Source organism: Muntiacus reevesi, chromosome 9, assembly GCF_963930625.1.
Source record: "Muntiacus reevesi chromosome 9, mMunRee1.1, whole genome shotgun sequence".
Classification (NCBI taxonomy): Eukaryota; Metazoa; Chordata; class Mammalia; order Artiodactyla; family Cervidae; genus Muntiacus; species Muntiacus reevesi.
This window is the reverse complement of record NC_089257.1, coordinates 28,149,598-28,437,955: the sequence shown is the minus strand read 5'-3', so window position 1 is coordinate 28,437,955 and position 288,358 is coordinate 28,149,598. Positions and strand designations below refer to the sequence as shown.

General features: G+C 37.7%; 2 protein-coding genes across 2 annotated transcripts; one reads left to right on the top strand and one right to left on the bottom strand.

The window, feature by feature from the left end:
- Positions 1-97,420: 97,420 nt before the first annotated feature.
- EIF3M (eukaryotic translation initiation factor 3 subunit M) lies at positions 97,421-114,582 on the top strand. The gene is made up of 11 exons (XM_065943845.1): positions 97,421-97,576; positions 99,822-99,954; positions 101,040-101,178; positions 101,455-101,578; positions 101,698-101,792; positions 107,089-107,172; positions 108,143-108,242; positions 108,822-108,903; positions 112,331-112,474; positions 113,674-113,734; positions 114,398-114,582. Exons 1-11 carry the CDS (start codon positions 97,535-97,537, stop codon positions 114,516-114,518), a joined length of 1,125 nt encoding a protein of 374 aa, XP_065799917.1. The 5' UTR covers positions 97,421-97,534; the 3' UTR covers positions 114,519-114,582.
- A 426-nt stretch (positions 114,583-115,008) lies between these two features.
- Positions 115,009-221,280, bottom strand: CCDC73 (coiled-coil domain containing 73). The gene is made up of 18 exons (XM_065943844.1): positions 221,143-221,280; positions 206,577-206,648; positions 192,867-192,938; positions 190,956-190,991; positions 190,075-190,149; positions 176,890-176,928; positions 169,611-169,746; positions 169,289-169,368; positions 153,873-154,001; positions 152,969-153,028; positions 151,420-151,515; positions 145,588-145,596; positions 141,121-141,231; positions 135,505-135,639; positions 125,022-125,208; positions 122,468-123,970; positions 119,901-120,034; positions 115,009-115,224 (listed from the first exon to the last, which is right to left on the bottom strand). Exons 1-18 carry the CDS (start codon positions 221,278-221,280, stop codon positions 115,009-115,011), a joined length of 3,228 nt encoding a protein of 1,075 aa, XP_065799916.1.
- Between the last annotated feature and the right edge of the window lie 67,078 nt (positions 221,281-288,358).

Here is a 288,358-nt window from a genome sequence, read left to right as displayed (position 1 = left end):
TGCCTTCTCCCACAGAGTCCAAAAGACTGTTCTATACATCTGCATCTCTTTTTCAGGTATTTCTTAATAATTCTTTTAGAATGGATTCCTAAACTAGTTCCACCACTTAACTGTTTTGTCCTTGGGCAAATTACATACATCTCTGTGCTTCAATTTCTTCATCTCTAAAATGAGAATAATTATATTTACCTCCGGGTTATGAAGATTAAATGACTCAGATATTTAAGCATTAAAAAAAAGGAACCTGAAATAGATAACTAATAAGGAACTTCTGGATAGCAGAGAACTCTACTCTATATTCTGTAATGACCTATATGGGAAAAGAATCTAAAATAGAGAATGTGTGTGTGTGTGTGTGTGTGTGTGTGTGTGTGTGTGTGTGTGTGTGTGTGTAAGTAGATTCATTTGCTATATACCTGATACACAACATCATAAACCAACTATACCCCAATAAAAATTGTAAAAAAATTGTGCCTGGCACAAAGGAAGTGTTCAACAAATTTTAACAATGCTGCTCGAGATTGTTATCCTTATTCCCTACAGGGGTTAACACGAGGCTTAAAAGTCCTCTGCAGTCATTCTGCCTACAGTGTGAGACATACACTTACCAGCCCAGAATGGGTACAATATCATAGGAGCTAACTGAGGGAAGATTGAATTAGAGCGAAGATGGTCAAAAGGAAGAGAAATGTGTAGACTTGGCGATATTGCAGAGGTCAAGATATCGCAATAGCAAGGTCTGTTGACAAACTGCATTTAGGGGCTAAGGATGTGGCAAGCATGATAAAGTTAGAAGCTTTACAACGGCCTGCTAAAACAGCATGAAATAAATCCTTATTTTGCTTTCTGCTCTCCCCACCCTCCATCTTTTCCTACTGTGATGCCTCTTTCCTTTCTTCCAATAAAGAAACATCAGAAAAATAAAAACTAGGACCAAAAGGCGTCTCCAAGTTTAGCAGGAGTATGAACTATTTGGCCCATATATAAAAAAATAGGAGCATTCAATCTGGATTTTGGCTCTTTGGTGCCCATATGTCAAGAAAGCATCATATTTGGGTAGGAAGTGGGGGTGTAGGACAGAAAAGAAAGAAAAATTAAATAGAATTAAGATGTCTGAGTTGATTTTTAAATAAATGAGTTAGCACAAGCAAATAGGATTTTTGTGTTTAATGTCTGTAATCAAGTTGAGCTGAGGGTGTAGGCAACAGACAGAGGAGAGAGGGGCCCTGGTGGCTGAGCAGGGTGTGGGATGGGGCTGGGGGCTTAATGATGAGGAGGAGAGAGGTGTCCTGGAGATGGAGTCAAGAGAGATCATTTCTAGCCCTTTGCCACCAGTGCAACATTCGAGCATGGTGCCTGCTCTGCAAGGAGTCTATGGGCCAGCACTTGTGTTCGTGGGCTCTGTAAAGTGGTAGGGAACTGTAGGGTAGGAGTCCTCGGGAGAAGTCCATCTTACTGACATGGAAGATGCCTCAGGCATCTCAAGGGCCCCACCAGCTTCAGGGTGGCTAGAGAGAACCACCTTCCCCCGCAAAAGACCTGCACACCCTTCTGCCTTGGCCTCCCAAAGTGACTCCTATTAAAGACCGTGTTTCTGAGCTGGCCAGCCAGGAACTGCTGACCAGTGGAGTTTATTTCTGCATGAAACAAAACATGCCCCACCCCCACCCATCACTTTCTTTCCTTCTGCCTGAGTCTGTGACTTGGCTGTGCTTGGCAGAAGGGAGGTGGGAAAGGCACCTAGAAATTGTAGCGAGCATTTGAGCAGACTGAATTCAATTTTGGATACAAATGTCAAGGCGAGGCTCCCTTGACTCCGGCTCCTTGTTTACTGAGGCGGGATGCAACGCTCCATTGAAAGGCCTGCTGAGCTGGCCAGCATGGGTTTGATGATGATACAGCACGGGGAGCCGGAGAAAGGATGACCTTCCTGAGGATGCCTGGAAAGGTGCTGCCCGGCTTCTCCGTGCTCCCCAGGACCCAAACAGAAGGCAAGAACCCGGGAGCTTCTCAGGTCCCAGCCTGGCCACAAATAAGCTACATGGCCTCTTCCCATAGCTTTGGCCCAATCTTCTTGGTTCATAAAATAAAGGGACTGGAATAGATGATCCCTAAGATCTTTTTCATGTTTTATGATTCTGGCATTTCAAGTATTTACAGGTGCTGGCAAGAAATGACAGCCAAAAGTGTAGGATAAAATTTGGCCTAACCATTTGGGAGGATAATTTGGATTTAGCATTCAGATTTTTTGATGCATATACCCTTTGGCTCAGAAGAGTCAATTCTGGGGATGTATCCTATGGAAGTACTAGCATAATAGGCAAGCACAGATATTTATAAATGTAAAACATGAGAAACAACTTATGTGCCCATTAGTAGGGAAGTGGTTCAATAAACCCACTACACAAGCATTATTTGAAAAATACAGATCCTTCTGTAATGGAAAAATATCCAAAATATAACTTTAATTGAAAACATAGATTGAATAAAATATATAGCATAATTTTCTGAAATTAAATACAGATATGTGTAACATACATATGTTTGTTAAATTATGTATTTATGTATATGTGAATGGAGAAAAAGTGAAGAAGGTTCCACACCAAACTTATAAACAACAGTGTTTCCCGCAGGGCTGCATGCTACAATATGGTAGTTACAAACACATATGGCTACTGAGTACTTAAAATGTGGCTATGAAATAGAGGTATCATATTTTTAAAATTTATTTCATTTTAATTACTTCATATTTTACTTAAAAACTGGTACTTCAGTTATTGGAAAACTTTGTAGTGTTTTCTACAACTTGGATATGTGAATCTTTTTCAACTGTATGTTTTAAGACATCTCAATCATAGATCAAATTTTTCTATGAAAATTTAGCATCCAAATTGAGTCATGTTATAAGTATAAAACACATACCAGATTTGTACCAAGAAAACTTGGTACAAAAATAACAGAAAATATCTCAATCATTTTTAGCTCATGAATAATTTGCTGATTACATGTTGAGCAATAATATTTGGATACATCAGGTTAAATAAAATATATAAAACTAGTTTCACCTGTTACTTTTTACTTTTTCAATGTGACTGCTACAAAATTTTAAATTGCATATGTGGTTCACATTACATTTCTATGGGACAGTGCTGCTTTGGGTAGTGGGAGAGGGGAGAGAGCTAGACTTTAACTTTTTACTTGATATACTTTTGAATTGTTTGATTTTGCTATAGTAAGCCTGGGTATCTTTCATAATTTACAAAGAACAATAGCTTTAAAATATTAAAGTAAAAAAGATAATTTCCAGGATATATTTTGATATGTAAAGAACATTCTTGAGAAAATACTGTTCTTAATTTGTTTCTTTGGGGATGGGGTGTCAGGGTCTCAAATAAATATTTTGCCATCAAGTTATTAGAAAATGGAACTCTCACTTTAGTGTCTCTGTGATTTACCAGCATCTTCTAATTGACTCTCTTTGGATGACTGCTATCCTCAGCCAGGATACCTCTGCCTGACAACCATCCCAGCTGTGCTGGCAAAGGATTGTTTCTTGAGAGTAGGAGTTAAGCCCAGGAGGGTTAGAAAAAAAAGAGAAATAACCCTTAAAATAATCTCCCTTCTTCTCTCCTGCTCCCTCCTCCCGTATCAAGATTTCCCGAGGCTTTGGGGATCTCGAGTTCTAGGCTGAACTTCCTACCTCACTAAATGACAAGGCCAGGATGTTAATGTTCCCCACACAGACACGTCTGCATTATACATAAAGATGTCTGTGTTACACATAAACACGTTATGGCTGTGGCAATATCACTTTCAAAGGAGCGTTAATCCGCTGAAGTCATCGAGTCAGAAAACATTTGCTTCTCCATGTCTTGTGTCTGAACTGTGTGTGAGAGAGAAAGTAGGAGGGAGGGAGGAAAGGATGGAGGAGAGAGAGAGAATGCATTTTATAGAACCCTACTTTGCAGAGGTCGTTTTTAAAACTATTCGTCTGGTTTCTCACTCTGCTCTTGGTGTCACCTCTTACGCTATTTAATCTCTGTTTAAAAAATTGATTATCATCTTTTCTATACAAACTTACAGATACACAGATAACCCCAGTCAACGTTTTGGGTATGAAGTTGTTGAGTTTGAATGGATGCCACAGGGTGACTTGGGTGGAGAAAAAAATCAGCTGTGGTTCTCATAAAGCTCAGGAAATTACTAACTCAGTGCTTCCCTAAAACCTGTATTACAGCTCGTGTCTCCCTAGAATGTATATGCCTGTTTTGATTTCTCTTCCTTGCTGGGTACCTTTATCTCCAGTACCTAGCACAAGGCCTGGCAAATACCAGGCTCTTAACAAAAATCTGTTGGTTGACTGAATGAAGAAATGAATGGACCTACCATCTAAGTGCCAGCCATTATCTAAAACATTTATAAAATTAGAATATCAGCTCAAAAATGAATTGGTAAAATATTTCATCTTTTAACATTGTTTTATTAAATGCCTATTATGGACTGAAAGCTGACTAAACAAAGTCAGCTATTAAACACACACAAACACACACACTGGGTCCCTGCTTTTGTGAAGTTTACAACCTGAGGAGAGGGGAGAGGTGGGGGTCAGGCATAAATACATAAAGTAAAAAAAGTACAAATGGTGATAGGTGTTCCCAAGGATACTATCAGGAATGGTGAGAGGATAAAGGGTGTAGGGGGAGTTACACCAATTCAGCCAAGGCCATTTATCTCTTCTCTGAGGAAGTGACATTTAAGCTGAAGCATGGGGAATGAGAGTGGGGCTTCCCAGGGGCTTCAGTGGTAAAAATCTGCCTGCCAGTGCAGGAGACCTGAGTTTGGTCCCTACATCTGAAGATGCCCTGGAGGAGGAAATGGCAACCCATGGTAAAGCATCTGCTTGCAGTGCAGGAGACCCGGGTTGGATCCCTGGGTTGGGAAGATCCCCTGGAGAAGGAAATGGCAACTCACTCCAGTATTCTTGCCTGGAGAATCCCATGGATGGAGGAGCCTGGTAGGCTACAGTCCATGGGGTGGCAAAGAGTTCGACATGACTGAGTGACTTCACTTTCACTTTTTCACTTTTCAGTATTCTTGCCGGGATAATCCCATGGACAGAATACCCTGGTCGGCTACAGTCCACAGGATGACAAAGAGTTGGACACGACTGAGCACACACACACACATGGGGATGAGAAAGTGTCAAATATTAAACTATTAAATAAACACATCTGGGCTAGGCGGCGGGGGTGGGGGTGGGGGGATGGGCGAGAAGGAAGAGCCTTCCCCACACCCAGGGCAGGGTCTGCTGCTTCTGTGACTCTCTACCCAACGTGCTACGAAGTTCAAATTTGATTTGATTCATTTGCAATTTAGAGTCCATACTAACTTGCATGCTTGGCTAGGTGTCAGTGTCTGTAGGAATCCATGTGTTCAAAGTGTAAAGAGGGTGATTTCCTTTATGTGAAGTGGCATATGACTATGAAGGAATGTCCTGAGAGAGGGCTAGGTGGTAGCTGGTGAGTTTTATTTACTTCTCTTCAAGATTGTCTGGGGCTTCTTCACATTAGCTTCCTTCAGATCTGCTCTGTCTATTCAGTTTCTCCTTTAAATATATATTTTTGCTGACAGTAGTTACATGTGGAGGGGGGTCTGAGGATTTGCAAGGAAAAGAGTCTTATTTTTCGTCTTATTCTCCCTTTTGAATATTTTAACTATGAACTTTTTATAACTTACAAAACTATTAACATTGTAAACTACAGATACAGTTCTGTTTAACATGCCACCTGATGACCATTGCAGGGAATTAGTTTTCTTTCTTGTTTTCTGATTATTAAGGCAGTACAAGCTCAATGCAATTAGCTTGGGAAAACTCAGGAAAAAATAAAAAATAAAATTTGTCATAACTGAATGACCCAGAGATTACCACTAATATTCTCTTGGTATACAGAAGTCCCCCCTTACTCAAGATTTCACTTCCCACAATTTATGTTACCCATAGTCAACCACATACCAAAAATATTAGTGGAAAATTCCAGAAATAAACAATTTATAAGTCTTAAACTCTGTGTAGCCTGATAAAATTGGGCCCAAAGCTCCGACATGCCCTGGATGTGAATTATCTCTTTCTCCATGAAATCTTGCTCTTTAGTCACATAGTAGCCATCTTGGTTATCAGCCCAACAGTTAGGTATCACAGTGCTTGTGTTCAAGGAGCCCTTATTTTAGTTAATAATGACCCCAAACCTCATTAGTGTAGTGATGCTGGCAATTTGGACATGCCAGAGTAAAGTGATAAAGTGCTTCCTTCAAAGTGAAAAGGTGAAAGTTCTCGATTTAATAAGTAATGAAAAAAATCTTTACTGTGCTGAAGTTGCTAAGATCCATGGTAAGAACAAGTTTTCTATCCATGGAATTGTGACGGAGGAAAAAGAAATTTGTGTTACTTTTGCTGTTGCACCTCTAACTGAAAAACTTAGGGCCATAGTGAGTGAGAGTGCTGAATTAAGATGGAAAAAGCATTAAATTTGTACAATATTATAGTTTGAGAGAGAGAGAGAGAGACAATTTATGTAATTTTTTTTTTTACAGTATATTCTTATAATTGGGGCTTTCCAGATGGCTCTAGTGGTAAAGAACCCTCCTGCCAATGCAGGAGATGTAACAGACATGGGCTCTATCACTGGGTTGGGAAGATCCCCTGAAGGAGGACACGGCAATCCACTCCACTATTCTTGCCTGGAGAATTACGGCGGGTTCATGAAATTAAAAGACGCTTACTCCTTGGAAGGAAAGTTATGACCAACCTAGATAGCATATCAAAAAGCAAAGACATTACTTTGCCAACAAAAATCCGTCTAGTCAAGGCTATGGTTTCTCCAGTGGTCATGTATGGACGTGAGAGTTGGACTGTGAAGAAAGCTGAGCACTGAAGAACTGGTGCTTTTGAACTGTGGTGTTGGAGAAGACTCTTGAGAGTCCCTTGGACTGCAAGGAGATCCAACCAGTCCATCCTAAAGGAGATCAGTCCTGGGTGTTCAATGGAAGAACTGATGCTGAAGCCAATACTTTGGCCACCTCATGTGAAGAGTTGACTCATTGGAAAAGACCCTGATGCTGGGAGGGATTGGGGTCAGAAGGGGACGACAGAGGATGAGATGGCTTGATGGCATCACCGACTCAATGGACATGAGTTTGAGTAAACTCCAGGAGTTGGTGATGGACAGGGAGGCCTGGCATGCTGCAATTCATGGGGTCGCAAAGAGTCGGACATGACTGAGCAACTGAACTAAACTGAACTGAACAGTCCATAATGTTGCAAAGAGTTGGACACGATTGAAGAGACTTAGCATGCACCATTGTTATAATTATTGTATTTTATTATTAGTTATTGTCCTTAATGTCCTGTACCTTATATATTTATAAATTAAACTTTACCACCGGTTTGTATGTACAGGAAAAACAGTATATCTGGGATCCAGTACTATCCACAGTTTCAGGCATCCAGCTGGGAGTCCTGAACTGTAACCACCTTGGATAAAGGGAGACAGCTGTATGTCTTTCCCAGTGCCTCTTAAAGAATAGGATCCAATTCTACTTGTTCATTTATAACCAATTTTTAAAAACGTGGTATATGTAGGCACCTTTCTGTGGCAATGAATGTCAAGGTTCTGAATGAATATATAATAATTTATAATTATATATATTTGGATGAGCATTTAGATTGCAATTTTCACCACATAATTAACTTTTAATCTGAGTTTTCATGAAATTTTTTGTACCAGTCACCATCCTAGGATTATACTTGATTCCTCAAAATTCAACCAACAACAGTGATACTTACTTGGTAATCAAGAAATAGAATTTTCATTGTAGGTATATAGTTAAATACTTCACGTGATGTTCCACTGGGTGCAAACTTGATACATGAAAATCTAAACTTCAAAATTTTTCCTTAACTTCACTAAACAATTTAAATAGCAAATCTAACCTCTTTCATTCAAAATGCCTTTTTGAAATGTATCAGCTTTTCAGAAGGTTGGCAATGAAGGTAGGGAGGGATGTCTCTTGAAATGTGTAATGCTTTATTTTAAGATCACCTCAGGTATTCTGTGCAGAGGTGGGATGGGAGTGCAGGGGCAAGTGTGTACTAATAAAGGCCGGTGCTCTGATCATAGGTGTTACCAACTGACTTGACAAGTCAGACAGGTGATGGCGGTGGGACAAGAGGCAGAATTCCAGGTATCAGAATTAGACGTGGGTAGGCTGGAGGGATTCTAGCTGTGGAAGCCTCCACATACCTGGACTTGAAAAAGGGATCATCCACCGGCTGTGTGTATGTGTGTGTGTCTGCTCAGTCATGTATTTTGCAACCCCATGGACTGTAGCCTGCCAGGTTCCTCTGTCCATGGGATCTCCCAGATAAGAACACTAGAGTGGGTAGCCATTTCTTTTGCCAGGGGATCTTGCCGACCCAGGGGTTGAACCCGCATCAGATGCACAGGCAGGCGAATTCTTGACTGTTGAGCCATCACGGAAGCCTTCCTCAATCTATTACTCTCCAGCAAAACAGAACAACAGCCAGGGCTGGACTGTCTTCGTGCCAGATCAGCCTGTCCGTCTCCAAGTCAGCAAATACACAAAGATCCATTCCACCCTCAAACCTGACATTCCCCTTAGTTACAATCCTGTGATTTCCAAAAAGATTATTCTCTGTTTCTTTTCAGCTATAGCAACCTGCTCTTAAATAGTTTCTTTATCTGGTGGGGCAATTACAGCCTGTGACTAACAGCTGCGGTTCATAAACATGAGTTTCACTGTTTGGGCCGATAGTTCTTAGTGTTTTCTGAATGGCAACTCCCCCAGCTGATCTTGGCGTTAAGAGACGCACCTACCATCAGCACTGCAGTTGGTACTCAATAATGTAGTTTACTGTTGGAGAATTCTGTTTCCTTGTTATAAAAGACGTGACAGTTTTACTAAAGTTGCAAAACCTTAAATCTAATACCAAATGTATTTCTGTAAGTTGATTTTATTGGTGATTTTAACTTTCCTCATTGAGTTTTTCCTTATATTCCAAATGGTCTACAATAGGCATGTCTTTCTTTTTTATTTTGGAAAAAAATGCCCTTTCAAAAAGTCATTCATCACTATAAAAATTTTAAGAGAAAATCTGCAGGACCTAGGACTTGATAAAGGGTTCTTAGATATGACACCAAAGGCACCATTGATAAAAGGAAAGAAATCTATAATTTGGACTTCGCCAAAATTAAAAGCTTTTGCTCTGTGAAAGATATTAAGAGGATGAAAAGACAGGGTCCAAACTGGGAGAAAATATTATTTGCAACAACTGCACATTAGCATCTCAGAGGAAGGGAAGCCCATTTATTGAGCCCTTTTGATGCGGCAGGCCCTGGACCAAACCCTTTACATTTATCAACCCATTTCAATCTTGTGGCATTTCTATCAGGCAGAAGCTGTTACTATTCTTATGTTAAAATTCAGAGGTAGAGGCTGGAAGAGTTTCAGGGTCTAATCCAAGACCCTATCCCCAGGGCCAGGATTCAGTCCAAACCTGTTCATCACCCAGCTGTGCTAAGAGACTAGATTCTGGAGCCAGACTTCGTGGGTTCAAATCCTACATACCTCCTTGGTAGCTATTTGACTTTGCCTCCATTTCCCCAACTGTATAATGGGATTAACAATAATACCTACCTCATAAGGTTGTTGTAAAAATTAAAAACATGAATCTGTCTGTGGCTAAGAGCTATGTACTTGGCACATAGAAAGGGCCATGTGAGTGATCACTATTGTTATGGTGGTGTTATTATTTTACTGACTCTTAGGAGAAAAGTAAATGACCCAAAGAGACATAATTTCATGTTGCCTCAAGAGATTTCTCCTGGCCAAGTAACACAACACAGGCTGCCTCCAGGCTGCTGCTCCCAGCCCCAGGGCTTTCAGCAAAGTGAAACCGGCCATTTCCAAAGTCAAATTCTTTAGGGTAGCATTAAGTCTTTGTCTTATCTGGAAAGGGGTGAGGGTAGGAGAGGACTACTCTTTCATGTAAGAGCCAGAAATGGGTTTCCTTTCAAGAACGTTGCCTTTTACAAGTATTTGTTTCGGAGTATTCAGTGATCTTATTTTGTATATCTCTGTTGCCGCAACATACCATGGACTGTCAGTATCCTCTTTACTACAGAAAATACGGTCCTTAGTGCTTTTAAATCTAATCAGATTAGAGAAACAATTCAGAAAACTCATCTTTATGATTCTCTTCTTCTAGGACAACTCTAGGTACCTAAAATTACCAAAAGGTAACAAGAGGCATCATCTGCCTGACAGTGGTTACAGAAGTAAAGAGCCCAAGAGCTGAGGCTTTCTTAACTCCTCCAAATGGGTCACAATTATGAGACAAATTATGTCTTCTGTCAGGACCAGGGAGTTCAGTTTCAACCCCAATCCACAGTCCTATGAAACGCATCTCTTTGGTAGATGCTGAGGTTTCCTTTTGAGACGGGAGCGGACGGAAGATGGAGCCCGGCTTAAGTGCCCTGGGTGGGTCTCATAGAACTCAGGGGAATACCAACTGAGACCTATCTGGGCAGAGCACTGGAAATGGAACTGCTAGCGTAGCACCCTATGCCAGATGTATACCTTCATGCAAACTCCAAGTTATCTTGGCCTTCAGGAAGAACAGGGCTTACAGCTGATCTAGTATAGGAGGGAGCCCTCTCACCAGGATCCCTGAGTACAAAGAACATCTGATTTGGGATGAAAAACCCACCCCAGGTCTGGTGTCCTTGAAGAGTCCCCTTAGAATCTCTACAGAGTTTTGTTTTCATTTCTATAAAGACTCATAAGTCTTTAGGATTTGGAAGCTTACCTTGGTATGATTTTATCAGCATCCTTTATCCTATAGGTGGTGCAGTGGTAAAGAATCTGCCTGCCGATGCAGGAGATACAAGAGATATGGATTTGATTCCTGGGTTGGGAAGATTCCCCTGGAGAAGGAAATGGCAACCCACTCTAGTATTCTTGCCTGGAAAATTCCACAGACAGAGGAGCCTGCTGGGCTACAGTCCCTGGGTTTGGGAAGAGTCAGACATGACTTAGTGACTGAAAAACAACTATACGCTGATGGAAGGCACTAAACCCCGTACCACAGTCACCTCTTTGAACTCTTCATTTTATGATGAAGAAACTGAAGCCCAGAATCACACAGCACTATAATAATAAAGGCCTGGAACCCAAGACTTCTGACCCCAGCCTAGTTCTCTGCCCTCTGAGCCACCCTGCCAAAATGACAGTTTAAAGGATGACTTCCTAAACTGATCACTCCTTCTCTCTTCTACAAGGCCATTGGGTCACCACACTGCAAATAAGTCTCTCCATAAACCAACTCAGAGCTGTAGGGAAAGAGCAGATTAGCCAGGAGAGCAGTAGTCAGGCTCTCCTCACCCTCACAGCCTCTCACTCTTGCCCCACGTTTTGTAAATAATGATTAGGTAAGAGCTGAGATCATTTGTATAGCGCTGCGCGGTTGCATAACTTACATAAGCACCACCTGAGACGCTCTTGTAGTCAGGTTGTGTTGAATCAAGTCTCATAGTGGTCGTTGCTGCTGCTCTGTCAGTCATCAGAGAGGAGGGCATGTCTGCTATGCCAAGGTGACTGAAGAATGTCTGCAATCCTACAGCTCCTCACATCCTCTTCCAGCTCCACCCTGCCTGCCCTTCCAGCTAGAGCACTCTGAAGTGTGTCTCATCATGAACTAGGACTTCGGCTCCAATGGACAAACAGGGTTTTGGGGGGTGCGGGCTTGAGTTTCTGAACTCATTAAAAGACTGCAGAACAATCCTGCTGATTCAGAATGACTCAAGAATGGTCTTTCTGATTATCTAGTGGTTTTGCTCATATTTATGGAATGAATAAATATATGGAGCTTTGAAATGTAATACCAGTGATTCTACTGAATTTAATTCAATCTTTCTTCCCCTAGTATGTTAAGGTCATAATGAGTATGGATTACCACTCTGGAGAATTCAACTGATGAAGCACAGGGGTTGGCAATCTTCCCTTTGGTGTATTTTTGGTATATTTCTGACTCTGATGCAGAAAGTGAGGATGATCAAGCTGACTCTTCTCTCTCTCTCTCCCCTTTAAAAGTAAATCCCTCACATCAGTTTGCTTACCTTTCACTTATCCTTTTCTCGTAAAAATATCTTCAGGAATGTACACACACACCCAAGTCAAGTTATCTGATCTCTGGTTGACTGGAACATAGTTACCTAATCAATAGGACCATCACACACAGGATTATGTCTTAAACTTTTCTCTTGAATTCCTGGTAACAAGACTGAAGAGGTGCCATGGGGCACTTGATTCTTTTTACTTCATTTAGGAGCACAGATGCTGAAGCCAAGAAGCAGAAATCAGCCAACTGACAGAAGTGGCAACTAGACACAAAACAACTTAGTGATGGGTTCAAGAAGATGGGGCCAATTTAACATTTTTTAAATTTATTGTCTGGTTACAATTTAATATATTTGTGAGCAGGCAATGAATTAAAACACAAAGAACAGTAAGCAGAGAAATATGTCAGGTAAATTACAAACAGAGGCTTTTTAGTGAAACTATTTTTTAACTTACTACATTTCAACTCAAGATAATATTTTTATATATTCAAGTTATTTTTTACATCACAAATCAAGATTTATCTACATTCAGATAGGTTCTGCTGGCTTATGTCCAAAAGGCTTTGCTCTCTGGAGAGAAGTATTCCTTGCTTTTTAAGTACTTATTAACACCTTTTACTTGTCAGGAATTTTGCCCAGTATCAAGGCTACGAAGGACTAAGACACAGCCCCTGTCCTGAGGGGGTGGGGAGGGATTGTCATGGAGACTAAATGCTCAAACATTTTCTCAGCCTGGCCATCATTTTCCATCTTACAGTGCCACCAATCAGAGCTTTATATCTAGTTTCTCTGTACAGTTTCTGTACATTTGATAATGATCCTTAATTCAATTCACCTGACCGCTCAAAAATCTTGCTGCGCTTTCTTTTTTGCTTTCTGTAACTTCTTTCTTTCCCCCTGGGTCGTTCTTCCATGCCGGTTGTCACTGTGACACATGGAGAGCTAAACCGAGACAGTTCTACTCACCTCTGATTTCCCACACTGGGCTCAAACAGTGAGAGTTTTGTTATGAACTATCTTCCCAAATTTGCCCTAGCTCATTTATCCCTAGATTGTTTTCTTTTATGTTAATAAACAATCATTATTTCATGTGTGCATGCTAAGTTGCTTTAGTTGTGTCCGACTCCTTGTGGCCTTATGAACTGTAGTCTGCCAGGCTCCTCTGTCCATGGGCTTCTCCAGGCAGGAATACTGGAATGAGTTGCCATGCCCTCCTCCAGGGGATCTTCCTAACCCAGTGATCAAACCCATGGTTCCTACAGCTCCTGCATTGCAGGTGGATTCTTTACCCCCGAGCCACTGAGGAACCCCTCATTATTATACGCTGAAGCATTATTTGTAATAGTTAAGAGGGAAAAAACACAGCAGTTACCTACATCTCCATCCGTGGAAAGGGGGTTAAGTAAACTATGGTATAATACGATGGAACCGTCTTCATGCTTTAAAAAGAATGAGAGGCAGGCCTCTAGAAAAGCTGAACTCATAAAAGCGGAAATTTTAAAGTGGTCGCTGCCTAAGGTTGGAGTTTAAAGGAGATGGGGAGATATTCATCAAAATCTATAAAAGTTTCAGTCCTGCATGCTGCCTAAGTCCTGGAGATCTAATGGACAGCATGGTGACTCTAGTTACTGTATTGTGTTCTTGAAGTTTGCTGAGAGTAGAGCTTTGCACCACATAGAAAAATATGCTAACTATGTAAGATAATGGACATGTTAACTAGCTCAATTATGATAACCACTTCACAATGTATATATACACACCAAATCATTATATTGAGCACCTCAGATATATACCACCCTGATTTGTCAAGTGTATCTCAGTAAAGCTGTGGGGAGGGAATGAGAGGTCTGTTTGAGCAAGTATCTATGATACATTGTAAAGTTAGAAAAAGGTAAGTTGCAAAGCTAGGTGCTGTGAGACCCCATTTAAAAACACATATGTGAATCTGTATAACGTGCACCTAAATACACACACAAACACAGTATTAAATGGAAAAACTATAGGAGACACAGAGTACGTGATCAGGAGCTGGTGAAGTTTAGTAGGTGAGTTAGGGGAGTAGCAGATGAAAGAAGAAATGTCACTTTCTCACGCTACACTTCTCTATCGATTATTTTGACAATGAATAGATATCCTTTTGCAATAACTGAATAAATAGGATAAATATCTTATTTTCCTAGACATTTAAAAACCGTACATTCTTCTAGGATCGCACAGCTGTTGAGTTTCCACTCCTTTTGGTAATACACTTATCTCCTCTTTTATGGCTTCAGGGAATTAAGGCCCTAGACAGACAAATATGTACCCTCACTTTCTTATTTGCCCCTTCTGTGGGTTCTCCATCCCTTGGGATCATGAGCAATTCACAATTATTCACAGCTTCCAGGTCCCCTACCAGTTTTGTAACCATTCTGCACATGTCCTTTGCAGCCAATGTCATTTTAAAGCTTCAGAGTATATATTCTGCAGCGCTCTGGAGCATTCCTGGGGTAACAGGGTGTTAGCAATACTTCTTTGGGCTCAGCAGTCTGCCCTTCATGTCCGTCCGTGAATGGGAAACCTCTCAATACTTCTGGCTGAGTCTTCACTGTCATATACCGTTTTATATAAGGGGCTTGAGTATCCGCTGATTTTTGCTTCTGCGGAGGCTCTTGGTACCAAATCCCCACAGCTAAGGAAGGCCAACTGTATTTCATTCAGGTGCATCATTCACTGTTTCTTGGTCACATCATAGGTAGATTTGGCCCAGGAAAATCTATCCACCAGTCCCTGAAAGCAAGTTAAAGAGGTATCATTCTCATCTCACAGACCAGGAAACTGAGGCATCAAAGGTTGACGGGGACTGCCTAGACCACATGGCAGGATAAAGGTGGTGGGGTGTTGTGGAAAAACTATTGGGATTAAAACCTAGAGCTCCAAGTTCAAGATCTCGGCATATTATTAATGTATTGTGTTGGCCAAAAAATTCATTTGGATTCTGTAACAACTTAGGAAAAACCTGAATGAACTGACTGGCCAACCCGATATTTTCTTTAAGCAAAATTTGAACTCCCTGAGCCTCAATTTCCTTGTCAATAAAACAAAAATTATAAAACCTGCCTCCCAGAGCAGTGCTATTACATGAGTGTGTATACAACGTTCTGCATTTTGTAAAGTACATATCATTTATTATATAATTACATAAGAGGACCAACAACCAGGAAATTCTATATGAATAGTTATATCCTTGTGACTGCATATCCAGCTAGGTTTCTGTTGGATTTTCTTTTGCCCAAAATAGAAATTTAAAATTTTCTTTGAAGCATCTTAGAAGCCATTCCTTTACCTCGAATAGTCTTGTTCTTTAAATTCAAGTGTTTTTTTATACCCTAAATATGTCTCCAAATGGGTTTTAAAAGGGGCACAAAAGTATCAGTTCCAGAAGAACACAACAACACTCTCCCAGAATTCCATGCCAAATTGCATAGCACTCTGAAAGCAGATTAAAGTTGTTTCAAATGCTTCAAAGAGAAGAAAAAAATCTAATCCCCCAAGGTTCCCTTTAAATCCATATTCCTTAATTTCAGTAAATTTCCCAAGTCTTTTAAAAGGCCCAAATATCATTTTACAGTTTGGAAGTAGTAATGGAGAACAGTTCCTAATTTTTCAGAATGTTCTTTTTCCCCCCCTTTAAAAAGGGCTCAGTAAAGCTGGTCTTTCTCATAAAGGAGCCAGCCCAAGTTGAAGACAGCCCGCCTGGCTTGGGGGGAGTGGGCGCAGCCATCTCCAGGGCCCTGAGCCTGGAGTTTATGGCTAATGGCTACCTGGAGAATTCCTTCAAGAAGCAGAGTCAGGCATTTTCCCTGTTATTTCTGGGCGAGATTTGCATGTCTGTCATTGTGGGAAGAACGCCCAGTCTCCTCACTGTGTAACACTGAAGGAAAGAAAGTTTCCAAATGAGAAGAAAAACAAGCCGGCTGCAACAGAGGCTAGCAGGACCATTTTCACTGCTTTGGAAAAACTGCTCTTCTTAAGCCATCTTCACCTGCCAGGAGAGGCAAACTGTTTTCCTGAAACACTTTGTGATTCTTCCCTTGCTGACCTATGAAAACAGTCATAAAAGCCCCAATTACCACGATGAGTATTCTTTGAGATTAACACGTATCAAGCACTGTGCCAAAGGTCCCACATGCTGTATTTCATGAGATCTGCTCAGCAACCTTGAGGCAGATACTATTATTAGCCCCATTATACAGATGAGAAAGTTGAGGTCTAAAGAGATAACTAAGCACTCAAGTGACGCGCAGCTACTTAAGTGGTTGAGCAGGGACGCCAAACCAGATCTTTCTGACTCCAAAGTCCAGGTTTAACCAGAATAACGCACTGCCTAAATACAATCCCAAGCCAGGGCAGCCCCAAGTCCATGTTGAACACATCTGCTCTACCTCAACGCTGAAATGTTATTTTAATTAACAATAGCTGCCTGTGTCCAGCTAAGCGGTTTACATGCCTGGTCTCATTTAAGGCTTCCCAGCAGATTCAAATGGCATTAACTACCCTGGAAATACTTTCTGCCTCTTCTGTCACTCTCTTCTCCTTCTCCTGTCTCTTTCTCTCTCCCTCTTCATCTCAGAGACATCGAGTGCCTTGGGTTGTATTTTCACCTTGTCTTCAGCCCGGCTTAAAATGCAGACTGTGCAGTGAAGGAGAGAGGTGCATCTTTTCCGGTGCCTTCCGCTTTTGTTTGAAGGGAAGTTGCAAGTGCCGGTTGCTGCTCTCCGACTTCAGGACACCTCCCCGTGGATGGTGCCAGAGTGGTGACCTCAGACCACAGCTTGAACGCCCGATTACAAGTAATCCAGCTCCAGAGGTGATAGCGTGACCTCTCTTTTAAAAGGAGATAAAAATAGCCAAGAAACAACACTTTGCTCAGTTCTCTGAAAGGTTGGCATCCTTCCAGGATAGACTTATGTACTTTTTGTACTTGGAGGAAAAAAAGAGATGGGATTTGATCCAAGAATGGTCCTACAAACGAGAGAAATATGGAGCAAGCAGCTGGAGCAGAGCGGCCAAGTGGTACCACCAGCTGCAGGCCCATTAATTAACATTCCCTGGTATGTAGCAGCTCCAGTGACCTTGATTCTTGTTGAATTCACTGAGATAACTTACAGAGTCCCTACTTTTCTCACTGCGGTGTATTTATCCAAGGAGTACCTTGCATATTTCCCCCCATCTCTCCAAGCAGTAAATTTATTCTAATTGCAAAGAGATACAGTAAAAGCCTGATTGAACGCTTGGCAGTTTATAGAGATTTATTTCTGGGGCTTAAGGGGGTTTTTAGAGTGTGTGACTAGAGCAGGGTTGAAGGGAGCTAAGGAAAGGAGCCCAAGAGAAAATGTAGATTTAATGGATCTATAAAATGACCCCGCAGTAGATAAATGCTTGTTCCAAAGAAGCTTAAACAGCCTGACCCGAACCAGGGTCTGTGACAGCCGGTCCGACACGAGGTGTCTGAAGCATTGCATATTTCTCTTTGGGTTTTCAGGTTTCCATATGAAATTTGTTATTCCCCAGGCAGAGGTGAGAGAGAGGGGAAATCTGTTTTCCAGAGGGAAGAAAGCGTATTTAAGTACAAATTTCTAAATACTGAAAGCTATGAAGAAAGTAAACCTCCACCACCTGCCCTTAAAATCACTTTGCCTTTTCTCTAACCCTCTGGAAGCTCAACTCTGAATTTTCAACCTAGGATCCTAGAAGGCAGATCATGAGAACCTGTCCTTTGTAGCAGGATTTCTGCATAGGAACCAGAGGCTTTCCAAAGGCCAGTTATCCCAGGCACTCTCAGCTCATAGTGAGACAGAGGGCCACTATCTGACAGAGCCTTCAGCTTAGAATAGGCCGTGCATGCACACATTGCTGAACTTTTCCACGAAATCCTTGTAGGCTTTTGATCCCATGAGTGACATTCCTCTTTTTTGCAGCTGCTTTGCAAGTTTCGCTGAGGATGAATTTTAGGACTTTCAACTGTTGAATTTGTTATATTGTAAATCTAATCGCTACTAAAATGGAGACATTTGTTCTGGGGAAAGAAGCAAAACAGAAAAAGCTCCAAAGTAGACACCAGTGGGGAAGTAGCTTGGAGAGCAAATGCACTGGTCTCTTTGGCCAGACCCTAAACAGGGATTGGGTCAGCTTCTTGGGGTTCCCTGAGTCAGCTTTAATAAAATAGCACCAGTTATTTTGGGCTTCCCTTGTTGCTCAGCTGGTAAAGAATCCACTTGCAATGCGGGAGACCTGGGTTCGATCCCTGGGTTGGGAAGATCCCCTGCAGAAGGGAAAGGCTACCCACTCCAGTAGCCCCGCCTGGAGAATTCCAAGGACTGTATAGTCCATGGGGTCACAAAGAGTCAGACATGACTGAGCGACTTTCAATTTCACCAGTTATTTTATCAGCAAAAGTGAGTTTTTTTGGTAATAACCAGAGGAATTGCAACTCAGAGTATCAAATTATGGAAGACCATAGGCAAACCCAGGGAACAAAGAAGGGAAACTAGCTTTTATAGGGGAAAGGGGGGACTTGGGAGGGAGAAGCTGGGAGTCAGAGTATGGAAGCTTCTCATTGGTTGGACTGCTCCAGTCTGGGATTGGCTGCACAATCCTTCAGGGAGAGAAGTTTTTTCCTCCCAGTTGGACAGTGAAGTAGGCAAACTTGCCTCTGGGAGATGTGGGAGAGCTCTAAGGGCAGTCTCCTCCTGTTTGAGGTGATTGAGAAGGCCTGGAGGGCATGAGAGCTCCCCCTATAGGCCTGAACTGAGGCTAATTGTAGCTGAGTTTTCTTTTTAATTCTACACCAACCTGTTTCTTTTTTCTTTTTTTTTTTAGGAATTGGCATAAGGGAACCAAACTTAGGGGAAAAAATTAAAATTTTGATTGTTTAACATTCATACAAAAAAGTATACAATTTTAACGTGTTGTTTTAAAGTTAAAACCCAAATCAAGAAGTGTTCTATTGTGAATTCTCCCCTCATAGCAACTCTCATGCTCCTAGAGATAACCACTATCAGCCATTTTATAGGAATCATAGCTTTGTTTTTTTAAACAATTATTTAGCACCTAAGTATCCATCTACAAAGAACAGAGTTTAATTTTATGTGTTGGAACTTGATAAATGGAATTAATGCCTTGTTCTTTTTGCTCTTTTGTTCAACCTCGTGTTTATAAGAGTCATCCAGGTTATATGTAGTTATCGTTCATATTTATTATAGCACAATATTTTTTATTTACCCACATACCATTGATGGACATTCCAGGTTATTTCTAGTTTGAGGATGTTGATAATGAAGCTGCTGGGAGTGTTCTTGTGCATATACACAAGAAGTGTGAGAATTTGGTCATCTTGCCTGATTGATGTCAAACAATTCAGTTTGAACACATCTTGAATCAAGGCTTATCCGAGGTTGAATGGCAAAATGGACAAGATTTGTCAGTTGCTCATTCAGTAAATACAAACCGAACTTTTATTGTAGGGATAGAAAATATATGACCCAGGCTGCCTCTCTTCCCTTCTGTGCTCAGAGCAGACATCACTAGTTCATAACAGTGTGCTTTCCTGTTAAGCCTGGATGTGGCTTCAGTCATAGGCAAAGTGGTCCTCAAGGTAGCCACTGATAACGATCGGACATTGAGAGGTGTGATGGTTAATTTTCTGTGTCAACTTGGTTAGGCCACAGTACCTAGATATTTGGTCAACACCATTCTAGATGTTTCTGTTAAGGTATTGTTTCCATTGAGATTAATACTTAAGTCTTTGAATAAAGCAGCTAACCCTTTATAATGTGAGTGGGTCTCAAAAAAGATAACATGGGTCTCTACCACTGAGTTGAAGGTCTCAATAGAGAAAAGATTGACCTTGCCCGAGGAAGATGGAATTCTGCTACCTGACTGCCTTTGGACTCAAACTGCACTTCTTCCGTGGGTCTCCAGCCTATGGCCTAGCACCCTTGCAGACTTTGGACTTGCCAGTCTCCATAATCACATGAGCTTATTCATTACAATCTCTTTCTGTGTATACACGGACATCTTTTTGGTCCTCTCTGGAGAACACTAATACGGGTGGCATACTGTTTGCATAGGACTGCCTGGTGGCACAGGAACGGAAAGCCTGTCAAGGTAATTTAAATAAAGGAGATTTACTGTTGACAGGTATAGAACCTCTGGGAATCAAATACCAGGAAATACTTTTCATATTCAGTAGTACCCCCTTCAAAACCAATTCATTAGAACACTACTTATATCTGAGATATTTTCCAAAATAAAATCGCAGTTTGTGTCCCAGTTTTTGAGGGTCAGCAGTTGCTGTCAGCCAAGGAGATCTAGAGCAAAGGAGCTATCCTCAGTGTTCTTAACACAGTACTGTGGCTGCTTCCAGCTGGTGAGCTAAGTTGAATGGGTCCTGCAGTATATGTTGTTTATTCTGTTCTGGGCTCCCTCTCTGCCATGGCTTTTGTGTGCTGGCAATGGTATGACCTGGACTGGCTGACCAAAGGAGTATAGGTGGTAATGCTGTGTCTGCTATAAAGAAATAAAAGGGAGAGTATCATGCTAGATATTAGAACACAGATTTTTACATGTACCCCAGTGTTCATTACAGCACTCTTTGCAATAGCCAGGACATGAAAACAAGCTAGATGTCCATCAACAGATGAATGGATAGAGAAGTTGTGGTACATGTATACAGCGGAATATTATTCAATCATGAAAAGGGATGAATGTGAGTCAGTTGAACTGAGGTGGGTGAACCTGGAGCCCGTTATACAGAATGAAGTCAGAAAGAGAAAAGCAAATATTGCATATTAATGCACATATATGGAATCTAGAAAAATGGTACCAATGAACCTATTTGCAGGGCAGGGATAACGATGCAGATGTAGAGAATGAACTTGTGAACACAGAGGGGGAAGGAGAGGGTGGGACAAATCGAGAGAGTGGCATTGACATATATACACTGCCATGTGTGAAACAGATAGCTGGAGCTTCCCTGGGGGTCCAGTGGGGAAGAATCTGCTTGCCCATGCAGGAGACTCAGGTTTGATCCCTGATCCAGGAAGATCTCACCCACTGCTGAGCAACGAGGCCTGGGCACCACAACTATTGAGCCTGCGTGCTAGAGCCCGGGAGCCATAACTACTGAGGATACATGCTGCAACTGCTTAAGCTCGCATACCCTGGATCCCATGCTCCACAACGGGAGAAACACCACAGTGAGAAGTCCACGCACTGCAGCTAGAGAGTGGCTCTCACCACAACTGCAGAAAAGCCCACGCAGCAGTGAAGACCCAGCACAGCCAAATGTATATAAAATAAATAAAAATTTTAAAAAATAGATAGCTGCTATATAACACAGGCAGCCCAGCCCAGAGCTCTGTGAAGAAGAGAGGGATGGGCTGAGGGGAGGGGAGGCTCAAGAGGGAGGAGATATACATACACACACACACACACACACACACACACACACACACATATATATATATTTATGGCTGATTCACATTGTTGTATGGCAGAAAGCAACAAAACTTGTAAAGCAATTATCCTCCAATTAAAAAAAATGAAAAATGAACACAGGTTTTCCAGACGGTGTAGATTCTCCACGTTGGGAAGTTGACTTACAAATAGTACTTATGCTACACAGTGCTAAGTCCTGTAATAGCAAGGTGTGCAAATGTTATGGAAATAAAATAACCATAGACTGAGGACATTGAAGAGTGGATATAAACTTACCCGAAGAAAGAGTGTAGAGAGGACTTTTCAGGCAGAGGAAACAACATTGACAAAGGTACGGGGAGATGAAATAATACAAACTACTCTTTGGCTGTCTGGCTACAGCAGCGCCTTCTTTTTGTGTTTTGATTTCTCCCAAGAATCAACAGTGAGGCTCCATGAGAGAACCTCAGATGCTCTGGGCTCAAGCCTCCCATTATTTCCTCAACTGTGGGGAAGGTGTCCACATGTTTTGAAGCCAAGGAAAATATTACTTTACAGTAAAGGGAGAAATAAAAAATTTAGAGGAGGTTAGAAAATGGAAAATTGAAGCACAGGGTCAGCGATAAGAAGTCAGTTTTATATGACACGTAGCAATTGCTCCTGGAATCATCAGGAGTAGTATTTACAATCAGGATAAGCTAATGTTTTGGATGGGTTCCTGTGATTCTTCTGTTTCTGAGAAGCCAGATTACCTCTGTCTGCTGCAAACCTGCGAGAGACTTGTCCTCACATGGCAATGACCTGAGAGTAGGGGTGACATTCAAAACATTTAAGCAGTGGATAGTAGATACCTGACCAGTTGGGGATGATTGGCATAGCCAGACCCAGGGCGTACAGGCTGAACTTCAACCCTGGCTTAGGGACCACTGAACCCAGCACTTGTTTTACAGAAGAGACTGAAGGATTTACCTGAGACAGTGGAGTGGCAGGGCTAAGAACAGAACCCACGTCTGCTATATTCATCCCCTAACCCTCTCCACTGCAGCCTGTGGCCTCAAAGCCCAGCTAAGACCAGTGGGGCACCTGTTGGTTTACCACAGACTAGACTCACACCCAAGGCCGCCCTTGGGGAGCATGTCTGAAGCTTTTGTACCTTCACTTTGAGAATTACAGCTCTTAGCCTGTTCATGAGTGGGGCTTCCCTGGTGGCTCAGCTGGTAAAGAATCCGCCTGCAATGTGGGAGACCTGGGTTCGATTCCTAGGTTGGGAATATTCCCTGGAGAAGGGAATGGCTACCCACTCCAGTATTCTGGCCTGGAGAATTTCATGGACTGTATAGTTCATTGGGTCACAAAGAGTTGGACACGACTGAACAACTTTCATTTTACTTCACTTCACTTCACCCTGTTCATGAGTAATGTGCTGAAAATTCTTTATCCACTAGTCAATAAATATCTACTGTCTATTTGCAAATAAGTTACATTTACAAATATGATATATTACATAACACATTACAAAGGATGCAGGGAAATAGTTTTTAAAAATGCCTAAAAAAAAAAAATAAAAATGCCTAACAAGTGTGCAAGATGTTGCTATTATTTTCCTTCATGCTTGTGCTCAGTCCTTCAGTCGTGTCCAACTCTTTGCAACCCCATGGACTGTAGCCCTCCAGACTCCGCTGTCCATGGAATTTTTCAGGCAAGAATACTGGAGTAGGTTGCTATTTCCTACTCCAGGGGATCTTCCCAACCCAGGGATCAAATCCACGTCTCCTACATCTCCTGCACTGCAGGCAGATTCTTTAGGGCTAACCCACTGGGGAAGCCAAATCAGCCTAATTCTGACTCTAAGTCCCCATCCCGCCTAGCCTGTGAGAAAGGTAGCCACCTCCCTCTCTGCAATCCACAGGCTCATGCAGAAGTCCAGGTTCTTATGCAACACCAAGGCCTGAACTTATCATCATCCTTCACTTACTTAACAAATGTTTATTGAACACCTAACCACATGCTAAGGACTGCTCTAATTGCTGATAAGTCAAATCCCTGCCCTCTGATTCAGGCCAACCAGGTACTTCTGCACCTCCCCTGGGGCTCAGGAGGGACTCCAGGGAGGTCCAGCCTCCCTGGGAACATGTGCAGCCCCTCCCCACCAGATGCTGCCCTTCTAGACCCTGCCAGGAGGCAGGGGATGAATCCCCTCTAGATGATTCTGCACTTCTTCCTGATGGGGAATTTCTTCTCACAGACTCATCAGTTCTCAAAGACATCCTCTCTCTGCCCTCTTTCTCCAGAACATCCTTCATCATCTCTTTAAAAGAAAATAAATGTTATGTTTGGGGCTTCCCTGATGGGTCAGTGGTAAAGAACCTGCCTGCCAATGCAGAAGACGTGGGTTCAATCTCTGAGTTGGGAAGATCTCTGGAAGAGGGCATGGCAACTCCCTTCAGTATTCTTGCCTGGGAAATCCCATGGACAGAGGAGCCTGGTGGGCTACAATCCATGGGGTTGCAAAGAATTGGACAGGACTGAGTGACTGAACACACACACATTATAAGATTTTTACATTCTTTATGTTGCAGAGCTTCATAATAATATTTTTAAAGATTAGTTACCAAATTCATGTAAGAACTCTTGCTGGTTAGTCGCTAAGTTGTGTCCTGACTCTTTTGCGACCCCATGGACTGTAGCCTGCCAGGCTTCTCTTCCACAGGATTTTCCAGGCAAGAATACTGGAGTGGGTTGCCATTTCCTTCTCCAAGGGATCTTCCTAACCCAGGGATCGAACCCATGTCTCCTGCATTGCAGGCGGATTCTTTACCGCTAAACCACCAGGGCAGCCCATATGAGAACATAAGGGTGTTTGTAATGTTAGGTGTAAAAAGCATATAGTAATTGTGAGTGATGTTCACTGATATTTCCAGTTCTCCTTCCTAAGCACCTCCTTGGAGTTAAGTGTGGCCCAAGCACTTGTCTTGACTAATTAAAAGTGAATGACGTGGGTCACTTCCAGATGGAAGCCCTTAACAACCGGAGTATAAGTCACTGTATTTTCTCGCTCCCATTACAGGATTGATGTTCTTCCAGAGAAGCGAAGCCCCCTCAGCCTGAGTCCCTGAGTACAGATCACATGGAGCAGAGACCCGACTGACTTGGGATGGATGTGTGGCATAAAAGGAAACAAACCTTTGTTTTTCTAAGCCACTGGAGATTGTTTGTTGCTGCAGCATAAAGTAACCCATGCTGACTGATTCGAAGCAGGAGGTAGCTTCTGGCAGTATAGATAACTAGATACTCAGAAGCCCTTCTGAGTACAAAAGAACTGGATTTTTTGTTTGTTTCTTTTTTGTTGTTGTTGTTCTTTGCTACATGGCTTGCAGGATCTCAGTTCCCCAACCAGAGATTGAACTCAGGCCACGGCAGTGAAAGTGCAATGCTAATTATTGGACCACTGGGGAATTTCCTGGGTCACTTTTTAAATGGACTGTTGGACTTGTAAGTAGTAAAGTCATTGTCTAGGGATAGCTCTTATCTTCAAATATGAGCTGAAACCAGAACTGGGAACCAAGAGTGCTGAGAAAATAAGAACACTGGGTTGTCCTAAGGGCCATGTAGCATAGCCTGAATCCTAAAGCATCAGACGATGGGGAAGCCAAGGGTCTGACACTTCCTCCTTAGGCCAGGACCCTCCAAAAAAAGGTTGGTGTTTTCCTTCTAGTCCCAACAGAAGCAAATACAAATACTCAGTAGGAAAGCCAAGAGTCACCAAGTATGAGTTTGAATCCAAGATCACCAAGCACAGAAGGAGGCAGACCACCAAAAGAGAGAGTCAAAACAAGCATCTAGTTTAGACCCCAAGAAATGTGGATGTATGTTTTCATTTATGAAAGTATTTAGAACAATTATAAAGTGCTAGCACTGTTGTGAAGCTTTTTTTTTTTCCAATTTTAACTTATTTAATTCCCATAACAACACGATGAAGCAAGTACTACTGTTATCCCCATTTTATAAAGGAAGAAACTGAGGCATAGAGAGACTACGTAATTTATTCCAGGTCAACCTTTCTTAAGTGGTGTGTGTATGCTAAGTCGCTTCAGTCGTGTCCAATTCTTTGTGACCCCATAGTCTGTAGCCCACCCACCTGTCCATGGGATTCTCCAGGCAAGAATATTGAGTGGGTTGCCATGCCCTGCTCCAGGGGATCTTTCTGACCCAGGGATCGAACTCATGTCTCTTATGTCTCCTGCACTGGCAGGTGGGTTCTTTACCACTAGCACCACCCGGGTAGCTTTAGTGGTAGAGCTACCATCTGGATTCGGACAGTTGGTTCTAGAGTCTGCACTCTTCACCACTACATTCTGTTGACTATCTAACATAGAATGTCTACATTTGACAAATTTAAAGAAATAAGGAGTGGAAAACCAAAGATAAGAAAACAACAAAAGATGATTTGGAAAAGAATAAAAAAGAGACAAAAATAAAATGTTTGAAAGTAAACATTTAATGAACATGTTAAATATCTGAAGAGATAATTAGTGAATTCAAGAAATATTTGAAGAAAGCATTCAAAATGTAACACAGGAAAAAAGAAAATGGAAAATAAGAAAGAGAAATTTAAAGATATAGAAGATAGAATGAGATGTTCTAATAATTTAATAACCTAATAATTAAAATTTTAATTGCAGGTTTGAAAGTAGAGAGGATGGATAATATAATAATATCTGAAGCAAAGATAGCTGAGAATTTTTCAGAACCAGTAGAAAGACCAAGTTTAGGAAATACAGTACATCCCTGGAAAGATAAATTAAAAAGGAAATTTATGCCTTAGATGTGTTATAGGGCAGCTGGGGAACTCCAAAGACACTGAGAAAATCTTAAAAGCAACCTGCAGAGAAAAGGACGGCAAAGGACTAACAATTAGACTGTCAGGCTTATCAAGAGTTATAGTGGATGCAGGGAGTCTGTGGAATAATTATTCAGTGTTGAAGAGACATAACTATCCATTGCACATCCAGAAAAGCCACATTTCATAAATGAGAGTAAAATAAAGTTAGTTTCAGATAAACAAAAATTAGCAGACATTTAGTGAAGAAACTCACATCCATCTTTCAAGATTCATCTCAAATGCTGTTTCTTCCATGGAACTCTCTGAATCCCTATAGTATTTTTATTTGAGCCTTTCTCATGATTGTTCCCAAATTCAGACATAGACTGAAATTATACATGCCTTTCCACAATTCTCTCTTGCCCTTGCCACTTCTCTTACCCCATTCCACTCTCAGAAATGCCCCAGGACCTCTCTGGTGTCTAACTCACCTTAACTTTTTGTATAGTTTCTATCATGATGCATGTAGTCAGGGCATGGTTAGTATTTATTGAAACCTCCTGATCAGTCTTCTCCGATGTGTTTCATGGACCATCGATTCCAAAAGAGCCTCATTTCTAAAGGGGTTTTATAGCCAAACCTTCTTCAGAATGCTGAAATTCACAATTTAACCCAATTGAAATTAAACAATTAAACAATTGAAATTAAACAATTTAGTTTAACCCCACATTTCTCCAAAGTTTTGCCCACAGAACAACTCCTTCCACTCTTTATTCCATGACTATCCCAAGAGACTGGTGTTTCAAAGAATACATTTAGCAAAAATCTGCAGAAGGCAATCACTTATTTGAATGTCCAAGGCCTGGAGTCAACATCTTGGATCCTGCTTCTACACAGTTAATTGTTTAATTAGTTCTAAGTCATTTATCCTCAGGTTCCTTATTTATGACACCATTAGCAGGTGACCCCCTCTAACTCTAAAATTCTATGAATTAAAGGGCATTCCCTTTTATAGTCAATTGGTCAGTCATTCTACACATACTAAATTCGTACTAATGCCAGTATGTAAAAGGCTGGGCACGCACTGGTGAACAAGGTTAGCATAGTCACTGCTTTCATGGAGTTACACTGAGAATGACTTTTAGAGCTCACTATTAGAACATGGTTTTTGGATTTCCAGAATCAAATGTCTTACAGTTAAAAGCTGGGAATTTACTGCTTCATATATTATGTACATCAGGCTGTGGAATAAATCTTTAGAATCTGAACTTACAGTCTAAGGAGGCTTATGATTCTGTTTCACCTAGAAGCTCCATTGTAAGCATCAAAAACTGAACAGGATCACTTAGGTGTATCTAGTCTTTAAATCTGCATGTTTAACTTTCCTTGTAAAAGGCTTAATCCTCTATAGTTTAAAAAGCAAATTCTAAATGACAGAGCATCAACTGAGCACTGTTGTGTATAGACACCATTCTAGGCCCTTTACATGTATTATCTCACATAATCCTTACAAGAAACACAAAAACCAAGTACAAATATTTTTCCCATTTTATAGAGGTTAAATAACCTGCCCAAAGTTACACAACTGGTAGGCTTTGACCTCAGGCAGTATGGATTGTCAATCTGTGCTCTGAACCTCAATTCTAAACTCTTACTATTCCTAGTCATCAAATACTGTTCAGTAGGTTTTCTGCTGAAAATTTAAGGGTTAACATTGCTGAAGAGCTGAACAATCATATGGGATTTTTAAATGTCTAACACCAACCAGGTAGTGTACTGAGGAGGTAATGAAAACTTAAAAAAAAATTTTTTTTGCTAAGCACTAATCTTTGTGATTATAAGTGTATCCATGTGCCAGAGAATATTGAGATAATAAGTTAACATAAAATTGGTGGTACAGTTTTAAACCTGACAGCCCTGTGTGTTTGATATGTTTTCTGAAAGTAATTTTAAGATAAGACTCCACTCTCAACCTTAAAATTCATTCTTCAAAGATTGCCAATACCACACAGTATTTATGGCATTGTATCAATTACATAGAGAAAAACTATAATGCTAGGCGTAGAGGATGGGTTTAGTTGTAAAATAGAAAAATAACAAAATATAATCAATGAAATGTGAACCACACAGTGTCAGTGAGAATTCTTGGCATTTAGTTTTAGAAGCCATTTTGCATGGAAATGAGTAAAATATAAACACAGTGCTTTATCTAGGATATGACAAGAAACTTCAAGATTGTAGTGTGCATTAAGATAACATTCCAAACCTATCCTTTCAAGTTTTCAGCCAAGAATTTGTTTTTATAATTTCTTTGGCAAACAGCTAACCTCTACTTGAGAATATCAATTTTCATGCTTATGGTCCCAATCCCGTTGTGTGTAACTGTTAACTCGCTGGGTGACCTTGACTAAATCACTCCCGGCCAACCCGACCCAAATGGAGGAATGGGATCTCTCAGGCCCCTTCCGGTTTTAAAATTCTGTAGTTCTAGCCTATGGATCATGACATAAACACCATAAAAAGTGCTTGCTCGAAGATTGGATTTTTTAAAATTTGTTCTATTTAAGCATTTTAAAATGAGCAGTGCTATAGCCCGCTGCAAGGAGACTGTAAACTCGGGCAGCCAGGGGCCTGTGGGTGATTTACTCAGGTCTGATGCTCGTCAGCAGCTGTGCTGTCTCAAGTCACCGAGCACCTTGTGTAGCTCACAGAACAGTCCATCCACATGCTCCCCCAACACGAACGGGGTCTGAGAGATTCTGGGCGAAAGAACCGCCATGGGCCGTGGCACAACCTTGGGCACCCTCCAAAGACGGAAGAGCTGGGGCCCTCCTGACCCCCTGCTCAGATCCCCCCCTGGAGACCGAAGGGCTCACGCCCCCAGCTGCTGCGAGTGTTGGCTCTGCTCGCGCCTTCCACTGAGACCCTCTCTGGAGGGTCTTCAGCTGCTCTGCCCAAACCCACACCCCTGTTCGGGGCAGCCGACATCCAAGGACGGCAGATTCCGCCAAACAGCCAGCCTCGTGCCCCACTGAGGTTTAACGCCGGAGGGCCAGGCCCGTGCTGGAGCTCCTGTGGGGTGCGGCCACCGGGGCTGCACCATCGTGCAACTGCTCCCTCGGCCAACAGATGGCGCCCCCGAGCACGCCCCAATCTTCGGTGACCAAGATCTGTCTCAGAATCGGCTCCAGAAATCAGAACCTGCCGCGGGGACTTAGAGACGTGAGTTCGAATTGGATGCGCTTAACTGTGGGTCCAGAAGGACATGTCTTTTCCAGTAAAACGGAATAATAACTACTTCATAGAATTGTTTATTATATGAATATGAAGAAATGACTCCAAAGCACGGTAGTGAATGACTAGTAGCAGCAATTTAGCATTTATTAAATGTGAGGTGCTGTTTTATGTACTTTACTACATAAGAACTCTATGGGAAAGATAATATCCCTAATTTACAAATGAGGCAACGGGACATAGAGAAGTTATATAGTTTCTCCAACATCACGTCGAATAAAGTGAAGAATTCAGACTCAAGCTACTGGACTGCAGAAACCACATTCTTATCTAAAAACTTTGCTGCTTCCTAATGAGAAAGGAAAATTGTTTAAATATTTGGATGATGGTAAACAAAAGCCCAGTAATACCACCTGATTCAAGATGTAACTTGAAAACAAAACAATAATAAAAGAAAAATTTTACAAAGAATTTCTGTACTCCCATTGTTTATTATTACTATGTTGTTTATTATTATATTATTAATTATATGATTTATTAATGTATTGTTTATATTTCTGTGTTGCTATAGATAATTTATTTCTGCTTCAGATCAATCATTTTTCATCAAGAGAATGGATAAAACAGGGTGGGGGACATATCTGATGTGACAATGGTTGCTCTATAAGATAATATCTTTGTGCTATCTGTTTCTATTTTAATGAAACATGCACTGAGTTTCTAATTTAATGAAATGTGCTAGGTGCAAAGTCAAAGAATAAAACAACGATATGTTTCACTGTTAGACGGTAATTTTGTATACTAGTAGGATTTAGGTTATATCGTATTTCCAACAATTCATAATATCCCCCTCCCTTGGGTCCTTATAACAGATACACATTATCACAGAGGAGATGGGCACTGTGACAAAGGACCCTGCTATGCCCCTCTTGATCCCTCCTTGGCAGTTTACACTTGAATTCAGTTCAGATTTGTTGTCTGTTAGCATCCAGTGGAAGGCATTTGTTTCACATGTCACTTCTAATCCAGAGGAATTTATACCATAATTTTTATCTCAGAGGATAATGTGTTAACAATGCTTTTTGGATCCCTGTTACACTTCTCAGGTCAGGAAAGTCTCTTTTACTCTTTAAGGCACAAGTCTGTTAAAGCTTTTATGATTTGCAAATAAAGTGTTTTTTCATCTGCTATTAGATAACTAAGGTATAAGAGAGTTCCTTCTACACCAAATAAATTAAACATCTAAGTAATTTATAGCTCCAGGTACGTTTGCCAGACTAGCATAACTGAATAAAGCCAACAGATTAAATGTTCCCTTGGCAATCAGCAAGGGTATGAGATACAGCACCTGGGCTGCCCCATTGGGTCTCATTATTAAATCACAGACAAGAGTTCAGGATCCCAGGGTCCCAGGTGACGGGTAGGACAGACTGGAGGACAGAGTTTGCTCCCTCAGGTATCATAGCAGTCCTCACTTCTGATCTTTGGAAGTGAAACACTCTTAATACAATGGGGATAAAGGAAGGGGGGCAGAAGGAGGGAGGAAGACAGAGAGACAGATTGACTGCATGTTTCAACGAAGAAAGACTAGTTACTTACATAACACCAAGTTGTAAACTCATCAACTTAACAGCATTTATTTGCACCATCTCAGAGCAAAAGTTAAAAAGCGGGAATATTTTGTATACAGGACCACTGTGTATCACTCTCAAGGGTCAGAACAAGAAGTAGTTTTAAAAAATAGACTGTGTTTCCCTCATTCTTCTTTCCAGGTTTTGACCAGCACCCGCCTTTGTATAGAAAAGGAAGGTCTGGTTTCCAGAACTGATGGCAACAGCAGAGAAACATTAGAGCTCAGGATTTAGGGAGTTATGTGTAATATCCAGTCTACTTCTTGGGAAAGTTTTATATGCCAGAAACCAGTCATCTCATCTTTAGCAAAGGGAATTTATTAATCAGAATATGGTTTTAAATTTGTACATTGGATGATGGGAAGGTTCAGATGATCGGTGGAAAGATTAGGTGGGAGGCAGTAAACGTATATTTAGTGGAAATCCCACTTCTAGATCCCGTTCATTGCACCTGGTAGACAAACAGGGTCCCATTAAAAATAAATAAATACATCACTTTCCTCTTAAAAGGTCTCGTGGAAATCTAAATGCTTTGAGAAAAATATAGAAGGTAGAACTATGCTGATACTTCTTTTTTTTTTTTTTTTTTTTGATACTTCTTAAGTATTGTTTGCACAACTTCTCTGAAGATGAATGAGATAGAGAAAAAGAAAAGACCAAAACATTCCAGGTATATTGTATACTGACACCTCTAGTTATTACTAGACTTCTGGTCCTGTGATAGGCCCTCTGTGAGGGGTGAGAATCAGAGGGCGGGAGGATAAGGATGGTGCGTGCGATGATTTAGAGTGCCTAGCTTCCCTAGTGGCTAGGGACAGATGGTAAAGAATCTGCTTGCAATGCAGGAGACATGGGTCCAACCCTTGGGTCGGGAAGATCCCCTGGAGAAGGAAATGGCAACCCACTCCAGTATTCTTGCCTGGAGAATCCCACGGACAGGGGAACCTGGCGGGCTACAGTCCACGGGGTCACAAAGAGTCAGACATGACGTAGCAACTAAACAACTACAACAACCTCCAAAGTATCTAAATTTAAGGTAAAACTATTCAGTTGTGTTCATTGCCGAATTCTCAGGGAGTACACTAACCTTTTCATTTCCATTTAGGAAGAAAGGGTGGGAAAGAAGCTTTGCCTAGTGCATGAGTGTGGCCTTGAAAATGTCCTATTGTTGAACTATTGTTGTATTGTTGAGTCTGCAGCCAGGAAGGCAGAAATCACTGCGGCAAAGCAGGTGTGAACGTCCCCCCACTTCAGAGGCAGCGCTCTTTGAAGCTGGAAAATCAAGGACGCTGGTACCTTCAAGGAAACAAGGATATATTTATCACAACACCCAATTGGCCAGTGGCCTTCCATTCCTCAAGCCTGCCCTACTCCCTTCGCTGGCATCCGCCCAGGTCCTCACAGACAGAGCTCTGTGTCCCAGATCGCTCAGCCGGAGGAGCAGCCCACTCCCGCACCCTTTGAAAGTGTTCTTAATCTCTTTCTACTGCGCTGCTCTTGCTGACATAAATCCGCCAGCCCAGGGGGCCTCCAAGCCCCCCACAGAGGGAGGCCCTCCAGGCCAAGTGGAGTCTGAGCAGCAAAGGCGCAGAATTTATGCTTCCTCTCACCTGTGCGGTCTGTCTGCGGCCCGACTCTAGGCGGTTTTTGAAGGTTTGATTAGAACCTTCCAGCTCCTCGCCAAGTCTGCCATCATCACCTTAGTCACAGAAGCAGACTTCTCAAGGCCATTGGAAGTGAATAACAGGGACTGTCAGCTTCATTATTATATTTGAAATGTTGAAAGCAGAAGCCTAATAAAATAAGTTCAGAAAAACAAAAAGAGCCATAAATTATCATTTGAATGGAGTGGCTAAAGAACTCCTTTAACTCAAAATACCTGGGGGCTATTTCTCAATTATAACAATAATCCAGTATTTGGTTTCCTTCCCTTCACTGTGCAAGAGTCTTGGCTGTGTTCTCTTAGCATAGATTCTTTTCTGCTTTTGTGATCAAGTGTCTAAAATCAAGAGTTACACAACAAACACTCCCTGTCCAACTCCTTCACACACACACACACACACACACACACACACACACACACACACACCCCCATACTCCCCACTCAGCCTTGGTCCTAAAATGTTAAGTTGCTCAGTCATGTTCCACTCTTTGCAATCCCATGGACTATAGCCCACCAGTCTCCTCTGTCCATGGAATTCTCCAGGCAAGAATACTGGAGTGAGCAGTCATTCCCTTCTCCAGAGGATCTTTCCAAACCAGGGATTGAACCCAGGTTTCCTGCATTGCAGGCAGATTCTTTACCATCTGATCTGACAGGGTTCTTAGGGGTCTACTGAAGTGTGCTAATTCTTTTTGATTGCAAGGAATTTATTCTACATTATTAACAATCAGTATTCATCACAAATTTACATTTTATTTATTTTAAGAGTAAAATTTTATTTCCTTCACTTCGCAAAGACTACCTATGGTAAACTGATATATTTCATTAAAAACATCATAATGGAAGCATTATTTCCTGTAAAGTCAAAAGCAAACTAGGGATGCCCACATCACTGTTATCTTTATAAAACGTTTTGGATATTCTAGACCAGTGGGTCTCCACCGGTGGTAATTTTGCTTCCCAGGGGACATTTGACAATGCCTGGAGCCGTTTTTGGTTGTCACAACTTTGGGGAAACTATTGCTGTCTAGTGGGTAGAGGCCAGGGATGCTGGTAAACATTCTACAATGCACAGGACAGCCCTCACAACAAAGAACTATCCAGCCTAAAATATTGATAGTGCTGAGTTTGCGAAATCTTGTTCTGTACAATGCAGCAAAACATAAAACACAAATAAGAGAAATAAAGTTTAGAAAATAACTAATTTTTATTAATTGCAAATTATGTATATCACCTAGAAAAGCAAATAAAATCAATAAACACACAGTATTAAAATTTATAAAATAATAAAATAGCTGGATAAAATATTTTCCATTATGTGGGAGACTAAAAGTCTTTAAGTTTTCCTATGGGTGTATTTATCTATTCTATAAACATTTTCCAAGAACAAAAGGATTAGTTTATAAAAGAATACTCAAAAGGTATGAGAAGACTTTTGCACTTCCAAACTGTGGAAACAACTAAGAAATTTTAATAATCTAGCCTATAATACTGCAATACAAAACATAGGAAATCCAAGTAGACATATCTTCCCAAACCTTAAGTTGGACTTAAGGACTTTTTTTTAAAGGTTGTCTAGAATATGAAAAAATTATTTGAGGGCAGTGAATACACACACACACACACACACACACACACACACACACACATGCTCCTTTGGTAGACAAAAACTTTCCCAGTGTTCTTAAATGAGGACAGTATTCAAATATATCATAAAAATCTAGATAATCTATAACAATAGATTATTTTGCTTCAGCAGATCATATTGTAAGTAGAAGAAAGTTTCTTTAAGGACTGGCCCATATTTTATTGATTTTCCCATCTCCATAACTGACACATATTAGGAACCCAATAAATGTTTGTGAATTAATGAAATAAAAAATAAAAGCAGTGAGAGATGATCTTTGAACTTGCTAGTAAAAAGTCAACTTACAACTCTAGGAGTTGTAATTCAGCATCTAAGAACCCACTTCTGAAAGACTGAATGAATAGTCAGCATTTTAATAGAAGGTTTTGTCTCATGTTCTAACCATATATATATGGTGAGCCAACAGGAATCAACCATGGATGTTTTACCAAGAACAGTAAACTCAAGTTTTAAATGTTGAAGACCTGAAAGAATCTATGAATACTACATGATATATCTAAGTCTATCAAATGTTTTCCTTGATCTTTCAGTTCGTTTTCATAAGCCTTCAAAATTTGAGGAGTAGGGAGGGAGGAAAGAAACAAAGGAAGGCTGGATGAAAAGTAACAATCGGGAAAGAATCAAAAGCCTTCACTTTATCCCTTCCATTCAATCTCATAGCCTCTCCCTAGAATCTTTGGTCCTGAATATTTAATAATGTGTATTTCATAGTTCCAAGAGGACAAAAGTCTCACAACCCAGTTTCACATAAGGTCATTTGACATGATGTAGTGGGACAGGTTCATGGTCCAAGAAGTCCCAGACTAGTTCACAAGGGAACATATTCCAAAAGGTCATTGTCCTTTTTGATATAAATTTCAAAGCTTAGAGACAAGAAAAATAATAGTTACTATTCACTGAAAACTTTCTCTGTGCTAGACACCTTCTTAAAGATGTCTTAAATTTTTCTGGGCTAACCCTTTTTACAGCCCTCATCTTCTGATGAGGAGACAGATGTTATAGAGGTAACACGGGCAGGCCACCCACAAACTGGCAGAGCCAGGATGGGAATCCACACCTGGCTCTCTAGTTCTAAATTAAGTCTAAGTTCTCTCCAGAGGGTGTAGGTGGGCTCAGTAGTTGCTGTAATCAGGCTTAGTTTACCCAAGACATGTGGGATCTTAGTCCTCCAACCAGTCCCTCAAAACCAGATCCCTGCATTACATGGCAGATTCTTAACCACTGGACCACTAGGGAAGTCCCCTGGAGGTTTCTGACATTTTCTGACTTTGTACAGATAAACACGTTCATCTTCCTGATGTGTTGAGAATAGACTGAAAGAATCAGGATAAAACAAGGGTGAACAATGATGGGAATATTGTAATAATCAGGAAAGAGATGGTTATAACCAAGGGGTAGCAATGAGATATAGTTCTTTTAAAAGGGTCTTATTGGCTTGGATATATTTTCAAGGTACAGCATATAGGATTTCCAAGCAGATTGAGCAGGGATATAAGAAAAAAATACAAGACAAAAGTCCAGGAGACAAGAGGAACCCTGAAGTTTTCTGCTCCAGCAAGTAAAAGAATGGAATTGTCACTAATAGAGATGGAGAGAGAGGTTCAAAATGATTATTACACTTCAAGAAAGGGTAGAACAACCTGGGCTGCAGGTATAAATTGGTCTCAAAGTCCATGCTATAGACAATAACTTAAGAACTTGGAGTTTGAGAATTTCTACCTGTTTATGGGTGTTGGAGGAGAGCTTTCTAGAAGTTACAAGAATGAAAAAACTAATTAGAAAAATCTCAAAAAAAAGAAAATCATAGTTTGAGTTATGATTTTTAAAGTCCTAATCCTACCAAGCTTTTCCTTATAGGCCCTTTCCTATCCTGCCACCTCAAATAAACTCTGTATGTGCCCAAGTTCGTTCTGGCCATCACTCCCAATTGGAAGGGAGGTTTCCACAGTAAACTTTAGAGAAACAGTGGTTCTTTGCTTGTTGACACTCTTTTAGGACCACCATGAACTCAGGCACTCCTTCCACTCTTCAGTTCATTGAACTACTAGCCGTCTTGGACCTCTTGGCCATTTCAGAGTTTTTCTGGGTTGACAAAAGAGGAAGATGGCAGGTCAACCCAATCATTCAAATAACTCTGCAGTGTGTCAGGAGATTCATCGGTGTCCTTATCACTTGTGTTTTCTTATCTTAGTTATAAGTCAGCCTATGAAAGGGAAGAAGCAATTGATCATCGTAGGAATAAAAGACTGAGCTAGACTCAAGAGCAGATGTCTTTTCTCATGAATGTAGGAAGTCTCCCCTAACATCTTCACTATTGCCTTGTTTGTGTTAATCTCCTTTAATCCTCACAACACGGAGAGGTGGCATTACCTATATTACAGTGCGGAGCAATGAGGCTCAGAGAGGGTGAGCAACCAGCCCAAGGCCACACTTGGCCCTGGAGGTGACAAGAACCAGCCTTCCCACCCAGGTCTTTAGGGGCTCTTACTTCTGTGCCACATTTTTTGCCTTATAACATGAGCAAATAGTGAAAGGTTCAAAAGCAAACCAGATAGTCTCTAAGCACAGTGATAGGCAAAGATGATTTGTCTTCTCTTTAGAAAGGAAATATCCGTGTAGGAGAAATTTCACCTTTGAATATGGAAATTACACTCTTGTTTACCAAGAGAAAGTAGTTCAGTTCAGTTCAGTTCAGTCGCTCAGTCATGTCCGACTCTTTGCGACCCCATGAACCACAGCACGCCAGGCCTCTCTGTCTGTCACCAACTCCTGGAGTCCACCCACACTCATGTCCATTGAGTCTGTGATGCCATCCAACCATCTCATCCTCTGTCATCCCCTTCTCCTCCTGCCCTCAATCTTTCCCAGCATCAGAGTCTTTTCAAATGAGTCAGTTCTTCACATCAGGTGGCCAAAGTATTGGAGTTTCAGCTTCAGCATCAGTCCTTCCAATGAACACCCAGGACTGATCTCCTTTAGGATGGACTGGTTGGATCTCCTTGCAGTCCAAGGGACTCTCAAGAGTCTTCTTCAACTCCACAGTTCAAAAGCATCAATTTTTCAGTGCTCAGCTTTGTTTATAGTCCAACTCTCACATTCATGCATGACCACTGGTAAAACCATAGCCTTAACTAGATGACCTTTGTTGGCAAAGCAATGTCTCTGCTTTTTAATATGCTATCTAGGTTGGTCATAACTTTCCTTCCAAGGAGTAAGTGTCTTTTAATTTCATGGCTGCAGTCACCATCTGCAGTGATTTTGGAGTCCAGAAAAATAAAGTCAACCAGTGTTTTCACTGTTTCCCCATCTATTTGCCATGAAGTGATGGGACCGGATGCCATGATCTTAGTTTTCTGAATGTTGAGCTTTAAGCCAACTTTTCCCTCTCCTCTTTCACTTTCATCAAGAGGCTCTTTAGTTCTTCTTCACTTTCTGCCATAAGGGTGGTGTCATCTGCATAGAAAAACCCTTTATCCATGCTTAAAAGATGTGATAACAAAGACTGGAATTTTCTTTTTACTATTTGCTCAAAAGAATATCCAAATTCACAACATAACATAAGATTATGTATGTGTGTGTGGGTGTGAGAAAGAGAGAGAGGGAAGGAGGAAGGGATGGAGAAAGAGTAATAAATACTTACTCTGGGTAGGTACTCTGTTAAGCATTTTCCAAACTTGATTTCTCTTAAACTTTGCATCAATCCTATGAAGCAAAACTATTATCTCCCCTGTTTTACTGATGAAGAAACTGTCTTTCAGGATAAGGTTTTTGTATCTACCTGTATTATACGAAGCTTATGAGACCCAAGATCCCAACCCAAGTGAACATGAGTAACTCCTCATTTTCTCTACAGCCCAATGCATACCATTTGAAAACTGTTGAAATGGTTGCTGAAATGGCTACTCTCAATTTTCTCTCATGAGCATGTACATTGGCATTTTTCAGGCTGGCACTTTGGATTCAATCATAGAAATAAACATATTCTTTTGGCCCAACAATTTCATTCCTAGAAATTTTCCCCAAGAAAATAATCAGGTGTCTGTGTGCCAATATTAATGTGTAAGTTCTGTATGTTATTGTGTATTTATCATTAAATTATTAATATTCTTACTATACTATTAGATTCAAGTGTCTAATAGGAACTAGGCTAGATCCATTATGACACATCCAAATTAAAATAATATGAAGTCATTAAAAATCAAGATACATTGTGAACACAAGCAAGTACTATCTGAATTATGTAATACATATATATAATAGATGTATAATAGACATTGAACACATACCAAAAGAGATACAGTAAACTTTCTGAAAAGACATGACCTCATTTAATTTAGCTCAAGGCTGACAAGAGGCCTATTTTAGCCAGAAATTCAACGCGGTGTCTTTGTGAGGTTCTGTAAGAATGAATACACCTTCCCACTGCTCAGGGAACAAAGTCCAGACTTCTTAACTTTTAGGCTGTATAGCCCTTAAATGACTGGTCTTCTGATCATCTGTCCTCCATCTTTCTGCATTTCTCACTATGCTCCCTGCACACAGGTCTTTCTTAGTTCTTTGGTTGTACCTGCTCAGTCCTACTCTGATGCAGGGCCTTTGCACATGCTGTCCCTTCTGCTTGGAATGATTTACCCATTCTTCCCATGGCTGGCTTTTTTCTTCAGGTCTCAGCTTGAACGTCACCTCTTCAGGGAGTCTTTCTTTGACTATGAAATGTAGAGTCAGCATCCTCTGTTATTGTTCTCCACAGCCTCCTGCTCTTTTTCTTTTCTAGCATGTATAATAACCTATCATGATGTGTTTATGTGTTTTACTTGTTCCATGTCTGCCTTCCCAAAGAAGCTATGCCCCATGAAGTTAAGAGCCACTTCTGTTTTATTCACCACTGTACAGTAGATGCCTGCTCAGAGGTTATTCATGGTAGGCACTCAAAGCCTTGCTGAATGAATGAATAAATGAACAAAGTTAACAGTAAGTTATTAGACACTGATTCTGTATCTAGCAAAATGCTGGGAACATTTAGAAACTTGTTGGTAAAAGGAGACAGGGACAAGGTAACGGGTGGCTGATAATCAATGTGAATCAGTGTAGCGTGAAGGCTATAGGAATTCATGCAAGGAAATGCTTCACTTATTTCTAAACCATCTTCTAAGAATGGCTCATTGGATCTGAACTGTGTCCTGCATCCTAGAGGGAATGTGAACTGGAGAGCAATATCAGTGAGCACAGATCTCCTGTTTTCTAAAAGGATCTAGGGCCGGGAACATAGATTGAAGCAGTCATTGCACCACTTTCCATGGACTCACAGCATCTTTTGCCTCACACAGTCCCTCAAAATCTGACTCCCTTATCTATGCAAAGAAAGAGGACCTGACGTCCTGCAGTCTGAGGGACTATGTCCGAATCTGTCCAAATCCTGAGAGAGTGATTCACAAGTAGAAGTCATGTCTCCTAAAGAACCACACGCAACATACTAAAATAGTGGGGGGAAAAGAGCAGTCACTTTGTGTTGAAAGAGAAATTTTATATGTAAAATTGTGTAGGAGGCTTAAAAACAATTATAGGAAAAGCAAAACAGATAATTCTACACATTAACTGAATATTTTCCTCCCTGCAGATTCAAAAATAGCAACATGTATCTGATTTTATAAACAGAACACATAGGGCTAGCTTAGGGTCCATCAGTTTCCTAGGGAGTGCTGTCTTCAGATATGAAAGTGGGTGTTTGTGGTGGGGGCTGAGATGGCATAAATATTTTCCAAGCCCTATTCAAATAGCAACTTCTGTCTGTTACCAAGCTATCAATTTTTCCAACAGTTGATTGCAAATTCACCTCATAAATCAATCTGTACAAGAGGTCAGAAGCCAACCACAGCCAATTAAAACCTCTCAGCAATAATTCATCCAAGATCTGAGTAAGGATTTTTTTTACAAGTCCTAGGAGGCTCTTGTTTATTCTAATCAGATCAGTAGAGGAAGAACTAAATTGGGTAGGACCCGCATTTTTCTCTTATCCTGGGACACAAACTCAGATGTTTTTATAAGGAAAGGAAGGGGAAGAGGAGAATGATATGAGGAAAGAGTGGGCTGAAGAATTTAGAACACTTTCTCCACATAACGTAGTGTTCCCAGGGCTCTCCCCAAGGCTTGATCTGTTTCTGATTTCCCCTGCTTGACCTGGGGAGCTTCTATTCCAACCTATTTGGGGTCTGAGTCCTGTCAGTAATGTGTCCAACAAATAAATACAGCTCACTACATTTACTGAGGGGCTGTGATGCATCAGATCCTGTGGAGGACTGAAGGAAATGCAGTATGCTTGCTGCTTTTTAGGAAACTTCAGACCAAAGAGGATTAACCAGGTGTGAGAAAGTGCTGGAAAAACTAGGAGGCTATATGTGCTTGTGCGTGTATGCTAAGTCGCTTCAGTTGTCTCTGACTTTGCAACCCTCTGGACTGTAGCCCTCCAGGCTCCTCTGTCCATGATATTCTCCAGGCAAGAATGCTGGAGTGGGTTGCCATGCCCTTCTCCAGGGCATCTTCGTGACCCAGGGATCGAACCCAGGTCTCCTGCATTGCAGGCAGATTCTTTACTGTCTGACCCGACAGGAAATCCAGAAGAAAGGAGAGTTTTGCCAAGCTCTAGCATGTTCTCTGGCCCCTGATGCCTGCTCAGTGTTGGCTATAACTAAGCACAATATTGGCCTCTAGGCCCTGCCAAAGTGCTCCCTGCTTATCAGCTCACTTTGGTTTCAAGACGTTCCCTCCAGTCCCAGGTCTAACCAGACTCTTGATTGATCACCCGTGGGGTCTGCAATGATGTCTACTGGAGGTTAGGCCTGAGGAAGTGCAGGCTCCCGCAGTCCTGTTGCGCACAGCCTCCTGAGCCTCCTCCCTGGGGCTGCACAGCCCACGGGGCAGCCCCTGCTCTGTCCGAGGGGCTCAGGGAGGCTCAACTCTCCCGCCTGATTAGCAAGCCTCTCATTTAATCCCCACCTCAGCCAGCCTCAGGTGCACAAGCAAACCTTCCAGCTCCTTTTTATAATAGAATGCTTTACTTTCTAATTATAAATATAAACTAATTATAAATATTATAAAAGCTTATTATAACAATTTGAACAGATGTGAAGGGTATAAAAGAAAAAATTAATAGTCTCCTTACCTCCACCCCCCTATCTCTCTCCTAGCTACCACCATGCTAAGGTAACAAGTGGAAATTATTCTGTGAATATCCATCCTCCCACGACTTGTAAATATCATAAAAATACTTTTGAAGTGTTTATAGACTTCAATCATATAGATGCACATGCAATCATATAGATGTACATGCCATCATATAGATGTATGATTAAGTATTCATCTGCCATATTGCTTTCTTTTCCCATACTGTCCAAAATATTTTGAACATCTTTATCTCTCTGGTGGCTCAAATGGTAAAGAATCTGCCTGCAACGCAGGATCCCTGGATCTGGAAGATCCCCTGGAGGAGGGCGTGGCTGCCCACTCCAGTATTCTTGCCTGGAGAACTCCACAGACAGAGGAGCCTGGCAGGCCATAATCCATGGGGTCACAAAGAGTCGGACCCCACTGAGTGACTAGTATCCAGAAACTCTAGACAGAGCTGTGAATTCTTTACCCACAAGTTCTGCAGGACATTAAAAAAGTAAATAGAAATATCAGCTTTGTCTTCCGGGTGACTACCTTTTAGGTTTCAACCTCTTCGGTCCAAGACTTTAAGTTCCAAAAACCTGTGAGTTGGGGGAAGTAAATCAAAGAGTCATAACTTTTATTTCTCTGTAAAACCAGAGTATTTGTGGCTATTTATGGTCCATTTCCCTGTTCTCAGAAATTCTCTTTGTCTTCAGCTTTTTTGTAGGTTTGGAGACATATGCAAAGAAAAGCTAGCAGCAAAAGGCACTATCTCCCTCTCAGAGATCTCTGCAACTACCAACACATGGTCCTGCCTGAGAATGAGGAAACGGGTGTGCAGACAAGTTTTGCCCACTCCGTGGTCACCCTGATCCAGCCCTCAAGCACATCAGCCAGGAGCGCAGGGCCCTTCAGAAAAATACCACAACAAACAGGGAATACCTGAGACATTTAGCTGCTGAAACAGCTGGCATTTTAATGAAACTGGCTGGGGCAAGTCCAAGAGTAGCTAGGAGTCACCTTTCTCATCAAGTCCTAGGCAATTTCCGAGAAAATGAACATGAAGCCAAATCCCGCCCCACACCCAGGGCTTCAGAGAGACACAGAGGGAAGAGTAGATGTTCACGGTGGTCCTCTTCCCTTCCTCTGAATTCATCCACAGCAGTCCTGGCAGGAAAAAACCACCTAAAGGGATGAGACTGTTCTTAGGATGACTGACTCAGGTTCTCTCTCTCAACTCCTAGGGCCAGGAGACCAACACGTCTCATATCCACCCTGCGTTGGGGCAAGAGCATAGATAAAGAGACACAGCTGAGTGAATCAAGATAAGAGCTGAGAAAAAAGTAATGCATCTTGGGAGAGAAAAAGGTGCTCTGACACCAAGCTTAAGCCCCTAAATCCTGCCCAGCACTAACAAGGATAAGGAAGCTTCCTCTAGCTAGAAAGAGAGCAGCCCTCGCAAAGTTACTTATCACTGGCCCACCACGTTTATTATTGTCTGAGAGATAGAGAAAGTGACCATGTTTATGGTAGGTTAAAGGAAAATTGGAACATGGGATTTGTGAGACTCCTGGAGCTGATGGAGACTAGAAAGTAAACATCACGCAGCATGGAGACCCACTCTGGTAGACACACATCCACACTCCCCAAGCCTGCTCTGAATATGTTTACCACTGGACTGTGAGCTTCCTGAAAATAGGGCTGAGGGTTTATTCCATGTACATCTTCTCCCATTTACCCTTTCATAGGAAATGAGATTCATGAAGCAGGAGCTCAATAAATATTTGTGAAATGAACTCTATCAGAGGATGGAATCTTCTCTGATTGTCAGTGAAAACAACTTAATCTTCAGCTAACACTATTCAGAGTCTGAATTACACTCTTCAGGGACAAGACCAGCCAGGACACAGGAAAGAGTCAAGCAGAAGTTAAACAAGATGCTGTTTCCAACCTTGACAATAGATTGAGTAGACCAGTTTTCACAAAAGAGATGACTCCATCTGTTAAAATAAATTTTTTTTTAACTTTCCCACTTACACTCTTTTAACGTGGTGATCAAATCTCTATTCTTTTTTCATTTTTGACATGAGGCTTAAGATATAAGTAAATATACCCCAGCACAGTGCCTGGTATGTACAGACACCCCCACCCATCCCCCACCCCCAGGGCTGGTTTCCATCTCCTTTCCCTATCCTGTGCACTTTAATTCATGGAAGTTGGAGTAAACTGATGCAGATTCTTTCCTGAGAGCTCAATTTGGCAAGAGGAGGAGGGATGAGGGCCCAGGAAGAGTATTAGTGAGGAGCTGGGGAAATAGTTCTGTTTTGGTGAATTTGCCTGCAAAAAAGTACACATATGAATGGCTGCAACTTCAAAGCCTCTTGATGCTTTTAAGCCAGGATGAACATATTCAAGAAAAGTCTAACTGATAGGGATCTAATTCAACTATCCTCAGAAAACACTTCCTACAGTATGTATTGTAATTTGTTATATCTATTTCCTCATCTCCCTACTCTAAAAAAAGAAAACACACAGACTTTATGAAGAACACTATGTTGACTTTCTTTGAGCATGACCTAGAAAAACAAATGACAATAGAAAATGTCCCACAAGTGCCGATAATGAAAAGAAATAAAACCTTTGCCCAGTCCTCCAACCCCCCCACTTTTTGAATAATGAAATGTAAATTATTTGATAATTTAAATTATTTGGGGCCTGTTAGACATTTACTTAGAGGAAGCATGCAGATTCATAATGTTAAATAATTAAATGTGTTCTTTTGTTTGAAAGTTTTTTAAATTCTACAATGAGACACAGAAAACAGAAAGAAAATATCTGAGATTCTGTAGAAATTTAATCTATATCTATCTATCTATATATATGGGTTAAAAAATGGTATTGCAGGTAACTCTGCTTTGTGGCTAACGTCAACTCTGATATGAGCGTTACTCAGTTTTTGAGACATCTTTCACAAATTTGGCACTTCTCAATTTGTGTATGACTCCTTAGAAGTTTTTGATTGAAAAGCTGCAGAATTAAATCAGAAAGGCCAAAGCGAGACTCTGAAGCCATTTTCCCCTCTGAGTTACCCTGATTCTGTTAATATTTTTTTCTTCTAAATTTTTCTTTCCCAGTCATGTTTTTCCAATACCATCATTTTAGTTTCAAATACTATCATAACTGTGCTTTCAGAACATCAACATTTTGCACTGACATTATAAATTATTCTTTTACTCAGAAAATATTGATTAAACTGCCAATATGGTACCAAGAAATGAGTTTTAAAAGACAAATAGCATCTTTGAGTCTACTTTTCCTATAGCCCGGCTTTTTAAAACCATAGTAATATTTCAGATAGCTTTTTTTATATGCCCTAAAAAATAAAACAAAAATTAACCAGGATACAGAGGGAAAAGTAGATTGCAAATACTACAAGTGAGGTGTGTAACTACACTATAGGAAAGAGGATGAAAAGAGCTGAGTTAAGCAACCATGGAAAACAGTATTGTTTTGACTGAATATAGTCAGGCCAACGACAAAGAGAACTACCTGTAAATATTGTCTTCTACTTAGTAAAGATGTCTTATTAAAAGTTTATTGAGACAAATAAATAAATAGGTTATGGATAATCACAGCCTGATTTCTCACTGTTAGTGAAAGCCATTGTAAATAAAGAAAAGGAAAAGGTTAACATGAACCCTGTGGTGTTGAATTGAAATCCAAGCTATCAGTATAAACTGATAATATTATATCAATGTTGGTGGCTCAGTCAGTAAAGAATCTCCCTGCAGTGCAAGATACTGGGGTTTGATCCCTGGGTGGGAAAGATCTCCTGGAGAAGGGAATGGCTATACACTCCAATATTCTTGCCTGGAGGATTCCATGGACAGAGGAGCCTAGCAGGCTACAGTCAATGGGGTCACAAAGAGTCAGACACCACTGAGCGACTAACATTTACTTTTTTCATGTATGTATATATATATATACATGCAATGCATACACAGATCAAAACATGATGAAAAATACATACAGAAATATAGGTGGGTATAGATGGTACTGATGAGTATATATGAATGGTTTATAGTTATATAATTTCCTAGTTGTGAGAGGACCTAGAAACAATGGTACCCAGTCTCAACATTCACATCCAGGGCCCAGATCTCCATTTCTAAGCATCATCCTCCAATAAAAGGAACCAAGGCTCCTTGGAAAAGTGGCCGAGCAAGGGCAGGGAAAATACAAATGGGAAAAAATGCAAAGTCCCAAAACATGTCCCTCAGGATATTTATTAACTTCAAAGGGAAAGATGGTAATTCTTCAGTGGAAAAACTCTTCAGATACTACCTTAACCAAATGATCAAAGTTAAAATTACCAGTTATAAAAATATACTGACATCATGGTCCCCTTGATTTGAGAAGGACGTCACATAATTTCTAGTGTTCTGGTCAAAAATTCATAACCTTGCTCTCATTATGAGAAAGCATCAGACATCCAAATTTAGAGATATTCTACAAAACAATGGTTATTCTTCAAAAGTGTTAAGGTCATAAAAGATTTAGAAAGCTTATCACACTCTCTTAGAGACTTAAGGAGGCTAAGAATTAACAGCCAGGTGCAATGTAAGATGCTGGATGAGATGCTGAAACAGAAAAAGGACACTGGGGAGGGAAAGTGGTGAAATTCAAATTGTATCAATGTTAATTTCCTGGGTTTGATGATTATGCTGTGGGTCTCTAAGATGTCAGCATTTGGGGAAGCTGGGTGAAGGGTATCTAGGAACTGGCTACTCTCTTCATGCAACTGTTAGATAAGCTTAAAACTAGTCAAAAATAAAAGTTTCTGAAAAGATGTAAGAATATTTTTGCCCTTAAAGAGAACTTAGTGGGAAATAATAGTGGAGGAGACTGGGGGTTAGGACTCTGCCTACATAGTACAATGCTGCTTCTGACAGCTCCAAGCTCTGTTTACCCACATACTTACCACCTTCTAACACATTATGTGGCTTACTTATTTGTTACATTTAGTGTTTCTTGCCTGCTCCCTTTCTAAAAGACAGATTCTCTGAGGGAGGGTCTTTGTTTACTGGTTTATCTTGAGATCCCAGAAGAGTTTTGGCACAATGGAAGCAATCAACATATACGTGTTTGATAAATAAATGATACATATTTGCAAAAGAATAAATCCAAGACAGCCTAATATATAGAAGATGTAGCAAACTCAGATGCTTCAAGGCTTGGCCCAGCAACTTAAATACATCAAGAAGTGACTTTTTTTACCAGTGTATCTCATGTGACCCACATAGTTCCTGGAGCATAGAAGACAATACATATTTGCTAAAAGGATTAATATGAGACATTTTTTATTAGTTGGATGCAAATTATACATCTGAAATTTTAATAGTATTTTGATTATGTGCTGGGCTTAGTCGCTCAGTTGTGTCCAACTCTGCAACCCCATGGACTGCAGCCCACCAGGCTCCTCTGTCCATGGGGATTCTCCAGGTAAGAATACTGGAGCAGGTTGCTACGCCCTCCTCCAGGGGATCTTCCCAACCCAGGGATCGAACTCAGGTCTCCTCCACTGCAGGCGAATTTTTTACCAGCTGAGCCTAGAGTGGGTAGCCTATCCTTTCTCCAGGGGATCTTCCTGACCCAGGAATTAAACTGGGGTCTCCTGCATTGCAGGCGGATTCTTTACTAGCTGAGTTACCAGGAAGCCCTTTGATTATGTAAACATCACTATAATGACATACATAATTTAAGGAAAATAAAATTAAATTTACTGGTCAATGCAAAGATATTCTGAATAATATTTTTTTATCTGCTCCATGCTAAGAATTTCACTTCCTCTATGATCTAAAAAAGAAAAGTTTGTTGAAGGGAAAATACATTTCTCAAAAATGCTGTAGCGATAGTATCATATGTTGGTGGCAATGTTAATTACTGTAACTTTTCTAGAAAGCATTCAGAACTATGAATCAGGAGTATAAAAAAAGGTGCTTAAGTTTTCACATAGCAATTCCTCTTCTGGAACCTGTCTTCCAAATTGAACCATGTAGACATAGTCATCACAGAGTTGGTTATACAATTGAAAGAGTAACAAAAAAATGAGTATCAACAAGGTGAAAATGGGTACGTACATATTAATATACCCAAATTAGGGACTATTTTGCAGGCACTAAAATAGACGTTTATGAATCACTTTTAGGACCATCAGAAAGTGCTTATGCTAGAATGTGAAGTGGAAAAGAGGAGGATACAAAGCTGTATGCTGCTGCTGCCGCTGCTGCTGCTAAGTCGAGTCAGTCGTATCCGACTCTGTGCGACCCCATAAACGGCAGCCCACCAGGCGCCTCTGTCCGCAGAATTCTCCAGGCAAGAATACTGGAGTGCGTTGCCAACAAAGCTATATAGGCTGTATTATCACAATAATAAAAAATATTACTGTAAAAATGAGAATTTGCATGGTCCTAAAAGTGATTTCTCTGTGTCTTTATACTTTGCTTTTCATTCTGACCCCAGTTGGTGTATACTATACTTTTAAAAGCAGAAAAGATGCCAATGATAAAATATAAAAACATTTGATTGATTAATCTTAAAAATGCTATGAAATAGAGAAAAAGTCAAATGCCAAAATGAAATTTGTATAAAAACTTGTATAAAATTTGTATAAAAACTTATAGTTACCAGAATAAATGCTAAATGGACCCAAGATCTAAATGTACCAATAAAAAGTAAAGGCAGAGCACTATCAAAAAGAGATTCCTTTATAATCTGCAGTGAAGAAAGCCCAACTGTGACTCAAAGGCTGAAAGTAATAAAAGGAAAAAATAATAAATTTAAATGCATTAAAAGCTTTTTATTGAGTAACAAAATAACACCATAGGCAAACTACATCAGTAATAACAACAAAACACAAAGATGGCAGTAGGGATATTTGCAACTTTTATTTATAATAAGGACTAATTCTCTAATATATAAAGGGCTCCTAAGAAAAAGAGAAAAACTTAATAGCAAAATGGGCATAAAACATGACCATACAGTGTATAGGAAAAGATATACAGATAACTCTCTAAGTACACAATAAAATGTTCAACTTCTTTCATAATAAGAGAACTGTGAACTAACACGGCCCTGAGACACCATTTCTTACCTATTAGCTGGCAGAAACCCCAAAGCTTGATACCACTGTGAGGCTGTGTGGGAACAGGTTTCTCACACAGGTTTAGTAGGATACAAAATGCTATGTTCCTATGGAGGAGAATTTGGCCATATCCATTAAAATTATACATGCATTTACACTTTGGCAAGCAATATTATAAGAGTCTGCTCTGAAAACAAGTCTCCACAAATCTGAAACAATGTATGCATGAAAGAATATAGTTATTCACTGCAGCATTATCTCACGGCAAAAGATCGGAGATGGCCCACATGTCTAATAAAAGGGAGCTGTCAGGATCATCCACATAATGGAAAGTTTTGCAGCCATAAAAGAGAACTATGAACCAATACAGAGATCTCTCCAGGATATATTGTTAAATGAAACACAATGAAGTTGCAGAATTGCATTATAGTAATAGTAATTTCTACCTTTTATGTAAGAAAGAAGACTCTTAATGTATATGTATTTGCTTATTTTTCTAAAATAGAACTACAGGAAGGACAAACTGCAGTAGGATTAAAATATTTATTATGAAGAAGAAGGGTTGGGGAGGGGAGTGAGACTTCTATAAGGATATAAAAAGGAAAGGACATTTTTTATATCACCTGGACTTTTGAACACTGTAAACACTACTACTATTAAATGTTTATATTCTAAAAAATTCTTATATCAAATGGAAAAAAACAAGCCCTCCAGTTTAATCAAAACAGGAATAAATGAACTTAACTGTACATCAAATTGATATCATAACCACACAGAGAAAAGAATTTTTAAGGTAACTTTTGAGTATAGTATTCTTTAATGGGCTTCCCTGGTGGCTCAGTGGTAGAGAATCCACCTGCAATGCAGGAAACGCAGGTTCAATTCCTGGGTCAGGAAGATCCCCTGGAGAAGGAAATGGCAACCCACTCTAGTATTCTTGCCTGGAGAAGTCCATAGACAGAGGAGCCTGGTAGGTTACAACCCATGGGGTCACAAGAGTTGGACATGACCTAGCGACTAAAGCACCATCCACCATTCTTTAATGGGATATATTGTAAGGACAAAAAGAATTGTGTGTAAGTCTTAAATTTTACTCAGGTGTACAGACAGAAAGTGAGAAATATCAAGCAAGTGTGGCAAATATTGAAATTTGCTGAATGTATATGGAGTGTGTATTGATCATTGTATTACTTTTTTCTGCTTTCCTATGTTTGAAGCTTTTCAAAATGAAAGGTGTATAGCATTTGTTAACACTGGCATGGCTATTAGAAGATCTGAGCTTCTGGACTTACCAGTGCCACTTATTTGCTTTGGGAACTAAAGAAGTCATTTCACTTTCTTTTTTTATTGAAATGTAATTGATTTACAATATTATGTTAGCTTCAGGTGTACCACAGAGAGATTAGATAAGATATCTAATTAGATATCTATAAGATATCTAATATACATTATGAAATGATCACCATGATAAGTCTAGTTACTATCTGTCACCATACAAAATTATTACAATACTATTGACCATATTCCCTCTGCTGCACTTTATATTCCTGTGACTTATTTATTTTATAACTACAAGTTTGGACCTCTTAATTCCCTTACATATTTCACTCATCTTCCCATTCTGCCTCCTCTGACAACCACCAGTTTGTTCTCTATGAGTCTGCTTCTGTTTTGTGTTCATTCGATTGTTTTGCTTTTTAGATTCCATATCTCACTTTCTTTTTCAGGAAAGTGAAGCTTTGGAACTCCGTGCTGCCTTGAGGCTCTTTCAGCTCTCTAGGTGTGATTGTATTACCCACAAGTCAATCTTTTACAACACTGAAAAACCTAGCCCCAGCATGATATGAAGGGACGGCAAAAGAAGTTACCGGTTTCCAAAAATATCTCTTCAAAAATTGTTCTACTGAGCACTTCATCAGATACCTGGTCATTTAAGATCTCTGATCTATTTCTTATAATAGATCCTCTCCTGCCAAACACTGCCTGGAGTTGAAAATGTTGGTATTGTTTTATATCCACCATTAAGAAAAAACTAGAAATGTGTTCTTTGTAGGAGTTTCTCCCAAATTTTCATAAGCAAATGAAAACCAAGCAAAAAATATCAGAGTTGAAAGTTCTCTCATTAGAATGAAAATGTTTAGTATGCAGATATTCCTTAATATCCTAATTAAATATAATCTTTTTATTAGTTGAGCTTTTATTCTCCGGTAAGTCAGCTCACACATACACACGTGTGTGTGTGTGTTTGTGTGTGTACACATATCAAATATATAAAATTTAAAGCAAATGACTATAGACTTTAAAATTTTCAATAGAAACTATATAAGCCCAAAAAAACACCACATCTATAGAAATAATCTGCCTAATTCTCCTTTACTGGGATATAATTACATTTTATTGCAATCACTCATGGGTTCAAGCTGTGTGTGTGTGTGTGTGTGTGTGTGTGTGTGTACGCGTGCACGTATGCACACACGCAGGCAGTAGGAAGAATGTTCTCTCTGGGAGCAGCTATGATGTTCCCAGAATGCTCCTTCCTCCTTTCTTCCTTCCTTCAATGCACATAGACCGAGGTCCTACCACATGCCAGGCACTGAACCAGGTCCTGGGAAAACAGTGTGGCGCAGTACTTGAGTTGAAAGCCCAGTTCAGGTTAGCCTGAGAGCTGCTCTTAGGAAAGTTCTGCCTCCAGTTACTCCTGAGAACATCGGACATAGGGGCTGTGGACAGTGGCAGAGGCTGCAGTGATGGGGAAAGGTGAGACTCGCTGCAAATGTGTGAGGACAGGCATCTAGGGTCTCAAAAAGTGTCAGGCCACGGCTTGTGCTCTCTGGAAGCATCACAAAGTCCAGCTAGAGTTGGTGGTTCTCCTCCTCCACTCTCATCATTGGGCTCACCATCACTCTGAGACTTGTTTCCTGTTTAATAAAATAGAATGAGGACTTAATAACGTAAGATGGAGTAATGTGTCTGGGACTGGCATGCAACTTATGCCAAAGTAAGGGAGAGAATCAGTGCTTTTCTGGAAATGTTTAGACTAATCCCAATAAGCCTTTATTTCATTTATTCTTTATCACCCTCTATGAGATAGCTGTTATCAAACCACCCCCATTTTACAAATAAGGAAAGTAAGATTCAGAGAGTTGGGAAGCTTGTCCTGAATCATATAAATAGCTAGTGGGTGTGGATCAGGAACACAAAGCCAAGACTGTCTAAGACCAAATTTTATGTTCTTGATTCTTAATGCCATGATGCTTGTGGGAAAGGGAAAGTCTGGAAAAGGTGCTTTGCTCCTTGACCCAAAGGAATGAGTGGATCTGTAAAGCTCTTACTTTTGATCCATTACTGTTTCATATTTCTTAACAAACCGAGAGTTGAAAACTATTCCTATGGTAAATTTTTGGAGTCCCCACCACCCCTTTTGGCTTATACCTACACTGCTTTCCTCATTTACATCACCCACCTCTTCCCTTTGACAACTGCACCTACGGGCTCTACACAAACCTTTTATATTTCTTATATTTATTCTTGTAAAAGGACTTGATGTGTCCACACAAAGACTTATACACAAATGTTCATAGCATCTTTATTAAAATAGAAAAAACTGGGCAAAAAAACCCAAATTTTGGTACATCCCTATGATAAAATACTGCTCAGCAATAAAATGAGGAAGCTATGGATATACACAGAATATGGATGGATTTTTTTTTAATGTTTTGATGAATGAAAGAAGCTAGACACAAAAAAGTACATACTCTATGATTCCATTTATATGAAATCCTAATCTGTAGTGGCAGAAAATAGATCAGTGCTTGCCTGAGCCTAAAAAGTGGAGTGGACGAGGGGTATGGACTATGAGGGAAACAGGGAGAGTTGGAGGGTGATAGAAATGTGCTTTATCTTGATTGCACTGGTGGTTACACAGCCGTGTACATTTGTCAAAACTCACTAAGTTATACACCTAAAATAGATGTACTTAATAATATGTAAATTATACTTTAAAAGTCGAATTTTTTTTTAAAGCACCCTTGTGTCTATTTTTTTTAAAATTCTCCTTACTCCATAACCATATGTGCAATTTGTGGCTGTGGTGCTGTAAAGATGTTCTTAGGAGCCTGAGTCTTTGACTTGCCACTTCCTTCAAACAGATCTTTCTGGGAAAGATCAGATGGGTCTGTTTGGAAGTCAGCACTGTTTTTCCATCACCCAGGGGATTGCTGCGGAACACCGCCCCCAAAGTTCATTATCTCAGCATTTAATGTTTTGTTTTTGTTTTTTCAAAATACAGAAAAGTAATTAGAAGACATGATGGGCAATAACCTCTGTGCCAAATTACCTTGTTTTAATTTGATGATGCTTTTGAATTGTTCAAGCTCAAATAATTAATTTAAAAACTGCCAGTCTTGTGATAGGATTTTTTTTTTTTTTTTTGGAATGTGCATGCCAAGTATTATAAGGAATGTTTTTCAGAGTAAAATCTTAACCCCCTAAGACACACAATGACCACCGGACCACTGATCTGCTTCAAATATTCGAAAGCTAATAAGCCACAAGTTCACAGGGGGGAATTATTGCCTTGCCAACCACTAGCAGTCTAGGTTTGACTGTTTCTTTAGTGACATTTATAAAACCCCATTCCTTTCATCAGATCATAAGAAGACGGAATCAGGTTTCAGATTCACTCGGGGTTGATAATTGAGCTCATTCCTGAAAGGCCTGAGCGCACTAAAGCACTGAGGTGAAACCATGGATATTAGTGATTTGAATAGGAGAATCGTGAACTTCAGTAAAGAAAACATTCCCCATTGGAGCATTCATGGAACAAGCTTTGCCGACGCCTAGTAAGATTAATGAAGGCAGAATGAGGGAAAATACCGTGAATATTGTTTTCTATGGGAGATAAGAAGGGTAAGGGGAAGAGAACAGAAAACCATCAACCTCATTTGCACCCCGAGCTCTGTAATGAGGGGCCCACACGGAGGGGCCTTCTCACTGAGGCAAAGTTGGCCCGCAGCCTTGGGAACAGTTGGCCTCCCTAAACGACACCAGAGCAGAATTCCAGGCCATCTTTTGTAAATGTTTGTTCTCCACAAGGGCAAGGCGAACTTCCTAAGTGGGTAAGCTGGCTGCAGATCTGAGCAAGCTTAGAAAAGAAAGCCAGGCCTGCCCTTGAACTCCGGGAGCCTCACACAGCAGCTCACATATGCTCCACCCTGGCGTGGGGCCCGGAAGTGGAGCCCCAGAGCTCCAGAGAGTTCGGGGGCATCCGAAGCCAGGCCTCGCATCTCCTTCCAAGGAGACGTTGCAGTGAGGGCAAGTAGGGGGTGACCCTGTTTAAATCAGTTTCTTGCTAATACAGCCTTACACCATGGCCTCCCAGCCCCTGAAAGGATGGCTGAGTTTTCGTTGTATCTATGAAATGGTTAACAACCTCTGGGGTATTTCATGGAAGATGGATCTGTGAACCACACAGAACCCGTTAGACATCCAGTGGTGGTGGTTTAGTCGCTAAGTCGTGTCCAACTCTTGCGACCCCATGGACTGTAGCCCGCCAGGCTCCTCTGTCCATGGGATTTTCCAGGCAAGAATCCGGTGTGGGTTACCATTTTCTCCTCCAGGGGATCTTCCCAACCCAGGGGTCAAACCCACATCTCTTGTGTCTCCTGCGTTGGCAGGAGGGTTCTTTACCCCTAGCACTTCCTGGGAAGCCCTTGAATATATAGATTTGACTTGAGATCTAGCCTATGAGCAAAGCCCTTTATCTAATTTTAGCTTTTACTCTTCTCCAGCATCACCTTTTCCTCTAGAAAGTGTTTCCTGAACCTTCCATTTTACTGTCCCTGCTCCTCAGTTGACTTTGTCTCTTCCTACTCTCCCCTCGCTCACATCACCTGGGCCACCCTGGCCTTCAGGGAGTCCATAAACCCAGTAGGCACACCCTGCCTGAGGAGCAGCCTTCTCCCAGATATGGGTGCATTCTCTTGAGAAAACTCTGTTAGCCTTTGTCCTGCTTCGTTTTGTACTCCAAGGCCAGATTCGCCTGTTACTCCGGGTATTTCTTGACTTCCTACTTTTGCATTCCAGTCCCTTATAATGAAAAGGATATCTTTCTGGGGTGTTAGTTCTAGAAGGCATTGTAGGTCTTCATAGAACTGTTCAACTTCAGCTTCTTCAGCATTACTGGTCGGGGCATAGACTTGGATTATTGTGATAGTGAATGGTTTGCCTTGGAAACGAACAGAGATCATTCTGTCGTTTTTGAAACTGCATCCAAGTACTGCACTTCAGACTCTTTTGTTGACTATGATGGCTACTCCATTTCTTCTAAGGGATTCTTGCCCACAGTAGTAGATAAATGGTCATCTGAGTTAAATTCACCCTTTCTAATCCATTTTAGCCCACTGATTCCTAAAATGTCAATGTTCACTCTTGCCATTTCCTGTCTGACCACTTCTAATTTGGCTTGATTCATGGACCTAACATTCCAGGTTCCTATGTAATATTGTTCTTTACTGCATTGGACTTTACTTCCATCACTGGTCACATCCACAGTTGGATGTTGTTTTTGCTTTGACTCCATCTCTTCATTCTTTCTGGAGTTGTTTCTCCACTCTTCCCCAGTAGCATATTGGGCACCTACTGATCTGGGGAGTTCATCTTTCAGTGTCCTATCTTTTTGTCTTTTCATACCGTTCATAGGGTTCTCAAGGCAAGAATACTGAAGTGGTGTGCCATTCCCTTCTCCAGTGGACCACGTTTTGTCAGAACTCTCCAACATGACCCATCTGTCTTGGGTGGCCCTACACAGCATGGCTCATAGTTTCATGAACAAAGCTAATGGAGGTGATGGAATTCCAGCTGACATATTTCAAATCCTAAAAGATGATGCTGTGAAAGTGAGGTACTCAATATGCCAACAAATTTGGAAAACTCAGCAGTGGCCACAGGACAGGAAAAGATCAGTTTTCATTCTAGTCCCAAAGAAAGGCAATACCAAAGAATGTTCAAACTACTGCACAATTGCCCTCATCTCACATTCTAGCAAAGTAATGCTTAAAATTCTCCAAGCCAGGTTTCAACAGTACGTGAACCATGAACTTCCAGATGTTCAAGCTGGATTTAGAAAAGGCAGAAGAACCAGAGATCAAATTGCCAACATCCATTGGATCATTGAAAAAGCAAGAGAGTTTCAGAAAACATCTACTTCTGCTTTATTAACTACGTCAAAGCCTTTGTGTGGATCACAACAAACTGGAAAGTTCTTCCAGAGATGGAAATACCAGACCACCTTACCTGCCTTCAGAGAAATCTGTATGCAGGTCAAGAAGCAACAGATAGAACTGGACATGCAAGAACAGACTGGTTCCAAATCGGGAAAGAAGTATGTCAAGACTGTATATTGTCACCGTGCTTATTTAACTTATATGCAGAGTACATCATGCAAAATGCCAAGGCTGGATGAAGCACAAGCTGGAATCAAGATTGCTGAGAGAAATATCAATAACCTCAGATATGCAGATGACACCACCCTTATGGCAGAAAGTGAAGAAGAACTAAAGAGCCTCTTGATGAAAGTGAAAAAGGAGAATGAAAAAGTTGACCTAAAACTCAACATTCATAAAACTAAGATCATGGCATCCAGTCCCATCACTTCATGGCAAATAGATGGGAAAACAATTGAAATAGTGAGAGACTTTATTTTGGGGGGCTCCAAAATCATTGCAGATAGTGACTGCAGCTATGAAATTAAAAGGCACTTGCTCCTTGGAAGAAAAACTATGACCAACCTAGACAGCATATTAAAAAGCAGAGACATTACTTTGCTGACAAAGGTCCGTCTAGTCAATGCTATGGTTTTTCCACTAGTCATGTATGGACATGAGGGTTGGACTATAAAGAAAGTTGAGCACTGAAGAATTGATGCTTTTGAACTGTGGTATTGAAGAAGACTCTTGAGAGTCCCGATTGGACTGCAAGGAGACCCAACCAGTCCATCCTAAAGGAAATCAGTCCTGAATATTCATTGGAAGGACTGATGCTAAAGCTGAAACTCCAATACTTTCACCACCTAATGCAAAGAACTGACTTTTTGGAAAAGACCCTGATGCTGGGAAGGATAAAAGAAAGGGACAACAGAGGATGAGATGATTGGATGGCATCACTGACTCGATGGCCATGAGTTTGAGTAATCTCCGGGAGTTGGTGATGGATGGGGAAGCCTGACATACTGCAGTCCATGGGGTTGCAAAGAGTCGGACACGACTGAGCGACTGCACTGAAGTGACTGAGACTTGGGTGGCTGTGCCTTGTGATAAGAATCATAAAGTTACATGTTGTTTATGGTGTCAATGAGAACTGATTAAGGGATCTCTCTTCATTTATTCAGAGCCTTTTCAAGAGTTATCCCTTTGTCCTAAATTCCAGATAGCTGTCTTGGTTTCTAGTGTCAAATGCCCATGTGATTTATCAATACCTCTTGAAATCATGAACTGACCTTTTGTCAGTTCTTATGGTGGCTGTAAGAATGACTTTCTTAATAAAGCATCTGGGGAGATGCTTTAATATCGTTATTCTTAGCTAGTACTTCCATGTTCTCATCGTTTTAAGAACTCATTGCATATATTTGACTTTTATTACTCCATACTTCCAAACCTGACAGTGTTTCTGATATGCTAAGAGTGCCCCTGATTCTTTGAAAATAGAGGAAAGGGGACCATAGGCCAAATCATGTGGCTATGCAGGCAGACTCCGGAAGCTGGGACCAGCCCTCAGATGACACCCAGCAAGAAAACGGAGATCCCAGCAAGGATTCAAGTAAAGAATCAGCCTGCAGTGCAGAAGACACAGTGCAGAAGACCCAGATCTTCCCCTGGATCGGGAAGATCCCTTGGAGGAGGGAATGGCAACCCACTCCAGTATTCTTGCCTGAGAAATTCCATGAACAGAGGAGCCTGGTGGGCTACAGTTCATGTAGTCACAAAGAGTCAGACAGGACTGAAGTGACTGGGCAAACATACTCCAGAGGGGAACCCAGTCCTGCCATAATTTGATGTCAGCCCAGTGAGACACACATCAGACTTCTGACAGGTACTACATGTACATAAGCTTATATAGAACATCAGAACTCTAAATTAATACATTTGCATCATTTGAGCTGCTAAGAAAAAAAGCCCATGACTTTATTGATTCTACATCCTCAACAGATAAAGAGGCATTAAAATACTCTAAGGTTGACCACATTCTGTTTTATAGTACATTATTATAATTGTTCAGTTTTTTATTTGTGTTAATCTCTTACTATGCTAAAATCATAAATTAAAATTTATCATAAATAGATATACATAGGAAAAAATGGTGTGTATATAGTATTCAGTACTATCTGCAGTTTCTGATCTCAACTGGGGTATTGGAATGTATTCCTGTGGACAAGGAGAGACTACCATATTATTGGGCTTCCCAGATGATGCTGGTGGTAAAGGACCTGCCTGCCAGTGCAGGTAGACTTAAGAGATACAGATTTGATCCCTGAGTCGGGAACATCTCCTGGAGGAGGGCATGGAACCCACTCCAGTAGTCTTGCCTGGAGAATCCAATGGACAGAGGAGCCTGATGGGCTAGGGTCTCAGAGTCGGACATGACTGAAGCGACTTAGCAGCAGAAGCAGCAGCATATTATTGTTTTTTGAACCACAAACATGTATTATGTGTGAGGCAATATACTAAGCATTATGGAGGACATACTAAAAAATTCTGAAACATCATGTCAGTGTGCCTTTATAGATCAGCCTGAATTATGAACAGATAAAATCCTGGCTCTTCCTCATGGAAGAAGCTTGGGGGCTGAGTCTTCGAACAATGGGCATCACACGTCAATATCTGAGCTGTTGGCTAGAGTCCTGATTCTGCTGGAACAGGCTGTCCTGGGGACAGGCAAATCATGGATCAAGACCTTTTGAATAGAACTTCCACATTTCAGAATTTCCCTCTTCTTTTTGTAGCAGGATGTCAAAAGCATTCCGATAAATCTCAAGATATCACAAGTGTGAGAAAGAAAGATTTTTTTTTTTTTGAGAAAGAAAGATTTTTAACTACTCTGTGTCCACAGACCTTATCCTAAAATGGATTTGTAAATTTTACCAATGATCACAAATTCAATGAAAAAAAAGCCTTATAAGTCTGATTCAGTACACCACACATGCTGATATGCTCAGCACCTGTGCTAAACAAAGCATTCATTCATTGGTTTGCTTATTTTTTCACATATTCATTTATTGAACAAATTTTACCGAGTACATACACTGTACTAGGAGCTACGGGTGATATAAAGATGTATAAGATACTACCTCTGACCTTAAAGCACTTGGAGGTAAGAAGAGGAGGTGAAACATGCATTTAAAGAACTACAGATGTAAAACGTGCTAAATCATCCAAACTAATTAAAGTGCTCGGGAACGGAGATCTGGCTAGAGAAAAGGGCTTCGTAGAAGAGTAAGCTGGGTTCTTGAAAAAAAGTGGTAGGAAACAAGTATGTGAAAATGAGAATGGGGCTAAGGATTGGGAATTAACAGAAATCAAGGCAAAGAGGCAGAAAAATGCAAGACCTGCATGTAGAAAAGTGAATAGTTCCATTTGACAGAAGCAGAATGTGTATCAAAGAGAAGGAAGTGACAGTTTCTCAAAAAACTATAACCACCATGCATACATGTGGTTTCTCAGTCATGTCTGACTCTTTGTGACCTCATGGACTGTAGCCTGTCAGGCTCCTTTGTCCATGGATTTTTCCAGGCAAGAATGCTGGAGTGGGTTGTCATTTCCTCCTCCAGAGGATCTTCCTGACCCAGAGATCAAACCTGCATCTCTTACATCTCCTGCATTGGCAAGCAGATTCTTTACTACCGAACCACCTGGGAAGCCCAAAACTACCACATGACCCAGCAGTTCCATTCTTAGAGATATATCTGAAAAAAAAAAAAAAAAAACCTCACTAATTCTAAAGGATATATACACCCCATGTTCATAGCAGCATTATTTATAGTTGCCAAGATATGGAAGCAAACTAAATTTCCATCAACAGATGAATGGATGAGGAAGTGGTGTAAATAATATACATTAATATATACAATGGAATACTATGCAGTCATAAAAAAGAATGAAACCTTGCTACTACCAGCAACATTGCTGGACTTCAAGGGCACTATGTTAAGTGAAATAAGTTAGAGAAAGACAAATACTGCATGATACATCTGATCCATGGAATCTAAAAACTAAAATAAACTAGTGAATATAACAAAAAAGAAACAGACTCACAGATATAGAGAAGAAACTAGCTGTTATCACTGGGAAGAGGAAAGAGGGAGAAACAAGACAGGGATGGAAGATTAAAAGATACAAACTATTATGTATAAAATAAGCTACAACAATATATTATACAGCACACAGAATACAGTCAATATTTTATAATAAGTGTAAATGGAGCATAACCTTTAAAGATTGTGAATCACTATGTGGTACACCTGTAACTTATATAATGTTGTACAGCAACTATATATCTCAGTGAAAAAAAGAAAAGGGAATGGAGACTCATGGTACCCAACTAGGGAAGACATGGTTACATTTACAGGTGAGGTGACCACATAATTTATCATCCAGATCATCATTTAGGAGTAAAAGGTACATAAAATAAAGTGTTATATATATATGGATATATTTCTCTGTTGATCAATTCATTTTTTATTAATAAAGTATAGTTGGATATTCATGAGTTTCCACTCTATTCTTTTGAACACCCACTCTGCTCCTGTCAAATGGAACAATTTTTTCACATGCTTGCTGGTCATTCATATGTCTCCTTTAGTTATATTTCTGTTCAAATCCTTTTCACTTTTTAAATTGGGTTTTTGTCTAATTATTGAGTTGTAAACACTCATTATAAATGGTAGCTACAAGTTTCTGGCCAGGTATATGTATTGTGAGTATTGTCTGCTAGTCAGTGGTTTACATTTACTTTACGATGGCTTAAGAAGAAGAAAAGTTTTTAATTTTAACAAAATCAACTTTATCAAGTTTTCATACAATTTGTTCTTTGCATGTGTGTCCTATCTAAGAAATCTTTACTTTCCCAAAGTCAAAGAATTTCTTCTATATTTTCTTCTAAAGATTTTGTGGCTTAACTTTGACATTTGGGTTATGATGTTTCCTGGTTTCCCTGCTAGCTCAGCCTGTAAAGAATCTGCCTGCAATGTGGGAGACCTGGGTTCGATCCCTGGAGAAGGGAATGGCAACCCAATCCGGTATTCTTGCCTGGAGAATTCCATGGAGAGGAACCTGGCAGGCTACAGTCTGTGGGATTGCAAAGAGTCAAAAATGACTGAGGGACTTTCACCTCACTCTGATGTTTCCACTATGATGATGAATAACTTTTTACGTATGGTTTGAGGTAAGGGATGAGGTTCATTTTTTCCATAAGAACATCCAGCTCAAACATTTCCATTTGCCAGGGGTGTGGGGAGGTGGAATGAGGACTATCTTTCTCTTTTAGATTAGGTCAACAGCTTTGGTGATCAACTTTCTTGAAATATGAAAACTCAGTAATTTTTATAAAACTACCCTCCCTCCCTCCTTCCTTCCTTCTCATTGGTGCTGTCGTGAATGCTGCGTACTGTACCACCCCGAGTCCCCCCGCAGGGCTGTGGCAAGCTTCCCCTGGCTGCTGGGAATGTTGGCTGTTGACAGCTCACAGTTTATCCAGCTCCAGGACTTGCCCTTCACTGAAACATGCTGACTATCCAATGTCATGTTCTTGCCCCAGGAGCAGTCTCCATCCTATAATTTGTCACTGGTAAGGGGGGTGGGAGATGTTGGTGAAAAATAAAGACCTGGCCTCATTTCAAGCAACCCTGACAGGCTCTCCCAGCTGCAGGACTCTCATGGGATCAGCTGAGGCCAATATATTCAGTGGAATACTACTAGGCCATAAATTATGAAATCTTGCCATTTTTGACAACATGGATGGATCTAGAAACTGTTATGCTAAGTGAAATGTCAGAAAGAGAAAGACAATGACCACATGATCTCACTTAAGTGTGAAATCTAAAACAAACCAATGAAACAAAAACAGATTCACAGCCATAGAGAACAGATGGTTTTCAGAATGGAGGAGGTGGGGGTGGGGAATAGATGAACCAGATTAAGAGGTGCAAGCCTCCAGTTATATAATAAATAAATGACAGAAATGTAATGTACAGCATAAGGAATAGGTCAATAATATTATAATAACTTTGTATGGAGATAGAGTGTTACTAGGCTCAGTTTGATGATCATTTCATGACACAGATGTTAAATTACTATGTAGAACACCTGAAACTACAAAATATACATCAACTATATTTCAATTCGAAAAAGATGGAAGTCTGTCAGAAACGTCCCAGGTTTTCATTCCACTGTTAATAAAAATATGCCATTAGAAAGTGAAACACCTGGTAAAATACCAGGCGGCAGGCTGGGAAAACAGGCATAAACTCAGCGTTCAAGGCAAACCAACACTATTGGTCACCCTAATGTGTAAGTAATGGAATGCTGCTGAAGCCTTGCACTCAAGAATATTATTTCACACCCCGTAACCTTGAATGGATGCAGGATTTCCCTCTGGCAATGCCAATAGAACCAAAAAAGGCTAAGAAGAGAAGCTAAAATCCTCTACTGTGTTACACACCCTTAGGAGATGTCACAGAATTTAGTAATCACCTGATAGCCTAGACTTGATAAATATTTCGTGGGTAGAGCTGTCCATCAATACAGGATGTAAGATAACTAAGGTTTTAAAGATGAATAGTCTGTGAAGTCAACAGCCGACTTCCAGAGTTTCAATAGTTTGCACATGTGTACATTTTCTCTAGGCAAGTTGAGGATAATGGCACCCATGGCCACTGTGAGCAGATTCAGAGGGTCAGATGTCTAAAGCAACTATTTCAGACATACGAGATTTAATTGGATAGTTTGAATGTGCCTGGTTGAATCCTATTTATGTAGGAAAAAAGTGAATACTTCAAAATGCCGGAAAAACAGAGTTTGGCTTATCAACACAGGCTCTGGAAGGATTTGAATTGGTTATTTAAAAATCAGAGGCTTCTGGGAATCTCCTGGTGGTCCAGTGGTTAGGATTTGGCACTTTCACTGCCAGAGCCTGGATTCAATCCCTGCTCAGGGAACTAAGATCTTGAAATCCCCAAAGTGTGACTAAAAAAAGAAAAAAAAAAGTTAAAAATTAAAAAATAAAATAAAATGAGAGGCTTTTGTAGCAACTGCAGACATATGTAACTTGTACTCTTAGAGGATTGGAAAATAATGTCATTTCTCAGTTAAATAAAATTTAGAAAGATATCAACTAAATCCCTTAATATTAGATACAGATTTCTATGTTTGTGTAAGAACTTTATACACTTTTAATATTTTTAGCAACCAGATAGCAGTGTGTGCAAAACACTTAGAACAGTGCCTGACACCTGGTAGAAACTTAATAAATGTAAGTTGCTGATATTAATTTTCTTTTAAAGAGAATTAGAAACAGGAGAAATTTCAGAAGTAGGCATAGTTTACTGGAAAGTTTCAAGCAACTATTAACATTTGTTTGGGACTTCTTTCCCCATTCATTAATGATTTCCTCAGCAAAGCATTTATTGAGTACCTAGTAATTGTAAGTATTCTGATTATTTGAGGCTGGTTGTCATGCAATCAGTTTAACTTAATTCCATCAACATATGATCAATACAATTCTATTCTTGCATCTAATTTAATTTCTTTAACCAGTCTTAACTGAATGAAATAAACCATATAGTAAACATTTACAAAGAAAATAGCTTTAAAAATAGTCTGCAGATTAAATGAATTCATTCTTCTGTTCAATTTCCAGATGATAATTGCCCTTTAGAAATACCAGCAGGACACAAGATGCTGCAAAGTCAGGGAAATGTGAACATTAACAGAATAGCCGGGTCAGTTATGATGTTATTAAAAAAAAAAAAATACATTCACATAACCTGAAGCCAAATAGACCATAAAACAATTAATTTCTTTCCACATAGAAAGACCAAATGCATCCCCCTTAAGAGTGAGGATTGTTTATGCCAGTTCAGTCCTTCAGTCATGTCTGACTCTTTGTGACATCATGGACTGCGGCATACCAGGCTTCCCTGTCTATCATCAACTCCTGGAACTTGCTCAAACTCATGTCTATCGAGTCGGTGATGCCATCCAACCATCTCATTCACTGTCATCCCCTTCTCCTCTTGCCTTCAATCTTTCCCAGCATCAGGGTCTTTTCCAATGGGTCAGTTCTTCGCATCAGGTGGCCAAAGTATTTATGCCAGATAGGCTGTATTTTATATATTTTCCATGAGTTGAATGATTATATTTGGAAGCTCCTAGGATTTTATAAAAATGTATTTTAAGCATGTGGCAATATTTAGCAAAGAAAAAAAAAGTATCAACAAAGGAGTTTTGAAATCAATTTAAAAAAAATATATATTCCCCAAATCTTTCTGAACATAGTGGGTTAAATAAGATACAGCTTGGTGAAAAAGTAACTGATATAATTAATAGTCATTCAGTAAGTTTTGCTAAAAACTTTGGGTTTATGTCCTAGGAATTGAGAAGACAAATTACTCTACTAACTGAAGCACAAATCCTTTTACAAAATTAAGGGAGCATATATTATAGTTGTTAAACAAAAGAAAGTTTTAAATAATTTTTATGTTAGATAACTATTATTTTAAACAGTCATTTTGAAGGGCTCAAGTAGTCAGTATGACATTGCCTTCATAACACTTTGATTCTGTTTGTGATTGAGATTTTGCAATGCTTACATGTAAAAGAAAAATTGGAATAGGATTGATGCAGAAATGTTTTCTCATTTGGATAATAAGTAATAACTATCTGTGGATATATAAATTCATTTTATGAAGGCCTGTTTCATTAATCATTTACTTCTGGGGTTAATAATTATTTATTGAAATTTGTAATTTATTTTATAATCTTTTGCTTTATTGTGTGCTGCCATGTGCTATGTAATTGTAATGAAAACTCAATCCAGAGGGAAAAAATGTAACAAAATGTTGTGATCATGGGACAATTTTAATTTCACTTTATTTACACATTTATGTGGCAAAGAGCTATGAGAGACTGATCAATGAAAGATTTTCAAGATTAAAATAATTTACATGAAGGTGAGAAGTAGAATGAAAATATAAATACAAAGGGAAAGCGAAATGATACAAAATTTCAAACTATTAAAGAGTGGGTCCATGCATTCCTTAAGAGGGTGATGAAAAGCATCAAATCACTGAAGTATTTAAAGTATTTAAAGTCCAGTTTTGTTTTAAAATGTCAGTGTTTCCAGCAAACTAGAAATTAACTCATTTGCAACTTTCTAAACTTAGGATAACACTTTCTGATGGTCAACATAAATTGTGCAAGGGCATGCATAGTTTTTTAAGTGAATTTGGTACCTATTGAGAGCAAAAGAATTGCAAGATCCCTGCTGTGGGAAATAACATCCATGCTGAATCCAAAAGGATGCAGAAGAGCTATCCAGAGGAAATGGACTGGGAGCTGGGGCAACCTCTGTAGGGCATGAGCCAAGGCTGGGAGACTAGAGAGGGAAAACGACTTACTTAAGGAAAAATATTTTAGGACAGCTAGGGTGGAGCCCCATGCAGGCAGCTGTAGCCATGGGAGTAGTCACATTACCCAGGTGAAAATTCAGAATAAGCAGAGCAACAGAATCTAAGGATGGAACCTAGGGAGCAGAGAAAGTGGAGAGGACCCCCTGAAGATAGCAAGAAGGTGTCATCCAAGAAGAGAGAAGAGAATGGGGAGGGGATGTCATGAAGACCAACAGGGAGCTTCAAGAAAGGGAATTAACAACAGTGTTCATTGAATTTAAAGGGAAGAAGGATTACTGATGAATGTGTGGATCAAGAGTCTCTGGGTGGGAAGCCTAGATAAGCAATGAAAGCAGTCTTGAAAAAGTCAGTGTGCAAAGTCGATTCAGTCATGTCTGACTCTTTGCAACCCTATGGACTGTAGCCCACCAGGCTTCTCTGTCCATAGGATTCTCCAAGAAAGAAAACAGGAGTGAGTTGTCATGCCCTCCTTCTGGGGATCTTCCCATCCCAGGGATGGAACTGATATCTCTTATGTCTCCTACATTGGCCGGGGTATTCTTTACCGCTGAGCCACCTGGGAAGCTGGTAAAACATCAGAGGAAGAGTTGAATCAAGGCAACTGCAGGAATTTGTGCTGGAGCATCTGGTGTCCTCCGTCTCCAGCACACTACCTTTCACCAGCTCAGCTCCAATTACTCCAGGTCTCTGGCTTTCTTTTCAAGTTTCAAAGTTCTGGGAGACCGGGCCAGGTCATGTGTATGTGTGCTTACTCAGTTGTGTCCAGTTCCTTTCGACCCCCATGAACTGTAGCCTGCCAGGCTCCTCTGTCCATGGGATATTCCCAGCAAGAACACTGGAATCGGTTGCCCCTCCTCCAAGGGATCTTCCCAACCCAGGGACTGAACCCATGTCTCCTTTACTGCCAGCTGGACTCTTTATCACTGAGGCTCCTGAGAAGCCCATCAGGTCATGTATCTATTCTTAAATGATCAGCTGTTGTTGTGGGGCTTGATAACCTCGTGTAGAATGGCAGTGTGGACCTGTTTCCTAGCACTGGGGCTGAGTTAGAGAAGGAGGCACTACCGTCGGCTGGGACCCCTCCCGCCAAACTGCCACAGACCGCCTTACCAAGAGAAGCGTTGGGAGCAGAAGTCAGACTGCAGTGCCCAAGGAATGAATGTGCAGTGAAAAAACGGTGTTTAAGGACTTGGCCATGATAGAACTGAGGGTGAGAGAGGGTGGTAATCAGAGGGAGTGACTGGATTAAGAAAGGCTATCAACTTTGTCCACCAATGGAACATTCTATATACATCCCGTGTTTCCATCTCCCACACACATAAGAATCTGGTATTAAAATTCATCTTTTTAATGGTTTCTCAGTGTGCCTGAAGTATAAAGTAGTTGACGTATGGGGGTTGGGGAATAGTGTTGAGGGGGAAAGAACATGGACTTTAGATAGGGAAGACATGGGCTGGAGCCCTGGCCATGTACTGAGTAGGTGTATGACTTGGGGCAAGTTGCTTAGTTTCTCTAAGTTTTAAAAAGAACTGAAAAGTGATCAAATCACAGAATGTACACAACTATTTTATAAACTGTAAAAAATGAACAGGTCCTCCTGTGTAACATCCACAACAAACATACAAATTAGAATTGGTGACGTACACCACCAGTAGTATCATCCAGTCTTCAGAAATTTACCTGCACTTAATAGTCTAATAATATTTTTGTTTTGGAAAGCATAGAGCTTTGGAGGTAGAAAAGTCTATAGCAATCGTCAAATCAAACTCTTGCATTTTGTTAAAGAGAAGATGCTCAGAGAAGTTTATCATCCAAAGTCACACAGCTAGTAAGAGACAAGATGAGGACTTCACTCGAGTTTTTCTGACTCCTAATCCCATACTCACTTCACTTTAGTATGCTACTTCTTGGATTTGATTTATATGTTGACGTGTAACATTCTATTTCTGCTGTCTCTATGTGACTTTTCTCAAAAAGTCTTTCCACCATAGTAACGTCTACTTCTTTGGAAAAAGAGAGAGGTCTCTACTGCATAGTCCCAAACGGGAAGAGAAATTTCCATTAGGTCACGGAATCCTTGCCTTCCAGCCTTGGGGATAAAGAAATAGCACTGGTATAGCTGAAAGGAATGGCTATTCAGGGCCTACAGCAGTCTCAGAACATGTAGCCTTCTTGGGAGCTTAGGTCTGAATCTTGGCAGGGTCAACATGAGAGCTTAACCTTTTAAGACAGATAAATCGAGTTCTTGGAATGCCCCTGTTTAGTGGGCTCACAGGGGTCTTTCGGATGAGCCCCTTGCTAAGTGAAGCTCTGTCTGCTTTGCATCAACTTCACACAATCTCAAGATAATCTCAGACTGGATCTCCATGAAGCCAAAGCCGGCAACGGGAAATTCAGTCTATCAACTCTTTATTTGGCATGAGAGAAATTGCTGTATTATCCATTGCAACATTATTTATCTGAGTGAAGTTTGGAGATTGCCTACACATCCCCAAATTAGGAAAGTTTAGATGAATTATGATCCATTTTTATGAAGGAAGATTACATAGCCATTGAAAATTATGCTTTCTTAGAACCTAAGCATCTTATTTAGCTAAATTTTTTAGTGATTTAATTTATATTTTTGACAAAATGTTGACATAGTATTGACTCAGCCTTGTTGATATCATGTATGAAGCACTTCGTAATGTTTCCATCTACCAATCATATTATCTGGCCCATCCTGTAACCTCTTTCCTGTGACTACTACAGAAAATTTGGGGGCTCATGAGGATGGGGGGGTGTAGTTACATAACTCTAGAAGTGGGATTTTAATCCTTTATAGTATACTGAGAGATATGAAAACTTTCAAAAAGTTAAAAGTAGTGTATAAATTTAATTGCTCTATCTCTGTTAAATACTTTTTTTGTCTAATTATTTCATTAAATATTTTTTCTACTAATCAAATACTTTGTTAATATAATACTTTTTTCAGTGTCTAATTCTGATATTTGTAATGTCATTGTTAATTTGTAACAATGGTACAAATTAAACTCAAGGAGGCTAAAATAAAAAGACTATAATAACAAGTTTTAGAAAGTATGTGGAGATATTGGAACCCTCATACCTTGCTTATAGGAATGCAGAAACGGTGTGACCATTTTGGAAAACAGTTTGGAAGCTCCTCACAATGTTAAACATTGAGTTATCATATGACCCAGAAATTCCATTTCTGGCTATATACCTAAAAGAAATTGAAACATATATTCACACAGAAACTTGCATATGAAGGTTAACAGCAACATGAGTCACCATAACCAAAAAAGTGGAATAACCCAAATTTCTGTCAACTGATGAATGGGTAGACAAAATGTAGCATATCCATAAAATGAAATATTATTTGCCCGTGAAAAGTAATGAAATACTAATACGTGCTACAAGGTGAATGAAACTTGAAGATGTTATACTAAGTGGAAGAAGCCAATCACAAACTACCACATATTGTATGATGCCATTTATAAGAAACATCCAGAATATTTCCGCAAATTTACGGAAACAAAAAGTAGAATAGTGGTTGGCTAAGGCCAGGGGTGTTTGGAAGAAAATAGGGATTGACTGCTAGTGGGTACAGTTTCCCTTTAGAAAGGTGAACTGTTGTAAAACTGATTGCTGTGAGGGTTACACAACCTTGTGACCATACAAAAACCATGGAACTGCATTCCTTACATGGATGAATTGTATGGCATGTGAATTACATCTCAATAAAGCTGCTAAAAATTTACTCAGCTACCAAAGGGCTTGTCTCCATTTAAATTCAAAGTTTCTTATATTGGGAAAAGGAGAATTTGTTTCTTCTCTGAACTTGAAAGATTTGAAGTCCCTAAAATCAACATTTCAAATGAATACGAAAAAGCCAATAACAAATGGGAAAAATACACAGACTAAACGAAACACACCTACATCCATTTTTAAGACACCATCAAATGGGAAAATACAAGCTGAAGCTAAATACAAACCAAAGCATTCTGTTTTATACCTCTCCCATAAAAAATAATCTAAAGAATCATGAAAGTCAGTGGAAAACAATAATTTTCATGGTATTTAGTGGTACCAGTTCTGTGATTTCCTTAACCAATTGATCCTAATCAGCCTATCAGAAGCAGAGGCAAGTTTGATATATCTTTGGCTTTTGTCAAAGGGAGGAAGTCATTCCCACATCATAATCACATCCTTCTAGAAATCAAAAACGTGTGTTCAAGTCATGGTGGTCCTGCAAAAAACATAAACTCATAAAGGGGTTTTTGATTCATTGTCATCATTCATTTTGTTCACTGGAATAACCAGAGTTTTGCCAAGCTATACTATGACTGATAGCTTTTTCATAAAAAGGTATTTTACAAAATATTGAAATGTAGCCTATTTCTACCTGATAAATGCCTGGACCTGTAAACTTTGAACCCTCTTTGGCCTTTGTTGCTTGTGACCTTGTTTAAATGATTAATGTTCTTTTAACAACTGCAGGATGCAGAAGGCAGCATGCACTTACTATGTGCAGATTCTTTATTCAAGGCAAAATGAGGTTGTTCAAATATAAAACTGATGATAATATTTACTCTACTACCCAGGGAGTTGTATCATTTTTAATATCAGGTACTCTATCTACAAAAGGGCAAGTATATGTTTTTGAGACGTGTATTTTTTTCTCTTTCTTTTTTGTTTTTTATATTATGGAAGCAAAATAACACATTTATAGGAGACTTAGAAAATGCAGAACAAAGTTATATATAGTTCCACTATGTATTGCAACTAATTTTTAAGTAGATAAATTAAGATTTTAGTTGGCTTTTCAACATCAAACTCTCAAAAATTAATAAAATGAATATACAGAAAAGTAGAAGGATATAGCAGACCTGAAAATCACCATGAATCTATTCAACATAATTAAGAAGTATACAATTTTCACACAATAGTAGGATGATAATTCTATCAAGTTCCCATAGAACATAAACTAGGAGACACTGAAACATATCTGGGACAAAACAAGGTGCAAAAATTTCATAGACTGAAGGTGTTGAAATCATAGAGTCGAGACACATAGTTTCCTATTTAAAAAAGTTACAAAGGAGCCCTCAGTTTTTAATTTCAAAAAAGTACATTAACACAATTTATTTATCATCTTTAAACTAAAAACAAATGAATGAATAATAGGATTATTTTATCACACATTTAAAGTTATTGTTTTATCAATGTTTAGTAGCATGTTGTACCACTTTGCTGTGATCATTAGAGTTGGTGAGTTATATCATTATTGAGTTATGTGAAGTCTCAAATCTCCCAACTCTATCTACTGTTAATATCCATCACTTAAATATTAAAGATCTGCATTTGCCAGAAGTCAGTAGAATTGCTTTCAGGGTCTAGATGAAAAATGAACTGCAAATTTCTTAATTAACATCACTCTGGAAATGGTGAAGACATTCCAAATTTTCCTCATTGATTTTACATCAGAGTTGAAAACAAAATAAAACAAAACGTTCTGCTGGCCCACAGAGTGTTTTATGAGCCCAGAAAAGAAACAAAATTAGAAATCTTTAGCAACGTGCTCAATGTACACCACTACTTCCAGTAATGATGCAACTCTGGAAACAAATGTCTTTGACAAAATATTGATACATTTCCTTACGACTATGTAAAGGAAGATACTCCATGTTTAGGGATGAGGGAAGCAGCTGACAGAGGGTGAACCAAAAGAATTAGGGAGAACAGCTTTGTTTTAAAGAGCTCATCTACAGTGAAATCAATGGATTATTACATCAGCACGACAAACAAGGCATTTCCTATCTCATTTAGGATCCACATCACCATAGGAAAGGTTTTTGTTTAGCAACTTACATAAAATATTACTAGAGGAGAGTTGTTTTTTTTTTTCTTAATGGCTTCAAGGTTAAAGTTGAAAATACCAACTTGAGGTTGTGCAGAGATGTGGCCATATTGAATGTCATTCCAAATATTCCAGTAAATCATTTCATTATCCATAATAATAATCTTCACTGGCTTTACAAATAATTGCTTTGCTAAACTTAAAGGAAGTCTGATTTTAATTTGCTATCTACATCTACATTCTCATATTCTTTTTATAGATTTTTTAACAAGTTATCAGTAGGATCTTCCTTCACTCAAACATAAGTGAAAGTTTTATCTATCTTGAGATATCACTAAAATAATTTATTGCTGGGGAAACAAAACCTTTTGTCTCAAAATATATTTCTTCCCGACAGCTGCGGTATTTCAGGGAAAACACCAGAGCTATGATGATCTGGACTGCAATCAACCATTCTTAATAGGAAATTTTACAGACTTTTAATAAGATATCCTCAAATAATTTATGAGGAGAGGTTTTGAAGTGAAGAGGCATTGTTTGGCAATATGTTCTTCCTCTAATCTCAGGAAATTTAAATAAAAGAGTACTCATTTCCTCTGAACTCAGCAGTTCTCCTTAGAAAAAAAGAAAGATTAAGAAAAACACCTGCTACAACAGTCCCAAAACATTACTTCAAACAGAATTGTGCTAAAACAAACAAACAAACACTTCAATATTATTAGAGACTTCTCTTGTAGACTCCCGGGTTAGGAATTTCCACCAACAAAACCACAAGCCCAGGAATGTTTGAACATCATCAGAGAACTGTCCCCTGTCTACTAAACGTATAGAATCATGCCTAGATCACTCTGCTCACCCTGGGAGCAGTGATTCCCAATCTGACCTGTATCTTGACCCCCACCTCCAGCTGTTTATTGGTTTTGATGTTATCTTGATGCTACTCTGAATTCTTCCTGTTAAAGTTTCTACATTCATCTTCTTTGATTTCCCACCATTTTGTTGTGGGTTTTGTTTGGTTGATTGGTGTTGGTTTATAATGTTATCTGCCCACTTAAAATAGAAACTTTAAACCTCTCTTTACCCATCATCATAGTCATAATTTCATCATTTTCAGATATACTGACATTCATTCCATTTCGTTCCTACATGGGGAAAGAAATGGACGACATCCTAGTCTCTCATGCTTTATTGGATGTACATGTAAATTACTTGGGTGTCTCAATTAAAAGATAGCTTTGACTTAGTGGTTCAGATGTGAGGCTAGAAATTCTATATCTCTAACAAGCTCCCAGGTGAATGAAACTCTATGCTACTAGCCCTTGAACAACATTGAGTAGCAAGGAGTAGATCTCTTCCAAGTTTAAATGCCATATCCTAGGAGTTTCAATGAGGTTCCTGTGGGGTCTCTTGAAACTCCATGAAATGACCCAAAATCCTTTTAAGAAAACTTAAAAAAATTTGATAGCCACATATATTACCCTTCTTCAAGAAATGCAACCAGGAGAATTTAAAAAAAACAACAAACATTAGCTGACTAAAATATGCATGATGTTGAACATAATCTTTGTCTTGGGTCAAGAGAAAATTATTTTATTCATTTTCACACTAGCTCTTTCTCTCCTCTTTTTTTTTTTCTACCAATAACCTTGACCCTTCTCCCACACACAGATTCAGTTGAGTAGCTTCTGTACTTACATAAATTTTGCTTTCATTCATCAACCATCATCCAGAAACCCACAGCTGTACTGTTAAAAAAGAAGAAAAAAAGATACTCAGCTATGCCTCTGATAAGATGTACACAAATTTACTCAAAGCACAGTTGTGTTCTCAAAGAAGAATGGGAGGAAATGTGGATTCATCATGTATGTTCCCAAGATATCTTGAGGCCTTAGCCGCTAATCCAGGAGCATTCTTTCTCCAATACCAACTCATTCCTTTATCATTCAGACTGAATATACAGCTAGAGAAGGATAATTCTTAAACCTTCAGTCAAGATATAAACTAAAAATTTCCTCAGACTTAAAAAATAATCATGCAACTTATAATCTACTATTGTGGGCTCCATTTTATGAATTCTTTCTTCTTTTCACTTTAGAGTAGGAAATATACTAATTTAGAAATGTGGAAAACTGATATCCCAGTTTTCTCTTCCTGTTTTCTGTATTTTCAAGAGTAGAGATCAAAAGTGATGACCTCAGTTTCCACTTCACTTTGTAGATGACTACCTAGCTTAACGAAAGAAAAACTTTCAAGAACGTTTACGTTATACTGGAAAAACATAAGTGGAAAGAATTTTTAAATCTTTCAAGAAATTAACTTTTTGTAACATTTCTAAATGCATTTGCATACTGTAAACCTTAGATCATATTGTTTGAACTAATCACAGGCCAAAACAACCAAGATCAGACATAAATTCAAAGGCCTTCAGCAACAAGAAAGAAAACAAACAAAAAGATGGAGAATGGGGCAGGGCAAGGGAAGGAAGAGCAAGTTAGAACTGAAATAGTTGTCTCTTTCTGGGAAAGCTGCTCTTTGGAGAACATTTAGAGCTATGAGGGAAGAATATCTGTTTAGCTAGCATAATCAGTCCAAGGGATCAACAGTATAGCTGATAGGTGTGCGTCCGTGATCAGTCGCTCAGTCATGTCCAACCTTTCGCGACCCCATGGAGTTTAGCCCGCCAGTCTCCTCTGTCCATGGAATTTTCCAGGCAAGAATATTGGAGTGGGTTGCCACATCCTCCTCCAGGGGATCTTCCTGACCTAGGGATCAAACCCAGGTCTCATGTCTTCTGCAATTGCACAGCAGATTCTTTACCACTGGGCCACATCCACTGTCAATTACATCAATTACATGACAATAGATTGTGGCTTGCACTAACAGTGATATACTGTTAGCATATTGTCAGGTTTTCTGCTCAGTGGGTAAAGGATCCACCTGCAATGCAGGAGACATGGGAGACCTGGGTTCGATCCCTGAGTCGGGAAGATCCCTTGGAGAAGGAAATGGCAACCCACTCCAGTATTCTTGCCTGGGAAATCCCATGGACAGAGGAGCCTGGCAGGCTACAGTTCACGGGGTCGCAGAGCTGGACACGACTGAGCGACTAAGCGCATAATAACACAGAGTTTTTAGAGTTTTACTGACGTGCTTAAAAGCTCAGTCATGTCTGAATCTTTGCGACCCCGTGGACCGTAACCTGCCAGAGAGTTTTACTGAATTCCCCTGAAAATAGACAATGAATGGTTTACAGAGTGCTTTGATAACTATGAATTAAACATCACACGGGGGCACAAATCACTGTTAGTAACAGCAGGCACGGTTTGTTTCAAGATTTGGGGCCAGATATTATTTTAGATTCTTTACTCACTATTTCTAAACTGCTATCCATGGCTTGGTAAGTAGGTTATTAAAGTTTTATTTTTACTAACTAGTAAAATAAATCAAAATCCAAGGAAGATTTTTTGGAAGAGAGTGATGTAAAATGATATATAAAACTTTGTACACCACTGAGTGTCTCACACCATTAGTTGTTCACTGTCCAGATTGCTCTTCTCTGCTCTGACAGCAGCTGAGATTTGCACGCAGTTAAAAAAAAAATTGGGCCAGAATCAAAAAAATCAAGGGCAGGCCACAAGCTGGCTCATCAGAGAGTAGAATCCTCACACATCTGAAGGGTCCATCTTAAGTCCCTGATTCTCATGGATGATATATTCCTGAACAATCTCTTCTACTCTTTTATTTGTAGGTCAACTAAATACTGTAAAAACACTTGGGGAGTGACTGCTAATGGGGAACGGGTATACTTTTTGGGAGTGATGAAATTGTTCTGGAATTATATAAGGGTAATGATTGCACAGGTCTTTGGAAAAAATATCTACTGAATTGCACATTTTAAAAGGATAAATTTCATGGTAGGTGCATTATAGGTCAACAAAAATACAAATATACTGTTAACCATACATAAGCCTTATAGAAAAATTGGGGAAAGGACTATTATTAACAATTGAAACTCTTAAAAAACACTTTAATTAGTAAGTGAAGTTATTACATACAAGATATTGTAGAGCATCATCTAATTTATACTTTCTACCATTGTGTTGACAGTACCAGCCACAGTGAGGTATCAAATTCTGCTCTCGGGCAAATGAATAGTGAGTTAATCTTTGCACTTCTCCCCACTTACTATCACCACACCAGCCACACTCCCTAAACCGCTCATTAAAATGTCATGGAAGGAATGTGACCCAAACCCTTCAGTCTGGCTCTAACAAGACTATCATCACTACCAAATCAATACATGAACTCACACACTCCATTTGGTCAACTGTCCAAAGTCATCTTTACTTTGAAATTCATTTGAAGCCACAGTACCAAAAAACCCCCCAAACCAAAAATTGCTGCTCATGGTTATTACAGTTTTTTTCTTTGTCTTTTCTCCACTTAAATGGTTTATCTATTATTAAGGCTCACATTATGTTTTTAAAAAATAGAGTTTTTATTTGACTCTTTATTGCAAAAATCTCCCCCCCCAACAAATGACTGCCAATATCTAGAATTTAGAGAATATGTCAGTGGTACTAAAGTAAGGAGATAATACATACGAACTATCTTTTAAATTCGAAGCATATATTGCTAAAGAAAAGTTCTTGAATTAAGTCACTAAATCCCAAGGTTGTAGCTATCATTCTGTAACTCCTCACCATATTCTTCCAAAACAACAAAAAATGTTCCCAGATTTTTGTCCCTGGAAATCAGAATATGAAGCTTCTGCCTCCAGAAATAGCAGGGCTGTGGGGCTGCTAAACTCACTAAGAGAGTAGATCAAAGTCATACAGTTGAGCAGCAAAGAGAACGTCAGCAAGCACCTTGCAGAGCTGGGTGTAAAGAAGCTGACGCAGTGAAGCCACCCGGCCGGGGTCCCTCTCCTGGCCATCCCAGGCCCCTGCTGGTCCCAAGTGCCCGCTCGATGCCTGGAGTCCTCTGATGTGTCTCTCTACTCTAGCTGTCACTCCGGCCTCTGCTCCCAAATTAATCCTCCCTTATCTCTCCATCAAAACTCCCATTTCCTCCCTGATCTCTGCTCATAAATGTTAAAAAGTGATACGGAATATTTACAAGATGATACTTTGAAAACTGCAAAGCTCTATAGATATGGCCTTTGTTAGTGTAACTAATATATTAATACTCAGCATGGTTTATTTACATATGTAAAGAGGTTATATGTGGTGATATGTTTGTTGGCCAAGGAAGGAATCTGTAATGGTAGAATGGCAAATGGGAGGAATGTTTTGGGAGTTATAAGTCTTCCTTGCTTTCATCCATCCATCCAACACATCACATTATGAAGCTGCCTATCTACTCTGTGATATTGTTAAAACATATTCAGCTTCAAAATTTCATTAGTTTATACTTAGAGGCTGAACTTTGCATCTTTAATGCTAAATTGCCAGGCTTCCCTGGTGGTTCAGTGATAAAGAATTCTGCCAATGCAGGAGACACGGGTTCGGTCCCTGATCCTGGAAGATCCCACATGCTGCTGAGCAACTTAGCCTGTGAGGCACAACTACTGAAAGTGTGCCCTAGAGCCTGGGAGCTGCAGCTACTGAAGCCGAGTGCCCTAAAACCAGAGCTCCACAACGAGAAAGCCACCGCAGGGAGAAGCTTGTGCACCGCAACTAGAGAGTAAGCCCTGGTCGCCACAACCAGGGAAAGCCTGTGAGCAGCGTTGAAAACCCAGCACAGCCAAAAATAAACAAATAAAATTAGTTTTGAAAGTGCTTAATTGCTTATTATTCTATGTATACTATCCATATGGCTGAGAATATGTGGATCACTTCAGTGAGTTTCTATGTTTAACAAATGCCTATTATTACACTGGGGTGTTCATTGTCCCACAGTCCTTTCCACTCGGACCCTTAAAGTTGCCTAACCCACTCCACATCACACCCCCTAGCTCCTCCTGTAAGGAAGGCACAAACAGCAGAAGCCTCCACAACCCTACTTCAGTACACAGCACTCCCCAGCCGAAGCTCCAATACTCTGGCCGCTTGATGCAAAGAGCCGACTCATTGGAAAAGACCCTGATGCTGGGAAAGATTGAGCACAAGAGGAGAAGGGGTATGCAGAGGGTGAGATGGTTACATAGCACCCCCAACTCAATGGACATGAATCTGAGCCAACTCCAGGAGACAGTGAAGGACAGGGAAGCCTGGCATGCGTCCATGGGATCCCAAAGAGCTGGACATGACTTAGCGACTGAACCACAACTTCTGTCTGAAGACCCATCACATCCCACTATTGGCTTTTCGAACTTAGGATATTCACAAGATTCTAAACTCCACTCTCTCTCCTAGTTCTGGTCTCCCCCCAGCTTCAAATGAGAAATTCCACTCACACAGATCGGAACAACCCACCCAATCTCCCTGCAAAGAGGTGGTAGAATTCACATATGAAGAACCCTACCTTCAACACTCTTCATTGTCATATGAGATAAAAATTTGTTATATAATGGCTTCCTTAGATTCAATTTTGTTGGGACAACCTAAGAAATAATTCTTTTCTTCTGTAAGACTGTTAACCCATTTAACCAACCTCATATGATACCAGTAATGTGTCATATTCTTGCATGTCTCTTAAAAAGAAGGTATATTCCATGGTGTGATGTTTTATGCTTCAAGGTGCAATAATTAAGATGCCCCATAGATACATGAGTTTGCAACCCCTGAGATAATGGGAAGATTCAGAGCATCCTATGAAAGACTTGAAGAGGATGCAGCTTATCCCTTCAGCTGCTACACTCTTTCCCAATCTTTCAAACTCACTTTACCCCTATTTCTCTCAAAGCTTCCAAACAGACTTCCCATTTTCCCAGAGAAAAGTACACTGACAATGTGTAACTTTACATAGCATCCTTTGCATTTGCAGAGCAGAGAGTCTAGAAAAGACTTTTTAACAGAAAACGATGGATCTTTAATGACAACATTCTAGGCACTGCGAGGCATATTCTTGGCCACAAGCCTTTACGTCGCTAGTCTACCTGTTCGTAAGACAGGTCATGGGCATATTCTCTGTATTAAGGCTTGGGAAGCGTCTCCACAAGGGATTATTTTTGTCTTAACATGGACATAGTAATAGTGAAATGTACTGGCTAGTGAGCCTTTAGTGTTGAAAACTACTCATTAAATTTATTGGTTCTTTGATGTCCAATTCATAGCAAACTCTCACGGTTATTTTGCCAAAGGAAGTCAAAGTTATCAAGTTGTGTTTTTTAATGGGGATTGATACACTTTTATGAAAGGGACTTTGCGGAATTTTAAAAGAACATTCATTTCCCTTCTTCCTAAGTACAGTAACCTTGCCATGGCCCCTTGAGGCTGCTCAACACCAGTGTGAATTTGCTGCTCCCTCGTGAATTTTACAACCCATCCAACAAAGCATTCTGACTTTTTCACCTAAATATCAAAAACTTTCATTTAGCCAAGAGAAGAAAACATCATTATCTAAAGCCTTTCTCACACTCGGTTCTATGGAAACCACTGACCATATATAGGAAAAATAGCAAGCAGCCGCGACTTAGATGGGAGCATTCATCTTTCCTTTGTGATAAAAAGTTAGGCTGGTGACTCAGGACCTCACTCCACGCTTCATTGGCAGAAATGCTCTCTTTCTGCTTGAAAGCGTGGACACTTCAGAAGTGCCTCCCCTTGCAGGATGAGTAAAAACAATATCATTTTCCCTGATAGCTGCGGAATTGAAGTGAAGGATTATTTATTTAAACTTTTGAAGCATGAAGCCAAATGCAGCCAGTATGTACCATGTCTGTCTTAGAAACCATAAGTCAGGGGGAGAGTTTACGAAGCATTCGATCAGCAGGCTGGTTCCCACTTTCTCATGTAAACCGCACAGACTGCAAGGTCGAAGCGCCAGTCTCTGAACTCCTATTAAAGAAGCAATCGTTTTCAGCTCCTTATTTCCTACAACAATGGCACAATCCCATTACCTCTTCTTTCCTCACAAAAATATGTTTCCAATTATTCCACGGTTGGTGGTCGATGAAAAGCTCTTTTATGACTTTTGCTAACAGTCATTGTTATGACTAAGAGCAGTGGGTCTGAGAGCCTTGGCTGTCCCTCCTTCCATCCTGCTGCTGGCCCCAGGTAACCTGTCGCATCAGCATCTGACAGCTGCTGTGAGCTTCACACAATCCTTACAACTTGGCGATGGCTGCCTGCAGTCAGACCTCCTGCACATCACCTCCATTGCTGCTTGAACCCAAGTTCAAGCTGTTAAGACAGAGGTGGAAAGTGAAATTTAATAACTGCCCTGTTAACTAGTCCTTTTACTTTCTTTCTTCTTAGCATGAGCCCTTCCCCAGACCCCTGAGGCCCTCCAAGGTAGCAGTTGCCAAACTTTTTGGCACCAGGGACCAGTTTCATGGAAGATTGCTTTTCCATGGGAGTCGGGGGATGGTTTTGGAGTGATTCAAGCACATTACATTTATTGTGCACTCTATTACATCAGCTCCATCTCAGATCATCAGGCACCTCAGATCCCAGAGGTTGGGGATCCCTGCTCTAAGGCACAACTTTTCTGCTTTTTGCTTTGTTTGTATGATATCATTAGTCATACCTGAGAGTGAATGAGTTTATCTGGTGGTTCCTGAGAACAGGGGGAGGGGAGTATGGGAAGCCTTGACCAGAGCAGAAGATCAGGGACACGAAGGAGAACAAAGCAAGGGACAAGCCTGAGAAAGACAGAGCAACTCCTGCAGCCTGGCCGAAGAGGCCTGGGGATAAGTGAGGTCGACTGTCCTTCGAAAGATCCACAGAGACACCTGCTGGGTGCAGACCAGACAGGTGACCCTGGGGTTCTTGCAGGACAGCATCGCTCTGACCCTGGAAGGGATCTAAGAGCAATAGTCTTTTCCAGACAAGACTCTGAGGCCCACGCTGCAGACAAGAGCAGAAAAGCAGAAAAACTCCAAAATATATTGCCCAAGTAAGTGTTAGTCGCTCAGTTGTGTCTGACTCCTTGCAACCCCATGGACTGTAGCCTACCAGGCTCCTCTGTCCATGGAATTCTCCAGGCAAGAATACTGGTGTGGGTAGCCATTTCCTTCTCCAGAGGATCTTCCCAACCCTAGGACTGAACCCAGGTCTCCCGCACTGCAGGCAGATTCTTTACCATCTGAGCCACTAGGGAAGCCCACATATTGCCCAAGTGCCTCTCATTTTAACCATTTACACTGATTTTCTATTGTTGTTTTTCATTTATGTGTGTGTGCTCAGCTGTGTCTGACTCTTTGCGATCCCACGGATTTAGCCCACCAGACTCCTCTGTTCTAAATTACCACAAATTTAAAGACTTAAAACATGGAAATTTATTCTTTTACAATTCTGGAAGACCTAAGCCCAAAATAAGTTTTGTGGGGTTAAAATTTGTGTTGGCAGGGCCAGTTCTTTCTGGAGGCTCCATTAGAGAATCTGTTAGCTGCCTCTTCCAGCTTTTGATGGCTGCTGGCATGACTGGGCTTGTGTTCGCATCACTTCCGTCTCTGCTTCCCTTGCCGTATCACCTTCTCTTCTGCCTCCCTCTTATAAGGACTCTTGGGATTACATTTAGGGCCCACTTGGATAATCTAGGATAATTTTTGCATCTCAAGATCTTTAATATAATCACAGAATCTATAGTTTCTTTTCTCATATCAGGTAATATCTTTGGGTGGGGCAGTAATGCATATTCAGCCTGTTATGGGCGCCAAGTATGAATTAATTATATTATTACTTCCTTCCAAATAGTATGCTTTCTTTCTAAACTTGGATGCTCAAAGAACACAGTGCTTTATCTAAGTTGTAATTCTCTATGGGGTAAAAAATATTCTTGTGAGCCCCTCTAAATGACTGGTGCTCTAAATATTGAAAAGTTTTGGCATTTGGATCTAGAATTTTTAAAATTCAAACAAGTCCTAGTACCCCTAGTCCTCAGACTGTGGTTTCTTAATACCATTTCCCTCTAAATGACCCAAAGCTCCTTGGATAAATAGCTGATTCTAGGTTTAGAATAGGAAATCTACAATATGAGCCTGAAACATCTCTCTGTGAAAGTTAGAAAGTCTTTAAAGGCTCCTGAGGGCTCTTAAAAGCAGTCAAGAGACAACTTGCAAAAGACCCCACTGGCCAATAATAATAATGGGTTGAAATACATAAAGTATATATAAGTCCATGAGTTTGAAATGCTTCCTTGACAGTTTTAAAGAATGGTGGGACATTAACTTATTGTTTTAAAATGTGATAAATAAAGAGAAAGACTCAATCAAATATTTGTCCTTCTTTTTTTTCATATGAACTATATCCCAGGGTAATCAAATAGTGGATCAGAGGAATTTTCTCTTTATAGAGTTATTTCTGCTGATAAACATCGAAGGAATTCTAGAGTTAGAAAAATCAAGGTAATCCCTAAGGAATCAGTGAACTGTGCAACCCCCAATGAACTGATGAATCTAGGCAATGATGATCCATGGCTGCTAATATCACAAAAATGAAATAACCAGGTTTACATACCTATTGATAGAAGTACACATCTATAAACCACTACTTCTAAAACATCCTGTTAAAATGAAACCAATCAGAACCTTAGAGTTTAATAATAATCAAGTCACAGGAAATACAGGGGAAAAGGGAACATGCTAAAAAATACTTGCTTAGACTCAATTTATAAAATCCACAAGCAAGGTACCCTTCAGAACCAAAATCACAAAGAAAAAAAAAAAGACATGCAAGGAGACCTGTAAGTTAAAAGAGATTTAATTGACATAACAATCAATCACAAGGTATAGAATCTAGCTGCACCTTTACTCAAGCAAGCTACAAAAATCTAACAAAACAATCAGGGACACTTGAACTCTGTCTAGATATGTGGTAATGTTAAAGAAGTGTGGTTAATTTTGAAGGTGTGCTAAGTTTAAAAAAGGAGTTTTTATCATTTAGAGCTACAGTGATGTGGTGTTTGGGTATTTAGAATTTGCTTTGTATTAGTCTGGAATGGAGTATGGACAAGTGGATGAAACAGGATTGGCCACAAACGACTAACTTTTGAAACTGAATGAGAAGCCATTATACTATTCTCTCCATTTTTGTCTATGTTTGAATTTTTCATATTTGTCTTTCAGTTTTAAGGTAAAATCTTGCTTCTGCTCTTGACTTAAACCTAATAACAACAATAATAGCAATACTGCTAAACACAGATTATTCAGGGGGTTTTATTTTAAGCTAAACACAGTGAAAAGTCTTTAACTGCAGTACATTAGTAGTCCAAAATTCCCCATGGACTTGTTAGTAAGAACAGAAGTCTCAAGTTCAGGCATTGGTGCACTAGCTAGCTATTTTGTGCACCTTGCATTCTACATGAATTTTACTTGAATGTCCCACTGTGTTTTGTTATATATTAGGGCTAGACAGAAGACTTAAACATGCTATAAATCCTACTAAGTTCATAGATTGCTATTATTAACTGTTCTCAAATATCTTGATAATATTCAAGGCAGTAAATCTCAGATTGGTTCCTGCTCTACTGTACCCTGGCATTGGAGAGAAAATTACAAGTGAAATTCAGCCCATCTCCTAATGCAGACTTTTCTAGGAAGAAAAGCTATATATATGCTAAGTTGCTTCAGTCGTGTCTGACTCTTTGTGACTGTATGGACCATGACCCACCAAGCTGCTCTGTCCATGGGATTCTCCAGGCAAGAATACTGGAGTGGGTTGCCATGCCCTCTTCCAGGGGATCTTCCTGACCCAGGGATCGAACCTGGGTTTCCAGCATTGCAGGCAGATGCTTTTACCGTATGAGTCACCAGGGAAGCCCTATTAGGCTGTAGGGATCTTCCAACTAAAGAATTAGCTCTCTCTCAGTAACAACATTCTTGTCTTAGCTAACGAGACTCAATACTTTGGAGTTATCATTGATGTGTCCTGTGTGCTCTTTGAGGTAAATATTTCTGAGTTGCTGCACGCCTATGTGCCAGGCACTGTGCTTGGCACTGGGAATACAGAAGAAACACAGCACATTCCTGTCCACAAGGTGGACAGGTGGATGGGAGAGGTGCATGAATGAAGATATCTAGCAAATGCTCTGATGGAAGTTCCTAAGTTCTCCAGTTTCAGTATGTTCCCCCTCCCTCGGATTCTCCCTGGACATTGCCTGAACCACCATCCTGTGTGTCTACAGATGGGATGATCCCTTTCCAACAGAAGAGCATTCAGTGATTAGGAGCAGACTTGAAGAAGTGAAGTGAAGTCGCTCAGTCGTGTCCGACTCTTTGTGACCCCATGGACTGTAGACTACCAGGCTCCCCTGTCCATGGGATTTTCCAGGCAAGAGTACTGGAGTGGGTTGCCATTGCCTTCTCCAGGAGATCTTCCTAACCAGGAATTGAACCCCGATCTCCCGCATTGTAGGCAGACGCTTTACTGTCTGAGCCACCAGTGAAGCTCTCAAGAGCAGACGTGAGTCTCCACTAATTCCTAGATATCTTTGGGGTGTTTAACCTCTCTGTGCCTCTGTTTCCTCATCTATAAACTGAGAATGATAAGGTTATTGCTGGAATTAAAGGCATTAGTATCTGTGGAGGTCTCAGAACAGTATGTACCTGATGTATTAAGGATCTTATCCATGCAAGCATCTTAAGCGTCTTACTCATTTCTTCAGGCTGCTATGTTCCCGTAAGTCTACGGCACTTCTAGCTGTTATAGTTGCTTCCTTTAATTCTGCAAGTCACTGCTGATACTCTAGTGTTTACGAAAGCGTTGCTAGAACCTGGAGTTCATTAATGATACCCCTTTCCAGGAAGTCACTTACAGGACATCTCTTTGCTCAGCCCTCAGCCTACTACTGTTGCCTTACTATTTGAGTCTAGCCTAGATTTGAATCAGAGTCAGCTCATAAACCTTAAGACAGAAGTTCTCAATGGCTTGTCCTCAGGCTTCATCCAAGTCAAGCTTCCCCAAATCTCTCCCTTGTCCCTGAAAGCAAAATCCCTGTTTAAATAATAATTTTTACAGAAACACTCCCCGATTACAGCCAAATTGTCTTTTATGTTGCTATGAAAAAAACAACTTAGCAACGAATCCTGAACTGCTCTATCCCAAAGCAGGATTTGCTTTTTTCTTTGCATAACTCAAAAGGCACATTATAAGTTGCTTTTCTTACAATTAAAAGAACCATCCTCCCTTAAAGAAGAATTCTAAAGTCACTCCTAAAATAACTGACATTAGTTACATTAATTTCATTTGGTTTAAAGTTATTTGGGGGCTCCTGCTATATATGTATAAAATATTATAAGCACAGAGAATAAATCATGCATGAAAATCCAAGAAGGTGTCCCAGAAGTATGACATATAAGCTTTACATCATCTTTATTTCAATATTCTCCCCAAATGTCTATTAGGGGTAATGACTGTAGAGACTCAGAAGAAATATGACAAAACATAAGCAACAAGTATCTCAGGGTGAGGGACTTTTGGTAATTATTTCCTTCTTTATATTTTGTGTACTTCCTGACCTGCCGCGAGACTTCCCAGATACCGCTAGTGGTAAAGAAACTGCTTGCCAATACAAGAGAGGCAAGAGACAAGGGTTCGATCCCTGAGTCAGAAAAATCCCCTGCAGAAGGAAATGGCAACCCACTGCAGTATTCTTGCCCAGAAAATCTCATGGACAGAGGAGCCTGGTGGGCTACAGTCCATGTGGTTGCAAAGAGTTGGACATGACTTAGCACACATGCAATGCAATAACTTGCCTCACTGCACGTATTACATTTAGAATAAGAGGACAAAATGGTATTTTAAAATGTCTCATATCTAATTTTTTTCTTTCCATGCTCATTTCCCCACCTTCTCCATGTTCCATCACTTTTATCCTGACACCTCCCTGCTTGAGACCTACCAGTAAACTCCTGCTGTTCTTCTCCTGGAGGCTTAATAACTCTGCCTGACTTTCAAGCATCTTCATAATTCATCCTACCCCACCTATCAAATCATACTTACACTGCACACTCTCAGCACCTAAGGACAATTATCCTAAATTTCAAGGAAAGTAAACTGCCTTTTCCTAGTTTTGGAGGGCTCTCAGGAAAATACCTAACGATGGCTGCTTTTTGGGGGTAGCTGGTAAGGGCATATTTAAATACAAACATGCTGATATGCTGACATAGTGCACTTCTTTCTAGGAATTTCCATTATCTATCTATAAAAGTCATGATTGTTACTATTAACAGCTGCATTTCATTGGTGAAGTTAAATAATTTGCCACATGCCATACAGTTTGAAGAAATCAGAGCCTAGACTAGGACCCAGATCAACTGGATGCCAAAGCCATAATCTTTCCATTTTAGCAGACTTTTGGCAAGGGAAATAGTCATATTTTTTATTCACTATCAGTTGCATTCATTGATAGATTAGCACGGAAATTAAAAAATTGTAACTAAACTAATTCACTTCCATAGCTCTTTTAGCTTATGCCTCATACTTTAGTACAATTTATACTATAATGTGGGCTTCCCGGGTGGCACTAGTGGTGAAGAACCCACCAGCCAATGCGTAAGAAATGTAAGAAACGTGGGTTCAATCCCTGAGTTGGGAAGATTCCTTGGAGGAAAATATGGCAGCCCACTCCAGTGTTCTTATTTGGAGGATCCCATGGACAGAGGAGCCTGGTGGGCTATGGTTCACAGGGTCACAAAGAGCTGGACACTCCACGCACATGCTATAGTGTATTTGTGCTAACTGCTTCTTGTGAGCAAATCTTGTCTCCTTTGTCAGGTTCTTGGTTTAATAAGGTGTTGGCCACATGCTCAGCACATACTTGGAACTATCTACAGCACATTCTAAGTACGCACTAAAAACTCACATAAGAAGAACTCCATTTCAGTTGAATGCTTGCTTTATCAAAGTAGTGTCTTAAAGGTTATGTAATTCATAACCAAAAACCTTGAGTAAAAGGATAATTTAAAAATTCAGGGAAGTTAATATATCTCTTATTAAACTTAATTATTATACCATTCTTTATCAATATCGTCAAAACATCATGGATTCTGCCTCTCTTACAAAGATACATACCTTATCATCTCTATAACAGAAAATACAGATGGACATAAAATTATCAGTGTAATATATTTATGAACAGCATGTGCTAGCAGGAGATAGAAAGGTATAATTCAAAGGAGGAGATTTGCATTTGTGAAGAAGGCTAGAGAAAGAATTTCATACGCCAAGAATCTGTTTTCACCCCAAACATACCTGAGAATAGAAAAGCACCAGGTAGATGGACCCAAGGTATTTCCCTAATGAGGCTTATTTGTGTTTGTTACCAGTAACTCATAATTTTTAAAATGTCATAATTTGTTTGCATTGCTTTTAGAAAAATGATCTGTATGATGCAACCAATTATGAAATGCAATTTTCTACCTGGTGAAATGTTTCCCTAGTTCTTTTGCCCATTCTGCCTCATCAGAGAGAGGGGACTAACGGCGATTTTGTTATTTATCAAATCACCATCTTCATTAGAGTAAACTCGTGACTTTCTTTTCTCAGAGGAAGTCTCTCTTGACTCCTTCCATCTCTGCCCTCCTCCAGCATTTTCCTTTTGCATTGGATCATATTTTCACATACTTGTTTTCATTTCCTAGAGGTACCAACTCTCCAGTTAGACTATAAACTCCCCAAGGTTGGTTTAGTTTATTTTCTATAAAACCCTCTTAGCTCTTTGTACAGCAGAGAGCCAAAATAGGCATTCAATAAATTAAAGTATTATTGGGTTTTATTTCAGGAAGACAGAAACGGGGTCGTCCCTCTGCTTCGCTCCTTGATTCTTTGGGCCTCTCTGAAACCACATTCCCAAACACAGCACAGCTGAAATAACAATAGCACCAGCTTGCATTTTTACAGTACCATCTACTTTTCAAAGCGTTTTTACATCTCTTATCTCATTTATTTCTCACCAGAATCCTACGAGGTAAGTAGAGCAGATATGCCTCATCTCACTTGATAGATGGTAAAATAGAGGAAGGGAAAGGTTAAGTGACTTGCCCAATCTCTCACCACTCTGGTCCATCTGCCAGAATTATCTTCCTAAAAATAAATATAAACATGACATTCCCCTGCATAAAATCATCAACAGGACTCTGGCTGTCTACAGGGTAAAGTGCAAACTCCTTAGCAGGGCATACAAGTCCCTTCACATCCTGGCCCCATGCTCCTCACCAACTTCATCTTCCACTGCTTCAGCCCAGCACTACACCCTCCCCCAGCCACACTGAATTTCCACCATCACATCAACAATTGTCAAGATCTTGTGCCTTTGGACACACGGTTTCCTCTGCCTGGAATGCTCTTTTGGGTTTAAACCTCTCATTACCACTTTCCAGCCTGAGAAATTCCCATTCAGTCCCCTACATGTCGGTCAAATGAAACCTTTACATTCTTGCTCTGGATTCCCCTCTGCTGGGTGAGGGGCTTCCCTGGTGGCTCAGATGGTAAAGAATTGGCCTGCAATGCAGGAGATCTGGGTTCAATCCCTGGGTTTGGAAAATCCCTTGGAGAAGGGAATGGCTACCCACTCCAGGATTCTTGCCAGGAGAATTCCATGGACAGAGGAGTCTGGAGAGTTCCAGTCCATGGGGTCACAAAGAGTCGGACACGACTGAGCAACTCACACTCTCACTTTACATCGCTGGGTGAGCTGGCCACTCCTTTCTCAACCAACCCCTGCTTGTTGCTCCCCCTTACCCTGATCAATATTTTCCTCTTTTTTTTCTGTGGAACTTATCACCTTCCAACATAATATATGATTTGATTATTTATTAAGTCTTTCCATCTGTCTCTCTCTGATGGAATGTAAGCCCCACAGGGCATGGACCTTTGCTGGTTTTGTTCACTAGCGTGTCTCAGGTGCCCGGAATGGAGTCTGATACATAATAAATGCACAGGAAATTCAGAAAGCATTAATTAAGCAAACGTGATTCTGGCACTGAGACTACAGAGATGAGATACAGTCCCTCTGGTTTAGGAGGAGGGGGCGGGACATAAAGCGCCCTGTTGGGAGCAGGATGCCGAGTGCTCAGATAGTGGTCTGTGCTGGGGGAGATGAGAGCGCAGATAAGGAGCAGCCGGTGAGGCGGGGCCGGGCTGGGTGTAGATGGAAACAGCAGACAGGAAAGGCTTAGTCTTCATCCAGAGGGCAATATGTAAAGAGAGCCTTGACAGCCGGGGACAAGTTCACGGAGTTCAGACAGAGGTGGGGAGAATCTTTGCATGTGAGAAATTACAAGGAATTTTTATAGCTTAATATTAGGGTATACATAGGGATGGGATAGAAGGCCAGAGAAGTAAAATCTGTTTATGTCCATATAGAAGATGGAAATGAGCTCCTGAGTATAAAGGAGCAAGGGTGTAATTGGGCTGTTTTTACCTCCAAAACAACTATGCTTCAGAACACCCTTTCCCTGTCATAAAAAACTACCAGAAATAATTAATTCTGATGTTAATAGTTTAGAGAGGAAAACAATCTGCAGTCAAGGCATTAGACCTTGATCTCCTGAGACTTTAGAAGAAAATCCTAGAGAATCTATCTTGAAATATTAATCCTGCTCATTCATGGAGCTTCTGGATCAGCAGAAATTTGATATGTTTTCCTTCATTAAGCTCTTTGTTTTGTCCTTTTATAGTTTGAAAAGAACTTTCATAGCTAGAGATATATCTAGTTAGAGATGAATTGTGGTACTTGGCTTCATTTCAAGAGAGTAATATTTTTATTCTTTGAGCAGTTCAATGTTGTTAAGTCATCTGCTGAGTATCAAGCACTGCACTAGGCCCTTGCTCCAAAGACTAGTTAGGAACCCAGGACCATGACTATTGAGGCTCATAGACTATTGGGATAGACAGACATATGAATACAATGTAATGTTGCAGGGATCGAATATACATGTATGCACAGGAGACAAAGGGCAGACGAAGAAGGGTGTGATTCATTCCTCCAAGGAGACGGAAAGAGGGAAATGTACACATCACACAAGGTTTCTCAGGAGATGTGATGCTTGATCAGAGTCTTGAAAGTTGGTGTGTGGTCGTCAGTGGACAGTGAACTTTCAAGGTAAAGTGAGAAGCCCAAGCACAGGCTTGAGGCTATGAAACAGGCTGGTGAGTAAGAAAGTACAAAGAGTCCAACTTGACTGGACCTGGGGTGTGCATGTGGGCATGCTGTGTGTGTGTGTGTGGTGGGGGGGAGTTCTGAGGTACTTAGCCCTTTATATGCTATGGTAAGGGTCGGGATTTGACCCAGTCAGCCATTGTGATTTAAAGAGCACTTGTCTCAGACTGCTTTAGAAGGTCCTCATTAAAATTCCTCGGTGGTCCTGTGGTTAGGACCTTTTACTGTGTCAGGATCCCGGGACCTTCCCCCATCAGCGAACTAAGATCCAGCAGGCTGTGTGTTGCAGGAAAAAAAAAAAAATTGCAGATCTCTGGGCAGGAATGATTCAGAATCTCAAGAAGAATGGTGAGTGAGCTCAGAAAGATCAATAGTCTGCAAAGCTCCTTCGGTGATTTCTAAGTTTCAGGACTTCCCTTATAGGCAACGGGGAACCAAAGTTTTAAATAGAGGATGATAATCAGATTTGGTTTTACAAAGATTTTTAAAGTAGTTGTATTGCATGAGATCCTAAACTCAGGTGCTTTCATTGACTAGGCATGTAAAATAAATGACTGAAGTAGGCTGGGTGGAATGATTAGGGTGGTGGTGGTTTAGGTGGTAAGCATGTCTGACTCTTGGGACCCCATGGACTGCAGCCCGCCAGGTTCCTCTGTCCATAGGATTCTCCAGGCAAGAATACTGGAGTGGGTTACCATTTCCTTCTCCAGGGGATCTTCCCAACTCAGGAACTGAAGCCGGGTCTCCTGCACTGCAGGCAGATTCTTTACTGACTGAGCGAGCTATAAGGGAAGCCCCAGGGTGCGGTGGGGACTGAGGCAAACCAAAGAGCAGAAGCTTGGCTAAGGGAGCCGTCACTGTGTAGCCTCAACCAATTAGTGACAAGTAGGAATTTGGAGCTTCCCTGGTGGATCAGATGGTTAAGAATCTGCCTGCCATGCAAGAGACCCATGAGTTTGATCCCTGGGTCAGGAAGATCCCTTGGAGAAGGGAATGGCAACCCACGCCAGTATTTTGCCTGGAGAACTCCATGGACAGAGGAGCCTGGTGGGTTTCAGTCCACAGGCTTCAAAGAGTCAGACAAGACTGAGTGACTAACACTAGGAATTTTAACCCAGTGCTGTTGACCGTTACCTTTTTCACAATAAATTTTTCATCTATATTTTACTGTAAAATCTCCCAGTATTTAAATAGTGGTTATATTAAGAAGGTTCTTGGTTACAAAGAACAGAAGCAGATTCTGGATGATAAAGCAGAAAATACATTTATTAAAAAGATGTTTAACACAGTGAAGTCACTCTAGAAATTATTTGGCAAACATATGTATACCTTGTGTTCCAACAACCTCACCCCTAGACACACACCTAACTAAAAGATATGTTTCCCAAAAGACACACAGTAGGATATTTATAGGAGCACTGTGAATCTTACAAGAGTGGAAACATCCCAAATGCCTATTCACAATAGAAAGGATAATATAGGGTAATACATTTACACTATGGAATATCGTGTACAGTGAGAAGGAACCATTTACCACTACAAGCAACAAATGGATACGTCTCACAAACATAGTTGAGCAAAAGAAGTCAGAAACCAAGAGTTCATATTGTGTGATTTGATTTATATTTAACACAAAGAGACAAAACTAATCCACGCTATTTGAAATCTGAATAGTATTTACCACCATTGTGTTGTGATTGTTAGGAATGTTGTGATTGGAGGGGCACACAATAGGGTATTTTGAGGTTCTCATTTTATTCTCTCTTAATTTGTTTCTGGTATGTTTGTATGTGAAGATTTATTGAGTAATACGTTTATGACATGTGCAGAAGTGTCCCAAACACGTTTATTGTTAAACACCTACTCAACTACATGACAAAATCATCTTCAATGATAGTTATGAAATAAAACTAAATAATTGGGACCATAAAAATTGTAGACAGTGAAATCATTTTTAGTTAAATTTTATGAACATGTATACACCTATACACATATATATGTATATAAGTTTTTAAATAATTAACGATATAAAAAAAGAAATTTTGATTTTAAAGAAATCATTCAAATTCAGGAAAATATATTGTGTATGAAGTAAAATTCAGACTTACCATACAAAAATATTACATCTTTCAGTTTTCTCTCTGTTTCACTGTTTCATATATTGAACACAGATAAAAACTTCAAGCTCTCACATAGATTGGTAGGCTTGAAGTGATTTAAGTTCTGTTCCTTTGTCTTTACAACCACTGTACCACAGCATGTTATCTATCTCTATCCATAATGAAGATGCTATTTCTTTCCCCATCTGCCTCTTCTGTATATTATTTCTTTTTAAAAACAGCTCTGTTGATATAATTCCCATACCACACACTTCACCCATTTAAAACCTACAATTCTGTGGTTTTTATTATATTCACAGAGTTGTGCAACCAGTACCTAAATCAATTTGGGAACATTTTCATCTCACTCCATAACAAACCTCTTACCCTTTAGTTGTCACTCTTCATTCTTCCTCTTCAGCTACCCCCTGCTCCCACAACACACACACACACCACCAGTGGAATCATATAACATGTGTTGTTTCTGGCCTCTTTCACTTAGCATAATATTTTCAAGTTTCTTTCATGTGGTATCATTCCTTTTTATTGCCAAATGATATACCATTGTATAAATATACTGTATTTTGTTTATCCATTCATCATTTGATAGCTATTTGCTTATTATGAATGTTTTGGTTATTATGAACAATGCTGCTATGAACATTTGTATATATGTTTTTGCATGGACATACATTTTCAATTCTCTTGGATACATACCTAGGAGAGGAAATTCTGCATCATATGACCACTCTATGTTTAGCCTTTTAAGAAATTGCCAGACTTTTCCAGAGTGGCTGTACCATTTTACATTCTCATCATCAGTGTATGAGGGTTCCAAATTCTCCACATCCTCATCAATACTTGTTCTTGTCTGTCTTTTTTATCACAGCTATTCTATGGATTTGAAAGCATATCTTATTTTGGTTTCAATTCGCATTTCCCCAATGACTAACAAATGCTCTTTATCTGACCTGGAAAATGGTTGCATGTGTATGCTCACTGTGATAATTCAGCAAAGTGTCCAATTATGATTGACACATTTTTCTGAACACATTACACTTCAATACAAATGTTTATTTTGAAAGTACATATTCCACATCAGGTAAAGACCTCTTACATTCTATTTTGGAAATAAAATCATCACTAATCCACAAAAAAGAGGCAAGAGCAACAACTTTCAAGTGAGACAGACTTGAATAGAAATCCATATTGACTGATGCTCTATGTCTCATGCTGGCAAAACTGCCTCTGAGCCTCTGTTGCTTCATCTTTCAATAAAACTTTATTTTATTATGAATTATGGTTAGTGTGGCTTATATAGAAGCTAAAAATAATTTTTTTCCCCCAAATGTAAAAATTATCAGCTCATAAAACTACTCTTGCATTCTCATGGTTTGCAGATGATATGCCTCTTGATGAATACATTAAGATTTTCCCTCTGGTATAAACATGTCTTTTTGAAAGCATTTTAAAAACATAAATGATGAATGTGTCTTCTTTGGCTTCAACAGATTTATGAATGCTTCAATTATTGACTGTCATGTAAAATGAAGAAGTTAGCCTTATGAATTTGGGGAAGTTAATTGAGAAGATTAAAGTTTTCTAATGGTCACTGGCACTGTATTAGTTCCATTGCTGAATCTACAGCTCAGGTACAATACATTTCAGTAAGCCACCAGTTAACAGGCTTAAGCATTAGTTGTTTCACCTACAAAGTCACTATAATCACATGTTGCATCACTAGTATAAAATTTAATTATTAGCTATAAATCTCTGAGATCTTAAGTAAATTCAGGGCTATACCACAGTAACCCTAAGAGAGATTCCCACCATAAATACACATTACAAAAATGTGCTAACTTACACTTAAATAAACTTTTTATTTACAAAATTATGACTTTAGATTTCAAACTTTTTTCTCTGTGTCCATCAGGATTAGACTCAGTTGAATAGGAGAGAAATCCAAGATAATGGTAGATTAAACAAGATGGAGGTTTATTTTTCCCTTATGTAAGACAAGTCTAGGTGACTCAGACAGTAAAGACTGCCTGCCATGCAGGAGACCCGGGTTTGATCCTTGTTGGGCAGACCCCCTGGAGAAGGGAATTGCAACCTACTCCAATATTCTTCCTGGAGACTCCTATGGACAGAGGAGCCTGGCGGGCTACAGCCCATAGGGTTGCAAAGAGTCGGAGACAACTGAGCGACTAACACTTTCACTCTCAAGACAAGTCTAGAGGCAGGCAGTCATGGGCTGATACTGCATCTTTCTGATGTTATCAGGAATACAGGCTTTTCCAACTTTCCTGTCCATTATCACGGCTTTTACCTTTAAGATCATATCTTGGTCTTAGTTTGGTTACTGAAACTCCCACCATCAAGCACATGTGTTTTTAGGGCCCAAGAAAGAGAAAAGGCTAAGGACAAAAGAGAGTTTCCAGACTGAAAAGTGAAAGTGAAAGTGAAATTCGCTCAATCGTGTCCGTCTCTTTGCGATCCCATGAACTATACAGTCCATGGAAATCTCCAGGCCAGAATACTGGAGTGGGTAGCCTTTCCTTCTCCAGGGTATCTTCCCAACCCAGGGATTGAACCCGGGTCTCCTGCATTGCAGGCGGGTTTTTTACCCGCTGAGACCGAAGGGAAGCCAGTTTATGGTGCTTTCCAGAAGCTCCTCCCCAAATTTTTGTTTAAATCTCACTGGCTACCCCCGACATAAGGCTGATAAATTTAGTTGCAAGAAAGGGTGTATTGTCACACCTACATTACAGGGAGGATTTGCAACTAAGGAATAAGAGGATGGATAATAGGCTGACAAGTAGCAGTCTTTGCCAGACTTTTTTCCCTCACTCTTTCCCATGTCTTTCTAGAATGCTGTAATCATCTATTTTTCATTCAAAATTAAAATTTAAAGCAATGACTGGAGATCTATTACACGTGAATTTAGTTAAATTTTATGATATGATTCACTAATATAATACATATTTATTACACTTTCTTTGTATCAGCCACTTCCATAAGTAAAGGAATGAAATAATGAGAACATTTCCACCTTCTCAGTGTTCAGAGAATATTGATTCAGGTAAAGAATGATGAGTAATTATTATAAATAATGCCCATTTCAAATGGGTTATCCTTTAAAATATAGCATTACTATTTAGGTAATCAACTACATGTACTATTTTAGCATAAAAGTATACTTTTATTTATCAGATGAATAATTCCATAGTTTTGAGATACTTGATACAAATGAAGACAAATTTGGGGTATCAATAAAGCATTCTTCTTGCAAAATATGTAATTTTGTTCCAATGATAAAATTTCTTGTGACTATATTAACATGGTCCTTTCAAATAAGATAATTAAAAATATAGTTAAACCTAGGTTTTCCAGAATTTTTAATTAGAAAAAACAGAGCTATTACTAGAGGGAAAGCAGACAAATTAAATAAAGAAAAACTATAAAATATTTGGTTGAATTTTTTCAGATAAAAAAATCAGCTAGAGAATTATTGCCTATTAGAAGATAGGAGATCTACTCAATTTCTTGTTATACACTTTTTGAAAATTCCGAGGTATATTTTAAGAAACTCTATTAAAGAATAGGACACAATAATAATAGGTTGCTATTGTGGCAGGATAAATGACAACTCATCTTATTGCCTTTAACACACCAGTTGACCTGTATTTTAGTTTTGGCACAGGATCAAGTTGAAATTGACCTGTTCAAATTTCAGCGGGCTTCAAATATCTTCAATTGGTGCCAAACTTTTTATCTGAAACTTTGGGATATATGAAATACACAATTTAGAGAGAAATAGACAATATTTCTTGTACCACTTGTCTAAGTTAAAGAGACTTGTCTCCCTTAAAAAGGAAAAAAAAAAAAAAAGGAAAAAAAAAAAAAGCCCACAGAACATTTATTTTGCTTAACAAAATAAAGCAAAATTTTTTTTGATTCATTTAAAAACTAATTTGACCGAGATACTATTTTTAAATATTAGTTCTCCTCATCTAGGCAACAACACTCTACAGTGCTGCTGCTTTGGTTTGCATTTTCTACAGGTTTATATAAGTGGAATTATACAGTATGTCTGGCTACTTTCACACAACAAATTATTTTGATTCATCCATATTGTTGCATGTATTGATATTTCATCATTTTTATTGCAAAGCAGTATTCCATTACATGAATATATAACAACTTGTTTATCCATTCACCTGTGTTTTGGGGGGGGTTTTTGACCATGCTATGCTACTTGTGGGATTTCGGTTCCCCGATCAGGGGTTGAACTCAAGCCATGGTGGTGCAAGTGCTGAATCCTAACCATTGGACCACCAGGAAACTCCATCCATTGACACGCTGATGAACATTTGTTGTTTCTTATTTGGGACTATTAAAAATAAAGATGTTGCCTTTTTGTAAAATAGCTCCTCAAAAAGCTAAACATAAAGTTAACATATAAGCTAGCAATTCTACTCCCAGGAAAAAGAAATATAAACACATGTTCATGCAAAATCTTGTGTATGAATGTTGCTTGAAGCATTATTCATAGTAGGCAAAAAATGCAAACAACCTAAATATGCACCCACTGATGAATGGATAAACAAAATGTGGTATGTGCATAACAATGGAATATTATTCAGCAATAAAAAGGAATGAGGGATTAACACATGCTACTAGCTCAAAAACATGCTAAATGAAAAAAGCCAGACATAGGTCATATATTGTTATGTTTCCATTTACACGGAATGTCCAAAATAGACACACTCCTTGCACCTGCTTCAAGTCCTTTCCTGGCTGTCTTCTGCATAAACAGGTTTCCTGCAGATTTGTTTATTGGTCCTTTCCTCATTTCCTTCAGTTCTCCTTAATATTTGATCCATTTTCTTTGCTCAGTCTTAAAAGGCATGCACACACAATCATACACACACCACTCCTTTCTCTATTCTTCTCATAATACTACCAGTTACGTGACTATTGAATAACAGCTAAGACATAGAGTTCACCGTGTTTTAATTGCTTTATTTACTAATTTACTTAGTCCTCACAACACCACCAGGAGGTAAGTACTTGATTTTATTTTTCCAACAGGAAGATGAAACGCTGCGGTTAAGCAATTACCCCAAATCACAAATCCATCAAACGCTGCAGCAGGGATTCCACCCCAGAAAACTCGATTCGGCAGCCTGTGCTGTAAAACAAGATGCCATCCAGGAAAGTCTTTCTAATTACTTCGTATTGTTGTGTTCTGTGCGCCTCACTCAATGTAAGTTGCCGGGGCGGGAGTTTACCTTGAAAACTATTGCTATCCCCAAGGCAGAGAGCGCTGCCTGCTAGATAGTCCCTCAATAAAAGTTTAAAAATGGGTTAAATTAGAAGTCGGAAAAAAAAAAATTGGCTTAAAACTTCAAAATGCTAGGTAGGCTCCGCGAGCCACAAACGCAGCAGTAACTGGAAAGACAGCCTGCTACCCAGCCGGGTTACCCAGCTACCGAAGTTAGAGGCGGCAGGAGGCGGTCCGGGAAGGTGGCCCTTTGGGCGTGCCCCGGCTCCTCCCTGCCCCGCCCCCAGCCAGAATGCGTGCTGGGATTGGTCTCCGTGGTTCCGCCCCTGACGATGACCCCGCCCCACAAGACCCGCGGTGGGTGACCCGGAAGCGTTTGTGAGGCGCCGCCGCGCGGCCCAGCTCCCTTTTCCGGTCGGCGTGGTTTGCGAGCGCAACGTCCACGGCGCCAGGGCCTTCACCATGAGTGTCCCGGCGTTCATCGACATCAGCGAGGAAGATCAGGTGCGCCCCCGGGCCGCGGATGCCGCCAGGGTGGGAGGTGGGGGGAGACTCAGGGATGTGAGGGGCCGCGTCGGGTTTGAGCCCGGGCCAGGCGCGCGGAGCGCTGCCCCGCGGAGCCAGCCCCGGAGTCGAGAGCCGCGGTGGTGTCCTCCGCATCCGGGAGTGGGCAGGCCGAGAGGCAGGGGCGCACGTTCCGGGTCTGGAGTTGCATCAGCCCTCCCGCCGGCGCTCCCAGCGCTGGTCCCAGGCCCGACGGCCTACTTCCTGGTCGGCGTCAGGACTCTTCCAGCTTGGGTCACTTCTGTCTGTCGACACTACTTTTGACTCACTGAGAAGGGTATCTGCTTCCGTGCCCGAAATGCAGCCACATCCGGAGTGGGAGGTGGCGACTCCTCAGACGGCGTAAGCAGTTCAGGGAAAAATAATTTGGTACTAAAGATCAAGATGGCTTTACTACTACGTGAACGTATGTAGACTGTATTTTATTCTCTTGCTTGAGCAAGAGTGAGAGTTCTGAAAGCATACCGTCAGTTCCACCCCCAGAATTTTGAGACATACACCTGGTGAACGGTCTTAATATTTTTGTTTCTGTTTGCTCTTTTGTATGAATGCGTGGGTAATGCTTCTCATTTTAAACTGAGAAGTTTAAAGTTCAAGTTGAATTAAACTTGAAGTGAGTTTCTCTTAATTTTGCAGAACTGAAAACTATTCTAAGTGTTGTCATTCTGTAGTTTTCTGCTACTCTACTAAGATGGAAATTTTGGTTTCGATAGAAGAGAAAACATTACTAGTCTAAGATAACTTTCAGTCCTGAAGAACAGAGTAAGGGAAAGAAAGATGGGGGGGGGGGGAAGCTAGGGAAGGAGTTGAGCATTATTAGAAAAGATGTGGAAGGGAAAAAAGCCTATCTGATGAGGAATGGAATCATGTTATCAACAGTAGGCTATTAGGTTACTGGGAAAATGAAGTTACTTGTTTTTTATTTTTTTTTCCCTAATGGAAAAGGGTTGTTGATGCAGGAGGATTTTGCCATTGATTATATTAAAGTGTTTTTTCTAGTTAGGTTATGCTACTGTTCTTGTTTCACCCTGGCCATTCCTTTTGGGTAAATAGATGGTTGCTTTAGGAATTTAACTTCCGTCAAGTTCTCCGATTAGAGTAACCACCCGTGGCCAGTAGGAATACCAGATGAAAACAGCCTAGTGTTGATTGAATAGTTTGCTTAAATAAATGCCTTTGGGGGAGGGGGGCGTGGCGTACTATGTCTCCTTCATAGAGAAATATACAGTGATATTTTAGTGCTCTCTGAAATGGTGAGATTTGTTTTATGAAATCTTGTTTATAATGCCAACTTGTGAAGTTTCTGTGTTATCTGAAAAGATTGCACCATCAGATCTACAGGTTTCATATACTTAAGTAGCCAGACATAGCTGTGGAATTAGAAATGTGATGCCTGTACATGTGCTAATGGTGTCCCTACATCTCCATTTCAGTTCTTTATTATCTTAAACACTGTTTACATTCAGGTGTGACTGCCATAAATCCAAGTCCTCAAAAGAATAAGTTATTAAATATTATGTGTGCGTTAGAGTAGAAAATTCCTAAATACCTGGATGTGATATGTTTTTATGGGTCCAACAGTGCTTTCTGATCCAGGTGTGCATTTTAAGAGAGCAATCACATCATAGATGCAATTCGATAGAAACATTATATTAAGGGCGACCCTCAAAGGCATCTATTTATTTTTGTGTCTCTCTCAGTGCTTATCGCAGATAGGTCCTCAAACATTTACTTAGCAAATGATTACTCCCTTACCAGGGTAATGTCTGTAAGTTTTTAAATTATCTGTGTTACATAGACCTGAGAGCAATAAAATTTCATTTCTTTAAAACAGATCAATTATTCCCTTTCCCCACTTGCCCCCCCCAAAAAGCTTGGGTTATGTTAGAAAGGGTTTTGCGGTATACTGAAAGTCCAGCAGGATATATAGGTGATGAGAGAGAAATTCTGAAGGTGATCAGTGTGGGGGTCATAATGGGTCTGTGTAGCTACTTGTTTGGGAAAACCTTTGAGACTGATGGTGGATAAGCTAGGGGAGAGAAACTTTAACATAATTTAAAGTCATCATTAAATGTGGTATTCACATTTTATTTTTTAAGAAATAGGACAGAATGCTTTTAGATCTTGCCTTTTGTAATTCATAGTTCATCTAATAGATATAGAGCAATCTTATTTGATTCAACAGGCTGCTGAGCTTCGTGCTTACTTGAAATCTAAAGGAGCTGAAATTTCAGAAGAGAACTCAGAAGGTGGACTGCATGTAGATTTAGCTCAGATTATTGAAGCCTGTGATGTATGTTTGAAGGAAGATGATAAAGGTTTGTTTTTAATTTTTTTGTATTACCTCTAATCATCAGTTCAGTCGCTCAGTCGTGTCCAACTTTTTGCGACCCCATGAATCGCAGCACACCAGGCATTCCCTGTCCATCACCAACTCCCGGAGTTTACTCAAACTCATGTCCATTGAGTCAGTGATGCCATCCAGCCATCTCATCCTCTGTCGTCCCCTTCTCCTCTTGCCCCCAATCCCTCCCAGCATCAGGGTCTTTTCCAATGAGTCACCTCTTCACATGAGGTGGCCAAAGTACTGGAGTTTCAGCTTCAGCATCAGTCCTTCCAGTGAACACCCAGGACTGATCTCCTTTAGGATGGACTGGTTGGATCTCCTTGCAGTCCAAGGGACTCTCAAGAGTCTTCTCCAACACCACAGTTCAAAAGGATCGATTTTTCAGCACTCAGCTTTCTTCACAGTCCAACTCTCACATCCATACATGACCACTGGAAAAACCATAGCTTTGACTAGACAGACCTTTGTTGGCAAAATAATGTCTCTGCTTTTTAATATGCTATCTAGGTTGGCCATAACTTTCCTTCTTTTTTTGAGTGTTATTGCACACAGTAAATAGTGGTAATTTCAGAATGAACTGAAGTAATCTCTTCATAAGGTTTTACTTTATCAAATGGGATGTAATTTCAGGTAATTGAAAAGCTGATTATTTGACTAATTCTTTATATTTATTGAGATAAAATGGGAAATTTTGAAAATTAGGAGTCCTAAAATCTCTGATTAAGTTCTGAGATTAAACTTCGCATATAGTTAGTATCTTGCCAGTAAAAACTGAAACTGTATACTATATGGACGTGTAAATCAGTCTTGTGTTTTACTGGTTGAAAATCAAATCTTGGGTAGTAAATTCTTCCTCATTTAATAAAATGTAAGTTGCTTTCCGAATGATAATGGTACAACAGAGCTGGTTATTTTAAATTCATGTGTTCTCTATTTTTTAGTTTTTTTAAGTTTTATGTTCAGTGGTCTTTGGTATACTAAAATTCTGGAAATACATATTTAACTCGATACATTAAATATTACAGTATCACTGTTGTGTCATCCATACATGTGTAGATGTTGAAAGTGTGATGAACAGCGTGGTATCCCTCCTGTTGATCCTGGAACCAGATAAGCAAGAAGCTCTGATTGAAAGCCTGTGTGAGAAACTGGTCAAATTCCGGGAAGGTGAACGTCCATCTCTGAGACTGCAGTTGTAAGTTAAGAACTGAAAGAGGCTCAGTTTTTCTATGGGCTTTTCCTAGAAAAGCGAGGGGTTCTTCGTGTTACTGTCATTTATTTGTAAAAAGAATTCTAGAACTTGACTCTCAGCTATGACTTATTGGTGGTGTGTCTTTGGGCCCCATTTCCCTCCTTGCAATGTGATGTTCGTAACAGCATCTCTGAAGTTTGTTGTCAGAGCAGATGGCCTCAGTGTACTCACCACAGTCACTGATCGCAAGCACTGCGTTATTACTTGTTTGTTTACCAGGCTAAGCAACCTTTTCCATGGGATGGACAAGAATACGCCTGTAAGATACACAGTGTATTGCAGCCTCATTAAAGTGGCAGCGTCTTGTGGGGCCATCCAGTATATTCCAACTGAGCTGGATCAAGTGAGTTATGATGTGGAATACTTGTTCTGCTTATAAGAAATAAGAAGCAAAAAATGAAATAAGAAGCAAATATATTCAGCACGTCACTAAATTTTCTCCTTTTATCAATCTCGTTGTAGGTTAGAAAATGGATTTCTGACTGGAACCTCACCACTGAAAAAAAACACACCCTTTTAAGACTACTTTATGAGGCACTTGTGGATTGTAAGAAAAGGTATTGAGAATTAATATACTGACTTAACAGGCAATATAAGTAGTTGGGACTGTTTTTTAAAGACAGGTAGGATAAGTGCTTTTGCTCTTACTTTGTTCTCTAAGGAGTTGCTATAAATCTCTTTCTGTAAATTTCACCTACTAAATTAAAGATAACTGCAAAGGTTGGAACAGTTTTTCCCATCTTTAATCTTTCTAAAAAGCAAAACTTGCTTTCCTAAAACTGGTACAACTGTTAATCCCAAAGCTGTGTGTAACATTAGACTAAGTTATTTAATTAGACTGAGCTTTGCTGTCTTAGTTCAGCGTAGTGCTATCACTTTTGTTTAATGGTGGTGAGGGTCTATCAGTCGGTTCCCCTTAGTCAGTGTCTCTTACATAAACAGTAGAGCTTTGCAATGAAAGTGAAAGAAAAGTGTTAGTCATTCAGTCGTGTCCGACTCTTGGCGCCTCCATTGACTGTAGCCCACCAGGCTCCTCCGTCTGTGGGATTTTCCAGCCAAGAATATTGGAGTGGGTTGCCAGTTCCTTCTCCAGAGGGTCTTCCCGACCCAGGGTTTGAACCCAGGTCTCCCACATTGCAGGCAGACGCTTTACCATCTGAGCTCCCAAGGAAGCCCAACTTTGCAATAGACTGTACAAAATCTTATTGTGCTTTTGCAAGGTCTTGAGTTCCTAACGCTTGTATTTAGCCCAGCAAACTGCATGCCCAAAAGATTTATTCCTCCTCCAGTTATAGATGCAACCAAATGATAGATTTGACCCAGTTTTTAGAATCAGTATTGAAGGATAATCCTGCCATTTTGACCTAACTTCAATTTCTGTTTTCACATAGTGATTAAAAACTTTTAGAACAAGTAATCAGTCTTCAGTTTAGTTTTATTGCACAATTTTTAGTGGCTTTCAGTGCTAGGGTGTTTCATATATTAGAAAAGATCAGTAATAGTGTTTCTGTTATGTTAATGTAAGTTTTTGCATACCATTTACATATAACAATACAAGAGAAAATTCTATTTTTGTTGTGAAAGTTGAAGTGTTTTATTATAAAAGAAGCAAGCAGGGGGATTTTGCATTAATAGCCGATTTCATCTTGTATCAGTGGCTACTGTCTGTTACGTGCTTGCATACTTGTGGCAACATTCCAGCCAGTTGTCAGAAAGTGTTAAATAGTTTTATATTAGACAATTTCAAATAGGGAGGGCATGAAAGCTACTGGAGAAGGAATCCGTATTTTAGTATACACTATAAATGTGCAAGCAGTGGAATAAAACTACTGGGATTCAAACCTTGGCATTCCTACTAGCTATGTGTTAGTTGCTCAGTCATGTCCAACTCTGCAATCCCATAGACTGTAGCCTGCCAGGATCCTCTGTCCATGGAATTCTCTAGGCAAGAATACTAGAGTAAGTTGCCATTCCCTTCTCCAGGGGATCTTCCCAACCTAGGGATCAAAGCCGGGTCTCCTGTATTATAGGCAGATTCTTTACCATCTGAACCTCCAGCCTAGCTATATGACCTTAAATAAATCTCTGTACCTCAGTTTCCAACTTCAGGGTGGAAATAATAGTAGTATGTACCTAATAGCATTATTGGAAAGATTAAGTAAGATAATATATACACGAAGTTCTTAAAACAGTGGTTTTATTATTAAGAAAGCACTCAGTGAATATTAGATATTTTATTCCTATCATTATCCTTTTCACTTTTTTCAAGCTCATCTTTAAAAAATTAAGTCTTTTTTTCTGGTACAGTCATTTAAAATGATGTGTGTCATTGATGACTACTCATTGGTTAGTGTCTCTATTTGCTATTTAGTAGATCCTTGGTGTTCTATGCGTAAAAAGGAAGTAAAAAGTAAGGTCACCTTCTAAAGAATCCCAAAGCTAATTCTCAGAGAAGTTGAGATAGGACATCAGTTCCCATCTGTCCTCCTAGACACACCCTAATGTTAACATATTAAGAGATACCTGCAGCATTTGTCACAGGTGAGCATTCTTTCCTTGGTGAAACGCTGTCTCAGTTGACTTCGGGGCTCCTTTCTAGAGTCTGTGCTTCATTCACAACTCCCTTCTTCACATCTGCTCAGTTGTTACCTCATTGGAAAGGCCTTCTTTGGCTGTCTGTGAAAATAACAGCATTCCTCTACCCTTGCATTGCTTCCCCCCACCTTCCCTCTTTTATTATTGCTCCCATTGCACTTATTACCAACTGCTATGTTTTAATGTTTATTATCTGTCAGTCCCCACCAGAATGTAAGTTTGACAAGGGCTGTAACTTTTTGTTCATTGCTAGGACAGTGTGTGACAAGACTAGGCACTCAGTCAATATGTGCTAGGTGAATGATGACTATTTCTGAAAAACGAACATGTCGAAAAAGCAGTAGATGTAAGAAGCAGTGACGTAAGGCAATATGAAGTGGTAGTTTATGGAACTATAGTGTGTATACCCTTCCCAGAGGCATTCAGCCCAGCTTCTCTTCTGATTAGGTCTTTATGTTCAGCTGCTTTCCACCTCTTTCTATTTAGTTGTGGCCTTGCCCTGGTGAATCAGACAGTGAAGAATCTGCCTATAGTGCAGGAGACCTGGGTTCGATCCCTGGATTGGGAAGATCCCCTGGAGGAGGGCATGGAAACCCACTCCAGTTTTCCTGCTTGGAGAATCCCATGGACAGAGGAGCCTGGGGGGCTACAGTCCACAGGGTCACAAACAGTCAGACCTGACTGAGCGACCAAGCACACATAGTTGCCTCACACTCAGTATGACCAAAATGAACTACCATTTTCTCCCTCTGAATTAGTCTGCTTTCCTAGCTAGACATCTTGAATTCATCTTCTGTTTATTCTATTTACGGTGATTTTGTGAAACAAAAATTTCAGCATATCATTCTTTAGGTTTACATTTTCTTTAGCATACAGTACAAAATTCTTAGTGTGATACAGACATGGGCTTCCATTTACTGTTGTAGTGTGGACTTGGCGAATGTGATAATAATAATCTTGCCATTTTTGTATGGTGCAGTGACAAACTCCAAAAGCTTTGCTTTCTCTGTGTAGATACTCCCTCCCTCCATTTCTCTCCTGCCTTATTTTACGCACACCCACACCCAACTGCTCTTCCTCTTGGTTATCATACTCCAGACATAGTGAACTGTGTCAGATACAAAAGCACTATGCTCTTTCCCAGTCTGGACCAGAGAGGCTGGTACTTGTTCTTCTATGATCTATAAGCTAAGAATGGTTTTTACATTTTTAACTGATTAATGGTGGGGGGTGGGGGGTCAAAAAAAAGGCTATTTCTTGAAATGTGGCCATTATATGAAATGCAAATTTCAGTATCCATAAAAGTTTATTGGAACACACCCATATTTACGTTTTTATGTATTATCTATGTCTCCTCTCACCAGGATTTGAATAGTTGAGGTAGAGACTGTGACCTCTAAAGCCTACAATATTTATTGCCCGGTGCTTCGTGGAAAGCTGGCCTATATTTGGTCTAGACCCACACGCAGCGCCTTTACTCTGCGGAAATGCTCCTCCTGCATTTCCAGTGCCCTCCGGCTATCGCGGCACCTCATGCCCTCAGTCAGGAGGTTTATGAGGCTCAGTGAGGGCTTCCCAGGTGGGGCGGTGGCAAAGAGCCCACCTGCCAGTGCGGGAGACACGAGAGGCGTGGGTTTGATCCCTGGTCGGGAAGATCCCTCAGAAGGAAATGGCAACCCACTCCAGTGTCTGCCTGGGAAATCCCGTGGGCGGACGAGCCTGGCGGGCTACAGTCTGTGGGATAGCAAGAGTTGGACACGCCTTAGTGACTAAACAACCTCAAAGCAGTAAAGACTCAGTGAAGGTTAGGGACCTTGTCTGTCCACCATTGTGTTCCCAAGGTGTTGGGCAGTGACAGGCCCTGAGTCGGTGAATGCTCCCCACACATAGGGAACTAGGAGAGGATAGTTGTTTAAACTCTAAATTTCTGTCATGCTGCTGCTTTAAGTTTTAAGATTTGGTTTTTGCCTGGTACACAGAAAATGGTCTTTTTGTTGTTGTTTCTGCCTCTAAGTAGAATTCTGGGCGTTACCTTGCCCGCTTAGTAAGAAATGCTTATACTTATTGGTGCCTCCTTCATGATTTTATTTATATTGGTGGTTGATGAGTGTAAATTGTGTGACACCTTTTGAGGCCTTATTATATGTCAGATACTGTGCTCTTTAAATGGACTGTCCGATCTTTGTGAATTCAGATTTTCTTTAACTGATAAGATGTATTCGACTGAAGTATACTGTGGCTGTTAAAACTGGAAAGTGTGCCCATGCTTGCAGTGTATCACAAGCTAGTCATTTGTTTTTTAAATTGGAGGATATTGTTTACAGTGTTGTCTGGTCTGCCTTACAACACGAATTCAGCCATAAGTGTATGTATATCCTCTCCCTGTGAGCCTTCCTCCCACTCCACCCACAAGGTAGTACATTTTAACCTTAGTTTTGTGGGAAGTTTTAGAATTTCATTTAACTTTTTAAAAATAAATGTTATAGCTCCTACTGATTTTATCCAGGTTGAATCCAGATGTGGGGAGAAAAAACGGGTTTTTAGAAAATGAAAAGGGTGTTTCTCCTACTTAGCAAACTGAAGCTTTCTGTAACTGGCTGAAGATTTCATCAGTTTAAAAGAAGAAATAAAGGGTGAAGATAAACATTTTCTAAGTTCAGACTGAGTGATGCATTTAATTATTTTGTACTTTTTCACTGCAGTCAAAATTGATCATATAATTCTGGGGGTGATTAATTGGAAGGATGGAGTTATTTAAACGTCTGGTGTTGGCTCAGGTTCATCTGTACTATGCTACGTTTCTCAGACAAAAAAAGCTTTTTTCTCCTCTAGGGCTTTTATAGCTTGTCTTCTCTGCCTGGAAAGTCATCCAGCCCCAGCCTTCCACCTCCAATACTCTTCATAGCCAATTATTTTACATCCTTCAGATCTCGGCTTACGTGTCATTTCCTCAGAGAGAGACTTTCTCTGCTCATTCTGTATGAAATAGCCTCCTCTTTCCTCTCTCGACTCTCATTACTGTATAACTTCACCATTTTCCTTTATGGCACATACTTGTAAGTTGGTATTTTTCCTTAGTTGTTTCTCTTTCCTACTAGAAGGAAAGCTCCATACTTTCCATAGAGAAGAACTGTGTCTCTGGGTCACCAATGCATGTGTATCATCAACACAGTATTGACACTTAGTAAATATTTTTTAATGAATGAATGAATGGCAATAATGATACTCTGAAGTTCCTGAAGTTGTATTTCTTTTTAGTGACGCTGCATCAAAAGTTATGGTGGAGTTGTTAGGCAGTTACACGGAGGACAATGCTTCCCAGGCTCGAGTTGATGCCCACAGGTAATGTTTAGCGTGGTGTTCCAGTGATGGCTGTTGTCGTCGGGGCAGAGGCAAGCTACGGTATCAGTCGTATAATGGAGGTCATGCTTGCGTCCACCAGTGATCCAGAGCCATTTGATAGCATGTGATGGCATCATCCATGATGATTCTAATGTAGCTACCAAAATTCAAGGTTTGGTATTGAAAGAACCATAGAATGCATGTGAAATAGCCATATAGTGTTTGCTATTTGGGGTATTCCTGCAGTTGGGGTTCCCAACCTGAGTAGTAGGACTTGATCTTGGTTTGAATTTACCTTAATATTAAGGCATGTTGATGCGGAAAGGTTGGATTTGTATAAAAATTAACATTGCTAACGAAAACTGCAGTTTTAGGTCTATTAATATCCATAAGAGTAGAATCAGTTTTTTAACTCTGTGGAATGGAAATTGTAATTTCTTCATAGGATTATTGCTTCCCAAGAACCTGTATATGGTGGATGTTGGTAGAAAGGGTAGTTAGTGGAAAAGACCATTATTGACTCAGGTTAGAATGCCCACATTCAAATACTTAACCACTTAATTAGCCCTTAAAATCAGGCAAGTTCTTCTCTGAATTTGTTTCATCTTTGGTAAAGTGGGCATGATAATACTCTTTTAAGTGTCTCAGGGTGCTGTGAGGATGAAATGAGATAATACATGTTAAAGCACTTAATATCTGACATAAATGGTAAAATATTGCTGTTTTATTCTTTGATTATTTTGGTGGTGCTTTCTCTTCAACTATGTTTTTGCCTGAATAATTTTGTTAAAACAGGCATCACTGATCAATTTATTGGCCTGTTTTAACCCCAGTTTTGTAAATTTTTTTATACCATGTATATTAAACTCTTAGCTATTTCACTTAATTGAATATATTTTACAGTCTGCAAAGCTAGTGAAATGTACCTGAATTTCAAGACTCTGAGCTTTGATTTTCTTTTCTAATTAAGGTGTATTGTGCGAGCATTGAAAGATCCAAATGCATTCCTTTTTGACCATCTTCTTACTTTAAAACCAGTCAAGTTTTTGGAAGGCGAACTTATTCATGATGTAAGTAGTTTATCCTTAATGTGAAAAGTGTTTTCTCCTAAATCTAACACACTGAACCCAGAACTCTTTGTATTAATAGACACAACTCAGAGAAATCTAGAAAGAGAACTATTTATTTATTTTTTATCAGGAACAGACTGAAATTTAGGACTAACATTTAGCTTTTCTCCACTGCTGAACACTCCTTCATTTCTTTGATCTTCTCTATTATGAACTTGGAGAATATAAATTTCTTCATATTATATAGTGTCAGCTAGCCCCCAATTAGGAAAATAAGTCTGATATTTAAGAACACATGAATGCACTTTTCTAGTTATAAATACATTATGGATTATTTTCTGTTAGTACTACTTAATTACTGCCATCTTTTGGGGTAAATCATTTAGAGCTCATTGTATTTACTGATTCTTTCATCTTAAGTGAATTTGATGAAAGCAGATTTACATGGTAATTTGATCAAACAGATTGAAATGTAGAGTCTCCTTACTGGGAGTCAGTGTCTTAAAAAGCTAGTGTAAATCTTGATTCTATATTGAATATTGTCTTTTTTTTTTTTTTTTTTTGTCTTTATTTGTATAGCTTTTAACCATTTTTGTGAGTGCTAAATTGGCATCATATGTCAAGTTTTATCAGAATAATAAAGACTTCATTGATTCACTTGGTAAGTTTTGGGGATTATTCTTTGGAGGGGTAGGGAGAGAGAGGAATGTATGATCCAGAAAATACAATCATGGCTTTATGTGTAGATTACCTAACCAGCGGTGTATCTTATTCCTTAGATGCATGGTGATTTAAATTTTTGGTACTTCTTTTAAAAAGCCACAGTCACATAATTGTAGCAGATAGCTTTTTTCCTTCTAATATAGTCTTTTACACTTGGTTTTCCATCACTGCCCCCAGTGAACAAAGGCAGATCTAAGTGAAGCTATAGATGAAGTGAGAAATGTAGTTATGGTGATTTTGTGTGACAGTTTGTTGAAGACAGCATAGTAAATTTAAGATATGTGATTTTTATCTTAAAGTTTTCTTTCTAGACCAACAGAGTTCAGTAAATGTTGCTGAATTGAATCTTACTCATCCTCATTGCACAGACTGCATATATATTCAGTGTTTTCTTTCTGGAGCATGTTTTTAACATGGCTATAATTAAAAAGAGAACCCTTAGAAAATCTGTAGTTGAACAGGTTTAATTGTTCTAAAACTCCATTTTTAGAGAGTAAAGAAAAATGAAGCTAAGGTGCTTAGTTTTTCTACTGGATGATGATCAGAACACAAAAGCCAGTTGTAATTTTCCATATTAAAACTGAATTTGGTCTTCCTGGTTGGTTGAAGTATAGATAAAGAATACATTTATAATCTCCTTTGATTATACTATTAGTCCCCCAATTTGGTAATCATTAATTCCTGTCACCTCTTAACTGTTGTGCAGCCATTGGACTTAGGGAAGCTTGAATTATTCTGAACACAGTACGGCGTCTGAAATACGCCAAGATAAAGCAAACGCCAGTGTGCTTGTGTTCAGTGCTTGGCCAGGTGCACTAGACCCAGAAAACCACATTCTGTCCCAGTTAATTTGTTTTGTGGCATGAAGCTATGTGATGGAATGTTAATGTCAGCAACCTCTTTATTTACGCACCAAAGAAAAAGGAGTAGTAATTAACACTTTGACACTCCCCCATTGATGTGTAATTGACTGTTTCAAAGGAGCACTGGTTCATAAGCTATTGCATGCATTAAAATTACGTTTTCTATATTGCAGCATTTTAAGACAGGGGTCAGTGACAATGCAGAAATTGCTCAATGATGCACATTTTTTTATTACTGCATTAAGGTTTTGACATATTAGTAATGAATAAATGTTTCCATAAAATTAGATTTTTTTATAACTTTAAAATTGAAATATGACACAGACCACTGTGACTTCCTCTTTGAAGGTAATCTACTTTCATGAAACAAAGCACAGCTTCCTGCAAGTCTTTAACTCACACCCTACTGGCCTGATGGTTTGGTTTTGAGAACAAGAATCCTAAAGGCTTTAAATTTGGTTCTTTGTTTTACGTTAAACATCAATTTGAAGTGTTTTTAAATGCAGATTTCCATGTGTTAGACAGACCATGGTTTTACATAATTCATTTGAGAAATAATCTTCCCTCTGATAAATTTTTTGATTTACGGTAAGCTTGTAACTGCACAAGGAGTAGCAGTAAAATAAATTTAACTTCACGAGTATTTTAAATTACATCTTAGAAATTTTAGGAATTTCTGTCATTTTATCATAGTAAAAGAGAACAATATGTATGTCCATAGGACTAGTAATATTAAGGAATTTTCTTGTATTGACAAATATTGTATACAAATAAACTTTGTATTTGTTCTCTGTGATAGGAAAAACATAACAGAATTTCCACAAATCAGATTCCTTGTTTGGTCTTTTGTTTCTCATAGTCTATGCAAATTAGCAATCATTTATTAGTAATTTGTTTGTAAAAGATGTTTTGCAGAAAAACATCTTATTAAATGTTTATTTTTGGGTTTTAAATGCATTAAGATGCTATTACAGCTGAAAGTCTGGTTATAAATGTATAGGTTCCACAGGTGGCATCAGTTATTCTCAAAACACTTCGTTTTATTAACACTGACAAGTTGGGCCAACAGTAGCACTATCTTGTGTCAACTGAATTGCCCTAACATGTCCACATGTAATCTAGTGTTGTCCAGTTGCTACCTTCTTGCTTCGGAAAGTTAATCAGCATCTAATTTGCATTTGTTAATTAGGGTTAATGTGCACTAATTGATTTTTTGATGCTTGTAGATTTCCATTAAACCTGCTTAGCAGTACTTACTTGGGTACCTCATTCATTTGAGTTATGATGATCATGTTTTTGTTGAATCTGTGCCAAATAGAAAGCCTGCATCATAATTACAGCTAATTAACAATTATGTCCTATATTAATGGGCTTCCCTAGTCTTCTGCTAATATTATGTTATAAATTTCATATTTATTTATGGAGTACTTAGAACTTTTTTTACCAGTACAAACTTGAGGCTCTTAATTACTAGAGAGGGTCATTCGCTGAGTTTACATAATCTGAAAGTTCAGAGAAAAGGAAGGTGTAAGTATTTCTAAATTAACTTTAGAAATGTTTTAAGAAATTAACATGAAATAGAGTAATCTGTGTGTTATAATTCAGCTTCTGTTTAGGAATAGATAATTTGGGTATTCAGGATTTGTATATATTTGTATTTCTAGTTATTTTGTAAATGAACTTATTTCTTAGGCCTAGTACTGCCACTTCATAACTAATAAGTCACTTAATCTCTTTAACTCCTCAATTTTAATTTTTTGAGAGAGAGGATGGGGACTAGGTAGTTTGCTTTTAGATCTGACAATTGTTTGTGATCCAAATAACTGTAATAATATTTCATTAGAAATTATAAGGCAAAATTTGAACTATTTGTAGTTTTCTACTTTTACCTTAAAAAGAACAGGTATCACTATTAATTCATCCAGTACTAATCATTTTAAACCTGTAAATGTTAAATACACTTTTGCAGTTTGATTTTTAAGTATTAAATCCAGAGTGGCCTAAAGGGAAATTTAATGTTTTCATAACTGAATGTATGTTAAAATATTTTAAAACTCCATGCTTACCAGTAACACAGAAAACCATAAGTATCAATAGATACAGAATTCTGTGTTTAAATGGAGAGCTTATTAGTAAAAATAAGTTGTAAGTAATTTAGTTAAATTAGAATGTTCTTATGAAATGTATTTTGTGTACTTTATCTCTTAAAATATATAAAACAAATATTAAAAATAGAAAATGTACAAAATGTTTACGGCCTAAAAATATTTTATAGCCTGATCTTAACATTGAATGTGTCACCTGTGGCACTGAAGCAAAAAAGAAACATAGAAAAATAATTTTAAGTGCTCCATAATATGATTATGGGGTCAGTTTATGGTTTGCAAATGCAAAAAGCTCTGTGAAAATTAACATTGTGACACAGTTTTACATGAGGGTTGTTGTCATGCAGGGCTGTAATTAGCATGGATGCTTATCTGGCTTCACTACTGTGTTTCCCAGGCCTACTACATGAACAGAATATGGCAAAAATGAGACTGCTTACTTTTATGGGAATGGCAGTGGAAAATAAAGAAATTTCTTTTGACACAATGCAACAAGAACTTCAAATTGGAGCTGATGATGTTGAAGCATTTGTTATTGATGGTAAGGCAGTTGGAACGTTTTCTTTTCTAGAATTTCTTTCTACCCTCTGAAACATAAGATTTTTAATCTTGAAACTGAGTTTAGTAGTTGAGCAGATTATATTTGTAATACTGTAAAAATTCAGTGGGAATATATTCAGTAAGTTACTGTGTGGTTTTTTTGGAGAAGGAAATGGCAACCCACTCTAGTATTCTTGCCTGGAGAATTCCGTGGACAGAGGAACCTGTCAGGCTACAATCCATAGGGTCACAAAGGGTTGGACACGACTGAACGACTGAGCACATGTGGTTTTTGGTTGTGTATCTATTCCTTAAAATCATGTAGAACAGAAGGCCGTTAGGGCAGTATATTGTAGTGGTTATAGCCTAGATTTTAATAGTAAACCTGTGTTTGAGACTAGGTCTTCAGCTGTGAAATGTGAATGTAGGAGTTAATTTGTGGTTGTGAGGATTAAATAAATTAATGCATGTAATTAATGCATGTGCCAGCTCAGTGCCTGGCACATTGTAAATGATCTGAAAATGCTACCCACTGTCACTTTCTTATGACTGGCCTAGGAATAGGCCCACCTTCTCCAGTAATTGGACTGTGTACTGTGCTCAGTCACATCCGATTCTTTGCAACCCCGTGGACTGTAGCCCAGGCTCCTCTATCCATGAAGTTTTCCACGCAAGAAACTGGATTAGGTTGCCATTTCCTTCTCCAGGGGATTTTCCCAACCCAGGGATCATACCCATGTCTCTTGCATCTCCTGTGTTGTCTGGGAAGCCTTAATAATTGCCTTATAAAGTGCAATGTAATTAGAATTTTTTTTCTGGGCTTTTTAAGATTAATAAAATGCACAGAACTATAGACATTGTTTCATTGGAATGCTCTTAAGTCTGAAACAGTCCTATAATACCTTATTAAGAAACTATTTCCCGCTGCCTCTGTTCTGTGATTTCAGGAGGAACACTAGAATTCTCACTGAAAATCGTATGTGATATTTAATACAGATAGGTGCAGCAACCAGACGACAAATACGTGGCCTTCCTTTTGGTTGAATCATACTGCTGTGCTTCAGAGAGCCAGTCTGTAAAATAGTGTTGGGAAACTGTAAAGTTTTGTTATGGGTTACTTGGTCACAGTTTCGTGTTTTAGGCTGTTTTCCTTGGGAATTTTTTCCATATAATAAGTCATGTAAAACATCTTTTTTCCAGCTGTAAGAACTAAAATGGTCTACTGCAAAATTGATCAAACCCAGAGAAAAGTTGTTGTCAGGTAAGACACTAATACTTTGCAGCATTTTGTAGAACAATTTATTCTGTTTCACTTAAATGTTTATAGAGAACCAAGGTGGTGTTCTTATCAGTTGACTGTAGTTAAATAGTTCCTATTTATCATAATTTTATTAAAGTTCAGACTGAATGTGATTAGCTTATTTAATGAAAGAGTCCTATTTTCCAGCACATTTCATTTAATGGCTCAGCACTGGCTAGAATACTAATGACTTCTGTGTCTGGTTTATGTAGTTCAGGAAAATAGATGGTTTAGGATTAGTGTGAATAGTGAAAGTCACTCAGTCGTGTCCAACTCTTTGCGACCCCGAATACTGGAGTAGGTAGCCTTTCCCTTCTCCAAGGGATCTTCCCAGCCCAGGGATCAAACCCAGGTCTCTGACATTGCAGGCAGATTCTTTACCAGCTGAGCCACAACGGAAGCCCAGTTTAGGAATAGTATGGCAAATAAAGGTTTTTTTGTTTTGTTTTGTTTTTAAAAAGCTTCAGTCAAAAAAAAAAAAAGCTTCAGTCATTTTTACAACTCTACATTGTCTTCTATATATATTTAACCTTGCTATGTTAACTAGATACGAGTGTATTATATTATAAAAGAATACCAAAGGACAAAAGGTCGACTAATAACTTTGTTTTTTAATTTTTCTAGTCATAGCACACATCGGACATTTGGAAAACAGCAATGGCAACAACTCTATGACACGCTTAATGCCTGGAAACAAAACTTGAACAAAGTGAAAAACAGCCTTTTGAGTCTTTCTGACACCTGAATTTTTACGCTGTATAATTTTGTTCTTTTTGGAAAATCATAGTAAAACATAGGCTAAAATCGGACTATAGTCTGGACATTTATTGTCTCATATTTAAAAGAAATCACCATCTTCAAAGCATAGAAAGTAATAAATTACAAAGGGTCACTGTCTGTTTTGTATAATACATATGTTGTGTTCTGTAAGGAAGGGTTTTGAGATACAACCAAGAGCTTTGATGAAAGAGTATATGGAGAAAAGACAGATTTAACGAAAGGGAATTAAATGCTAAAATTCATTCAGTGCTAACATAAAACCTTGCAATCTTAGCTGTCTTAAATGAAGCATTTTTGAGTGAAAACACAACAACAGTAGTATAATTTCATCAAAGAAAAAAATTAGTAAAGTGGGTACAACTATAAAGCTTTAAATATAACAGTTGTATTCCAATTGAAACCACATCTATATTTCAATGAAATAATTCACTCTGAAAGCATTTATCAACATTATTTTAATCTGTTTTTTCTGCCATCTCTTCTGCTTTTCTTTTTTTAGGTTGGTTGTCATTTTCTAAGCTTAGAAACTTTTCGATTTCATTTATTTGATTTGTTACCAAGTGCTGCCAGTCATCTTCACCAGAAGACAACACATCTAAATCAGTATTTTTAATCTTGATTGCCTGAAAATGGCTTTGTAGCAGAGTTGATTTCAGAGGCTTTGTTTTCACCTAGGAAATACCAAACTTGTTTTACCACTAAAATTATTACTCATTTTCTAACCAGTCATCAATAAGCATTTAAAGAAAATCCTTCAGCCTCTGCAATTAGGGGTATGTGATAAAAACCCACTGTTGTCTTGGCTATTTTCCAGCTACCACCTTAGTAATTTTGGCCCCCCAAAATATAAAATGTCAGTTTGTAGGCTTATGTAGTAGCTCTTCAAGATATACTCCAGGGATACCACAAATGTTTTCTTAAAGGTCTTAAGCTTTCTTTGAAAGAAAATATATTTAAAACAATGCAGATAAAAATCTGTTTAAAAAAAAAATCTGTTTTGTCTGCTACTCCCTTTCCCTTCCCAAACAAGTCTATGTTTTGTATCTTCTATCAAGACGGGAAAATTTTAAATGCTAACGGAAGTAAACTGCCATGTACAAACTGCCTTTTACTTCAGGTTTCCTCTTACGCTTCAGAGCACCATTATTGGAGAAACAGCAAAGCGCAATGAGGTGTTAAGTTGGTGTGTTTCCAAGGCACCACATTGGGTCATACTTCTAATACTGTGTTAAAGAAGTTTTTTTAAGGGTTTTTTTCTGAATATAAATAATATATAAATAATATAATATATATATAAAAAATAATTACAAGTTCAGAAAACAGAGAAAAGTGTGAAGAAACTAAAAATCACTAGTAATCCGCTATCCACAGAGACCTGTCAACATTTTGGTATTGTTTGCTATTAGTCTTTCTATTTTTAGCATGTATATTTTAGTGTTGACCATTCTATAGAATTTTATATCAGTTCTTCTGTTGTTTCCTATACAATACAAACTTCTCATAAGCAAGTGTCAGTGGCTGCAAAATACTTTTTTTTTGCAAAATACTTTTTATGGATGTGTGATAATTTACCTATGACCTGTTGCTGACATGTTTCCAATTTATCCCTATCAAATAAATTTGAGGGCTTCCCTGGTGGTGCAATGGTTAAGACTTTGCATTTACACTGCAGGGAGCACAGGTTCAGTTCTTGGTCAGGGAATTCCCCACATGCTGCAGGGTATGGCAAAATTGAGTTAATTCTTGGAAAAAATCTCTCAGATAAAATGTTCTCTTAAATGGGAATATATTTTTGAAGTACAGAACAGAAGAAGAATTTGATTAAAATTACCCAATATTGCAACCACCATTAAACATTTCGATATAAATATCCTAGACTCTTTATATATACAGTTTTTAAAAATCTGGATCATTTATATGATTGTCTGTGCTGGGTTAAAAACATTTTTAACATTTTCCTCTAGAAAGCATGGCTCCATCATAGTCCATGTTCCATAATTTAATATATTGTTGGACATTTGAGTTGTTGGAAAATGTTTACTGTTATTAAGCTATAATGAATGTCATTTGTTCATAAATCTTTGTGAAGATCTTAGTACTGCCTTAAAGTCTTTTCCAATCTGATAAAAGTGGCATATTTTTGTTAACATTGTGAGATTATACAGTAACAGTTTTTTAAATTGAATGTAAGTGTTTACATTTATCTCAGTTCCCTAAAGGCTGTGTCCTTTTGGACTGCTCTGGTTCCTGAGAATTCTAGTCAACCACCAATTCTCAGAGTCTTACTCTCTGATCCTTAGTGCTGCTGGGTTCATGTTTGTCTCATTGCCTATGTTTTTATGAAATAACAGATGAAAACAAAAGTATCAACAAAGGACCACCAAGAGACCTTAAGCAATTCATTTAACTTCTGTGGACCTCAGTTTTCTCATCAGATTGTTTTAGTTATAAACTGCTATTACTGTAAAGAGTAACCAGATAAAATGTACGTAAATATATATTTTTCATAATGTCTGGCATGTAAGTAAGTGTTCAAAATACCTTGTGTAGCCTACAGGGCCAAAATGAATTAAAGTGGGCAGTGTGTCAGCCTCATGCAATACTGAGAATAGTTTTAGAAGTAGACCAAATCCAAAGCTAGGTTGCTACTGATTTTGGAGTAAAATGATTTGATGATCTGTATGAACTAATGGTCCTGTTTTGCCAACAAAATGCTAGAAACATCTTGGTGCATTTGACACCAAGTACAAATTACCCAATTTCCCAAAATCCTTATCTTTTGACTTGATGGAAAAAGGAAGGAGACATTCACACTTTCCTTTTTCCTACTTAGTGGGAGGGGCAGAAACAAGGATTGGCCATAGAGAGAAGCAGGATGTAACTGTAAAGCTTCCACTTAACAAAACTTGTCCTATTTAGCTTAACTTAGGTTTTGTAGCCTACAGCAGTAATTCTAGTTACACGTATGTTACCACATGTCTGCTCCTTCCTAAAAAATCACCTCTTCACCTCTTTCTGCCTGACTCAAAAGATCTGCTCTTTGGCCTAAAATATCCTCCAGCCTAGTACTAGTCCTCTTTAAGCCTGGGTTACATTTTAAAATTCTGAATGAACCTGATACTGAATGTGTGAAACAAGTGACTGCTTACTCTGGCCCCTCTCACCCACCCTCATTCCTGGGTGTGATCAAGATTGCAGCAGGCTGCCAACCTAACCCCTTCTAAGAATTAAAAAAAAACATTACTCTGGATTTAGAGGAGAAAAGTGAATTAACTCGTAATAACTACCCAGAATTTTACAAAACTGATGTGGACAGTATACGTAAAAACATGTTGAAAAATTTAAAGAACTTCTATTCCCTTTCTGGCCATAAGTCTTCATAAAATTCACTTTTCGTTTAGAACAAGAGTTGGCAAACTTTTGCTATAAAAGAGCCAGAGTAAACGTTTTTGGCTTTGTGGGCCAAGTGGCCTCCCTCACAAGTGCGTGACTCCGTCACTGTAACAAAGCCACAGAACTACAGGTAAAGGAAGGGGTGTGGCTGTTGTAACAAGCTTTTACTGTTAATAAAAACAAGGCAATGGGCTGCATGTGGCCGATGAGCTGTCATTCAACTGCCTGTGATGCAGAAAAGCCTAAGTAAAAGAGGCTAGATTGGTCTTGTTTGTCCCGTAGTAAATGTTGGTTGGTGACCAAGCATCAGCTGGGACAATGATGCAGCGCACTGCCTGACACCAAGTGATGATCACTTTGCTAAACAGACATTTAGTGTGTTTTCCGCGCACCAGTATTTTTAGAAGAAACTTTTCTATTAACGAAAATTGAGAAGGTGATGTAGCATGCAACAACCAAGATATCTAGTTTAAGTCCACTGCAAACTGTTCTTAATGCTCTGGAAAATTATTTCACATTTGTGTCACTGCCTCAATATGGTTTTAAAGCTGTTGTGGGAATATTCAAAAAAGTTTTAAATTTTATAAATTCTTAACTAATTACAGAAAAAGCATTAGGGATGCTCTACAAAGAACTTATTTATTGGGTTTTTTTTTTCTTTTTCTTTTTTTTAAATAAAAATGGGCTTGAAAGGGAGATGTGAAATTTCCATCATACCCTTAAACTGTTTGAAAATAGAACAATTATGTTAGAAGTGTTAAGTATTCAACCCAGTCAGAATGGATGTCTACCTTTGATACTCAAGCTTCTTTTTGCTTCTCACTTGATTCTGTGACTTACCCAATTAGCTAAAGGTCAGAACTTAGATTTCCCAGTGCCTAGTCTACTGTGCATTAGTTACCACAGTTTAAAGATTGAACATTTGCACATCAAGCTGAAATGATTTGGTTTTGAGCTCAATTATGCACAGGTGAAAAACACAGATCCTGATTTTAGTTTCAACTTTCCCAAGGGGACAGTTAAGCTACCTTACTTGAGGTTTCTCCAATTTAAAAATGGAAATAAAATGTACTATTAGAAACTTACTCATAAGGCTGTGTTACTGCTATAATTTTCACTTTATAATAGTGCTCAAAAAAGCTGTTTAATGTGCATCTTTAAAATTTAAAATATACAGTGACTATGCACTTGCTTTTTTGTCATTTTTCTAACCTTTTTGGGTTCCTTAGAGCAGTTATACTTGTTTTTTAGACTTTGAACAATACAGCCTTTTTTGCACTGAAGTTTTGCACACTTAAGTTTAAAAACTTACAAATTTTCCAAAAAAAAAAAAAGCCCAACAAAAACCTCTCAGTTGTAGTTAGTTGCTTTTCATATGACAAATGGACTCTTGGAGCCATATGACATCTACAAATACTTTGCTTAATATTTATATCCATACTTGATTTCATATACTTATGAATATTTGATCCTTTCACATACTGTGTTTTAATTGAAATAATTTAAAATAGACAACTTCTTCTTTAGGAATAGTCAGTTTCTGAAAAATAATATAAATTACCTTAAGCACTATTAAAAAGCAACTTATTTAAAGCAGCTTTTATTATAATTTAAAATGCTCAAATGAGTGAACTATTTTTTAATAGTTTAAATAAGTAAATGCTCAAATGCCACTATTCCTAAATTTAGGTGACTAAAAAATAGAAGTACATGATACACTACCTCACACTCTCCTTCCCAAAACAGGCTGGATTATATCTATTTGATTTATACACTGTGACTTTTTCCTGCTGTTTTCCATCAACCTTAATTGTGAAAAATGGTGCCATGTTGCCCTCTTGATATTATTTTGGAGATCAGTTAGGTCTTAAACCATCCAGATGCATACAGTTCTACACATATCTGTAGAATTAGCTCACTAAGGTCTGCTCGGCAATATTTTTAATTGACTTACATGTTCTGTGGGAAAAGAAGAATCATAAAAAGTCTTTGCAATTGCATTCCTCTCTTCACTGGGCTCTCCCCTGGGATCTGGATGGATACTTGAGTTATTCAAAGTGTCAGCAGCTCTGTTAATGCTGGTAGTATCTGGTTGACAAAAAGGAAATGACAACTGAATTTTATTCTCCAGCGACTCATTTTAGTGACTAAACTTGTTTTTCTCTGATCCCATGTTTTTCTATTTAAAAAGTAACAATATCTATATTCTTCTTATGTTGAATACTGGTTTTCATAGACTTTGCTCTTACTTCATTTCAGAAAACATTTTATTGCTACTTTCAAAAACCTGCTGATTTCACATTAAAACCAGTGACACAGTGTTATGATCTTCTCAAAGAATATAACATACATTAAAATGTTATCCTTATTCCCCTGGTTACTGGACTGCCTATGCATATAAACATTTATATAGTAAACATCTTACTAAAAAAAGGGAAGAGTCTGAACCAACTGAAAGATTTATAAATTATATTTAAAAAGAAATTGGCTATAAGAAGTCCAGGGGTCATTGTGTTTTAATAAATAGATAGCAATTTAGAGAAACATGTCTTTGAAGGCTAAAATATATTTAGGAGTATCTTTTATGAGTCTGAGTATTTTACAAGTTGAATTATTATAGAATTTTAGTCATCTCTTCTTGCATCCTAATTCTATCACTGAGATTTAATTTAAAAGGAAAGACTTGTAAGGAAATGGTAACTGTTAGACCTGTCCATTGACTAACAGCATCAAACTAACTGCTGCATTTGATAGACAAAATTAATGGAATCTGAAGTTAATGCATTTTATTATATCAGGAAAATGATAGTTTGTGAAATGAGATTTTAAAGTGTTTTTGTGTTTTGTATTTTTCCCTAATTACTTCTCCATTCAAATGAGATATACTTGCTTTGCTTTTAATTCCCACTTCTTTTTAAAATTTTCTCAATTTCCTTTTTAAAAGAAGCCTGTTAGAGTCAGAGGGGCCATGCAAAGCTTTCCTTAAAAGCCACATTTCTGTAATGGGTCTAAATGCATACTGTTAAACAGGCAAATTTCCCTAAAAATCTAAGACTATCTAACAGCCCCAACAACTTAAACATGTTGAGATTGCTATTAGCAAATAAACATTTTTATTATGATCATACTTCTTAAACAGTAATTAAGTTATATTTATGCGGTGCCTATACATAAGATATACTGCATTTCTATTTTAAAATGTCTTTAATATGAAAATTTTAAAGTACACAAAAGTAGAATGAACCTTAATTACTCATCAACTAGTTTCAGTACCTCCAATATTAAGTCATGTGTATGTCATCCATTTACTTCCCTCTCCCTCTTTTTTTATTCTGGAGGATGTTTTTATTTCATGTGGTAGGTTATACTACACTAAAGAATAGAACAGTCCCTATTATCTGAAATATTTACTATTTGAATGTATCAATATTGATCTATAACTATTAAGGGATTCAATTTAAAGTGTTTCAAATGATAAATATCAAGGATATGAAAGGTAATGTTAACACCTCACTATTACTTGGTGACTTTCCTGGTGACTCAGATGGTAAAGAACCTGCCTGCAATGTGGGAGACCCAGGTTTGATCCCTGGGTTGGGAAGATCCCCTGGAGAAGGGAAAGGCTACCCACTCCAGTGTTCTTGCCTGGAGAATTCCACGGACAGAGGAGCCTGGTGGACTATAATCCATGGGGTCACGAAGAATCGGACACAAATGAGCAACTAACACTTTCACTTGGCTTCCCTGGGTGGCTCAGGTGGTAAACAATCTGCCTGCAATGCAAGAGATCCATGTTCAATCCCTGGGTCAGGAAGATCCCCTGGAGAGGGGAATGGCTACCCACTCCAGTATTCTTGCCTGGAGATTCCATGGACAGAGGAGCCTGGTTAGGCTACAGAGTCCATAGGGTTGCAAAGAGTTGGACACAACTGAGTGACTTCACTATTACTTGCCAAACAAAAAAACAAAGAGCTGGATTTGTGGTGCTAGTGAAGGGACAGACAAAACAGAAAAATTAAGGAAGGAGGGAGAGATTAGAAGAAAGAGAAACTAAAACAGTTCTGAGAGAAGGAAGTTTGTTTTGTGTGTGTTTAGTATAGAAAGAAAAGGAGTAAACATGAATGAAGGCAGAAGCCTTATCAACAACTTTACTGCATTTGCTCCAGAAAGTAAAAAAAAAAGAGAGAGACTTGGATTAGGTAGATGTTCCTAATTTAAAATTAATGACACAAACGTGATTGTTTTTTGCTAGTTTCAGTTCTTTGATAATGAAAAGGATTTTTTTTTTTAATTTCTAAAATGCAGTTAACCTCTGTACATGTTGATAATACTGGTTCAGATTTAAGTGAAAAGAAATCTGCTTCCATTTAAGTAAAACCTTTCCTACTTTTACATACAGAGTCTTTAGGTTTAGGCAAAATAATATATATAGTAATATAAATTTTCATATTAAACAATTTGGAAAATTTCTACCAAGAATAATAAGTAGAAAAACAAATTTTAAAATAATTATTTTCTTACCTGGTCCAACATCCTTCCTGGCCTCATCCACACTAACATTTTTACAAAGTGTCATCGAAACAATCTTTTTGTTTTCTAACAGACCTACTGGTCTCTCGTTCAGCAACAAAGGAATGCTAGATGTTGAAGTGCTCACTGTTTGACTTTCAATTTGATTTACTTTTGACCAAGAACTAGGGCCTAAAAAATTCACATACACTAGAGTTTTCTCAGTTTTTTTATCTGAAGTTGAAAGATCAAAGGCTGACCTTCCACTTATGTTTACTAAATCTCCAGATGGCTTTATGTGAAATGAACATGATTCTTCCAGCTGTCCTTCACTGTAAATTTTTCCTGAAACAATGTCATTTAATGACTCCGTTTTCTCTGTACTATTTAACAATGTATGCTGTCTTTCATTAGGGAAGAGGTCTTTATTTTTAACTTCAGTTATCTGATTCTCATCAATCTGACTTTCTTTATTGGAAAACTGCATTTCTGTGGAAGTTTTCACATGAATAGCAGTTTTCATATCTTTGGCTTGTGAAACATCTATATTCTCATTGTTAATTTGAAGATGGGAAAGAGTCACATTGTTTTCTAGATACCCCAAACAGTTCTCAACTTGACTGTTTTGCACATCATTCATATTTTTCCATATAGTTCTTTTCCCAGGGCTTGAGTTGGGTGTCACCAACATAGGCATGATATTAACAATTTTATCTGAATTCTTTAAAAGTACATTCAAATTGTCACTGAAAACAGCAGAAGAAATGGGGTGGCTGATTGCTATATCACAAGGAATAGCTATTTCAGGTTGCTCTGAAGGACGGTCACCAACTTGCTGAACATCTGAAGTTTCTTTAAATGGCAATAGGCTACATTCACTTCTTTTACTTAACAGCTGTGTCTGTCTTATTTTACATTGTTTATCATCTAACACAACATTATTTGAATCCTGTAAACTATATTTCTGAGACTGGACAAGAATCCTTTTTACATCTACAGAAGAATCCAAATCTGTTTTGATTTTGTGGCTAGTTGTGATTACTGTCTCTGTGGTCTTTTCTTGGGTCCCTGGAAACAATCTGAGCTGTTGTTTGAATGGCTCATCTTCAGAAACATCTTTTTTATGATTTGTATGGCAGGCCATCTCATTTAAAATACTGTTAAATGATGTGCTATTATTTTCAACCCCCAGATGTACATCTGCATGGTGAAGATCTAATCCTTCAGTTCTTTCTAGATGTATCTTTTCTGTTTCCATTGATGAATCTGCCACTACAAAGGGAATACTTGGTGATTTAAGTTCTGTACACTCATTATCTTTTTCCAAGTCCACCTTGTTTTTTATTTCTGTAGTAACCACTTTTGTAAAGTCGGTAATATCCGAGGTTTGTCCTTCACTAATTAATTCTTTTTCTATGCCGAGGGCTTTGCCTAGGGATATTTCACTTTGGTTTTCATCCTGAGGCACAACAATATCAATTTTATTCTTGGAGCTTTTTTCAAAAAGCTGTAAGTCTGTTATAATGAGAACACAGTAAAATTTTGGGTTATATACTAAAGCCTGCTTTTATAACACATATTAACTGTTTTTAAAAATATATATTTAATTTTAAATATTTCACTGGCAAGCTACCACACAAACATAATGACATCAGTTTTATATAAATACTGAGTTCCCTTTAGTAAACATGGTAAAATATTTGATTCTACTCATATTAAATTTGTATTTCATAACAGATAAAGTACTTTTGGTTTAAAAAAGTAAGTTGAGGGCATTACAAAATGGTTCTCTAGTCTGTTACTTCCTTTTGCACATACAGTACAATTCCATACAAACACACAGCTGATTAGATAAAAATTAATTTACACTAACAGCCATATTGTAATTTCTCTTATTACCTAGATCCAGAAGCTGCCAACTGGTTTCTTTTCATCACTTTTTTGCTCACTACCTTGTAAATATTTTTAAAATCTGGAATACTTTTGGGCAAAGTGTACAGAATATCTACTTAAGATATTAATTTTATTCACCTGGGTTTTAACCATAGATTTCAAAATTTCAGTATAGTTACAATAATCTGTAGGCCATGAAGGGTCTTTTTAATCCAATCATTCTCTCTACAACATCCCCACCAAGTGGTTGTTCAGCCTGAACACCTTCAGATTACCTTCTTTAAACAACTCTTTTTCAATATGGATGAATTAGTCAATTATTTCAATGGTTACAGAAAGGTAATTTGAACTAAGAAAAGTGCTCTAGAATTTGGTCATCAAAAGGTTGCTGGTAGCTCAGAGAACACTCTCAGCAAAGAAATGAAAGCAGAAACCAGAATGCAAAAAGCCAACGAGTAAGTGATGAGAAAGGAAAGCAAAAGTGTATTTTTTCCCTTGAATATTGACTCAATTAAAGAATAGCTCAAAAGACATGTAAGTCCTTTTGTTAAGACATACAAATGGAAAAGTATTTCTCCAATTATACTACGAGGTCCTCAAAGCGAAGACTGAAATTGATATCCCACTGAAAGACCAATATAAAAATTGGAAAACATCAATATAACTGGGTTACCTTTATTCCCTATAATGATTTCCTCTAAAAATGGGCCTTCTTTCGTTTCTCCTTTTTCTTTGTGTTCAGTGTCTAAACAACAATTCTTGGTATTTTCTTCCCTTATTTCTTGCCTGGAATTATATTTCTGTATTATGGTGTTTTCTGATTTTTCCACGGACATTTCAGTGTTTACTTCTGGAAGATTCTAGTGTAAAATGCAAAAGATTCCTTTAATGTAAAACATATTGTTAAAAAGTATAAAATATCTGAACAAACTTTGCTAATGAAAGTGGAATCTATATTTCAGTTAATCATCCGGCAATTTGTATTTGAAAGCCAAATGACATTTTTACTACACTTAATATATTCCTCTTTATAACAAGATCACTCTAAGTTCATTTTGTATAGTCTATCATATTTAAATAAAATGGAGAGCCTTAGATGTTTTCAAACATGCATTCCACATTATTACAAATACCACATATTAAGAGTCACTCCTTTATTAAAAGCGAAGTAGTCATGGCAGGCAAATTGTCTTGAGTGCTTGGTGTTTCTATGTATCTTTAAAATAGTGACTTTATTCAACATCTTTTTATTCCCCCGAAATACTGAACATATATTACATGGAAGCACTGCACTAGGCTTTGGGATACAATGATGAAGAAAATATAGTCACTATCCTCAAAAAATTTATGGTCAACTGAGAAAGATAGGAAAAGAAATAACAGACAATTTTAATATAGATGGGGATACGAAAGCACTCCAGGGATAAGAAATGGCATTTACAGATGTTAAAAACAAACAAAACTATAGTCATTTCATGTAGTTCTACTTCATGGAACTACCTGTGATTTCCTTCAGCATGAGCTTAGATGCTGTGAGAAGAATGGAGAGAAATAAGTCTTGAGTTAGGCCTAGATCATTAAGGGCCCCCAAAGAGCATGCTAAGGAGTACAGACTCTACCAGGAAGTCAATGAGAAGTCACTGAAGGATTTTAGATAAGGTTATCAATATGAACTGATTGGAAAGACCATTCTGGCTACAGTATAAAGAATGGATTGCTTTCCAAACTTCACTAATTAAAAACTGCAATAAGAAATAAGTATGTCTCACAACACAATGAGCATACCAACACCACCCACTCAATGAGATACATTCTAATGTTTTCTATACCACATTAGTTTATTTCATTTTTAGAAGAATGCCAGTCATTAACTACTAGGCCAATTTCCATCAATCACTAATAAGTTGCACTTGGTATCTGACAAACACTGAATTAAGGGGAAACAATATATGAGGCAGAGAGATGCATCAGAAGAATGCCGCAATAGTCCAGGTGATATCAGTAAAGCTGAAAAGCCCGAACAGACACATGAATTATGTACTGAGCTACTATCAAATGTTGAGTGACTGGATCTAAAAACTGAGAGGAAAGTCAAGACTGATTTGCAGAGGTCAGATTGGGTACCTAAGAGACTGGTGAGTGTTATTTACTGAGCTAGAAAACAGGAATAGGAGGTTTAGATAAAAATATCACGAGTTCATTTTGAATCTCTTGAGTTTGAAGAGTTAAGACAGATAAAAAGGTGGAGATGTCTAGTGAACCTTTAGATGTACTGATTGGGAGCTTTTAAGAGAATAATTGACTTGGAAAAATAAGTTTGAAGATCACTGGCAGATAGACGGCAACTGAAGACATACTGGTTGACGAGACTGACTGAGAGTATATTTTAAGAAGAAAGAGCACAAAGAATAAAATGCTAATGAAAACCCCCAAAGGAGAGCAGGGCAAGAGAAACTTGCAAAAGAGAAGTTTGCAAAGGAGATTGAGAAAAATAGTATGATAGTTGCCAGGAGCTTTGGAGTTCGATAAACATAGGTTCAAATCCTGTTTCAGTACCTGCTATGAAATCCTAGGATACTTATAGAGTTGACACGTCAACATCATGGGTTTAAATAGCACTGGTCCAATTATACACAGATATTCTTCAACAGTAAATACTACAGTACTACATATCTACAGTTGGTTGAATCTGTGGATGCTGAACCATCAGTATGGAGGAACCATTTTTATGAAAGACTGATTATAAGTTATATACAGATTTTTTACTGTTCTGAGGGTTGGTGCCCCTAGCCCCTGAGTTGTTCCAGGGTCAGCCATATTAAGAGTTAACAGTGGTTTAAAATAGTAAACATTTACTATCTCATCTTTCAGATAGATCAGGAAATTAGGAATGGCTTGGCTTGCTGGTTCTGACCCAGGCCTCTCATGAGTGTCTAGTCAAACTATCATCTGAAACTCGGGGTTGGAACTCCTGCCTCTAGAAGGCTCCCTTACATGGGTGATTGTAACACATGGGTTACATGGGTACATGTGCTGGCTGTTGGCTGGAGGGCCCAGTTCTCTTTTATGTGGCCTTTTATCCTCTAGGGTGTCTCCACTATGTAGGCTCTCTGGTAGGATAGCTGGGACTTTTTTACATGTCTCAGAGAGAAAGAGACTGAGAGACAGTGTGTTCACCCAGAACAGAAACCACAGTCTTCTTATAACCTAATCTCAGAAGTAACATTGCATCACTTCTGCTATAGTCTATTAACTAGAAGCAAGTTACTAAATCCAACTCAAACTCCATGGAGAGTATTACAAGAGAACATGAATACCAGGAAGTGGAAATCACTTGGTGCCTCAGTATATACCTTCCAAAAATCAAAACTAGGGATTCAAACAGCTAGTTGCATGTTAATGTTCAAAACAGCACAACAGCCAAAAGGTAAAAGCCCAGGTGTCCATCAACAGAAGAATGGACACACAAAATGTGGTATATTCATACAATGGAATACTATTCCACCATAAAAAAGAATGAAGTGCTACAACATGCATGAACTCTGAAAACATCATCTAAATGAAATAAACCAAACAGGACAAATATTGTATAATTAGTCAGAAGTTACTGATTAATGGTTACACAGTTTCTGTCTGGGATGATGAAATTTTGGAAATAGATAGTGGTGATGACTGTACAACACTGTAGCTGTAATTAATGCCATTGAGTTATAATTGTAATTTTAAACTTAACACTTTAAAATGGCAAATTTTATGTTATATATTTTACCACAATAAATTAAATTTCTAAATAAAAATGGTCTACAGAACATCACAGAAAGTATGATTTTATTTTAGTTTTTAAAAAGTATATGTAACCGTGACTGAGAGACCATGGCAAAAAAAAAAAAAAAAAAAAAAGTACATGTATACGAATGTCTATTTGTTTCTACACAAACTGACATGCAGGAAAACTCTGGAAGTCATATACCATAATTTTAATAATCACTATTTCTGGGTGGCTGGGGTTATGCATGATCTTCACTTTCTTATTTTAAAGTGTCTATACTGTCTACATTTCTTAAAAACATGATTTATAGTCTGATTAAATAAAATACTTTCAATTTGAAAGTGAATGGATGCTGATCAACTTTTTATGAAGGAAGTCTATATTCATTTTATAATCAATCAGATGTTGTAGGAATTACTTGCCACTTACAACTCTCAAGCTGTATTACATTTATGAATATTAAAACAGCAATAAGTATCTCCTGCCTGGACTACTTCAGTATTCTCCAAGTTGGAGCCTGTGCCCTTAGTTTTGTCTCACTGTCTAACCATATCATCACCAAAATGATATTTTTTAAAGAGTAATCTAACCACTTTACTTCCTTGTTTAAAAGCTCCCAAATGACACGGTCAAGAACAAAGTTCCACGAACAGTCTATATGGCTTTCCAACCTCTTCTCCTGATACTTACTGCACTGCTAGCAACCTCCACAGCAGCCTCGCTAACACACATCTAGTTTACATACTGAACTAAGATATTTCACATTTCTGATTCTTTGCTCATGTTATTTCATCTATTTTAAATCTCTATATGGAAATTCTTAGTTACTTTTAACAACTCAGCTCAAAATTATCTTGCCATGTGAGATCTACTCCTTACACACAAGTAAGGTGAAAAAAAATACATAATGCAAACACTAATCATAAAAGATGGAGTAGCTTACTAATACCAGACAAAATAATATTACTAGGATAAGGATGGACATGTTAAATGATAAAAACGTCAATTAATCAGAAAGTAATAATAATTATAACTGTGTATACATCTAATAACAGGGCTTAAACACACATAACAAAAACTGACAGATCTGAAAAGAGAAATATAAATTCACAATTATAATTAATGATTTCCCACTGACTGATAGAACAAGTACACAAAAAATCAGTAAGGATGAAGAAGTTTTGAACAATATTATCAACCAAACTGACCTGACATTTATAAAACATTCCACCAACCAACAACAGAATATACATTCTTTTCAAGAATATACAAAGTATTATTTGCCAAGATAGACAACATACTTGGCCAAAAAACAAGTCTTGATATAGTAAAAAAGATAAAAGTCTCACTTAAATTTGAAATCATTAACAGAAAGATACTTGGAAAATTCTTAAATATTTGGAAATTAAACAGCAAGGTTACAGGTCAAACTCATATTTATGGCTCAAAGAGCTCACAAGAGAAATTTTAAAATATGTTCAACTGAGTAAGAATGAAAACACTATACATCAGAATTTGTAGAGTGAAGCTAAAGCAGTACTTTATAGGAAAATTAATAGTTTTACATGTTTATATTAGAGAAGAAAGGCCAATAACCAATAAATTGACAACTCAGATGAAAAGGACAAGTTCCGTGAAAGAGAAAAATTAGCAAAATGGACAGTGCTGAAAGTCTCCAAGTTCACCCCCAGGCTTGGTGATTTGATATAAGGATTCACAGAACTCAATATACAGTTGTACTCCTAAGATTTATAACAGTAAAGGATGTAAAGCAAAATCAGCAAAGGAAAGGCACAAGAGATGAAGTCTGGAAGAAACCAGGTACAAACTTCTTTCAAGAGTCCTCTCCTATGGCATGTAGATATAATCTGAATTTGAAATCAGCTGATTTGTATCTCCTGTTTGTGTCATTTACTCTCTCTCTTTACTCTCACATGAATTTGGGAACTAAGTTCTGTAAGTTCTTCCTCACATAAAAGGTTACATAATGAAGACAGAGGATGAGATGGATGGATGTCATCACCGACTCAATGGACATGAGTTTAAGCAAGCTCCGGGAGTTGGCGATAGACAGGGAAGCCTGGAGTGCTGCAGTCCATGGGGTCACAAAGAGTCGGACATGACTGAGTGACTGAATTGAACTGAATAAATTCATTCAATTTTCAAAAAATAAAAAGTCTTCTCCTAGTGGAGTCACATAGGACATGCTTAATTCCTGCAGCAATAATTGTGACCACAAATGTGAACTCTTGTCTACTAGGAAGCTCATTAGAGACTTGGTGCTCAAAGCTTAATTGGTTGCTGGTCACTCTCTGCCTTGCATGTACCAAAACTACTGACTTCCAGAAAGAAAGCAGACGTTCAAAGCAAACTACTTAATAGTTTGAGCACAGTGAATCACTCCTGTCTGTTAGGAAATGGTGGGAACCCTCCCCAAATCCAATTTCCAGTTATCAGTCAACAGCCAAACTGACAAGCAGGTCTTTGGCAAACCTGCTATGTCAACTGTTTTCTGCACACTGGCATATGAAGAAATTGAAAATCTGAATAATCTGATAATTTAAAAGCTAAATTTGTTTTAAAAAATATTCCCACAAAGAAAAAGCCTCAATAGTTTCACCAATGAATTGTGTCTAATATTTAGTAAACAACAGCAGCTTCAACACAATACTCTTTAAGGAGGAAGAAACACATTCCAATTCATGTGGCTAGTATTCAGTTCAGTTCAGTCACTCAGTCGTGTCCGACTCTTTCATCTCCCATGGACTGCAGCACGCCAGGCTTCCGTGTCCATCCCCAACTCCTGGAGTTTACTCAAACTCATGTCCACTGAGTCGGTGATGCCATCCAACCATCTCATAATCTGTCGTCCGCTTCTCCTCCTGTCTTCAATCTTTCCCAACATCAGGGTCTTTTAAAATCAGTCAGCTCTTCACATCAGGTGGCCAAAGTATTGGAGTTTCAGCTTCAACATCAACCTTCCAAAGAACACTCAGGACTAATCTCCTTTAGGATGGACTGGTTGGATCTCCTTGCAGTTCAAGGGACTCTCAAGAGTCTTCTCCAACACCACAGTTCAAAAGCATCAGTTCTTCGGCATTCAGCTTTCTTTATAGTCCAACTCTCATATTCATACATGACCACTGGAAAAACCATAGCCTTGACTAGACAGACCTTTGTTGGCAAAGTAGTCTCTGCTTTTTAATATACTATCTAGGCTGGTCATAATTTTTCTTCCAAGGAGTAAGTGTCTTTTAATTTCATGGCTGCCATCACCAACTGCAGTGATTTTGGAACCCAAGAAAATAAAGTCCTCCACTGTTTCCACTGTTTCCCTATCTATTTGCCATGAAGTGATGGGACCAGATGCCATGATGTTAGTTTTCTGAATTTGAGTTTTAAGCTAACTTTTTCACTCTCCTTTTTCACTTTCATCAAGAGGTTCTTTAGTTCTTCCTCGCTTTTGGTCATAAGGGTGGTGTCATCTGTGTTTCTGAGGTTATTGATATTTCTCCCAGCAATCTTGATTCCAGAATTTCTCCTGGGCTTCATCCAGCCCAGCATTTCTCATGATGTACTCTGCATATAAGTTAAATAAGCAGGGTAACAATATACAGCCTTGACATACTCCTTTTCCTATTTGGTCTGTTGTTCCATGTCCAGTTCGAATTATTGCTTCCTGACCTGCATAACAGGTTTCTCAAGAGGCAGGTCAGGTGGTCTGGTATTCCCACTTCTTTCAGAATTTTCCAGTTTATTGTGATCCACACAGTCAAAGGTTTTGGCATAGTCAATAAAGCAGAAATAGATGGGTTTTTTGGAACTCTCTTGCTTTTTCCATGATCCAGCAGATGTTGGCAATTTGATCTCTTGTTCCTTTGCCTTTTCTAAACCAGCTTGAACATCTGGAAATTCATGGTTCACGTATTACTGAAGCCTGGCTTGGAGAATTTTAAGCATTACTTTACTAGCGTGTGAGATGAGTGCAATTGTGTGGTAGTTTGAGCATTCTTGGGCATTGCCTTTCTTTGGGATGGGAATGAAAACCGACCTTTTCCAGTCCTGTGGCCACTGCTGAGTTTTCCAGATTTGCTGGCATATTGAGTGCAGCACTTTCACAGCATCATCTTTTAGGATCTGAAATAGCTCAACTGGAATTCCATCACCTCGGTTAGCTTTGTTTGTAGTGATGTTTCCTAAGGCCCACCTGACTTCACATTCCAGGATGTCTGGCTCTAGGTGAGTGATTATCTGGGTCGTGAAGATCTTTTTTGTACAGTTCTGTGTATTCTTGCCACCTCTTCTTAATATCTTCTGCTTCTGGTAGGTCCATACCGTTTCTGTCCTTTATTGAGCCCATCTTTGCATGAAATGTTCCCTTGGTTATCTTTAATTTTCTTGAAGAGATCTCTAGTCTCTCCCATTCTATTGTTTTCCTCTATTTCTTTGCACTGATCACTGAGGAAGGCTTTCTTATCTCTCCTTGCTATTCTTTGCAACTCTGCCTTTAAATGGGTATATCTTTCCCCTTTTCCCCTTTGCTTTTTCCTTCTCCTCTTTTCACAGGTATTTTCAAGGCCTCTTCAGACAGCCATTTTGCTTTTTTGCATTTCTTTTTCTTGGGGATGGTCGTGATCCCTATCTCCTGTACAATGTCACAAACCTCTGTCCATAATTCAACAGGTACTCTGTCTATCAGATCTAGTCCCTTAAATCTATTTCTCACTTTCACTGTATAATCATAAGGGATTTGATTTAGGTCATACCTGAATGGTCTAGTGGTTTTCCCTACTTTCTTCAATTTAAGTCTGAATTTGGCAATAAGGAGTTCATGATCTGAGCCACAGTCAGCTCCCGGTCTTGTTTTTGCTGGCTGTACAGAGTTTCTCCATCTTTGGCTGCAAAGAATATATTCAATCTGATTTCGGAGTTGACCATCTGGTGATGTCCATATGTAGAATCTTCTCTTGTGTTGTTGGAAGAGGGTGTTTGCTATGACCAGTGCGTTCTCTTGGCAAAACTGTATTAGCCTTTGCCCTGCTTCATTCTGTACTCCAAGGCCAAATTTGCCTGTTACTCCAGGTATCTCTTGACTTCCTACTTTTGCATTCCAGTCCCCATAATGAAAAGGGCATCTTTTTTGGGCATTAGTTCTAGAAGGTCTTTTAGGTCTTCATAGAACCGTTCACCTTCAGCTTCTTCAGCATTACTGGTCAGGGCATAGACTTGACCATGATATTGAATGGTTTGCCTTGGAAACGAACAGAGATCATTCTGTCGTTTTTGAGACTGCATCCAAGTACTGCATTCTGGACTCTTTTGTTGACTATGATGGCCACGCCATTTCTTCCAAGGGATTCTTGCTCAAAGTAGTAGATATAATGGTCATCTGAGTTAAATTTACCCATTCCAGTCCATTTTAGTTCACTGATTCCTAAAATGTTGACGTTCACTCTTGCCATTTCCTGTTTGACCACTTCCAATTTGCCTTGATTCATGGGGTCACAAAGAGTCAGACATGACTGAGCGACTGTCACTTTCACTTTCAATAGACTATGAAATGACAAAAAACATCTAAGATGAAAAGTTAAGTAATCGTGTCCACTCTTACAACTTCATTTAACACTGTACTGAAGAGTCCTAGCTAGTGTAGTACAGTAAGTTGAGGAAAAAATAAAATGCATAGAAAAGAAGAAGATGTAAAATTCATCTGCCTTAAATTCTCAGACAACATATTATGTACAAAGAAAACTCCAAAGTTCAACCAAGAAAAACATACTACAATAATAAATTATTTAAAATGCTAAAAAAATATGAAGTCAATGTACAAAGATCAATTTTAACTCTAAAAGCAAGAAACAATTAGAAAAACTCATATTAAAAATACTGCTTATACAATAAATGCTGGAGAGGGTGTGGAGAAAAGGTAACCCTCTTACACTGCTGGTGGGAATGCCAACTAGTACAGCCACTATAGAGACTCCTTAAAAAACTGGAAATAGAACTGCCATATGACCCAGCAATCCCATTCCTGGGCATACACACCGAGGAAACCAGATCTGAAAGAGACACGTGCACCCCAATGTTCAGCACTGTTTATAATAGCCAGGACATGGAAGCAACCTAGATGCCCATCAGCAGACGAATGGATAAGCTATGGTACATATACCCAATGGAATATTACTCAGCCATTAAAAAGAATACATTTGAATCAGTTCTAATGAGATGGATGAAACTGGAGCCCATTATACAGAGTGAAGTAAGCCAGAAAGATAAAGACCAATACAGTATACTAACGCATATATATGGAATTTTTAAAGATGGTAACGATAATCCTATATGCAAGATAGAAAAAGAGACACAGATATATAGAACAGACTTTTGGACTCTACGGGGGAAGGCAAGGGTCAGATGATCTGAGAGAATAGCATTGAAACATGTATATTATCAAGTGTGAAACAGATCGCCAGCCCAGGTTGGATGCATAAGACAAGTGCTCAGGGCTGGTACACTGGGAAGACCCAGAGGGATGGGATGGGTAGGGAGGTGGGAGGTGGGATCAGGGTGGGGAACACATGTAAATCCATGACTGATTCATGTCAATGTATGGCAAAAACCACTACAATAATGTAAAGTAATTAGCCTCCAACTAATAAAAATAAATGAAAAATAAATAAAATTCTGAAAAGTAAAAAAAAATAAAAATACTGCTTATACTAAGAGCCCAAAACATGAAATATTCAGGGGTAAATTTAACAAAACACTCGCAAGACATATACAATGAAAACTACAAAACATTTCTGAGTAGTGTTAAAGAAAATCTAAATAAATGGAAAGATATACCATGTCATGAATTGTATGTTAAGACGTAAATTCTTTGTAAATTAATCTATATACTCAACACAAGCCAAATTCAAATACCATAGACTTTTTCTTTTAGAAACTGATAAACTGATTCTAAAAGTTATATGGAAATGCAAAGGATTCACAATAGTCAAAACAATTTTGGAAAAGAACAACAAAATTGAAGGACTTATACTACCACATTTTGAGACTTTTTATAACGCTACATTGATAAAGAAAGTGTTAAATTGTCTATCCACAAATGTATATGCTGAAATTGAAGATTCATGTCTAAGAACACCAATACAGTATACTAACACATATATATGGAATTTTAAAAGATGGAATTTTAAAAGAAGGAATTTTAATCCTTATGTCATATTGTATAAAAAATTAATTTAAAATGTACTACAGACTATATGCTTACTTCTTGTTACACTCATTTTTAAAAGTTGAGAAAGTGAAAATATAAAGCATGGAGAAAATCATCAGTGATGGTCTTAATTTCTTTTAAGAGCTTATACCCCACATACTTGAATTTTACCTCAAACTTCTTGTTTTCCTCAAACTTCTTCTGATCACATAATTTGTCATAATCTTCTTGTAACTTAGTATGAGTTTCTTTAAGTGATGATAGCTCATTTTTAATCTCATTAATTTCTCCATTAAGTTCTTCAACCTAGTATATGACATTTAACCAAAATGAACATGTATATAAATTAGTTGTGTCTAAAAATACTTCATTAACACAAGTGTTTAGAAACTGTAAATAATGAAAACATTCTCAAAGTAATTACTAATTAAAAGGTACCATTTATTGAATTGTGCTGAGTACTTAATAAACATAATTTCATACTCTTAAAAATCCTATGAGGTATTTTCAGCCTCCAATATACAGGTGAGAAATGTGAGGCTCAGAGACGTTAAGTAACTTGCCCCAAATCAGGCAGATATAAAGTGATAGTCAAGATTCAAATGCAAGGCTAAGCCTAGGAGTTGCGCTCTTCAGTACTACATTAAATCACTTCTTGTTACAAATGAAAAATTAATTAACTTTTAATCATAAAAATTCTATAAAGGTTACGATCTCATTGCTTTCTTAAAGTTTTATTTTCTTGTTGCAAATTAGATAAACAGATTTCAACTCAACTAGATGAAGAATACTAAGTACTACAATTAGAAACTGACACTTCAGCCTAATACTTATATCTACAAACTAGTCTTTTCAGTTCAATTCAGTTCACTCAGTCACGTCCTACTCTTTGCGACCCCATGAACTGCAGCATGCCAGGCCTCCCTGTCCATCACCAACTCCCAGAGTCCACCCAAACCTATGTCCATCGAGTCAGTGATGCCATCCAACCATCTCACCCTCGGTCGTCCCCTTCTCCTCCTGCCCTCAATCTTTCCCAGCATCAGGGTCTTTTCAAACGAGCCAGCTCTTCACATGAAGTGGCCAAAGTACTGGAGTTTCAGCTTCAGCATCAGTCCTACCAATGAATACCCAGGACTGATCTTTAGGATGGACTGGTTGGATCTCCTTGCAGTCCAAGGGGCTCTCAAGACTCTTCTCCAACACAACAGTTCAAAAGTATCAATTCTTCTGTGCTCAGCTTTCTTTATAGTCCAACTCTCACATCCATACATGACCACTGGAAAAACCATAGCCTTGACTAGACGGACCTTTGTTGGCAAAGTAATGTCTCTGCTTTTTAATATGCTGTCTAGGTTGGTCATAACTTTCCTTCCAAGGAGGAAGCATCTTTTAATTTCATGGCTGCAAAGTCACCATCTGCAGTGATTTTGGAGCCCAGAAAAATAGTGAGCCATTGTTTCCACTGCCTCCCCATCTATTTCCCATGAAGTGATGGGACCGGCTGCCATGATCTTAGTTTTCTGAATGTTGAGTTTTAAGCCAACTTTTTCACTCTCCTCTTTCACTTTCATCAAGAGACTCATTAGTTCTTCTTTGCCTTCTGCCATAAGGGTGGCGTCATCTGTGTTTCTGAGGTTATTGATATTTCTCCCAGCAATCTTGATTCCAGCTTGTGCTTCCTCCAGCCCAGCGTTTTTCATAATGTACTCTGCATATAAGTTAAATAAGCAGGGTGACAATATACAGCCTTGACGTACTCCTTTTCCTATTTGGAACCAGTCTGTTGTTCCATGTCTTTTACTGGCTATAAAATTTTATAATCTTTTTCTTGGTGGGATTCTCTTTCATAGGAACCTCAAATGTGAGACAAAATAAGTTCCAGGAAAAAGAAAAATACCATTTTGTCATAAAATATTACAAAAGTTTCTCGTGAACAATTTTAAACTACCAAAAATTCTACTAGTGCATCTAATTTTCCTTGTAGGGGTTAACAGACATGAGCTCACCAACTACTTTCCCTTCACCTTACCTACTTTGACCATCCTTTTACCTGTCTCTGCAAGGCTCTTCTTCTCCATGGCTCAACTCTTCATGTGTTCTCTATACTGTCCTCTCTTACCTCCTTTAGAGCCTAACTCAAGAAAAGATCTCTTTTCTCCTAGATATTCTCAATTTTCCACACTATACCAGTATTGTTTTTAGCCCACAAATACACTCTTGTCATGACTGTAACTTTTCTTCTTGACTCAATTACTCTCTCTCTCACTTCTTAAGCTTCCCTCTTACTACTTTCAAATTCTAACCTCTCTTCACTCCTTAAGGGATTCCCTGGTGGCTTAGATGGTAAAGCGTCTGCCTGCAATGTGGGAGCCCCGGGTTCAATCCCTGTGTCGGTAGATCCCCTGGAGAAGGAAATGGCAACCCACTCCAGTGCTCTTGCCTAGAAAATCCTATGGATTGAGGAGCCTGGTGGGCTACAGTCCACGTGGTCGCAAAGAGTTGGATATAACTGAGAGACACCACTTTCTTTCTTTACTTTCACTCCTTAACAACCAGACTTCTGCCCTCAAGCTCTACTGGTTTTTTTTCTATCATCACCTGCACATTAGCAAAGGGCGTGTTCCAAGTTCCATACTGTTTAACAGCACTGCAGCACGACTGTGTGACTGCTTCTTTTCAAAGAGCCTCTTTTCTTCATTTCACGGCACTACTCCCTCTTCATCCTACTACCTTTCTCACTGTTCCGATCAGGCTCCCTCTCCCCTTCTGTCCCACACTAACCACTCACAAAATTCTGGCACTCCCCAGAATCCTCTTTCTTCTTTAGCCCTCTCTTCAAGTCTTCCACTCTTTCCATAGAGGATCTTATTATACCTTCAAATTTCATCTTTATGCTAATAAGTCTTAAATCTCTTTTTCATCTCCCAACCTCTTCCCTAAGATTAGATTCATGTTTCCAAATACATGATATAAATTTCAAGTCAGATGTCCTGCAGTCACCGTAAGTTAAACAATCTCCAAATTAAACTCATTTTCATCCACCAAATCTGTTTCTCCTTTCACATTCCTTATGTCATTTAGTGATATGACTATTCTGCTAATGTATAAATTATTATACTAATCTCAGAATCACAGTTGACTCCTTTCCCTTTTAAAATCCATTATATATAAAATGTGATTAATCCTGCTAACTCTACCTCCAGGCCTTCTTGAATCTGTCTCTTTTCTCTATATTCACTGTTGTTGTTCAGTTGCTCAGTTGTGTCTGACTCTGTGCAACCCCATGGACTACAATCCTCACTACTGTTGCCCTAATTCACATCCTCATGGGCTCATGGTTAGAATATTCTTCTTATTGACCTCTTTCCATAATGCCATTCTCCATACTACTGCAAGAGTTATTTTCCTAAACTGCAGATCTAAGTCACTTCTCTGCTTTAAAATCTCAATGGCTTCCCAATACTTATAAAATAAAATTCAATTTCCTTAGAAAAGAACTCTTCAGAAGATGACTTCAACCTCATTTGCAATGTCGCATTCTAGATCAGACCATTCATCCTTGAGAAAGCAATTTCAGGCCTCCATCATTATCCCCTTTCTTAAATGGAATGCCAACAGAGTGGAATGAGAGGTATAGGAAGCAGGCACCTTCTGTCTGGTGAAACCCTATTCATCTTTCAAGTCCAAATTCCAGGATCATCTTTTCTCTAAAACTTTCTCCAACCTAGTTAAACAATATGATTTATTTTGTGCTTTCATAGTAATTTTTAAATACTAATATTAATACTACTAAAAACACTCCATACTATTGTAGTTAATAATTACCTGTCTTTTGAGAGTATGAGCTCTTTAATAATCTTTGTATTTTAGGCAGCTTTGAAAATCCAGCACCTAGAATAGTGCCTAACACATAATAGATGCTCAACAAATGTTGTGAATTGAATTTTTGTGACATCCCCTTTCTCTAAATAAGTTCTGAACATCTCCATTTATTACTGTCTTACCTATAAATATCTATTGGCTATATAACTGGCCAAATAAGAGCAGGTACACATACCACATTCTTTATGACATTCTATGAATTTTAAAATATATTGTCTAGTAATATTCACTGTTTAATTTGTACAGTATTCTTTCACTATTAAAAAAAAAGCAGTATATATAATTTCATCTTATTTTTGTTACTATCTTTTAGTTTTTTTTAAACCCTATCTTGATCTAACCTCAGTAGCAATACTACAATTACCCTTCACTCAAGAGTGGTGAAATGCTTACAAAGAGACAGAAATACAATTAAAGAATAGATCTGACCTCCCACTCAAGAAAACTCCTACAGAACCAAAGCAGCTTTTAAAAAATTTAACTATGTTCTGTTTAGTACTGAGGCATAAAGTTAAATGAATGCAGATGCTAAAAATCCTAAGACAAAACCAATTTCATCCAAATTATAAACAGGTCTCACCAGGAAAGCTGAATGCTTATTTCTCTTAATTCATTTGATTCCCGCCCCCTCCCCCACACCCCCCAGAGGAGGAACATAGTTGAAATATCACTAGGAAAAATAAATGTTTACTTTTCTTATCTCAACTAATTTTGGGGGTATGGCTGGCATATTCAAGTTTATAGTCTCTTTTTACATCATAGTTTTCCTTACCCTGACAGTACTATTTCCATGGTCTTTTAAACATTAGAAATGAGACAGAAGTGTTGGGATGCAAGGCAGATTAGCTGAAGCTAAAATGAATATTACTATGTTTGTTGCTTAATGATGAACTTTACCTATATAGGGATCATTAAGCATTTTACAGTATTCTGATCTAATGAATTACAAAATACTTTTTGAGAATTTGGTAAAGCTTATCAAATTCATCAGTGAAAATCTGACCTCTTCAAAATACAAATTAAGAGAACACGTTAGCTGCAAATGGATCAAAAAATCAAGAATTACTTTTATAACAATTTATATCAAATAAACTCAACTACAGAATATTACACAGATATATATTATTATAAACTATATTAATACAGTATTAGAATTTTATAGTATAATTAGTACAATAACTAAAATATCTTCCTTTCCCAAAATATAGTTTTCATAAACTTATAAATAGTTACCTTCCATTTTTTTTTAGTTCTTTTAAAAGAATTGAAGGCAATAAAAATAGATAATAAATAGAACAATTGATTTTGGGTTCACCAGTCTTTAAAGTGAACCTTGTATTTCACAACTTTATATCACTTTACACGTTTTATTATCTACTTCACTGAAATTAAAATTTAATGTAAAATAAAAGAGTTGTGCTTTAGGGAAATAATCATGTTAAAAACATAACAATTCTCTTGATAAAATGTTGATACTAGAGAACCCAACTACTGTATACATGTTCTAAACATGGCTTTAATATGACTCAATGAAACTGCTGAGGAAAGATAAAGAGATCAGATAACAATCATACCTATATAATTCTTTATTATAGCCATTTGCTAAAACACTATCAATGGTTTTACAAAAAGGAAAATTAATTTTTGTCACCTATGAAAAGTCATACAAAATACATATAAATACACACATGTATATGTGTGGTTTTTCATGTATGAAAATATTATAGAAAATTTTATTAAATTTAGCTTTAAAAACACTCACTTTTTAGAAATACAAGTGCAAGAAGAAAATGTGTCTGACTTTATTCCTATTTTTGCAATATTTTCTTAGCATTTAATAGTTATTTTAAATGTCTACAACTACTTAAAATATTTAAAAATTTTACTATTAAATAAACCTACATGCTTCTTCCAGGTTCCTAGCGCTTTCTCATGCTCATTTTGAAGATTAAGGAACTTTTCTTCATTTTCTTTTACCTTCTCCCTTTGCAGCTCATTATCTCTTTCAAGGGTCTGCAATAAAATTAATTATCCAAAAAATAATCAATACCACATTAATGAATTTTGATGTGTTTTATGTTGCTTGGACCTTTGCTTCTAACATGCTGAAAGTGCCATACAGATCAGTGATAATGTGCTATCTCAACAATAATTTTCATAAATTAACAGAAAGGTGCTTATAGTTTAGTTAACAGGAAATAGGGGGAGGTTATGAAAAAGAAATGGCTATAAAAGGGTATAAAAACATTGCCATTATTCAGTTTCACTGCATAAGTTTTAATGTACTGAAAAAGTAATATAAAGTACAGCACTGAAAAATATGAAATGTAGCATAATCCAGGCTAACCCTACTATAATTTTTTAACTACCATAGAATATATTTTCCATATCTGTTTATTTCAGAAATTAATTGGCTGGAAAACTCTTAAATACAATTAAAATTTTTAATTTCAAATTAACACTTTTTTAGTAGAACTTCAGTATTCACTAATTAACTTATTACTTCATAAATTAACATATTATATAATCACTACCACACTCTCCTCTCCTCTTCCCAAAAAAACCTTTAAAGGGTAAAACTATCACTGTTTTCTAAGACAAAGGTTTAAAAGATATTAAATCAGTATCACCAATATTATTAGGTTTCTTCAGTGTCTGCTGATAATCCAAGTAAACTTCTGTAAAAAGACTCTACCTGCATGTCTAAATATATCTGGAATTTTTATGTTAATTTGCTTATCATTACTAAAGCTAAGTACATTCAGGGTCAACATCTAAGCCACACAAAGGATACAGAAAGAAAAGGCAAAGTTTTCCTCTACTGGTTTTCCAGCTCTCCCCACCAGAGGTAAAGTAGTTTCTTGTGTATCCTTTCAAAAATTGTCTATAAGCAGACAAGTATATATCTTTCAAACCGTACTATATATACTCTGTTGTGCTGCCATTTCCTTTTCTAAAAATATGAATAATATATCTTGCTTAACTTCCACATCATTATATAAGATCTCATTTTAGAGGATTCACAGTATTTCAACTATTTCAAGAGTCCTCAATTACTACATAGAATATCAATATGTGATGACATAATTATGCAAAATTTTGAAAACAATTGATAAAACAATTTTAACACAAAGATTTTGCTCTGGCTCATAAAGAACTATGCACTTTGAGAGCATTCAGTGAATACCTATTTTGACTGTCTCTACTTTAGGACACTGTAAATATTTTTATAGAAGTCATGATTTCATCTTGATTTACAGGTAATATATGGTAGTAAGGCAGTTTCTAAATATTTACAAGGGTATTATTTAATAGGTGCTTAGTATTTTAACATTCTAAAAAATATTTACAGTATCTATTTACATTTTAGAAGACAGACAAATCTAAAAATTCAGAGGAAATATGGGAGAGTATACCACAGAGTATCCTAGTAAAAATAAATGACCAAAAGCATTACGTTCTTAAAAAGCACATTAGATGTATCACTCATTTCCTGCCTATAACTATACCCCCATCTAAAAGAAAGTGCCTGTATCTGGTATTCTCTCAGTTTCCATGTTTTGGAGACATTCCATCCTTATCCTATAATGTGGACTGACTGTTCTTTCATCCTGCTACACTGATCAGGCAGTCTTTGAGAATTTCCTTTTTTCTTCAGTGGTAGGTCTCCTGTCTCCTAGATTCCATGATTTCCTCCTGGTTTATTCCCTTGTCTTGGTAAAGCAAGCTATTTTTTATAAAGCAGACATCTATCATATTTTTTGAAAGCTTGCATGTCTGAAAGTATGTTTATTCTACTAATACTTAACTTGTTTGGTTAAATACAGTGCAATTCTGTTTTGGAACCTCTGAAAGCACAGTTCTATTATCTTCTACCTTTCAGGATTGCCAATGAGAAGTTTGAAGCCATTATGTTGCCATTCTCATTTTGGATCCTTCATAGGTGATCTACTTTTTTTGCCCACTCCCCCCTCCCCCAGAGAGTTTTATAATCTTCTCTTTTAGTATGAAATTTCATAATGATATGTGTTGGTGTTAAGCAAAACAAACTCAGATTCTTCAATTCTGGGTTACTTTCCTGCATTATCTCTTGGGTTATTTGCTCTCCTTCCACTTTCTCTGTTCTCTCTGAAATTCACCAGACCTCTTGAACAACCCCCTCATTTTCTTCCTTTCCTATTTTCCATCTTCTTGTCTTTTGGTTCTACTTTCTTAGATTATTTTGATGTTATCTTCTAACCTTTCCATTGTACTTTTTATGTACACTAATATATTTAAGGGCTCCCTTTTATTCTATTAATGTTTTTTAGATCCTAAATTACTGTTTTTGGATTAACAAATATATTTCTCTTAACTGAGTATATTTTCTTAGCTTCTCCAAGTTTTTTTTCATTACCCTATTTGTTTTGTCTATTTTTCACACTGGAGATTTTCAAATACCCAGTGATCCTTAATTGTCTGTTCATATTTAAGAAGAAGTATTAAATAGCCAGCTAAAAGTTTTGTCAACTACAAAATTTTGTCACTACAGTGGTGGCTTCACTGTGCATTGATCTGGCTGAACTGTTTCATCGGGAGAGCTTAATTGCAGGTGAGTCGCCACAGAATCTTCCATTCTGCTGCCTGGATGTTACAAGGGTAACTGTCCTGCAAATGGGGAGACTGCCTGGAGGCTTCAGAATTCAGTATATAGACTTTCCAAACTATTTTTAAAATAATACTCTCAGTACTGTGCTAGTAAAGTAGGTCTCAATAAAGCCTGATTTGTAGCATTTGCCAATCTCATTAAAGTTAAAAAAAAAAAAACAACCCACTGCAGTTAATTCAAGCTACCACTTACTCAAACTAGCTTACAAAATGACAACAGCTCTAATAACCAGCTCTCCCTGGTACAAACTGCTTCCAGCACACCACTGAATCTTTCCAGTCTCAGTTGCTCCTCAAACTCTCCAACTAATTCTCTATCTTTTGCCCAACAGAAGATAGGGAGTGACTGTGCAGATTAGGGAGAAGAATCTGAATGTGCAATAGCTTTCCATGAAGACCTTCTAGCTACTGACTCCAGTTATGCATCTTACTTTAGAGGCACATGATGCTTGCAATTCCTGACAATTTCTGTTGCTTTAACTTGGGTTTCTACTTTCTCTCATTTTCTGAGTAAGTGACTAACTTTCCATTTGGTTCCTACTTTTAAAACTTTATTTTTATTGTTTCTTCTTCCCATTTCTGCATTCTTGTGGTTTTTATGTCATTTTATTGCAGCTTCAGAAGGAAACAGAAGGGAATGTATAGGTTCGATCCAATATGTTTAACCAGAAGCCCTGACCTGGCAATATCTGAACTTGCAAAGTCTGAATTTACTCACTGTTAATCACTCATTAATTTAGTAAGATTTAATGAGCTCCTATTATGTGTCAGAAACTTTTTGGGGCTCTTATACTATATTAGTAAAAATGTTACTAATTTTATGGAATTTATACTCTACCAGGGAATTATTTGGTATTATCTGCACATGGATTAACAAATTTGAAAAGCTTCTCTGACAAAATATATATTGTGGAAAATCAAAATAAAACCACTAGTTAATGCTTTAATATACCAAAAACTAAGTAAATTATTCTGGTTAATACTATGTTAACACTATGACTATAGCAGCAAACTAAATAAATAGTCTTCCTAACACTATGATTATAGCAGCATAACTATACTTTTATCTGGACTAAACTATAATTAAATCACAGTAAAAAATATTCTCTATCATGAGAATTTAGGGCTTCTATGCTCCAAACTGTACTTAAAAAAAAAATAAGACAGATGACAGCACGATTGCAGAGCACTGAAAAACAGTAGGCCATTATGAAGAGTAATGATCCCTTTTAGTACAGGTGGAATTAGAATGCTCCTCAGGAAAACACTTGCGATATCTATGCAGCATAATCCTCAGCAACAGTTCAACATTAATATCTTGTTATACTATATATCAGTGGTTCTCCAACACCAATCTGTAAACAAGAACTGATCCATGACAAAAATCTCACTAGTCCATGGCAAAAAATGTCAATGTAAGGTCATCAAATGTGTTTTCTTATAAAGGACTGTCCTTTATCTGATATTACATCCTTAATATACTTTGGGTGTTAAAATGTTCTTTTATAAAATGAAAGTGATGATAGATGGTACTATTTGTTAATGCCCTTAACTGTTAAAATAAAAAGCAGACAATTCTATCTTGTTCTTGCCAATACTTTGAAATTTTACTATATGAAATCTAGTTTCTCTATGTACTATCAAGGCTTAGGCAATTAGTAAAAGAGAGAGGCATTTGGATTATCGAATATATTTCCACTTATAGCTAAAAATCCTGGAAACACAGTTATTGTCATCATTAACTCAAATTATTAGGTTGGTGCAAAAATAAGCATGGTTTTGCACTGTTGAACTTTGCCATTTGCTATTGTAATACATTCTTAAATAAATGTGGTTGTTATACATCATTTTGATGTGCATTTCTTGCTTTATGTTTTTTGCTAATAAGTTATTTGCTGTTTATTTTATATGTACTTTAGTCTACAGAAAAATGGAAATGATGTTAGACAAAAAGCAAACTCGAGGAATTTTTCTTATTTGAGTTCAAAACAGGTCACAAATCAGTGGAGACAATCACAACATCAACACATTTGGCCAAGGAACTGCTAATGAACATACAATGCAGTGGTGGTTTAATAAGCTTTGCAAAGGAGACGAGAGCCTTGAAGATGAGCATAGTGGCAGCCACTGGAAGCTGACAACAACAGAGAGGATCACCAAAACTACTTCAAGAGAAGGCCCAAGAACTCAGTGTCGACATTCTATGGTCATGTGGCATTTGAAGCAAATTGGAAAGGTGAAAAAACTCGGTAAGTGAGCTGACCGAAAATCAGAAGAATTGTCGTTTTGAAGTGTCCTCGTCTCTTATTCTTAACACAACAACAACAAACCATTTCTCAATTTGGACTGTGATGTGCAAAGAAAAGTGGATGATATACAACAATCAGTGATGATCAGCTCACTGGTTGGACCAAGAAGAAGTTCCAAAGCACTTTCCAAAGCCAAACAAGAACAAAAAAAAAGTCACAGTCACTGGTGATCTGCTGCTGGTCTGATCCACTACAACTTTCTGAATTCTGGCGAAACCATTACATCTGAGAAGTATGCTCAGCAAATTGATGAGAAGCACCAAAAACTGCAATTCCTGCAGCCAGCATTGGCCAACAGAAAGGGCCCAATTCTTCTCCGTGACAATGCCCAGCTGCACGTTGCACAACCAATGTTTCAAAAGTTGAACCAATTAGGCTACAAAGTTTTACCTCATCTGCCATATTCACCTGATCTCTCACCAACTGACTACTACTTTTTTAAGCATGTCTACAACTTTTTGCAGGGAAAAATGCTTCCACAACCAGCAAGAGGCTGCTTTCCAAGAGTTTGTTGAATCCCGAAGCACTGATTTTTATGCTACACAAACAAACAAACATCTCCTATTGGTAAAAAATGTGTTGATTGTAATGGTTCCTATTTTGATTAATAAAGATGTATTTGAGCCTGGTTACAATGACTTAAAATTCAGAGTCCAAAACCATAATTACTTTTGCACTGACCTAATATGTACATCTATGACTACTATAAGCCCGGTAGAATTCAACAATACATACACATTGGATTTAGAGCTGATGATGGACAATTTGAAAGTTGTGGTCTTTGTATAACTGATCCAGCAAGAGTGGCATTTCCAACAGATCTAGGAAAAATATCTTAACAGTGTAATGTTGTAGAAATAGTGCTGAAGTAGAATCAAGACAAAGATTTAATTCTGGTTTTGCCACTAATTTGGGGCCTTGAACTATACTGCTTGCTTTTTGTGGATCTCTATTTCATCACAAAATGAAATAGTTGGATTGGCTAATCACTAACATTTTGTTCATCCTAAAAATCTATGTTTCATCTCCTTTAAATAGATTAGGGGACAATCCTGGTAACTGCTTTCATCAAGAATTTGAATAAATTATTTCATATGTTTCTTGGAAGAAGGTTTAACATCTTAGAGAAACAATCCCCATTAAGCATCTATAGGGTGGGTAGAAAGGGTCAGTTTAGTTCAGTTGCTCAGTCATGTCCTACTCTTTGCAACCCCATAGACTGCAGCACGCCAGGCCTCCCTATCCATCACCAACTCCTGGAGTTTACTCAAACTCATGTCCATCAAGTCAGTGACGTCTCCAACCATTTCATCCTCTGTCATCCCTTTCTCCTCCTGCCTTCAATCTTTCCTAGCATCAGGATTTTTCCAATGAGTCAATTCTTTGCATCAGCTGGCCAAAGTATTGGAGTTTCAGCTTCAACATCAGTCCTTCCAATAAATATTCAGGACTGACTTCCTTTAGGATGGACTGGTTGGATCTCCTTGCAGTCCAAGGGACTCTCAAGAGTCATCTCCAACACCACAGTTCAAAAGCATCAATTCTTTGGTACTCAGCTTTCTTTATAGTCCAACTCTCATATCCATACATGACTACTGGAAAAACCATAGCTTTGACTAGATGAACCTTTGTCGGCAAAGTAATGTCTCTGCTTTTTAATACGTTGTCTAGGTTGATCATAGCTTTTCTTCCAAGGAGCAAGCATCTTTTAATCTCATGGCTGCCGTCACCAACTGCAGTGATTTTGGAGCCCAAGAAAATAAAGTTCTCCACTGTTCCCACTGTTTTCCCATCTATTTGCCATGAAGTGATGGGACCAGATGCCATGATCTTAGTTTTCTGAATGTTGAGCTTTAAGCCAACTTTTTCACTCTCCTCTTTCACTTTCATCAAGAGGCTCTTAGTTCTTTGCTTTCTGCCATAAGGGTGGTGTCATCTGTGTTTCTGAGGTTATTAATAATATTTCTCCTGGCAATCCTGATTCCAGCTTGTGCTTCATCCAGCCCGGCATTTCTCATGATGTACTCTGCATATAAGTTAAATGAGCAGGGTGACAATATACAGCCTTGACATACTCCTTTTCCTATTTGGTCTGTTGTTCCATGTCCAGTTCTAACTTGCTTCCTGACCCGCATACAGGTTTCTCAAGAGGCAGGCCAGGTGGTCTAGTAATCCCACCTCTTTCAGAATTTTCCACAGTTTATTGTGATCCACACAGTCAAAGGCTTTGGCATAGTCAATAAAGCAAAAGTAGATGTTTTTATGGATCTCTTGCCTTTTTCCATGATCCAGCAGATGTTGGCAATTTGATCTCTGGTTCCTCTGCCTTTTCTAAACCAGCTTGAACATCTGGAAGTTCACGGTTCACGTACTGTTGAAGCCTGGCTTGGAGAATTTAGAGCATTACTTTGCCAGCATATGATATGAGTTTAATTGTGTGGTAGTTAGAGCATTCTTTGGCATTGCCTTTCTTAGGGACTGGAATGAAAACTGACCGTTTCCAGTCCTGTGGTCACTGCTGAGTTTTCCAGATTTGCTGGCATTGAGTGCAGTGCTTACACAGCATCATCTTCTAGGATCTGAAATAGCTCAGCTGGAATTCCATCACCTCCACAAGCTTTGTTCATATTTGAAGATAACTGGACTTTATCAAAATTTTTAAAAATCTTTTATTGGAGTAGGTGAAAGGATTAAAAGAAGGGAGAGATTTGGCTCTAGCATAAGTTTTCCCTCTCTGCCTTCCAGGTGAAATTCGTACAGTATTGGGGGGGCAGGCAAGAGACATGAGTAAGGCAAATCTCTCTTTACATAACTAATCACAGACCATCAATGGTGAAAAGACAGTGCTTCACTGTCTTAAGTCTGGTTTCATTCAGTAAGGCTGGATTCAGGATAATTTCTGTGGGGCCAAACACAAAATTTAAAAAAAGAGGAGGAAAAAAATGCTATTAAAGACACTTATACTAAACCTTTTCTTTTCTTTATAGTTCCTCCATTTCTCTGTCTTTGTCTCTCTCCCCCTCCTTTTTTCTTCCTATCCACCTATCACGGTACTTTTTATTTTCGCTTTAATGTTCCCTGGGATAGTCACAGGCCAAAAACAGATCCTCACAGATGCCTAAGGGCCTCACCACATGACTTAGCTTTGAGTTCTACCTCCTGCAAGCTGCAAGACCCATGTATTATGTTCTGTCTGAAGTTGGGGAAGTCAGTCTCTCCATCCCATGGGCCCTCTGGTGTTCTGGCTGAAGTTGGGGAAGTCAGTCTCTCCATCCTTATGGGCCCTCTGGCAGATGGGTAACCCCCAAAAGACTGCGACTGCCAGGCAGGAATGCAGCTCACTACCTGGATTGAGGACTCACTTTCTGCCAAGACACCTACCTAATGTGCTAGGCATGGCCATCCTGAGAAAGAAGACGCTGCAAGGCACGTGTACTCAACTCAGACTCACCCTACTACATCTAGGCCTGCACCAGTGTGGGGTGTGCCTGCCAAGTTGCTTCAGCTGTGTCCCTCTCTCTGCGACCCTATGGACTGTAGCCCACCAGGCTCCTCTGTCCATGGAATTCTCCAGGCAAGAATACTAGTTGCCATGCCCTCCTCCATGGGATCTTTCTGATCCAAGGATCAAACCCACGTTTCTTATGTCTCCTGCATTGGCAGGCAGGTTCTTTACCACTAGCACCAGCCGGGAAGCCCAAACATTGGTAAAGGGCAACAATAGAACACAGAGGCCTCTACCCACCAAAGTGACTCAGCCAACATAGAGTGGTGGCAAGACAGGAGCAGGGAGGATAAGGCTGTGCAGGGCCCAGGGCACCAAAGGGCAGAAGAGACAGCAGCCAAGAACGGTTCCTCAGCAGCAATGGGAGGCTGGAGAATGCCAAAGCTGGGGCTTCAAGTCCTGGTGCAAGCTCCATTTTACCATCAGATTTAATTTACAAAGCATACATTTAAATATAAAAGTTAATAAAAATGTCAAGGAAGTGACCACAGAATATTAAACCTGAAACTTGAGGCTCCTCTGGCTATCAGCCTTATGCAACTGCGCTGGTTACTTTCTCAGGAAGCTGGTCCATGTCTCTGCTGATGGTGGTCTTTTCATTGGAGGTAAATATACTTTTCTTGGGAAATGAGCTTCATGCTTCATTATCAAGAATCCCTTCAGAGGGGCACAAATATCTTCCACTGGCCACCACAGTGGAACATGTCCCCAACTCTTGAGTTGGACATCCCATCACTTGGCAGTTCCTGCTCTTCCACTAATCACTATGTTCCTTCATGTGAATCCAAGGAACCACCAAGTTCTTGCTTCTGACCCTTCTAGGGTCATACAGCATTAGAACAAGCATAATACACACTCAAGTCCCACTGGAACAGATTCCTCCAAAAACTTTACTCCTTGAAATTTCTAGACTAAAACTGGGCATCAGTCTAGATGTTCTTGGTACACAACTTCCAAACTTCAAGAAATACACACCGAATTCTCCCACAAAATGAATTTATCACAATTTACTGGCAACACCACAGTGAACCTTTAGGTTCAACAGCATCGCAGGCATCCATCTAAAAAACTAAGATGACAATCTCCCCTTCTTGTACCCCAGTTTTTACACAATTTTCCTGTAGACGCCTTCACTTAGATTCATGAGGGGAAAGACATCTCTCTCAACTAGGGATGTAAGAAAAAAGCATCACTTAATGAACCCTCATTCCCAAAACACTCCTATAACTTCTTCCTCTCCCCAATCATTTTCTTATACATACTGGGAAGAAGATGATGGGGTGATTGTTGTGGTAACAGGACCAGTTCTATCATGTTCTTGTGAAAAGGGATCTGCCTCCCACCCCACTTCTGAGAGCCCAATGATTCCTCTCCTAGAACATGGTGTCACTTGTCACCTTTTATTTTCAGTTTTGAATCTTGGCCAAAATCCTAAGACACAGAGAAAAAATACCCAATCTGTTACAAAATTAAATCAATTACTTGATAAAACTGAACGTTTAACTAGTGACTTAAATGCTAAAAAAATGCTCATTTCTTTGGACACTGATACCAAGTTGACGAAGGAGGCCAATACCTTACCCCTAAAATTAAAAATGATCTCAGATAAAGCTGGACATATGAAAGCAACTAAACAGGTAAAGTTCATTAAATGAAAATATGCATATATATGCATATATAATATAATATATATTATAATATAATATATAATCAGGATATGATTTATATATATATTCTAATTCTTTTTATCACCTTCAATTTTTCTTCCATTTCAGTATTAGCTTGAGTCTGCTGCTGAAGTAACTGCTGCGATTGTTGGAAAGAAATGATGATACCCTTTAAAAAAGTGTAAATATGATATATTAATTGAAAAAGTTTTAAGGCAGTAGATATGTTTCTAAACTCACATTCTTAAAATATATTTTCTAGTTTCTTATTACAGTTTAACTTCAATGCCATAATGAATGATAAACTGAAATAAATTAATAGCACATTTTATTAATATTTAATGCAATTTGTATTATATGATCTCTTACAAAGTACTATTTCTAAGAGTTCCTCAAATAATTAACAAAATTTTTGAAATGGGCCATGGATTCTGAGACACTACTTAAAAATGTAAAGTATTCAAAACAAAACTATTGTTGGCTTTCTCCTCAAGCAGTAAATATATTGCTACTAAAATGGCATAGTGCTAATGGGTGACGATGGCCTGGTATGCATTCAGGATCAAACAGAGAAAAACCAGAAGAGAAAAAAAAAAAGAAACAGGAGAAATTTTATTCACATATCTTTTTTTAAGAATAGAATAATTATAAATATTAAATTCAAATGAGAGTATAATGTCCTATAAATTCATATAAGCATAAATACATTTCAATAATTATGTTAGAGTATCAGTAGTCTAAACTAAGGAAAACAGTGATTTATATTTATACACTTTATTTATAAATTATTTTAATGTAATCTTTTCCCAGTTTTATTGAGATATAATTGACATATGTGTAAGCTTAAAGTATAAAATATGATGCTCTGATACACATATTTATTGTGATATAATTATCAAAATAAGGTTAACATCTCTATTACCACACATAATCACCAACTTTTTTGTATGTGGGAGAACATTTAAGATCTAATCTCTGTAAAATATAAATAATCTACAAGGATATATTGTACAGCACAAGGAATACAGTCAATATTTTATAATAACTTTAAATGAAACATAATCTATAAAAATTTTCAATCACTATGTTGCATAGTTAAAACTAATATAACATTGTAAATCAACTAGACCTCAACTAAATAAATATTTTTAAAATAAGAATATGTCTTCAGAGTCTCATTAAAAAAAAACTCTACTATCCTAGCAACTTTCAAATATGACATCATGCTGCACATTACATACCTAGAACTAACTCATTTTTACAGCTGGGAGTTTGTACCTTTTGATGACCATCTCATTTCTCCTCTGATTTTTTTTTTTTGGCAGTACTTTACAGCATGAGGGAGCTTAGGTTCCCAAACAGTGATCGAACCTTCACCCTTTTAGAAACGTGGAGTCTTAACCACTGGACCACCAAGGAAGTCCCTGACTTATTTTTTAATGTGAATACAGGTGAGACTTGGTTTAAAAGGTACCTATGTAATCCATTCAATATACACCAACTGAGTGTTTACTAAGTGCTAGGAATTGACCTAAGCATGATTCCATTTGTTGCTCATTTTCCACACTGTATTTGGTTTTAAGAATATTTACTGACTTCCAAAATATCTTATGATTGCTTGCCTGTTTTTCTTCTTGAATACAGGTTATCTCTTCATTGATCTTCTTATTTAATTCCAATTCCTAAAAATTTGAATAATTTTAAAATTAAGATACAAAATTCAGCAAATTATACATTCAATTCAGGACTTAACAAATTTAGGAGTATCATGACCTATTTTTACTCCAGAGTACCAATGTTTGTCTACTGTTGAATTAATGATTCTAGTGAACTGAAGATGGTGTTAGATATTCAATACAGGCTGGTGCAAACTTATAAATGTTAATGTTGAAGACAACAACATTTTCCATCTCCAAAAGTTTTCCTGAAGATATTATGCCAGACGATTACCTGAAAGTGAAAGTGAAGTCACTCAGTCATGTCCAACTCTTTGCAACCCCATGGACTGTAACCCTCTAGGCTCCTCCATCCAAAGGATTTTCCAGGCAAGAATACTGGAGTGGGTTGCCATTTCCTTCTCCTGGGGATCTTCCTGACCCAGGGATTAAACCTGGATCTCCCTCATTGCAGACAGACTCTACCGTCCGAGTCACCAGAATACTGGAGTGGGTAGCTTTCCCCATCTCGAGGGGATCTTCCCAATCCAGGGACTGAACCCAGGTGTCCCGAATTGCAGGCGGATTCTTTACCAGCTGAGCCACAAGAGAAGCCCTGATTACCTGATACTATAGTAAGGTGAAAATAAAGTGGTTATAGACAAACTTTGTTATCCTAAATTTTGTTGATAATGCCAAAAGGTATCTAGCAATTTTTCAAAAATTCATGAAATCTTTCTTTACTATGTATATTAACTCTACAAGGAAGGAAAAATTGTGTATTATACTCCTCTTATTCAATTGTTTTTACAGTCTCATAAATTTTACAAAAATTTTAATTTTATAAACAAGGATATATTTAAATAAATACCATTTTGAGTCTTTCTTCAAGTTCTTGAAATTTTTGTTCTTTAATTGTTAAATTGTTTTCTGCTCCCATCTTCTGTTGTTGACATGTGACTTTGGTCTTTATCAAGTCTGAGGTTACTTTTTTAAGTTCCTTAACATAAAAAACATCAAACAGAGAATTCAGTATAGATATTTCATTAAAGTAAGGCACTTTTCTGACAGTTTTAAAGTTCATTTTAAACCTATTCTACTACAGTCCATGGGGTTGCAGAGTCAGACACGATTGAATGACTAAGACTGGGCTCATCAAGGTCTATTTTCCCTACCTTCCTTGCAAGATAATTAGCCAACGTGGAAATGCTGTCTGTGGTTACAGAATAGGCAAACACAATGACACAAAGCTAGAATGCATGATCTTTGTTCTTAAAAAGAATACACTAATTAAACGAACTAATCAATCAGAAGTAGGGTGTTTTCCCTGATGACTTATTCAACAAAAATCCTCTAAGATAAAAGATTATATAAAAGATTGTCAATTCCCAAGTTATTAGTAACTAATAAGAAAAATTTATTTAATAAATAATTATAATATAATGTGATAGGTACTTTAATACAGGAAAGTACAGAAGTTTAATTGGTTGAGGCCATCAAGAAGGCATTACACAGGACAGTGGTATTTAAACTGAGTCTGTAAAGATAAATTTTTGAAGAGGACAAAAAATGAGTAGATATTCCAGGCAAAAACAGGAAAGTACAGAAACATGAAAGAGCATGGTATTTTTCAAGGTAACAGAACTAATATGATATGACCAGAACTAGTACAACATGGGTAAGGGGGAGGAATTTAAGACACCTGCTCCTTGGAAGGAAAGCTATGACAAACCTACACAGTGTATTAAAAAGCAGAGACAAAGAGACCTTTGCCGACAAAGGTCCGTATACTCAAAACTGTGGTTTTTTCCAGTAGTCATGTATGGATGTGAGAGTTGGACCATAAAGAAGGCCAAGTGCTGAAGAATTAATGCTTCTGAATTGTGGAGAAGAGTCCTGTGGACAACAAGAAGATCAAATCAGTCAATCCTAAAGGAAATCAACACTGAATATTCAGTGGAAAGACTGATGCTGAAGCTCCAATATTTTGGCCACAAGATGCAAAGAGCTGAGTCACTGGAAAAGACCCTGATGCTGGGAAAGACTGAGGGCAAGAAGAAAAGGGGGCAACAGAGGATGAGATGGCTAGATAGCATCACCAACTTAATGGACATGAATTTGAGCAAACTCTGGAAGATAGTAAAGGACAGGGGAAACTGGGGAGCTATAGCCCATGGGATAGCAAGGAGTCAGACACGAATTAGTGTCTGAACAACAAGTTTTTACTAGAAATTTGACAAAATTCAAGTATCAAAAGATTTGTACGCCAAGCTAAAGAGTTCTAATTTTATCTTACAGACAATGAAGAATAAACCACTGAAGGATTTTGCTTAAGAGAATGACATAACAAGATGTGCTTTTTAGAAAAATAACTCTGGCAACATTGCAGAGGACAGACTTCATGGGGACATAAAAGAAGTCTACATTCTGAAGTTACATGTTCATGGAGTTTAACAGATACATCTGAATACTTTTAAACCCAGAAATACCAACTTCTGAGTGGGTGTGTATTTTATAGTACTGCTGTTCTGTTCAAGGATCTGATTTTCTTGATTACACAGCATTGTAACTAGAGATCAAATTGCTAACATCTGTTGGATCATAGAAAAAGCAAGAGAATTCCAGAAAAACATCAACTCCTGCTTCATTGACTACACTAAAGCCTTTGACTGTGCGAATCACAACAAACTGTGGAAAATTCTGAAAGAGATGGGAATAACAGACCACCTGACCTGCCCCCTGAGAAACCTGTATGCAGGTCAAGCAGCAACAGTTAAAAACAGACATGGAACAATGAACTGGTTCCAAACTGGGAAAGGAGTATGTCAAGGCTGTATACTGCCAATGTGCTTATTTAACTTCTATGCAGAGTACATTATGAGAAACGCTGGTCTGGATGAAGCACAAGCTGGAATCAAGACTGCCGGGAGAAATATCAATAACCTCAGATATGCAGATGGCACCACCCTTGTGGCAGAAAGTGATGAGGAACCAAAGAACCTCTTGATGAAAGTGAAAGAGGAGAGTGAAAAAGTTGGCTTAAAACTCAACATTAAAAAAACTAAGATCATAGTATCCGGTCCCATCTCTTCACGACAAATAGATGGGGAAACAATGCAAACAGTGACAGGCTTTATTTTCTTGGGCTCCAAAAATCACTGTAGACGGTGATAGCAGCCGTAAAATTAAAAGATGCTTGCTCCTTGGAAGAAAAGCTGTGACAAATCTAGACAGTATATTATAAAGCAGAACCATTACTTTGCCAACAAAGGTCCGTCTACTCAAAGATATGGTTTTTCCAGTAATCATGTATGGATATAAGAGTTGGGCTATAAAGAAAGCTGAAAAAAAAAAACAAAAAAGAAAGCTGAGCACAGAAGAATTGATGCTTCTGAACTGTGGTGTTGGAGAAGATTCTTGAGAGTCCCTTGGACTGCAAGGAGATCAAACCAGTCAATCCTAAAAGAAATCAACCCTGAATATTCATTAGAAGGACTAATGCTGAAGCTCCAGTACTTTGGCACCTGATGCAAAGAACTGACTCATTAGAAAAGACCCCAGTGCTGGGAGAGATTGAAGGCAGGAGGAGAAGGGGACGACATGGTTGGATGGCATCACCGACTCAATGGACATGAGTTTAAGCAAGCTCCAGGAGTTGGTGATGGATAGGGAAGTTTGGTATGCTACAGTCCGTGGGGTGGCAAAGAGTCAGACACAACTGAGCGACTGAACTCCTTTGAACTTCGAAAGCCCCCAACAGAAGCCAGAAATGCCAGATATTAGCTTCAGAAACATGATCAGGCTCTGCTAATCAACAGCACTTATCTTGGATATTGGATCAGGAACCAGTCAGTAGATAGCAGAGGCCATGCTAGTCACTTCAAGCCTCCATGAACAACAGTGATACTCCTGTAGCAGTAGCAGTATCCACTATGGTCAACATTGACGGTATAAGTTGCAATGTAAAACAGCTTAGTGGTGGAAGTTGGTTTCATGCTATGGTTCTGGATATATGTTCCCTGGCTGTTGACCACTTCCCAAGTCTGAGATAAACAACATCCAAATTCCTTTGCTGAAAAAAATCATCTTACAATTAAGAATCTTGATTAGTACATTTCAGTTTTTAAAAACTGAAATTGATTCATTAGGGTGATGAGATTATAAGAAATTTTTATTTTCCTCATTTTAAGTATTTTTTTTCCTAAAATAAACACATTTCTCATGTATCAGTTTTTGAATAGTATGTAAAGTTATTGAAACAGGTGCAATCACTTCACTTTTAGTAAGAGGAAAAATGACAAATGATTGAGTTCTAAAAAAGTCCAAGATTCATGGATTAAATAAGCTGCTAATACAGAAACCTGAAGTCAGCTGAGGTAGGAGCGAAACCAAGACAGTGTGGTATCAAGGAAGCTGAAAAAGGAGCAGCAGAAAACTGGGCTCTCAATACCTCTAGAATTCTACGTTACAGCCTTAGCCACCTACAGAGAAACTCACCTGATTAAATCTCTTTGGGTTTAGTCCCAAATCAAGGAGAAAAAATTCATGTTCTCAGTTCACATATCCCCTTTAGACATGTATACTGCATAAAATGACTGCAAAAGTAACCACATGGTCAAGAGATAGGGCTTTATTCCCCTATCTCCAAAACGCAGGCAGACAAAATAACGCACTAAGAGAACAATCAGCATGTACTGAATAAGGAAAGAAGTTTAAATGAAGCTAGTGAGCCTAAAAGAGTAAGTAGTATACTGGATATCCTGCATCTTTGCCTCCTGATTCATTTTCCATTCTTTCTCTATGATCTGTGTGACTGGCATCTGTGGATACTACAATCAAGTTCCCTTCCCTCTGCCTTTGTTGGGTTCAATCTCTGGGAGGCACCAGTAATCAGTATGCTAGGAAGACAAAGTGATTGAGGTATTTTTCCCAGCTCCCTCCCTACATGACCACAAACTGGCAACAACTCTGTACCTTTACCAAAGGCCACAGCTTCTGATTTGCAGCTTTCTTCAATAGCTTTACCTATAGCTATATCTTACCTATAGCTGGGATTCTCTGGTGGCTCAGATGGTAAAGCGTCTGCCTGCAATGTGGGAGACCTGGGTTCAATCCCCGGGTCTGGAAGACCCCCTGGAGAAGGAAATGGCAACCCACTCCAGTACTCTTGCCTAGAAAATTCCATGGATGGAGGAGCCTGGTGGGCTACAGTCCATGGTGTCGCAAAGATTCGGACACGACTGAGCGACTTCTCACTTTTCACATAGCTATCTCCAGGTTCCAGGATCTGCTTCCTTCCCTTGTCACCACCAGGTCTAGGTGGTATAATTATTCCCCAACTCCTTCTATCCCTTATCTACAGTTTTTTAAATGGATCTTCCATCAAACAAACTTCTCTCAATTTCCCATTCCAATGTGCCATGTTTCCTGACTCAATCCCGTTTAATACAAGTAAATTGAGAGAAGGCATTTTAAGTTGCAGTAGGGAATATGAAGGAGAAAAAGGCAAAATACAGGGAAAATTTAGAATTATGATAATGGCAACAAAGATTTTTAGATTACAAAGAATGGAAGATGCTTATTAGGAAGTAGTAGGAAACAATGTTGAAGATGTAAAATGGGACCAGATCATGGAAGTTCCAGAAAGCTAATTTTAAGAAGTTTGAGACTAAATCAACACATTGTATACCAAAAGCTTAAATAATGTTGTATGTCAATTGTATCTCAATAAAGCTGGAAAAAAGTTTGGGACTTGATTTGAAAGACAAAGGAGAACTATTCAATTTAAAACTCTTTCCACATGTGCTAAGTAGATGTGTCAGGCATATATAGGCAATGGTTTAAAAGAATAACTTAGTAAAACTAGTCTGGCAGAAAGAGTGAACAATAGCTGAAGGAAAGAATACTGACTAAGAAGTATTTTATTAATCCAGGAATGAGATGATGAATGTCTATACTATTGGAAAATGGATAATGAAAATATGAGACATTCTAAAGGAAGACATAATCAAGTAGAGGAAATGAAGGAAAAAGATTATTTCAAGCTGTCTAAATGAAGCTAGAATAGGAAATTATGAAATGTGAAAAAGAGAAGAATGAAAAAGAAAAGAAAATGATAAATGTGCTTCACTGATGAAACAGATGAAAAATCTATTGAAGATAAGTAAGAGATGGATGATATTCAGAGACTAACTCTTCAGTTCAGTTCAGTCACTCAGCTGTGTCCGACTCTTTGCGACCCCATGGACTGCAGCACGCCAGGCTTCCCTATCCATCACCAACTCCCGGAGCTTACTCAAACTCATGTCCATCGAGTCAGTGATGCCATCCAACCATCTCATCCTCTGTCATCCTCTTCTCCTCCCGCCTTCAATCTTTCCCAGCATCAGGGTCTTTTCAAATGAGTCAGTTCTTCACATCAGGTGGCCAAAGTATTGGAGTTTCATCTTTAGCATCAGTTCTTCCAATGAATATTCAGGACTGATTTCCTTTAGGATTGACTAGTTTGGTCTCCCTGCAGTCCAGGGGACTCTCAAGAGTCTTCTCCAATACCACAGTTTACAAGCATCAATTTTGAACTTTCTTAAGAGACTGACTCTTGAGAAAGCCAAAAGAGCACAAATCACCAAACTTAAGTCATAGGGTGTTACCGTTCTAAAAGAAAATTCATTCATTATTTTTCAAATTATAAAAGGTTATATATGATAAATTCCCTCAAAAAAAGTTTCAATGTATCAGTAATGAGTTACCTTTATAGGCAGCAAGATGGTTTCCTTTGAAAGGAGAGTTGTATGAATTTTTTTTTGGGGGGGGGGGGCAGGGTTAGAGGAGGAAGGCTGGGAAGAATGAAGAATCAACGGGTGACCCTGAAATTACAGCAAGTCATAAAAGGAGATGACATGCAGGCAGCTGAAAATACAGAATTGCAGATTAAAAGAAATGTGGGCTGGAAATATAGATATGAAGTCATCTACATAAAGTGAACGATTGAATTAAGGAGGATGAGCTAATTGAAAAAAAGAAAGATGTTATGACAGAGCTTTGGATGAACTGGGGAGAAAAATAGGATAATTAGGGAGCCAGAAGAATTTATTTGTACCCAAAGACCCTTAATGTATCACAAATATTTAAAATCAATAGATTTTGTATTTTAAATATCATTTTGAAAAATAAATAAATATCATTTTTTACAAAATACAATATTCTATAATGAAAAACATGAATTAGTATCAGGATGCTGGGGTTATAACTATGAGAAAAACAAACTTGAACCATTAAATGATAAGGAAATTTATCCTGTAGCAAGAGGTAACTTAGGAATTGCATAGCAATTCATTGCATAGTCTCTTTCTGGAGTACCTTCTAAAGAGTAAGGATATTTTTTCTTTGAACCACCTCCCCCTGGCCAGAATTAGATCACATGCTCATTCCTGAACCAAATATTGGCACAAAGATTGGAGATGATATTAAATCTTAAAGACAGACTGATCATATGAGACACACTGGACATCGAGGAATTATCACAACATCTACTACGTGACGAATTTCAACTAACATAAAATTTATAGGTTGTTTAGAACATTACTGACTACAAACAGTATATGGTGCAAAGTGAGAATAAATACAGACTCTTTTTTACAAGCTGCTTGACGTTGAGTAGTTCACCTAACTGTTGGATCCAGTTAGTGGTTTTTAAATTGTGCTCCAAAAAGTCCTAGAGGGTCCATGGCCCCCTCCATAGCTGCTGATAGAGAAGTCAACAGGCATGGCTCCAGTGTTCTTTCAACTCTCCCTTCAAACACAAGTAGCTCTACTTCGTTTTAATTCTGAGCCTCCAAATCTTTAACAGAAGGTTCTACAATTCAAAGAAAGATCAAAAACCAATAAATCAGGATGATCCCTACGATTCCATGAAATTTAGAGATGATATGAAGAAGGTAAATAGAAGATATGAAGAAGAGAATTAGCCATTGAAGAAACAATATAATTCAAGCATGAAGGGAGAAAAAGCAATTAATGAGTTGGCAGAAATTTCAGACTTTCCTATCCGATAAAAAGTTTATCAGATGAGGCTATGTTTCAGTTGTCTTGAAAGTCAGTACTAATAACCCTTTATAGTTATGGTGCAGAAAAACCAAATCCATCAAAATTTGCCTTAATTTTAACCTAATTTCACTTGCATGTAAAAATAATCCCATAAATTTCTACAGCATGATAAACTTTCTGAAGTGCTTTTCCATACATTATTTTATATTTATTATAAGGGGCTTCCCAGGTGGCTCAGTGGTAAAGAATCTGCCTGCCAATGCAGGAGACATAAGAGACACAGGTTCGATCCCTGGTTTGAGAAGATCCCCTGCAGGAGGGCATGGCAACCTGCTTCAATATTCTTACCTGGAGAATCTCATGGACAGAGTAGCCTGGCAGGGTGTGGTCTTAGGGTCACAAAGAGTCGGACACAAGTGAGTGACTGAGCATGCACACATGCACGATATATAAAACTGGAAAGGCAGATATCATTAAACTCATATTGCAAATGAAAATACAAAGAGAAAAGCAACACTTAGTATGGTCTGACTCATGTATCTCCTTAGGAAGACTACAGTGAAAGGTTTAGTTTTAAAGAAAAAGATAAAGTACGAGTTAAGAGAAACAGAATAAATGAGAAATACTATGCAGAGAATTATGTGTATGCAGGAACAGGCCAATGGACTGGGTGAAGTAATGGACACTAAAAGATTAGAAGTCAATCCAAGAACTAAGTGGGGTGTGTAATGGTACAGATGATAGAAATGGATGCTCAGGTTGGAGAAGAAGGAGGGCCAAATGACAAAGCCCAAAGGAAGCAGTATTTAATGATGAATTTCAAGGTAATGGAAATATTAGTCTAGATACATAGAGTCAAAGCTTATGAGGACCTGGTAGTTTAGGTGGATGAATATCGGCAACTTTTCCTTTTAATAAATATATGCTTTCTAATGGTGAATGAAGCAGAGAAGAAATGTGTAGATAAGTTGCTTATACAGTAGAATGGTTAAGATCACAGGTTCTGGAGCCAAATTTGAATTGCAATCCTCATTTAATTTTCCTTGTTGTGTAACTTTAGGCAACTACTTAAATGCATTCTGCCTCAAGTTCCTTGTCTGTTAACTGGGAATATAATTTTTTAACAAACCAAAGTGCCTGGCATGTAATAATCCATGCAAGTATTTGTTGAGCATCTACTATGTGCTAGGCATTGTTACCTAGTATTACTACTAATGTGAATTCAGGGCTTCCCTGGTGGTACAGTAAGTAAAGAATCTGCCTGCAAGGCAGGAAACCCAGGTTCAATCCCTGGGTTGGGAAGATCCCCTGGAGAAGGAAATGGCAATCCACTCCAATATTCTTGCCTGAGAAATCGCAGGGACAGAGGGACGTGGCAGGTGACAGTGCATGGGGGCCCAAGAGTTGGACACAACTTAAAGACTAAACCACCGCCAAGGTGAATTCAAGGGGTTCTACGATTATTTTCTCTACTTTTAAACTAAAGTGGTCTGAAATCCTAGTGGCGGTAGGAATGAAACTACCTTAAGGAAAGGTACCACGTTTCATACTTATCCTATAGCACCTTAATATATTCAGGGATCTAAGAGGTGCTAAAAACTTTTAATGAACATAAGAAGAAAAGCATGATGAACATGATATGGAACATGATATGAAATAAATGTGACTCATCTTTGCCTAAAATAGGATTTGATGAAATGTAAGGTGATTTATTCAGGATAAAGCAAATGGCAATAAAAAATAAATTACAAAACTTGGTGAGATCAGTCAATGTCAGCCAAACAGACAGTAGTTAATGGCACGATAGTAGTTCATAGTCACTTTGTAAAACTGCATAGAAAGTGACAGGTATAGTATAGTGCTGAGTTAATTGTATAGTATACAGGAAAGTATAGTGCTAAGGGTTTAATCACTGATTGAACCAGATGGCTTATTCTAATCAAGGAAATAACCACAACCCTGTAGACCACCATGTTACAGATAGATGCTCCTCATTTAAATGTGAACAGATTACTACAGATTACTACAATTTCCTTACCAATAATAAAAAATAAAGCTTAGTAGTTGGTAAGTCACTGGCATTATGTTAACTTTAGCAGAACAGCATATTTGGGGCTAGAAACTTAACTGACTTAATTAACAACCCTAAACTTGTGAGATTAACTTGGGTTAATACTGCATTATAAATTCAGATCCAAGGATATTCTAGAAAATAAGTAAGACAATATAAAAAACATTATTCTAGTTCATAAGCTAGATGGTCTTTGACTCAACAAGCTTAATGAATAAAAGAATTTATTCCTCTTAATATATCCATCCTGGATACATACTAAAAAACATGGGTTAACAGTTAAAATGACTATGGATACTGAAGAATACAAAAATAAAGAGAGTCAATTCAGCAATTAATTAAACTTTTTAAAACTTTAGGAGACTAAGGGAAAGCATCTGTTAGAAAACCTCAAAATTTTAATCTAAATTTGACTAATATTTGTGTTGTTACTTGGAATTTAGTCAAACACCACCTGATTAATAAAAAAAGTCTTATATGCTAAATTGATTTTTTAAAAAACAATGATATTAGGTTTAAAATAATGTACATTTTTCTTTACACATGATGTTCTAAAACTTTGCTTTCAAGCTGCTTATTTGCACACTAAAATGATTTTTAAAAGAAAATTTGCAACCATTTTTCTTTAATTTTTTATATTGGGTTTTCTTGGAGTAAGTGTATGAAGTAAATAACTTAGGAATTAATTAGATGGCTTGCTTTATACTAGTGATCTGTTCTAGACTCATTCCTAAGATACAAAGCCCAATTGATAAAAATATAATTAAGCTAAGATATATGGCTAAACTTATATTCAGACATAGTATCTTACAATTCTGTAAATTAAAAAAGAGTTGGTTTTCTGTAAGTTTTTCTTCTGTCAAGGTTACAAAGTGGAACAAACTTCTATGTCTTTCTACATTTTTCAACAACTGAAATCATGGAGCTGTTGTAATCAGCTAAGTTTTATAGAAGATACTCTGAAATATATCAATTCTTTTATAATAATTACTATGAAACAATAGGGAAGTAGGAAGGGAGAGAGAAGGGGAAAAAATCCAGTATGCAACTGATGAAAGTAGAAACTCATCATTTCTTATGTCTTTGTTTTTCTCTTATAATTACTTAATCTTAGGAGCACATTAAATTAAAATTAGAAATCTTTAAGAAATGATTTTCCACTGAAAATATGCTTTTGGTTTTATAGCCCTTATAGCTTTTAAATATCCTAAACTTTTAGTACATTGTCTGTTTTCTACCCATTTTATTCAAAGCTGTTAGTGCAGCAAATAAACAGTACAAGCTTTGATCTCATTAAATTACAACTTATAGTTCCTAGAGTCATAAATATCATGCCCTTTTCTCCTTTACCCCTCCTCTTTTGGTATGAGGTAGTCTGTTAAATATCACTATCTCCTTGAGTGCTCTGACGTTTACTCAGACAAATAGCAGAGGTTATGAATGCAGCACACAGATAGTATCAGGAATCCTTCATGATTGCCATAATGGTGAACCCAGCATTCAGAACTGTAATACTTAGTTTTATCTAACAAGTAAGTTTGGTCTGTTTAACTTTGCTCCACACACAAAAAAAGAATTCCATCTTATCACAAACCAATAACTGTCCTGGACAAAATCAAACCACAGCATAAAAGAAAAAGAAAAATTAACTTCGGAAAAATTAATGATTAAAAGTTTTAAATGAGTAATCTAAAAAAATGTTTTTAATATTAGGCTTGATTAGCCTCTAAAGAAGAAAAACAGAAAAAAAGTTTTCTTAAAGTTAAAAATCAAGACTACACTAAGAAACACAAAATTCTTATACTGAGAATGCCTGAAATATTAAAAACTATCTGCTAAAATACATTCATAAATGCTTATCCTTTCAGCTATTTGAATATGGAACTCTCAAAGGTAATAACATTCCCACTTTACCCTTCTATAAAATCTCTCTTCCAAAAACTATTTAGCAGCATGATTACTGTTTCTGTAGTGACAGAGGCCACCATCGTATGACACCCCTGAACAAGGTGGAAGATGTGGGAAAAGGGGGCAAGTGTGCTCAGGAGCAGCACTATTCTACTCATGTACAGACATCCTTTACTCCTTTCACATAAATCCAGCACGGGAAACTCTCCATGGATTCACACAGACCTCATCTCCATCTACAGGTCGGTCTTAAACTATACATTAGAAATACAATAGCCTAGAAGGAAATGGCAACCCCCTCCAGTACTCTTGCCTAGAGAATCCCATGGACAGAGGAGCCTAGTAGGCTACAGTCCATGGGGTCGCAAAGAGTCAGACACAACTGAGTGACTAAATAACAAACAAACAATTACGTTACAATGAAATATTTGTTCTTATTTAATGAAAAATACATAATTTAGTAGAGAACTTTATGAGGTATAATATTTTCATAATAATGCAAACACTAATTGAATAGAGGCACATATGACTCTTTTAATATAATCACCAAATTAATGATTTAATCATTTAGGACAATGGTAACAGTGTCAAACAAAAAAATAAAGCGACATCACTAAAAATGTGTTTATTCACAACTATTCAGCCAATATTGTTTATATTTCCATTCAAAGTTTGTATTGATAAAAATGAATGGCTCAGGGAGGAAGGTTCAAAAGGGAGGGGATATATTTATATCTATGGCGGATTCATGTTGAGGTTTGACAGAAAACAACAAAATTCCGTAAAGCAATTATCCTTCAATTAAAAAATAAATTAATTTTAAAAAGGAAAAAAAAGAATCAGAGTATTTTAGCATAAAAAAAATGAACGGTCCATTTAACAATTCTGATTGAAATGACAGACAAAATTTTCAAATTACAGCTTTCTCTCCCCATATTAAAAGAGCCATCTTTAGTATTCTTTAATGTGACTGAAAAAAAAATATTCTTTACATATAAATTGTCCTCTTAGGTAGTTTGTTGGATAGACATAAGACTTTTAAGGGCTAGAGACACATGCTTATTACCATTCTAACATTCTGTACTGGGCTACTTCTATGATCTTACTTCTGGTCCCTGGATAAAGTCCAGGGAATATGAAACCAATTTATGGGCAGTTATACAATCAAGTCAGGAAGATCTTCTGGAGAAGGGAATGGCTACCCACTCCAGTATTCTTGCCTGGAGAAATCCATGGACAGAGGAGACTGGCAGGCTACAATCCATGGGGTGGCAAAAAATCGGACACGACTGAGACTAACACTTTCACTTGTTTTATATATAAGAACAAGACTAGATAAAATAGTGTTACAAATATTAATGGTCTTTGAACCCTGGTTTAGCATTTAGAATTCACATTAATCTTTAGCCCAAGTGGTCCTGCTTTTCTTGAAATGATACTAAAAGATAAAGCAGTAAAATTTCCTGATTTCTTGAATTATGCACTAAAGTATATGTCATTCATCTGGTAGCACAAACATTCTCAAAACTTAAGCCTGTGTCTCTATAAATAAATTATCTTAATATATTTTCAATTTTGGTAAAATTACAGTTAAAAACTTTTCCAGTTTCTGCTCCAGCATGTAAGAAGCTTAGTTACAAGTTTCCATTTGATTCTACCACACGTAAAAAGCTGAGCAAACTGAAAATCAACAACTCCTCTTACATCTGCTAAAGAAATGAGGTCATAAGACAAACTGCTGCCTCAAAAATCAGAGGAATGGAGAGGTGGCTATAGAAAATCATAAACAGAAACCTTCACAGGCACCAATGCCAAGGTAGGAAAAACTGAACTGTAATTGACTAATTCCTGGAGGCTTAGAGTAGACAATTAAAAAATTCAGCAGGACACACTCATGGGGGCCCTCAAACTTTTGTGACATTTTATCTCAAGGTCCTCTCACAGTGAATATCAGTGAAAAATTCCTCCTGCTAGAACCAGGAGGAAAAGGAACCATTCTGAAATACACCAACTCATTCTGTTCTTATCAACAAGTCCTGCCTTTATGAGAAACTATTTGACTTGAATATAAACTACCTGAGGGAAGAGTAATATCCAACTCTCCAACCATCCTGTACAATATGAGGTGGGTGGGAAGGGACTGAGAAACACTGGTGAAATTCACAATCCAAGGGCAACAGGACCATAAGACACCCATTCCCCCACCTTTATATTACTACAGGCCTATTAACTGCAATTCTTTTCAACCAGTATATCATGTCTGTCTTCCAACAAATAAATTACAAGGCATACTAAAAGGCAAAAAACAAAGTTTGAAGAGACTAAACAAGCCTCAGATCCAGAGTCAGATATGTCAGGAATTTAGAACTATCAGACTTGGGTTATCAGACTTATCAGTTTTTAAGACATAGATTTAAAAACTATGAATAAAAAAAAAACTATGAATAATATGCTAAAAGCTTTAATAGAAAAAACAGACAAAACATGAGAGAATAGATGGATAATGTAAAGAGAGGATGTAAATTCTAAACAAGAATCAAAGAGAAATGCTTCAGAAACACTGCAATAGAAATGAAGAATGCCTTTGTTGGTCTCAATAGTAGATTGGACATGGCTGAGGAAATAATCTCTCAGCTTGAGGATATGACAACAGAAATTCCAAAACTGAAAACAAAAATTAAAAAGACTGAAAGAGGCATAAGAGAACATCCATCAATTGAGGGTCACATAAGCAAATTATAACCCATGCATAATGGAAATACCAGAAGGAGAGGAAAAGAAAGAAAAGAAGCAATATTTGAAGCACTGATGACTGACTTTCCCCAAATTAATGTCACACACCAAACCACAATCCAAGAAACTCAGAGAACACAAGAAAATGTGACCAAAAAATTAAACCCAGGTATATCATATTCAAACTTCAGAAAATCACAGACATTTTAATGTCACTTAGTGATTGCTCCAAAGGATTTTCTGAGTGTCAGTAAAGACAGGTACTTAATTCTCTCAGGGATAAGGAGGTGGTCCAAAGTGGTATTATTCCATTTAGGGCTTTGAAAAGATTAGGAGAAGGAAATAAGAGGTCATGTTCAGTAAAAAGAAAAAGGCCTTGCCTACTTCTCTTTCCTCTCATACCACCCTCCCCTTGTAACAGAGGAGATATTTTTAGTTACAAATAATGGAAAATTAAACTAGTCCTAATGAAACTGCTTTAAAAAAATAATCGGGATTCATTGGCTCACAAAACTGAAAGTCTATAGGTAGGGCAAATATAGGGTTGATCCATTCAGGAACTCATAAATGTCATCAAAGAACAGATTTCTTTAACATCACGTAATCTGGCATCCACATCATCAGGTTGCTCCTTTTTAGCTTCTCATGACTGTATTAATAGTATGACTGCCAGCCCCAGTAGGGGTTACATTCTTCCTGGTTTATAACCATTGGCTAAGGTCATTTATCTATTCCTGAACCAATGATTGTGGCTAGAGTAATGAAATATGTTTATGGCTTTCTGCCAATTTAGGGTTCCTCTCTAAAGCTGGAGGCATCAAAACAAGAATCTGTGTAAGTTTAGGAAGGACAAAGGGGATTGATGCTCAGTAAGCAACCAATAAATATCCAATGTACTCCTTCACTCAAAGTGCTCCGGCCATACCAGACTTTTTCTAGTTCCTTAAATACACTAAACTCTACCTTATCAAGGCTTTTGCTGTTCCTTTGCCTGAACTATTAATCTCGTCCCACCACTTTACCTACAATGTAATAAAGTCACCTATGAAAATATCATCACATTCTTTATTTTTTCTTCATATCATTTATAACAATTTTAAATTATTTCATCTGTGTGACTGTTTTATATATAACTCCTCCATTGGACTCAACAAAGCAGGAACATGTTTATTTTCTTCATATCTGTATCCTCAGTGCCATATAGTACCTGGCACATAGAGCTACTCAAATACTGAATGAATGAATGGTGCTAATGAGATTAACATATAGCGAATGCTTATTGATAATACATGCCACCATAAAAATGTTTGCCACTAATCATGAGTCAAAGAAACAATATTTTGAGTGGGTTAGAATAAATTCATTCATTACACTTATTGAAATCTTAACTCAAAGTTTATAAATCTGTATTTAAAACATTTTCTTTATCTTTCTACAAATAAAACTACCCAACTTTTCTGATATTATTTCATAAAACTAATTATGTTAGGTCAATTTTTATATAATACAAAAAATTATATCAATCATACCTTCTTTAAACTGTGTATCTCAGATTCTTGTTTTTTATTTAAATCCGAAAGTCTTTTGTTTAACTGTATTGCTTCCTGTACTGCAACATGAAAGACACTTAGGAAAACATTATTTCAATGTACATTTTAAGGAAATACTTACTAACATGGACAAGGAAAATGACTTCAATGAAATATATATTTAGTTATTGCTAATTTAATAATGTTAATTAAACTGCCATTTACTATTACTAGTATCAGATAAGTTCAATTTATTCATTATAAATAAGTTCATTTAAACATTTCCTATTAAATATGTAAGTTTAAGTAAGATAGAACCTACCATTTTGTTCTAACTTTTCATGATTCTCTTTTACCAATCCAAATTGACCTGTTATTATAGCATAGTATTTCTCAATTTCATTCAGTTGCTTCTGATGATCTTCTTTAGCCAGAAGATGTAACTGGACTTTCTGTTCCTATTTTGAAAAGTTATTTTAAATGTTCTACATACATAACACATACATACATATACACACATTTATTAAATATATATAAAATTTTATCATTTTAATAACTATTGTTATTAACATAAATATGTCATGAAAAAGTACTCTCTTACACCTTAGGGAGAAAATTAGTTAACAGATATTTCTAAATCTAGGGAGTATACCTTAGGGAGAAAATTAGTTAACAGATATGTCTAAATCTAGGTAAAATTGAAGCACTTTTTTCCTATAACAAAATAATCACTTAAAATTTTATTTCCCTTACTTATAATTTTTAAAAAAAATCAGTTGGTTGTTTATAGAAAAGTTAATTAGTCCAGTACAGCACTAAGCAAAGTGAGGGGAGTATTATTAAAGAAATAATTTTGACAATTTAGGAAATAAATTTTCCTCTAAATTTGCTGGCATATGCATTATCAAAAATTATCAGATAATTTTTCTGAAATTAATTTTAATGATACAGCACCTTCTCACTGTGTTAAAAATGGAATCATAAAAACAATATCTATCAGTGACAGGGAGACAATATAATATAGCAGAAAGTTAACTTAAGCTGGGAGACATAGTTGGTAAAAACTGGACCCTATGTATCAATAGAATATAATATGGGCCTTCACTGCTTTCAGCTAAAGGAGTCTGTCTTTCCATACTCAGAAAAATGACTTAAAGTTTTTAAAAGAAATATTATGTTAACAGAATCAGTAACATTCTTCAAAAGTTTTTGACTTTGGCATTAGCAGAATCATTGATTGGTTTCATAACTTTCATTCATTTCTGCCACATGCTTTCGTTTCTATTTAGAGATGAAAAACAAAGAACAATGTAGGCCCATCAACAAGTACTCAGTAATTACTTTCTGAGTGAACTGCTATCTCATACAGTTTCAATACTGGCAATTTGTTAGATTTACCTAGCCAGCGTCTATTTCCCTTACACAAAAGTAACACAATTTCAAGTATTTATTTGAAATACTTCTTCATTATAATCTGCTAGGACTAAAATTCACAGGGTCCTATACTTCCCTAGTAAAGTGTAGGGCATATTACCCCAAACAAACCAACTGATTCCTACTTTATTGGAATGTCAATTGTGAGCAAAAGAGACCATAAAACTAAAGAAGTTCAGTGGCGACCCTATCCAGACTGATATGAGACCTCTGTCCTGGGTTTCTACATCCTGCTTCACAAACCCTGGTATTAACCTAGTCCCTGTTCATTTTCTAAACCATTCCTGACTCTGATTGTGTCTCCCCTAAATTTCCTTTTGTGTAAGTTAAACAGAGCCATTTTATACTGCTTAACACCAAAAAACAGGCAGTACAGTAGAGTGGTCAAAAGATAGTCTGCCTATGCTTAAATCTTGCCTTTGTAATTTAGTTGCTGTGTGATTTTGGGAAAATAATCTACCCTGTCTTTAAAGTAGATTACAACAGCATCTCCCTCTTAGAGTTGTGCAGATAACATAAATTATTAATAATACATACAGAGCACTAAAACAAGAGCCTGTTACATAACAAGTACAGTATACTGTTTTGTTATTATTATTCCTTAAATGATAAAGTGCCTTCAATAGATTAATTAGTTTTTATCTGGAATAAGAATAACCCTCTGTAATATTAATAAGGAACACATGTTGTAATTTAAGTTGTATCTAACTATATTAACTTGGGAAATCTGGTGAACATCTTTTCAAAGATTTTTTTTAAATGATTTTAAGCAAAATGATAAGCTGGAAACATTTCTAAAAGATCAGTTAAATTTTTTTCATGTACTTCTATGGGCTTTTCAAATTCACTACTTAAATCATTTGAATTAAGCATGCAGCAGTCATAAATTCAAACAAACTGACAAGTACACTTACTCCTGAGATCTCATACTTACCTGTTCAGTCGCTTCAGTCATGTCTGACTCTTTGCGATCCCACGGACTGTAGCCTGCCAGGCTCCTCTGTCCATGGAATTTCCCAGTCAAGAATACTGGAATAGGTTGCCATGCCCTTCTCCAATTATGCTTACCTAGGTAGTCACTATTATCAATAACTAAACAATGAAAAATAACGACCCATATTCTGTACCTCTAAAATATCACTTAATTCTCTAATCTAGAGGTCAATCTAGTCAAAGTTATGATTGTTCCAGTAGTCATGTATGGATGTCAGAGTTGGATTATAAAGAAAGCTGAGCGCCGAAGAATTGATGCTTTTGAACTGTGGTGTGGGAGAAGACACTTGAGAGTCCCTTGGACTGCAAGGAGATCCAACCAGTCAATCCTAAAGGAAATCAGTCCTGAATATTCACTAGAAGGACTGATACTGAAGCTGAAACTCCAATACTTTAGCCATCTAATGTGAAGAACCAACTCACTGGAAAAGACCCTGATGCTGGGAAAGAATGAAGGTGGGAGAAGAAGGGGACGATAGAGGATGAGATGGTTGGATGGCACCATGGATGTGAGTTTGTGGCATCATGGATATGAGTTTGCGTAAGCTCCAGGAGTTGGTGACGGACAGGGAAATCTAGCGTGCTGCAGTCAATGGGGTCGCAGAGAGTCGGACACGACTGGTTGACTGAACTGAACTGAGAGAATTACATTCCTTTCAGGAAATGTATAGCAACCCAATACAATTTCACTAAAGATTGGTCTAAAAACATTTTTTTCAATTTAAGGAATTCTCTCAATCTACAAGTCAAATCAATTTTCATGTAGCCTTTATGAGAATACTGTCCACTACATATAATCAGACATTAATACTGTCAATGCCTGCAAAGGTTAACTAATCCTGATAATTAAGAATGCAGCAAAGGGGAATTCCCTGGTAGTCCAGGGGTTAGAACTCTGAACTTCCACTGTAGGGGACACAAGTTCGATCCCTGGTTGGGGAACTACGATCCTGCATGCCGCATGGGGCAGCAAAAAAAAAAAAGAAAAATGCAGCAAAGATTAAAGTGAGTTCATAGGTATTCTCTACATACATAGAGCTCTATACACATTAGATTAGTTTGTGATATACCCTATTCCAACATTCTTTGCTTGAAGCCAAAGTTGAATTAAAATGCAGCTTCATTAGTTCTGCATGACACAACTTCTGATTTTCAAATACAATTAGTCTACTCAATGGCCATGATAAATGCTATAAAGTCTTTCAAATCACAGTAGGCATCTATAGCTCACTGGCTCACATAGGACCCTGTAAGACTGTTCACATATGAACCTAGCTGGCTGCCTTGATTTAGTTTTGAGATGAAGAGGGCAGTTTGCCACTAGCTGCGTAACTGTCAACAGTGTAAATTCTTTGGGAAGCAACAACAAAAAGCACCTGCCTGAGAAACCTAGGAACATTATAAAAATAACACAACTATAGTGATGGTGCTGATATAACATTACATAGGTGTGTGTGTCAGTTGCTCAGTTGTGTTTAACTCTTCGTGACCCCATGACTATAGCCCACCAGGCTCCTCTGTCCATGGAATTCTCCAGGCAAGAATACTGGAGTGGGTTGCCATTCCCTTCTTCAGGGGATCCTCCCAACCCAGGATCGAACCCAGGTCTCCAAATGCAGGCAGATTCTTTATCAACTGAGTCACCAGATGGTACCATGATAAAGATTATGACTAAGAAATCACTGAGTATATAGTGTTTTTGTTCTTTTTAACTCTGTGAATTGTGTCAACTTGTTTTCTCTTTCACACAATTTTACTGTCTTTTACTAAATGCAAAAGACTGTTCACAAGAAAATATATCAGGATTCACTGCTTTCTAAATACATATATACCTTATTTTAAACAAATTTAATCTTTGAAAATCAAGATTACAGGAAAACAACACATACATAATTATGAGCATGTGTGTGTATGTGTGTGTGTCTCTGTGTGTGTCTCTGTGTGTGGTCTGAAAGTTTACTTAAAAGACCCTTAAGGCACTTAAAATAGAAATAATTTAAAAATAACATTTACACTCAACTTTCTACAACCATACTTACTAATAAAGCAAAGCTGCTCATTTTCTCCTTTCTTGTTTCCTTATAGAGACTGATCTGCAAAGTCTCTATAAGGAAATAAATGAACAATTAGTTCATATAAGTAAATTTTAGAGAAAAAGATTCAAAACCCAAAACCAAACTATATATATTACTCATCCTATTTATATATTTATAAATAAACTTTATATATTTCCTCATTTTGCAAATTACCTTTTAGTTTCTTCAATATAAACCCAAAATAAATAATGGGCTATAAAATTCACTTTTCAAAAACTCATGGTAACCTTAAGATATTTTCACCTTTTTGGTCACAACTTAAAAACACTAAAGTTACATATTTTATGTGTACAGATGTATATAATATTATAATCACAAAGATTATTTCCAGACAAATCTTTAGTCTAAAAATATTCTACTCTGAACGAAAATATGTGGTAATTCCAAATCTCATCAAAACCTTCAATGCAGAAATTTTGTTATAATTTAATAAAGAAAACTAAATCCTCCTTGTAAGTCTTTTCTTTAGAGGAAAAGTAATATACAAAAAAGAAATAAACTGTAACTAAGAGATGGTTAGATAAGTTTTTATTTTGTTCATTAGTTCTATTGGTTACTCAGCTATACAACGTAGTCACTCATACAAAACAGGAAAGATCTTCATCAATGACCAAATCAATTAATTTGATGTTCTATAGTTTATTTTTTACCATTTTTGTTGTATTTGTCTTATTGGTAGGGATCAATATGATCATTTGTTCAAGAGAAGGTTTTGGTACTTTCAGAGACAGATGAATCTTTCCATTCATAATTGAGTTAATTTATTTAGAGACATGCCACCACTACATGAAAATCAACATACTGAATTCCCACAAGACAGAATTTCACTAATAGTTAAGAGCCTGCCTATAGGAAATCATGAACTTCTTTATAATATTAGATTTGTACTATTTTTAAGTGATTTTTTTGGGACACAACTTTATCAACTGCTTCCCAAAGTCCTGCCTTGACACAAATGACTATCTTTTTCCTGTCTTGCACAGTCAAGTAATATAAAAAGATAATGTGCTAATCTGAATAAAATTAATTGGATTATTGAACACTGTTTAGCACTTCCCTGGCAGCTCAGTGGGAAAGAATCTGCCTGCCAATGCAGGAGACAAGGTACAGAGTCTGATCTGGGAAGATCCCACATGCTGCAGCGCAAACTAAACCCGTCCACCACAACGACTGAGCCTGTGCTCTAGAGCCCGCAAGCCTCAACTACTGCGCCTGTGTGCCACGACTACTGAAGACCACACACCCCAGAGACAATGCTCCATGAGAGAACCGCTGCAATGAGAAAGCCGCACACTGCAACCACAGAGTAGCCCCTGCTCACAACTAGAGAAAACTCTGATCAGCAACGAAGACTCAGCACAGCCAAAAATAAATAAAATTTGTTTAAAAAGTCACCTGAACTATATAAGAATAATGTAAAGTGAATAATACAAGAATGTTTTTAAAAAAGATTATTTTTAAGTCAATCATCTAAAATATATAGTCTGCCAGAATTGACATAAAATATTGTGTACCTATCAATATATAAAATAATTTTAATGTAAAGTGATTCATTTAATGCCTTGAAATGTCAGAAAGAATTATAACTATAATTCAAATATCATTTTAGTAGGTTCTTAAGAATCTTAATTCACAATAATACAATGCTCAAAACTGACCAAAAACTATCACAAGTATACTGCATGTTTCCATTTGTTTTTAAGATTACAAGTATCTGTCTGATGAAATTTTAAAGTGGAATAAAACAAAACACATTTTATGTTGCCTTTGCTCTTTAACTTGTAGCCTTATCTCCCAGGTCAGAGGGTACATTATTCAATTTCACTATATTTTGTGTAAAACCACTGTAGCGTTGAAGATGACTTTCAGCACAAATGTCACGGTACTTAAAGCTAAATCGGAACCTAGTTTTTCAGCTCCTTAATTAAAATCATAGTTTAAAAGAGTCTGACAATATTATCTTTAGTCTTTCCAGTTGAACAGTGACAAAATTTTCAGATCTTTTATTCAATCAAGCTTAGCAATCTCTCTGAGGCTTTTATTTTCTAACCCGTCAAAACATTTCAATAAGCAAAATACTTACTTTATATTTTTGTATTCATGTCAAAAGGAATGATTTCTCATTTCTTACTTCTCATAGAAATAACAGACAAACCTTACTCAAAAATTAGTTTCACTTGCCTTATAGTCTGCTCCAAAGAGAATGAAATAGCATAAAGACACCCAAAAGGCTCTTTTAAGATGTAAGTGGATATGGGAGGATTTTGCTCAGGCAAAAATACAGATAAAAAATTATTTTCTATCAAATAGGGATAGAGAGAATATCAAAGTAAAAATTTCCTAAAATATTGTTGTAAAAATGCAAATATTAATTTTAATATATTACATAAGAGGAATGTGTAACAAATAAAACACTTGTTGAATGATAAAGGGTGAGTACCATATCTCAAGTGCAGTATTCAAATGTTACTTCATATTATTTCAATTTTTCAGGCTAAAAGTAATAACTACATGTTTACACAAATACCTATAAAAAGACACCATTAAAATAAGGGATTTCACAGTTCTGATTTCACTTCTTTGTTGTTCAATTTTGATACAGACCTCTACCAGTAATTCAGGAACTATGTTAAATTTGTTTTGTCATATGTAAACACTGAGCCCTGGTGACTCAGATGGTAAAGAACCTGCCTGCAATGCAGGAGACCCAGATTCGATCCCTGGGTTAAGAAGATCCCCTGGAGGAGGGAATGGCTACCCACTCTAGTATTCCTGCCTGGGAAATCCCATGAACAGAAGAGCCTGGCAGGCTGTATACAGGCCATGGGGTCACAAAGAATCAGACAAGACTGAGTGACTAACACACACACACAAATAAACACTGTGTAAACTGGAAATAAACTTGTGAAATAATTCATTTAAGCTAAAGGTGAAATTAAAATTCAGTCCTTTAAAACGGATATCAATATCCAGTTTCAACTCCTTTTTACTATAAGTATCACATTAATTTGACAAAAATACTGTATACATTATGAACTAATTTGGGGCTAGTGGGTAAATATTTTGAAATTTCCTTACCATTTCACTCACTTTCTTCTGTAAAGAATATTTAGAAACCTTGAATAAAATAAGCAGAAAAAACTTCATTAAAACTTTTTAGCTATTTTCTATAAATTCCTTCTGAAACTAAAATTGTATGCTATATGACATTTATCTTCTATGCACTTCTTCCCAATGACATTTTTTCAAAGTATTATTTACCATAACTTTATTTCTCATAACAAAATACATTTATTTATTTATTCAAGATGTATTTATAGAGCAAGTACTATATGCTACATTTTCCTATGATCCTGAGATACAACAGCAAACCAAGTCCCTGTTCTTAACAAGCTTTCTGTCTAGTGGGGGTGGTAGCAGACAGACAATAAAATATAAACAAAAAGTACATAAATTAGAGAGTGACAACTACTATGAAGAAAAATAAAGCAAGAAGAACAGCAAAGAACTCTAGACAGGTTTGCTAATTAATATCAGCTCTTTTGTTGAAAAAATTTTGATAAAATAGATAAGCCCAAGGAAAAATGTTGTCTTAAAAAAACCATCTCCATGGTGCTTCCAGGTATTTTTCTATGTATTTTATTTTATTTATTTATTTTTTTTGGTAAGGTATGTTTTCCTTGTTACTTTCTCCATACACCCCACCTCCCCTTCCTCCCCTCTACCACGTTTTCTATGTATTTTAAAAGAGAGTCAGTGGGGAACGGGGTAGAATAATAATATATGTACTATTTTGTAATGTTATTTTTACTTAATATATACCAAACACTTTTATATCACAAATTAATCTACAACACAAGTTTTTAATGGTTGCATAGTACTCCACTGTTTAACCCTCTACCATAATTTTATCAAATTGCTATTCTTGTAGACTTACCCAGTTTTCAGTTCTATGAAAGAATTCTGAAATAAATATGTTATACCAAAAAAACTCTGTAGTTATTCATTTTAGCAGAATGAATCCCATGAGGCAGAACTCCTACGATGTGTTCATTTTTATAGACTTAACAATTGTCATTACACATAATAGTCCTCCAGAGTGGTAGGCCAAGTTAAGCTCCAACTAGAGTGCTTCTCTGCTTGCTTAGCAGTAAAGAATCTGTCTGCCAAGACAGGAGATGTGGGTTTGATCCCTGGGTCAGGAAGATCCCCTGGAGAAGGAAATGACAACCCGATTCCAGTATACTTGCCCAGGAAATCCCAGGACAGAGAAGCCCGGTGGGTTACAGTTCATGAGGTCACAGAGTCAGACATGACTGAGTGACTTAACAACAACAAAGCCATGTATGAGCGTTTATTTACTTGAACTCACCTAGTATTTGTTAAAATTTAAACAAGAGTTCATTACTTCACATTTCCTATGAAATAAATTTTTCACCATGCTGCCTTGAGTAAGTTAATAATTTCATTTCATTTTGGTGGAATCAGTTATGTGTGATTCATTTCTTCAACAAACAATGAATGCTTACTGTAAGTAAAGTACTCATGTAGACACTGAAGGCATAGTATTGGACCAAAAAATCCTGTCCAGTATAAATTCTGGGGAACGTAGATAATGAGCAATATAAATCAATTAAAACATATGGCTCTACTAGATCTTGCTAAGTGCTTAAGAAAAATAATAAATCAGGGAAGAGGCCTACACAGATGGCCAGGAAAGTCTTTCTGAAAAGGCAACTTGTGAGTAAAGACTCACTAGAAAGTAAGGAAGATTATTCCAGCAACTGCAAAGGCCCTAAGGTGAGAAAATGTCTTGTGTAGTCATAGAACAGCAAGGACGCCAATGTGGCTGGAAGGTTTAGTAAGCAAGGGGAAGAAAACAGCGAAAAATGAGTTCAGAGGAGAGCAGGAGAGGCGGCAGGACCAAACCACTGTAGGTCCCGTAGCACATGATTGTGCACTGCACCAAATGAGACAGGAAGCCACCAGGAACAGCAAGCACAGACGTGACTTAACCTAACTTATCCTTTAGAAGGGTCACTCTGTGACGTCAAAACTGAAGGAGAACAGGAGGGCGGCAGGAGAGACACTTCATAAACGACTGCAAGTGAGATGAAAGAGGATGATAAAAGAGGACCAGGGTGTTAGTGAAAGGCATGGTGAGAAGTGGTTGGATTCTTGATATACTCTGAGAGAAAAGCTAAAAAAATCTCCAATAGGAAGAAAGTTGTAATTAACAACAACAACAAAAAGACAAATAAGTTATTTAGTTTTCAGGGGGATGAGATTTTAGGAACTTACGTTTTGAACATGTCAAGTTTCAGATGTCTTTTAGACATCCATCAGTCAATCCAGGCTGCATCTGGAGCTGGAGATAAACATTTGGAAGCCCTTTGCATGTAGATCCCATTTTAAAGAAAAGACACTAGATGAGATCACAACATTTTTTAGGTGAAACAGACAAAACAAAGGTAAAAGAGTAGAAGTGAAGTGAAGTGAAAGTCTCTCAGTCGTTTCTGACTCTTTGAGACCCTACAGACTATACAGTTCTTGGAATTCTCCAGGCCAGAATACTGAAGGGGTAGCCATTCCCTTCTCCAGGTTATCTTTCCAACCCGGGGATCAAACCCAGATCTCCCGCCTCTCTCCAGGCGGATTCTTTAATGCGGATTCTTTACCAGCTAAGCCACCAGGGAAACCCACATAGAAAAATAAGAGGAAAAAAAATGACAATCCTTGGAACTCAGACTGGAATTATATCTTCAGTTTTCACAGCACTTTTCTGCCTCCAAATTGTGTGAATGTGTGAATAAGTGAGTCAATTTCACATATCATCTCTACAGATATAGATATATGCGGGCTGTCACTTCAATCATGTCCAACTCCTTGTGACCCTATGGACTGTAGCCTGCCAGGCTCCTTTGTCCATGGGGTCCTCCAGGCAAGAACACTAGAGTGGGTTGCCATTTCTTCCTGCAGGGTATCTTCCTGACCCAGGGATGGAACCTGCATCTCTTACCTCTCTCCTGCATTGGCAGGTGGGTTCTTTACCAGTAGTACCACCTGGGAAGGTTGTGTGTGTGTGTGTGTGTGTGTGTGTGTATAAAATATTGGTTCTGTTTCCCACGTGAACCCTCACTAGTACAGCTACCATTAGCCAAAGACAAAACTGATAAACCACCTGGGAAGGTCCTGTGTGTGTGTGTGTGAAGGTCCTGTGTGTGTGTGTGTGTGTATGTGTGTGTGTGTGTGTGTGTGAAGGTCCTATGTGTGTATGTGGGTGGGTGTGGGGGTGTGTGTGTGTATAAAATATTGGTTCTGTTTCCCAGGTGAACCCTCACTAGTACAGCTACCATTTTTACCAAATTTGTTCAGGACACTGTACTTGAAACATTACTATCCTGCATTAATACCCCTTTTATTCTTTCTGAATCATGACTCGAAACTCTATTTTATTAACACCTCCAGAGCACTTCCCAACTTAAAAAAACTACCGTGTAGCTGCATCCCTATGACAAGTCAAATCTGAAAAAAACGTAACTAGATTGACATGAAATTATTATGGATGTTCTATATAACGATTTTTCATTCTCAATCACATAAAATGGGCTTACAATATCAGATATATGCATCTTTCTAATACAGGATCAAAAAGATACTAAGACTAATTAATGTATTAACTATAGAAGGTACTTTCAAAGATAAGGTAAAAATGGTTTCCTAGTTATCCCTCACTTTATGGAAAATTTTATGAAAAATTGACTGTAAAGTACATTTGTTTAGAGCAAATCTATTTTCCCATTAACTTTCCATTAACTAGATTTATGTTACTTGGGAATAATTTTTTTTAAATACTGTGATAAAAATATTAAACTTCTCCCATTCCTGAACAAATCAGTCCCAAGTTCATCAGGTGGGGAAGAAGTGAAAGGGTCACGGCAGCAGCATTCCAGAACAATGAATCAGGCCTGAATGATGAGGCAATGTACTGTGGGGAGTCAAAAGCTGCGCAAGGTGGTTAGTAGGCAGTGTTGAAAAAGGGTAACCCAGGTGTCAGAGCTGAAGCAGGAAACAGAGGGTATCCACATTAGGAAGGAAGGAGTAGCAGAATGGTACTCACATATAGGGTAATTTATCAAATAAGTAAATCTATTAAGAATAAAGAAAGTCATATTTTTACTGTAAAAGAAAGGAAATATATAAATATGGAGGGAAATTAAAATTAACCTTGTGTTTTGGATTAGAATTGGAAGTTATGTGAATTCATGGTTTTTGACATATATAGATTGATAAAGAAACAAACATAATTATAAATGCATGTTTATATATTTGTGTGTACATAAATACATACATCAATTCCCTAGCTCTGTCCATTGACAGGGTCTGAGACCAGTGACACCCCAATAGTAATGAGTGTAACAGTGCTGAGATCTGCATGTCTACACTCCATTTTACACTGAAAGGAACCAGGGAAACGTTGAGAAATGATTTATTCTAAGGCAAGGTTAGTTAAACTACAAGGTGATCCTGGTATATTTTGTTTTTACCTAAGAGCAAGAAAACACTAAAGAATGATAAAGACATGTCCATAAGGCTAAATAATCAGCCTGAATGGATAGCGACTGGCCAAACTAATGACAATCTGAGCATCAAAATAAAATAACTGAAATAACCAATTATCTGACAGATTAAATTATAGGAACAAGGCCTTATTTCTGTAATATTCCTGCCAAAAGTGCATAAACTGATTCTATTCATGAAGAAATATCATACAAACAGAAATTGGGGGACATTCTACAAAATAACTGGTCTATGATCTTCAAGAGTTTCAAAGGCATAAAACTCATTCAAAGACTGGGGAACTGTTACAGACTGAAAGAGATCAAAGAGACATGACAACTAAGAGTAATGTGAGATTTTAAACTGGATCCTTTTGCTAAGACAACTGGTAAAACCTGAATGGAACATATGAATTAGATTATAATTATATATCAAAATTAACTTTAAGATTTTATGATTGTGTTGGTTTTGCAGGAGAATGTCCTTGATTATAGGAGACAGTACAGTACAGTATTGGGGGAGATAGGGCATCAGATTGGCATATTACTTTTAAATCATTCAGGAAAATACATTCTGTAATGCAGAATTACTACAGAATTGATATTTTTGAGCTGTGGTGTTCGAGAAGACTCTTGAGAGTCCCTTGGACTGCAAGGAGATCAAGCCAGTCAATCCTAAAGGAGATCAACCCTGAATATTCATTGGAATGACTGATGGTGAGGTGCCAATACTCTGGCCACCTGATGCAAAGAGCTGACTCATTAGAAAAGACCTTGATTCTGGGAAAGATTGAGGGCACGAGGAGAAGCGGGCAACAGAGGATGGATGGTTGGATGGCATCACTGACTCAACAAACATGAGTTTGAGCAAACCCCAGGAAGTAGGGAAGGACAGGGAAGCCTGATGTACTACAGTCCATGGGGTCACAAAGAGTTGGATACAACTTAGCGACTAAACAAGAACAATGTATTTCTAACATCTCTGTAAGTTTATGATTCCCCAAACTACAAAATTATCCAAATATCTAAGAGCTCCTTATCGATAAATGTATACACTCAAAGCTCCAGGAATTGAGTTCCTTTTTATCACTGGTGTTAAGTAAGACCTAGTAAGACAAGAATTCAATAGTAGAAATAACACATTATGTGTTAAATATGCCTCCAGTTCTATGAGAGGAATTAATGTCTAAATTTATAAATTCAGTAAGTTTAAAACTTAGTGAAGTAACAAAATAGCAGAGCATTAGTGCTGAAAATCTTGTAAGTCATCTATCCCATTACTCCCAGTATTTACCAGCTTCTATCTGTGCTCTTTTATTCGTGCCTCTTCGGGAAGGAGAATAAAGACCTTTCCCAAATTTCCTTACTCACGGTATTCAGAGCAGAGAATGTAGATATGTTATGGCTTCACAAAATGGTCTTGTTTGGGAAATGCTGAGGTATTTCAATTTCCTCATTTTACCTAAAGAAAAATCGAGGCTCAGGGAGATAGAGTCTTACCATGGGATCATGTGGTAAGTCTTTACTAGGCAGAAATAATTTACTTAAAATCTCCAGGACACCCAGCAAAATCTATTTAGCCTTCGGTTCAGTTCAGTCACTCAGTCGTGTCCGACTCTTTGTGACCCCATGAATCGCAGCACACCAGGCCTCTCTGTCCATCACCAACTCCCGGAGTCTACCCAAAACCATGACCATTGAGTCGGTGATGCCATCCAGCCATCTCATCCTCTGTCGTCCCCTTCTCCTCCTGCCCCCAATCCTTCCCAGCATTAGGGTCTTTTCCAGTGAGTCAACTCTTCGCATGAGGTGGCCAAAGTATTGGGGTTTCAGCTTCAGCATCAGTCCTTCCAGTGAACACCCAGGATTGATCACCTTTAGGACGGACTGGCTGGAATTTAGCCTTAAGGATACTGTTTACATAAAGTTTAATTTGTCAGCTAACTTAGATATAAGCAGGTTGCCCTGCTCTAACTAATCTCTTTAAAATCAATTAACAAGGTACCATTTTAAGTAGAAATTAAACACATTCAAAGTATATATTAAAGCAAAAATAATTCAGTTTTTTTGTTTTGTGGTTTTGCGTCTGTTCATTTTGTTTTAGAATTCAGTAGGCAGAGTTGCTTGGTTATGAGCATTTCAAGAAAAGGTACTTTGATTTGTTTTTCCTGGCATGTAGCACATGGTGCATGCATGCACTCTCAGTTGCTAACTCATGTCTGACTTTTTGTAACCCCATGGACTCGGGCCCCCCAGGCTACTCTGTCCATGGAATTTTCCAGGCAAAAATATTTGAGTGAGTCACCATTTCCTTCTCCAGGGGATCTTCCCAACCCAGGGATCAAACCAGCCTTTGCACTGGCAGTTGCACTGGCAGCTGGGTTCTTTACCATAGAGTACATGGTAGGCATGACCTTAAAAAAGGGGAAAAGTAGCAATCTAAGTAAAGGAGGGAGGGAAGTTGCTACAGGATGGTTAGGATGGTGTGAATTTCCTTTGCCTGATGGATTTATGTAAGATCCACAATTGAACAGGAATTTTTTTTAACTTGGAGGGGAAATACCAGAAGTATCTTCACTGTTCTACACTGTTCATATACCATTTCAGCAGATCATGAAGTAACACATACATCACCTGTACTATGTCTCAGACTGAACAAAGTAAAAGAAATCCTTACAGCTCTTGCACTGATTCAGGCCAGCCATATGAAGAAATTTCTTTTTCTTTGAAAACACTTATTGTATTATCTGATAATTAAACATGCATGAGTGGTATCAAATGAAACAATTTAAGAAAAACTACTAAAAGAACAAAGTATTCATAACAAAATTGATATATTTCTTGATTGACAACATTTTTAGTAGGAAAAAATGTAATACTTTTTCAGTATTTATCCAGAAAAAGAGAGATGCTATGCCTAGTTTAAGACACTGTAAAAAAAACACACTAGAGAGTCTTTTAAAATAGTTATAATAGTAATTTGTTTACTCAACTACAATAACAATTTTTTAAATTTCTCTATTGGGATCATTTTTAACTAGATATCTGAGGTATGAAAATAATCACTAAACTATGTAACTAAATAAACTTTAAATAGTGGCCTTAAACTTCTACTTCTTTTCCATCTACTTTAAAGAATATTTCTGGATATCATCATCAACTTCACTTCCCTACATTTTTACTTTCTCATCGACAAGGTCAGTAACATTTAAATTTTATTATGTAACCATAATTAAGTCTTCCATGCTTTGCTTATAGGTTAATTCTAAAGAAATGAGAAGTCAACAGTGTTTACCTCATTAAAAACAATACAGATTTTTTTAATGCAAAACCTAACAGGATGTTACTACTACATTTTTTCTGGGACCAATATATGCTATATGAAGGATGATTTGACTAGGGTCAGGACCTAAATATCTTCTCTTTTGTTTTAACCCATCAGTTGCTCAAAACCACTCCAAACTGTAATTTATTTTATATCCTAGTTATAGAGTAATCTGTTTTCTCTGGAGTTTCTAACCACTTACTGCTTTGTTGTTGCATTGCTGTTGTTATTGAAACAAAATATAAGGACTTTTTACTGTATCAGTGTCTTCCAGCCTCTTACTCATTCAATCTGATGAACAGAATCCATGCCCTTCTTTTTACTGAAAACATTCTTCTTGGAACTCACTGACATTTTGTTTTACTTAATTTTTATTTACTTTGTTACATCAAAGTAACTAAGGAAATTCAAAATAAAAATTGCTTAATATCTCAAATGAGGAGAATCTAAACAGTGTTAAGACAACTTAATAACCTGAAAAAAATATAGACTTAGATCCATATCTCATACTGTGTTACAAAAGATAAACTTCAAATTGATCAAAGATATAATGTAAAATTTGAGTACATAGATGTAATAAAAAAAAACATGGGAAAATCCTTTTTATAACTTTGTAGTTGTGAATACCTTTCTAACCATGACAAATTTCAAAAGTCATAAAAGGAAAATAATTTATAGCAAACGGTAAAAGTCAAGCAAAATCAAATACAAATGACAAACGGAAAAAAAATCTGAAGCCCAGAACACAAACAAAAAGGGCTTATTTCTGAGAAATATAAAGAATTCACAGGAGTGATATCAGAAAGATGGTAGATCAGGAGGACCCAGTCCTTTTCTCCCAATTCCACCTCCTCCACATGACTTCACAAGTACCTATAAATGAAAACAGTTCTGGAAGACGTCTGGAGTACCATTAAGAAGCTGCAGGAACCCAGTAGAACACCAAAAAACAAGGATGTCTGAACAGAAAAGCATAGGCAGCAATTCACCTGTGTCATTCCATCCTCTAAGCTCACAAAGCTTGGTACCAAAAGAAATGCCCTCAACCACAACTCTCCTCAAATGGGAGAAAAGGAGAGCAGGAAGACACCAGCAGCCTTCATCACCAAAGACCTCAACAGCCCTTATCACTACCACGGACATGAGCGAACTTCACCTTCAAGGACCCTTACAGTCTTTGCTATGTCTATACCTACTTGAGTTGATGGAGCTCCCTGGAGCCGAGGCCACTGTGCTCTTTCTTGGAGCCAGAGGCACCACTGCTCCCAAACCAAGTTAGAGCTGCCATACCCAGCGCTACACCTGGTACCACCACATACCCTACTCAACTAGCATTCTCACACCCACCAGTAGGTCAAGATTTATACTCACCAGAGCTAGTCCAAAAACACTGCTCCTTCAATGTACAAATACCAACAAAGGGCTACAGGAACACAAAAATCAAGGAACCATGAAACCAACAAAGGAACTTTGCAAATTTCTAGTAACTGACCCCCCAAAATTAGAAATCTATGAACTACTTGACAAAGAACTCAAAATAATTGTTTTAAAGAACCTCAGCAAATTTTAAGACAACACAGATAGAAAATTCAACAAAATTAGGGAAAAAATTACATGAATAAAATGAGAAGTTCAATAGAGATAAAAGTCACAAGGAAAGAATAACAACAACAAAAAAAAAACTCTAGAGGTGAAGAACACAATGAATGAAATGAAAAATAGAATAGAGAGTTCCAACCAGCATACTCAATAAAACAGGAGGAAAAAAACCCAGTGAACTCAAAGACAGGTCATTTTAAATTGACCAGTGAAAAGAAAAATGAAAGAGAGTGAAGAAAGCATATAAGATTTATGGAACACCCATCAAAAGATAAGATGTTTTAAAATCACTACAAAAACTTCAAATAACCAAAGAAGAGATGTATAAAACAACTAAAACAGAAATAGTCAACAGAATTACAACAGTAATTCCACATCAATTAATAATTATATTAAATGTAAATAGATTAAACTCTCCAATAAAAAGGCATAGAGAGGCTAAATGAATTTTTAAAAAATCCAATGACATAGTATCTATAAGAGACTCAATGCAGATTTAAGACTAAAAGTAAAAAGATGAAAAAGACATACCAAAGAGTAACCAAAAGAAAGCAGGGTGGCTAAACTTAGATAAAATTGCCTGAAGTCACTCAGTTATGTCCGACTTTTTGTCCATGGACTGCTAGTCTGCCAGGCTCCTCCATCCATGGAATTTTCCAGGCAAGGATACTGAAGTGGTTTGCCATTTCCTTCTCCAGGGGATTTTCCTGACCCAGGGATTGAACCCAGGTCTCCTGTACCGTTGCTGCTGCTAAGTCACTTCAGTTGTGTCTGACTCTGTGCAACCCCATAGACAGCAGCCCACCAGGATCCCCCTTCCCTGGGATTCTCCAGGCAAGAACACTGGAGTGGGTTGCCATTTCCTTCTCCAAAGCATGAAAGTGAAAAGTGAAAGTGAAGTTGCTCAGTCACATCCAACTCTTTGTGACCCCATGGACTGCAGCCTACCAGGCTCCTCCGTCCATGGGACCCTCCAGGCAAGAGTACTGGAGTGGATTGCCATTGCCTTCTCCTGCACTGCAGGCAGACTCTTTACCATCTGAGCGACCAGGGAAGCCCCAGATAAAATAAACTAAGTCAAAACTGTCTCTAAAGACAAAGAAGGTCATCATATAGTGCTCAAGAATCAATCTGGAAGATGCAATAAATATATATGTATCCAACAACAGAGCACTTAAATATGCAAAGCAAATATCAATAGACTTGAAACGCATCCAAAACACAAAGGAAGAAGTAAGATTTTTGGTATTTGAGGTTAACATAATCATACATATAGAAAACCTTAAAAGCTCAACAAAACCTGTTAGAACTAATAAATGAATTCAGTAAAACTGAGGATACAAAATCAACATACAAAAATCAGCCACATTTCTATAAGCAAAAAACAAACTATTTGAAAAGAAAATTAAGAAAATCACAATAGCAACAAAATGAATAAAATGTTTAGGAACAGATTTAAGCAAATTGGCAAAGCTTGTACACTGAATACTATAAAACACTGATAAAAAGAAATTTAAAAGACATATATAAATTTGATGGTTGAATGGCATCATCAACTCAATGGGCATGAGTTTGAGCAAACTCCAGGAGACAGTGAAAGACAGGGAAGCCTGGAATGCTGCAGTCCATGGGGTCGCAAAGAGTCGGACATGACAGCAAATGAACAACAACAAATATAAATGCAAAGGAATCTTGTGTTCATGGATGGAAAAATTAATATTGCTTAAATGTCTATATTACTCAAAGTGGTCTACAGATTCAGTGCAATCCTTATCAAAATCACATCGCCAATCTCTACAGAAATAGAAAAAAAAAATCCTAAAATTTATGTAGAACCATCAAAGACCCTAAATGGCAAAAGCAATCTTAAGCAAGATGAATAAAACTGAAGATGTCATACTTCCTGATCCCAAAATATATTTCAAAGCTATAGTAATCAAAGCACCATGGTACTGACAAGAAACAAAACAAAACAAAAACCAACAAGAGACATATCAACCAATGGAACAGACCAGAAAGCCCAGAAATAAATCCACATGTCTGTAGCCAACTGATCTTTAACAAGAACACCAAGAACATGGAATGGAGAAATGACAGTCTTCAATAAATGGTGTTGGAAAAACTGGATATCCACATACAGAACAAGGAAATTGCACTCATATCTCAATGCAGAAGATTTCATACCATAAACAAAAATCAACACAAAACAGATTAAAGACTTAAATACTGAAGCCACAAAACTACTAAAAGGAGATACAGGAAATGAGCTCCTCTTAGTCTAAGCAATGATTTTTTTAGATATGATACCAAAAGACCAGGCAACAAAAACAAAAATAGAAACGCGGGACTGCATGAAACTAAAAAGCTTCTGCACAGCAAAGGAAATAATCAACAGAGTGAAAAGGCAACCTACATGACGGGAGAAACATTTGCAAACCGTGCATCTGGTTAGGGATTAATATCCAAAATACAGGTGCTGCCCAGGTGGCACAGTGGTATAAAGAATCCACCTGCCAACGCAGGAGACATAAGATATGTGGGCTCAATCCCTGAGTCAGGAAGATCCCCTGGAGTAGGAAACGGCAAGCTGCTCCAGTATTCCTGTCTGAAAAATTCCATGGACAGAGGAGCCTGGCAGGGTACAGTCCATGGGACCACAAAGAGTCAGACACGACTGAGTGATTGAGCATGCACACACACACACATCCAAAACACAGAAGGAACTCATACATACATACTCAATATCAGAAACCCCCAAATAACCCAGTTGAAAAATGAGTTGAGGAACTAAATAGACATTTTCTCAAAGGAAGACATACAAATGACCAACAGGAATAGGAAAACATGCTCATCATCACAATAATCAGGGAAATGCAAATCAAACTCATAATGAGGTTATTAACTCACACCTAATAGAATGGCTGTGATCAAAAAGACAAGAGATAAGAAGTGTTGGTGAAGATATGGAGAAAAGGAGTGCTTACCCTTACTGTAATCAGATTAAAGGAAGAAAGCTTGTCAACTGCTTAAACAAATGCATAGTACGGTATGAATTATTTGATTAAGGCAGTAACCATCAGAATCCTTCCATTGTGAAAATATACTTTGCTCTTTATAATTATCTGTAAGTGGTACTCTGAAATCATATGAATATCTTTTCCCCAAAAAATCTCTACTTAACTTTTTATTTAGTTTAGAATGTAAACTCCACAAGGGCAGAGGATAAAAGTCCCTTTTATTCACTGCTGTATTCCCAGTGCTTAGAGAAGCATTTAGCACATAGCAGACCTTAATAAGTATGTACTGAATTAACCATCATTTGTTGTGTACCTCTGTATTCTCTATGAGACTGAACAACTTACAGGCAAGGGCTATTTCTTTATCTTTGTATTTGCACAAAATAAGCATAGTTTTGTACTTAGCAAATAATAATAACTAAATAAAGGCTATTTACGTTAATTTTTAAGGACCACAGATAAATCAGCTATAATATATAGGCCTAACATATTTTTTGTCTATAAAGTGTTAAAAATAACATATATCTAATTATAATACTGTTAAAAATAATAAAAGCTATTTTAATATTTCCTTTTAAAACAAAAAGTAAAGCAAAAATTCTAATTTGAAATCAAAGGTTCTCAGAAAAAAAGCACTAAGTTATATGATATATGACATGAATTTTTGTCAGTTTCACTTTGCTAGATCACATGTTTAATGGTGTTTTACTGATACAATCCTAAAATGCCAAATTACTTAGCAAGCAATACTAAATTACTTTACCTGTAATGTCTTTAATGTTTCCTTCAATCCTTCTATTTCTTTTTCCTTTATTTCTGTAGCAAGTTGAAATTTTCCCTTTAAGCAAAAAACTGTATTTCACTAATTTCCAATGTAAGTGACATTAACAGAGAAAACAAGAGTTCAAGAATCAAAATCTCTACTTAAAACTAAATACTTTACAGACTTTAAACTTGTAACTGTACTATAACCTGTATTTCTAGTGACTACAAAATATCACAAATACAAATATAATGAAATGGAAAACCTCATCATAACAATAAATCATTTTATCAGTAGAGCATTCCTGAGAACTTATGGACACTATATAATTATTTAATTCATATAGCTAGAATAAATATATTCTAATTAATAAGACACAATTACATTTGTTTTATAAATATAGGGATATTATAAAAATTTTTAAGAAAGTTCTTTTGCTAAAAATAGCTATAAATTTTAATATTATAAATGGCATATCTTTTGATATAATAAAAACATGTATTAACTATTTTACTGTGTTTTAAATAATGTAATTTCATTTAAAAGGCATTAAAAACATATTATACTTAATAGAAACACTGCAGTATAGTGGAAAGAGCATTAATTTAAAGGCTGAAGAAATCTAGGTTCTAGTTTCAACTTTACCACTTCAAAATGGGAGCTTCAGCAAGTCATTTAAATCTTTCTAGGCTTCAATACTCTTAACTGTAAAATGATAAGAGCTGAAGTAACAGGATTCCCTTAAATCCTTCCTGTTTCTAAGATTTTAGGAAATTAATAGTCTCCATTGTTTATTACCGATGCGCCTTTCCATTATAGTGAACAATTGATCATTAAAAGCATTTAACTATGTTTCAAATTATTAAAAAATTAATAAATACCTTTTCTTCTTCCAAGGCACACACCTTCATTTGCAACTGAAAAAGAATTTTAAAAATCAAAATACAGGTAAATGAAATGTTACCAGTGATTTACACCGGTCAATGAGACTATGTGTGTGCTAAGTCGCTTCAGTGGTATCCAACTCTTTGCGACCCTATGGTCTGCAGCCTGCCAGGCTCCTCTGTCCACAGGATTATCCAGACAAGAATACTGGAGTGGGTTGCCATGCCCTCCTCCAGGGGATATTCCTGACCCAAGAATTGAACCTGTGTCTCGTGTCTCCTGCATCAGGAGCAGGTTCTTCACCACTAGTGCCACCTGGGAAGCCCAATGAGACTATAGAAATGTCTATATTGTTTGAACTGAGTATAACGTGATTATGTTTTTACACTGAGAAAATGAATGATAAAAATAAAATGGGGGGAAAAGGCAGTCACCAAAGTAAATGAACAATTTAATCTTATGATCAGAGTATCAATCATCCTTGAATTTTTTTCCCCCAGTTTCTTACACGTTTCAGTATGTTGCATCTACTCATAGACAATAACATATAACATTTTCTAAAAGCACACTTTTTGAAATGGATATAGTTTATATTTGCACTGACAGTGTTCTCTGAAATTTTTTAAAAAATGCATGTGTCAGTCTAATAAATAATGACATTTTAAAACAGGGAAACTAAAGTGAACTTGCCAAAGAAAACTAATTAAAAATTCCTAGCAACACAAGGATGCTAGGCAAAGTTGTTAAGAAATAAAACTTCTTTGGCATTTCTCCATCTCATTTTCCATATTCCTCACTTACATTCAAAAATCTCTTCTTAAAAAAAAAAAAAAAAAAAGAAGAAACAAATATTTTCTAAAGGAAAAAGAAAAAATAAAGTATGCAATATCACTTTCTCCTCTAACCTCTGATACCTAGATTTCTTTCTTGCCCAGAGTCCCTTGTGGTAACAGAGACTTAGACTTGCTCTCCCCTAAAGAATACTATGCTGTAGAGTTGGTTTCTGCTTCCTTACCCTTCAATTAAAACTCCCATAACTTAAGTAAAGCTAATGTCAGACTATAAGGAAGAAGTTTACCATCTGCTCAAACAAATCCAAGCCACAGTGTAAATTATCCATAACCTTAACCCACTAGTAATTTAGGTTATGTAGGTTTATTTCTTTTTATGCATTTCTTTCTAAAGACACACACTTGTATGGAGATAAAAACAAAAAGAGGGAAGGAAAAAGGAAGAAAAAATGGTGATGTTGGCATGGCTATAGGAAAAGCACTTTCAGAGTATATTTTCCTTAGGCACATTTCTTACACTTATATTTTATAACTAGGTACTGAAGAGAAATTTGAGGCAGTAAAGAAGAGCTATACAATTTAGGATTCAAAATAATGGAAGGGGTTGTTTTTCATTTCTTTAAAATATTTTTCCTTTATTTTTTCTATTTTTCTACTGATTTTTCCTTTATTTGCTGATACTTGAAATTTACAGAGGTGAATGATAATCATATCTCCTCATCCTTTATATCTCCCTACTTGCATCTCAGCTTTTCACCATTGTTACAATTCTTGCTTGGGTAAAGGAATAATGTGAAAACATAAGCTACTGGATATGCTACTTAAAGAAAGAGGGGAGAAGACAAAGAAAGAGCAAGAATACACATTCACTTACATAGTTTATTTAGGACAAATGAAAACACCTCTCCAAGAAAATAATTTTCTCCTTAATTAAGTCATTCTACTACATTACAGTATTATCAGTTGTGATTCAAAATAACCTTGTTCATCTCCTGCTTCCAATAACACACCTTCTGTCTTCAGTGACTATGAAGAACAACATGCCATAATATTCATGAGAAGTGGGAAAAGTGCAATATTTAAAACTGTAGTGTTTTTCTATCCTTAAGAAATTACCTGCTTTTTAAGAACTGCCATGGCTTCTTTGTGTTGCTTTGCTAATGTTTCCTTTTGATTCTGAAGAGTTTCCTATTTTAAAAATTATGAAAAGTTAAAACATAAATTACAATTCAGTTTTAAATTTGTATTGGATTCACAAATAAAACATCTTCATTGTACATATTATTTTAGGCTCTTAAGATGCAACTTACGACAATTTTATGATTTTTTTAACTGTCATGAACTCAGCATACAATAATTTTGCTTCCAGTTGCTTCTTCATGATAAAACATATTGCTTTTTAAATTTTAAGCTCTGAATATAGCTCACTCTAAAGTTTTCTTCAAGAAAATATCATCAAAATTATTAAGATTAACAGTCCAATACAAAAGTAGACTAGTTTTAAGAGTTTAAAAAAAAACAATTTTATTACCTAAGCACAAGTGTTTACATGGTAACATATATTCTTTAAACTCACTGAAATAATTTTTTAAAAAATCAGAAGTACCATAGGGCATTTAAAAAAAAATTCATATACACAATTCCATTTCTTTACTCTCCACTTTTTTTTAGTTGAAGTTGTGTCCTGTCCTTTAGATTCAAGATGAATTTTTCTTCTACTTTATCAAATAATTCTTATAATTTAAAAAATTAGATCTAAAACTGACAACCACTTTCAAATGCTTCTTTTATTTTATTCCATAGTCCTACATATACATTGATTATCAATTAAAAAATTTTTTTAAATGATCTACTGATCTATTATGATAGTTCGGAATTTGGCTTTCTTGTACAACCATAATCCTACATGTCCTCCCTCTATTCTTCCAACAGAGTTATATAAAAAATGTGACAAATATTAATAGTATTTATACTCTTGTAACTATGCAATTTTTATTCAATGCTAAGCCACATGGTATATCATGATTACATTTCTACTCTCATACAACTTTTATTTTTTCTGAAGCTAGCAATTACTAAAATATTTTAATTCTCACAACTAATTTTAAAAAATAATATGCCATTTCCAAAGTCTGTATCAATTGGTTCAGCCGCAAAAAATAGAAAAGGCAAAGTAAGAAGATCCCAAGAATGACTTAAGAAATCCCAAACTGCATAGGAAACCAGACATCAAAAATTTTTTTTGGCCAAACTATGCGGCTTGGAGGATCTTAGTTCCCTGACCAGGGATTCAACCTGGGCCCCAGCAGTGAAAGCACCAAGTTCTAACCACTGGACCACGAGGGAATTACCCCAAAATCAGGCGTCTAGAAAACCTGTAGATATTGGACAAAATTTTTCAGAGGCTACTGTCCAGTTTATTAGACTCTAATCTATTGCTGCAACAAGGAAAGAATGAATTTATAGGAAATGTCAGGGAGAGGTACTTTGAGGAGAAGATTATGAAGTAGGCGTGAACTCCAGCTCTCTCCCCACTTTTTGTGAATAGCTGTAAATCTAGAAATAGGAGATTTCCATGTGCATGCTCAGTTGCTAAGTCATGCCTGACTGTGACCCCTTGGACTACAGCCCCAAAAGCTCCTCTGTCTATGTGATGTCTCAAGCAAGAATACTGGAGTGGATTGCTATTTCCTTCTCCAGGATCTTTTTGACCCAGGGATTGAACCTGCATCTACTGTTAGGCAGGAAAATTCTTTTATCACTGAGCCACCTGAGAAGCCCAATCATACCCATATTGGTGTTAAAACACTACTGTTCACCATTCAAGAACCCAAAGGGTGAACATTTGTTCAAGACCTTAAGACCATAAATAAATAACCACTTCCCCAACTCATGATAGCACTGAACCCAAATACTATTTTATCTTCAGGGCCTCCTGAATCTATATATTTTATTACTATGTATTTGTGTGTTCTGCTTTCTGTTGTGTATCTTTAGATCAAGATAGTTTCACCTGTTTGTTTTGTCCTGGAAGAGTCAACAATTTACCTAAACAGTTATGCTTCAGGGGTTTACTGAGGAATTTAGGGACCTTAAATCTCCCTGTAACTCTACACTTATTCAATATGTAGGCAAGTTTTTGCTATGATCTAAAGATAAAAAGAGCTCTAAGACTAACTCCATTTATCTATTTACTGTTTAAGCTCATAAAGGACATGAAAATTAAAAAAAAAAAAAACTTTAGTATTTTGTAAGAATAAAGTACATTATTTACGGTATAATTTACCCCAAAAGGGGTAAATCTATCATTCCTGACAAATTATGAGCCATTCAGTAATTTCTAAGACTGCTTACTAAGAGAAAATTAGGAGGTTGTCTAGATTTCACTGACTACTACAGATATTGGATCATTTAAGTCCTCAATAAAGGAACTTTTCCCTTAGGAACTTAAACAAAAACAAGAATATTGTCATTTAAAAATAACTTTTCAACAGCCCCCCCACACACACACCTGCAGTTAGAGCCCTCCAAATTGTCATAAAGCTTTCTCTCTACTTGTATCTGAGCAAATTCAGACAAGTCCTTAATACTCTAACAGAAAACTACAAGTATCAGCAGGGCCCAACTGCTTACTACAATCTTCCCCTTTACCCACTGGCAAAATCCTACTCCTTATTTAAGGATAGTATTAGCAGCAGTCAAACTAGCAGAAGCTTCTACTGACTTGTTTAAGGATCTTGTTTAAATTTGATAGTTCTATATCCTGAACAAGACTGGACACTTACTAAAAACACATTTCTCAGCAAGCAGGTTTACTTCCTATAAATTTTTTATTATTTTCTCCCTCATACATTTCAACTCAGTGCTATCCTTTAAAGATTGCTACCCTTTTCCTAACTACCCAAAGAAGAGGAATTTCACGAGATCTAGCCTCTGTTCAAACAATCACTATGCCTCAAATGGATTTATTAAAAACTCCTAGAAAATCTGGGTTTAATATTGCATGCTTAGTCGTTCAGTCATGTCTGACTCTGCGATCCCATAGACTGTAATCTGCCAGGCTTCTCTGTTCATGGGGATTCTCCAGGCAAGAATACTGGAGTGGGTTGCCATGCCCTCCTCCAGGGGATCTTCCCAACTCAGGGACTGAACCCAGGTCTTATTTGTTGATACATCATTTTCTGAAACTGAAATGGGAACCATCAGGTAAGACATACTGTAAGAGTCTCAACTGAAAAAAAAAAAAAAAAAAAAGAGTCTCAACTGACCCCTAAAACAAGACTCTACCAGAGGTAAAACCAGTCCAGATGACAGTACTTAACCCACTCAGCAGAGTTTGCCAAGTGTCAAGAGATAACAGAGTTAACATAAAACTACCAATAATATCAAGGTTATTTGGAATAGTATCTGGAGTATTCCATGATTTTGTAATACTGTAAAAACAATGAGAGTTTCTAACCTCAATAGGATTACCAGTTAAAATGAACAACAGTTATTAAGTACTTTAATGCTTCCTAAAGAGCTGGCTATCACGAAACCACACTATACAGGACAATAAAGCCTAAAGGAAATATCCAGTTTATCTTTATGACACACAGGCAGCCCTCAGCTCCTGGCCCAAAGATACTCTAAAAAGCTAAATCTTCCTGGAGATAAAAACAACAGAGCAACAAACAATGCTATTCTGGAATGCCCACAACTGGCTCCAGAGTCTGAAAAGAATACATGGTTGTAAAATACAAGAGAATCCCTGACACTTTCCGGACAGACACTTGGTGGCACCAGAGAACCTCAATGGAACTCTGCAAACATTTACAGAAATTACCCATCGGGAACATTAGCATTGGTGGGGTAATTTTAAGATTTTTGAGGATGTCTCTGGTGCAAATCTTATGTCTCCCTCACAATCCTAGTAAAATTGTTATCCTTCTAAATCCAAGCTTCAGGATCCCCCATTGAAAGTGTCCAAATGGATTTCCTAAAATCAACACTTGCAAAGGCTTCTGAATGTGTTCTGATCATTGCTTACTACTTTTCTGGATGGACTGAAATTTTTTCTTGAGAGAGAGCTAAAATTATGATAGTGGGAAAAAATTATTTGATTTTGTGCTCCCAATATGAGTATTTCCAGTAACAGAGGCACTTTCTACTAGACCTGTTATTAGGGAATCTTGCAAAGTCTTGTCATTTATTTGGCTATTTCATTGTCCCAATCATTTCCAATCTTGAGGGAAAGCAGAAAGTTAATGGCATCTTAAATCTGACATTCTTGAACTGCCGTGACCAAGAAGGTTATGTCTAACGCTCAAGACCATTAAGTCCACACTCTCCTACACTCATTGGCTTTCACCACACATCTGTTAGAGCTTACCACATGAAACTGGCTACTGATATCCCAACCTTGGACATTTTCTTACTTTGGATAAATGAGCAAAGTATTATACTCCAAGGACTCAGGAAATAAACTGCATAGTCTTATCATCATCTCATGTAAATTGCCTTTCCTCTACATGATCTAAAATGCAGATAAAAGCTGAGAGAATTCATTACCATTAGACCTGTCCTGCAAGAAATGATAAAAGGTTGAAATGAAAGGACACAAAAGAGTCCATATAAAGAAATAAAAATCTTTATTTCCATATGTAGAAAAAAAAGTCTTTATTTTCATATGAAGAAATAAAAATCTCAATAAAGGTAAACACATGAGAAATTTATAAAAGCTTGTATTACTCTAACAATTTTTTTGTTTGTTTGTTTCTACGTGGTTTAAGAAACTAATACTTAAAAAATTGTTAGACTAAAAGCTAGTATTACTGTAATTTTCATTTGTAACTCCACATTTGTTTTCTATGTAATTCAGAGACTAAGGAATTCCCTGGTGGTCCAGTGGTCCATGCTCCCAACGCAAGGGGCCTGGGTTCAATCTCTAATCAGGGAACTAGATCCTGCCTGCTGCAACTAAAGATCCTGCAAGCTGTAATGAAGATCCCATATGTGGCAACAAAGCTCTTATGTGTCGCAACTAAGATCCAGTGCAGCCGAATAAATAAATAAATATTGTTAAAAATCTATGAAGTTGCTATTATTATAAAAAAAATTCAGAGATTAATACATATTTAAAACTACTAGTTTATTCTCTTGAGCACACAATATATAAAGATGTAATTTTGTAATATCAACAACTGAAAGGGGTGTCAATAGAACTATAAAGGAATAGAGTACTTAATATGTTATTGACATTAACCTGATACACATTCAAATTAGAGTGCTATAATAATAGATGCGAACTGTAATCCCTATGGTAACCAAAAAAGAAATAGCTAGAGAATATACACAAAAGGAAATGAGAAAGAAATTCAAACATCTTACTATAAAAAATCAACTAAACACAAAAGATGATGGTAATCAGGAAATGAGGAACAAAAATCTATCAGATACATGTAAAACAGATAGCAAAATGACAGAAGTTAGTTATTCCTTATCAGTAATTACATTTAAAGTCTCTCATCAAAAGACAAACACTGGAAGAATGCATAGAAAATATGATTCAACTTTATGCTATCTACAAGAGACTAACTTTAGATCTTAAGACACAAATATGTTAAAATTGAAAAGTGGAAAAAGATATTCCATCAAAATAACCAACCAACCAAACAAACAAGTGGACTTTAAATTTTAAAAAGTTACAATAGACATAGAAAGGCATTATATATTCATAAAACATTCAATAAAGAAAAAGATAACAATCATAAACATTTATGAACCAAATGACAGATCATCAAAATATATGAAGCAAAAATGGACAGAATTGAGGTGATAAAATAGTTCTACAATAACAGTTGAAGACTTCAACACCTCATTCTCAAAAACAGAATAACCAGACAGAAGATAACCAAGGAAATAGAGGAGACTGGAATAACACAGTAAACAACTTAGATCTAACAGATTAAATAGAACACTCTACCCCAAAACAAAATATACATTCTTCTCAAGTGCACATTGGACATTTTTCCAGGACAGACCATATGCTAGGCAATTAAGCTGCAATAGATTTTGACTTCATTCAAAGTATCCTCTCCGATCACAGTGGGAAGAAGTTAGAAATCAGTAATAGGAGGAAAACTAGAAAACCCATATATTTGTGGAAATTAAACAACAAACTCTTAAACAACTGTGATTAAAGAAATCACAAGGAAAATTAGAAAATAAAGAAGGACAAATGAAAACAAATACAACATACCAAAACTGATGGGATGCAGCAAAAAACATGCTAATGGGGACATTTATAACTATAAATGCTTACATTAAAAACAGGTAAGATCTCAAATCAACAACCTAACTTTACACTTGATAAAGAGAAGAACAAACTAAACCCCAAGTTAGCCAGAGAAAGAAAATAATGAAGATCAGAGCAGAGATAAATAAAATAGAGAATAGAAAAACAATAGCGAGGGCTTCCCTGGTGGCTCAGTGGTAAAAAAATAGCCTGCCAATGTGGGAGACACAGGTTCGAGGCATGGGTCTAATCCCTAATCTGGGAAAATTCCACAGGCCGTGGAGGAACTAACCCCATGCACCACAGCTACTAACCCTGTGCTCAGAGTCTGTGAGCTGCGACTACTGAAGCCCACGCACCCTAGAGCCCACGCTCCACAACAGAATCCACTGCAGTGGGACACTGCGCACCACGAGAGGGTGGCCCCTGCTCTCCACAACTTGAAAAAGCCCACGCAGAAACAAAGACCCAACACAGCCAAAAATAAACTTTAAAATTTTAGAAAAGGAAAATAGAGAAAATCAGTGAAATTAAAATTTAGTTCTTTGAAAAGTTAACAAAACTGACAAACCTTTACCTATATGGACTAGGCTTCCCTGGTGACTATACGGTAAAGAATCTGCCTGCATGAGGCAGACCTGGGTTCGGTCCCTAGAATGGGAAGATCCCCTGGAGGAGGGCATGGCAACTTACTCCAGTATTCTTGCCTGGTGAATCCCAATGGACAGAGGAGGCTGGAGGGCCTCAGTCCATGGGGTTGCAAAGAGTCAGACATGACTGAGCAACTAAATACAGGACAGATGGACTAAGAAAAAAAGAAAAGGCTCAAAGTTTGAAAGTGCTCAAATTTAAAAAATGCAAGTGGGGACATTACTACTGATTCTGAAGAAATAATAAGTATTATAAGAGTACTTTGGACTGCAAGGAGATCCAACCAGTCCATCCTAAAGGAGATCAGTCCTGGGTATTCACTGGGAGGACTGATGTTGAAGCGGAAATTCCAATACTTTGGCCACCTGATGTGAAGAACTGACTCATTTGAAAAGACCCTGATGCTGGGAAAGATTGAAGGCAGGAGGAGAAGGGGACAACAGAGGATGAGATGGTTGGACGGCATCATCGACTCAATGCACATGAGTTTGGGTAAACTGTGGGAGTTGGTGATGGACAGGGAGGCCTGTGGGTTGTGGTTCATGGGGTCGCAAAGAGTCGGACATGACAGCGAACTGAACTGAACAGTTCAGTCGGACATGAACTGAACTGATAAGAGTACTATGAACAACAACAAAAAAAAAGAGTACTATGAACAATTATATGCCAACAAATTGGGTAACCGAGATGAAATGGAGAATTCCTAGAAATGCAAAACCTACCAAATAACAAAGAAGCAGAAAAATTTAATTGACCTATAACTATTAGGACTTCCCTGATGGCTCAGACAGTAAAGTATCTGCCTACCATGCGGGAGTTGTGGGTTCAACCCCTGGGTCAGGAAGATCTCCTGGAGAAGGAAATGGCAACCCACTCCAGTATCCTTGCCTGGAAAACCCCATGGACGGAGGAGCCTGGGAGGCTACAGTTCATGGGGTCGCAAGGAGTCAGACACGACTAAGTGACTTCACTTTAGCTTTAGCTTATAACTATTAAGGAGATTGAATCTGTAATACAAAATACTCCCAACACAGAAAAGCCCTGAGCCTGATCAAACATTTAAAGAAGAATTAACAGCAATCCTCCTCAAACTTTTCCAAAGAGTTGAAGGAAGGAACACTTCCTAACTCATGCTTTTAAGCCAGTATTACCTTGATACCAAAGCCAGATGAAAAAACATATCAGAAAAAGAATACTATAGACCAATACCCCTAAAGAACAGTGATGCAACATTTCTCAAAAAAACAAAACAAAAACAAAAACACTAGCCAACTGAATTCAAAAGTATATTAAAAGGATCATACACCATGATCAAGTAGGATTTATCCTTGGGATAAGAGAAGAGTCCAACAGACAAAAAGTCAATCAATGCAATAAACCACATTAACACAATGAAGGGGGAGAAAAGCACACAATCATCTCAACTTATGAAACAAAAAGGAAATGACAAAATTCAATACCCTTTCATGATTTAAAAAAAAAAAAAAAAACCTCAAAAAACTAGGAAAAGAAGGAAACTACCTCAACATAAAAAAAGCCATATTTGAAAACCCCACATGAACATAATACTCAATGGTAAAGAACTGAAAGCTTTTCCTCTAAGGTTAGGAAGAAAGCAAGGATGCCCACTTTTACAGCTTCTACTCAACACAGTATTGGAAGCCTTAGTCAAAGCAATGAGGCAAGAAAAAAAAAATCCAGTTTGGAAAAGAAAATGTAGAATTATCTGTCTGCAGGTCTTATATGTAACAAAACCCTAAAGACTCCACCAAAATATTGAATAAATGAATTTAGCAAAGTAGTAAGATACAGTCACAACAAAATCAGTTGCATGTTCAATACAATGAACAACCCAAAAATGAAATTAAGAAAACAGTTACATTTACAGTAGCACTAACAAGAATAAAATACATAGAAATTAACTCCACCAAGGAGATAAAAGACCTATATAATGAAAACTACAAAACAGTGCCAAAAGAATTTAAATTAAATAAAACATAAAAAATGTAAACACATCCTTTGTGCTGGGATTGGAAAGCTTCATGTTAGTAAGATGTCAATACTATCCAAAGTTTTCCATAGATTCAATGTAATCTCTATCAGAATTCCAATTATATTTTTCAAGAAATAGAAAAACTCATCCTAAAATTCAAATGGAAACTCAAGGAACCCCAAACAGTCAAATAATCTTGAAAAAGAAGAAAAAAGCTCGGGGATTCACATGTCCTGATTTCAAAACTTACGGGAAAGCTCTAGGAATCAAAACAGTGTAGTACTGGCATAAAGAAAGACACATGGACCAATGGAACAAAATAAAGAGCTCAGAAATAAGCCTTCTCACATAGTCAAATATTTTTGACAAGGGTGCCAAGATCATTCAATGGGGAAAGAACAGTCTTTCCAACCAAAGGTTCTAGAAAAACTGGATACACACATGCAAAAGAATGAAGCTAAACTCTTATCTAACACCATATACAAAAATGAACTCAACTAAAACACCCAAGTAACCTGTTAATAAAGCAAAACCATGTTTATTAGAATTCACTGTAGTAACTGAGGACACTACCTTGACAGAGTCTTCAGTTCAGTTCAGCCACTCAGTCGTGTCTGACTCTTTGTGACCCCATGGATTGTAGCATGCCAGATCTCCCTGTCCATCACCAACTTTCAGAATTTACTCAAACTCATGTCCATTGAGTCGGTGATGCCATCCAACGATCTCATCCTTTGTCGTCCCCTTCTCCTCCTGCCCTCAATTTTTCCCAGCACCAGGGTCTTTTCAAATGAGTCAGCTCTTCGCATCAGGTGGCCAAATTATTGCAGTTTCAGCTTCAACATCAGTCCTTCCAATGAACACCCACGACTGATCTCCTTTAGGATGGACTGGTTGGATCTCCTTGCAGTCCAAGGGACTCTCAAGAGTCTTCTCCAACACCACAGTTGAAAAGCATCAATCCTTTGGCAGTCAGCTTTCTTTATAGTCCAACTCTCAAATCCATACGCGACTACTGAAAAAACCATAGCCTTGACTAGACAGACCTTTGTTGGCAAAGTAATATATCTGCTTTTTAATATGCTGTCGAGGTTGGTCATAACTTTTCTGCCAAGGAGTAAGCGTCTTTTAATTTCATGGCTGCAATCACCATCTGCAGTGATTTTGGAGCCCAAAAAAACCAAAGTCAACCACTGTTACCTCATCTATTTGCCATGAAGTGATGGGACCAGATGCCATGATCTTAGTTTTCTGAATGTTGAGTTTTAGGCTAACTTTTTCACTCTCCTCTTTCACTTTCATCAAGAGGCTCTTTAGTTCTTCTTTGCTTTCTGCCATAAGGGTGGTGTCATCTGCATATCTGAGGTTATTGATATTTCTGCCTGCAATCTTGATTCCAATTGTGCTTTATCCAGCCCAGCATTTCTCATGATGTACTCTGCATGTAAGTTAAATAAGCAGGGTGACAATATATAGCCTTGACGTACTTCTTTTCCTATTTGGAACCAGTCTGCTGTTCTATGTCCAGTTCTAGCTGTTGCATCTTGACCTGCATACAGGTTTCTCAAGAGGCAGGTCAGGTGGTCTGGTAGTCCCACCTCTTTCAGAATTTTCCAGTTTATTGTGATCCACACAGTCAAAGGCTTTGGCATAGTCAATAAAGCAGAAGATGCTTTTCTGGAACTCTTGCTTTTTCGATGATCCAACAGATGTTGGCAATTTGATCTCTGGTTCCTCTTGCCATTTTTCTAAATCCAGCTTGAACATCTGGATGTTCATGGTTCATGTATTGCTGAAGCCTGGCTTGGACAATGTTGAGCATTACTTTACTAGTGTGTGAGATGAGTGCAATTGTGCGGTAGTTTAAGCATTCTTTGGGATGGGAATGAAAACTGACCTTTTCCAGTCCTGTGGCCACTGCTGAGTTTTCCAAATTTGCTGGCATATTGAATGCAGCACTTTCACAGCAGCATCTTTTAGGATTTGAAATAGCTCGACTGGAATTCCATCACCTCCACTAGCTTTGTTCATAGTCATGCTTCCTAAGGTCAACTTGATTTCACATTCTAGGATGTCTGGCTCTAGGAGAGTGATCACACCATTGTGATTATCTGGGTCGTGAAGATCTTTTTTGTACAATTCTTCTGTGTATTCTTGCCACCTCTTCTTAATATCTTCTGCTTCTGGTAGTTCCATACCATTTCTGTCCTTTATTGAGCTCATCTTTGCATGAAATGTTCCCTTAGTACCTCTGATTTTCTTGAAGAGAGCTCTAGTCTTTCCCATTCTGTTGTTTTCCTCTATTTATTTGCACTGACCGCTGAGGAAGGCTTTCTTATCTCTCCTTGCTATTCTTTGGAACTCTGCATTCAGATGGGTATATCTTTCCTTTTCTCCTTTGCTTTTCACTTCTTTTCTTTTCACAGTTATTTGTAAGGCCTCCTCAGACAGCCATTTTGCTTTTTTGCATTTCTTTTTCTTGGGGATGGTCTTGATCCCTGTCTCCTGGACAATATCACGAACCTCCATCCATAGCTCATCAGGCACTCTGTATATCAGATCTAGGCAGAGTCTTAGCAGTATCTCAAAAGGGACAAGTTAAAATTGGTTATATAAAAAGTTATGGGACCTATGTATTTTGGGAAATTCAATAAGACACTCTTAATTTACATTGGCAATAAGAATATATGAAACTTCTACTTTTCTACAAGTTCATAAAATAAGGAAGAAATCTGGTTTTATTTTGCTTCATATGGTACCCAGTTCTAATAGCATTTCTTGAAAAAATCTATTTTTCCCCACAGATTTGAAAAGCCACCTTTCAGTTCAGTTCAGCTCAGTTGCTCAGTTGTGTCCAACTCTTTGAGACCCCATGAACTGCAGCATTCCAGGCCTCCCTGTCCATCACCAACTCCCAGAGCTTACTTAAACTCATGTCCATTGAGTCAGTGATGCCAACTAACCATCTCATCCTCTGTCATCCCCTTCTCCTCCTGCCTTCAATCTTTCCCAGCACCAGGGTCTTTCCAAATGAGTCAGTTCTTCGCATCAGGTGGCCAAAGTACTGGAGTTTCAGCTTCAACATCAGTCCTTCCAATGAATATTCAGGACTGATTTCCTTTAGGATGGACTGGTTGGATCTCCTTGCAGTCCAAGGGACTCTCAAGAGTCTTCTCTAACAACACAGTTGAAAAGCATCAGTTCTTTGGTGCTCAGCTTTCTTTATAGTCCAACTCTCACATCCATACATGACTACTGGAAAAATCATAGCCTTGACTAGATGGACCTTTGTTAGCAAAGTAATATCTCTGGTTCTTAATATGCTGTCGAGGTTGGTCCTAACTTTTCTTCGAAGGAGCAAACGTCTTTTAACTTCATGGCTGCAGTCTCCATCTGCAGTGATTTTGGAGCTGAAGAAAATAAAGTCTGTCACTGTTCCCATTGTTTCCCCATCTATTTGCCATGAAGTGATGGGACCGGATGCCATGATCTTAGTTTTCTGAATGTTGCATTTTAGCCAACTTTTTCACTCTCCTCTTTCACTTTCATCAAGAGGCTCTTTAGTTCTTCTTTGCTTTATGCTACATGGGTGGTGTCATATGCATATCTGAGGTTACTGATATTTCTCCTGGCAATCCTGATTCCAGCTTGTGCTTCATCCAGTACAGCATTTCTCATGATGTACTCTGCATGTAATTTAAATAAGCAGGGTGACAATATACAGCCTTGGCGTACTCCTTTCCCGATCTGGAACCAGTCTGTTGTTCCATGTTCAGTTGTAACTGTTGCTTCCTGACCTGCATACAGATTTCTCAGGAGGCAGATCAGGTGGTCTGGTATTACCATTCACTAATTATTTCATGTATTTGGATCTATTTTTGGACTCTGTTATATTCTATCTGTTCATGTGTACTACCAACCTATTTCAATCACTGCAGCTTTAAAATATGTTTAAGATTCTAGTGTGGCTCTTTCAACCTCTTTCTTTTCAAAACTTTCCCAGCCACTTTTTTCAAGTTTATTTCCACATAAACCTTAGAATCAGCGTAAGTATCCCAAATATACAAGTGGTATTTTAAATTGGACTGTATTAAAGTTACTGATTAACTTAAGAATTCCGATAACTTTTGACTATTGATGCTCTCTATTCAAAACAAGGTATGACTTTATGTTCTGAAATATGCTTGGAAGTTTAAATTGTATTTGGAATTTACCTGTTTTTTCCTCTCCACAGACAGGTTTCTTTATTTCAGACCTGTCCCTCATGTAACCCAACTCTGGTTTTACTCCCATTTCTACACAACCTTGTCGATCTGTCTGGCCTCAAAATTCCTATCGTAGACATATCCTCTCTACTATGTGAATTCTGATTCTGACGTGTTGTCTCCAAGTTCCTGTTTCAAAACTGCCTAACACTGAGAAGAAGGGCCATCTCGATTAAGCTTTCAGTTTTTAGCTATTAAAAGTACTTTGCTGGAAAGGCAAGAGAAGCACTATTAAAAATGCTTCTATATGGATAAGATAATCAGATTTTTTTTAATATTTGGTTATAATATGTAATAATAGCCTAGGAAAATATAGTACTATTCTGAGGTTTCATTTCTTAAAAAATACTTTGACTCTTCTATAATACACAGTATGTTTTTCAGAGATGAAATAATTCACAATAGTTTCCAGAGTTATCCTTTGCTATTTTCTTATTAGAAAGCCTGGGGGAAAAAATGGTTATTCTGTTTTCTGGAAGCCCAAATATTATTAACAGTTTTAGTTGTAATTTTCTGGACACTCTCTAAAATGATGCACAATTCTCCAAATATTATACTTTGGAAATTTAAAAATTAGCTTTGTAAGTAAGGATTAAAATACATTTTTAAATAAAATGATAATCAGAGGAGGAAATACTCACCTTTTGCCATCTAAGTTCTTGTGTCTCCATCATAATTTTACCAATTTGCTCTTCATACTGAGTTTCTGCTTCCTAAGTCAAAAAGAAGAAAAATGCTAGTAAATGAGGACTTGAAAATTTCCAGTTTTGATTCTAAAGAGAAAGATCTAAAGAGATAAAAAAATGACATCCTCCCACTATTACAACAAGAAAAAAAGTTAGAAATTTTGCAAGTTAAATAGTTAAATCCATCAGAGAACTGAGGTCCCGTATCAACCAAGTAATCCAAAATCTGGATTGAGACAGGTGACTGCAGGGAGAAGAGAACCGCGGCATTTGCTTACCTGGGACGTAAGCCACGGAGTACTGATAAGAAAACTCAGCTACAAGTCCTGATTACATTTCTAAAGGCAGAGCATGGGCTGGTGTAAGACGATGAATCTCCTGATGGCTCGAGAAATAAGGAGGTTAAGGCTTTCTGACAGGTTTTTCTTCCGTGAAACCCACCAGGTGCTTACAGAGAAGGAAAGAAAGAATCTGAGAAAACTTTCCCCCTGTGGTACTGGCTGGAGAGGAGAAGAGCAGTCACAAGCCATCTTCCCTAAATCTCCTACAGACCAAAAACTTAATCTGCAGGGGAAAGGACAATCAAAAGTACATCTAAGGACACTAGTGGAAAACCTCTGTAGCTAGGAAAAGGAATCAGTCGACAACACTTAGACAAGACTATCTTTCTTATCTCCTCGAAAGAACAAAGCCCTCATCTACGGGGGGAAAGGCAATAAAAACTGTAGCATGAGAGCAGTTGTGGAAACCCACTGAAGCTGAGAGAAGGCTAGAAAAATAAAATAACAGTTCTATCACTGAGGCAGGGGAAGGAATACATGCGAGGCCTACCACTAAATACTAAAGAGGGATCAGAATTCTAGTGAAGGCTTCACCTTGAAAATCAGGTTCACCAAAGACTGAGGGCTTAATAGAAACGTCAGAAAATGCTCCTATTCCCTACCTGACACCACCACCCAACTCATTAGGGTCAAGTTAGAAACAGTGAGATATAGCTGGAAGAGCTGTAAAGACAGACCCGCTCTGGGAAGCAGCACAAACAGACCCAAAATCAAGGGAGGAAGTCTAAAGTCAACCAGGAAGCAATTATTTAGAAAAACTCTGATTTTGTTTAAAATATTGTAATACTCTTGAATTTGTCCACACAATAAACACAAGTATCACTAGAGAAATCTGAAGCTTCTATTGGAAACTTTGACAGGCAGACTTGCAAGGGGACTGGTTGAGTGTTAAAGGACTGTCACCACACACACACACTCGTCACACACACACACACACACACACACACACACACACTCACAAACAGCTCTTCAACAAAGACTGAGAGGTTTTCTTGTTTGTTTTGCTTCCAGGTATTTTAGGCTATCTCTGTCAGACAAAGCACTAGCTGATCACTAAGCTAAGAACATGACACACATAACAAAAACTGAAGACTTAACATTATTTCAGAAAAGTCAGTAAACAAACAATGACAAAAACAAGCAGCAACCTGTAGAGGAGGAATCTTATTTCCAGAGTTGTTACATACTCAAAATGCCCATCTCCATTTCTCAACAAAAAATTACAAGGCATCCAGGTAAACAGAAGAGTGATTAACACACAGGAAAAAAAACAAACAATTTAATAGTAACTGTTCCTGAGCAAATGCAGACAATGGACCTAGATAGACTTTAAATCAATAATTTTAAATATCTGCAAAATGCTAAAAGAAACCATGTACAGAAGTTCTATAGCCATTAAAAAGTTAAGGCAATGCTACAAATAAGTTTATGCTCATAAATGTGACAACTTACAGAGACAGACCAATTATTCCAAAACAACAAACTACCAAACCTCAACTAAGGTAAACAAAATCTTCAACAGTTCAATAACCATAAATTAAAAAGAAATTTCTTTCTTAGGAAACAGCTTTTCTTTAAGTGTGAACATTTAGGCTATGCCATGCATATTAGAAATATTTATTTTTGATACTCTGTACTTAATCAAACCAAGAAACCCTCTGAAAGAGTGATTAATATTGTATTAGATAATAAGAAAAATTGAATTGGGCCATTTCGTAGGAGGTGGATTATGAGTTTGAAAAGGAGAATAAAAGTACCTACCCAGTTTCAGTTTTGGCTACTTAGACAAGAGCCTGCTATATATACTATGTCCCTAAATCTGTTCAGGGTCAAGAATTGAAGAGGCCTGACCAACACACAGTCCATCGTGTAAAACTACAGCCTGAAGCAAGTACTTTAAAAAAAGCATGTCACTTTCTAAAGGTTATAAAGAGTAAATAAACCAGCAAATTACTCCTCTTTTATTGCTTTTCTAAAAACAATAAAATCCTTGTAGTCCTAAGGCAGCTAATAAAAGATAAACACTTTAAGGTTTAGTTTTTAAAACCTTTTTTAAGGTTCTATATTCTTGGATATTTTATTAAAGTTACATATGGGATTGCCTTACCAAATTTATCATATTTTTCTCGTGACAATTTAATAAGAATTTTTATTAACGATTTTTGAAAATTGCCTGAAGAATGAATAAAAGTGAAAAGTTCAAATAAAATGTAAATAATAATTTTTAATAAAAAGCAAGAAGTTATATCAAAATCCTAACATAGTAGGAGTGTTTTATGTTATCTTTCACCAATGTGGATAACACTCATTTTCCCAGTTTTCCATGTAGTTCAAGATACAGAGGCTACAAATCATTATAATTGCAAAAGGGTTATGACAGCACAACTAATTTTATGGGGAAATGAATGCTGCTTAATGTTATTTACCACGTTGCATGCATGTTCAGTTGGTCAGTTGTATATGACTTTTTTGACCCCATGGACTGTAGCCCACCAGGCTCCTCTGTCCATGGGAATATCTTGGCAAGGATTACACCATTAATTACCCAGTTTCCTTTCTACTAATTTCCTTAGCAAATCATTGCTTTGTTTTTTTGGCTGCACCCCACCAAAAAGTCAAATGACCCAAAAATGAAGGGAAAAAAGAGGCAACAAAAACAGATCTACAGGTCCCTATATTCGAGTTTATAGATATTGTTGTTATTCAGTCACTAAGTCGTGTGCAATTCTTTGCAATCCCATATACTGCATCATGCCAGGCTTCCCTGTCCTTCACTATCTCCCAGAGTTTGCTCAAACTCACACCTATTGAGTCAGTGACTCAATATCCAACCATCTTATCCTTTGTCACTCCCTTCTCCTGCCGTCAATCTTTCCCAGCATCAGGGTCTTTTCCAATGAGTCAGCTCTTCCTATCAGGTGGTATTGGAGCTTTAGTCCAATGAATATTCAGAGGATTTCCTTTAGGACTGACTGGTTTGATCTCCTGGCTGTCCAAGTAACTCTCAAGAGTCTTCTCCAGCACCACAGTCTGAAAGCATCAATTCTTGCCTTCTTTATGGTCAAACTCTCACATCCACACGTGATTACTGGAAAAACCATAGCTTTAGCTATACAGACCTTTGTCAGCAAAGTGATGTCTCTGCTTTTTAATATGTTATCTAGATTTATCACAGCTTTCCTTCCAAGGAGCAAGCGTCTTTTAATTTCATGGCTGCAGTCACATTCTGCAGTGATTTGATCTTGGAGCCCAAGAAGATAAAATTTGTCACTGTTTCCACTTTTCCCCCATCTATTTTCCATGAAGTGGTAGGGCTGGATTCCATGATCTTAGTACTGTGAACGCTGAGTTTTAGCCAGCTTTTTCACTCTCTTCTTTCACTCTTACAAGGAGCTCTTTAGTTCCTCTTTGCTTTATTCCATTAGAGTGATATCATCTGCATATCTGAGGTTATTGATATTTCTCCCAGTAATCTTGATTCCAGCTTGTGAGTCAGTCTGGCATTTTGCAAGATGTACTCTGCATATAAGTTAAATAAGCAGGGTGACAATATACAGCCTTGATGTACTCCTTCCCCAATCTGGAACCAGTCCATTGTTCCATGACTGATTCTAACTATTGCTTCTTGACCTGCATACAGGTTTCTCAGGAGACAGGTAAAGTGGTCTGGTACTCCCATTTCTTTAAGAATTTTCCACAGTTTGTTGTTGACTCACACAGTCAAAGACTTTAGCATAGTCAATGAAACAGAAGTAGATGTTTTTCTGGAATTCACTTGCTTTTTCTGTGATCCAACGGATGTTGGCAACTTGATCTTTTTCCTCACCTTTCCTAAATCCAGCTTGTACATCTAGATGTGCTCAGTTCACGTACTGCTGAAGCCTACCTTGAAGGATTTTGAGCATTACCCTGCTAGCACATGAAATGAGCACAACTGTGAGGTAGTTTGAGCATTCTTTGGCATTGCCTTTCTTTGGGATTGGAATGAAAACTGACCTCTTCCAGTCCTGTGGCCACTGCTGAGCTTTCCAAATTTGCTGGCATATTGAGTGCAGCACTTTCACAGTATCATCTTTTAGGATTTGAAAAAACTCAGCTCGAATTCAATCACTTACACTAGCTTTGTTCATAATAATGCTTCCTGAAGCCCACTTGACTTCACATTCCAGGATGTTTGGCTCTAGATGAGTGACCACACCATCAGAGTTTGTGGTTTAGTTGCTATGTCATATCTGACTCTTTGTGACCCCATGGATTGTAGCCCACCAGGCTCCTCTGTCCATGGGATTCTCCAGGCAAGAATACTGGAGTGGGTTGCCATTTCCTTCTCCAGGGAATCTTCCTGACCCAGGGACTGAACCCATGTCTCCTGGATGCAGGGAGATTCTTTACCACCTGAGCCACCAGTAAAGCTTATCTGGGTCATTAAGGCCTTTTTTGTATAGTTCTTCTGTGTATTACGCCACCACTTCTTAATATCTTCTGCTTCTCTTAGGTCCTTGCTGTTTCTGTCCTTTACTGTGCCTGTCTTTGTATGAAATGTTCCCTTGGTATCTCCAATTTTCTTGAAGAGATCTCTAGTCTTTCCCATTCTATTGTTTTTCCCCATTACTTTGCATTGTTCACTTAAGGTTTTCTTATCCCTTCTTAGTATTCTCTGGAACTCTGCATTCAGTTGGGTGTATCTTTCCCTTTCTCCCCTCCCTTTCATTTCTCTTCTTTTTTCACCTATTCATAAGGCCTCCTCAGACAACCATTTTGCCTTCTCACATTTCTGCTTCCTACACAATATTACAAACCTTCAGGCATTCTGTCTACCAGATCTAATCCCTTGATTCATCACCTCTACTGTACAATCATAGGGGATTTGATTTAAGTCATACCTGAATGGCCTAGTGGTTTTCCCTACTTTCTTCAATTTAAGCGTGAATTTTTAAATAAGAAACTCATGATCTGAGCCACAGTCAGCTCCCGATCTTGTTTTTGCTGACTCTGTAGAGTTTCTCCATCTTCGGCTGCAAAGAATACAATCAATCAAATTTAAATACTGACCCTCTGGTAATGTTCATGTGTAGAGTCGCCTCTTGTGTTGTTGGAAGAGGGTGTTTGCTATGACCAATGTGTTCTCCTGGCAAAACTCAGCCTTTGTGCTGTTTCATTTTGTATTCCAAAGCCAAACTTGCCTGTTATTCCAGATATCTCTTGACTTCCTACTTGTGTATTCCAATCCCCTATGATGAAAAGGGTATGTTTTTTTAGTATTAGTTCTACAAAGTCTTGTAGGTCTTCACAGAACCGTTCAACTTCAGATTCTTTGGCCTTAGTGGTTGGGGCATAGACTTGGATTACTGTGATGTTGAATTGTTTGCCTCGGAAATGAACAGAGATCATTGTGTTGGTTTTGAGATAGCACCCAAGTACTGCATTTCAGACTCTTCTGTTGACTATAAGGGCTACTCCAATCCTTCTAAGGGATTCTTGCCCACATTAGTAGATATAATGGCCATCTGAATTAAAATCACCCATTGCTGTCCATTTTAGTTCACTGATTCCTAAAATGTCAATGTTCACTCACACTATCTCCTGCTTCACCATATCCAATTTATCTTGATTCATGAACCTAACGATTCTAGGTTCCTACGCAATACTGTTCTTTATAGCCTCAGATTTTACTTTCACCACCAGGCACATCGACAGCTGAGTGTCATTTCCACTTTGGCCCAGACTCTTCATTCTTTCTGCAGCTATCTCTCCGCTCTTCCCCAGTGGCATATTGGACACCTACCAACTTGGGGGCTCATATTCTGGAGTCATATCTTTTTGCTTTTTCATACTGTTCATAGATATATATACTATATATAGATCTAGACTTTAAATATATAAAATTATATGCAAGATATTATATGACAATATCAATTTCAGCAGAGGAATGAAAATTATAAAAGAAGAACCAAATGAAAATATTAGGACTGAAAATATAAGAAGGAAAATTAAGAACTCAATAGATTGACCTAATCAGCAAACTACATAAACTGAAAATTCATTAACTGAAAGGAAGGGGAAAAAATAACCAGACTGAAATATGTACAGAAAAAGAAAAAGGAGAAGAAAAATGCAGACAAAAAAATAATAATTATACAGAAAATGTGAACAAGATTGACAAAGTTGACCAAATTCACGGTCATTCTATATTACACCCAAGAAATACAGCATACATATTATATATTTTTCAAGTTCATCTCTGTTGGCCTATTCACCAAACTTGATTATACGCTTGACTAGAGAACAAAGCTCCACAAATATTAAGTGACTGAAATTATGTAAAGCTTATAATCTGACTTAAATAATCCAAAATATCATTTTTTAAAGCTAATAAAAAGTAAAATGAAACTCTCAAATATTTGTATAAGTAGTAGTACACATCTAAATAATGCATGGGTCAAAGAATAAATTACAATGAAAATTAGAAAGTAATCTGAAATGAATGATAATAAAGATGTAGATAATATAGTTAATGACTCTACATAAAATTACGGGATCCAACTAAACGCATGCTAAGAGAAAAGCTTAGAGTCTTAAATGCCGTACATTAGAAAAGGAAAAAAGGTGAAAACTAATCAACTAAATACCATTTTTAGAAGTTCAAGACAAAAAGAATAACAAATTAAACAAAGTAAGGAAATAATAAAGATAACAGTGGATAGTAATAAAACACAAAACAACTTGCAACAGAGAGAATCAAAGGGGAAAATGAATTCCTTGAAAAGAACAACATGACTGATAAACCCTGAAAAAGACTGGTCCGAAATTCCTACTCATTCACAACATCTCTGCATCAGTTACTACTTCTGTGAAGCTTTCCTCACTCCCCTTAGTAAAATTAGACATTTCCTTGTCCAGACTCACAGTATCTTCTGCAGTCCTTATTTATTACATGGTGTTATATTCTCTAAATCCTGGAATAAGTGTTCAGGAAATATTAAATGAATGATCAAATATAGTTTTGCTTGCTTACTATCTCTTTAAAATTAAAAAAAAAAGAATATTGATTTGCACTATAGTATTTCTTGAACTTTCAGTTTCAATGTCTAAATTTCCTTTTACAAACTTTTTATTTTTAAATTATTTTAGACTTACAGAAGACTTATAAAGATAGTAGAGTTCATATATACCCTTTACCCAGCTTCCCTAACATTAAAATCTTACATAAGTAGGGTACATTTATCAAAATTAAGAAAATAACATTGTTACAATATTATTGATTAGACTAAAAGGTTTCTTCACATTTCACTAGTTTTTCCACCAATATCTGTATCAGGATATAATATGGGACACCATGTTACAGTTAATCATGTCTCCTTAGACTCCTCCAATCTGTAATAATTTCTCTCCTGTTTTTTATGACCTTGTTCTGACAAACACTGATGAGACATCTTGTAGAATGTTCCACATATGGTGTTTGTCTGATATTTTTTCAAGATAAAACTAGGTTTCAAGAAGAATACCACAGCAGTAAAGTTCCCTTCTCATCACATCATAACATGAGTACCTGATGTTCACATGAATTACTGAACCACATCAATTCTGGGGATCTTAAACTTAATCACTTAGTTAAAGTGGCATTTGCCAAGTTTCTCCACAGTAAACTATTTTTCCCTTTATATTTTCTATCTGTTAAAACTTAATCCACAATCAAGGTGAGGGAAATTAAGCTTCACTTCCTAGAGAAAAGAATATCAAGCAATTTGTAAACCTGTGTAAAACCACCAGAGTAACTTACTAAACAATTTGGGAAAGGTACTGCAACTATTCTATTTCTCCTGAAAGTTTCATCCACTAATTTTAGCATTCATCAGTGGATCCTGCCTGCAGTTAATTATTACTGTGATGCTTTAAGGGTGGTTTCTTTTTTTATAAATATATATATATATTTTTTATTAGTTGGAGGCTAATTACTTCACAACATTTCAGTGGGTTTTGTCATACATTGATATGAATCAGCCATAGAGTTACACGTATTCCCCATCCCGATCCCCCCTCCCACCTCCCTCTCCACGCGATTCCTCTGGGTCTTCCCAGTGCACCAGGCCCAAGCACTTGTCTCATGCATCCCACCTGGGCTGGTGATCTGTTTCTCCATCGATAATACACATGCTGTTCTTTCGAAACATCCCACCCTCACCTTCTCCCACAGAGTTCAAAAGTCTGTTCTGTACTTCTGTGTCTCTTTTTCTGTTTTGCATATAAGGTTATCATTACCATCTTTCTAAGTTCCATATATATGTGTTAGTATGCTGTAATGTTCTTTATCTTTCTGGCTTACTTCACTCTGTATAATGGGCTCCAGTTTCATCCATCTCATTAGAACTGATTCAAATGAATTCTTTTTAACGGCTGAGTAATATTCCATGGTGTATATGTACCACAGCTTCCTTATCCATTCATCTGCTGATGGACATCTAGGTTCCTTCCATGTCCTGGCTATTATAAACAGTGCTGCGATGAACATGGGGGTGCACGTGTCTCTTTCAGATCTGGTTTCCTTGGTGTGTATGCCCAGGAGTGGGATTGCTGGGTCATATGGCAGTTCTATTTCCAGTTTTTTAAGAAATCTCCACACTTTTCCATAGTGGCTGTAAGGGTGGTTTCTTTAAGGGAAACCTTCTTTAAGGGAAGGTTCCCTTCCTCCTACATTTATTAAATGGAATAAAAGATTTGTCCCATCTCCCTCATTTATTTATTTTATCATTCACTTATGTTAGTAGGTATAATGGATATTTATTTTATTCTTTGGGTTACAATCCAATACTATCATCATTTATTTTGTTGCTCAAATTCTTCCAGCTATGGTCATGGGAATTCTTCCAGGCTGGTTTCTGTAACCTTCTGACATGCTGCTTTAAGTACCTTCTTAAAGTACCTTCCAACACTACAAGACATCCAACTCTAGAATAAGCCACTTCCTCAAGGGGTCCTGGTTCCTTTATTAGATAATGATACTTAAAACCAAAAAGTGAGCACTATAGATGGTTCCTGCTATGGGAGTGTTGCTACCTCTATGCCCTCTCAGCATAGCCAGAAAATCTATGTATATAGTCTAACCAATGTGTATACATGTCTGTATTTCTGTATCTGTTTATACTAAATGAGTTCATACTGATATCTTCAACTTTAATCCCACACCACAGAATTCATTCTCGCCTCCCCCAACACATACTTATTTGTAAATTCTTTCTTCAACAGAGAAAAAAATTCTACCCAGTTCTATAACTTGCTTAATTTCTTCAACCCTAGCATAGCTATAAGTAGTCTCAGTATTACTCCCATGAAAAATAAATCTGCCAACCAGAGAGTGTTTAATGCAAACATTTAAGCATTTTTGTCTTCAGCCTTACAGTATCAACTCAACATGACAGAGGATGACATGGTTAGATGGCATCACCGACTTGATGGACATGAGTTTGAGCAAGGTCCAGGAGTTTGGTGATGGACAGGGAAGCCTGGCATGCTGCAGTCCTTGGGTCACAAAGGGTCGGACATGACTGAGCAACTGAACTGATCAACTTAAAGTACATTCTCTAAAGTTCTTAAATCAGCTTCTTCTCCCACCCATGTCTTTCACTGAAGTAATGATGAAACTGTTACATATATTTTCACAGTCTGTGTTCCATCCTGAAATTCTCCCCACACTCTGGCTGAATTTTTATAAAGGTTGCATATAGTATAGTTCACTGTGGTGTACAGTTTTATGGATTTTGACAGAAGTATGGAGAAGTGTTTCTACCATACACTGTACCATAAAGAAGAGTCCATCACTCCTCAAAATTCTCTTATGCATTCCATTTATAGATAATCCCTATCCCATCCTTCAACACCTGGCAACTATTGATTTGTTTGCCATTCCCATACTCTTGCCTCTTCCAGAATGCCATACAAATGCACTGCCTAGTATGAAGACTTACATATTACTTCTTCCACTTAGAAAAACTTGTTCAGTACTCATGATTTCATTTTTGAGGATGTTTTGAGGGGAACAGGGTTCTTTTAAGCACTTTAAAGTATCATGCCACTATCTCCTGGACTGACAATTATTATCAAGAAGTCCACTATTAATAGTATTATTGTTCTTTTGAAAATAATGAATCTTTTCCCACATCTGACTGCTTTTAAGATTTCCCATTTGTGTTTTTTATCATTATTACTGAGTGAAAGATTCTTCAAATTCTACAATGCTTCACAATTCTCAAAAGTTTCACATACGTGATTTTGTATTGTTTTTGTTCAGTCGCAAAGTCATGTCCAACTCTGTCACCCCATGGACTGCAGCATTCCAGGCTTCTTTGCCCTTCACAATCTCCCGGGGTTTGCCCAAATTCACGCCCATCAGGTTGGTGATGCTACCCAACCATCTCATCCTCTGCCGCCCCTTCTCCTTTCACCTTCAATCTTTCCCAGCATCAAGGTATTTTCCAGTGAACTGGCTCTTCGCATCAGGTGGTCCAAGTATTAGAGGTTCAGCTTCAGCATCAGTCCTTCCAATGAATATTCAGGGTTGATTTCCCTTAGGACTGACTGATTTGATCTCCTTGCAGTCCAAGGGACTCTCAAGAGTCTTCTCCAACACCACAGTTCAAAAGCATCGATTCTTCAGTGCTCAGCTTACTTTATGGTCCAACTCTCACATCTGTACATGACTACTAGAAAAACCATGGCTTTGACTAGATGGACCTTTGTTGGCAAAGTGATGGCTCTGCTTTTTTAACACACTGTCTAGGTTTGTCATGGCTTTTCTTCCAAGGAGCAAGCGTCTTTTTCACATAATCTCATAGTAACCCTTTTTCACCTACCCCTATATGTCCCTCCTCCTCCCTTTCCTATCTCTACTAGTAACCACTAGTTTGTTCTTTTTATCTATGAGTCAACTTTTCTGTTTTATTCACTAGTCTGTTGGGCTTCCCTCATAGCTCAGTTGATAAAGAATCTGCCTACAATGCAGGAGACCCTGGTTCGATTCCTGGGTCGGGAAGATCCCCTGGAGAATGGATAGGCTACCCACTCCAGTATTCTTGGGCTTCCCCTGTGGCTCAACTGGTAAAGAATCTGCCTGCAATGTGGGAGACCTGGGTTCAATCCCTGGGTTGGGAAGATCCCCTGGAGAAGGAAAGGCTACCCACTCCAGTATTCTGGCCTGGAGAATTCCATGGACTATACAGTCCATGGGGTCACAAAGAGTCAGACACGACTGAGCGACTTTCACACACACACATTAGTCTGTTGTAACTTTTAAATCTCACATTTAAGTGGCATCATATGGTATTTGACTTTCTCTAACTTATTTCGTTTTGCATAATGCCTTCCAAGTTCATCTATGTTGCTGCAAATGGCAAAATTTCATTTTTTATGGATTAGTAGTATTCCATTGTGGTATTGTAGCAGTATTCCAATGCAGGAGACCTGGGTTCAATCCCTTGGTTGTGAAGATACCCTGGAGAAGGAAATGGCTACCCACTCCAGTATTCTTGCCTGGAGAATTACATGAACAAAGGAGCCTGGTGGGCTACATTTGATGGGGTCGCAAAGAGTCAGACACGACTAAGCAACTAACATTTTCACTTTTAGTATTCCATTGTACATGTATGGACGAATGAATGGATGAATGGATACATATGTGTGTGTAGGTGTGTGTGTGTCTGTGTGTGTGTATATACCACAACTTCTTTATCCATTCATCTGCTGATGGACATTTAGATTGCTTCCATATCCTGGCAACTAAATAATGCTTCTCTGAACATCGGAGTACATGCATCTGTTTGAATTAGCATTTGAGCTCTTTCAAATATATACCCAGGAGTGCGACAGCTGGGTCATATGGTAGTCCTATTTTTAGTTCTTCAAGAAATCTCCATACTGTTATCCATAGTGGCTACGTCAAATTTACATTCCCACCAACAGTGCATGAGGGTTCCCTTTATTCCACATCCTTGCCAGCATTTGTTATTTGAGTTCTATTTGATGACAGCCATTCTGATGGGCATGAATCAGTGTGGTTTTGATTTGCATTTCCCTAATGATTAGCAATGTTGAGCATCTTTTCATGTGCCTGTTGGCCATCTGCATATCCTCCTTAGAAAAATATCTACTCAGTTCTCCTGCCTATTTTTAAACAGGTTGTTTGTTTTTCTGATGTTGAGTTATATGAGCTGTTTATACATTTTGGATATTAACCCTTTATTGGTCATATCACTTGCAAATATCTTCTCCTTTACAGCAATGGTTAGAGGAACTTCTCTAGGAGAAAAAAGAAGAGGCCACAACTGGAAACAAGAAAATTAGGAAATGAAAAAGCTCACTGGTAAAGAGAAAGAAACAGTAAAGGCAGAAAATCATTCACATACAAAGTTAGCAGGGTGCTGAAAGACAAAAATAGCAAAATTATTTATATCCACAATAAGCAATTAAGGGATACACAAAATGATTAGATGCAAAATGTGCTATCAACAACAGCAATAATTAGGGGAGTAGAGTATAAATGTAGGGTTTTTAAAATGCATTTGAAATTAAGAGATGAGTAAATTAAAACAATCAAGAATATATACACATTGCTATACAAAAACTTCATAGCAAACCACAAACCAAAAATCTGTAATAGATATACACAAGAAAAAGAAATGCAAACATAACTCTAAAGATAGTCATCAAATCACAAAAGAATAAAGAGGAAGAAAGGCTTATAAACTAAATCCAAAACAATTAACAAAATATCAGTAAGAACATATATAATGATAATTACCTTAAATGTAATGAACTAAATGTTCCAACCAAAAGACATAGAGTGGCTAAATGGATACAGAAACACAACCCATATATATAACTGTCTATAAAAGACTCACTTCAGATCTAAAGACACACATATAAACTCAAAGTGAGGGGATGGAAAAAGGTATTACATGCAAATGGAAACCTAAAAAAAGCCAGAGAAGCAATACTTATATCAGACAAAATAGATTTTAAAATAAAGAGTAAGACCATCAGAAGAGACAAAGAATGATACTACATAGATCAAGAGATCAAAGAAGATGTAACAATTATAAATATATATGCACCTAATGTAGGAACACCTCAATATATAAGACAAATATTATCAGACATAAAAAAAGAAATCAACAGCAACACAATAATAGCAGGGGACTGTACTAGAAAAGATACTATTTTAAGCTAGTTTTATAAAAAGTTCTTTTCAATACTTATCCAAGGTATCTATTTTTTAAAGGGGAATTTCTTCTTTGTTTAATAGACTTTTGTTAAATTGGTTGAAAGTAGCTTTATATATAGGATGAACATTGTGGTAATTAAATTTTCTTATTATGACAACAAATTTCAATATTTTAAAATCTTAAAACAGGGTTCATACAAGAAAAATGTTTTAGATTTTTACTCCTACTTTTACTTTATTTCCAGGAAGTCACCAAATTTTAAGAGAGAATCTACCTCTCTATGTAAGTCCTAATTACTTCATCCCTAGATCATTATTACAACGATTAAGAATTTATTTTTTTCATTTCAGAATCTTACCAACTCAAATCTAACACAGAGCTGACAACTTGTTCTGCAAATTCAGACCCACAGAGTCTCAGAAATGAAATGCTTTTAAGGCTTTTTGTCCAATACAAATCTCCTGCTAAAACCAAACATCTTTTACAATTAAATACTAGATATCCCCTTTCTAAAAATCTCAGGGTTATCATTTTTAAAAACAGAGATATTTTATTATTTGAAGTCAAAATACTACATATATTTATTCTATCACTTAATCATGTTATTTGTTTAGTCGTTTAATCATTTCATTAGCATCTATCAAAACTGTATTCTTCTGAAACAGCAGTTCTTTTTTTTTTATCAGTCACAGTATCCAACTGTAATACTATCTATGCATTCCAAGGCACTCAATGCTAGCTAGCTTGCCAAATCTCTTTCCTTTTTTACCTTAGTTTATAACTTCTTTTCCACCTCCAGATGTTGACTAAATCTGACCTTTTCTCTTTTACTCCATTAGTGAGGTTAGATTTCTAAATAGATTTTCTAAATAAGAAGCTATTTTGTTGTCTTTTTCTCTCCTTAAGATAAAAAAAAAAATGAACAAAACCAATTTCTCTGACTTAACATTTTAAAAAGAAACTTACCCTTCTCATACGTAATTCTTCTAATGCTTCCAGTAAACTTGTTTTGAAATCTAATAGCTGAATAGAAAACAATGTCTCTGAAGAACTTTGAAGAGAGAAGGCAGATGATGCTGACTCAGTCTTAAAATCGTTCTCCATATTAACATTTATTTCCTGTAATATAAAAAGGTTTTAACTGAAAAAAATTTATTTAGGCTTCTCAAGTAAAGCACAGCTACTTAAAAATAAAACAACTTGTATCCCGTAACCCTCCAGGTTTAACACTGAATAACAGTTTTGTCATCACTGTTATTCTGATCTTGATACACAAAACACTCAGCAACAATGATCCTATTCTATTTCTCAGTGGCTGAAGCTTTTTCTGTTACCTTAGTACCCTTGAGAACAAATTTTCTGCTCCTAAACACCCAAAGACTGAATTCCTAATGTTACAGACAGGGCTTGGCTCAGTACTAACCTGATCATACCAAGTCCGAGATAGATACTGTGCTTCTTAACTTTGCTTTGATATAAAGCATTTTTAAGGACAGTGTGAATACTAATTAACAGAAATGCAATCTTTAAACCCAACAAAGTTGGGAAAGGGGGAATGTGATAACTGCCTTTTGCTAAAAACCAAGGCATTTAAATGTCTTTCTCAACCCAGAAAAAAGTATGAATCAGGCTGCAAGAAGCTTTTCTTTTAAACTTTTCATTCTAATAACTGATTTACAAGAGGCTGCAAAGAAATGTACAATGAGTCCTATGCACCATTTGCTCAGCCTCTCCTAATGTTAACATTTTGTATAGTAACAGGACCATAATAAAACTGTGTATCTGACACTGGTACAACTCAGAGAGCTTATGATGATTTTACTGATTATACATATACTAGTTTGTGTATGTGTCTGCGTTTATAATTCTGTGAAAGTTTATTATACATATAGCTTCATTCAACTACCACTACAATCAAGATATAGAACTGTACCATCAACACAGACTCCCTTGTGCAGCTTCCTTGTCTCCATACCCACTACACTGATCTTTTCTCTAATTTTATTATTTCCAGAATATTATATAAATTGAATCATATATCATGCAAACCATTGAGACCGGACTTTTTTCACTCATAATAATTACACTGAGATTCATCCACATTGTTGTGTGTATCAATAGTTCGTTCCTTTCTATTGCTGTGCACTATTCCACTGTATAGACATACTATGGTTTAACCATGCACTCACTGAAAGATATCTGAGCTGTTCTCAGTTTTTGGCTCTTATGAATAAAGCTGCTATGAACATTCACGTACAAGTTTCTACATGAACAAATGTCTTCATTTCTTAGGGATAAGTGTCCAAGAGTGTAACTGTTGGGCTGAATAAATATTGAGTCAATTTTCAGTTTTAAAAGAAACTGTCAAACTATTTCCCAGAGTGGTTATGCCATTTTAGACCCCATTTGGCAATGTATAAGTGTTCAGTTTCTCCAAAGCCCCACCAATATTCGGTATTATTACTACTTTTTTATTTTAGCCATCCTGATAGGTATTATACTAGTAAATGTTCTTCAGAGAAAAGAGAACTAATAGAGTATATGTATAGAAAGGTTTATTTCAAGGAATTGGTTTATGTGATTGTGGGGTCTGACAAATCGAAAATTTTTAGGACAGGCCAAAAGGCTGGAGACCCAGGAAAGAGGTAATATTGCAACTCAAGTCCAAAGGCAATCTGGAAGCAGAATTCCTTCTTCCTTAGGGAACCTCAATCTTTTTTTCTTACAACCTTCAACTGATTAGATGAGGCCCATCCACATTTTAAAGGGTAATTTGCTTTACTCAAAGTCTACTGATTTAAATGTTGATCTCATCTAAAAATTATCTTCATAGATACAGACATCTGACCAAGTATCTGGGTACTGTGACATAGCCGACTTGATAAAAAAAATTAACCATCACAATTGTGTATGTAAGGAACTTTCTAAAAGGGAAACTTCCATTCCTAAAAATAATGGGCTATGTTATTTGGACTAACAGTCCAACTAAAAACAATTAACAATTCCAAATAAAATATTTTTAAAATCTTAAAAGTATCAAAGACCTAGCCAGTGGGATTGGCTGATAGATTGCATGTGAGGTGAGACAAAGAGAGGAGTCAAGGATAATTTTGAAGTTTTTGGCCTGAACACCACCTGGGTGGATTGAACAGTGGAGGGAAGACTGCAGGCTGGAGCATTTGGGGAGGCAGGGCTGGGAAGTTCAGGAGCTCGGTTTTGGACATGGATTTTGGATGTCCAAATGGAGCAGACATCAAGGTAAGTGGGTATGTGCTCTGGAGCTAAGGAGTGGTTCCACAACTTGTGGTAATGTATCAAGAGATATCAGTAAGAAGAGAGCAATGGGAACATATTTTATCTTCAAGTTTCCCACTATTCCCTCTTAACAGAAATGCAGTATTCCATTCCCTTTCAGTTTTCCATTCTATTGCTAATTCATGTGTTCAGGTGAAGGCTTTTAGACAAATGGTTGTTCAGAAATAACAGTTAACACTTAAAGGACACATACTACCTGCCAGGTGGGGGTCACAGCTCAAATATAATTATAAATCAATCCTCAAAACAAATCTTTCTTGGATAGGTAAAATCATCATCCCCATTTTTGCAGGTGAAGAAACTGAGGAACAGAGAGGTTAGCAAACTTCCAGAGATTTCGCAGCTAGTAAGTGGCAAAAGTAGAACTTGAAAATGGACACATTGACTCCGGAGTCCCTGCCCCAAACACTATATTGCACTGTCTTTGCAGTGCTTGGGAACCTAATGTTCTTCCATTTTAATGAAATCAAGATATGGTAGCCCTTTCAAGTTTTCAGAGATGACTAAAATAGAGTTCTGCATTACTAAATGATGTATGATACTGTTCATGTTTTTAAATTGCCTTTATTTTAATAAAATATCAACACTTTTATTGCCTAAAGTTCCTATTAGTCTCTATATATCAAGGTATTTTGACTATGAATTTTATGTTGTTATAGCTTAATGATGCTCACTGATTAGGTCAATAGATTTTTTTTTCTCTTGGCTGTACGGCCCAGCATGCGGGATCTTAAGTTCCCCGACCAGGAATCAAACCCACACCCCCTGCAGCTGAAGCACAGAGTCTTAAACACTGGATCTCCAGGGAAGTCCCAGGTCAATAGAATTTTAAAGTTTACCAAACCCAACTCTGTGGTTAGGAAGTTACTGGCAGGAGAATACAAAAAACGAATCTAAGTTTCTTCCTGAATTTGACTTCTCTGCTCACAAATATTTTTCTGTTGTGAAACGTGTTTGAGAAAGACTGAAAAGGTGAGCAAAGGGTTGGAACCTACTTTCAGCGTGAAATGGATTTCTTGGACAATGGCCCATTATAAGGAATACTTTTCATCTGATAGCCTTACATGACACATGAATGAAAACTACTGTTTTTAAGTGTTTTATTATGTTCAATGAATGAAACTGTCTATTGAATGTGCTGATGAATGTTACATGGGTATCAAATTTAGTTAACAGCATAGTGGCCTCTGGCTCAAGAGATACAGAATTCAAACCTAAGGACTGCCAAAGCAGGGAGTCTAATAAAAAACCAACTATATTAAGTAGAATTCAGGAGAGTTAACTCTCAGATAAAATTGAAGCAAAAATAACCATCTTCAATAGGAGAGTTACTTTGGTGCCAAGCAAATAAAGCATAAAGGATAAAAGGGAGGGGGAGAGGAAGAAAGAGAAGATTAAACAGAAAGTATCATCCCAAGAAGTTTTTTAAAACTTAACTTCAGGTGAATTTGTTAACAAAAGTTACTTTATAGGATAGTGAAAAATACATCAATCTGTGAATATGATTTTAAATGTTTCCATACTGGAAGTGCCAATTAAGCAAATAAAAAGTCTCTCTCTTTATTGTAGGTATTCAAGGAATCTTCTGGATAATTTTTCAGGGAGAGTGAGTAGCACAAAAAGATAATTAGGCATGGAAAGAAGCATTGCATTATGAGAACAAGTTTAAAAAAAAACAGATAACAAGAACAGGCACACACATACCGTAGATTTCTGTCATTATCACAAACAAACTTTAAAAACAAATATGCTTAGTATGTTTAAATAAATAAAGTCAAGGCTGAAACTATTATATCTGCAAAGAACACCAGATTTTTTTAAAGATCCCAGTATAATCTCTAGTCATGAAAAATATATAATCAACAGTTGATAACTCAATCCATATGTTTGGTAGAAGACTAGACATAGTTGAAAAGAGAATCAGTGTACTAGAAAATAAATCAGGAACAATATGGAGGATGCAGGAAGGAAACTAAAAAATGGAAAGTACAGAAGAAAGTTAAGAAAGATGAAGTATAAAGTGAGAGGCTATAAAAGCATTCCCAAAGGAAGAGAGAAATAGGCTATATTCTGAAAACCTAATAACTGAGAATTATCCAAAACTGAAGAAAACACCAAGCTTCAGATCAAGAATATAAATGAATCAAAAAATGCTGCATTTGATTTAATTCTGATTAAGAAACTGAAGAGAAAAGGATCACTTCGTTTTAATCTCATGTTAAATTAGTTGTACTTAGTTCACGGCTCACCTCTTTGGTCCATGCAGAATTTTGTACTTGAATACTTTGTGCTTGTTTTCTAATTCCATTCCTTTTCCAAACCTTTACAGAGCACCTCTAATACTTTTGATATGCATTCTTAAAGCTATAGTTACCTTCTTTAATGTACATAGTATATGTATATTTAATTGAAATAAATTCTATTTTATTATAGAGGAAAAAATTGTAGTTAGTTCACAATGGATTTTTAAAAATCCGTATCTACAGATAGCACAGTAAAGTGTTAGAAAAATTTCAAAGGACTTAAACCATACAGATAATACCAAAACAAGGAATCAAAATATGGAAATGAAATATTACAGGCCAGTATAGCTCATGAAAGTAGATCCACATTCTAAACAAAATAATAGCACATACTGAAGCTAACAATGGATAAAAATGATGTATGATAATAAAGTAAGTTTACCACAGAAACGTAAAATTTAACAATAGAAAATCAGTTAATGTAATTCTATATACTAAGATGTTAAAAGAAAAAAACTACACAATCACAGATTTTTTTTAAAAGCATCTGAAAATATGCAACAATTGTTTATGATATTTTTTGAAGCTCTCAGAAAACAATAAGCAAATGAGAATTTCCTTAATCAGCAGAATCTACAAAAAGGTTTCAGCAACATCATGCTTAATAGTAAAATATTGAAAGCATTCTCTTTGAGATCATGAATAAGGCAAGAATTTCAATTACCACACATTTTATTAAAGGTAGTATGAGAAAGCAAGAAAAAGAAATAAAAGCTATATAGACTGAAAAGCATTTCACTGATGAAATAACTGTGAATAAAAATAACTTTTTAAACTACAAATGACATACTAGAACAAATAAGAGAATTAGCAAACTAGAGGGAAATAAAAATAATACACAATAACCAACTGTATTCCTGTACACTAAGAAAAAAACTTGGGAATAAAACTTAAAATAACATTTGCAATAGCTAGAATAAATCTAACAAAACATGTTTAAGATTTTTAGGCAGAAAAATATAAAGCATGATTAAATAATATCTATAAATGAAGATACATACCATATTCATATACCAGAAGCCTCAAAAGTGAAAAAAAGCCAATTATCCCCAAATTAAAAAACTCAATTCAACGCAATCTCAGACAAACCCTAATAGTTCTTGCAAAACTTAGTAACATAATTTTTAAATTAATATGGAAACAGAAATGCAAATGATGAAGAATAGCCAAGATACTCTTTTAAAAAATGGGAAGACTTGTTCCATCAATTATTAAGTTTTATTATACCACTAGAGCAATTAAGACAATGTGACAATGTTGCAGGAAAATACAGAAAGACTATGAAATAAAACCGGGAATCCAGACCAATGGATGTTCTTGTGTGTGTACACATATTTATATATCATATACACAAGGAAGGACTACTACTTTTCAATAAATAGTTCTGGGATGACTACACATCTATTTCAGAAAAAAAGTGAAACGACCCCTGCTTCACATAACATGCAAAGATAATCCCAAACAGATCAGAGAACCAATTTTAAAGCAAAAGTATAATCCTGTTGTGAGATACTACAGAATATACTAGTTGCTCCTGAACTGAGGAAGGATATTTTTTAAACAAGACACCAAAAGCACTAGTAATGAAGCAAAAGACTAATCTCTTTACTACTGAAATTAAAAACTTCTGTTCACCAAAAAATATCGGAGAGAATAAAAAGATAAATCACAAACTGGAAAAAGTTATTTTTAACACATATAACCAAAAAAAGACTAACACCAAGAAAATATTTTAAATGTAGTAAGGAAAAAAATGACAGATAAACTAACAGAAAAGTATGCAAAGTATTTAAACAGGTACTTCAAAAAAGACGATATTCAAATAGCCAATATACACAGGAAAATGTGCTCAGTTTCACTGGTAATTAGGAAAATGAAAATTAAAACTCCAAGATTCCACAAACCTACTCATCAGACTAACAAAAATTTTAAAATTGGACATTACCAAATATTAGTGAACAAGTGAAACAATGGAAACTCCCAGACACTGTCAGTGTGTAAACTAGTAAAACCACTTTGGAAAAGAGTTTGGAAGCATAAAGTTAAATATATAAATCCTTTATCGGTTGTAATAGCCCCCTCAAAACGTAATGGCTTAAAATAACAACAATTAAAAAACAAAACAAGTACCTCAACATATGAGGTACATTTGTTTTTGTTCAGTCCCTTAGTCATGTAGGACTCTTTACGACCCCACAGGCTGCAGCATGCCAGGCTTCCCTGTTCATCACGAACTCCTGGAGCTTGCTCAAACTCATGTCAATCAAGTCGGTGATGCCATCCAACCATCTCATCCTCTGTCATCCCCTTCTCCTCCTGACTTCAATCTTTCCCAGCACCAGGGTCTTTCCAATGAGTCGGTTCTTCACATTAGGTGGCCAAAGTATTGGAGTTTCAGCTTCAGCATCAGTCCTTCCAAAGAATATACAGGGTTGATTTCCTTTAGGATGGACTGTGTGGATCTCCTTGCAGTCCAAGGGCCTCTCAAGAGTCTTCTCCAACACCACAGCTCAAAAGCATCAGTTCTTCGGTGCTCAGCTTTCTTTATAGTCCAACTCTCACATCCATACATGACCACTAGGAAAACCATAGCTTTGACTAGACGGATCTTTGACTGCAAAGTAATGTCTCTGCCTTTTAATATGCTGTCTAGGTTGGTCGTAGCTTTTCTTCCAAGAAGCAAGCATCTTTTAATTTCATGGCTGCAGTCACCATCTGCAGTGATTTTGGAGCCCAGAAAAATAAAGTCTGACACTATTTCCACTGTTTCCCCATCTATTTCCCATGAAGTGATGAGACTGGATGCCATGATCTTAGTTTTTTGAATGCTGAGTTTTAAGCCAGCTTTTTCACTCTCCTTTTTCACCTTCATCAAGAGGCTCTTTAATTCCTCTTCACTTTCTGCCATAAGGGTGGTGTCATCTGCATATCTGAGGTTATTGATATTTCTCCTGGCAATCTTGATTCCAGCTTGTGCTTCATCCAGTCCAGCATTTCACATGATGTACTCTGCATATAAGTTAAATAAGCAGTGTGACAATATACAGCCTTGATGTACTCCTTTCCCAAATTGGAACCAGTCGGTTGTTCTATGTCCAGTTCTAACTGTTGCTTTTTGACCCGCATACTAGTTTAGCAGGAGGCAGGGAAGCTTGTCTGGTATTCCCATCTCTTTAAGGATGTTCCACAGTTTGTTTTGATCCACACAGTCCAAGGCTTTAGCATAGTTAATGAAGCAGAAGTAGATGTTTTCCTGGAATCCTCTTGCTTTTCTATGATCCAATGGATGGTGGTAATTTGATCTCTGGTTCCTCTGTCTTTTCTAAATCCAGCTTGAACATCTGGAAGTTCTCAGTTCACCTACTGTTGAAGCCTAGCTTGGAGAATTTTGAGCGTTACTTTGCTAGTGTGTGAGATGAGTGCGATTGTGTGATAGTTTGAACTGTCTTTGGCTTTGCCCTTCTTTATTACCTCAACATAATAAAGACCATATATGACAAGCCCACAGCTAACATCATAATGGCAAAATCCTGGAAGATCTTCCTCCAAGATCAGAAACAAGACAAGGATATCCACTCTCTCTTTCCTTTTGCTGAGCAATTATAATAATATGTAACTATCTTAAAATATGTCTTATATCTGGAGTCACAGTGGTTAATTTCCAAACATTTTCTTCACCATAGAAGATGAAATTAAACCAGTTACATAATTCCATTACCGTGGCCACTGATTGATTTATAAATAGGCAAGCAACTCAATCCTGGTCAAAGAGTTCAGAAGGAAAGTATATTCTGAAGGGAGGCTTCTAAGAAAGTTCTTTTTGCTCCTAGGAGTCACAGGAAGAAATGAGTCTTTTCTTATGCTGGATATTCTTCTGTCTCACCTTAACACCTGGAATTGCTGAAGCCCTATTTAAATGACCACAAGGGGAGTCAGCTTGAGGGCAGTGAGAATGGCAGAGTGGTGAAAAAGAAGGAAACTTGGTCCCTGACAACACTGCTCAGGCACCAACTATACCATAGCAGGAATCTACTCAACCTCTATACTTGTATAATGTAAGATAATAAATGTCCTTCTTGTTTAAGGCAGCTTTAGTAAAATTTTGTTATCTGTTGCCAAGGAATTACAATCTATCATGCTACCATGTAACTGAGAATCTATTATAACTATGTACATCTACCTATGTTTAACAGTAACTGGAAGGAAGGATGCTGAAGCTCCAATACTTTGGCCACCTGATGTGAAAAGCTGACTTATTGGAAAAGACCCTGATGCTTGGAAAGATTGAGGGCAGGAAGAGAAGCGGGCAACAGGGGATGAGATGGTTGGATGGCATCATCAATCCAATGGACATGAGTTTGAGCAAACTCCAGGAGATAATGAAGGACAGGGAAGCCTGGCCTGCTGCAGTCCACGGGGTCACAAAGAGTGGGTCACAACTGAGTGACCGAATAACAACAATTGGTATATAAGATCACTCTTACATTAGATGACCCCCTAAGGGCAAGGTTATGTCTCATTTAATTTTCTTTCTTTCCTGTGTTTTGTTAATTTTTAATTTTACCCAAAGTAATATTTGCACTTGTGTTAAAAAACAAAAAAAAAAGAAAAAAAGAAAGAAAGAAAGAAAAAAGAGCCAGAAAGCAAACATTGGAAAACAGTGATCAGCTGGTCTACATTTCACCATTCCCACTTCCCAGAGTCACTTTCAATTTTTTGGCTGTTTCTTCTGATATATACCTAAATATTTCTGAATGCTTTAACTCTATTTCTTTTTAATGTATCCATTTTTACTGTATTTTTTTACATCCTGTTATATTAATTAATTCAGCTCACTTCTTTCATCTTCTCAACGAACTCACAGCACAATTTTAGGTTGACTCAAAGGTCAGATCAATAGTTATAAAAATGTGAGAAGATCTTTAAGGGGGTCTACAACTTAAAAAGTATTTTCATTATAATACTACAGTGTTATATGCCTTTGTTTTTATATTCTCACTAGTATACAGTGGAATTTTCCATAAGCTACATAATATGATACTGCAACAGAAAAATGTAAAAGCAAATGCAATAATCTAGTTGTGTTCTTTTAAGCCAGATATGAAGGAGATTCACAAATAGAAAACAATGCCATTTTTATTACTAAGTTTTTTTGTTTAGAAAAATATGTTCTTTTTTATAAAAATGGCATTTCACATTACAGTTTATGATTTATTTTTATTTGAATAAACATCAAAAAATTTTCTCAGTTTTAATTTTTCATCTCATACAGAAAATAGCAAAAGATATATCCCATATAAACAAAAGTTTTCTAAGATCTTTAATAATCTTTAAAAGTATCTTTAAGCCTTTGAGAACTACTGGCTTAAATTATTGTAACTATGTAAATTCAATCCCTGGGTCAGGAAGATCACCTAGGAAATGGAAACCCACTCCAGTATTCTTGCCTGGAAAATCCATGGGCAGCAAAGCCTGGCGGGCTACAGTCCATGGGGGTCACAACAAGAGTCAGACACGACTGAGCACACACACAAATGCTGTTTACTGCCAAACCAAACAAAGGATCGTTCATTTTATGCCCTTTTGAGTTGTTCTCAAGTTTAGTAACTGTTAAGACTTTTTTTTCCCATTTCTTATTTTGCCTTGTACCTGCTATTTACTTTTTTCAAATGCTCCAAAAAAATGTCAGTCAACAATTTTTTTACATTTTCAAAAACATCAAATTATTTCAGTCATGATTCTCCCACACCCTTCCATTCTCTTGCTCCAACCTGGCCTAGTCTGGATGCCATTGTTTTCCAGTTTTCCACTGACATCTTCTTATATAGAACTGCTGTTTCCTGTCTCCTATGCCTTCTTTTTTTTTTTTTGCTTTTTTCCTGGTCTTGATAAAAAGTAACTCCCCAGTAGTTTCCTATGGGTGGGTGAATGGAAGCTAAGTTCTTTTAAAGTAAAAATGTCTCAAAATTACACTATTCCAACCTCATACTTAATATGACAGTCTGGTCTCAGTTATAGAAAAAGAAGTCTATACTATTTATTTCATAATATCCTCCCCTCATTCTCTGTTCTCTCTGGAACTCCTTTTAGTAGGATGCTGAATCACATATATTGATCATCTAATTTTCTTCTCTCTACTATTTTCTTATCTCTATCTTATTGTAATTTTGTTCCACTTTCTGAGAGATCTCCTCCCTTTTATCTCCCAATCATCCTGTTGAAATTTATCTTTCCAATGTCCAAAAGTTCTTTTCTGTTACAGAACTGTAGTGTTTTTCATAGCATCCTGTTTCTGTTTTATGAACATAAAAACATCTCTTATCTGGTAGTTTTTTATACACTGTGTATATATTCTTACATACATGTTTAACAGCCACAAATCCTCCCATTCAGCACTCATACCTCTTTGCAAAATGACTTTCTTGCTTCTCCCATCCAGAAATGGAATGTATTTCTTTTCTCTTTTGAATCTAGGCTAGCTATCTATATAACATTCTTTGATCAACAGAATGTGCGAGAATTGACACCAGAGTTTAGAGTACCAGAGTTTAGGCTTCAAGAAGTCTTGTAGTTTCTGCCTTTGAACTCTTGGAAGGATCCCCAGAGAAAACCCTGCTTTATGAAATCTGGAATGAAAAAAACATAAAAACCCAAGAGTTCTAATTTTTCTATCTGAACTCAGCCCTGAGCAAACCCATCAATTAAATAATACTTGTATGAAATAGCCTAATAAAATCAACAGATTTACATCCCAATCTACAAAATTATGAGAAACAATAAATTATTGTTGTTTTAGCCACCTAGTTTGGGGTGGTTTGTTATTCAGCAACAAGTAAATGATACAGAAAAGAATATCAGAAATGGAATGATACTACACAAAAACCCAAAATATGTCGCATTGACTTGGAGACTGCATGGTAAGCAGAGGCAAAACTGGAAGAGCAATGAGGAAGTGTTACTAGAGTTTGTAAATCTAGTAACTGACCAGAGGACTAAGGCACTTGGAAGATAAGAAAAACAAAATTATACCTAATTAAAATGTGAATATGACTAAGGAGATTTCCAGGTAGAATGTTGCAAGTGTCAACTGGCCTTTTTTTTCTAGTGGAATATGAAAGGTATGTAAAGACAGATAAATTTAAGAAGGAATTATTTAGGTTCATTCATTCAAATCTGCAGGAAATATAAAGGGACCAATATGTGCTGGGTTGGAAAATTAAAACCATTTCACACTTCCAGTCTCCAATCAACAAAAATTCTCATAGTAAGAAAGAGTTCAAAATAAATATCAAACCAAGACCCTTTAATGTCTTAGAAAATGCAAGGCACTATTATTACTATATAAGAATCTCAAGGGCATTATCTCAGAGCAGCCTGATATGTCCAAAGTAGACAGAGGTCCATCTTAGAATTATGGGTGTGGCTTTGGAGAAAAAATTCATAGGAAACCCAGAAAGTGTTATGCTTTTTGTTCTGAGTTAGTTTATGGGTTTTGGGTTTTGGTGAGTTTTTTTTGTTTCTGTCTTTTCATGGTATTAGTAGGAGCACTACCAGCTTGGACTAAAAAAGACTGAGTCAGCTCAAAGTGAAGGATCCTCTGGGCCACAAAGTTATACAGGTAGAAAACATGACTGAAACAGCTACTCAGTTGCAAAAAGAGACTATTTCTCATGGAAAATGAAAAGCCTTTCAAAGAACTGAGCCAAGAATCCAGAAGTAGAGCCAAGAGGAAAACAAAGGACTGGAGAACACGTCCAGGGAGCAGAATGGATACTGTAAAAAACAACACTATTGTTTTCCTTTATACACAATACTTCACTTCTGACCATTCTAGTCACCAAATGTGTAGAGGTTTTCCACACACCAGCATTTCTGCAACACTAGCTGGGTGTCCTATAATTTATCTTAATTCTGACATTCTCTACCTAGAGACAGAATCAAATCCACAGGTTGAGGACTCAGTCCTACAAGACTATTCCCACCACCACTTCAGATGCCAATCACAAGTCCAGGCTGTCACCTGTATGTCTGAACAACTGGCTGTAAATCAGAGGTTCCCATGACTCCTCCTCTGTAGGTTTGATCGGTGTGCTAGAGCAGCTCACAGAACTCAGGAAAAAGTTTATTCACTAGGTTATCAGTTTATAAAGAAAACATGTGAATAAACAGCCAGATGAAGAGATACACAGAGAGAGACCTAAAAGGGTCCCAAGCAAAGGAGCCATGTCTCTACAGTCTGGAATGTGTTGCCTTCTCAGCACATAGAAGCATCCTTGATCATCAGTCTCTCCAAACGCCTGTAGTTCGGGGATCTTTATGGAGGCTTTATTAAACAAACATGATTGATTGATCATCAGTGGCCAAGTCATTCTCCAGCTCCTCACCCCTACTAGGAGGTCTAGCTAAGGATTGAGAGGCTAAAAGTTCCTATCCTTTTAATCACAGGGTTGCTTCTCCTGGCAACCAGTTCCCATGCTTAGGGGCTTCCCAAAAACCACCTCTTTAAGGCTAATTGGCACATGAAAAGATGTTCAACATCACTAATTACTAGAGAAGTGCAAATCAAAACCATAATGAGGTATCACCTCACACCAGTCAGAATGGCCATCATCAAAAAGTCTACAAATAACAAATGCTAAAGAGGGTGTGGAGAAAAGGTAACCCTTCTACCCTGACGGTGGGAATGTAAGTTCGTGCAGCCACTATGGAAAACAGTAAGAAGGGTCCTCAGATAACTAAAACTAGAATTACCATATGATCGAGCAATTCCATTTCTGGACACATATCCAGACAAAAACATAATTCAAAAAGATACATGTACCCCTAAGTTCATAGAAGTACTAAGCACAATAGCCAAGATATGGAAACAAATGTCCATTGACAGATGAATAGATAAAGTAGATGTCATATATATACATAATGAAATACTATTCAGCCACAAAAATGAACAAAGTAATGCCATTTGTAGCAACATAGATGCAACCAGAAATTACCATACTAGTGAAGTCAGAAAGACAAATACCATATGATATAACTTATATGTGGAATCTAAAATATGACAAAAATGAACCTATCCATGAAAAAAAAAAAATCAGAGACACAAGAGAACAAACTGTTGATTGCCAAGCAGTAAAGGGCTGGGAGAGAGGTGGAGTAGGAGTTTGGGGTTAGCAGATGTAAACGTTTATATATAGAATGAATAACAGTAAGATCCTACCGTACAGCACAGAGAAATCTATCAACATATTATGATAAAGCCACAATGGAAAAGAAACTTTTAAGAGATACACATAACTGAATCACTCTGTGGTACAGCAGGAATTAACACAACACTATAAATCAGCTATACTTCAATTTTTAAAAAGGGTAAAATAAAAAAAATCACCTCCTTAACACAAACTCAGGTGTGCTTAAAAGAGGCTTGTTATAAAAACAACAATCAAAAAAACACTTTACAGTTCCTTATGATTATACAGTGGAAGTGAGAAATAGATTTAAGGGACTAGATCTGATAGACAGAGTGCCTGATGAACTATGGACAGAGGTTCGTGACACTGTGCAGGAGACAGAGATCATGACCATCCCCAAGAAAAAGAAAAGCAAAAAAGCAAAATGGCTGTCTGAGGAGACCTTACAAATAGCTCTGAAAAGAAGAGAAGTGAAAAGCAAAGGAAAAAAGGAAAGATACACCCATTTGAATGCAGAGTTTCAAAGAATAGCAAGGAGAGATAAGAAATCCTTCCTCAGTGATCAGTGCAAAGAAATAGAGGAAAACAATACAATACGAAAGACTAGAGATCTCTTCAAGGAAATTAGAGAAACCAAGGGAATATTTCCTGCAAACATGGGCTCAATAAAGGACAGAAATGGTATGGACCTAACAGAAGCAGAAGATATTAAGAAGAGGTGGCAAGAATACACAGAAGAATTGTACAAAATAGATCTTCACGACCCAGATAATCACAACAGTGTGATCACTCACGTAGAGCCAGACATCCTGGAATGTGAAGTCAAGTGGGCCTTAGGAAGCATCACCATGAACAAAGCTAGTGGAGGTGATGGAATTCCAGTTGAGCTATTTCAAATCCTAAAAGATGATGCTGTGAAAGTGCTGCACTCAATATGCCAGCAAATTTGGAAAACTCAGCAGTGGCCACAGGACTGGAAAAGGTCAATTTTCATCCAATCCCAAAGAAAGGCAATGCCAAAGAATGCTCAAACTACCACACAGTTGCACTCATCTCACACGCTAGTAAAGTAATGCTCAAAATTCTCCAAGTCAGGCTTCAGCAACACGTGAACTGTGAACTTCCAGATGTTCAAGCCGGTTTTAGAAAAGGCAGAGAAACCAGAAATCAATACCAGCCAACATCTGCTGGATCATTAAAAAAGCAAGAGAGTTCCAGAAAAACATCTATTTCTGCTTTATTGACTATGCCAAAGTCTTTGACTGTGTGGGTCACAATAAACTGTGGAAAATTCTTAGAGAGATGGGAATACCAGACCACCTGACCTGCCTCTTGAGAAACCTGTATGCAGGTCAGGAAGCAGCAGTTAGAACTGGACATGGAACAACAGACCAAATAGGAAAAGGAGTACATCAAGACTGTATATTGTCACCCTGCTTATTTAACTTATATGCAGAGTACATCATGAGAAATGCTGGGCTAAAAGAAGCACAAGCGTGGAATCAAGACTGCCGGGAGAAATATCAATAACCTCAGATGTGCAGATGACACCACCCTTATGGCAGAAAGCGAAGAACTAACGAGCCTCTTGATGAAAGTGAAAGAGGAGCGTGAAAAAGTTGGCTTAAAGCTCAACATTCAGAAAACTACGATCATGGCATCTGGTCCTATCACTTCATGGCAAATAGATGGGTAACAGTGGAAACAGTGGCTGCCTTTATTTTGGGGGGCTCCAAAATCACTGCAGATGGTGACTGCAGCCATGAAATTAAAAGATGTTTGCACCTTGGAAGGAAAGTTATGACCAACCTAGATAGCATATTAAAAAGCAGAGACACTACCTTGTCAACAAAGGTCTGGCTAATCAAAGCTATGGTTTTTCCAGTAGTCATGTATGGATGTGAGAGTTGGACTATAAAGAAAGCTGACTGCCGAAGGATTGATGCTTTTGAACTGTGGTGTTGGAGAAGACTCTTGAGAGTCCCTTGGACTGCAAGGAGATCCAACCAGTCCATCCTAAAGGAGATCAGTCCTGGGTGTTCATTGGGAGGACTGACGTTGAAGCTGAAACTCCAATACTCTGGCCACCTGATGCGAAGAGCTGACTCATTTGAAAAGACCCTGATGCTGGGAAAGATTGAGAACAAAAGGAGAAGGGGATGACAGAGGATGAGATGGTTGGATAGCATCACCGACTCGATGGACATGAGTTTGGGTAAACTCCAGGAGTTGGTTATGGACAGGGAGGCCTGGTGTGCTGCAGTTCATGGGGTCACAAAGAGTCAGACACAACTGAGCAACTGAACTGAACTAAAAGGTTTAAACATAGGAGTTACCACACAACCCAGCAACTACACCTCTAGGTACTCAAGAGAACAATATATGTGAATGTTCATAAGAGGATTAATCCTAATATCCAAAAAAGTGGAAACAACCCAAATGTCTATCAACTGATGAATGGATAAAATGTGGCATATCCACAAAATGGAATGTCAGCATAAACAGAATAAAGTACTGATACATGCTACAATATGGATGAACTTGAAAACATTACACTAAGGGAAAGAAGCCAGTCACAAAGGGCCACATTCATTTATGTGAAATGTCCAGAAAAGGTAAACCCACACTGGTTGTTGCTTAGGGCTGGGGTTGGTAAAAATTAAAGAGAAATAAAGAGAGACTGCTAATGAGTTTGGGATTTCTTTTTCAGATGATAAAAATGTTCTAAAATTGATTGTGGCAACAGGTGCACAACTCTGTGCATATACTAAAAACCACTTATTTGTACACTTTGACTGAATGAATTGTATGGTATGTAAACTATTTATGTAAAACTTCTATTTTTTACAATGTAATAATATACTAAAAAGCTGGATGGAAGATCTGGGAAGGACTTAATGACTAACAGGCTTCAATACTGGTTGACCGGGTGGCAAAACAGTCTTTTCCTTAGGGGACTACCCCCAACCCCAACATCAATATATAGACATTGTTTCTCTCAAAACTTTCATTTTCTCTGGAGAAAATCTCTCCATTCCTGTCTCAGAATGCAAGAAGAGAGGAAGAAGGTTTTACCTGGGCATTGTGATAGAAGTTATGACAGACAGGATGTAAAGGGTTCCACACTGAACAGATTTTTACTCAATTTTCATTTTCAATCCTATGCCTCATTCCCTGTCCTGCACTGCGTCCTGTGCACTTCTGACTAGGACTGCCATGGTTTAATTTTTTCAGAGCATAAATTTCCCATCGCCTGTCGGGAAGGAGACTGGGAAGATTCAAGTGTTCTATACAAAGTTTTTCAACAAATCACCCTTTTTATGCTCAAGCCTTATTCTTGTCTTTGATATTTGGTCCTTCCAAATGATAAGCATATTTCCAAACTTTTAAGTCAGTCACCACTCATCTATCTGCTTTCTGAGAGACACTGTTGAATTATCTCCTGCTCTCTCGTCTCTCTGAGTTAATATTCTTTTTATGTATTTTAATGACATTGAGAAAAACAAATATATGTGGTCAATCCATCATGTTTAACCAAAAGCCTCAAAGAGGATTGCAAAACCCACTTCCTATTTAATTAAAGAAATGGCTGTGCATAGAACACCTTGAACAATGTAAGTCCTCAAAAAAATACATGACGAATTACACAGAGCAGCTGATTAAAGAAACTTTAATTAGGTTAGCACACGCAGAGCACTATGCAAGTTTCCCAAGGTAGGAGCTCACAACCTGGCTGGGGAGAGAGACATGGAAGCAAACAGTGTGAAAAGCACTAAAATAGATGCAGCACAAGTTGTCGATGAAAATACAAACAAGAAACTAAGTCTGTCCACAAGGCTTAAAGAGAAGGTTACAGAAAAAGGTATAGCTGTGCTAGGCCTTAAATTTGTTTGGCAAAGACTATGTGGGAAAAATAACATAATCAAAATGATAATTACGTTTATATTACTCATCATTTTACATAAAAAATATCAATTTACCAACAGAAATATCTACCAGATAATGCAAATCTACATGACTTTCCACTCAGGCTGGACAGCCAGTATTGTTGTCCTATTCACTGCTGTATCTCCCAGAGCCTAACATTATATCTAGTACATAACAGGAACTGAACAAATCTTTCAGTTCAAAACCAAATTTACTTCAGCTTTAACCTCTACATACTTGCTATTCCTCCTATCTGGAATGATCTATCACCATATTTACACAGAATTTCTTTTATGTTTTTCAAATCTCAGATCAAATGTTACCTCTTCAGTATGTACCACACCTCATCACTCTTCAGTACATCATACTATTTTCTTCACAGCATTTTCCATTACCCAAAATTATCTGTTAATTATCTTTTTACTTTGAATTACCTTTTATTAAATTATCTTTTACTAATTATCTTTTACTTTTTACTTCCTCCTTTCAAAAAATGAGCTTTGTTAAAGCACAAGCTCATCTGTCTTGTCCATGCTGTTGTCTTTAGCACCGAGGACAAGGCCTGATATAAAGTATAATAATATCAGAGATTAAAAAATACTTATTAACTATTTAATGAATTGAACTGATTGCACCAGAGATCAAATTGCCAACATCCATTGGATCATCAAAAAAGCTAGAGACCTCCAGAAAAACATCTACTTCTGCTTTACTGACCACGCCTTTGGCTGTGTGGATCATAACAAATTGTGGAACATCCTTAAAGAGATGGGAATACCAGATCACCTTACCTGCTTCCTGAGAAATCTGTATGCAGGTCAAGAAGCAACAGTCAAAACTGGACGTGGAACAACAGACTGGTTCCAAATCAGGAAAGGAGTACGTCAAGGCTGAATATTGTCACCCTGCTTATTTAACTTATATGCAGAGTACATCATGCGAAATGCCAGGCTGGATGAAGCACAAGTTGGATGAATCACAGCTGGGATTAAGATTACGGGGAGAAACATCAATAACCTCTGGTACACAGATGACACCACCCTTATGGCAGAAAACAAAGAACTAAAGAGCCTCTTGGTGAAAGTGAAAGAGTGAAAAAGTTGTTTTAAAACACAACATTCAGAAAACTAAGATCATGGCGTCTGGTCTCATCACTTCATGGCAAACAGATGGGGTAACAATGGAAACAGTGACAGACTTTATTTTCTTGGGCTCCAAAATCACTGCAGATGGTGATGGCAGCTATGAAATTAAAAGACGCTTGCTCCTTGGAAGAAAAGCTATGATCAACCTAGATAGCATATTAAAAAGCAGAGATATTATTATTTTGCCAACAAAGATCCATCTAGTCAAAGCTATGGTTTTTCCAGTAGTCATGTATGGATGTGAGAACTGGACTATAAAGAAAGCTGAGCACCAAAGAATTGATGTTTTTGGACTGTGGTGTTGGAGAAGACTCTTGAGAGTCCCTTGGACTGCAAGGAGATCCAACCAGTCCATCCTAAAGGAAATCAGTCCTGAATATTCTTTGGAATGACTGATGCTGAAGCTGAAACTCCAACACTCTGGCCACCTGATGCAAAGAACTGACTCATTTGAAAAGACCCTGATGCTGGGAAAGATTGAAGGCAGGAGGACAAGGGAATGACAGAGGATGAGATGGTTGGGTGGCATCACCGACTTGATGGACATTAGTTTGAGTAAGCTCCGGGAAGTGGTGATGGAGAGGGAACACTGGCATTCTACAGTCCATGGGGTCGCAAAGAGCTGGACATCCCTGAGCAACTGAACTGATAACTGATTCAATGAGTTTACTGCATTTTCCAACTCCTTAAAGGTATTTAGTTAGTGACCCCTCCAATAGGCACATAATCATTCAAACAGCAACAGACCAGGAATCACTTGATATTAACAAACCTGTCAGTAGGTAGTCATGTGATTTTGGACAAACCGCTTGACTTTTCTGGATCTACTTTCTTGGTTTATCTCTAAATTTACTTCCCGTTCGAAGTTCTATCTTGTGACTACTGTGTGAATGATTCCCAATGTATCTTCAGGTATCTCAAAAGTTCTCACTGGCTCAGTGAGAAACTAAGATCACCTCAGATTTTTCCACCTCAGATTTAACAAATAAAAACTCATATTTTTCTCTCAAATCTTCCAAACTTTATTTCTGTCAGCAGTAACACATTCTTTATTTAAATCTCCAATGAACATTCACAGAATCTTTGATCTCTTTCTATTTCGCTCTCTTCTCTGTCCCCCCTCTCTCATTTTCACTCCCCTTCATCCCAGAAATCTAATCTCTAAATGGACCAGTTTGTTCTTCCTTCCAATTGGTCCTTAGATTCATTCTGCATCACTACTCCTACTGCTATCAATCTAGTCAAACCCTCATTACCTCAGACATGAATTATAATCAAATTATCCTGTTATCCTTTTATTTAATCTTCTCCCCTTTCAGTTTATCCTGTATATTTTCTCCAGAATTATTTTTCAAAACACCACTTAAATCTCATCAATTTCTAAATACAAGAGGGCTCCTCTTGTCTACAAATCAAGTCCAAATGCATCTGTCTCATTTTAAAAGTTTTCCCACTCTCTAGTTTCATCCTCCTATTCAAATTTAATCTTCTTCTACACCAAACAGAGGTTCCAATAGCGAGCCAAGATGTCTTCTATTACAGTTTCCTACTGTCTCCCACCTAATCCACACTCATTCCCACCTTGGTACCTAGAATAATTTTTCAACTCCCCCTCCATTTAAATTCTATTCCACGTCTTATGCCCAATTCTAGGCCCCTTTTCTCCAGAAATCCTTCCATGACCACTCTAAACCCTTCATTTTCTAAATTCCTGTTGAGTGGTTAAAGCCAACACTACAGTTTAATAATAACTTACCAGTTGTTCTGTGTGTGTTCATCTGCCTCTCTAAATTAGATGTTTCTTAAATGCAAGAACAGTTCTACATGCTTTCATTTACTCCCCCACAACATTTCTAGGCACAAAGTAAGTATTCATTAATTAACAGGCAATTAAAATAGCTTATTTTTATACAACTTCACATATTACAGAGCAATTTCACCTATATTTTTCTTTTGATCCTTAAATTGCTTCTGAGGTGTATAGGTATTACTTCCTATGGCATATTTTTTGAAAAATCAACAAACTTAAAGTCAGAGTCCTAAAGGTGAAGATTAACTTTTCTGAGAAAAAGTTCCCTAATCTGACAATAAATTTCAAGTTTAACCCAAAAAATGCTTCCTATTTTAAAAGATGAGCACTCTTAAAGTTCTGAAATAGATTTTTAGATGGATTAACAATCCCAACCAGTTAAATTAATAAATAATTGTGAAAAGAATACAGAAAAAATTGACAACTATGTCTGATTTCATTTTCTATACTATTGAGACTCTTAAAAATAGTACACAAAATAATAGTAATAAGCTTAAGTGTTATTAATATTTTATTAGAAAGCTTTATTTTTTTAAATAGATGTTATCTATTACTTATATACCAACATATCCCAAAAGAGATTGTACATAGTGATCTCTTTAAGAGGTTTGCTATATTTTTATCTGTGATTTTTATTACTAAAGAAGGCTCAATTATTTCCATCAGAAGGCTCCTTCTATTTTATATGGAAAGTCAATGTCAAAGCATTATTCACTTATCAGAAATACACTTTAAACTGTATTTATTTGGTGACCTGGTATTTGTTTCTTGCTATATAACACTGTGTGTGCCTGCTCAGTTGCTTCAGTCATGTCCAACTCTTTGCAACACCATGGCCCGTAGCCTGCCAGGTTCCTCTGTCCTTGGGATTTTTTTCCAGCAAGAATACTGGGCTGCCATGCCCTTCTCCAGGGGATCTTCCTAGGGATTGAACCCGCATCTCCTGCATTGCAAGTGGATGATTTACCACTGAGTCATCAGGAAAGCCCAGGTAACAACAGTACTTGTCCTAAACACTCAAAGTTCAAAATCACTAGACAAATATCTGCAAAATTTGAGAAGAGTACCTTTATGTTAAGAGTAGAAAATCATACTACCTACCTGTTAACTTTAATAAAAATCAATAGTGGTAAGCAAACAACAAAAGCATGAAATAAATCAGTGTTTCTCAAAGTATGAGCGTCCCTTGTGGCTCAGCTGGTAAAGAATCCACCTGCAATGCAGGAGACCTGGGTTCAATTCCTGGGTTGGGAAGATCCCCTGGAAAAAAGGAACGGCTACACACTCTAGTATTGTGGCCTGGAGAATTCCATGGACTGTAGTCAGTCCATGGGGTCGCAAAGAGCTGGACACAACTGAGCAACTTTCATTTTGCTTCACTTCTCAAAGTGTTGTCCCTGGACCAACAATATCAGCAGCACTTTGCTAGAAATGCAAATTCTAGGGCCTAATTCAGATCCACTGAGTCAAGAACTGGGGGCGGGCTACTTCAATCTTGCTTTAACGAGCCCACTCAAGTGTAGAAAAATACTGATATAAATTAACCAAAGCATGGGATACTTACTTGGTCACTGAATTTTTTTTTAATGTATTTTAAAAATGTAGATTTTAGATCCCATCTAGGAAAGGATTTGTTTCCTTGTTCTAGTTTACCAAATACTGATTTAAAGTACTAAATAAAACTATGAGATCTGTAATCAGGTTTCAACAATGGAAATGAGAAACTTGGTGACAACTCTATCTTCTGTATAAATAATCAGAGAAAATTAATGCTAACTACTCGCAAATTTGCAAATATTCCCAAAATCTGAACCAGGGAAAATGATTAAGATTTGTCTCCCCACTTGGTACACTTTTAAAATTCATGATCAGAGTTAGGAATGCTATAGAAAGAGCAAAATAAGCAAAGTATATGGGAATTGTTAGGTAGTTAGAATAGGAAAAAGGAGTCCAGAATGGCGGTGGCTAAAAGACAAGGAAGACAAAAAAAGACAAGCCCGCGAAAAGAGAACATAGGAAGGTCTGAGGACGGGACTGAGGACCTCAGGTAAAACAAATAGCACTCCAGGCTAGCCCAATTTACATAGCGCAGGCCCAGGGGCAGGAAAGAAACATAAAAAGAGGAGCCAAAGGGCCGGGGGTCTCTCTCTCTCTCCCCCCCAACGCGGGCCTGTGCTCGTGTTCTCTCTCTGTCTCTCTCTTCTCTTTGCGTCTTTTGGGTTGGCATGCCCTCATGCCTCGAGGATGTATTTTCCTTTAGTTTCTAAATAAACTGATCTGTACGAGAACTATAACATGGACTGTCCAAGAGCTGTGACACGCTGAGGGCTTTAATGTCCATCACTTCAAATCTTTGTTGTGACGAGACAGAACCGAGGAGATTACACTCCTAACAGAATCAATCCCATGATCTTAAGTTTGTAAGTATTTTTTTCTAGCCCAGAGATTTCCAACTGGTGTGCTAAGACTGTATACTATGAGTAAGTTACAGGTTTGAGACTCATTACTCCTCTCAGTTATGCAGATGCCAGGCATAGCCTGGGAAAGCCAAACACCCAGGGATGAGTACAACTGGTCAGGAGTAACTCTGTCCACATGCATTTCTGCACTGTACAGATACTGTGCTATCATCTTTCAATTCATCTTTCAATTGTGCAGTGATGTGGGGCATAAAAAAATAGGAAGCACTCTTCCAACCATTACTGCTACTCAGATGAGTATAGGATACCTTCAGTTCCAAATATAGAAAATCCAACTCAAATTGGCTTAAAAAGAAAAGGAAATTTAGGAGAAGGAAATGGCAACCCACTCCAGTATTCTTGCCTGGGAAATCGCACGGATTGAGGAGTCTGGTGTGCTACAGTCCATGGGGTTGCAGGAGTCTGGACAGGACTTAGCCACTAAACCATCATCATCAACCTGCATTTAAAAATCTTTAGAAAGTCAAACAAGGTGTTTTTGAAAGAACATTAATGGAGTTATCTCTGTACTCTTTGTTGTTTTGATCAAAATGCAAATACTAAAATGGTTTGTTTCAAATGTTAAATCTTGTAAAGAGGTTCATTTCCATTTCAATGTAACCATAAAGAGAGAGACACTGGGTGGGAAGAAGAGAATGTAGAAACTGTTTATGCTTGCCCACTTATGTCATTTTTTTAAATAAACTCATGATTTCACTGTGGGGGAAAAAAAGCCAAACAAGGGTAATTTAAAATATTGGCCAAAAGAGCTTTCTTTAATGGAAACCATGTTATCCAGCCCCCACCGTCCATTAAGAGGACATTTCCAAAAAAAATTTTCCCTTAAGTAAACAAAAAAAAGAAAGAAAGAAAATTTATTGGCTTGTCTGATTTAAAAAGCAGAGACATTACTTTGCCAACAAAGGTCCATCTAGTCAAGTTTTTCCAGTAGTCATGTATGGATGTGAGAGTTGGACTAAAAAGAAAGCTGGGTGCCCAAGAATTGATGCTTTTGAACTGTGGTGTTGGAGACAACTCTTGAGAGTCCCTTGGACTGCAAGGAGATCCAACCAGTCCATCCTAAAGGAGATCAGTCCTGGGTGTTCATTGGAAGGACTGACGTTGAAGCTGAAACTCCAATACTCTGGCCACCTGATGTGAAGAGCTGACTCATTTGAAAAGACCCTGATGCTGGGAAAGATTGAAGGCAGGAGAAGGGGACAAGAGAGGCTGAGGTGGTTGGATGGCATCACCGACTCAATGGACATGAGTTTGAGTCAATTCTAGGAGTTGATGATGAACGGGGAGGCCTGGCGTGCTGCAGTCCATGGGGTTGCAAAGAGTCGGACACGACTGAGCAACTGAACTGACTGACTGATTTAGAGACTAGAATTAGATTTGGCTTAAGGTAATCAATGTGACCAGGACTTGTATTGTTATTCTTTTAATTTCTGCTTATGTTCCCTTAATGTTGGCTACATTTTCAACAGGCTATCATTTCATAATGTCAAAACTTCTGCAACCAGCTACCAAGGCTATACACTTCCTTATTCCTTCTTTCAACAAGAAAAAGGAGAGCCTGTGTCCCAATAAAAGTCCTAAAGTTACCACGCTGGGGATGCTTGGGTTATCTTTCCATCCCTGAACCAATTACTGAGCTCAGGGTTAATATAGACACAGTTCAACAAACTCAACCTTTGGAGCTGGATATGAAGTCAATCCAGGTTAATCTCACAAACATCACATGCCTGAGAAAGTGAAGAGGATTACTTCGGGAAATGTCAAGTACTGCCATCAACAAAGAGGAACAGGGAGTTCCCTGGTGGCCCAATGGTTAGGACTCCATGTTTTTCCTGCTGAGGACCTGAATTCAATCCCTGATCTGGGAAATAAGATCCCACAAGTCACACAGCATGGCCAAAAAAAAAGAAAAGGAAGAATGCATGTGGGTCAATAAAACAACTTTCCATGATAGTTTACCACACATCTCTAAATAAGCTGAAATACAAGGTAAAACTGACTGCTTTTCTTCTTTAAAACTGTTGTACTAGTAAGCAAAAAATGTATGTTAAAATGATATTTTTACCTACCAAATTAGCAAAGGTTTTCTTAAAAAAAATTAATATTTAGTACTGGTAAAAGGATAGTAAAACAGGCATTCAAATGGTTCTGGTAGAAATTAAGTGAAAATAATCCTTTGGAAAACAACTTAGAATATCCCAAGAGTCATAAACTATACACATTCCATTTAGAAGAATCTATTCAAAAGAAAAAATCCTAAATGCAGGAAAACTTTCATGTTAATAGGTGTTTACTACTAAATAATAAAAACAAGAAAGAAAAATTGGAAACAACCTAAGTGTCCAGTAATAAGAAAATAGTCAAGTTATCATTACCTGATGATATATGTAGTCACCTAAAATGAAAATATAACAACTAATATTTATTGAGCACTAACTATATGCAAGTACTTACTATATCCGACTTAAAACTAAATATTAAAAAAACTAAAATTATGGCATTCAGCCCCATTACCTCATGGCAAATAGAGGGGGAAAAAGTAGAAGTAGCAACAGATATCCTCTTCTTGGGCTCTAAAATAACTGCAGATGGCGACCACAGCCATGAAATCAGAAGACAACTGCTTCTTGGCAGGAAAGCTATGACAAACCTAGACAGTGTGTTAAAAAGCAGAGACATTACTCTGCTGACAAAGGTCCATATAGTGAAGGTTACAGTCTTCCCTGTGGTCACATACAGTTGTGACAGTTGGACCATAAAGAAGGCAGAGCACCAAAGAATAGATGCCTTTGAACTGTGATGCTGAAGAAGACTTCTGAGAGTCCCCTGAATGGCAAGGTGATCAACCCAGTCAATCTTAGGGGAAATCAACCCTGAATACCCACTGGAAGGACTAATGCTGAAGCTGAAACTCCAGTATTTTGGTCACCTGATGCGAACAGCTGACACACTGGAAAAGTCCCTGATGCTGGGAAAGATTGAGGGCAGGAGGAGAAGAAGGTGTCAGAGGACAGGACGGTTGCATGGGATCACTGATACAATGGACATGAACTTGGGCAAACTTCGGAAGATGGTGAGTGGCAGGGAGACCTGGCGTGCTGCAGTCCATGTGGTCATTAGTCAGACACAACTGGGCAACTGAAAACAATACTATATGCAAGACTTAACACTATATTTAGTTCACCAAACTACATTATGAGATATTTACTATTAGTATTTCCATTTCTGAAATGCCTTTCTGAAGGCAAAAAGAGATGGAGTACCTTGCCCAAGGTTACACAGGAAGGGGTGGAACTAAGCTATGAATCCAGTAACCAGATTCTAGGCTTCATTCCTAACCACTACATTATATTACCTCTCAAAAATGTGTTTGTACGCACATGAAACAATGCTCAACATCACTCATTATCAGAGAAATGCAAATCAAAACCTCAATGAGGTACCATTACATGCCAGTCAGGATGGCTGCTATCCAAAAGTATACAAGCAATAAAAGCTGGTGAGGGTGTGGAGGAAAGGGAACCCTCTTACACTGTTGGTGGGAATGCAAACTAGTACAGCCACTATGGAAAACAGTGTGGAGATTTCTTAAAAAACTGGAAATAGAACTGCCATATGACCCAGCAATCCCACTCCTGGGCATACACACTGATGAAACCAGATCTGAAAGAGACACATGCACCCCAATGTTCATCGCAGCACTGTTTATAATAGCCAGGACATGGAAGCAACCTAGATGCCCATCAGCAGACGAATGAGTAAGAAAGCTGTGGTACATATACACAATGGAATATTACTCAGCCATTAAAAAGAATTCATTTGAATCAGTTCTAATGAGATGGATGAAACTGGAGCCCATTATACAGAGTGAAGTAAGCCAAAAAGATAAACACCAATACAGTATACTAATGCATATATATGGAATTTAGAAAGATGGTAACGATAACCCTATATGCAAGACAGAAAAAGAGACACAGATGTATAGAACAGACTTTTGGACTCTATGGGAGAAGGCGAGGGTGGGATGATCTGAGAGAACAGCATCGAAACATGTATATTATCAAGTGTGAAACAGATTGCCAGTCCAAGTTGGATGCATGAGACAAGTGCTTGGGGCTGGTGCACTGGGACGACCCAGAGGGATGGGATGGGGAGGGAGGTGGGAGGGGGGTTCAGGATGGGAAACACATGTAAATCCATGACTGATTCATGTCAATGCATAGCAAAAACCACTACAGTATTGTAAAGCAATTAGCCTCCAACTAATAAAAATAATTGAGAGAAAAAAAAAACAAATATTAACAAAAAAATGTGTTTGTACAGTTTATAATAGCAGAAAGTATTTACATTATAATGTTTTGTTAAAATATCAACAAAAACAACAGGACTCAGAATCATTCAGTTAGACATAGTGGGTTGAACACAGGCATTTAGTTCATCCCCCATAAATGACAGTGACCGATTTAAGACATAAACCCTTTGACCAAAAAGAATGAGAAATGAGACAAAACCAACAAAAATTTGGTTTGGGGCAGGCAGATAGGGGAGCAGTAATATTTTCAAGACCTGAAAAAGTAAAGACAGGAACAGGAAAAACTAAGAAGCAATTTGGTTTATATCACGTGCCCCCTTTTCCAGCCCCTTCCTAGTCTGTCCTTTCCCACCTCTTGAAGCAAACAGTCTGGTGAAACTAGGACTCTCTAAAGTAACGATGAAGGTAACATAAGCCAAAAACAGAACAACTGCTTGAAAGTATTTAAGAAGAGTTTAGACCCGCAGATTCCCTCTCTCCCTTCCCTCACCAGGACAGATTAGAAGTTGTTCTGAAGATGATAAAACAGAGCCTCTACAACAGGAGATGACAGGCACAGCCATAAAGGGTGAGGGTGGGGATGAGGGGATGGTTACTATTTTGAAAAGGTCATTTACCAAATTTTGAGACACCCCTGGCTGACAAGCCTTTTTCCCTACAGGGCTTGCACACCTGATGATAGGCAGCACTCAAAAGGAGGAGACTGAGTGTGTTTTCAAGAATTTGACTGGCCAAGAGAAAAGACAAAGGATTGTGACACTGGGAGTTTCCTCACAAAATGTTCTGGTCAGGTTACACTAAATGAAGGCCATAGTCAATAAGCCCTAACTGTATATCTAACGGCTTCCCAGGTGGTGCAGTGGTAAAGAACCCACTTGCCAGTGCAAGAGATGTGAGTTTGATCCCTGGGCTGGCAAGATTCCGTGGAGTAGGAAATGGCAACCCATCCCAGTATTTTTCCTGGAAAATTCCATGTCCATGGAGTTCCAAAGAGCTGGACATGACTGAGTGGCTGAGCATAGGTAGCCCATATCTAGAGCTTCCAATCCACTTTTTTGGTACTCCAATCTTAAATACAGAGCAGAGAGTTAAAGATCAATAGACTTTCAGGGCAAGTGTCTAATTTCAAAGACAGGCAAAATCTAACAGTAAAAATTAAAAAGCAATTTAAAGTATGCAAAGATTAAGCAGAGGGAATTCTTTCAAAAGAAACATAATTAATAGTCTTATAAAAGATAAGAGTATATACAGGGGAAAAAAGATACTAAAGTAAAATTCACAGAAAGAATGGTTCTTTTCAAAATTAAGAAAAAGAGATGAAAAATTCAATGGAAGAATTGGAAAGCAAATTGAAGAAATCTTAGAAAAAGAAGAACAGAAACTCAAAGAAATATAAAAAAAAGGATAGTTCAGAAGGTCCCATTAACTGTACCCCATAATCCAAAATAAGCAAAGGGAGAAAATGGTGGAGAACAAATCAAAAATTTTCAAAATCAATTTTCACAGAACTAAAAAACAGGAGTTCACAAAGAGCTCATTAAGAGCTGGCACCAAGACACAGCATGATGAAATAACAAAACGCTGGAGAAAATGGAAAGATCCTATAAGCTTCCAGAAAAGGAAAACACTTTTTTCATACAAAGGAAGAATTACATCAGAATTTTTCAGTATCTACAATGAAAGCAAAAATAAAGAAGCCTAGCCTTCAAAATTAAGGGGAAATCATTACAAAATTGTAATTTAACCAGCCACACCAAGTGTGAAGGTAAAAGATCTTTTCTGACATGCAGTGTCCAAAACAATTTATCTTCCCTGCATCCTTTCCCAGGGAGCCACTTAAAAGATTTCTCTAAGAAGAGAAAGGTATGGGATCCAGGAAACAGGGGACCCTATACAACACAGAAAGAGGAAAGGAACTTCTGGAATGGTGAAGGGAGATAGCAAGATGACACTTGCACAGCAAACCTAGAAAGCAACAGTCCAGACTGGAGTTGTTTAGTAACCTTTGGTAGAAAGTTCCTCAAAAGGATGAAATTAACAAATTATCAATTGTTTTTAAGTCATTAACAGGAATTTTATATAACTGAGAAAAGTCTGAAGTTTTCTCAGACTTTTGATGAGAAAGTCTGACAAATATAATAAAAATTAAGGAATGGGGGAAACAAAACAATGGAATTGAGGAGAATATTATATAAGCAAAGAAAGATAATCATAGCATGCTACAATGGTTCAGCTGTGAAGAGCATTTACACAGTCAAAATAATATAACTCTAAATATGAAAATCATGGAAAGTCATTTAATAATGCCTAATGGAAAAATGAAGTAGTAGTAGTAGTGCTAAGTATATTATTTAGAGCTGTGGAAGTAAATGTATAAAGAATCAGCTGAAACAGTTTAAAGTAGTTGCTCTGGAAAGGAGGATATGGCAGGGGAGATTACTGCTTTTCTGAACAAACCTTATAAAAAATGTTTAATTCTTTCCATTACAAGCACACCTAACTTTGATAAAACACTAAATTTTTAAAATTTGGATCCAAAATAACATAACCATCATAGTTAAAACAACACTTATATAAATACCATCGGAAAAAAATTGAAAGAGAATACATCAAAATGTTATTTGCAGTTGTCTTTCAGTTTTCAAAGTAAGACTGATGTTTTCCCCTTCGTTCTGCTTTCTATGAAATGTACACATAAATTCTATAATGGAGGAAAAAACTTTATCGTCTGTGTTTAAAGTTGGTTCAGAATTACTTCAGTTGAGAATCCTTAGAGAGATATAAAATCAGTTTAGTTGTAAGTGGCAATTCTTACCATGAAAAAGAATAGAAAAGAACAGATTAAAATATACCAGCAATCATCACATGTGAGAAATTTCATAACTTTTGTCTTAATTACATGTAAATACAAACACATGTCGGAGAAGGCAATGGCAACCCAGTCCAGTACTCTTGCCTGGAAAATACCATAGACGGAGGAACCTGGTAGGCTGCAGTCCATGGGGTCGTTAGGAATCAGACACAACTGAGCGACTTCACTTTCACTTTTCAACTTTCATGCATTGGAGAAGGAAACAGCAACCCACTCCAGTATTCCCGTCTGGAGAATCCCAGGGATGGGGGAGCCTGGTGGGCTGCCATCAACAGGGTCGCACAGAGTTGGACCCAACTGAAGTGACTTAGCAACAGCAGCAGCAGCAAACACATGTATGTGTGCTGGATCATAACATGAAATGTATTTTTTACTGAGAGTCGCAATCCGAAAACAGCTTTCACAATATGACACAACCAGCTTGATAAAGTGAGAAATACACTAGTTTTGAAGATTTGTGGTAAAATACAGATTTTTATAATGTACTTTGAAAACAACATATCCACCTTTATAGATTCCTTTAAGAATCCCCAACAGATATGGGTTCAAATTCTGTCTCTTATCACCTGTATGACGTGTCTGGGTCTCAGTTTCCTCATCTATAAACAGGGATACTTATTTCACAAGGTGTGAGGATTAAATGAGGTAGTATATTAAAATCCTGGCATATAGTAAGGGTTCAACAGCTAATGAACAAGAAATGAGAATGTTTTTATGCTCAAAACACACCTCTTTGGTCATTTAAAGGAGACGTGTAATATTTAATTTGAGGTTTCAACCATATTTTACTCTTAACAGATCAAAACATTCTCACATTTCAATACTGTTCTTATTATCCAAAAATGCTTAGGGCTTCCCTACCCTGACCGACAATTTGAATAGCTAAACTCAAACAATGATTCCATATAGGAAAACAGTCATTAAAAAATGCTGACTGCATCTTCATTTTTAAAATTTGGCATTGTAGTGTTACTAACAAACTCTTGTAAATAGTTCATTTATAGAAGTTTATTATAATAAATTTATTGATAGTATTTGTAAATACACGTTTATAATAAAAACTATATTTCCATTATCTATATTTCATTATTAAAATATTTTAAAATAAAGTCATAATACTATAAAATGCCTAAAGCATTACCTCAGCATTCACCATATAACTTGATTCAGTAGTACAAGTATTGCAGTGTTTTTAAAAAAGAGATTTTAAAAAATAATAAAAATAAAAGATTTTTTTTTCAGAAGCACATAAAAAATATCTATATTTTACCACAATTTAAGAGCTCTAAAGGCCTTTTTACCTTTATAAGTGTCTATTAAAAATTACATTTTAAATACTCTACAGAAGAAAGTAAGTTAGCCTATAATTCTGATAGGGGTCAGAGTAATAACATAGAATGGACAAATTACACTGTCATTCTACTTAAATTATTTAAGTTATTTAATTTGACCTGTAGATAGTCTCTTGTCTTCTCATCATGCCTGACTTTTAAGTGGGAGGTCTTCACTCATGATGATCCTCTAATAGAAGCGAAGCTCTCTCCATTTAACCCGTGCTGTTATCAATCATGTTCAGGGATAAATGAGCCTGTAAGATTTTGCCAGTATCACAAATGACACTGTGACCCGAGGCCGACATCTTTATTTGCTTCTCCAGTGATTCACTTCAGCAGATATTAACCAATTTTATAATCCATGAAAGGCAAAATTAAAGGACACCATCCATAAAACAGAATAATTCCTATCAGCAACAAAGTGATGTGTGTATTATCTTATAAATTATATGGCCATACAGTGTGGTAATGTAATGAAGTAAAGATGGTAATAATCAAATGCCTAGGGCACACGCTAATATGCATTTAATCACACAGCATGAAGCCATTTGTCACTACAGTTGAATGCATGTGTACATAAAATACATGAGTCACGTCCTTATTGTTATACTATAACAGCATCAATTTCACACTATCATTTCACATAATAACAATCGGTAGTCTTTGACATTAGCTAAAACATTCAGAGTGTAAACAAAATCATCAAAAACAGCTTTACAAATACTTAACAAAAATTTGATTTTTCAGTTACTAAAACTTCAAGAGTTTTTCCCCCAAAACTCTTTGCTAAAAAGCTGTAAGTTCCAAGTTTCCTTTTTTTTCTTAAATAGCCCATAGCTAGCTTTTCATCAAACTTTTTATTCTTGGAAATACTCTAATGACTTGAACTGAATGCTATGTCAATTTTATAAGCATGTCTCCTTCATAAGTAATTTATTAATATTTGTGTGAAACATGAATGACATGTCAAAAAAGTGAGCCCATATGTAAAAAACTGCATTCATTAATTACACACAAGCTAGTGTGTACAGATTGAAAAAGATTGAGAAAAAATGAACAAAATAGGATTTAAAAATACACAATCACTATTTAAGTATTAATCTTGGATTGCTACAAGACTCATTGGAAAATCACCTTAACTCCATCAGGACCATTTGTAACAGTATGATAATCATGACAAACATTTCCTAGAGTGTATTCCCTCTAAAAGTGAAGAACCAAAGGGTTTTTTATGTTTCACACTGCACAGTGCCAAACTGGAACTGATTAAATTTGCACTCACATTCTATCTTGCATTAGCAATAACTATGTGTTAGCTACTACCTTTTGAGTAGTGAGACTAGTGGCCAATTCTCTTTTTTTTCTTTAAAGCATCTAATTACATAGCATGTATTTAATAGATAAGACAAAAGCTGAGAGGTACAAGTCATACAACTGAGCAAAGGACCTGAGTGACCACCTCCCTCATTATACTGCCTTATACAATAATTTACTAAAGTCAGGCAGTCAATTTTTGTTGCACTGCATGTTGTGGTGAAAGTATTTCCTGAAACTGTACGTGTATCTTCAGATACCTTAAAACATATGTGTTTATATCCTAAGACATCTTAAGGATATCATAGGGAAGAATAATTACGTAATGAAGAAAAATGGAAAAAGTGCCCACTATGGATTTTTTTAAGTTAGATTTCTTATATAGAGATAGCAAAGAATAAGAGGATATAATTAAATGCATCTCTCTGTTCAAGAAACTGCAAGTGATAAAAACGTGAGTTAATGGTTTTTATCGTCGAAGTCTAGAAAGGTAGATAAAACATTTATTCAAATAAGTGTAAACCCAGACAGATAACCCTAGGCATGATATAAAAGACATGATAGATAAAAAAGGGTTTCCTAAGGGGCTTCCCTGGTGGCTCAGATGGTAAAGAATTTGCTCGCAATGCAGGAAACCTGGGTTCAGTCCTTGAGTTGGGAAGATCCTCTGGAGAAGAGAATGGCAAGCCACTCCAGTATTCTTGCCCTGGAAAATTCCATAGACAAAAGAGCCTGGTGGGCTACAGTCTATGGGGTCCCAAAGAGCTGGACGTAACTTACCACTTTCAACTCTCATTCTCAAGGGTTCAAAATACACAGTGCTTAAGCCTCATTTATTCACCTATAAAATGAGGATGTTAAGCTAAATTTAAACTATAATTTGACTGTTAATTTGTAAATATCCTGTCTCATTACCCAAACAGTTATAAGTACAATAGCAAATTGAAGCAGATGATATCTAGTGCTACTTCTAGCTGTAAAACTCTGATTTAATTAACCTTCAGAGAAGAGATTTTAGTCTATTGAGGAATTCAAGAAACAGTTCATGAGACAGACCTGAGTAAAGGGAAATCAAACTTGGGTGAAGGATTGGAGGGTACTTCTTACTGACACAAATTGATTTGGAAAGTAGGAGGTTGTTCAGTTCAGTTGAGTCACTCAGTCGTATCCGACTTTTTGCAGCCCCATGGACTGCAGCACACCAGGCCTCGCTGTCCATCTCCAACTCCCACAGTTTACTCAAACTCATGTCCATTGAGTCGGTGATGCCATCCAACCATCTCATCCTCTGTCATCCCCTTCTCCTCCCAACTTCAATCTCTCCCAGCATCAGGGTCTTTTCAAATGAGTCAGTTCTTTGCATCAGGTGGCCAAAGTATTAGAGTTTCGGCTTCAACATCAGTCCTTCCAATGAATATTCAAGACTGATTTCCTTTAAGATGGACTGGTTGGATCTCCTTGCAGTCCAAGGGACTCTCAAGAGTCTTCTCCAACACCACAGTTCAAAAACATCAATTCTTAAAAACAAAAATATCAATTCTTCAGTCAGTCTCTCCCATCAGGAAGCTTCCATAAGCCTCTTATCCATCTCCATCAGAGGGCAGACAGACTGAAAACCACAATCACAGAAAACTAACCAATCTGATCACATGGACCACAGCCTTGTCTAACTCAATGAAGCCATGAACCATGCCAGGTAGGGCCACTCAAGACAGACAGGTCATTGTGGAGAGTTCTGACAAAATGTGGTCCACTGGAGAAAGGAATGGCAAACTACTTCAGTATTCTTGCCTTGAGAACCCCATGAACAGTATGAAGAGGCAAAAAGATATGACACTGAAAGGAAGTTGTTAATAAGCACTTTTCACAAAATGAAACATTAAGTGAGATTTAAGGTCATAAGTAATTGAAGCGACTTAGCATGCATGCAATCAAGGAAAAGTAAGGGACAGAAGAGAAGAAATTCAAACATTTTACAGAAAAAAGATCATGTGATTAAATACAAAAACAGAGGGCAGGCAGGCAGGTCTTGAGGATATTCAAGCCATGTTAAGGAACTTGAACTTAATATTAACATCATCACACATTCAACTCTCTACCATAGAACGTCTTTCTCTACTTTTTCTGTTTAAACATATTTAAACAAAAATCAGATCAAATTCCATTTCCTCCATAAAATTTTCTTACAAATCTGTTTTTCACCAACTGCTCCTGTACGTGCTGCCCATAAGATTAGTACCTTACTGTGTATACGGCTCTGTTCTTATTGTCTGGTTCACATAATCTTGTATATTATGTCAATTGATAATGCTGCCACGAAAGTTATTTTTCATTAACTGTTTTGTGTTTACAGGTTTCCTAAGCTCCAGTGAGAAATGCACTATGGGAACACCTGGTAAGTATTTCTTCTAATTTTCTATTAATTATGTGTAGTTACCAAAACACTGAGTTTCTTACAGAAAATGTTTTACACTACTATGAGTAAAATATTCTCTATTTACAGTAAAAATCTTAGCCAAATTTCTTCTTGATTTAAGAAAAGGAGTAGAGATTTCATATATAAATACTGTAAAGTCAGAAATACTTAAATTCTAAAAATGAATGGTCTGAGATGTGTGAAAGAGAGAACTTGAAATTCTCTCCCTAACAATCATTATGGAACCAAACATGAAATAAACTATTACAGGTACCATAAATCCAACTAATCCAAAACAACTTTGGATCAAGTACATAAGCACTGATTTTGGTCAGCTTATAAATAAAACGTAGGAAAATCCTTTATATATTTCTTAAACACTTAACCTTTAACTAAACTCCAAATGTTCCCAAATATGAAACAAAAATTGCCAAAATGTCTTCACATGGCTCACTCTAACACACCTGGAAACTTGCTGCTCACCGAATTTAAACTGAAAATAAAAGTTTTAGTTTATATGAAATTTACCAGTGCCAGAGAATTTCATAAAGACTTTTCTTATTAACAGAAAGTTTCCATAGGTAAGAAGAAAACTAAGAAGCTGAAAGGCTTTCTGACATATTTTCTGCCATGTCAATACCAGCAAATAGGTATTTAGGTGAGTAATTTACAACAAAAAATTTCAACTGAAATACAGCATACATTACAACAAAAACATTTTGGCCCTAATTATCAACATGATCATTTCCCAAAGTGCATTCTAATGGTAACCAAGGTAAACCTCTAAAAATAGGTTCCATGGTCAAATAAATCTAGAAAACACTGAATACTAACTCCTCATCTTAGAGATGAACAGTACCACTAGTATAGGTAGAATTGGTTTAACTTTAACCTAAATCCCCCAAGTTTATCTTGACCAGGAAACACTTTTTTGGTTATTCATAATGTCAATATTCCAGGGAATATGTGTTCCAAAGAATGTATTTTGGGGAATTCCATCAATAAAATTTTTCCTCTGTTCTTACTTTGCCTGAATTATTATCAAGAATAATTTCCCTGCAAGAAACACTGTGTTCATTCAACTATTCAGTTCAATTCAGTCACTCAGTCGTGTCTGACTCTTTGTGACCCCATGGACTGCAGCACACCAGGCTTCCCTGTCCATCACCAACTTGCGGAGCTTACTCAGACTCAGGGCCATCGAATCGGTGATGCCATCGAACCATCTCATCCTCTCATCATTCAACTATTATCAAGACTAAAAGAAGAATAAATATCAACAGATATTTACCATTTTTTAAAAAGACTGGAAAAAAATAAAATAGAAAATATAAAGTAAGTATTTCCTCATGTGTATCTTAGCATTTTATTTCAGGTGTAAGTATTGGGTTGGCCAAAAATGAGTTTGCGTTTTTCCATAACATCTTACAGAAAAACTCAAACTTTTTGGCCAACCCAACATATGTTTATATTGGCCTGCACATAAAATGTATTTTTCAATGTGGAATATTCCAAAATGTTGGGTGAAACAGGTTTGTTTACTGCAGGATTTTTGAGAGCCTTTATTGAAATTTCCAAGAGCATATCTGGTTACAGGAACCTTTTTTTTTACTGAAGCATCTCCAAGGACTAGTGCTCCTTGGAACACAATTTAGGAAACACTGGCTTTTGGAAACCATGCACCTCCAACTGTCTTGAGGCACATTATACAAAATCAATGTTCAGGGACTTCTCTGGCAGTCAAGTAGCTAAGACTTCACCTTACAATGCAAGGAGTGTGGGTGTGATCCCTTTGGGGAGCTAAGATCCCCCATGCCCTCAAGGCCAAAAAGCCAAAACATAAAACAGAAGCAATACTGTAACAAATTCAAGACAAAACATAAAATAGAAGCAATATTGTAACAAAATCAATAAACACCTTAAAAATGATCCACACACACACACACACACAAAACAAAAAACTAAAAAACAGTGTTTAGTTCTCACCTCTCAAAATATCCACAGATTTCTCATTTTAATTTCTGGTTCTTCACCACTTGGTCAAACTTCCAATAACTTTAATTTGACTAGCAAGAAACTGTAATTAAGCACCTGTATTCCAATTCTGGCTCTACCACTTACTAGTTGCATAGTTTATCAGCCTTGTAGTTTATAGGCCTTGCATTATTATTTAATCTCTTTCCTCAGATGATAAAAGAATAATGGGAATAGTTATGTCGGAAGGCTTGGGATTTGTTGTTTAGGATTAAATGAGATAATATGCCTATTTAGTCCAGTGCCTGGCATTCAGCATGACAGATACCTTCTACAATCAGAATAGCACTATGATAGCAGGAGGAGTAATGAAATTCAGAGTCAAAACTAAAGAAACTATTAAAAAACGCTATGCTGCCACCTAGTGGCACTCTGATATAAAAATTAATGTTCAGTTCAGACAGTCTTGTCCGACTCTGCGACCCCATGAATCGCAGCAGGCCAGGCCTCCCTGTCCATCACCAACTCCTGGAGTTTATCTAAACTCATGTCCATCGAGTCGGTGATGCCATCCAGCCATCTCATCCCCTCTCCTCCTGACCCCAATCCCTCCCAGCATAATATGGTATGAAGCAGTATAAAAAGTAAAATATTCTATCAAGTTGTATTGGCACACTTCATAAATCGAGTAGAGAAATATAATTTTGGAAAAATTCACTAACTACTCCAAACCAACCCTGAAACCAGGTAGGGTTATCATAAACACTCAAATTGGCTAAAGAAATAACAGCAAAGAGAACTGTGAAGGCCTGCAGAAAAAATTCCACCCACACAGTATTTGCTGATTTTCATGTTGGAATATTTCAGCAATGGTTTTCCATTCAAGGTACAAAACAAACAAAAAAAAAGCCACAGACATTTATAACCAACGAAAAATAGCAAATAATCAAAAATACAGAATCTAAAGGGAAGAGCCTTAGTGGAATCTTCACACTTTTTAAAGATCATTACAAATCTTTCTGGAGTTGAGTATAACAAAGAAACATAATAATAAGTATATGGGTTTGGTTCAATATGAATTTATTAAGTAACTTCTACATACAAAATCGAATGCTTTACAGAACAGATGGGGAATCTTAGTTCCTCAACCAGGGATGGAATCCTTGCCCGCTACAGTGGAAGCCTGGAGTCTTAAACACTGGACTGCCAAGGAAATCCCCTAAGTGAACTAATTATAAAGGTTCCCATAAACGCCTTGAGAGACATCACTGTCCAAACGTAAAGCTAAGAGGAAGATTAAGACAGTAACATGAGTTATCTAAACCCACAACTCGGCATCATCAGGATTAGGCCAGCCATTTCCTCAGGGAGACTCCATTTCAGTCAGTGCGCAAAGCACTTCAGAATAAAATTACTCTAAGAATACAGAAAACCGGAGAAATTTTCCTTGAGAATGCACGCACTTCAGTAACTGCCCACAGCCGTAGAAGAATTTTTGCACGATGCTTCAAATATTATGCAAAGTAACATCCACCAAAGAAAATTTAGACTCATCAATAGTCTGAAATGATACTTTGAGCACCAAACTCCTCCTAAATTTTTCACAAGAGTGACAACATGATTACAGTTTCTAAAATGCAAACGTGATGTTTACAAACAAAACAACCCGAAAGCACACGTATAGGATGGATGCGGCTACCCTTCCCTATAACGAACACACAAGACCCAGATACTAACCTGCAGCCTCCACAACGTTTTCAGGAAATGCCACGAGAAGCCCAAAGAGAGAGTGGCCCAACAGTGCAGGACCCTCCCAGGTCTGGCGGGTGAAAGATTCTAGACGACACAACGCAAAAATCAGGGGACCTGGGGGCAAGTCAAATACCCTGAGCAGTCAGAGATGCAGGTCAAGCTCTTAAATGGACCTTAGGCGAAAAAGAATCAGAACTGCCTCGAAACAGTCACCGTCAAGTTATTGACCACTCCGAGTTACCTCAGTCGAAGGCTTCTATCGCCCCGTCGCCCCCATGCTTCCGGTTCGCCTTACAGTACTTCCGGTTTTCATTCCTCTGGCTCCCTAGTTGAGCGTGGGTGGAGAATCTTGAACACCTGGGGCAATACGATTGTTTTGTTTGTTTGTTTCGTTGTGTTTAAGATAAAGCTCCTGGAAACTTATCTCTGGATGTTCCATGTTTTTCTTTGTTCCCTCTAAGTATTGATTTACATATCCATGTTAAAAAAAAAAATTCTTGGGATCCTGTTTGTGTTTCTGAGAGTGAACGGGTTCACAGCTGACAAGCATCCGACAGAATCAGCTTACAAGGAGATTGATGAGTGGCAGCCGTGTGTGTCATGGTGCATGATCTCAAGTTTTCAGTCTGAGACCTCCTGAGAAGAGAAAAAAAAATCTTTGAAAAGATAAAGTGAAACCTAATAGGAGCAATAGGAACTGCGAATGGGGACAGGAGAAAGAGGGAGCCCTCACTGATCTTTATATACTTTTTATGTTTGAATCAGGTGGAAGTATTATCCATGCAAAAAATTAAATGTTGATTTTAAGTGAAATAATAAAGATAATCACGACACCTATTCCAGCACCTAACTAATATAGAATACAATATGTTTCAGGCCTCCTATCTATAGTTTTTGCTCTGTTATCAAAATCTGAAAGAAATGGTTCCTGTCCTCAAATTTTTAACCATATCTGCAGGTAAAAGTCTATCTGGAACTCTCTTTAAACTCTCTCACTTCCTTCAGGTCTTTGTCCAAATGTCACCATTTTAGGGAGACCTTGCTTGACTACCCTAAATAAAACAGTAACACCCATACATGTAGCCTATTTTTTTCCCCTTTCCCTTGCCTTTTTTTTTTTTATTTTTTATTTTTATGTAAACAGTGCCCCTGAAATGAAACTTTGTAATAGACCGCAATATTGGCTTCCCTATTGGGCTTCCACAAGGTCTTGAGTTTCTTTGTTTTGTTGGTGGAGCTGCAGGGCTAGCTTGTGGGATCTTAGTTCCCCCACCAGGGACTCAACTCAGGGGCACAGCAGTGAAAGCAGAGTCCTAAGCATTGGACTGCTGGGAATTCCTACACCCGCCTCTTGCTTTATACTCTGGAACACAATCACCAGCTAACATGGTATGTTTGTCTATTGTCTATATCCTGAAACATAAGTGCCATGTAGGCAGAGACTAGTTTTGTTTACTTTTTAAAAAGTATTTTAAACTATAGTTGACTTATGATATTATATGTTACAGGTGACATAGTGATTCAAAATTTTTAAAGGTTATACTCCATTCATGAAAGTCAAAGTGTTAGTTGCTCAGCCGTGTCCAAATCTTTGTGACCCCCATGAACCGTAGCCTGCTAGGCTCCTCTGTCTATACTATTCTCCAGGCAAGAATACTGGGGTGGATAGCCATTCCCTTCTCTAGGGAATCTTCCCAACCCAGGGATCAAACCTAGGTCTCCCACATTGCAGGCAGATTCTTTACAGTTTGAACCACCAGGAAGCACATACTCTCTTCATAGTTATTATAAAATACTGACTACATTCCCGGTATTTTACTATATATCCTTGTATTTTATTTATTTTGTACATAATAGTTTGTACCTCTATTAATCCCTTGCTCCTTTCTTGCCCCTCCCCGCCTTCCCTCACCACAATGGTAATCACTAGTTTATCCCCTTTATCTGTGGGTCTGTTTCTTTTTCTTGTATTCAGTAGTCTGCTGTATTTTTTAGATTCCACATACAAATACAGTATTTGTCTTTCTCTGATTTATTTCACTAAGCGTAACACCCTCCAAGCCCATCCATGTTGCTGCAAATGGCAAAATTTCATTTTTTTTTAAATGCATGAGCAGTAGGCCCTTGTGTGTGTGTGTATATATATATATGTATATACCACCACTTCTTTATACATTCATCTATTAATGGACATCTAGGTTGCTTCCATACCTTGACAGTTGTAACTAACACTGCTATGACATTGGGGTTCATGTGTCTGTTCAAATTACTGCTTTATTCTTAAAGAGATGGGAATACCTGACCACTTGACCTGCCTCTTGAGAAATCTGTATGCAGGTCAGGAAACAACACTTAGAACTGGAAATGGAACAACAGACTGGTTCCAAATAGGAAAAGGAGTACGTCAAGGCTGTATATTGTCACCCTGCTTATTTAACTTATATGCAGAGTATATCATGAGAAAGGCTGGGCTGGAGGAAGCACAAGCTGGAATCAAGATTGCGGGGAGAAATATCAATAACCTCAGATATGCAGATGACACCACCTTTATGGCAGAAAGTGAAGAGGAACTAAAGAGCCTCTTGATGAAAGTGAAAGAGGAGAGTGAAAAAGTTGGCTTAAAACTCAACATTCAGAAAGCTAAGATCATGGCATTTGGTCTCATCACATCATGGTAAATAGATGGGGAAATAGTGGAAGCAGCAACAGACTATTTTGGGGGGGGCTCCAAAATCACTGCAGATGGTGAGTGAAGCCATGAAATTAAAAGACACTTACTCCTTGGAAGAAATGTTTTATGACCAACCCAGACAGTATATTAAAAAGCAGAGATATTACTTTGCCAACTAAGGTCCATCTAGTCAAGGCTTTGGTTTTTCCAGTAGTCACATATGGATGTGAGAGTCGGACTATAAAGAAAGCTAAAGAAAGCTGAGCGCCGAAGAAGATAAAAGAACTCTATCGAGTTCTCTGGAGGCTAAAGATGAGTAAGTCTGTTCTTTGCTTTGATAAGAACTTTACTCAGCCCACATTCTTAGATATAGCTCTTAGATTAAATTCTCCTCCAGAACAGAGATTGTGGTGTTTCTCTCTCTATCCTCAGGGCTAAATGAATGAATAAATAGAAGAATGAGTGTTCTAGTAGAGATGCTCCCTGTTTAAGATGTAAACTACAAGAAATCATTTCTAGCCTCTTCACAGTGTAATCGAAATTGCTTAAGAACAATAAAAGGATTGAGGAGATATCTATCATGAAATGAAGTGAAGTCGCTCAGTCATGTCCAACTCTTTGCAACCCCATGCACTGTAGCCTACCAGGCTCCTCCGTCCATGGGATTTTCCAGGCTGGAGTGGGTTGCCATTTCCTTCTCCAGAGGATCTTCCCCACCCAAGGATCAAACCCGGGTCTCCCGCAGTATAGGCAGATGCTTTACTGTCTCCACCACCAGGGAAGTCTTTCTATGATATCTATCACAGAAACAGTTTAAAGAACAAGGTGGACAAATGGAAATCGAGGAAAGACTGGGGGAAGGAAAAAGAAAAAGCACTGTCTAGAAGGAATCAGTAGAAACAGAGGCTGACTTTATTTTTGGGGGGGCTCCAAAATCACTGCAGAAGAAATGTTTTATGACCAACCTAGACAGTATATTAAAAAGCTGAGATATTACTTTGCCAACAAAGATCCATCTAGTCAAGGCTATGATTTTTCCAGTAGTCATGTATGGATGTGAGAGTTGGACTATAAAGAAAGATGAATGCCAAAGAAGTGATGTTTGTGAACTGTGGTGTTGGAGAAGAGTCTTGAGAGTCCCTTGGACTCCAAGGAGATCCAACCAGTCCATCCTAAAGCAGATCAGTCCTGAGTGTTCATTGAAAGGACTGATGTTGAAGCTGAAAAAACTCCAATACTTTGGCCACCTGACGCAAAAAGCTGACTCATTTGAAAAGACCCTGATGCTGGGAGATCGAAGGCAGGAGGAGAAGGCGACAGTAGAGAATGAGATGGTTGGATGGCATCACCAATTCAATGGACATGAGTATGAGTAGACTCCAGGAGTTGGTGATGGACAGGGAGGCCTGGCGTGTTGCAGCCCACGGGATCCCAAAGAGTTGGACAGACTGAGCAACTGAACTGAACTGATAGTTCTATTTTTAGTTTTTTGAGAACCCTCCTGTTTTCAAAGTAGCTGCACCAATTTACATCCCCACCTATAGTGAATGAAAGTTCCCTTTTCTCTCCATCCTCATCAGCATTTGTTATTTGTGTTCATTGTGATGACAGTCATTCTGACTGGTGTGAGGTGATATCACATTGTGGTTTTGATTTGCATTTCCTTGATGATTAGCGATGTTGAGCATCTTTTCAAAGGCCGGTTGGTCATTAGCATGTCCTAATTGGGAAAATGTCTGTTCAGGTCTTCTGTCCATTTTTCAATCAGGTAGTTTGTTTTTTTAATGTTGAGTTGTATGAGCTGTTTATATACTTGGGATGTTAACCCCTTATCAGTCACAGCGTTTGTAAATTTCTTCTCCCATTCATTTGGTTGCCTTTTCATTCTGTCAGTGGTTTCCTTTGCTGTGTAGTTCTGTTCATTTTTGCATACCAAATTCTCAAACAATGCCTGGCACATAAATGCCAAATAAATGAATGGATGGAATACAACCCTTCACTCTGGTATATGCCAACTACAACAGCTTTTCTCTAATAATGCCTAGTATATACTGATAATTTACTGTGTCATACAATGAGCTAAGTGTTTGACGTGTATTATCTTGTTTCAGTCTCCACAACAACACTCTTACTACATACTTTTTGCACATTAAGAAACTAAGGTGTTCAAAGAGGTTAAGGAATTGAGTTTAATGACTTCTGATCTCCATATAAAGTGAAAGTGAAAGTCGCTCAGTCGTGTCAGACTCTTTGTGACTCCACGGACTGCATGCAGCCCATGTAATTCTCCAGGCCAGAATACTTCAGTGAGTAGCTTTTCCCTCCTTCAAGGGATCTTCCCAACCCAGGGATCAAACCCAGGTCTCCCCCTTTGCAGGCAGATTTTTTACCAGCTGAACCACAAGGGATCTCCTTATAATTCAATGCAAATTTCTCAATGGTAGGTAAATATAAAATATAACTTGTCCCTAGAAGAAATATTTAAAATAACTTTTGGAAAATTTTTTGCCATTTCTCCTTTTCTAAAATATTCTCTATAGACATCTGATTCAATGGAAAACAGCTAGTTTCAACTGAAGAACCTATTTTAAAACAAGAGTAGTTAGTTGATTAAAATAATGCACTTATGTTAACAACAATTAACAATTAGAATTAAGACCTAGTAATCCCAGTTTTGAGATAACATTCCAAGGAGAATAATCACATGGAGACAGGAGAAGGAAGAATAGCAATTGTACACCAGTGTTCATAGCAGTGCTATTTGTAGTAATGAAAACTTTGAAATAATCATTCTGAAATGTCAAATATTTAGAAAACTACATAGTATATTAATATATGCAAACTTTTAAAAAATAAGTATACTGTTTCAAAGCATAAAAATATAAGTAATCTCAAAGAACACAGCAACAGGTATGCTGATTGTAACTTTGAATTCTGAGAAGGATCAGAGAAAACTTTAGCACAATATAAGATCAATTAAATCTATGGAATTTTTTTTAAAAATTTTTAAATATTTAACAAGATCTGGTAAATTCTAACACCTTATTCTTTTATGTTATAACTATGTAGACTTGCCTTAGGTGATAATTGAAATTTTCTTTTATATATAGCAAGAGAACCCATGAGATGACCATTCCTGTAGTTCCTCAAAGAACTGCAAGTCAAAATAAACTTGACACTTTTTTTTTACTTTAATTTTTTAATTAAACTTTTTATTATGTATTGGAGTGTGGCCATCTAACAATGTTGTGATAGTTTCAGATGGACAGCAAAGGGATTCATCCATATACATGTACCCATTCTCCCCCAGACACCCCTCCCATCCAGGCTGCCACATAACATTGAGCAGGGTTCCCTGTGTTTTATAGTAGGTCCTTGTTGGTTATCCATGTTAAATATAGCAGTATGGATTTGTCCATCCCAAACTCCCTAACTATCCCTTCCCCTCATCCTTCCCCCCAGGCAACCATAAACTCATTCTCTAAATCTGTGAGTCCATTTCTATTTTATAAACAAGTTCATTTGTATCATGTCTTTTTAGATTCCAAATACAAGGATTCATACAATGTTTCTGCTTCTCTGGCTGACTTACTTCCCTCAGTGTGACAATCTTTAGGTCTAATCCATGTTGCTGCGAATGACATTATTTCATTCTTTTTGAAGGCTGAGTAATATTCCATTATATATATCTACCATATCTTCTTGAGATCTTTTTTATTCCTATTATGTTAGCAAATTTTTGGTAGTGTTTTACAGAGCCATGCAGCATGTGGGATCTTAGTTCCCTGCCCAGGGATCAAACCCAGGCCCCCGGCAGTGGAAGCACAGAGTCTTAACCACTGGACATCCAGGGAAGTCTCTATATTAACAATTTTTGTGGTTGAATTATAAGACCTGATGTCAGTGAAGTATGTGATTAAATTGGTCATTCGTATCTTTGATGCCTTTATAAACAGCATGCCCTTTTTGGAAAGCAATATGGTAATACACAGAAAAGCTATGAAAATATTTTTTCTCTCACTTGAGAATTTATAGTAAAGAAAAAACGTGGGAAAAATATGCATGCAATGCTATTTATTGCAGCATTATCTGTAATAGTATGAAATTGAAAATAATCTAAATATCAAATTAAAGAATGAGTAAATTATAGTGCACTAAATTGATATTTTGAAGATTACACAAAAAATAATAAGGAAATCGTGAGGGAACAAACCCCTTTCTATTATAATCGTGACATTTTTATTGTTTGTAACTGTCTATCATATGATTGCCATAATACATAATTACATAGTTATCACATGATTATTTAATGGTCTCATACTAGAGATGGTGCTACCAACCCTTGTGTACCTTTCGAGATCTAATTTACTGCATTAGTCAATTGTGTGGGAAAGAGATGAAAGGAAGAGTCTAAAGACAAGAAGTAAAAAATCCTAAAGGAGGACTTTCGGATTCTTTGAACCCAGTCGCAGATTTTTTATGAAAGGGCCTGAGGACCTAAGTGAGGATTCATTTTAAGTTAGACGACATTCCCCAAGTTGAAATTTCCTGTTTCATACCGCATAGACAGAAGCCTTAATACTTCATTCTGTAAGTTATGTTGCCGACCTTGTTTTATCATCTCTGAACACCAGAATTTTGATGCTAGTAGCCAGATGGAAACTACCTGGTCCAGATATCTATGTCAAAATATCTAAAAGGTATTTTAATATAGTGTAATAAGATGGAAATTTGTTTTTAAAAATTTCTGTGTGTACGAAGGCCTAAAAGTGGCATCCCAAAAGTGAAAGCGATACCCTTCAAGTGAAAATAACTGTTGAAAAAGTCATTTAATTTTTAAAATTTCATTTTGTTTATAATGAACTTTATATAGTGGATGATTATCTTGTTAAATAACTTGCTAATAGAGACATGCCTTATCTAAAAGTTAATAAGCATAATAAAACTGTTTAGAATTCCACACACTTCTTCCACTTGCCCAGCATACCCTTGGAGTCCTTTCCAGGCTCTTCCTCCCCAGTACCTTGCCACAACTCCAACTTCCCTTAGCTCTTACATATGCTGTTCTCTCTACCTTAACTATTATCCTACCTGCCTAAAATCACCTTCTCATTCTTTAAATTCCTGCTCACAAGTTGTCCTTTTGAAATTTCATCAACTCTTTATTCCTACCTAAGCAGAATTAATCATTCCCTCCTTTGTATAATCACTGGATTCTACATATGTTTATTGTGGTGTTTCTCACACTGTAGTGCAATTATTTGCACTTTCTCCAGAAAGACTGTGAACTCTTTCAGGACAGAGACTCTGGTCATACTTAAATTTAAATCTCCAAAGGCTAGCACAGTGGATGGCACATATCTGGTGGTTAAGAACAGATGGCTTGCTACAAATTCTGACTCTGTCATTTACTAGCTAATGACCTTGGGCATGGTATTCAATCTCTTTGTGCCACAACATCCACATCGGTAAATGGGAATAATAGTTGTACCCAACTATAAGACATAAATGCGATAGGTAAGGTGCATAAAGAGCCCAGTACTGTGCCTAGCAGGTAGTGAGCACTCATACTTGATAACTGTTTTATTATTATGTATTATTATTATGCCCATTATTTACAAGAACTCAATAAGTATTAAATGATTAAGTGAATTAATGAATGAGTGAGGTAAATGTTAAGTGGCTATCAGCCATTTAAATCCAAGCCCAGTTGATGGGAAATTCTTCTTTCTTCTGCATTCTCTCTTTTTTTTCCCCCCTTTTAGCTCTCTGTCCTCATTTCATCCTCTCAATCTGATGTAACTTTACATAGCTTTTGAACATGGTGCTGGAGAAGACTCTTGAGAGTCCCTTGGACTGCAAGGAGATCCAACCAGTCCATCCTAAAGGAGATCAGTCCTGTGTGTTCATTGGAAGGACTGATGCTGAAGCTGAAACTCCAATACTTTGGCCACCTCATGTGAAGAGTTGACTCATTGGAAAAGTGCCGGAGTCCAGTCCCAGCAGGATCCAGGGGGTACCCTCGGGATGAACGGTGTCGGCGAGAGAGAGAGAAGACACGTGAGACCAGCCTTGATAGGGCCAAGTCTGTGAGGGAGAGAGAGAGAAAGAGAGAGAGAGAGAGTGACCAGATGGGGGGAGTGCAGCAGGGTCTGGCAATGCTTTATTTTTTACCGTGGCTTTTATACCCTAAGTTAGTACATTTCTAAGGGGAAGATAGTTTAACATTACATCAGCTTGTCCTTCACGAAACCAGGGTGTTTTCTGCATACTCCTTTGTTTATGAGGGTCTTGAACATTATCTTCTGGCCTTGGGGCCTATTAACATTTTATGCAAGTCAGGTGAATGTAAACCTATTTTCTGTTTCTATGGTGACCTTAACTGAAAGGTAGCAGTCTCATAGGGCAACAGTACAGAGTAGAAGTATAACCTTGTTAACACAAAAATTAATCCTTCTGCAGAAGTTGTCAGTTGTGTTTATCTAAGAAGTTTACCCCACACAGACTGCAGCTTCAGTGAGGCAGCCTCTGCCTAGCACTCCTGGCTGACATTTAGCAACCATCTCATTGTTACCACACTAGGGCTAAGCTCTTACTTTTCTAGATCTATAACTATATTAACAGTGGTTTCTATAACACAACCTTAGCACATTAAGAGCAAAAACACAGCAAGCAAATGTTAACCCAATAGCTACTTTTAGAATAATTTTTCTTGTGTTTTCTAATAGGACTTCCTCACCCCCTGAAGGGCTCTATGTCTATTAGGGCCTTTATATGATCAGGTTCTTTATGTTATTTTATGATTAGGGTATTATAAGCAATCATGCATATTAGTACCACGAGCATAAAAGCATTTGCCAAACAAACTAAAATACCAGCAAAGAAGTTTAAATTAAAACACTCCTTTCACCCTGGATAATCTCATAAAATACCACCACCTGGGAAACTTATTGATTAAAGTTCTAAATTGATTCTTATTTGGGAAGAGATCGGGGAAGGCCTTCTGCCTGTGTCACAGAAATTAGGGAGTAGTCTATTGAAGCAAGCATCAGAAAGACAGATACCATCTTTAACGTGAGCGCCGGGAGCAGCTTTTCGAAATCCCTGAAAACCTGATCTGCCTTACCTGTCAAGCTTTCTCCTCGTGACCTTGTCATCGGTGGGATCTCGTGACCTGGCCTTTTTGGAAACCCTGAAAACCTGGTCTGCCTTGCCTGTCAGGTTTTCTCCCTCATAACCTTGTCATGGGTAGGGTCTCGTGTGTTGGCTCCCAGCAGAAAAGACCCTGATGCTGGGAGGGATTGGGGGCAGGAGGAGAAGGGGAGGACAAAGGATAAGATGGCTGGATGGCATCACCGACTCTATGGACATGAGTTTGAGTAAACTCTGGGAGTTGGTGATTGATAGGGAGGCCTGGCATGCTGCGGTTCATGGGTTCACAAAGAGTCAGACACAATTGAGTGACTGAACTGAATTGAACTGAATTGATTCATTGGAAGGACTGATGCTGAAACTGAAACTCCAATACTTTGGCCACCTGATGCAAAGAGCTGACTCACTGGGAAAGACCCTGATGCTGGGGAAGACTGAAGGCAGGAGGACAAGAGGGAGACAGAGGATGAGATGGTTGGATGGCATCATCAACTCAATGAACATGAGTTTAAGCAAACTCCGGGAGATGGCGAAGGACAGGAAAGCCTGGCATGCTGCAGTCCGTGGGGTTGCAAAGGGTCAGATATAACTTAGCCACTGCAAAACAACAACTAACTTTACATATATGCAAAGTAAGAAATTTCCTCAATACAGAATGTGTTCCTTTATGAATAAACTATAGATCTTTATTATAATGTAGAATCACATTTACACTTGACACAGATTAAGGCTTCAGAATGTCTTAATCCAACCTTAACCATAATTGTCAGAGTGAGTGTGTCATTTTTACTTGATATCTAAAGGGAGTAAGCGTATTTACATGTCTCCCAAACTAGGTTCTCTATAATCACAGTTTTCATATCCTATATTAATAGGCCTGGAGCTACTTAAAGTTTGTCATGAATAAGCACAGTGACTCCCTAGGAGAATAACAGGAGATAATATGTACATTGAAGAAAAATGTTATATGCACAAAGTAAATGAACAGGTTCTATAGCTTATATAAATGCCATAGTGAAAACAAGTGCTTATAACTTGTTAGTCACAGCACTTACCACATTTCATCATAGTTATTAGTTTCCATGTTTGTGGGCAGAGATTGTATCTTACTCATCTTTGTATCTGCAGCCTCAGCACAGTGTTCAGCACTGATAGACATTTAATACATATTCATGGATATATACCGGAGAAGGCAATGGCACCCCACCCCAGTACTCTTGCCTGGAAAATCCCGTGGATGGAGGTGCCTGGTAGGCTGCAGTCCATGGGGTCACTAAGAGTCGGACACGACTAAGCGACTTCACTTTCACTTTTCACTTTCACTCATTGGAGAAGGAAATGGCAACCCACTCCAGTGTTCTTACCTGGAGAATCCCAGAGATGGGGGAGCCTGGTGGGCTGCTGTCTATGGGGTCACACAGAGTCAGACACGACTGAAGCGACTTAGCAGCAGCAGCAGCATGGATATATACTTAAATTTAAAGTAAAAATTGCATATAACAAAGAATTTCATGTTGCCATAAATTATAGTCAAAAATCTCTCTAAAATTCTTGTACCTATTGGGTCTTCACTCTGGCATTTCGCTTTGACATATATAACAATGTAACATATCAATTAACTATTGGATTTTAGATGGCAGTATCAGGACAACAGATTAATCAACTACAAAGCATTTACTATATGTACTACCTACACTATGGGAGAGGTTTCATTGTGAGCTTATAATTTGGTGGGAGCTTTTTGAGCTTATGATTAGTTGACTTCATTTTACCTTATGTGGTGTATATATACTACATAGGAGAACAAATCAAAACCTCCTTGGGAATTCCATGTTGGTCTAGTGATTAGGACTGCACTTTCACTGCTAAGAGCCTGGGTTCAATCCCTGGTTGGGGAAGATGGGAAACTAAGACCTCACAAGATGCTTGCCCTGCCCCCCAAAATACCTCATATCATAAAATTTGCATTAAACATATTCTTCCTAAGACTTTTTTCTCCCTAATATACTGAGCTTTTCTTTTAACTTCCAATCCAAATCTTAATGAAAAGGAATGAGACAAACCCAGCAAGTTTATGAAATTTATCTCACTTGCCTCCTCAACCAGATACTCTTTCTGACCCCTTTACTTATATTATGCCATTGCTGTAGCATTATTCTCCTCGTTAATCAAGATAAAGACTTCACAGTAACAGTATTCCTGTCTGTTCCTTTCTCTTATCCTTTTCCTCCAAGTTTTAGGACTTACTGATGGACTTTGCCTAGGGCTTCAAATGCTGGGTATTACCCTGTTCAACAGGCCAAATATTTTCCTGGAAATGGCATGAATGCACTGCTCTGAATATTCAACACTCTCTTTCTTCTTCTTTCTTTTTTTACTAGATTAAAATTTTAGTCTATAACCTTGAAACAAAGATTTACTTAAGCCCTGTCTATATAGTTTTGATCAATGAAGCTGGGATATTCCTCACTGAGTAATTACATTGAGACAAAATAGAGACTCCTTATGCTGGAGTATATAATGGAATGTTCAACACCCACCCCCTTCTTCCTCCAAAATTAGTTGTAGAACACAGATTAAAACACCCACCTGTCTGACTCAAACTGTGAGATAAAAGAAAGGATGCAAAGAGAAATTCACCTGGAAGACAGTGATTTTATCCTTGCAGTCCTTGATTTACTAACTCAAACATACTGAATCTTGTATCTCAAAGAAAGCACTTCATCATTCAACCCGAGTAGCAAACCTTTCCCAATACTCTGTCTCAAACTTAAAGTGATAAAGAAGGCAATAACCCAGATAATTAATTCAATTTCCTCTCTGATTCTCTTCAATACCTAATGCAGACATATATTTTAACATCTTATTTTGTTCTGTTCATGTTAATGCTATTTAAAAGTTTATATGTTGTTCATAAATTTGTAATAGAATTTATATATCAAAAGTCTGCTTACAAACTTTTAAGGACACAGACTTCTTTCATTTCAATCACAGTAAATCCCACTGACATTAATAAGAATTCCACGTAAGTAGGGAAAAGATGAAAGAGCTCTTAAAACTTATACTGCTATAAAATATACTGAAATGCTTGTTGGGCTCCTTTATTCACAGAGTTCAGTAAGTACAAAACTGTATCTGAAATGTGGATCTAAGTTAAATAAAGATATAAAACACAAGGCTAAATTGAGGTAATTTTCTGAAGATCATATTTATCTAATAAATTCATATTCTAACCAAGTGTGACTTGAAACATCCCTATTAAGTCAGTTAAAAGCAATTTCGCAAGATCAAGTAAGAGAGACCTGGACCAGTCCTGGGAAAAACTATGGTATTTTTTTTTAATTATTTTCTACATCATTTTGCCTTTCCCCTGTCTCCTAGCCAGCCCTCTTAGCCAGCAGAGCTCCTCTGTGGAGACTTGGAGCTTAGCACTAGTGTAAGCTCCAGAGCTATATTCAAGTATTGTTATGGTAAAGAATTTTAAAGTCAGAAGGAAATAAAATTCTCAATTCCTACTCCAATTCTGAAACTTGAATAACCAGAAGGGCAAAAAATTCAAAGACTTAAATCACAAACAGGCTAACAATAATTCCAAATTAATGATTAATTTTCTGCCTATTTAGGGTGTAAGACTCACTCTGGAAAGTCCTCTTTTCTTGTTATGAAGTAGCAAAGTCATCTGACCTGAGATAATAGTAGTGCTCACTCACATTACCCTATGTGAGTTAATATGTATAAATGCGTATAACCTATACTCTGAGTAGGAAACCTTGTTAAAGGAGGCTAAAAATGCAAGTTTATTTTGGTTACTTATTACTGTTATTTATGACAAATCCAAACGGCTTAAAACAACATTTTGATTCCTATCGGTTTATATTAACATAGAGAAGAAACCAGGAAAAGCATGAAGAAAAAAGCTAATCTTCCCAAGTAGACTTTGTCCCAACAGCTAGCCTCCTTTCCCAGGTTCAAATGACAGAGCTGGCCATAAAAGCAGATAGTCAGGGTATCTTCTTAACAGTGCAGCCAGGATAATGAGAGAAAGAAGGTTGGCACAATAGAGAATTCTGATTTGGTAGGTCTAATGTGGGGCCCCCACCAACTTCCCTGGTGGCTCAGAGGTTAAAGCATCTGCCTGCAATGCGGAAGACCTGGGTTCGATCCCTAGGTCGAGGAAATGGCAACCCACTCCAGTATTCTTGCCTGGAAAATCCCATGGACGGAGGAGCCTGGTGGGCTACAGTCCATGGGGTCACAAAGAGTCGGACACAACTGAGCGACTTCACTCACTTCAATGTGGGGCCCTAGGCAGGAAAAATTTGAAAGGACCTCCTTTTGATTCTGGTACTGACCTCTTGCTCATTATGCTTGTTGATATGCAAATAACAATCTCCGGAACTACGAAAACATTCTGAAATTCAAAAGTAAGATGCCACCTGGGAAAATCGTCAACAAACTTTGTTTATAAAGGGCCAAACAGTAAATATCTTAGCTCCTGCAGGCCAAACACTCTGTGACAACTGAACAGTTGTATTGTAGCAGGAAAGTTATCTTAGACTTCATAATACAACAGCAGCGATGGACGTTATGTAAACAGAGGGGCATGTAAACAGAGGGGCATGTAAACAGAGGGGCATGGCTGTGTTAGAATAAAACTGTTTTCAAAAGTAGGCACCTGAGAGCTGTAGTTTAACCACTCCTGATCTAGGATAATCAGAGGAATGGGTCCCTCTAAAACAAATTCAAGATGAAAACAAAAAAAGTGTAGAAAAATTTCTGACTCTGATTCCTTTTCTCAATAACATTGAAGAATAGATTGCATTTATGAGAACAAAATAATCATTCACAAAAATGAAACACTTTGAAAATAGGGAAGACTGGATTTAAAATTGCATTGAAGGCAGCAAACAACAAAGTTAGAAGCAGAATTAGTAAAGCAGGAGTCAAACGTAGAAACTCGACCAGAATAAAGAGACAAACAATAAAGGAAAGAAAAACATAATAGGTTTAGAGGAGTGAAAGAAGCAGACATTGGTTAAGAATTCCTAAAAGGGAGAGTAACATATGCAAAAGAAGGAATAATCAATTAAACGAAAAAAATTTTCTGAGTTGATAATTTAGCATGAGTGGGAGTATAGGACACATCAGATGAAACAAGAAAGCCATATGTTAGTAATTGTTGAAACCAAATGATGACTACCACTTTTCTTTCTATATTTGTAAGATGAGGACCAGTTTTTTCCTATTTTTATAATGTTGAAGTAAACAGATGAGGCCCACGCTGGAGCTACTCATGGTAAGCCCCATGTCAGCAAACCAAAACTTAACTATGTTTCTATGCTTGGCTCTGCTAGGAAAGGAAGTCCTAGGTCAACCACCCAGTGCTTGCCTGCTCAGCATAAGTTACCCAACCTGCTCCAATATGCTCTTTCACTTCATGTAAGAAAGAAACCCTGCTCTAACCAACTGGAAAATGCCCAGTACAACTTCCTTGTCCCTGCTCACTTTGGTCTATAAAAATCTCTAAGCTTGATGCTGGAAAAGACTGAGGGCAGGAGAAGAAGGGGGCTACAGAGGCTGAGATGGTTGGATGGCATCACTGACTCAATGGACACGAGTTTGAGCAAACTCAGGGAGATAGTAAAGGGCAGGGAACCCTGACATACTGCAGCCCATGGGGTTGTAAAGACTTGGACATGACTGAGCGACTGAACAACCATCTTGTGCAGTTCTTCAGAGCACCCATCTATCTGCTAGTTTAAATGTTGCCCAATTCATGAATAGTTGAATAAAAGCCTACCAAATCAGTAATCACTGGGGCTTCCCTGGTAGCTCAGACGGTAAAGAATCTGCCCACAGTGCGGGAGATCCAGGTTCAAACCCAGGGTTGGGAAGCTCCCCTGGAGAAAGAAATAGCAACCCACTCCAGCATTCTTGCCTGGGAAATTCCATGGACAGAGAAGCCTGACTGGCTACAGTCCACAGGGTCATAAAGATGCAGGTCACAGAGAGTCAGACATGACTGAGTAACTAACACTTTCACAAATCAGCAAATTGTGTGTGGATATGTTTAATAGTAAATTTCCATTTGAAAAAACAGATTTTTAAGTTATTATGGGTTTTTCTTAAGTATAAAATAATAAATGTTAATTTTTGTAATGTCAAAATAAAGCACAAAGAAATCAAACCTATTTCCCACTACACTTATCAGTATTTTCATTATCTATTCTTCTAGTACTTTTTTCTACTCACAAATGTCTATAAAATTGAGAATATTTTACACATTCTTCTTTGTATTTGCTAGAATTCAAATCATACATACAGAACATTTTAAATTTAGTGCAAAACTTAAACATCCTAAATATACAGGACAATTCATTGATTAAAATATGAAGCCTTCAATAGCAGTTAGATTAAGGAAATCTGTGTTTTTGTGTGCAAGTAATTGAAATCAACTATGACTAACATAAGAAGAAGAGGAGTTAATATTAGAAGGGTATTGGGCAGCTCACAAAACTATTGAGAACTCTGGGGGAGAAGATTCAGAAAATGGGCTGAAGCCAAGGAAGCTTGATCATCAGGAGCCACAACCCAGATAATACCAGAGGAATGGTCTGGCTTGGAGGCTGGCTGAGGTCACACCACAGAATATGATTGACATCAGGCCCTCAACACCATTGTAGATTCTGGCTGTCTTTGCTAGTCTGCACAAGCAATTCCTAAATTGTTTCTGCATCTGTATGTTATTCCCTCAAGATTCAAGGGCCTGACCAAAAAGCACATGAAAAGATGCTCAAGATTGCTAATTATTCAGTTCAGCTCAGTTCGGTCGCTCAGTCATGTTTGACTCTTTGCAACCCCACAGACTGCTGCACACCAGGCTTCCCTGTCCATCACCAACTCCTGGAGCTTGCTCAGACTTGGGTCTGTTGAGTCGGTGATGCCATCCAACCATCTCATCCCCTGTCATCCCCTTCTCTTCCCACCTTCAATCTTTCCCAGCATCGGGGTCTTTTCCAATAAGTCAGTTCTTCACATCAGGTAGCTAAAAGTATTGGACTTTCAGTTTCAGCATCAGTCCTTCCAATGAATATTCAGGGTTGATTTCCTTTAGGATGGACTGATTTGATCTCCTTGCAGCCCAAAGGACTCTCAAGAGTCTTCTCTAACACCACAGTTCAAAAGCATCAATTCTTTGGCGCTCAGCTTTCTTTATGGTCTAACTATCACATCCATACATGATTACTGGAAAAACCATAGCTAATGCAAATTAAAACTACAATGAGGTATCACTTCATGCCAGTCAGAATGGCCATCATCAAAAGTGGTTAAGACTTTGCCTTCCAGTGCAGGGGGTGTAGGTTTGATCCCTAACCTGGGAGCAAAGATCCCTCATGCCTGGAGGTCAAAAAACCAAAACAGAAACAATACTGTAACAAATTCAGTAAATATTTTAAAAGCGGTCACATCAAAAAGTCTTTAAAAAAATCATCTATAAACATTATTTGCTGGAGAGGGTGGGGAGAAAAGGAAATGCTTCTACAATGTTGGTGGGACTGTAAATTGGTGTAGCCACTACAGAAACCAGTCTGGAGGTTCCTTAAAAAAGTAAAAGTAGATCTATCCTATGATTCTGCAATCCCACTCCTGGGCATATATCTGGAGAAAACCATAATTTGAAAAGATACAGATACTCCAGTGTTCATTGCAGCACTATTTACAATAGACAAGACACAGGAGCAACCTAAATGTCCTTCAACAGATGAATGGATGATAAAGGTGTGGTATGGGCTTCCCTGGTGGCTCAGTGGTAAAGAATCGTCCTGCCAATGCAGGAGACACAGGATCATCCCCTGGTCTGGTAAGATCCCACTTGCCTCAGAGCAACTAAGCCCAAGTGCCACAACTACTGAGCCTGTGCTCTAGAGCCCAGGAAGGGCAACTATTGAGACCACATGCTGGAATGAACTGAAGTTTGAGCACTCTAGAGCCCGTGCTCCACAAAAAGCGAAGCCAACACAGTGAGAAAAGCAACAAAGAACACCCTCCGCTCTCTGCAACTAGAGAAAAGCCTGTGCAGCAACAAAAATCCAGCCCAACCAAAAATAAATCAATAAAAAATAAAAGCAAAAAAGTGTGGTACATATATACAGCTGAACATTACTCAATCACAAAAAAGAAAGAAATTAGAAATTCCCTGGCAGTCCAGTGGTTGGGATTCTGCACTTCCACTGCAGGGGGCAGGGGTTCCATTCCTGGCTGGGGAACTCAGTTCCTGCATGCCTGTGGTGCAGTCAGTACAAAGAAAGAAACAATGCCACTTACAGCAACATGGATGGACCTGGAGAGGGTCATCCTAAGTGCAGTAAGCCAGAAAGAGAAAGGCAAATATCACATGGTATCACTTACATGCAGAATCTAAAACTCTGATACAAGTTAACTTATTTACAAAACAGAAACAGACTGACAAACAGAAAAACAAATTTACGGTTACCAAAGGGGAAAGATTTTGGGGTGGAGGGATAAATTAGGAGGTTGGAATCAACATATACACACTACTACATATAAAATAGATAATTAAACAAGGACCCACTGTATAGCACAGGGAGCTCTGCTCTCAATACTCCAATAACCTATATGGGAAAAGAAACTGAAAAAGAATAGGCATATGTGTATGTATAACTGAATCACTTTGCTGTACCCGTGAAAAGAGCACATTGTTAAATCAACTATTTGTTGTTGTCATCGTTCAGTCGCTAAGTTATGTCTGACTCTTTGTGACCCCATGGACTGCAGCATGCCAAGCTCCTCTGTCCTTCACTAGCTCCCAGAGTTTGCTCAAATTCATATCCATTGAGTCGGTGATGATATCTATCTATCTATCTATCTATCTATCTATCTATCTATCTATCTCATCCTCTGCTGTCCCCTTTTCCTATTGCCAGTGGTAAATGCCTGCCAATGCAAAAGTCACAAGAGACACAAATTCAATCCCTGTGTCGGGACCATCCCCTGGAGTAGGAAGTGGCAACCCACTCCAGTATACTTGCCTGGAAAATTCCATGGACACAGGAGTCTAGCGGGCTACAGTCTATGAGATCACACAAGAGTCAGGCACAACTGAGCATTGAGAAAGATCTGCACCCCAAAATCAACTGTATTCCAATATTTAAAAAAAAAAAAAAAAAAAAGATTCTAGGCCCTGAGCTACAGTGCCCAAATCCTGGATCCTAGAAAAGATGCCCTTACTCACCAGGGAGAGGGAATATCACTGCTCTTTGGTTTCTTCTGCTAGTGGAAGGCAGAGCCCTACATCCAACTATTATGGACGTGGTAGGGAATTCCCCCTAAATACTAAGTGGATGGGGGAGGAAAATACATAGACAGAGGGAAAGAGAGAGATCTAATATTAATGTTCATGACAAAAATTACTATGTGATCATGACCTATGATTATTGGCTTTTAATACTCTCCTAAAAATTATGAGAACAGCACTTCTCCTACTAGCTTCTTTGATATGTTGGAAAGATAAATGATTTAATATATGCTAACTACATTGAACAGCTTAGGAAAGTAAGGCATTATAGATACAAGTTACTTTAATTAGGAAAATTATAATTAGTAAAGATCATAACATCTGCTGTGCTTCAGACACAGAAAATGCTCAATAAATGTTCCAAGGTCAAAGATACTGGAAACTGTCTACAGGTAACTACAATACTATGTACAAACTTAAGTTTTAAAATAGCATTCATTTTTAGTTAACTTTTTCAACTTTGTTTATATAAAATACAGTGTCTGGGCTTAGAACTGGAGAGGGGAAAAAAGATGCATGGACTGTTCAGTTGGTTGGATCTGTTACATTAATTTACAGTCTGTGAAGGAGTGGATTGCCCCTTGAATAGTAATGGAAAATTAGTTTCTTTATTTCTTCATTAAGACTGTGGGAGGAAAATTAATACTCTCTTCTGCTTTTCCAAATTAATAGAATATATCTTTATTAAAATGATGAATATACATGCCTACTTTCTTTTTGGTTGAGAGGTTCTCTAACTTACAGAACAACTGAACTTAAAGCTGAGCCTTAGAAGTAATCTTGTTAAGGAAACAGATGCAGTGAGACTAAATTAGTTACCCAGATTAACTAAGGACAGAGCAAACCTAGAAACTTGGTTTTCTGACTCTTAATCCAGTGCTCTTTCAAATTTATTAACCTATTTAAAGGAGGGGAAAAGGAAATTCCTTTATTGTATGTTTCACATTGTTAGTGTTTTTCATGTTTGCAGTTCCTATACCGAGTAGTCATCTCATACGCAAAATAATAAACAAAATATGTACCTTTCCCCAATTTTTTTGACATTAAGATGTAAAGAAATAGAACCCCTATCTTGGGTGTGGCCAAGATGATACTAACAATAATCAGCCTAAAATTTATTTTCATATATTGTATGTGTGAAGACCGAAGTCTTTTCCCATTTAGATAACAAATGGTTTCAGTACCCTTTATTGCAGAGTCCTTTTATCCTTTTGATTTGTAATGTCACACTTCTTCTAAGTCATGTGGAAATCTGGTAGAACAGCTTTCCCATCACCATGTTCTTCTTCAGGAGTGTCTTGGTTTTTCTCGGCCTTTTGCTTTAGAATTATAATGACACAGTTATAGACTTTGTGTCAAGTTTTCACAAAGAAGCCTGTCGGAATTTTTATTGTATTGTATTTATTTTATTGTATTGCCCTGACTTAGATTATATTAGGGAGAATTCAATCTTTCTATCCTTAAACATGTTATTTCTCTTCATTTATTTAGGTCTTCTTTGATTTCTTTCAGTAAAGTTTTATAAGCTTCCCTATAAAGTTTATGCACCTTCTTGATTAGATTTGCTTCAAAATCTATTTCTATGTGACGAACATTATACTTTGCTCTGTGAGTCAATATTCACAATGAACTTATGCCAAATGGCTTTAACCAGGACTTGAAAACTCAATTATCTGTGGAGCCAAGTAAGAACTATGTGAAAAGCAGCCCAAGCATAAGACAGGAGAAGATGATGAAGGTTGGAGGGGCTGTACTGAGCTCCAGCCAATCGATGCCAAATGTTACTAGAACTTCCAAATATTCTAGACTTTCTGGAAATTTCCTGATTTTTTAAATACTGTGTAGGCTGCCAATTTTGATCATCCTCAGATGATTTAAAATGAAGAATAATAAGTGAAACGTCAGCTTTCAGCCCGCAAGTGAAATAAGACTTCAAAGAGAGAAAACATACATCCACAAAAAGACTTGTAGACAGAGGGTTAGTGGACTTCAAGAGGAGCAAAGTCAGCAGAGTGAGGTGTGTTGAGGCTAGCTGCCCTTGCAGCCAGCAGGCCACCTGGCCCAGGTGCTGGAGTGCTTCTGGACCGTGGGAGGTTTTGAATCACAACAGTCTTGGTTTCAACCAGAAGAGGTTATTTAAATTTAGTTTGGAATTGAGATTCAACACAGAGAAGCTCCTGGGTTGCAGTCATCCCTGGCAGTTTCTCTAGGAAGAGAGAAGCAACTGACATGCATCTTATGATACTATTTGCTTGATCACAATGAAATTATTTTACAAGCTGAAGGCCGACATCTGATTTGAAACAGGTGTTTAGATGGTGGTATTTGTGAATTATTTACCTTTTGTTCAAACAAGAACACTAAACATAAACAGCAACTATTGGGGCTTTCCCGGTGGCTCATGGTAAAGAATCCACCTGCCAATGCAGGAGAATCAGGTTTGATTTCTGGATCAGGAAAGTCCCCTAGAGAAGGAAAATGGCAATCCATGCCAGTATTCTTGCCTGGGAAATCCTATGGACAGAGCAGCCTGGCAGTCTATAGTCCACGGGGTCACAAAGAGTCAGACACAACTTAGTGATTAAACAGTAACAAATGGGTGACATCCCATTTGTTTTTTTTTTTTTTTTTTTTAATGTCTTTCAGTTTTAGCCAGTATCATGACGAGCACAGTTGAGACTTGAAGCAGTAAGTTCCAAATATATGTTCTAACTTGAAATGAGAGATGCTTAAAGAATCACATATATATCTAAATTCTGACTTTACCATAGATTTACTGGATAAGAAAAAAGGTCCAATTTTGCAATAAAACTGTTGATGTGATAAAGAAGCCTAAAGACAAGATAGCACAAAGTTACTTTCATAGGTGAATAAACCATCACAACTCTATAAATATATATTTTCCTATATTTGAGTTCACAGTTTGGGATGGTAAGAGGGATTTTTCTCCTGGAGAAGGAAGCTGTGGTTGACTTCTTTCTCAGGAGCCTTTGGATATGCAGTATATATATATATATATATATATATATATATATATATATATATATATAAATGTTTTTCATCCATCTAAGCAGTGACTACACCATGCACATGCTTACCCTATGAATGCATTCTTGGGTTTACTGAAAGGTTGGTAAAAGGAAACAAAACAGTTTTTGAGTCCAGTGATGGAACCCCTCTTCACCTCTCTAGGGTGGGAGACTGCATGAGTGCATGCTAAGTTGCTTCAGTCTTGTCCATCTCTTTGTGACCCCACAGACTGTAGCCCTCCAGGCTTTTCTGTCCATGGGATTCTCCAGGCAAGAATATTGGAGTAGCTTGCATGCCCTCCTCCAGGGGATCTTCCCAACCCGGGGATCTTCCCAACCCAGGGATCAAACAGGAGTCTCTATGTCTCCTGCACTGGCAGGCAGGTTCTCTACCACTAGCGCCACCTGGGAAGCCCAGGATGGGAGACTACTGTAGTACAAAGTTCACATTCTTTTTTGTGGAGTCGTATATAGCTCTTGGGGCTTCCCTGGTAGCTCTCCTGGGAAAAAATCCACCTGTAATGCAGGAGACCCCGGTTTGATTCCCGGGTCAGGAAGATCCCCTGGAGCAGAGCATGGCAATCCATTGCAGTATTCTTGCCTGGAGAATCCCCATGAACAGAGGAGCCTGGCAGGCTATAGTTCATGGGGTCGCAAAGAGTTAGACAGGACTAAGCACAAGCACATGTAGCACTTGAGACTTGGTTTTACGTGCTGCTAGGCCTGGAAGAAAAGTGTCAAAAGTGGTTTTTTTGTTCAGAAGATGTGATGGACCCTACAGTGTCAACTGCCTTCAATTTTGGACATAGAGGAGTGAAGAAAAAAATGAAGAAAGTTTCCACATTTTTCCTTTCTCCTAAAAAAAGTGAAAATGCTTTATGCAGCTCATCTGACTTCATGGCATTTCACATCATATGAAAAAATAAGATAAAAACATAAATAACTTTTTTCTTATAAGCATAAATAACTTTTTCCTTTGACCCAAGATGAGTTCTTGGGTATTTGATTTATTTTTCTAGGCAATAGGTGTAATGTTCAGCTGAAAAGGCAGAGATTCAGGTAACTTCCCCCAGTTGGAACTGATCTTTTTCATCAGAGAATGGACCTCAGAAGAAATGTTCTCAAACATGTGGTTTGATCAATGTAGATTTGGAAGAAATTCAGGGTCTGGGGGGAAAAAACCCTCACTGTGAAAAATAGTTCCAATAAGAAAAAAAAAAACTTGTAAACAAATGTTCATTGCAACATTATTCATAATAGTCAAAAAGTGGAAACAACTCAAATGCCCATCAAGTGATGAAGGGATAGATAAAATGTGGTATATCCACACAATGAAATATTATTTGGCCATATAAAGGGATGAAGTACTGATTCATGCTACAACATGGATGAACTTTGAAAGCATTATGCTAAGTGAAAAGAAGCTAGTCACAGAAGGGCTATATATGGTATGATTTCATGTATATGAACTATCTTGAATAGGACTATCCACAGGGATAGAAAGCAGATTCCCAAGGAGTATAAAGAGAGAATCAGAACTCAGTGCTAATGGATGTGGGGTTTATTTTGGAGGTGATAAAAATGTTCAGGAATTAGATCATTGTGATCATTTCACAACTCTGTGAAAATACTAAAAGCATTGAATTGTACATGTTAGAAAGGTGAATTTTCTGGTATATTTCAAATTTTTAACACAGAGAAGAATACAAGTATACGTACTGGATATACATATAAAAACCTGCCAGTGCGAAACCAGTTCTGACTTTGAGATTAAATCCATTCATTCATGACTCAGGAGGAATATTTATGCTTGTATTATTTTTACTTTTCTAATAACTGCTTTTAATAGTAATTCATTTGATATTATACATTTAGAAATAACTATCCTTCCAGATGAAATGGAAACAGTTTTATAACATTTCTTTGCTTATTAAAAATACTGTGGCTTATGTTGCCTTGTACAGGTATGATTTTTTTTTTCTTTACTCAGTTCAGTTTAGTCACTCAGTCGTGTCCGACTCTGCGACCTCATGAACCACAGCATGCCAGGCCTCCCTGTCCGTCACCAACTCCCGAGTCCACCCAAACCCATGTCCATTGAGTCAGTGATGCCAACTAACCATCTCACCCTCTGTCGTCCTCTTCTCCTCCTACCCTCAGTCTTTCCCAGCATCAGGGTCTTTTCCAATGAGTCAGCTCATTGCATCCGGTGGCCAAAGTATTGGAGTTTCAGCTTCAATATCAGTCCTTCCAATGAACACCCAGGACTGATCTCCTTTAGGATGGACTGGTTGGATCTCCTTGCAGTCCAAGGGACTCTCAAGAGCCTTCTCCAACACCACCGTTCAAAAGCATCAATTCTTCTGTGCTCAGCTTTCTTTACAGTCCAACTCTCACATCCATACATGACTACTGGAAAAACCATAGCCTTGACTAGATGGACCTTTGTTGATAAAGTAATGTCTCTGCTTTTTAATATGCTATCTAGGTTGGTCATAACTTTCCTTCCAAGGAGAAAGTGTCTTTTAATTTCATGGCTGCAATCACCATCTGCAGTGATCTTGGAGCCCAGAAAAATAAAGTCAGCCACTGTTTCCACTGTTTCCCCATCTATTTGCCATAAAGTGATGGGACCAGATGCCATGATCTTAGTTTTCTGAATGTTGAGCTTTAAGCCAACTTTTTCACTCTCCTCTTTCACTTTCATCAAGAGGCTCTTTAGTTCTTCACTTTCTGCCATAAAGGTGGTGTCATCTGCATATCTGAGGTTATTGATATTTCTCCCGGCAATCTTGATTCCAGCTTGTGCTTCCTCCATCCCAGTGTTTCTCATGATGTACTCTGCATATAAGTTAAATAAGTAGGGTGACAATATACAGCCTTGACATACTCCTTTTCCTATTTGGAACCAGTTTTCTTTATTAGTATTTCCAAAAAGAGGTGGCCTGAGTATTTATTCCAGTTCCCTGCTGAGGTCCTCACACAAACCTGCCTGCTCGCTTTGCTGTGAATCCCATCCTCTCTTGCTTCCCTAGGGCCCGCCTCATCTCCTTAAAGCCACGTGGACTTACCAGCCTGGTGCACTGAGGTTTCCTCAGATAATCCAGTCCTCCTAGGTCTCTGTGCCTTTACCCATCATGTGCTCTCTGCATGGAAACTTCTGGTGTGAGGGTAACAATCACCAAAAAGCTGTTGATGCCAGGACTTTCCTTGTGGTCCAATGGTTGAGTCTGCATTCCCAGTGCAGGAAGCCTGGGTTTGATCCTCAGTCAAGGAACTAGATCCTGTATACCGCAATTGAGACCTGGGGCAAATAAAAAGAGAGAGAGATTGATAGCTTTCTTTTGGAGGCAGTACTCAAAGAACTTGCAAATAAATTAGATACAGTGTAGGATATGGATATGGCTCAGAGGTTAAAGTGTCTTCCTGCAATGTGGGAGACTCAGGTTCGATCCCTGGGTCAGGAAGATCCCCTGGAGAAGGAAATGGCAACCCATTCCAGTATTCTTGCCTGGAGAATCCCATGGAGGGAGGAGCCTGGTAGGCTGCAGTCCACGGGGTCGCAAAGAGTTGGACAGGACTGAGCTATTTCACTAGGAAAGAATCAAGAATTAAGATTGCCTGACTTAAGTCAGAATTTAAGCTTCTGACTTAAATAACTTTTCAGGTGGTACTATCATCACTTTCCAAGTTTAGGAAGACCAGGATCAGGGAGCACCAGGTTTAACATGGTAATTCTAAACTGTCCATGAGGCATCAAGTAGATATACCAAAGATATATTAGTTTGGAATAAGATAATGTGTGTTTGGAATACAAAGGAAATATTTGTGCTAGAGGTATAAATCTGGGAGTTGTCAGCACAAAAGCAATGTTTAAAACCATAAAAATAAATACAGTCACCTGGGGAGAAAATGTTTCCAAAGAGTGCTCAATAAGTGGTTTTTTGGGTTGTTTTTTTTTCTTTTTGCTCAGTCATGTCCGACTCTTTGCGACCCTATGGACTGTCATCCGCCAGTCTCCTCTGTCCATGGGATTTTCCAGGCAAGAATACTGGAGTGGGTTGGCATTTCCTTCTCTTGAATTTAGAGAGTATAGACTTGTAAAAACTGTGAAACAACAACCAAAACCAGAAAACTATGTTAACAACTCTGCCTTCAAAGGAATGAAAAGGAATCAACCCAAACCCCTATAAATACTAACACAAAGAAAATCTATAATCCATCACTTTCCAAATATCCTCTAGCTATAAACTTCTGTAAAAGGATAGAGGAGAGAAAATTTTGTTTTTTGTTAAGTAGTAACAAATTGTGCCATAATTTATTCAACAAGTCCCTTCTATTTTTTACACATGTGTTTTCCCAAAGTTTTGTGCAATTCATAAGTAGTTTTTATATCCTCCACAAATATTCAACACTTTCTTTTTCTTTTTTAAAGTTTTAATTGTACATTGGAGTATAGCCAATTAACAATTTGTGATAATTTCAGGGGATAGCAAAGGGATTCAGGCATACATGTACGTGTATCTATTCTCCTCCAAACTGCCCTCCCATCCAGGCTGCCACATAGCATTAAGCAGAGTTCCTTGCGCTATACGGTAGGACCTTGTTGGTTATCCATTTGAAATATGCAATGTATTCCAGGGAAGAATGGGGGGAAGAAATAGCTAGGGACACTTGTTTTGTTCTAATAGAAAGAAACCAGCTTTCCAGAGAAGAGGCCTGCCCAGAATAGACTTTGATTCCCAAAGTCAAACAGAAAAAGTAGCTCAGAACAATAAAAGTGAGAGAAGAGCAGCAGCAGGTCTAAGAGCTGGGGAGGTAAGGGGCGGAGACATGAGGATTCCTGCTCAGCACTGTGAAGGAAGCAGGGATATCTAAGGAGCATTTATCAAGTTTACTGAATGTTTGTCGATCTATTTTTAAAGTCTTTTTTCCATCTCCCCTACATAATCTTTAGCAAACTCACCATTACTAACTAAATGATTTTCAGGCAGGGAGCTCTCCACAGTGAATTAAATGCCAAGTTGTGACTCAGGTGGGCTGGTGACATGAAGAGAAACTACACAGCCAGTTTCTGGGCTACATTTTTTTTTTTTAATGGCAATGCAATGAACACCTTTGGAGTTACATGTCTGCATATGTTCAGAATTACCTCGTTGGCACCAATTTCTAGATATTGCATTAAAAAGAATAAATCATTTTTAAGGTTTTTTATACACACTGCCAGAATGTCCTCCAGGAAAACTGAACTAATGTATCACTAGCAGAATATTAGAGTGTTCGTTTCCTCACACCTACATTCTAATCTTCAAGGAATTAGTGAGAAAGGATGGTAATTCCCTGTTTTAACATGACTTTATCACCATCTACTAAATTTTTCTAACATCCCCCTAACTGGTCTCCTTGTTTCTAATCTTTCTCCATGTCAGTTCATTCTGTACGTCACCGTATGATTAATCTTCTTATACTAGGATTCCTATGCCAGTATTCCCCTGTTCAAAAACCTTCAATGACTCCTCACTATCTACTTAATTAAGTACAAACTCATCAGTCTGTCATCTAAAATGCTGCTCAATCAGGCCTCATCACAAATTTCCAATCTTGTTTCAGCCTCAACTTTCCCACACATACCTTATGATCTGGTCAAAATCATACAGTCATTGTTTTCAGAACATGACCCATAATTTCTCATCTCCAGAGTGTAATAGTACAGCGATGAAAATCCAAGGTCTTCAAATCTCCCCTCCCTTGCCCATGGCAGAGTTTGCTGATTACTCATCATTCTCTTTCCCACTGAGCTGGCATATAGTATCTCCACGCAGTGCTACAGATAGTCACTACCAATGAACTGGTATCGGCACTTAATATAAAA

Excerpts from the sequence above, each read along its gene's own strand:
- CCDC73 (XM_065943844.1), bottom strand. The coding sequence starts at position 221,280 with ATGGAGAACGATTTTAAGACTGAGTCAGCATCATCTGCCTTCTCTCTT. Across the intron at positions 135,640-141,120 it reads TAGGAACCTGGAAGAAGCAT|GTTGAAGAACTTAATGGAGA; the intron begins GTAGGTTTATTT and ends GTCATATACTAG. Across the intron at positions 125,209-135,504 it reads AGGAAAACAAGAAGTTTGAG|AATCTTCCAGAAGTAAACAC; the intron begins GTAAAATTCAAG and ends ATTTTACACTAG.
- EIF3M (XM_065943845.1), top strand. The coding sequence starts at position 97,535 with ATGAGTGTCCCGGCGTTCATCGACATCAGCGAGGAAGATCAG. Across the intron at positions 107,173-108,142 it reads GCTCGAGTTGATGCCCACAG|GTGTATTGTGCGAGCATTGA; the intron begins GTAATGTTTAGC and ends TTTCTAATTAAG. Across the intron at positions 108,243-108,821 it reads AAGGCGAACTTATTCATGAT|CTTTTAACCATTTTTGTGAG; the intron begins GTAAGTAGTTTA and ends TTATTTGTATAG.